At 44.1% G+C, this 285,275-nt stretch overlaps 6 protein-coding genes across 42 annotated transcripts; 3 read left to right on the plus strand and 3 right to left on the minus strand.

Moving 5' to 3' along the window:
* Positions 1–2,274: 2,274 nt before the first annotated feature.
* Positions 2,275–193,762, plus strand: PHF21A (PHD finger protein 21A). Of its 12 annotated transcripts, none has more exons than XM_078058118.1 (19): positions 2,275–2,839; positions 30,253–30,293; positions 31,650–31,761; positions 37,213–37,356; positions 43,425–43,457; positions 45,630–45,695; positions 140,347–140,538; positions 146,933–147,184; positions 148,404–148,490; positions 151,980–152,273; positions 172,722–172,820; positions 175,345–175,396; positions 176,163–176,242; positions 176,716–176,776; positions 179,215–179,237; positions 185,581–185,736; positions 186,954–187,029; positions 187,438–187,541; positions 188,863–193,762. In XM_078058118.1, exons 4-19 carry the CDS (start codon positions 37,303–37,305, stop codon positions 189,118–189,120), a joined length of 1,887 nt encoding a protein of 628 aa, XP_077914244.1. In that variant the 5' UTR covers positions 2,275–2,839; positions 30,253–30,293; positions 31,650–31,761; positions 37,213–37,302; the 3' UTR covers positions 189,121–193,762. The 12 variants fall into 12 exon arrangements, with proteins under 12 accessions (XP_077914244.1, XP_077914242.1, XP_077914241.1 ...); XM_078058116.1 differs by having other exon boundaries at positions 2,276–2,839; positions 148,401–148,490; XM_078058115.1 differs by lacking the exon at positions 179,215–179,237 and adding an exon at positions 179,312–179,475 and having other exon boundaries at positions 2,276–2,839.
* A 143-nt stretch (positions 193,763–193,905) lies between these two features.
* LARGE2 (LARGE xylosyl- and glucuronyltransferase 2) lies at positions 193,906–203,267 on the minus strand. 9 transcript variants are annotated; one of them, XM_078058104.1, is made up of 15 exons: positions 199,354–199,862; positions 199,100–199,257; positions 198,912–199,021; positions 198,481–198,563; positions 198,116–198,209; positions 197,653–197,824; positions 197,420–197,524; positions 196,830–196,942; positions 196,618–196,743; positions 196,385–196,540; positions 196,100–196,260; positions 195,417–195,695; positions 194,951–195,100; positions 194,652–194,847; positions 193,906–194,397 (listed from the first exon to the last, which is right to left on the minus strand). In XM_078058104.1, exons 2-15 carry the CDS (start codon positions 199,194–199,196, stop codon positions 194,188–194,190), a joined length of 2,052 nt encoding a protein of 683 aa, XP_077914230.1. In that variant the 5' UTR covers positions 199,197–199,257; positions 199,354–199,862; the 3' UTR covers positions 193,906–194,187. The 9 variants fall into 9 exon arrangements, with proteins under 9 accessions (XP_077914230.1, XP_077914229.1, XP_035953619.1 ...); XM_078058103.1 differs by lacking the exon at positions 199,354–199,862 and adding an exon at positions 203,211–203,267 and having other exon boundaries at positions 197,653–198,209; XM_036097726.2 differs by having other exon boundaries at positions 197,653–198,209; positions 199,354–199,866.
* A 54-nt stretch (positions 203,268–203,321) lies between these two features.
* On the plus strand, positions 203,322–211,011 carry PEX16 (peroxisomal biogenesis factor 16). 12 transcript variants are annotated; one of them, XR_013442350.1, is made up of 12 exons: positions 203,322–203,792; positions 203,996–204,031; positions 204,817–204,893; positions 205,246–205,379; positions 205,516–205,616; positions 206,344–206,424; positions 206,511–206,666; positions 206,764–206,840; positions 206,973–207,184; positions 207,810–208,020; positions 208,744–208,808; positions 209,590–209,749. XR_013442350.1 is itself a non-coding variant. In XM_078058119.1 (11 exons), exons 2-11 carry the CDS (start codon positions 203,962–203,964, stop codon positions 210,524–210,526), a joined length of 1,818 nt encoding a protein of 605 aa, XP_077914245.1. In that variant the 5' UTR covers positions 203,322–203,792; positions 203,914–203,961; the 3' UTR covers positions 210,527–211,011. The 12 variants fall into 12 exon arrangements, 6 of the variants coding, with proteins under 6 accessions (XP_077914245.1, XP_035953649.2, XP_077914246.1 ...); XR_013442352.1 differs by having other exon boundaries at positions 206,973–207,092; XR_013442349.1 differs by having other exon boundaries at positions 207,810–208,808.
* A 21-nt stretch (positions 211,012–211,032) lies between these two features.
* FREY1 (Frey regulator of sperm-oocyte fusion 1) lies at positions 211,033–213,488 on the plus strand. Its single transcript, XM_036097768.2, has 3 exons — positions 211,033–212,866; positions 213,086–213,159; positions 213,332–213,488. The coding sequence occupies exons 1-3, from the start codon at positions 212,763–212,765 to the stop codon at positions 213,451–213,453; spliced, it is 300 nt and encodes a 99-aa protein (XP_035953661.1). The 5' UTR covers positions 211,033–212,762; the 3' UTR covers positions 213,454–213,488.
* Positions 213,489–213,563: 75 nt separating this feature from the next.
* MAPK8IP1 (mitogen-activated protein kinase 8 interacting protein 1) lies at positions 213,564–232,355 on the minus strand. Of its 2 annotated transcripts, none has more exons than XM_036097732.2 (12): positions 232,201–232,355; positions 221,514–221,619; positions 219,327–219,620; positions 217,645–217,726; positions 216,544–217,356; positions 216,284–216,359; positions 215,548–215,720; positions 215,225–215,334; positions 215,015–215,131; positions 214,853–214,923; positions 214,619–214,717; positions 213,564–214,330 (listed from the first exon to the last, which is right to left on the minus strand). In XM_036097732.2, exons 1-12 carry the CDS (start codon positions 232,299–232,301, stop codon positions 214,258–214,260), a joined length of 2,115 nt encoding a protein of 704 aa, XP_035953625.1. In that variant the 5' UTR covers positions 232,302–232,355; the 3' UTR covers positions 213,564–214,257. The 2 variants fall into 2 exon arrangements, with proteins under 2 accessions (XP_035953625.1, XP_035953626.1); XM_036097733.2 differs by lacking the exon at positions 232,201–232,355 and adding an exon at positions 222,747–222,979.
* A 2,818-nt stretch (positions 232,356–235,173) lies between these two features.
* On the minus strand, positions 235,174–270,199 carry CRY2 (cryptochrome circadian regulator 2). 6 transcript variants are annotated; one of them, XM_036097749.2, is made up of 13 exons: positions 269,942–270,199; positions 260,588–260,696; positions 257,609–257,751; positions 255,837–256,021; positions 254,997–255,085; positions 249,981–250,121; positions 248,599–248,910; positions 248,203–248,354; positions 247,877–248,079; positions 247,453–247,545; positions 246,146–246,347; positions 245,052–245,087; positions 235,174–237,472 (listed from the first exon to the last, which is right to left on the minus strand). In XM_036097749.2, the coding sequence occupies exons 1-11, from the start codon at positions 270,154–270,156 to the stop codon at positions 246,148–246,150; spliced, it is 1,842 nt and encodes a 613-aa protein (XP_035953642.1). In that variant the 5' UTR covers positions 270,157–270,199; the 3' UTR covers positions 235,174–237,472; positions 245,052–245,087; positions 246,146–246,147. The 6 variants fall into 6 exon arrangements, with proteins under 6 accessions (XP_035953642.1, XP_035953640.1, XP_035953641.1 ...); XM_036097747.2 differs by lacking the exon at positions 245,052–245,087; XM_036097748.2 differs by lacking the exons at positions 235,174–237,472; positions 245,052–245,087 and adding an exon at positions 245,471–245,882.
* Between the last annotated feature and the right edge of the window lie 15,076 nt (positions 270,200–285,275).

The following is a 285,275-nucleotide window of genomic DNA, read 5'->3' on the forward strand; positions in this document are numbered from 1 at the left end:
CTAGTTGGTCCAGTTTGAAAGGCCCTGCCTTAATTCATCTCTTAAATACATTAGCGTTATCTCTAGGTGGCAAAGCTGGGTCTTACTACCCAACCTGTCCTTCCGTTATTCATCTTGACTGTGTTATGGGTTCAGTTTCACAACATTATGAGTTCATCCAGGCTTCTTGAATCATTTATAGGGATTTTCATTTTCGCTCTCAAACTCTTACACACTTTCTCTGCTGTGAAATTTTTTTTTAATATAAAGCTCAGAGTACTAAATGGACTACGCATGTAAAATAAAGCCCATATGTTTTTTAGCTTTAAGAAATCAGAATTTTTAAAAATTTCTTTTTCTTGAGAAACTAAACTTAATTTTGCAGGTCACAGAAGTAAGAAAACACCTTTGTATCTGAGGATCTCAAAGTACCTCTGGTGGAAATACGTAACAAAGTAAAGAACGTCTATTTATTTTTAAATACTGTTTATTTCTTGGAGGAAATACTATTTAATGGGAAAGATGTGACTAGTAACAAATAAGAGTTTAAGGCTATTTCTGGTTCTGTCAATGACTCACTTTGACTTTGGGCAAATCATCTCACCACTGTTGCTCTTTATCTGCAAAAACTGGACTTCATGCCTATGGGAGTTGCATGGCTAATCAATGCCTGGAAAATGCGTAGTGGCAGATGCTACAAAAGTGCTGAGCCTTAAAAACAAAACCACCCCCACCCCCCATTTGTATTCAGTTGAGGTTGGGGTTTATTGTTATTTAACATTCGAAGGCCAACACTATGTTAAGTCCAGCGTGCTGCACAGACCAGATAATATCACTGTCCAGTAGGGATTTTTTTTCTTTAATCTAGAATTTTGGAGTTTTTTTTTCTTTATTGTGGTTGGGGGTTATTTTAGAATCTAGTAGTATATCCATACAAAAACATTAAGCTTTAAGTTGAAAACTATCGATTTGAAAATCTAAATAAACCCCCTCCAAAAAAAAAAAAAAAAAAAAGGGCCCTTCCCTCCCCGCCAAGAAATCTCTCAAAACAAGAATTCCTCTGATGTTTTTTTTTTTCCTCCCTGCAGTTCTCCATGTTACAGTCCTTGGAGGTAGAATAGGCATAAAATACTTTCACTAATAAAATATGACAAACCGCCGGATTATACGTGGCCGATTCCCAGTGATTGCCCTGCTACACAAAGCAGAAAAGTAAATGCCATCATCCCCCCTTAGAACAAAAGAACTTAGGAATAAAAAACATGGAGAGGGGGGAGAAAGCAATAAATAAAGGTGAGGGAAGGACCCCGTCCCCCGCCCCTCCCCGACGCGAGTGTGGGACTAAGTGTGGCTAATAAAGTGGTTCAAGGGTAGTTATTTGGAAAGGGGGCGGGGTAGTGAGGGGAGGGAGCGGGCTAGCGGCGGCCGGGGATTGCATGTTGCATTCGACTTGAGGTTGCATCTTTCTCCTGTTGCCTGGACCACGCTCCCCCATTGCAGTGCTTCCCCATTGCTTCTCTCCGCTCCTGCCCTCGCGGCTTTTTTTTCCCCCCTTAAAACTGCTGTTGCACTGGAGGGAGTTGGGGCCGCTCCGGAGCCCCTTTGCAGCTCCTGCCGGCGGGAGGGGGAGTTGGGCTCGGGCCGCGGAGTTGGGGGGGCCGCAGCGGGCTCCAGCCTCGCCTCGGCTGCAGCTACATGGGAGCCGAGCTGCGGCGCTGCACGGGCCCATCATTGCGGCGGCCCCGGAGTTTGGCCGCCGCCGCTCGGTGCTCAGCCCCATCACCGCCGCCGCCGCCGCCGCCGCCGCTGCACTGGAGTTTGGCTGCTGCTGCCCTACTTCACTCTAGTTTAGTTTCACTCACTTTACATCCGGGTTTTTTCCCTAGGCAATGGGGGCCGCAGCACACCCCGTTCCTTAGGCAAAGTGAAATAAATTCGCCGCACCGACACGTCAAGTAGTCCGCCCGCCCGAGCGCCGCCGCGGGCCCCCGCCGCCCCCCCCCGCCGCCGCCCCGCCGCCCCCGGGGCCCGTGCGGCCCGGGAGCCGCCGGCGGAGGCGAGGGGGCCCGGGCCGGCCGCCGTACAACTCCGCCCGGCGGCCCCCTCCCTCCCCGCCGTGCCCCTCTACCCCGGCGCCTCCTCTCCCCCCCCCGCCCTCGTCCCCGCTTTCCCAGCCCCAGTCCCTCTCGCCCGGCTCTCGGGAGCGGCGGGGGCGCGCACGGCGGCGGCGGCGGCGGGCCGGCGGGGCCGCGCGGCGGGCTCCCGCGCGGGCGAGTGTGTCTGGGCCTGGGCGGAGGGATCCCCGGGCTGAGGCGGCGGAGGTGCTGCGGCCCGGGGCCGGGTGGTGAATGGGCTGGTGGTGCTCGCTGCTGCTGCTGAGAGGAGGAGGAGGAGGATGAAGAGTTGGGCTTGTTTGTCTCCCACAGTTTCTCTCCTGCTGCTCTGATTCCCCCCCACCCCTATTCCGGCCCGGGGCCTGTGTGTGTCTCTCCTGGAGGAGGAGGAGGATCCAGTTCCTCCCCCCACCCCCTCCTCCCCACCCCCCCTTGCCTGGGGAAGAGGAGGAAAGAAACAGCCCAGAGAGAGAGAGTGAGTGAGTGAGAGAGAGAGAGAGAGAGGGAGAGAAGAGGAGAGGAGAGGAGGAGGAGGAGGAGGGAGAAGGGAACAACCTACCATCTTAACACACTAATATCTAAAAAGTGCGAGAGGCCCAGAGCAGCAGCAGAAGCAGCAGCAGCAGCTCCAGCTTCTTCCCTCCCTCCCCATGAAGAAGAGTTCCCTCCTCCTCCTCCTCCTGCTTCTCCTGCTCAGAGTTCCTGCCTCCAGCTGCCAGGGGGGACAACCAGCCAGCAGCAGGAGGGTGCAGTATCCCAGCTTTTCCATTCTCTCTTCTCCTCACTCTCCTCTCTTTTTTTCTTGAGTAGCTCTATTTCCCCTCCCTCCCCCCTTCCCCCTCTCCCCCTCTCCCTGTCTCTCTGTCTTGTCTCTGGTGTTTGTCTCTGGGAGGAACTGGGGCTGCCTGCTTGGAGTTTGTTGTGGGGGGGAGGGAGGGGGAGGGGAGGGGTGTGTGGGAGGGAGGAGGGAAAGGGGGGGTGTTCTCGTCAGGACCCCTCAGTCAACTTGAGATTTGAGCAGTAACTTCCCCTTCGGGGCGCCCCCCTGCGTGCCCTTCCTATTCCTCCCCCCCTAAAAAAAAGACAATGGAAAAACCTTGTCTCCCCCTTCCTTCCCTCTGCCCTCCACCCCTCCCCAGGATAAATTGGAAGTAAGTTTATGAGCAGCCTCGGGAGCCTGGGCGCTGAGTGCAGGGCCGAAGCGGGTGACAGAGGCGGCGCGCCGGGGGTGGCGGGGAGGGGGCGTCACATTGTCCCGGCGGGGGGCCGGGGAGGGGGCCGCCGGCGGGGGCGGGGGGCGCGGAGCCTCGTCCGCCCCCTCGGCTGTCCCTCAGCCCGGGGATGGTCGCCTCGGCTCCTTCACCACCCTGCCCCCCCCTCGGGATGCTGTCGGGGGGAAGTTTTTATTATGATTATTTAATTAATTAATTAATTTTTTTTTTTTTTTTGGAAAACCATCTTGTTTGGTGACTGAGGGATCTGGTTAAAAAAAAAAAAAAGCTGCGGCTGCTGACGCTGCCGGGCCCGAGTGTGTGTGTTTGTGTGTGTGTGTGTGTGTGTGTGTATGTGTGTGTTGGTGCATTTGTCTTGGGTGGCCGGAGCAGCCTTGGGGAAATTCCGCTTATTCTTCTTCTTCTGCAACTTGTTATTCCGGAGAGTCTGCCTGCACCCCTCACCCCGGGCCCGGCCCTCCCGCACTCGCCCCCGCCGCCCGCGGCCGCGGGGCGCCCCCGGGACCCCGCGCGGGCCGAGGCCGGCAGGCCGCTCGGAGAGGGGCCGCGGCCGCCCCTCCCCCGCCCGCGCCCCCGCCGGGGGGAGGGGCGCGCGGAGTGGGACTCTTTCCGTTTGGTCCAGCCCCGTCGTGCACGCAGTTCCCAACACTTCTCGTCATCCTCTCTTTGGTCTCTTTATTCTGCTGAGCGGTGCTGTTAGGATTTCTTTTTTTCCCCTGACCACGTTCGCGATGGTGGGTAGCAGCAAGGTGGCCCTGGTAGGGGAGGGGTTGATATCGAGATTGGGCACTGGGGGAAGAATGTCTCGTTTCAACTTTGTCTGTGGCTTGCACCCCCGGAGAAGGCCACACGCCGGTTGTAGGGTGCAGATGTGCAGAGAGTGATTTCTAAGTAGTTGAGTTGTTGAGATGAAGGTACGACTGCTAATGGTAGGCAGGTTTTGTTTTCATTGGTGAATCTGGTGTCATCATATTCGGGGCATATGTTGAAATATTCTTTGTTTAGGTCTTGAAGTAGAGGATCTCACTCTGCACGTCCACATTGTGTTGTTTTTAAATGATGTCTGCAAGTGTGGCTTTCTAGAATTTCAAATGTGAGTTAAGGTCCGGACGTGTGTGGGCCTCAGCATTGGCCTTGACAGTGAACTTTGTGGCAGTGTTTTGGATTTCAGAGATTTGCCCCATAGCTGGGGTGCGAGCTGTGCATTTTTTGTTAATAGTAGGTGTCAGGAATGTAGATGCTTAAGCTGGGGACATTAAAGAGAGAACATTCCTGTATTAATAATTGATAGCTGAATATTAGAATCAGATTAATTTGGGTTGATGAAAGTTTTTTTTTTTTTTTTTTTTTCAAAAGCAGCTGTGCACTCTAGGAAGGAAGCCTTTACATAGGCACACTTTATAGGGGTTCTTTAGGGCAGGGAGCTAGAATATCTCCTTTTAGAGAGGATACTCATCAACATCTCTGGCTTCACTGAGGGCCTGGTAAGGGGACTAAAATTGGGGCTAAGACATCTAAGTGTACTTTTCAGTGCTTATGTTGTTTTGTTTACATCTGGTGTTTATCACATTTGGGCACTAGAAATAAATAGGTAAGTTTTTCTTTTGGTTTTTGAAGAGTAGCCCCTTCCCCCCCTTTTTTTTAAGTTTCACGATTTACTTGGTTTCACAGCATTATAGGAAACTGTTACTACATTTTTACTGGAAGTACTATTATTCATTTTGATTTTGGTAAGTTCCTTTCTATACTTTTTTTCTATCTTCACTTGTATATGGAATCTACATTGTGGGCTTAAAACTAGCTTATTAGGGGTTATTTAAAATGTCTGAAAAATACATTTTAAAATATCAGGACATACTTGATGGCAAAGAGGAAATTTTTGTGTGCAGTAATACTCTTGTTTATCAAAAAATTTCTGTACTTAAAACTTCTGTAGATGGACAACTGTTCTTAAAAGGAGCATAGTAATAGTGCAGAAAATTCTTAAAACACAAACTTCTGGCTAATATGTTAAAAATATTCCAGGTGTTTTTCTTTATGTCAGACTTTTGCTTTTGTTAACGTAATGGTATTTGCAGTATGACTAGCATTGCTTGGCTGGCCGCAATAAAGTCTTTTGCTTGAGTGCTTTTGAAGGCTTTTTAAGGTAGTTTTTAGATAATTTTGCAAGCTTTATTTAAGCATGTTGCACTTTGGACTCAGGCAGATCTTATGGAACCAGAATAGTAATAGATTTAAAAGACTCCTACCCACACCAGATTTTCTTTTTAAGAGGTGTAAGTGATGGACGGGGCCCTATTTCTTTTAGCTTTGAAGGGTCCCATCCTTTTTCCCATTCAGTCATCTGGAAGGAGCTGCCTCAGAAATACTCTTCTTCTGTTTACATGAAGAACTCTAAATGCTATCCAGCAGGAGGTGCTACATCAAGATAAAGCAAATCTCTTGAATTTTGAGGGTCTTACTACTTATTACAGCTCTGTTAGCTCCAACTAAGCAACAGGATTAACGCCTTAAAGTTCCAGAAAGATTTTGAGTAAGTCCATTTAAAAGTCCATTAATAAATTACATTTGCTATTTGCAACTGAAATCTTTGATTGCTTTTTACCTGTTTACAATATTATACAAAGTAGATTTGTTATTGTGGATAGCTTAAGAATGTCACGCTTAGGTACAGAGTGCTGTTAGAATTATTTTATTTTGATGAGGAATTAGTCTTGTATTGGTGAGTGGGGTGTTGAACGCAAATGTGAAAAGATTATGTCCAAGGACTGTAAACAAAAGAAGTTGGTATGATGGGGCTTTAGGTTTTGTGTTATTCCTATAATATTAATACAGATAGGATACAGAGATATGAGATTTTGGAAAGGGAGATACTGTATGGAAAAAAATTTAATTTCTTGTGTTTTTTTCCTCACATCTATGGACAGTGATCCTAATAGATAAATTCTTAGGCACTTAGCTTTATAAATACGTATGGTTGATGTATTTGAGTTGGCCTCCAAAGACTGAGATTCTTGAACTGTAAGTAAAGTTGTATCTGTGAGTGTAAGTCATTCCTGATATGTCCGTTAGTAACACTTAACAGTAACTGCATAAAGATGAAAGTAGTTTCATAGCATTTACAGCACATGCTCCTTTGAAACTATATTAGTGTTAGGTGAATTGATTTATCCCTGGGAATATCATGCTACTTTGGTGACTTGTAAAGTTTTGTATCAAAGTTTTAGAAACTTAGGAATGTGTAGAAAGTTTGATGAAGCTGCTTTGAATTTTGTCGGTTTTCTAGGCATAATACTGTACTTTTTTCTCAGTAAGATCAAATGAGATAATACATGTGAAAGTTCTTTGTAAATTGTCGGAAGCCATGCAGATGTTGAGATAGGTAACTAATTAATACATGGACAGAAATTTCTGTCTTTAAAATGTTAGCGTTCTCCGCATCATTTGGGAAATGAGCACATTAAAAGTGTACCCCCAACACTTTATAAATTTTTTTTTAAATGCTACTGTGGTTACCAAAAAGCTCTTTGTTACAGTTTTGAAGCTTTGTTTAAAAAATGCTGTGGAGGCAGTTTCTCATAATTCAAAAAAAAGATCATTTTTCTTTTTGTAGATCCTGTGAAATGTGTATCCCCCATTAAAATTTTTCTTCATTTCTTCATTGATGTGATAGTAGTTGATTTTAGTGAATATTTAAGTTCCTGGATTCTTCTATAGACTCTCATTAACACACAGAGTAACAGATGTCACAGTTAAGGTTTTGAATGTTTTGAGTGATTCTGCTAACTTTCTGAAAAATTCTTACTAAGTAAAGCTTTCAAGCTTGTTTCAAAGTGAAAAAGATTTATATCTGTATGTATTAGTATTAGGTCATATGTATATCATTTTGTTTTTCTCTTTTAGAGGGATGCATGAGGAAATGACTATTCAAATCTAGAGGAGTGCACTGAAATATTTTTGTGTAAAAATAACCCAAAAGTTTAAAACTCAGAGCCTTGATTTGTGGCTTTTTAAATAGACTCTGCTCACAAATTTGGACTAAAATAAAATATAGATAATTGGGAGTCCCTGTGTTTATGAGCATATCAAAAGGTCTGTTTTATATTTTAGAAGCTACTACTCTTTATGAAATAGCCCCTTTAATTAGAAATTAAATATAGAAACTTGTTTCTTTGTGAAGTGAGAAAAACATTTAACTGTTTAAATAAAAATGAAACCTCTCAGGGTAGTATTAACTTTTTCATCCTACGGACACTGAATACTAAAGTTGGTTTGGGGTTTTTCTTTTCTTGTTTTTTTTTTTTTTGTTTTTTTTTGAGGAAATACGGAAGTTAAGGTTATAGTAATGTGCTTTTAAATTTTGTATTCTTGGTATTTTATTGCTGAAAACTTTTGTATTTAATGGCTGTTCAAAGGGAGAAAAGAAAGGGATTAAAGTTTTAGGTCTCTAACCTTTGACAGAATTCCTTTATATCTATATTCAGACCTGATTTCTTGAAATATGTTTGAATCTTCCTGTTAATTTGTGTTGGGAAATATTCATGATTTTTGTTGACTTCTCAGGAACTTTTGTACATGGGCTTTTTTGTAGGCCCTGAGTATTCTTTAGGTGCACAGCAATATATTTTGATCACTTTAACTTTACCAGGTGTGTATTTTTGCTGCTTTGAGATTTTTTTTTTTTTAAGGAGGTAATACTCTAACACCGCTTTAAATTTATTGTAGATAATTACTTTTTAAATAGCGTATGTTTTCTTGTTTGTATGTACATGTGGCTGTGCTATTTTGTAGGCTTTCCTATAATTCTTGTGTATAAAATTTCTGGAGTCTGTTCAGTGTTAGACTGAGGTGGTGATGAACTCTTCCACCACATTTAGAGATAATATGTGAGGTTTGGTCAACCTTTGGGTTTTCTACAGCAACTTTCTCACACTAGACACTTGTGTGGCAGTTTGAATACCCCTCCACTTCTCTCCCTCCAATACAATGCAAGGCCTCCCCCTGTTTTTTTAAAAAAAAAAAAAAATAGTGCGCAGGTCTCTGTTGAAGGAAACTATTCTTATCTATATTTTGGAATCATCCATGGAAATGTTTTCTGGTTTTTTAAATAGACAAAAAAGTGAACCAGTAATACAGAGATAGGAAGGGGATGGGGCCTAACAGGTTGGTGATCTAGGCTTTATTTTGACTCTGTTTGTGGGCCTAGGGAACAAAAAATAACTTAAACACAGAAGCCAAAAAGATGGGTTTTGTTTTATTGTTTTGGCTGCATTGAGGATACAAACTGTCAGTACTTGAGGAGAAGGAGCAGCAGAAAGGAATTGATTTTTTTCTGCTGCAGATCCAAGTATTGTTAACCATGTGCGTCTCTGAAGCAGCATACTTACAAATCAAACAGTAGTTGATTCTTTCACTCAATTAACGGTCAAACCCTAGACTGGTTTTTTTTCAGATTTTAAATAAGTACCAAAAACTTCAGAGTAATGACAATAATTTCCTGATAAAAGTGGGTGATAGTAACCATGGCAACTGCTATCTGGCCTTAATGGCCAGTATGTTGTATTGATGAAGCTTCAGATCCTGTAGTACCCTGTCACTTTTATGGTGAAATGTAGTAACGTGTTGCAGGTGATTTTTAGCTGGATTGTGTTAAATTTGTGTGCCAGCTTATCTTTCCTTGTTAGGAATTTCTTGGACTGTATTCCACAGCATGTTTGTGAAGGTGCTGTTGCCTGAAAATAACCCGCCACCTGTGTTAGGCCTCCTGATGCAGATTGCACTTAGTTCTTTCCCAGCCTCCTTCCTCAGTCTTGCAGAAAATAGGGGTGTGTGTAGAAACTGTATATACATAAATAACAGCTCAAAGTTATCTATTTGGACATGTTATTGATAATTAAAAAAAATTTTTTTTAGAAGAGGTCAATGGATGAGAGAAAAGAGTCTGGAGTGGGAATATTTTTTTTTCCTAAGTGTTCTTTCTGGAAACGTGTGTGTGTGTGTGTGTGTGCAATGAGGGGTTAGGAGAGGAGGGCACAGGTATTGAGTAAGGACTTGACAAAAGAGAAACTTAAGTATTATTGTTTTTGTGTGTGTGATGGTGTTATGTGTCCCTCTTACAATAAGAATATTTTTCCTAGTGGACATGATTAGAGTATGGGAAATGTTTTTGAATGAGAATTTTCTGCAAGAAAAATTATTTATAGAATATAACTTGAAAGACTGTTAAGAGAAAACCTGATAAAACAATTAAAACTTTCTTGGGGGAGGGGAATAGAGAACTTTGAAACTGATCAACCAAACTTTTTAAAAAATGGCTTTAAAACTGATGTTTTTAAAAATAATTTTAAAATTGTATAAAATCTTTTTGCTTTTTAAACATTTCTTTTGTATGCTTAGCCTGTTTAAGGTTTTTCTAATGTGAAAATGTTGATGTAAATATTCATTGATACTTTTTTCCAATACGTGCTAAAGAAACTGCCAGAGCAGAGAGCAGACAAGTTAGATCTGAATTTCACTAGGCCCTGATAATAAGATCTAGTCAAATTGTGCTTAGATAGTTCAGACTTTCTTAAAACTTACTGTGATAGGGTGAAGTGGTTTACTTACTACAAGTCCCAGGATGCATTTCGGGTTTTTGCTTCACTCCGGATTAGAGCATTGCATGCTGGGACCTGTAGTTGATTTAAACAGCACAGAGAACCCTTCCCTCTTGTCTACTCCATTTTATACAAACAGCTTCCCAAGCCTCTAAGAACTTTCTGCTAAGTACAATTTGATTGCTAATATTATGATTATCATGGTGCTGATATTCTAAAGTGAGTTTTCAGAAACACCCTAGTGTTTTAGTTTACCTTGGATTAGTTTGTTTTTTTTATCAGCTACTTTAAGATTTACATGTAAAATAACTGATACATGTGTATGTATGTTTGTGTTTATATATTTAAAACTTAGCTTAGCAATTGTAAATTTTTTTGTCTGTGCTGCTATAGATCACTTTATAATTACAGCATACAGATTGCTAATACGGGCTTTAGGAGCTTATTATTGTAGGGCCTGATACATATGCTGTTCTCTTTTCTTTGAATGGGGCCAGTTATTCAGTGCCCATATTTAAGTTTAGAGGTTATATAAAAATTATTTTGTAATAATTGTCAACATCTTGAATCTTAGTATTTTCTAAATGGAAGACAGATTCCTGATAATAAATGTGATTTCAATGTAAATTTAATACTCATATGGATGTAATCTGAAAGATAGAGGAAACGAGAAGTTTTCTTTAATAATTTGTTTATATTTTCCTTTGTAAAATTTAAATTTCTATTCTTTCTATTCTTTTCTTTCAAGTTCTGATACTTTATTAATGAATATCAGAATGTTGTTGCAGGGATTAGATGTTGAAATCTGTGAGAGTGCTTAGCACAGTGCCTGCCACATAATAAAGCCTCAGTAAATGTGTAGAATTAGCAGCAGCAGTGGTAGTGGTTCTTGTTATTAAATAAATAGCATGCTTCACATTTTTTCCTCTTTTTACATGATTATTTGATCAGAAGCCCAGCCTGTTCTGACAAGACCTTGAGATTTTTGGCCTATGGTAATGATGTGGCAGTTCCTTAGAATTTTTGCTGTATGTAAGATGTCTTTGCACCTCAGTTTCTCCGTAAGTGATATATGCCTGAAGTTAGCCACCAGCCAGTCGCAGACTTTTGACCAGGGTTCAGCTCTGCCTATTCGGTACTTTTTGCCATTGTACCACAGCCCTTGGTTGACTTTTGAAAGTTCAAAAGATAATGAAAATGTTTTCGTTCATAATGTTTGCACTGGTAAAGTACCCAAACTAGTTGATTAATGAAAATAAGATGCTGCAAAAGTGTTCCTCATGTCACAGTGTATGTTACCTTGGAAAAATTCTGTTGTTGTTAGAAGCACGAGCCAGTCTATCACCATAGGTCACAGTGTTACAGGATTGGTGAATTAGAGGCCGGTGAGCAGCCCCAGAAAGAAAATGTAGTTTCAGGTCCGTGGGTTGTACTTATTTAAGTTAGAATCATAAGTCTTTACATTATTTTTCTCTTTTAGGACACTCTAACTTCTTTTAGGCTCTTGAACTTGTAGGATATTTTTATCTGCATGGCTGGTCTCTTTTAGCTTGTTGAGAAGGGAAAGGGACATCTGGGAATATTGAAAAATGTAAGCAAAAGTTGTGATGTATGTGCCTTAGTTTGAGGGTATACAGAATCAAGATAGTGTCTTTCTTACCTGCTTGGCCCGTATCTGTTCCAGCTTTTTCCCTTGTGCAAAGTTCCTGGAATAATATTGCTGAGGGCTGCTGTGTTTAAGAGAATTCTGCCTTTAGTAGTGATTATTTAAGTACTTGTTCACACAACAAACCAACCACTATAATAATACTAACCTTTTTTTTTCTTATAAATATGAACTGAAATTTGTTAATATTTGTATATTAGACATTGAATAGATTCTTTAGCTGTGTCAGAAATTTGTGGGATCTGATCCGATAATGCTGCCACATTCTGAGTGGCTTTATTTATCTTCTATTAACTTGACTTTTTAAGACCTAACATTAAAATGAAATAAGTTCAGTGGTTACAAAGAAGTTAAATACAAAGGGCTAAGTATAAGGGGTAAAATAGTCTCCAGTGTTTATTGACCAATGCAGGAAAGATCAGATTTGGATGAATGCTCCTTATCTACATTTTATAATTACACATGTGTGTAATTCTTGAAATACTAAAGTTGGAAATAAGGAGAGTGAAACTGGGCAGCCATGTGTAATCCCCGTAGAGTCCTCTGACACACCTAAAGTATTTAGCACAGTTTTCTGTCTTTTTTAATGAAATGTCCCAGGCCAATGGAAATGAAACAATTGTGATGGTGTCATAGGACTCGGCCCAAAGACCAATCCTGTCACTAGTGGTGTGCTCTTGGGAAATTCAGCCTGCTGGGCATTAGTTTTTGCAGTGGTAAGATGGGGATAATGGTAAAAGCCGGTTTCGCTATGCTCTTAAAAGGACTGGATGAGGTAATACCGGTGAATGTACTTTGTAGACTAAAGTAGTATATATAAATTGAGTTTGTAATCACTAATAGATGCCTGAATTTTAAGGTATTTGTCTATATTGTGTAAACAATGTTAATATCTTTAAAAGTTTAAATATATGAGTTAGAATCATATTTGGTGATCTGAATACCCCCTGCCCATGGTCAACAGACAAGTTCTTAACATGTTTACAGCGTAGATAGTGACAATATGCACTGATGTATTTGTGTGTGTGTGTGTGTGTGTGTATATATAATATACATAAATATCATAAATATACTGGTGTGTTGTTATGGTAATAAAAGCTTTCAATTATGGGCTTTTATATTGAAAACTATTTTTATGTGTTAATATACAAACTTACACAAATACATATATTTGTTCTTGGAGAAGTGGCATAGATATAAGACTAAATGTTTGGCAAGTTGTGAACTGTTCTTGTACTGTAGGGTTATGTTGTTTTAATAACAACAATAATAATAATTTTATATTTACTGGGTATTATATATAGCGATAAGCTTTTTTATATATAGGATCTCATTTAATTGTAATCCTCACAGCAATATTATGAGGATTTGCTATTATTATCCTACCCCCATTTTATAGATAAGGAAGTGAAGGCCTCCCTGGGATCACATAGGTGTAGCAAATGCTACAACCTGAATTCAAGTCCAGATTTGATTCCAGAGCCTCTCCTCTTAAGTGTCCATAATATTGTACTGAACTTGTAATTCCTCTAGAAACCTAGAAAATGAACTACTAAAGAAGTTTTCAATTTACTGAAATGGCCACAGGTATGATGTATCATTTTGAGAATGTTTCATGTTGATTTTGGTTGGGTTAGATTGAATATTTCAGAAATAGTAAGCATTGGAATGGAATGGAAATGAAGGCATTTGGGATAGTGTCTGTCTTGTTTCTCATTGTATGCCAATTGTGAACATAGTGCCTAGCATGGATGGGGACTGATATCTATTTCTTAAGGTTGGAATTTGGGCACTTTAGCATTGTAGGTTATTTTATACATTTTCTTAGTAAGTGCAGATATTTTACATTTGCTGTTTTAATTAGTTCTTATGTAACTACAACATTTTAGAGGGTTTGATGAGAAATGTCCTTTTTTTAAAAGAAATATTATAAAGGCAGTGCATCTGAATAATTCTAGCCATATAGATATGTATAAAGTAAAAAATGAAAGTCATCCCATTCTACTTTTAAATTTTCCTGTGCATTAAATATGTACTATATATATCCATTTCAAAAATAGAGTTATACCATAATACTGTCTTGAAGTTTACTTTTTTCAAGTGGCTATTTAAAAAACTTGTTTTTGAAAATAAGGCTCAGGTGGGAAGTGGGAGTGAGGTTGGAAGGAGAGAGGTAAGATCTTATACATTAAGATCTTATACATTAAGAAGTATAATCTTATACATTAAGATTATAAACTTATACTCTAGACTGGTTATGACTTATGGGGCAAAAAGCATTTTAAGTTCTTTTTAGTTGTGCCTAATGCCTTAGAGATGGTCATTGTTATTTTTAAAACTTAAAAAAATGTTAACCAATTTAAAATGGCAACACCATTTTCTGTCCTGTGCAAGTAATTTAAGAGGCATCATTTCAGAATTAAGTTCTACTAGTTTATTCTGGTAGCTACTATTTATAAAGAGATCAGTTATCGTTTCATATAACTTTTTTTTAAACTGGTGGGTTCTCTTCTTGGTTGTTTAGAGGCATTCATTCAACATTTACAAATTAAAATAGCATTTTAAAGCTGAGAAAATAATTGTAATATTTTAATTAATGGAAACTCAAACCAAGTACTGCTTAATCGGCATACAGACTGATACCCTGCATAGGAATTAGTCCTGGTGCTCACATCTTTATGTCAGTAGTGTTGGCTGACCTCACCCCCATCCCTATCCCTACTCACTCAATCACTACCAAATGCTATACTGATAATCCACCATTTTTTCAAGTGACAAAAAAAAAAATTTATTTGAGTGCCATTTGTTATTCTGGTTTTGTGTAAAACAAGACATCCTCAAGGCCTTATAATCTACATTAAATATAATCGTTTGATTCTGGCTTTGAGAGTTTTATCTTGTTGCTAAGGTTATTAGTCATAATTCACCTTTGTAATTTTCAGATTAAAAAATTTTATTTCATAGGTAATAAATTTTTTATTACAGAAGTTTTTTAAAAAAGTCTTCCTAGTCCTAGAATGCACTCCTTGTGTCTAAGGTGCCTTAATGTTTCTTTAGACTCGTATTTAGTGAAGTGCTGAAGCCTGGCCTTAAAATTCTAAGAATTGGATCTGACGGCATAGTAGTTTATTTAAACTACAGTATAGTCATTTATTTATTTATTTATTTATTTATTTATTTATTTATTTGAGAGAGGGCACACAGGAGTGGGAGTGGGGGTGGGTGGGAGGGAAGGCAGAGGGAGAGGGAGAGCAAGAATCCCAAGAAGGCTCCATGCCCAGAGGCGAGCCCCGTCTCAACCCTGAGATCATGACCTGAGCTGAAATCAAGAATCAGATGCTTAACTGACTGAGCCACCCAGGCGCCCCCAGTATCATCAGTTTTAACAAGCCAATTCAAGGGTTTTCTCATTGGCAGCATTCATATGTGCTTTTCATTTTGTGTGGCTCAGGCCATGCCCTAGAAAGTATTAAGTGTGCAGAGGTCTCAGTTCATGTCATGGATGGTCAAACTGAGGCAGAGACAAGAATTCAAGTAAGTGAATGGCAGAGCCTAATTTTTCTCTCTTATTATACTTTTTTTGGCCTGTTGTCTCCAAACTTTAAAAAATTACTGCTACCAGTAAATGTATATTTATATGTAATTTTCTGAATTCGTGTTTTATGTATGTTATAAAACATACAGGAAAGTTGAAATTTAAAGAAAGGGTGATATTTAAAAATATAAGTTGCAATAATTCCTTCCGTGGCCCCCTTCCTTCTCTGGGGTGGGTGCACCCACTTGGAGACGAGTGCTTTAGATAGGCCATTCTTCTGCAGGAGAGGCAGCCGTGGGGACACCTGGAGGACAGTTGGCACAAGGTGTGGGCTCTTAAGTTGGAGTGATCTTTTGCAGCTTTTTAATTTTAAAGAAACAGCCTTTCTTTCTGTGAAAGCCTGGAAGATTGAGAGTAAAGGCCGAAAGATTGAGATGAGAGTAAAGGCCTTGAGAGAGGTGAGCTTAAAAGACAGAAATACAAGCCTTATTTGTTTTCTTCAGAGTTGACCAAAGGGAAAAGGCTGCCTACCCTGTCAGTTCTTACTCCCACTATAGAGATGGCAGTGCCTTTTTCTGTTGTTGTTAGGCAGTTTATAGAACGCAGGATAGCTTGGTAAGCGTCTTCTCTGTGCCTGATATGACGTAACATTGTGGAGTATGCAGCATGCATGTTAAGTACAAGTGGTTGTATTTGGCTTGTTGCTGCAGCATTTTTGAGGATGTCTTCAAAAGCAGTTCTCATTCGATAGAGTTGGATATGTGCAAATTATTGAAATCTTCATTTCATGAAGGCCAAACTTTGTAACTTGAATTATTCTATTTAGTATTTGTTTATTTCTCTCCTCTCCTTCTCCCCTCCCTCCCTCCCTCCCCCCCCCCCCCCAGTACTTCAGAGCGGAATTCTTTTTCTGAAAGGAACAGATGCTGTTAACTTATCAGGACCTGATACTAAAAAGCCTACAAAAATCTTTGTGCTGCTTATTTTCTTTATTTAATCTATATGCAAAGCATATTGTAATTATTGCTGTTAGAGGGTTTTAAACTGATGGTTCCTCACCCTTTTTGTGCACAGGGGAGATAGATTTGGAATGCCAAATGGACAACTTGGTATAAAGAAATAATGACCACTGAAATAAAACAGGAGTTCAAATAAAAAGCAAACCACATACAAATGTAGAATGAAAATATCTTTTAGTAAAATGTTAGCATGCTGTACTTGGAACAGATGCCACATTAATTCAAAAGAGAGCCCAGAAAATGTGGCAACTTTACGATGTCAATGGAGGGAGCTGCAATAGTTCCTTTTCTCATTGTGTCAAGTTCTCAGTACCTCCAGGTCCAGTCCTGTTCTTCTGTATTTATTTTTCTGGGTGTATTACATGTTAGCATACAAATATTAAATCCATGCTCATTATTTTTATTTATATAATTAAATACATTATCATACCAGTAGATATTAAGGTGGAAAGCCCAGTAACTTGTAACAGTAATGATTTTTCTTTTATGTATATCAAAATATTCAGAATCTGAGGTAAAAATTGATTTTTCTCTCACCTTTCAAGGCACATTTATGATAATAAGGTAGTCTAAGAATTGAGACTTTCAAAGAGGCCTATGCTTTTTTGTGTGTGGTTTTTTTTTGTTTTTTTTTGTTTTTTTTGAGGCCCATCCTTTTTTGAATGTAGAATTTGGACAAGTTACAAAACTATGAGAATTTTGCATTTTTTTCTCATTTAAATTTGTAGTTATCATTGGACATTTGTTGTGATTTTTAAGTAGCTTAGATTCATTCATTCCTTTTGCGGTGTTCTTTATGGTGTTTGGGAAGAAGGAGAAAGGGTGTTGGAAGGGTACTACCGTACACACTTGGATACTTCCAGACTGACGTTCATTTTATAGAAGATTGCGCTGTGACATCTCTGAATTGCCTACTTGCAGTGCATGGTTAGTGTGATTCTAAGTATGGAGAGAGATGGGCTGGGGGCTCTTAACCAGCCTTACAGTGTGCCACTTCCTGAGCAGTGCAGTGATCTAATCACCAGGGGCATGTCCTTTGTGCCTGTAAAGAAGTCTGGCGTGCGTGCTTAGAAGAGTACTATAGTTTTCTCGTAAGTAGTCAAAGCACAAAGGCTCACAATCCAGTAATTTTGTTGAAAAGGTTAAAAGTTTTGTTTTCATGCAGTTCAGATGAAGGGAGGTTTTTAGCATGGCAGTAAATAAAGCTCAGTGGTTGAGTATCCGCACTGGAGCTCAAATTGCGGCTTTGCCACGTATTAGCTCTGGAATAATGGTCAAATCACTTCACCCTCTGTGCCTCTGCCTCTGTTTCTTCATATGTAAAGTATGAATAAATAATAGTGCCTATAGCTTGAGGTTGTTATGAGGAATTAATAAGTTAACATATAAACTGCAGTTAAGTTCTTGACACATAGTATGTGCTAAATAAATGGTAACTATTGTTAGGTATTACTTAACCTTAATTCTCAAGTCCTTTCTTCTCTCCTCAAGGCTTGGGACAAATGCTGCGTAGTGGGAAAAGAGCCTGAGCTTTGTGGTCTGACCCCTGGGTTGGAATCTCTGTACAACCACTTAAAGTTGAGTGTGTGACCTTGGACTAATTATTTAAGCTCCCTTCAACAAAGATGTCTCTCATACATGCTGTACACCAAGCCCTGTGCTGTTCATTTGGACGTCAGTTTCTTCATCTGTGATGTAGGGTTGGTAACACCAACCTTCTGGGATTGACGTGAAGATAAAATGAGGAACTCTTAAGACACTTGATAAGCAATAACTGCTGTTATCATTGTTATGGTTACAGTCCCACTAAAAGTTTATGGGGAAACAGTAAATATGGAACAGCTTAGTTTGGAAAGGAGGGTTTTTTCCTGAAATGTCATGGTGAGAAAAGGTACGGGTGGGAAAAGTGTGTCTAATGAGTCCTTGTTCGTGAAAGCTCTGGGAGAAATAGAAAATATGTGGGAATATGTCAGTTTTAAGAGACTTTAAAAAAATATTATAGGGCACTTTTTAAAAACTCGTAGTGATATATATAAACCTTTTTCTTGTCCCAGCATAGTGATGTGGTTTACAGTAGGTCACATAGCATGGAGTCAGGAGTAGACTAGGCCTTATAACTGAAAAGTCTAAAATCCTAATCAGCTGGTCAGTCGCTTGGGTCAGCTGCTAGGGACAAAGTGTGTGCTTAACCCCTGAGAACACATGCTTGAGTGGAATAACTAGTGGAAATAATTGTAGAGGCACACAAATGCTTTCTAGTAACGATGGACATCATTTATTTGCCTTCTGATTTTGGGCATTTTGCCTCTCTGAAATTTCCTCTCATCTGGTGCCTGGTCTTTTCTTATGGCAATTGTTATTTTCTTTCTATATTTAATTGTCGTATGTTACCTGTATTGAGCCTAGAAACTGGGCCTGAGAACAAGTTGGTTATGAGAAAAGCCGCTCTTAAAGTTTCCGCCTTACAATGATCTCAGACTTAAGATATTTTTTGGTAAAGTATTTGAGTTTTTAATATGTCCGTTAGTGTGTGTGTGTGTGTGTGGGTATCTGTCTGGAAGTGAAATCCGTAATTGAGGGAGGGGTAATGATCATTAAGTGTGAAATAGAATTAATTTTATTCACTACCAATTTGGATCTGAAACTTCTTTGATCTGTATAGTTTTTTCCCTAGGATTCAGCAAATACATTTGCAATAGCTTACCACAACACCCTGAATATGGCATGTGTTACCACTGATGAGCATTTGAGTTAAAGTAGAATAATAGCTTCCATTAACTTTTTGTTCTTACTTACCCAACTGTACCAGTTAATAAAGGCCTAGGAGGTGGATAGGAGCATTTACTAGATTTTATTTTGCCTGTGTTCCTAAAACAACTGTTTCTGCTTTCTGAGCAGAAATTCCAGCAAGTTTGTTTTGATAATGTGCTTGTACTTTATCTCAACAATTATTTTAAAAATTGAACAGTTTTATAGCAGGCTGTGTAGTTTTCTTTCTTTCTTTTTTTTTTTTTTTAAGTAGGCTCTGCATGGGGCTTGAACTCAAAACCCTGAGATCAAGACCTGAGCTGAGACCAAGAGTCAGATGCTTAACTGACTGAGCCACCGAGGAGCCCCAGTATAGTTTTCTTTCAATTAAAAAAGTTGTAATGTTACTTTACAATTGCTAGAGTGGTCAGTAAGTGAAGCTTTGTAGTTTTAGAATTAGCATAGTGTATGCACAGTATTAAGTATTCTTTATGTAGGGCTTACAAAACAGTTGCTTCTCTTGGGTGAATGGAATTATAGGAAGTTTAGAAGTGTATTTCATTTCAATAAATACAGGAGTTAGAAATAGACCCTATGAGGTCTTTTGAGTTGATTTAAAGAATTGTACAATTTTGAAAATCAGTCTGTCTCTGACCAATTTGTAAAAGTTGGGCCATTCATGTCAGGGCTGAACTCCTACTAGACTTATGCGGGAACCTGTCTGGTTCAGTGGTACATTAGCTGCTTCACAGAGAGATGCACATCGATTGCACATACTCCCTCCATTGCCTTTTCTCTCCCCTCTCCTTTACTGTCTCTTTGCCATCTCTTCTCTGTATACGCTGTCCCGTCCGCTGTGCATCACTCCCTCCAAAGCCACCACCAGTTTATTCTCTCTCCAAAACAAAACAAAACACCATTGTAATGATTAGTTTTTAAACAGAGCTGTTATCAAGACCTTAAGGCTTTAACAGTTTGTGGACCTCCTTGTTTTGGGCCCTTAGCCAGGAGTTGGATAATAGATAGCTCAAAATCACTTGCGAAGTAACTGAGTATTTGTGAAACATTTTATATCTGGACTAAGGAAGAGAATAGAAAAAGACCTTTTTACCTCAGAAGTTGCTATATTTTCTGGTAGGGGGTGAGGTGGGGGCATAGTGGGGAAAGGGGAGCTTTGTTCCTTAAACTAAGATAAGGGAACTAGGAAGCATTAATTGATTAGATGGTTCTCTGTACTCCTGTGGACCTAATTGGAAAAGGAGTTGGAAATTATGGTGTTGCCGATTCTAAAAGTATTCTGATTTAGTAATAGAGAGGACTAGTAGAATTTCTTTCTTTAGTTTGTAAAATGCAAAATACAGCTATAATGCCTTGTTTTTAGGCATTGATTGCATTTCATTAATTGGTAATTGCAAAATAGCAGATCTTTTCCTTTCCAGATTTCTCCTGGTGGTTTTAAACTGTTAACTGAATTGTTTTGGTAAGAAAAGTAAAACTTGGAAATTAGTTGTGGTTAAATGTTAAGTTAATGGCCGTATTGGATCTAAATTCAGTAGCTTCTAAGATCTATACAAGGTGTTTCATTTATTATATAATTATACATACTGAAAAACTTATTTGACACAAGAATTTTAACTTTATAGGACTTTTAAAAACTTCTTTGTATGGAAATTTAAAAACATATGCAAAAGCAGAGCGAATAATATTAGCAAACACCACATTACTCTTAACCCAACTTCAAGTTATCATTTTGCCAATGTTTACAGTGTGTGAAACATACAAGGAAAGTACTTTTATGTTTTTAAAACATGCAGTACAAATAGATCTGTTGATATACTCAAAGAAAAAAATGTGTGTGAGAATGTTAACTCTTTTCATACATTGTAAATTTAGTACTGATAATCATCCTTTAGGATAATACTAATTTCATTTGTCTTTTAACTTATTGAAGGTGTCTGAACCACTACTAACTTAACGGAGAACCACGTCTGCTGGAAAGATTTTAGTTTTCTTACCCCTTCTATCTTTAGAAACTTACTGATTATTAGTTTTTGAATTTACTGTCCTTCTTAGTTGCATTTTATGTACACTTGCCTATCGGCAACTTTTGTATGAGCCGCCAGTAATGGTCTTTTCTAGAGGATGTGGGGCAACTTAAAATTGGAAATTCTTAAATCTTGTTCAGCATTTTGTCCTTTGAATGTTCTATTTCACCTATGTGTAAATACCAATTGACTAAGGAATACATGTTATAACTTGTAAAATAGTTTGTTGAGGAGGGAATTTTGACTATCTGCTATCCCTGGACATGATAACGGTGATTAGGAACTTAAGTTATTTGCTCCCTTGTTCACTCCTCTTTGGAGGAGTAGTAAGTCATGTATGTGCCTACAGTTGTGGGGCCTGTTCATTACTAGTCACAAGGTGATGGTAGACTTATTTCTGAATTTCCTTGCTTTTATTAGTTTAAATTAGACCCATAAGGATAATTATTCCACCCCAATGCATGAGGAAGCATAGTCATTGGGTGTTGTGCATCTAAACCCCCATGAAATGCATTGAAAAGGTATCTTTAATGTTACGATGCTGTTTGGCATATTTAGTTTAGTGCAAGGAGTGTACTTATTTAACAGGACCACTAATAAGCTTCCCCTACACCAAAGATACATTTTTAAAAATTATACTTAAGATGACTTTGTAGTATTCCCCAGTAGAGTTCATCTAGAGCAGCAAAATCTTTCTAAAATAAAACTTATTCCTTTAACCGGTATTCATTTAAGTGGGTTTCTCTGTACTTGGTTTCCATGGAAATAGCGAATAGCTAACGTTATTTATAAGGTGGAAGTAAAATAGGGTGCCTAATGGGACCCCATGCTGCTCTGATGAAGAGACTTAGGAAAAAAATCCATGCTCATGGGATTTTTTTTTAACAAGGTTAATGGAAGCCCTGATTTCAGTCTTCTGTAACAGAACATATTTTTGGTTTTAAAGGCTAGCATTAATATCAAGCAAACTTCTTTTTTTTTTTGGTGTATATTGCTTTCACTTTCAACTTTTAGGACCACTTACTTATCAGCATGATTGAGGCTTTATGCTTCAGACTCGTGTTTCTTTGTGGTTTTTGTTTCAAAAGTTAAAATCCCCAGCATATATTGTAGCTTTTTCAATTTCTCATTGACATTTCAAAGTACAGATACAAAGCTAAATGTTCATTAATGATAGCAGCAACGATAAAGAATCAATATGTTGGACTACATAGTTTTGTGTTTTGTTTTTACTGTGAATGTTACGGAACCATGTTTAGTTTTCAGGCCTTAAGTCAGGGTTCTTTTTTATTTGTGTTGTGGAGCTAAACCAGTGTAGAGAGGAAAGATTCTAATTTTCTCTTGGGATTTAGAAATGGGGGAAATCTTAATTTCTCTTTCTTTTTTTTTTTTTAAAAAGGATTGTTGCCAAAGCATTTTTAATTGAAATAAATGTTAATTCTTTTAGTCTTTGAATGTGGATTTGGAGTTAAACCTTGGCTTTTTCCTCATTTCTTCGGTAAGGCCTACTCTTAGTTTTCTAGGCCTACAGCGAAGCCTTGCATTTCTTAAACCCCTTCAAGTGAAAAAATATCATTCCCTTTGTGTTTGTGTTTGTGATTGGTGTGTGTGTGTGTGTCACTAATTTTTCTATAGCCTGAAAGGCACCTGCTCATTTTCCAGCCTGGTGAGTACAGCAGTGCTATATTGAGAATGAGGCAGTATGGAACACAGTGAGGTGCTATAATTTTTATTTAGTTAGTTTTGGTCGTCCTTGGCAGCTTGTGATTGTTATCTGTTTGTCTGGAAGTACTCTGTGATTATTCCTGGCTATCAATACAGCAGGAGTTTTCTTCTGTGTTTTAAAAGCAAGGGTTGTAGTGTACTTAGGGCTCCATCAGGGGAGGAGTTTTTGTTTTGTTTTGTGTGTATGTGTTTCTTTGGACAGGCTCCTGGCTATACTTGGGTTTACCGTGCTCTAATTTTTAAAAATTTGATTGACTTAATCTTGTTGAATTTTTGTGTGAGGTATTTTATCTCCAGCAATTCACTAGTTTCTTCTGTGCATATTGGTTGGTGCTATTTTCTAAAATTTCCTCAGTGTGTCAGTTGTTTTGGTTTAGCTGTTTCTTGTATGTTTTTAAAATCAGGTGTTTACCAGTGACCTTCCTTAGTGACTTTTATTTGAATTATCTTTGTGCTTTAGAGACATAGGAATTCGGGTCTATTATCCCATTTCTGAGAGAACAAGTCCCAGTAGTTGCAGTTAGTGCAGTAGAAAGGGTTTTGGCAGATACAGTGCTGGGCATTGATCCTCCTCCTTGGTGCTTATGGTTTACACCCAGAACTCCCATTAGTGTTAATAGGAGACACTTGCTTAAATCCCTATACACCAGGATAAACCCAAACTCTTTTGTAATGCCTTATAGATACCTGAGTTGTTTTTTTGTTGTCGATGGCAAGAGTTTTGGTCCTGAGGTTAGCTGATTATTAGGATAAGAGTTTGAGTTATCTTGGGATATGGGGTGATTTACTAAGTCTGATCTGTAATTAAGAAGTTTATGTTATGATTAGACTCAGAAAACATTTATAGCTTTATGAGCTGTGGAAGCTTGTGAATAAGGATTTTTGTACTTTATAGCATGATGAAGCAAGATTTCTTCTTTCCGTTTATTTCTCCTAATACTTCTCAACTATAAAATAGATGATTTTATAAGTTTTTATACATATTGCAAGAGGACTTGGTAAAAATTATTTTTTTATTTGTAAGCCTTCCCTCAGTTACTCTCTGGCCTCTTACGTCTTTTGTCAGCTAATGTTGCTCACATTTTCAAACATAATGTGCACTGTCTTAGAGCTTGGACATTGCAGTCACTGGTCAGATATTAGAAAATCACTGTTTACTGTGAATTGTGGATTTTTATTACTTTCATTTATTTATGCACAGTCTAATGGAAGGATTCCTAGATTGAGAGCAGTAAATCTGGGTTTTAGGCTGGGCTTTGCCTCTTACTATCTTTGTAGCTTTTGGCTAGTCATGTAGACTTCTTGGATTGCTGTTCCCCTGTGGATGAAGGAATGGATTTGGTTCTCTGGGGTGTCCATTCTAGCCGTAGGCTATTTGAAGGCCTACTTTCCTAGGTACTGAAGGAAATGGAGGACTGTAAGGCAATGATTCCTAATCCCTACCCATCAGGATCTTCTGGAGGGAGTTAAAAAAATACAGATATCTGGGCTCTAAATCAAACATCATGAATTCAGAATTATTAAGGGTAGGGCCTGTGAATTTATGTATTTTTTTTTTGAAGTTTTAGAGTTACCCTGATACAGGTTTGAGAACTACTTGTGCAAGGCATTATTTCTACTCATGTGTGGTGTGTGTGTGTGCGTGTGTGTGTGTAGTCAGGGAGATAAGACATATAAGTTACAATGTGGGACAGTATGTGGTTAAATTTTAAGGTGAATGTGAGAGATGATAAACTATCTGAGAATTCAAAGAAAGGAAGAGCTGGGAGTTGGGATAGTTAGGGAAGGTCTCCACTTATTACTGAATCTTTATCTGGACCCGAATGACTGGCCAAGATTTGGCTAGGTGGAGAGACAGTAAAAAGGGTATTGTTAGCATAAGAAAGAACATCCCCACAGTAAGTTTGGGGAGAGGAACAATTCTGAGGACAATTGTAATCTTTATTTTAGTATTCTCCTCTTGCAACTGCTGTATTTCCTAAACATTTTGAGGGAGTGAACCATGAAGATATTTTATGGAAGAGAGTGTTCCAGTCAGAGGGAAAAGCAAATAGAAGAGCCCTGAGAAGGGAACTTGTTTTGAGTTTTTGAAGTACAAAAAAGAGGTCAGTATGGCTGGAACAGATTAAGCAATGGGGAGAGGAGGAGATGAGGTCTGAGAGTAGCAGAGGCCCAAATCACTTAGAGTCTCGTGGGCCATTTCAAAGGACTTCAGCTTTTTTTCTGAGTGTGATGGGAAACCATTGGAGGATTTTGAATAGAGGAGTAACTGGATCTGTCTTGGATTTTGAAGAGGTACTCTGGCTGCTGAGAGAATAGACTGTAGCAAGACGAAGATGGAAAGGAGGGAGGGCAGTTAGGAGGCTATTGTAATAATCTAAGTGAAAGATATGGTGGTGGCTTGGATCAAGGAGGTTGTAGTGGAGTTGACACAAGTGGTCAAAGTCTGTGTATTTTGAAGGTGGATGCAAGGTGGTTGGCTATTAGATTGAATATAGGGTGTGGAAAAAAGAGAAGAGGAGTCAAGCATGACTTTAAGATTTTGGCCTGAAGGGATGGAGTTGCCACTTACTGAAGTGGGGATGACTCTGAAGAGGAGGTTGGGGGATAGGTAGTCAAGAGTTTACTTTTGAACTCGTTGAGCTTGAGAAACCTATTTGACAAGTGTTGAGTGGGCAGTTGGGTATATGAGTTTGGAATTCAGGGGAAAGGTCTGAGCTGGAGATAAAAATTTGGGTCACCAGTGTACAGATCATTTTATAGCCATGAGAGTGGGTGAGATTACCTAATGGGAAGAGCGCCAGGAACTGAGCCCTGGGGCAGTTCAACATTTTGAGGTCTTGAGAGATGAGAAGAAACCAGCATAAGAAATCCAGAACAGTGGCCAGAGAGATTAGGAGGAAAATCAAGATTGGGTGGTGTCCTGGGAGTCAGGAGAGAAAGGGTTTCAAGAAGGAAGAAATGACCCACTGGGTCAAATACTACTGATCAAACATGGAAGTGAGGGCTGAGATTTTTCTATTGGCTTTAGCAACAGGGAGGTCATTGGTGATCTTGAGAATAGAAGGAGGCCAAAGCCCTAATGGAGTGAGTCCAGTAGAGGATGGGGAGAAGGAACTAGGGACAGAGATATGGTTAACTCTTTGAGCGAGTTTTCTTATAAACGGGAGCATAGACATGGGACAGTAACTAGAGAAGGATACGGAGTCAAGGGAGGCTTTTTTTTTTTTTTTTAAGATGGAAGAAACGGGGCTCCTGGCTGGCTCCAGTCGATGGAGCGTGCAACTCTTGATCTTGGGGTTGTGAGTTTGAGCCTCATGTTGGGTGTAGTGAAATAAAATCTTTAAAAAAAAAAGATGGAAGAAACAAAATGATCCAGTAATGAGGGGAAAATTGATGCTTCTTGAAACTGAGGGGAGAAGTGCTAGAGGGATGTCCATGAGAGGGTAAGACTAAGAGGAATGGGGTACACAGGGATGATTATGATATTGGGACCTAAAGGACTAAATCTCATTAAGTAGGATTCTGCTTTTTCTTCTGAGCACTTATTTGCATTTAAATTTATTTCAAACTTATTATGCTTTCTGTTAGAAGTTAGGAAGGGCAGATAAAAAGCAGTAAAACTTATTGTATATAAAATTAGTGTATCAGCTTGGTGTAGTAGAAGAGAAGAGATTGAATCTTCTGCGTAAGGTGACATTTTAAAGTGTCTTTGAATGACAATTATCTGTGCTATTCTAGTCCCTTATCAAAATTTATGATTGAGCACAGACTATAAACTTAATTGTTCGAATTTGTAGTGGGATGAATTTTAGCCTAATTTAAAACATGATCTAATGTTAAACCTTTTCTCTGCAAAATTTGTTTATTATTTAATATATGTTCTTCATACAAAGGTTTTAGATATTTTACAAAAGGTACTTAAGTTGTTATTAATCACCTTTGATTTAGTGATGGAATTTTAAATTTTACAACCATATTAGAAATCTGAATGATTCATTTCTTTACCAGCTCTAATTAAAGCAGCTCCCTGTGAAGTTCTGGAGAGGTGAACCATCTTTAGTTTGCAAAAAATCATGGGAAGTTATGTTAGCAAGATAATATTCATCTCTAAAAGCAAAAATAATTTCATTTAGTCCAACTTATGTGTTCTGAGTGCATTTTTAAGAATAAATCTATATTTGAAAAATTTAAGCAAATATGGTTAAAATTTTTAACTACCTTAGCTGAGTATGAAGAGTATGTGAGAAATTAAGTGGACTTTCAGTCACCTTAAATCAAACTTGCATTTCAGACTTAAATACATTTTGCATATAGGTAGTGTTAAAGTACACATTTATGTATAGATCTTTCTTGCTCACTCGCTCTTACTAAATTATAGAAATAAAATCTTTTTTAAATCAGTTTTCAAATGGTAGTCAATGAGAAGAAACACTAGTAGTTGTGATGCACAGTGTTTAAAAATCACTAGTCTAAAAATAATTGACTCTTTTTTTTAGTATCTGAACTTCTTTGCAAAGAGGTGTGGGTCTCCTCTTCCCAGAATTCTTATATATACAGAACTTAGCATATAGTATCGTAGGGTTGGCAAACCCCTCTGAAGCCCATTCATGAGGATCCCTTAGGCATGAAGGATCTCAAGTTTTAAAACCTGCCCTATATAGCTTACGTATAATAATTTTTCTTTAAAATTTTATATGGAGACTTTTCCAAAAAGATTTTGCCAGTATTTACTGTAGTTTGTTTCTTAGAAGTGTTACTGCTGCACCTGGTTAAGAGGCGGTGAGGTCTCGTGGAAAGGCCAGCTCAGTCAAAGGAATCTCAGGGTCTGTAAGCTTTTCTCCAGCTTCACAACCAATTGGTGTGTGACTTTTGGGGAAGTCATTTAACCTCTCAGGCTTTCATTTCCTATGTGATATCTACAGTCCCTGTAAGCAGTTCTATGACTAGTTTTATGATTTCATGGTTTCACGATATCATGGTAAAATTCTTTATCAATTTGGGATTAACTCTGCTATTGGTTTTTGGAGAAAATGCCCTAGAGATAAGGTGTTCATCCATTGTGTCTTTTTACTGAATTATGACTTTTCAGAAGAGTTAATGTGACTCTACTTTCTCAAATGCCATATAAGTAAAAGTAAAAATCCCAATTCTATCCTGATCACTTTGAGTTTCAACATATTTCATATGTTCTGGTTATAAACCATTGTTATTCTGTGTGTTGGAATTGTCATCTCCAATTCTGTGCCTTGTTTTTTCATTCTCTGAATGGTGTTTTTTTGATGAACAGAAGTTCTTGATTTAGTACAATATATCAGTCTTTTCCTTTTCATTATATTTTAAAATGGCAATATCTTCTTCTCTTATCTACTTGTTTTTATCCAAAGTCATTCATTTAACAAATAATGCTGTGGGGGATTGATGCATAAGAAATTATCACCAGCATGAGAAAGCTAACAGGAAATGTCTCATAGGGAAAATAAGTCATCAACAAAGTTAAGGGTCCACTTAGTCAATTCATTCATTTAACAGATATTTACTGAACATTTACTATGTGCCTGTACTGAGTGGTACAGAATCCTGTAGGTACTATCTGTAATGTTAAGAATTCACTTTTTAAAAATTGAGATATTATTGACCTGTGACATTATTATTAGTTTTAGGTATACAGCATAATGATTCAATATATGTGTGTATTGCAAAATGATTACCACAATAAGTTTAGTAAACATACATCACCACACATAGTTACAATTTTTTTTTTCCTTCTGAGAATCCACTTTTAAATAACCACATCATTCTACAGACCTTGGCGTGATTTTTCTTTTGGTTGGAAGTCATTCTAATCTTGGTGATTAAAATAGCCATTTATATGGACTTGAGAACTTTCAGAAGTACTGCTGCTAAAGAAAAGGCAGGATAAAACAGCAAATTGAACTTCTTTTGGAAATGAATGTTAACTGCTTGAACTAGGGCCCTTTTAAATTATTTTACTCCATGTTTGGTATGACTGTACTTGATTAAATAAAAATTTATAATCTGGATGACATGAAGATTTTTTACAATATCCCTCGAAATGAGAACACTATTGAAGTAACATCAGTCGACAAACATACTATGTTTAAAACATAAGGAAGTTTTAGAGCATGGTATGTGGAGTTTAAATAATTTAATAGTAAAATATTAGAAAAATTTTAATTTTTGTTTCCTCATGTTTTTTAACTGAAAAAGAAGTTTGGAGTGGGGAAGAGTTAAAAATAAACAATATAGGGTGTCTGGCTGGCTCAGTCAGTAGAGCATGTGACTCTTGCTCTCAGGGTCATGAGTTTGAGCCCCACGTTGGGTGTAGAGATTACTTAAAATCTTTTTTTTTTTTACATTATTTATTTATTTGACAGAGAGAGTGCCAGCTAGAGAGGGAACACAAGCAGGGGGAGTGGGAGAGGGAGAAGCAGGCCTCCCGCCTAGCAGGGAGCCCGATGCGGGGCTCGATCCCAGGACCCTGGGATCATGACCTGAGCCGAAGGCAGAGGCTTAACGACTGAGCCACCCAGGCGCCCCTTAGAAATAAAATCTTAAAAAAAAAAAAAAAAAAGCAAAACCAAAACAAAACAAACCCAAAAAACAAACCAGTATAGCCTGACTTGACTTTTTAACTTAGAAGTCAACTTAATGGAGTTTAGTTAATCTTAAAAAAATGCAATTAATAAAAGCATCATTGAGCATTAGATTGAGATCCCAAAACCTTAATTTTCTTTCTGGCTCTATCACTGATTAAATATGTGGCAGAGAGAAAGGCATGTTTGTTTACGTAGCTTACAGTCTTAAGTGGTGAGACTTGAAGAATGTGAATGAAAAGTTTAATTGAAATTACGATGATACAGGGGTGCCTGGGTGGCTCAGTCGGTTAAGCGGCTGCCTTCGGCTCAGGTCATGATCCCAGGGTCCTGGGATCGAGTCCCACATCAGGCTCCCTGCTCAGCGGGGAGCCTGCTTCTCCCTCTGCCTGCCGCTCTCCCTGCTTGTGCTCTGTCTCTCTCTGACAAATAAATAAATAAAATTAAAAAAAAAAAAAAAGAAATTATGATGATACAAATAAAATGCTGTTAATTTTAAAGCCTTGTATCAGACAAGTCCATTTCAAGATTAATTGAAAAAAGACCTTTTAAAGACCAAACTAAAGGTCATGATGTAACCTTAATTTGTTAGTATAAAGCAATGAACAGTGAAGCCCATTTGTTGGGGATGAGCCTGTATTTGTGTGTTATTTAGATGAGGTACATTTTATTTTTGTGTGTCTCTTAGGAAAGGGAGACTGCCAACTACTTACTTTTCCTTGTCTTGGAAAAATTGTGGAAAAGTGAAAAATGGAAAATTAGAGATTTAACTGCCTTTGGATTTTTTTCCTTGCTGTGAAAACTACATCTTTTCCCATTTTTGGAGTAGGGTGGGGTGGTGGTTAAAAGCTTTGGAGATTTTTGTGTGTTTTGTTTTTTCTTCTTAAAGTCAGAAATCTGTAAGTCTTCAGCTTTAATGACATGTCATAAATCTGTGTTTGTAGTCTAATTGCATTTTCCCCTTCTTCTGCTGTAGGGAGCAAGAGAGCTGAAGGAGAGCCCGTTTCCCCAAAATTGGTAAGTACTTTCACGAGGCAGGTATAGTGTGCCTGATGCTAGTTGGGTAATAATTCAGATGTTCAGTGATTTTTTTTTTCAAAAAAGCTCTCTCCCAGAAATGAGGCTTTACTGTTTGCACTGAGTGAAAGTGAATTTTTGTCTAATTTCACGTAGTTGTATCTCAAATGCGTTTGTGTTTCTAATAATACTGCTGGGCTTGCATGTTCCTACATTCGATAACCTGTTAAAATGTAAAGGTCCCCTTTGCCAAAAATGTTCTTAATGCAGTGGTTAGAGCTGAAAATTCTAAAGTCAGGAATTTCAAAAGTTCAGGTTCCTATTGTGTTTTGTATTACTTAATATGCTGTTAAATTTGATGGCCTTAGTGTATGTGCAAAATGGCTAGGTTAATGTAACTATGGGAACCTTGACTTTGAAATTTGGGACTCTTAAGCATTTATATCCTTAAATTTAATGCTGGATTGGCTTCATGTCTGATACTACATTTTTAGTGTGTGTTGTTTGTATAATTCTAAAAGAGGAAAAAATAAGAGAGAGAGTGAATTGTAGCAGTGTGGGGGCATATAGGCAACATATTTTTTTCCTAATATCTACTTTAGTATCTACACTAACAGCTTATAAATCGTCACACTTTAATCATTTTTTTGAATGTCTAATTCAAGATCGCAGATTGCACAGGGCAGTCTAGTGACTAAGGATCAAACAAACATTAACCTTATTTGGAGAGCATGTATTATGATAAAAAATTAAACCAGAGAGCTGGAATAGGATCGTTCCCTAATACGAGGCTACTTCTTTTTGTTTTTGTTTTTTAAATTCTCTCTCTCAAATTTTAATTAATGTAGTGGCTGGAGTAGATATTTGGTGAAGGCTTCTTTTTGATAATTCACTGTCCTTGAGGTGTCTCTCTTATCTTTTAGGGATTGGGCTTTGAACATGAAAGGGGGAGGCATTTGAACCAGTTAACCTTGCATTTTACTACCTTTTTATTTTACTTGCCTTTCTCTCATGGAGCCTTTTTAAGTAAATAATCAAAACCCTATAGCCCTTTTCTTTGAGATGTGATAGAATCACAGAATCTTAGAGAAGGGACCTTAAGGGCTTTCTCTTCCAGCCTTTTACCAGTGTGGAAATTTCTTCTCCTATATCCCTGACAGATTGTTATTCGGGTACATATTGAATACTACATTTAAAAAAATGTAGCTCATTATTTTCTGTAATATATTCTGAGGAATTCTAGTTCCACAGAAATGAGTAAATATTATTGAGGTGGGGTGGGGGTGGGAAAAATGTTCTGTGGTCAAATAATTTGGGAAATGCTGCGTTAAAGTTAAACAGGTTTCTTTACTGCAGGACTTCTCAGAACCTTTAATATGCTAATGTGCATTGTGAATCTCCAAGAGGGGGATATGATATGCAGCATTCTTGAATACTTCTAATGACAGGGAGCCCACTACCTCATAAGGTAACCCATTCCTTTTTTGTACAGCTCTAATCCTTAGCTCTTCCTTAAATTGATCTAAAATCTATCCTCCCATAACTTCCACTTTTATTAAGTACTTATTGGTTATGCCAAGACCACCACACCCTCTTGTGTTACCCTTTGTGTAGTAAAGATTTATATGATTCTGGCCAGGCTTATCTAGACAATTTTTTGTCATTAAATAGCATTCTAGTAAATGTGGCAATCAACTCTAAAATCTCTACCTCATTGTCACTGTGCTCTTATACACTACTCTCCAGACTCCTTCATTCTGAATTTCTGTGAGTTTTTAAATTTACTTGCAATGTTCTTGTTGGGTATAGTTGGGCTGATTTTAGTAGATGTGCTTGATTTCTGTAAAGAAAGGTAGGAAATAGAAGAATGTGTGTGTTAGCTAGGCGTGGGCCCAGGGAGCTGAGGTAGAAACTGCGTATCAGAATGAACATTGGTGGTAGAGAGAGAGATGCAAGACAATGCAGCAGACCATGACAAAGAGAGTGCTGTCACAAAACCCTGATTGACACTGTGTTGCGATGGTATGACCTGTGTAGGTATTCCTTTTCTTTTTCTAAATAAGGATCTGGCCCGTTCCCCAAAAACCAAAGCAGAGAGGAGAGATACATATTTTTTATTCAGACACATTCAGACATTATCATAAATCTAATTGTGTTATGCATATGTATAAATCTAATCTAATGGTTAGGAAACATCAGTCTCACTAGCTAAGGTGATTTTTGTCAACAGCTATTAACACCAAGACTTGAGCATAGTAACCTTGCCAGTGTTGGAAGGTAGCCTCTGAAATCAGGATTGCCAAATTCTTGGTGCAGTAGCATTTTCTGTTGACATGTGGAGTGTCACCAAAGAAATACCTCCATGAAAATAAGAAAAATATTATATTTTTGATGTCATTTTTATTCATGTTATGAAATATTAGTTTTCAATAAGTGCTACTAAAGAGCTTTATTATTAGTATCTGTGATCCTATTAGCTTTATTTATTAGTATCTGTGATCATTTTTAGCACTGTTAAAAGTTAAAGATACTATTATATCTCCTAGCATTTCTGTACAAATTGAAACGTGATATTTTAGTATTTGACACATGACAAGTAAGGACACATAGATCTGACAAGACTTTCTACTTTTTTTTTTAACTTAATTTTAAATAATCTCTGTACCCAACGTGGGGGCTCGAACTTACATCCCCAAGATCAAGAATTGCACGCTCCACCGACTAAGCCAGCCAGGCACCCCTCTACTTCTTTTTTTAAAAAATTAAACCTACTCTAAACAGTGTTCTGTGTAATATATAGATCAAAAGTGGAGTCTTGGGGCACCTGGCTGGCTCAGTCAATAGAGCATGAGACTTGATCTCGGGTCATGAGTTTGAGCCCCACGTTTGATGTGGAGTTTACTTAATTAAAAACAAAAACAAAAACAACTGGAGTCTTACACCAGGTAAGTATTTGGTATAGAGAACACTGAGCTGTCCATTTTTAGGGAATTCAGTCTGGGAGGACAGTGTTTTATGGACTTATTGTTAGTTAAAGAAACTTGGTAGACAACTTGAGTTTTGATGGGAAAAAAGGTTTATACCAATTTAGGAACAGAGCAGTGTTTCTTAGCAATAAATTCAGAGGTATGGCATTACTACATTATTAGAATCATAATGAAAGACCTAGAGGTCACATATCTCTAAGCACAACTCTACCCAGCAAAATAGTTAGAAGCCCCTTGCTTAGAGAATTTGAAAATAGGGAAGCCTACAGTCTTCTCAGCGATATACTGTGTTGAGAAGTTTATTAAAAAGTTGGTTTGTATGAATAGAAGAGTTAAGTATGTTAAGAAGAGCATAGAACTTTGTAGTTTACAAAGGGCTTTTCGTGTAACTTCATCTCTTTTAAACCTCATAACAGTTTTATGAGTAGATGATACTGTTCCCATTTTTCTGATTTATAAGCAAACAAACAAATGAAAAACCCTGAGGCTGAGAGTGGCTACATAGCAAGTAAATGGAATCCGTCTTTTCTTGTTTTGGGCGGGATAGTGAGTATGCTTTACAGACATCACAGCTGTCTTTTTTTAGTGAGATTTGATTATTATTTTTGTTTTGTTGGTTTGTGGAGTTTTTATTTGTTCCTGTTTTTGGTTTTATGTTATTTGAAGGTGAGAAGCCGCTAGGTGTCCCAGTAGTTTGATATGTACGGTTCTGAAGATAACAAATGTTGGTATCTTGTGCTAGGCAATTGCCCTCTCTGATGGTAGCATTTAGAGCTGCTGGGTGGTAAAAGGCACTGTACCTCAGTAAAGTGTGTCTATTACTGCTTTGTGAGTCTGTTTATATTTACCTTGTAGCAACTGATTTGTTAGTTGTAACTTACTGGAATTGGTCAAAATATGATAAATCATCTTTTTGCAAATTTAGCAAATAAAACCTTTTTTATGATGCTATAAACTGCCCCTAAATAGTCATCATATGACAGCTGCATAAGTTGTCTAAACCCCCAAAATATTTTTTAAAAGGATTCAACATGTGCTTGCCTTGTTTTTATAAGCTATAAATATATGTATATAATGTGCTCCTTTAGGTAGAGACCAATCTCTTAAAACTGCTATCCAGAAAGAGAACTTTTTGAAGAAGTAGGATATAAAATGAATCTTATAATCCTTCATAAGTTTTTCTATAACAAGTCACTAACTTTTTTAACCCTTCAGTTTTATTTTGAAATAAAATGAATAATTGGCATTTAGTCATCGCCAAATAAAATTTTGTGCCTTTCTCTGCCTCTAATAAGCAGACAACAATCTGATGAAGGAATAAAAGCTGTCAGCTCCTCATTAACTTGAGTTACAGGCTTCTTATCCTGCGAGGCACTCTTTGACATTTTAGAGCCTCCAGGTTAAATCCTGGTTTTACTTTTTCTTTTCCTGAACATTTTGTTTCATCAGTATCAAATTTTCTGAGGCTTTAGCCATCCTCAGTTAATTTTTTTTAATTTAAAAAAAAGTGCATATTTTCTGTGGAAAAATGTCAAAGCATCAATACTCTGAAAAACTGAAAGTAAATAACCCTTGTACTACCACCCAGAGATAACCAGTAGCAAATTATGAAAGTGCCACCTGACCCAAACTCCTGACAGCTCAGAGTATTCTTATTTCTACAGATCTTTGTCAGTTTAATGGACAAAACTTATCTTCTTAAAATTTACATTTCTTTGACTATTGAAGATGGATGTTTTTCATGTTTGTTGGTCATTCTTACTCTTCTATGAGTTGCTTTTTCATATTTTTAAAATTTGTGAGCACTCTAATGTATAAATTATGTTAACCCTTTGTTGTGTATGTTGTAAGTTCTATATTGTAAGTTCTCCATGTTTTTAATCTGCTCTTTGTTTCCAGAGTTTATATGTTGAGTTGAACTATGATGTTCTATGTTACTACCAGTAAAATCAAATATGGCCTTTTTATTGTTGAAAATACCCCTTTAACTTCAAGGTGATTCTTAATTTGATAAAAATTATAAGGAAGCATTTTTAGATATGTTTTCTGATTAGAACCTTGCAAAAATTAAAACTAATTCAACAAATTCAAGTTGAACTCTAATATATGTAAGTTACAAATTCAAATAGGAAGATTATTTTAGTATTTAAAATTAAAGGGGGAGCACCTGACTGGCTCAGTCGGTGGAGCATGTGACTTTTGATCTTGGGGTTGTAAGATCGAACTGCCTGTTGGGTATAGAGATTACTTAAAAACAAAATCTTACAAAAAAATAAAATTAAAGTGATACTATAGTTTTAACATTTGCTTTTGTATATAGAGTAAACTTATATGACAACAAAAACCTCAGTAACTTCATGATTCTGATATTTAGTTATTTATTACAGTTCCATAGATTTTCTAAGATAATAAGTAGCTAAAAAATTGCTTTTGTAGTTTATCGAAACATATCTCCTTTTCCAAATGGTCTCCCCTATACAAATACTGCCTTTTTTTGGTTGATAGTATCATTGTATAGTAATCCTTTCCTAGCCTCCACAAATGTTAAGTTTGAAGGAATTTTATATTTTTGAAATTTATTGTTTTTTAAGTTAGAGTGTTTTGGTATTATGTAACATAGTATATAGATCGTAGGGGAGAGATAGACAGTGATGTTTTAAGTCTAGCAAGATTAAGCAAATTTAATGAAAATTAGTATTCACAGCAATATATTCTGTAGTTAATGATTCCATTATAAGTGTTAAATAAGGTTTTAAAGAAGTTTTAAGAAAACTTAGGTTGAATATGGACTTGATCCATAGATAAATAACTTTTGGAAAGTGTAAAGATTATGAATCTCATTGAATTGGTTTAAGGAGTAGTAGTTCTTTCAGATTCCTGATTGTTCCCTTCCTCAGTTTGTAAGAATGCTGCAAAGCTGCTCTAGCTACAGGTTTTATAGGTACAAAGAGAAGGGAAAGAAGTAAAGTTTAAATGTATTTTGGCAAAAGCAAACTTTTGCTTTGGGAGGTTACCTCAAATCATGTCTAAGGCCACATTCAAGAAAAAAGAAAAAACTTAAGAGAAATTAGCCATTGAGTTCATTTAAATTGTGTTGATGAGCAGAGCAGAATAGGAAGGGTCACATTCACAAGTCTAGACTTTTGACATTATTACCACTTGCAGTTATGCACACAACTAAAAGAGATGCGCTGGCAGGCTTGAAGAAGATGGTGTTCATTGTCAAGATGGAAATGTCTGATCCATTGCTAGACTACCACCTCTATTATACATGAGAGGTTTATTTTTTAACATCCTGTCGTAACGTTATGCAAAGCAGAGTTCAATTGCATTGTATCTATGTAAAGTATTAATTTGTTAAATGTAAATCTTTAAATGATACGAGAATTTTCCTGTTTTGAGTTTTATTTTTAAAATAGAGTAAGAATCCATCCAGATGAAAGTACTCTGGTCTTCTTTAACCTCTGAGAGACCCTGAACTTTCCAGTTCACTCTGTGTGATGTTTAAAAATGTATGACCCTGTTGTTATGTGTCTCTAAGGACAGTGTGTCCTGGATGGTTGTAGTCTCGCCCTCTAGATCCTCAGCTCATCTAAAGGAGAAGTGGTCTTGTTCAGCTCTGTATCCTCAGAATGTAGTCTGTATCACGATGCTGGGCATGTCAGCATGCTTAGATGTTTTCATGACTAGATTAAACACTCCCCGCCCCCATTTCTTACTTGCTTGAAGTGTTCTGTGGAGGAATGTTCAATGAATAAAACCCAGAAAGTTTTGGTACTAATTCGGTACAAAACTATTCATTTTGGAAAGAAATCTGTTTGGGAAATTTCTTGCTCTGTGTTAGAGCATCAAATAATTTTCAACTAATGTAATTTCTTTTATTTAACACAAATATTTCCTTTATGATCCAAAACATTTTATGATCTCCACAGCTGCAGTGAGAAGAGGAGTTTGTTATTTTAAACGGAGGCTGAAGAAACTGTAGAATTAGCAGACATAAGAGAAAGTGGAGAAGGTGGAGGATGGAGTTGCAGACTCTGCAGGAGGCTCTTAAAGTGGAAATTCAGGTTCACCAGGTGGGTTCCATCATTGGCTTCTCTGGGTTGTGTTATTAAGTGATGGCTAAGCTTAGTAAACTGTCCCGTCTCTGAATTTCAGTACACTTTTTAATCGTCTTTCAGACAGTTGTCCGAGAGTCATGTCGTTTGCCTTTTATTGCTACGTAACAAACTCACTGACAATACTTATAAGAACTTTAATAAAATATTCCTGACTTCCTTTCCAGAGAAAAGAATGGAAAATATTTTTTCATATACTAAAGGTGTTAAAAAAAAAAAAAAAAACCAAACTATTTTTTTCCTTTTTTTGGGTTCATCTGAAGAACTTTGTTCGTGTAACTTAACTTGTATATTTTAAGTAATGAGACATGTTTAAGTTGACTACCATTTATACTGAAGTTTTTGCACATAACTTAGCTTTATGCCTTGATTCCAATCTTTAGTAAAGAAAACATCACTGCCAGAGCGCCTGGGTGGCTAGGTCAGTTAAGCCTCTGACTCTTGATTTTGGTTTAGGTCATGATCTCAGGGTCATGAGATCTAGCCCCTGTTGGGCTCCACCGTCAGCATGGAGTCTGCTTGGGATTCTCTCTCTCCCTCTCTTACTGCCGCTCCCCACCCCCCGCTTGCACATTCTCTCTCTCTCTTAAATAAATAAATCTAAAAAAAAAAAAAAGAAAACATCACTGCCTTCACAGATGTTTAAATTTCAGATAATCACAATTCTTAAAATTTACCTCAGGTGCATAGGCTAAACAAACCTTCAAGTATATACATAAAAATATGTTAATAATTGTTTATATAATATCAATAAAATATTAAATATATATATTTTATATGTATAATATATCTTATTTAATATAACTCTAATCCAGAAATGAAGCTATCCTTAAGTAACTGGATCATTAACATATATCTTGTAAACAGAATATCACTGTTTCTGTCCCCTTTCTAGACATTAGCTGGATGTGGTCCCAGGTTCAAGATAAACACATACAGACATACAATCAGAAGTGATAAATGATGATGAATTGACTACTTTTAAATGTCTGGGGTGGAGAAGTAGAAAAGAGAAGGAAACAAGTTTCCCTTGTTTTATCTGAATAGTTTAATGTAAAGTTAATTTCTGAAATTGTTGGAAGCACCCCTTAGGTTTTGATAACTACTACATTTGCAAGCTGCTTAGAATTAGGGTGAATGAGAGCTTACAGGAAAGCTTCAAAGGCGCGCACACACACACACACACACACACACACACACACACTATTAAGTCTCTGTGTATTCAGAAATCCCTGCTTCTGCTTTGGATCTGTTAAACTCCTGCTCAGCAGTAGTCTTATAGTTTGCTGTGTACAGGTGGGCTTCTCTATGTGAAGTGTGTTTTGTTTTATGGTAATTTTAAGAAATTTAGTATATAATAAGTTATGCACATTTAATTTTATTTGGCCTTGCTTCTGTTACTAGTTGAGGAGAATGAAAATCTATTTATAAAATCAAGCTTGTCTTTTTCCCAGATGTAAGTATTTTAACCTAGAGTTGTGTTGAATACTTAATTTGGCTGAATGGCAAATGACAACAGTTAAATTCATAATTTGTTCAGAGCTGACATCATCATAGAAGGGATTTCTGGAGAACAATAACCAATCTGAAATTTGTATGGATCAAAGATATTTAATGAAGCTGTATGTGATTTTAGGAGATATTCCTCCTCTCAAGAAATTTGGAGATGGCAGCATTGACATTCTGCTTTTAGTTCATCCTCACAAGATATGAACAAGTCCCAAATAAGACTTAAAAGACTCATCTCCTAAATTGAACTAAATTACTAAAAATGAGAATTTTTTTTTTTTTTTTTTAGAAAGGGAGAGAAGGGGGTGGAGGGGGAGAGGGAAAGAGAGAGAATCTCAAGCAGGCTCCACACCTAGGGTGGATCCCAACATGGGGCTTTATCCCTGAGATCATGACCTGAGCTGAAATTGAGTCAGATGCCTAATCAACGGAGCCATCTAGGTACCCCTAAAAATGAGAATTAGAATTCCTTTTTTAAAATTTTTATTTATTTGTCAGAGAGAGACAGGGAGCCTCACACGTGGGAGAGAGCTAGTGCACAAGCAGGGGGAGTGGCAGGCAGAGGGAAAACAGGCTCCGCACTGAACAAGGAGCCCAGTGCGGGACTCGATCCCAGGACCCTGGGATCATGACCAGAGCCAAAGGCAGATGCTTAACCAACTGAGCCACCCTGGCATCCCCAAAATGAGAATTCTTAAATATTATTTTGCTTCTTTATTTTTAATTCAGGCGTACCAATTTTATGAAAATTATTATGAAAAAATTTAATGTTTATTCCTTTTTAAAATCTAGTTTAATTTTTTTTAAAAGATTTTATTTATTTGAGAGAGAGAGAATGAGAGAGAGCACATGAGAGGGGGGAGGGTCAGAGGGAGAAGCAGACTCCCTGCCTAGCAGGGAGCCCGATGCGGGACTCGATCCAGGGACTCCAGGATCATGACCTGAGCTGAAGGCAGTCGCTTAACCAACTGAGCCACCCAGGCGCCCTCTAATTTAATTTTTAAAATTACATTTGTTGACTCAAAAGGGATGTAATGTTCTTCCAAAAGTTATCCCAGTCTCTTAATATTTACATTGTTTATTTCTCTATATATTTAACTATTTTTTTTTAGGATAAATCAGGAGCTTTTATATTCATCCTTAATTATTACACATTTTGTACAATAGTAATTGTTTGTTTATATGGTGATTGATAATATTTCAACTTATATACTTACAAACCATCTATTTGCACTGTAATTACATTTAGAATGCTTTCCTATTTGGGGAAAAATACTAAGTATTAGTAGTAAATACAAGTGACATGCCTTGTTTGTAAATCTGATGTTGTTATTCTGGTTGGATATGTGGTAACCTACATGATCACTGATCATGACAAGTTCAGAAATGCCAGAAATGACATCAAAGTAGGCACTGGCTGTTAGGCTGAGGCCAAAGCCAGATCATACATTTGACTAAATACTGGAGCAAAAGCCTCCCCTTTGCATTTCCAGTTAGGGATGGAATTTGGGCTGAACTGAGCTTACTGGATAGAAGCATGTTAGGGAAGTATTGCCGTGGTAGAAGTATATTTCTGTTCTTTATGGAGAGGGAGATGGTTAAGAAAGTTGCAATGTACATATGGGTTGATGTTGAGTAAATGGTAAATAATAATGGCCTGTGATGGTGACCTCATCTTTTTTGAGAAATTGCCTTTTTAATTATTCTTACATAGATTTGATGGAAACCATATTTAAACTTCTGGAGTATTTACATGGAACAGAGGATAGTATAAAGCAGAGGTCAGCAAACTTTTCTGTAAAGGCAGTAAAATATTTTATACTTTGTGAGACATTTATGGTCTCTGTCACTACTACTCTGCTGCTGTATAGACAAAGCAGCCATAGATAATATATAAATGAATGGGTGTGGCTGTGTCCCAATAAAACTTTATTTATAAAAAAAGGTTGTAGGGCACCTGGGTGGCTCAGTCGTCAAGCATCTGCCTTCGGCTCAGGTCATGATCCCAGGGTCTTGGGATCAAGCCCCGCATCGGGCTCCCTGCTCCGCGGGAAGCCTGCTTCTCCCTCTCCCACTCCCCCCTGCTTGTGTTCCCTCTCTCACTGTGTCTCTCTGTCAAATAAATAAATAAAATCTTTAAAAAAAAAACAGGTTGTAGGCTGCATTTGTCTATGTAGTGTAGTTTATGCGGACCCTTGGCATAAGTATATCCTCATAAGAAATTGCTGCATTCTTGCAAAAGAAAGTAGCTTAATTTTGATAGCACAGGGTCAGCTTAAAGTCACTAGGGATTTGGATGGTCTAGTTAAGTTGCCTAGCCTCTCCTGTGATTGTCTAAATGCAGCTTGACTACTTATAGATAGAAAAGTTGGTTTATTTATTTCCTCCAGGAGTGGAGGCTTAGTGTGGTTGTCAGTTTTTAAGTTCCAGTGTCATGGAAGAAAAACCTTTTTTGGCTTAAGTAGGGCAACTTTAGGGCCCCTGGTTGGCTCAGTCAGTTAAGCGTCTGCCTTTGACTCAGGTCATGATCTTGGGGTCTTGGGATCAAGCCCCTGTGCCCCTCCCCCCGTTCATGCTCTCTCTCTCAAATAAATAAAGATCTTTAAAAAAAATTAAAAAAGGCAAACTTTAGTGTAGTAGCCAACTCTAGTAACTAAATTAAAAAAGAAAAGCAAGGACTTTTTTCATTGAAAAATGAGGCTAGGGGCGCCTGGGTGGCTCAGCCATTAAGTGTCTGCCTTTGGCTCACATCATGATCCCGGGGCCCTGGGATCGAGCCCCGCATGGGGCTCCCTGCTCAGTGGGAAGCCTGCTTCTCCCTCTCCCACGCCCCCTGCTTGTGTTCCCTCTCTCGCTGTCTCTCTCTGTCAAATAAATAAATAAAATCTAAAAAAAAAAAAGAAAAAAAAATGAGGCTAGCCTTTAGGCTGCACTGGTAAAAAATATATGTGTATAAAGTTGTGTTTCAGTTTCGCTGAGCTCTTGGAATGTGTGTTATTACTGTTCTGTAGATTAAGGCCAGGATACTGAAGAGTTACTACTGTCACGTATGAAGTAGAGTTTAGTAACATATACCTTGTGTATATGGAGGTTACATTGTTGGCAACCTCAGCTATCCAGAATGCATCTTAGCACCTGAAGTAAGGCTCTTGACCAGCTACAATAAATATCAGAAGTCATTCACCAAAGAGTATACATTTTACTCAAGGGGCATTTCTTAAGCTATCACAACCTGTTTGCTCATCTTAGAATTAGTTCACTGTGCATATCACACAGCAGATCAGAAGCCGCAAATTTGAGTTGGGGTTCAGGGGCTGTTGGAGGAGATGTAATAATAGTAACAAGATTTGCTAGCTAACTCCTTGGCATTAAGAAGTAGATTGAAAAACTAAAATGCAGACATGAGAACTCTTTAAATCATAGCAGTTTGGGGTGAAAAACTAAAATGCAGACATGAGAACTCTTTAAATCATAGCAGTTTGGGGCCTTTATTATAAGGACCTATTGTGCTGTTTATAGAATAGTCTATTAATTGATGTAATCATGCCTCTAAGTATCAATCAAAGCTGACTTTTTTTCTTTTTAAGAAGGCAGATAAGTATATATTTTAGAAATATTTTATGACTAAAAAATTTAAAAGTACCTTGACACTCAAAGAGAGGGACAGATTTTTTAGTTACATGAAAAATTCACTTGGGGAACAGCTTATTCCCAGATACTTTTAGGAATTAGCTTTCTGATATTTTTTATCCTTCAAATTTTTCTGTCTTGGTTATTATCTTTGGGCAGTGATGCTTTTAGAAGTTGGGTTAAGTCAGAAGATGTCCATTTTTCTTTCTTTTTAATTTATTTGGACTTCTGCTTTCCCGAGTAAAGGTCTTTCTTATTAAGTATTCTGGTAGCACTCTCCTTCCCAGAGGAACCCAGGTAGGTAGAGTTTGTGTTGTTGTTCCACTGAGTATACCCCATGTAGAGAAGACAGTGGCAAAGTCGTAGCTGACACTAGCCTCCTTTTATGGTAAGAAACAAACCAATGGACTTGCCAAATCTGTACTTTGCTATATACAAACAGGCCTGTTTTGTTATGGGAGCAGCTTCTTTCCAGGCCTTTTGGGACTCTAAACAATGACAACATTTTAAAGGGATGTTTGGCTTTTGGAGCATCCATCTTGTTTAAATTGCTTTTTAAAAGCCCCCATCCCCCACCCCTTCTCCAGATTTGTTAAAAAGCAGGAGCTTTTCATTTCAAACACAAAGTGGTAGTTTGATTTATTTATATATACCTGTGTGTGTATATATATATACACACACAGGTATATATGTATGTATATGTATTTATTAAGAAGAGTGTCTCATTAACCTTTTATGTGGATCACAGAAGCTTTTGGTCTATTCTGATTGTGTGTTGCTCATTTTTTTGGGTAGACTTAAAACTTTAGATTTTTGGGGCCAAGTCTGATTAGCCATAGTGGGTTAAAATGTAAGACTGATGGCTCTTTTTCTGTTTTTATTACCAGAAACTGGTTGCTCAAATGAAGCAGGATCCACAGGTAAAATACTACTTTTATTCATTTAATTTTAAAAATAATTTAAAATAACCATAAGATATTAAAATACAGACCAGGACTTAAGTTTAGAAACTATCTCATCTCTAACAGCAATTATTTTTAGCATATTGGTCTTCATGTTATAAGGGTTTAGAAAAATTCAGTCATTCTATTATAGTGTAGCTATCATTTTATCTTTGTTTCTGTTATTTCACTTTTATGTTCATTTCTTTGAGTATTTTGGGGAGAAATTGAGTTAATATTCTTCATATGGCTCAAATTTCATTTCCATAAGCCTATTTATTCAGAATCAGTTTTTGAGGCTTTCTGTATTCTCCAAATTATTGTATATGGCCCAGAACAATTCTTATCTTCTCATAGCTTATATAGTACAGGTATAGTACAGAACATTTAAATACTTAATTCCACTACGATTAAATAATTTCAGAATAATTTTTAAAGAAATTTTTAAAAAATTTATCTTTGAAAGAGCTCTTAAAGAGCGTTTAAAAGTACCTTGTATAATAATCCAGCAGATGTTACCTTCTCTTTAAATTCTCATAGTTGTTTCTGACTTAGGCATTTTCTTCTCTATCCCTGAAGAGAAATCTTCCTAAAAAGTTATCTTGTCTTTGATGATTACATTTATTGTTCGGGTCGTGTCTCTTTTGTAGCCATTAGATAGTGGGTCACAGGTTTGGAAAGTATCAGACTTTCAGGATTTGTTTACCCATAAATCTGTTCACAGAACACTTAGACCCATTGTATATGTGTAAATATATATATTTATACATATATATATACTTACATACATACATACACTATATATATATGTAGTTGTTAAACATACCATACATGCCTCATTGTAAGGTTAAGAAAATAAATTCTTGGATTTAAAGAATGGTACTGAAGCAGATTGATTTTTTTGGAAGTGGGAAATATATTCATTTCTCCAAAAACTTAGCACCCAGTGGCCTAACTAGTGTATGTTAACACAATCCATTGATTCTGAGGGCTGGGCATTAATGGCCCACACTTAACTCCTGTTTGACAGTCCTACTTCTTTGGGAAGCTTTTCCATTTTTATTTATTTTTTAAAGTGTATTAAAATTTAAATTAGATTTAGGAAACCAAGAGGCAGTAGACCTTAGATTAATAGACTCTTTTATATTTAATATGGTAACCTACATTGTCAGCAACTGAAATACTATTCGAAAATTTTAGCATTTCTGATAGAGCTAGTGGTCATGTAACAGAGCAGTCTTAAAAGAATCTGAGGGGCCAGTAAGTCGTTGGACAATCTTGTGACTGATCTCATTAGTGAAGCCTTATGTCAAATATACTTATAAAAAAGACAATGTAGAGTAAACATAAAGGGGAGGATGTGTGCCCCAACTCTGACAGAAGACCAAGCAGGGTGAAATCAAAAGAAATGCATGTGAAACAATGAAGAAAAAGTAGTCTTTTATTGGAATGATGTTCAGTCTGTTAGTAGGCTGTCCTGCTACATTAAGCATTTGAAAATTTTAATTTTGGATTTTTTCCCCACTTGAGTAAAAAGCAAGCACGCTCAGTGTATCTCATCTAAAATAGTATTCTTTTTTGATTCCCAGAATTTTAGAACTGAGAAAATACCCTGGTAGTCAGTGTGTTAATTTGAATGATGTAGTGTTAAGGCAGTTGCAGCGCTGACAGCTTTTCAAATCTAGGCTAAAATAACAAATGTACTCTACTAAATAAGGGAGAGGGCAAGTAGAGAAAACACTCTTATCTTTATTGATAATGCCATTAAGCATGCAATGTATGCATACTTATAACTTCAGTTTTCCTGCTTTTGTCTGATTAGTGGAGCTTTAGGTTTTTTGTCAACTGATGCTTTCTATAAAGAATAACAGTATTTCAATAGAAAGGAATAAATACTATAACAGTACAAGATGCTAAAATATAAAACTTCTTGTAATTTGGAACAATTGCAAAGGAACTGCCCCTGTTCCAGTGTTAGGAGCTACATTAGGTGGTGATAATATGACTACAGTTTAATGCATGACAAATTTGATTGGCTAAATGCTTAAGATTGCTTCATCATTTGTAATACAGTATGCATAAAGTCTTCTTGCTACTATTCTGTTAACAAATGAAATATCTTTCTCACAGATATTTTTTCTTTCCAATCAGAATGCTGATTTAAAGAAACAGCTTCATGAACTCCAAGCCAAAATCACAGCTTTGAGTGAGAAACAGGTAGGGGAAAAGGGTGGGGGGCATATTTTTAACATTGTGTTCTAAAGATATGTCTGCTTGAGGCTTCTAGGAGAACTGCTATTTTTCCTCATGTGTGAAAATAAGTGTGGGCAGCCAGACTCAGTTTTAATTTTGTTTGAGCTCTGTTTATCTATTTTTATTTTTGGTTGAAATCAGTGTCTAGAGTATCCCATGGGTATATGTTACTGGCAAATACCTAAAAGCAATGTGGCAGGCTGCTGTTAACTGTGTTAATTAAACTCTCTAGTTTACCCATAGGGGAAAGAGGTAAAGAAAGTTAGTGGGAGTGTGTGATAGAGAATCTTGTAGTTGCTGGATGTGTCTTGTTAACCTGTTTTAAAGGCTTGAGATGACATTTAACTTACTGTGGAGAAAATGGTTGTAAATAAATAGCTGTAAATGTAGGTCTCCCATTCTGATTATTGTCATACCTTTATGTTATTCTTTATTAGATGGAACCTTGTTGGATTTATTTATATAGAGCAAGAGAAGAGTATCTTACTTTTTTTCCAAGGACATCTGGAAAGTAGTCTTTGGAATTTCTTGTATAATGACCTCTACTTCACCAGTTCAGGCAGCTCCTGCCACCAGGTGGAGTGTGACAATTGATAGAACGCTAAGTAAATGTCTATGGTAACCTGACAAAGCATGTGTTTTCTTGTTCCTTCCCCACCGCTCTCCCTCTGGTTAAAAGGAGCAGTTTTCTGTCTTGGCATAGGTGAACGTGTAAACCAAAAGCATAAGGTGATTTGCAGTTGATAGTTCCTGCTAGTGACATCTTATTGAAGATTTTTGACTAAATAGTTCTCAATAATTGATTTTCATGTGTTTTTTTTTAAACTTTTATTTAGTGAAATAATAGTAATGAGAGTAATTTATCTCTGGAGATTTCTGATTGTGTTTGTATTGTGTTTTCTATTGTGTTTTCATTTAACTAAGGGGAGAAATAAATTTTGAGAACTATGTGGAATGCATGTGAGCCGTTAATTGTTCAGAATAGAATCTTTTTCCAAGCTGAGTGAACACAACTGCTTTTTTTCTCCCCGGTCCTGTTCTTATGCTTCTGCGTTCCCCCATCTTGTCTTCTCCAGAGACAGGAGATATTTTAGATTAGGGAATTGCCAAAATAAAATTGGGAGGAGGTAGCATGGTGGAGAACAATTTGTAAGGGAAAATATAAACAGAGTTCGTTAGTATGTATTTGGCTTTGAAAGTGATTCAGTTCTCTAAAGTCAAATTGATGTGTGTTAGTGAAAGTGTTCTAGCTTTAGAATTCTGTTAGCGCTGAGCCTCCTTATAGTTTCAGGGTTAGTTTGACAAGATGCCAATGAATGAGTCACTTTTGCTGAAAAATTCACGTGTTCCAGCAGGGAAAGAAGGTGAGAACTGATTAGTGGAGTTAGGGGGTTGGGGATGCTGTCACAAAGTTAAGACACTCTAAAGCTAGATTTGGAGAAAATGGGGCAATTGAAAAAATTTACATTTATTTGAAATTTTTGTGAGAACTGATGTAAAGATTTGGTTTATTTCTATAACTTTTTAATTTCTGTTTTCTACTAGGGACCTCACTTAATAGAAAATTGCAACCATTTATGTTTATGTTCGGTAAGACAGTTCATCAAGTGGTAAACTCTCTCATCTGAACTAAGTTTGGATTTTAGAAACTAGAATTTTAAAAAATGGGCCTGGCATCAGGAAAACCTTAGGTATACAAAGTAAAAAAAGTAAAGAGAATGGAGTCAGAAACTGAAATGCAACCTTGAAATTTTTAAAATATTTGCTTAACTGTTAAAACAACCTTTTTGATAGAACAGAAAATATATTTTTAGGTAGGCTAGTACTTGAAGAAAGCACAGATATAAAGTTCAAAAGCTGGGCCTTCCTCAGACTTATTTCCAACATAAAACATTGATATTCAGTTTAAAATAGTTTTATTTTACAATAAACGCCTAATGCTGAATGCCTAGCATTCTGGTTTCCTTCTCAAAAGATCTACTTAGCCTCTGGCAAAATACTGATTTTCCTTTTACTTCAATAACTAAAATCTGAATTATCTTACTCACATGACAAATATTTTTATTTAACAATTTTTCTGGTTGTGGGGAAAATGCTAAATACAGCAAAGTACAAAGAATGTCATATTCCAGAATTAACAACTACTAATCCTGTATCATTATTTGTTTCTATTCTTTTTATACTATGTACACTTTTCTGTCGTCATTTTTTCTATATCCGCTTGAAAATTTATACAAGTAATAGATGCATACATTCTCTTTTTTTGCTTTATTAAAAAAACAAAACATTGTAGATAGTCATTAATTCTTACAATGGGCACGTACTAGTTCTTATTTGTTATTACTACCTCAATATTTGATACTTAATTGGTTTCTTCCTCAAGACTAATTATGAAATGTTATGCTCCATTTGGGAAAATATGGTCTTTAGTGAGCATCTCTCATGGCTAAAACTCAGTGAATTTCATTGAATTCTTGGTTAGAAGGCTCCAGTGTTTTCAAACTGTAACTTGAGATTTTTGAATAAACTCCCCATTGCAGATTTTGAAGTCAGCTCCTTGACCCACAGGGCTTTAATTTGTGGTTGACAGTTTTAACTCGGGAAATCCCCAGACTTGATTGGTTAAACAAATTATGTGTTACGGAGCCATTAAAAATCATGGTTTCAAAAATATTTTAATCATATAGTGTGCTCATGATAAAGCAAGTGAAAAAGCACGTGCAGCTTTATATGCATTATAATCCCACTTTTGAGTGTGTCATATGTATATATGTATGTAGGCATGTAAATACATGTAGAAACAGTGTCACTATGAAATGTGGGAAGGTAATGAATTTACAGGTGGTTTATTTTTTCTTTAAGGTCTTATGTATATTTGCTTTAATCTGTATAATAAATATATTTGCTTTTTATAACTAGAAATAGACAAGAAACATTATTTAAAAAATTTTCAACACCAAACTTTTGTCTGTTCCAGGGAGAGTTAGCATTTAAATATCCAATGACATTCTCCTCTTGGTATATGAACCACTGTAATCAGAGAATCCATCTATTTTAATACTGAAATGTGGAAGCAACTATTAATTTCTTTAACAGGGTTCATTCTTTTTTTTTTAAAGATTTTATTTATTTATTTGACAGAGACAGAGCCGGAGACAGCGAGAGCTGGAACACAAGCAGGGGGAGTGCGAGAGGGAGAAGCAGGCTTCCCGCTGAGCAGGGAGCCTAACAGGGTTCATTCTTATTCTGCACCCCTCCCTCCTCATTTTGGCATGATGTGTGGTCTTTTGCTTGTCAGGATAGAGGTTAGATAATTTTTTAAAATAGTCATCTTTTTGAACATTTCATTTAAAAATGAAAGTATTATGAACATCTTACATTTTTTAGTGTTTTTTAAAAATACGATTTTTATAGGTTCAAATATTTAGTGGTCTGGCTGGATTATAATTGGTTAGTCTTCTAATATTTGATGATAGGATGTTTCCAGTTTTTTGCTATTATAAATATCGCTATGATAGAAATACATATGTGAATTTGTTTCTCTCTGATTGCCTTAGGATACATTCTTAGGTGTGAGATTACTGGGTGTATTGGTCAGCTGTTGCTGTAATAGTTCTGCAAAACAAACTGGTGTTTTATTGAGTGACTTACGACGTTTATTTTCACACTGGGTCTGTACCTCACCTGGGGTTTTCCTGATCTAGGCTGGACACATCTGCTTTCCTGATCTAGGCCCAGACACATCTACTTCAGTTTGTGGGTTGGCTAGCCCTGCCTCCAGGCTACAGGTTGGGTTAGATCTGCTCTGTACTTATTCACTCTGAGGCCTGCCATAAAGAGGCAGCAGCTACCTGGGGCATACCCACTTCACCAGAATACCAGACGCAGACCAAACTACCAAAATACATCTTAAGCCTCTGCTGGCATCAAGTCTTTTAATATCTCATTAGCCAAAACAAGTCATGTGGCTAAGCCCTGCAAAGTTACATGACAAAGGGTGTGGATGTATAATTTTATAATAGAATATAAAGAATTGAGAACAATAATCCATCTACTTTACTTGGTTAAAGTTAGTATAAAAGAACTTAAGTATATATATTTTTTAAAAAACGAATTTTTATGACTTATTTCCAAATAGCCTCCAGAAAATGCTGTTATCAACTTAACAGCATATATGACAGTACCTAGTTTTCCCCAGGAGATACCCTGTGGGCGAAAAAAACATTTTGCTAATGTGGAAGATGGGTTAATAGGTATCTGATGCTTATCTGGAAGTATATTTTTCAAGCTGTTTGTCCATGGTACAGATATTCCATTGTATTTCTTAGAAACATTTCAGTTTTAGGTTTTATTTTTCTTTTATCCTTTCTCCTATTTTTCTTATTTCTTTTTTAGAAAGGTAGACATCTCCACAGTCTTTGGTCTTTGCTCCTGGTTTGCTTTTCCAGCTCTATGTTTAAAATTATAGTCTCTATTCCTTACAGATTGCTTAACCTAATACAAGATGAAATACTTTTCTGGGTTTAATAAATAGTTGCCATTTATGAAACCATTCTCATTTTAAATTTGAACATATTTTACTAAAATAGATTTGAAGCCTTTGGGAGCGAAGTTTCTGTTCCTGTCATAACTAATTATGTTTCTGATGCATAGAACAACATTATTTAAGCCAAGTAGGTGACTTGAACAATGGACTGTGGGTGGGGGAGGGGAAACTGGAGTTTGATTCTATTCCTGATTCTGTAACAGACTTTTTCATAGATTTTGAGTTAATAATTTAATATGTCTATTTCCTTATTTATGGAATGTTTGAATAATGCCTTTTATGAATTTATGAACATGTATCTGTTGAATGCACTGAATGTTTTTGAAGGTGAGTTCTAATTAAACGGAATAGGTTAGCTTTAGTCATAGTGGTTAACTTCATCTCATATGGAGCACCTTCATCTTACATGTCAAGTACCACTTTTTTTTTTTCCAAGTACTACTTTTTTTTAAGGACTTAGAACATTTAATGCAGTCATGAGTAAGTACATCACTGTAATACATAAACTGGGACGTGGACTGTGACTTAGCCATGATTATATATATAATTAATCAGTATCTGATTTGAGACTAGAATCCAGATCACTGTATTCTTCATTCTGTTTTGTTTAGTAAATTGTATTCCTAAACTATTCTGTGGCCCTTTATCAAATATTTTTTGAAATAGGACATTAGGCACAATAATTACATTGCCTTTAGGCTTCATTGCCTTGGAGTCAAGTAAGTAAATTAGTTCTTGTAGTCTAATAATGGTAACCTGATACATGACTATCTCCAGCCTCTGATGCTGATGACCATAGAATGTTACTCTTTTTCATTCATAACCAAACTAGTGTGATTGGCTCATCACATTAGCATTGAAAATTGTTATTGTCTTAGAGATTCTTAAATTATGGTGGGAATCTGACTTCATCTTTGTCCAGAGCTTAGGAGTTCCCTAGGATTCAGTCAGGTTCATCCCTCCTGCACAGTATTTATGGGAAACCATTGGTCCAGTTGTTTGTTGAGTTTACTTCCTCTTGTGTACACAGGGGATCAGCTTCTTCTGTTTTTTGTTTTTTTTTTTAACCTTTATTCTTAGAGTACAGTCGTCACTATTGCCAATAGTTGTACCTAACTAATCAAAGATTGACAAAGAAGCTTGATGAAGTAACTCATATTTTAATAATGTGTGCCATGTTATTATAGGACATTTTACCTGAGTGTGGTGGAGGGAATCTAGTAAGGTGGTGATTTCTGCCAAATGCAGCAATTTGCTTATCTTAGTAGGTTAGGGCAATCTTCTTAGTTCATTCTAATCATTTATTTTTAATACTGGCAAATGGAATGAGTTTTTATTTTATTTTTATTTTATTCTTTTTGAGAGGGAGAGAGACAAAGCGGGGGGAGGGAGCGGGAAGGGTCAGAGAGAATCTTAAGCAGGCTCCACGCCCAGCACAGTGTAGATCCTACAACCCTGAGATCACGACCTGAGCCAAAATCAAGAGATGCTTAACTGACTGAGCCACCCAGGAGCCCCATGGAATGACTTTTTCGTTTCAGTTTGAAAGTCTTAACGTTCGTCAGATGTTACATGTCTTGACAATGAACTACTTGGGATCTATTGTATTTTTTTTTTCTTTCTTTGCTTGTCGCTTATTGAAGAGCATTTGCCTCAAGCAATGAAAATTTAGACCAAGTCTAAGTTTGTGGAACTTTTTTCAAGCACTGTATTTAGGGACTCTTCATTTTGACTCTTTGGAGAACATTAATCTTAACTTTTGACTAGTAGATGGTGTGCAGAACAAAGGCTTATTTAACAAGGCCTTAGCCAGTATGACTTTGACTTCATTAGTAAATTACTTTGTGCTTTTAAATAGTCTATTCCCTTCTCCCTGGGATCTGTGTTTTTTCAAATGTCTTTATCATTCTAAGATTCTTACTCTTCTGTTTATTCCTCATACATTTATTGCGAGTTTTCTATAGTGAAAGGCTTGGTACTAGGTCCTGGAGGGTGCAAAGAATGAAAATCTTGCAAATGACATACCCAATAAAGGGTTAGTATCCAAAATGTATAAAGAACTTACAAAACTCAACACCAGAAAACAAATAATCCAATTAAGAAATGAGCAGAAGACATAGACAGTCATTTCTCCAAAGATGCCAACAGACACATGAATAGATGCTCAACATCACTCATCATCAGGGAAACGCAAATCAAAATCGCAATGAGATAGCAGCTTACATCTGTCTGAATGTCTAAAATCAAAAACACAAGAAATAAGTGTGGGTGAGGATATGGAGAAAAAGGAACCCTCGTGCACTGTTACTGGGAATGCAGGCTGGTGCAGTCACTGTGGAAGACAGTATGGAGGTTCCTCAAAAAATTAAAAATAGAGCTACCCTACAATCCAGTAATCTCACTACTGGGTATTTACCCAAGAATATGAATACAGTAATTCAAGGGGATATATGCACCCCTGTGTTTTTTTTTTAAAGATTTTATTTATTTATTTGACAGAGAGACACAGCTAGAGAGGAAACACAAGCAGGGGGAGTGGGAGAGGGAGAAGCAGGCTCCCGGCTGGGTAGGGAGCCCGATGCAGGGCTCGATCCCAGGACTCTGGGATCATGACCTGAGCCGAAGGCAAATGCTTAACAACTGAGCCACCCAGGTGCCCCTGCACCCCTGTGTTTATTACAGCGTTATTTAGCCAAATTATGGAAGCAACCCAAGTGTTCATCAGTAGATGAATGGATCAAGATGTAGTATACATACACAGTAGAATATTATTCAGCCATAAAAAAGAACAAAATCTTGTGATTTGCAATAACATGGATGGATCTAAAGAGTATAATGCTAAGTGAAATAAACCAGTCAGAGAAAGACAAATACCATATTATTTCACTCATATATGGAATTTAAGAAAGGAAACAAACAAAGGGGGGGAAAAGAGACAAACCAAGAAACAGACTCTTAACTATAGAGAACAGGTGGTTACCAGAGGTGAGATGGGTAGGGTGATGGGTGAAATTGGTGAAAGGGGTTAAGAGTACACTTACCTTGATGAGCACTGGGTGATAGATGGAAGTGTTGAATCACTATATTTTATACCTGAAACTAATAATAACACTGAATGTTAACTATACTGGGATTAAAATTAAAAAAAAAAAAAAAGAAAGAAAATCTTTCAGTGTTACTTCCCTGTGACTGGGTTATAACCTTCAAGATGTTCAAGCTCATTAGCACTGATGCCTTTAGCAGCTCATTCTTGATTGACTCTCTTGCATCCTCTTACATACCCCAGAAGTTCCCTGGTGTCACCTACCTATACTGGGCTCTCTCAATTCTCTGTGCCTTTGCATATGCTTTCTCTATAGCAGGAATTCTCTTTCCTTTTTACCTGGTAAATTCCTACTTATCCTCTGAAGATCCAATGTAAGCAAAGATCCTCTAGAAAGTTTTCCTTGACTTCTTTCCACTCTCCAGGCAAAGCTAGATACCCTTCTGTGTTTTCATGGTACTTGTGCCCACCTCTCTTATTTGTTTTCATTGCACTGTGTTATAATTATTTGTAAGCTCCTTGAGGATAGATAGCTCCTTGCTCATATTTGTACCCCTCCAGCCTAGCATAGTAGATATGTAGCAAGTGTTTTTGAATGTATTAATTCATTATGCTTTCAAGAAGCTAGTAATCTAGTAAGGTGGCCTATGATGTCCATGGTAAGACATTTTACCGTTAAAAGATTTCCCATTCAGGGGTGCCTGGGTGGCCCAGTCATTAAGTGTCTGCCTTCGGCTCAGGTCATGATCCCAGGGTCCTGGGATTGAGCCCCGCATTGGACTCCCTGCTCGGTGGGGAGCCTCCTTCTCCCTCTCCCACTTCCCCTGCTTGTGTTCTCTCTCTCGCTGTCTCTCTCTGTTAAATGGATAAATAAAATCTTAAAAAAAAAAAAAAAAAGATTTCCCATTCAAATAGTTCAGTTCCCTTTTTTTGAGAAAAAATATTCTCAATATTGTTTCCTACTTGAATGTTTTAAGAATGTTCAATAACATTTTTTAATTAACATATAATGTATTGTTTCAGGGGTACAGGTCTGTGATTCATCAGTCTTTTTTTTTTTTTTTTTTTTAAAGATTTTATTTATTTATTTGAGAGAGAGAATGAGAGAGAGCATGAGAGGGGGGAGGATCAGAGGGAGAAGTAGACTCCGTGCTGAGCAGGGAGCCCGATGCGGGACTCGATCCCGGGACTCCAGGATCATGACCTGAGCTGAAGGCAGTCGCTTAACCAACTGAGCCACCCAGGCGCCCCTGATTCATCAGTCTTACACAATTCACAGCGCTCACCATAGCACATACCCTCCCCAATGTCCCATCACCCAGCCACCCCATCCCTCCTACCCGCCTCCACTCCAGCAACCCTCAGTTTGTTTCCTGAGATTGAGAGTCTCTTATGGTTTGTCTCCCTCTCTGGTTTCATTTTGTTTCATTTTTCCCTCCCTTCCCCCTATGATCCTCTGTCTTGTTTCTCAAATTCCTCATATCAGTGAGATCATATGATAATTGTCTTTCTCTGATTGACTTATTTCGCTTAGCATAATACCCTCCATTTTTAACTGTTTCAAATCAGAGCAGCTTTGTCTTAGTTTCACAAAAGGAACTTTTATCAAGTGAAGTAGTATAAACCAGTAAATGAGTCGGGCCAGCAGTCTGGAAACCTGATATATCTAGAAACAGTCTCCTCTGTGATGTTGCTACATCACTCATTTCTGTCTGTTGTACCTCCTTTGGGTTCTCTTTAGGCTTCTCCTGACCTTATAAAACATGCTTACATTTCTTTTATCTTTTAAATAACAAGAATTCCTTTGTTTCTTAATTTCTTTCTGCCATTGCCCTGTCTCTGTGTCACTTCATGATTAAACTTCTAAGAAAGCTTAATCTTAGCTTAGTCTCTATTTGATGTTACTTTTTCCTTACCTTATAGCCCCTTTATCAACCCACTGCAGTTAGTTTCCATCTTCATTCTGCTCTAGTGAGCTCACTGAAACTTCTAGTAACATAATTGCCAAATTTAAAGTACATTTTTTAAACTTCATTTTACTTGAACTGACTGTAGCATTTCAGATTAATGACCGTTTCCTTCTTAAGGTTTTCTTCTTCAGAGAACCAAGAACCTTCCTTTCTTAGTTTATTGACCTCTTCAAATGCACCCACTCGCTTTTCTTCTCAGGCACTTCTTCCTCAGCTTACCCTTTAAAAATTAATATTCTGTGGTGTTTCGTCCTTGTTTTTCTTTTCATCTTACTCTGTTTTTCCCCCATGGGTGGCACCACTGAATGCCAGTGACCTCCAAACCTTTATTTCTTCTTCCCCTCTCTCTTCTAAGCTCTAGACAGATGTGTATTTTCAGCTTCTGCCTATTGGATATCCCAGAGCTCCATATTCTCCAGATAGAACCCCCTTCAAATTCTATTTCTTCCTTCCCTTTTCAGTTAATGACATTCCATTTATCTAGTGGCCAAGCAAAACGTGGAAGGCATCATGGACCTTTTGTCTCTCTCTCAGTCTCTTATCCATAATTGCAAAGTCTTGTTTATTCAAGCTCCTTAACATTGTCCATACTCCCCTACTTCCATTCCATGGCATCCCATTGCATCCAGTCCTATCTTTATCATCCAACCTTTCACTATTAACAGGAGGGTATAAAATACAACCCTTGTATGTTGACTTTCCTGTTTATGACGCTTCAGTAGCTCCCTTTGCCTTAGACTCTAGGAAGAAATCCGGACTCCTTACAGTGGCTCAGAAAACCCCTCATTATCTTACCCATGAGCCTCTCCATTGAACTCATACACACCTTGTCCTCCAGACTTGACACATACTTAAATTTTCTTGGTTATGCTCTATCGTTTCTTCGACCTGGAATATTCTTTCCTATCTTCTTTGTTTAGTACTAAACCTGGTGTAATAGTCTACTTTTTGACCCGCAGGCTCATTTACAGGACAATACAGTACAGAAATAGCCACGCATGAAAAATTGAAAACAAACATATATCAGTGTGCATTAGCAAGTAATACATAAGAGTTGACAATATATGCATATTATGAAGTACTTAACTGAGTGGAAAGATGAATGGAAGGTAAAAAATCAAATTGTAAAACATTACAGTATGATTTATTATTTAAAATACAAAATACTAAAAAAAATTTGTATGTATGCATTCATGGTTATTTATACTTGAAAATATGTGGAGGGTGCCTGGGTGGCTCAGTCAGTTAAGCATCTGCCTTCTGCTCAGGTCATGATCCCAGGGTGCTGGGATCGAGCCCTGTGGCGGGCTCCCTGCTCAGCGGGGAGTCTGCTTCTCCCTCTGCTCTTCCCCACCTCTTGCTGTCTCTCTCTCTCAAATAGATGAATAGAATCTTTAAAAAAAAAAAAAGAAAATATGTGGGAAAAGTTCTAGATTATTTAGAATTATTTACATGGAGCTGTTAATAGTGATTTCCTCTCAGAAATACGGGATTCCAGAGAGGTGACCAAGGAAGTTGGCACTTTTAACTTTTTATATTCTTATTATCTGTATTTTTTATAAGGAACATATTAGTTTTTTAAACTACTGAAGTATAGTATAAATACAGAAAACTACACATATATGTGTATAAATTTATGTGTATGTATATATAGTTCAGATACATTTTTGCAAGCTGAAACACCTGGATGACTAGCACCATCAGTATCAGATATTTATACAGAAACTTTTTTGTGCTTTCTTCATTTTACTCTGATTCCCTTCCACCAGAGAAACCATTGTTGTGACTTTTAACAGCATAGATTAATGTTGCTTATATATGAAATCACATAGGGTGTATTTTTTTCTGTCTTATTTTATTCAACATTATGTTTATAAGATTACATCTGTTTCTTTGGAAGTTTTTTTTTTTTAAATGTTTATTTTGAAATATAAGAGTCATAGGAAGTTGTCTTTTGAAATTTTAAATAACTCAAGAAAAAAGTTTGTTATCTCTCAGATATATTCATCCCTAACATCTTTTGGCATAGTTAAATGCTTTTTCTTGTGAATTGATAGCTCCTTGCTCTGTTTCTCTTTATCACATTTCTTTAACTATTTGTTGATATGTTTATCTCCCTTCCAGATTGTGAGTCTCTAAGAACTGTGTTCTCTTCACACTTAAAACCTGGTGTATATGGGGCGCCTGGGTGGCTCAGTCGGTTGAGCGGCTGCCTTTGGCCCAGGTCATGATCCCGGGGTCCTGGGATCGAGCCCCGCATCGGGCTCCCTGCTCGGCGGGAAGCCTGCTTCTCCCTCTCCCCCTCCCCCTGCTTGTGTTCCCTCTCTCACTGTGTCTCTCTGTCAAATAAATAAATAAAATCTTAAAAAAAAAACAAAAAAACCTGGTGTATACCTAGTGCTTCATGCACAGTGGTATTTAAACATTTGTTAAAAGCAAGAGGTTCTAATCGTGACTGGCCTTGTATCTATAGAATTTCTCTGAACTGGTTTCCTCATCTGTAATATGGGCATTATAATTGCCAGTTCAGATGCCTTTAGCTGTATGTAACTGAAAGGCTAACTAAAAGTAGCTGAAACAATAAGTGGACTTACCTAACAAATTGCTAGAGTTCCAAGTTCAGCGATTCAGCAACACCATCAGAACCCATGTTCTAGTCCTCTTTCTGCTCTGCCACTCTCAGTGTGTCAGCAGACATTGCTTGTGGTCATTGCTGTAGCTCCAGGCTTTATATCCTCACACATGAACATTCTGGGGCAAAAATAAAAGGACCAGTTATTCTTAAATGTCTCTTTTTAAGAGCAGGGAAAACCTTAGTTAGAGGCCCTTCAACAGACTTTACATCTCATTGACCATTTTTGTCACATGCCAATGCTTAAAGTAGTCACCGGCAAGAAGAGTGGATCCAAGACTGATTTAGCTTCTGGAGCTGAGGACTTGCCTCTCAAACATTTGGAGGCTAGATACCCAAACAAAATTGGTTTTGTTAGCATAGGAAGCAGAAGGGATAGAGAATAATGGGTGATGAAAAAGCAATCAACAGTGTCTGTCTCCATCTATAACTGTAACAGTTTTCTCTACTAATGTAAATTAATTATAATGTATATCTGAAGGTGTGTGAATCCTAAAATACTATAAAGTTAAAATATCCATTAGTGCTTGTTACTGGTTTTAGAAAAGTCTCCCTTTGCTACCCTAAGCTAGCAACCTGCTTTAGGGCAAGGAATGCAAAAATAATTTTACTATTTGCCAAAGCAATATATTATAAGAAAGTAAATCTATTATAGAAAATAATGTAATTTATTTCAAATGTGAGCTATAAATTATTTTTAAAATTGTTTGATATTTAAAATATTTGTTTATAAACTATATTGTCACCGTTGTTACTAATATTAATATCCTGTGCCTTTGAAGCATAGCAGCCTTGATGTCCCTTTGTTAACAATACCTTCACACCTAAATTATTCAGGGAAACCAGAGTTTATCAAAACCCAATGGTATTTATGGATTTCAGTTTTTTTAAATGTTGAACACTATAAATGATACGCCAGATCACAGATTCTTGCATTTCTTTTTCCCAGCAGATGAGGGTGAGAGAACCAGACAGGAAAAAGAAGTTTACTCTTGGGCTGCTGTCTTCACATGGTAGCTGGTTAGAGAGGCTGCCCTGTAAAATTATCTTCACAGAAGATATGTTCCCTAAAGTTGATTCACTCCGAGTTCAGGAAGCAAATGTTTGTGTGAATCAGTAGGGATTGGCTAACCTCTTTCCGAAAAGCTCTGTCTGAAAATGGCAAGAGTGATTATTAGTTTCTGTCAGTTAAGCACCAAACATTCTTTTGCTCTGAAAAATGAGGCCCTAGAAATCTACAACTAATGTGTTTAATTTGTCACCTTTTCTCCTATTCCGACCTCCATCACCTTTTAAAAAACCTTTCCACCTTTTGCCAAAACAAATTATATCATTTTGACCAAGAAGAAAACTAAAGATAGAGATCAATTCTGAACTTAGTTCTTTTTATGAGCAGTGAATGATTATTGCTGATCTCATTTTATCTAGTGCTTCTGTCATCTAATATAGTAATTGGAAAAGAAATTAGCACTCCTGTTACTATGGAGTCAGGAAGCACAGATAAACTTATCCTGAAAAGTTATAATGCTTGAAGGAAAAGAATTTAGTGAAGTTGGGGAGTGTGTGCATTGACAGAACTTGAGATTTGTTTTCCTAAGTATGTATCTCATTTATTACAGATTGTAGCAGTTAGTCATGAATTTGAGACAGATTTATAGAAGCATAAATTAATCGACCTTTTAATTAAGAATGAGATAGCAGGGGCGCCTGGGTGGCTCAGTCGTTAAGCGTCTGCCTTCGGCTCAGGTCATGATCCCAGTGTCCTGGGATCGAGCCCCACATCGGGCTCTCTGCTCCGCGGGAAGCCTGCTTCTCCCCTTCCCATTCCCCCTGCTTGTGTTCCCTCTCTCGCTGTGTCTCTCTCTGTCAAATAAATAAATAAATTCTTTAAAAAAAAAAAAAAAAAAAAAAAAAAGAATGAGATAGCAGCCTTACTTTATTTTTTAAAAAATGTATTATTTCACAGTTCACCTTTTTCATGGAATGTTTATTTGATTTTTAAAATAATCTGGAGTGACCTCAGGCAAGGGAAACAAAAGCAAAAGTGAACTATTGGGACGACACTGAAATAAAAAGCTTCTGCACAGCAAAGGAAACCGTCAACAAAACGAAAAGGCAACCTACTGAATGGGAGAAGATACTTGCAAATGATATCTATGATAAGGAGTTAATATCCAAAATATGTAAAGAATTTATACAACTCAACACCAAAAAACCCAAAAAATCCCATTAAAAAATGGGCAGAGAACCTGAATAGACATTTTCCCAAAGACATGCAGGTGGCTATCAGACACATGAAAGGAGGTTCCACATCATTAACCATCAGGGAAATGCAAATGAGAACCACAGTGAGATATCACCTGATATATGTCAGAATGGCTAGAATCAAAGAGACGAGAAATAAGTGTTGGAGAGGATGTAGAGTAAAAAGAACTTTCATGTACTGTTGGTGAGAATGTAAATTGGTGCAGCCACTGTGGAAAACAGTATGGAAGTTCCTCAAAAAAATTAAAAATAAAAATATCATGTGATCCAGTAATTCTACTACTGGGTATTTGCCCAAAGAAAACAAAAACACTAATTCAAAAAGATATGTGCGCCTCCATGATTATTGCAGCATTATTTACGATAGGCAAAATATGGAAGCAACCCAAGTGTCCGTTGACAGAGGAATGGATCACACCCTCCCCCAACACACACAGGAATATTACGTGGCCATAAAAAAGGATGAGATTTTTGTGACAATGGATAGACCTAGAGGGTATAATGCTAAGTGAAACAGAGAACAATACCATGTGATTTCACTTACATGTGGAATCTAAAAACAGAGCCGTAAATACGGAGAACAAACTGATAGTTGCCAGAGGGGAGAGGGGTGAGGGGATGGCCAAATTGGTGAAGGGGAGTGGGAGGTACAGGCTTCTAGTTATAGAATAAGTCCCAGGGATAAAACGTAGAGCACAGGGAATATAGTCAGCAGTACTGTAATAGTGTCGTATGGTGACAGATGGCAGCTACACTGGTGGTGAGCATGGCATAACATACAGACTTGTTAACTCACTATTTTGAATACCTGAAACTAAATGTTACCTTGTGTGTCAGTTATACTTCAATTTAAAAAAATCTGGAGCGCAGTCTCCCAGAGTATTAGTCACACCTTAAAGCCCCCAACTAAAGTCAAGGTAGGCAAAAGTAACAGTTGGAAGCCATTTGTAAACACCTGTCACAAAAACTTCTGAAGATGTACTTTTCCCGCTCTGATTTCTGTTTGTCCTAGATACGAGTTCCTCAGATGAAACAGTTTTTGCAAGCTATCAGAAGTATTGCCCCTGCTGCTAATAGCTGATAAGATTATATACAACTCTTTTTAGATTTTCAGTATCCCTTTTTGGTGACTTCCCTTTCCCTTTTTACTTGCTTAATTATCTTCTTTAGGTATAAAGCATTTTATAGCCATCACTTCTGAAGAGAAATTGATTAGTTCTCCAAAGACGGAAAGACTAGTATGATTCTCTAGAGCAGGGATTGGCAGACTGTGGCCTGCACCTGGGCCAAATCTGGCTTGCTGCCTGTTTTTGTAAATAAAGTTACTGGAACACAACCATGTCTTTCATTTACATATTGTCTATGGCTGCTTTTGTGCTACAATGGTAGAATTGAGTAGTTGTGGCAAAGACCTGGCTGTTTATAGAAAAAGTCTGTCAGCCATTACTCTAGAGAAATTTAACCAGGGGACACTTGACTCAGAGGTATTAGGCACAGTGTAACAGTCTAGGGCAGGAGGGAGCACCACACTGAAAATAGGGTATATACCGAATAATGAGAAGACCCTCTTATATACACGCCAGCCCCATGGTTTTCAGTTCATTTTAGTACCTCATTTTCTAAAAGCCTCTTTTATTTTGGATACTTTCTCTCTCCTTCTTGTTTCCATTCTCCCTCTGTCCTCTAGATTTATTGAGGTATAATTAATATGAAATAAACTCACATTTTTAAAAGGGTTTAATTTTTGATGGGGTGAAACCATCAAATCAAGATAATGAACATATCCATCACCTCTAAAAGTTTCCTTGTGTTCCTTGGTAATCTCTCCCTTCCTCTCACCCCCCAGTCCTGTCCCAGGCAAACATTGGTCTGCTTTTGTCACTATAGATTAAGTTTACATATTTTAGAATTTTAATAAATAGGCTTATACAGGATCTACTCTTTGGATTGTTTCTGGTTTCCAGCTATTAGAAGTAAAGCTACTGTGAACATTCATATGTAAGCCTTTGTGTGGAGATATTCTTTCATCTCTCTTAGGTATATACCTACGTGTGGTTGGGTGGTATGGTGCATGTATTTTTAACTTTAATGAAACTGCCAAAATTTGTACCGTTTACATTCCTACCAACAGTGTATGAGAGTTTTAGTTGCTCCACATCCTGACTCCTTCATTCTTAAATATAACAGCCAAGAATCTCAGATATATAAGGGGCGGCACTAAAATGAAAATCAAAACAGACCCAGAAAATTGGAAGGGACATTTCAAAAGAACTCTAACTTTAGATCCTCAAATCAGTAAGAGAAGGTATTGCATCTGTGGGGCAAGAACAGGACACTAGGAATAAGAGACCAATTAGAAAACAAAAAGGACTCTTGATAATAAAAAAGGTTTTGAAGATGAAATTGGAATAGTCTCTTAATAAAGGGAAGAGACGAAGGGATCAATGACGGAAGAGAGAAAAATTTTAGAGGATCACACCAGGGGTCTACTGCCTGACCAATAGAAATTCTGAGACAAGATACTTGAAAATGGAGAAGAGAAAATCATCCAGTAATTAATATAAGGAAATTTCTCAGACATCTCATACATTCCAGGTTAATAGAATTTACTGAGTACCAGACAACTGCAGATGAAAAAAGACCCACACCCCCATACCGAGAGGCACATCATTGCAAAACTTTAGAAAAACAGGAATAAGATGTTAAAAGCTTCCTCAGAGGGAAAAAAACAGTTGCAAACAAGGACTGGGAATCAGATGGCATCAGACTTGTCAGCAGCAGCCCAGGAAGCTAGAACGGGGAATGATGTTTTTGAAATTCTGGAAAACAGCAACTTGCAATGTGGAATTCTGTTCTCAATCCAACTCTTGATCAAGTTGGAGGGTAGGGGGGGCGCCTGGGTGGCTCATTTGTTTGGGCGTCTGCCTTCAGCTCAGGTCGTGATCCTAGGGTCCTGGGATAAAGCCCTGTGTGGGGGCTCCTTGCTCAGTGGGGAGCCTGCTTCTCCCTCTCCCTCTGTCTGCCGCTCCCGCTGCTCGTGATCTCTCTCTCTCTCTCTGTCTGTCAAATGGATAAATAAAATCTTAAAAAAAAAAACCTTAAAAAAAAATGTCTGAGGGTAGAACAGAGACATTGTAGACATGCAAGGTCACAAGACTTACCTCCCATGCACTGTTTTTGAGGAAGCTACTAGAGGATGTTCTCCATTAAAACAAGAAAATGAACCAGTAAAGATGAAGACATGGAACCAGAAAATAGGGAATCCAATACAAAAGAGAGATGAAGAAAATCCCCTGTTTGATGAAGGAAAAACCCAGATGACTGTTGTACAACAGGTTTAGAGACCAACCAGTTTAGTTTGGACAAGAGGGTGGGGGGACTCTAGGAAAGATGTAGCCAAGGGAAAAAATGGACTGATATATTCTGTGATGTGACGTGTTTTGAGCCATCATATAGAGCAGTTTTATAGCTTCTTTGGAGAGTATGGGGAAGAATTAATGATGTGAAAATAGAAAACCAAACAAATAACAAAGCAAGGCATTTTTAGTTCCAGGAACAACAAAATGTACAAGAAAAGTATAATTGCTGTAAGCTAATTATCTCACCGATTAATGTTTTTTACGTGATTCTAATAATACAAACCTTAAATATGGATTTAACTAAACATTGTGGTATGACTAATGATAGTAGGGGATGGGATGAGAGAAGGTAGTGTAAGAACTAAATTACAGTTATCTGTGGTAAGAATTCAGTAGGTTATGATTAAAGTGAAAAATTGGGAAATCACATTGAGTATATATTTTAAAATAAGAAGCTAAATACCTGAAGAAATCTCTAAAAGACTTGCAAGTGGTTTCCTGAGTGGAACAGAACTAGAGATTTGGAGAGAGTTGGTACAAGGGACTGCTATTTGTATCATAAGTCTTGTATTACTATCTTTTATTTTTTATTTTTAAATTTTTTTAAAAGATTTTATTTATTTATTTGACAGAGAAAGAGACAGAGCGAGAGAGGGAACACAAGCAGGGGGAGTGGGAGAGGGAGAAGCAGGCTTCCCGCTGAGCAGAGAGCCCGATGCAGGGCTCGACCCCAGAACCCTGGGATCATGACCTGAGCTGAAGGCAGATGCTTAACGACTGAGCCACCCAGGTGCCCTATTACTATCTTTTAAAGCTATTTGTATATATTACTTCAGTTTAAAAATTAGATAGAAAAATGAAAGTCTGGACTTAGCATTAGATAGGATGTTTAGTCTTTGTGGGGTATCCTGGACTCCTGAGGCACATCACCTGCTGACTAAATCTTTGGCCTTCCCTACATCCCCAGACTGTGCTAGGGACGCTGCTTGGGCCTCTCTAATTCTCCTTTGTCATTTTTCTTAGTACAAGCCACATGCAGCTCTACAGTTGGTTAAGACATCCCTTAGGAGTCTACCAGAGAGATGAATGTGTCCTTTGGTTGCGCTTCTCTTCTGGGTGGAGAAAAGATGTAGGCCCTGATAATTATAATAATATAAAACATAATAAATGCCTATTACTCATAGGTTTAGCCCCATGGGGTAATATGTCTCTTCTGCCCTTAAACTGATACCATCTCGTACCATACTCAGCTCAGAAACTAAACTCCATGAGGCCAGGGATTTTTACTTGTTTTGTTCATCGATGTATTGGCTGTCAGTAAACATTTGTTGAATAAATTGAGTACTCTCTGAATTATTTAAGTTCTAGATATACAAATGTATATCTAGAGCCCACGGTTGCTGAGCTTAGGCTCTTAGAGGGAATATTAACATGAAAACAATTACGGTAAATTTGAAGTCAGGATATACATGGTACCCAGAGAGGAGATTCTCTCAGTGAGAATAACTTATGGAAGCCTTCACAAATGAGCTGATGCTGGAGTTGAGTATGAAAGGATGAGTAGCAGTTTGCTAGACAGAGGCCTTCCATGCAGAAAGAACAGCATGTGCAAAGGTATAGGAATAGGAAACAGCAAAGCATATTCAGGGACTACAAGTAGTTAGGATTGCTAGGGGAGAGGTTCTGTCAGGTGAAGATTAAAAGGTAAGCTTATATGGTTTGAAAACAAAGCACTTTGCACTATTATTTTCCTTTTAATGCTCAGTATTATATTAGTAATAGTACAATTATATAGCACTTATTATTTGCCAGACACTTCTCTGGGTGCTTTAAATATACTAATTCAATCATTTAATCATCACAGTAACCCTAGGAGATAAGTACTGTTATCCCCATTTTATGGAGGAGAGGTTAAGTCACTTGCCCAAGGTCACAGAGCCGGTGAGTGGTAGAGTCCTGTATGAATCCAGGCCATGTGGCTCACACTGTTTTGAATTTCAAATAACATCAAGGAAAAATATGAGATTTACATTGATTTAAAGGGGTGGATGGATCATACTAGTTGAGAACACTATTAGATTGTCAAGTGAGAGGGAGAGTATTGGGGAGTGTATAAATAAGACAAAGCTAGGGGCGCCTGGGTGGCTCAGTTGTTAAGCATCTGCCTTCAGCTCAGGTCATGATCCCAGGACCCTGGGATCGAGCCCCGCATCGGGCTCCCTGCTCAGTGGGAAGCCTGCTTCTCCCTCTCCCACTCCCCCTGCTTGTGTTCCTGCTCTCGCTATCTCTCTGTCAAATAAATAAATAAAAAATCTTAAAAAAAAAAAAAAAAAGACAAAGCTAGATCACAAGGGGTCTAGTATACCCATTTCCTTGACTTTTGTTTGCTCTTTCTGCTTTTGTTTCAGGGAAGCTTGATTTCTGAAGCTATTAACTCTCTGAATTTTTATGAAATTATAAATAATGGCTGGGAGGTCGTCTTTCCTTTTCACCTCAGTGGAATGAGGACCTTCCTCCTCAAATCCATCTACTCAAAACTAGTCTCTTTTGTTTAATATCTATGAGTTAATTTTTAAATAAAAAAATTTGTTACTACAGTGTAACTTTGTATGTGTGTACATGCACATGTCATAGCTATAAAAGGAGACTCAGGTATTGGCACTAGGGGTTGTAGTCTATCATTTCTTTAAACTTTTTTTTCATTTTTAAAAAAGTCATGAATGTTCATTTGGAAAATTCAAGGGAGAAAAATCAAATTTCGCTGTGATCTCACTTCCATGTGTAGATCCTTTTTTTTCTATGCCATACATTTGTATTAAAAAATAAAATTGGCATTATGGTTATTATTTTTGAAATAACCTATTTTTAATGTGTCTTGTGCATTTCTTTACATTTTAAAATATTCCTCAAGAATATTAATTTTGAGTGGCTTGATGGTATCCTATCATATGGGACAGGTTTTCTCTGCTAATTGAAAATAGAGCGTCCCTATGAAACCTTTCATAAGCCAAAATAATGGCATAAAGTGAAGCATATCCCCCAGTTTCTGAAAGTTTGCATTTTACCATCTTGCTTTTATGAAAGACCTACATTAATATGGTAATGGCTTTTTTTCTTTGGATTTGTTTCAGTCAAAACAGGTAATAATGTAGGTCTTTTGTGACAGCAAAGTGGCATAACTCAAACTTTTGGAAAGTAGGAGATACCTGTATAGGGGTTATTTAGTCAGTTCACTATTTTTATTTTTTATTATTTATTTATTTGACAGAGACACAGCGAGAGAGGGAACACAAGCAGAGGGAGTGGGAGAGGGAGAAGCAGGCTTCCCGCTGAGCAGGGAGCCCGATGCGGGGCTCCATCCCAGGACCCTGGGATCATGACCTGAGCCGAAGGCAGACGCTTAACGACTGAGCCACCCAGGCGCCCCGTCAGTTAACGATTTTTAGACATTTGGATTGTTCTCGGTTCTTTACTGTTTCATGTCTAGCTCTGCAGTATGTATCCTGGAACATAAATATTTGCACATAATTTTGGTTGTTTCTTAGAAGTGAAAAATGACAGGATCAGGAGAAAGTAAGGGTTTTTTACATGTCTTTGTAAAAACTTTGTTCTGTGTAAAGGAATCTGCCTCAAACTAGCTTAAGCATAAAGGAGAATTTATTGGAACCTGTTAGAACAACTCAGGAACCCAGGAGCAGCTTTTGGGACTAGAACTGGAGAGTTGCTGTCTCTTTGTCTTTCTCTGCATCTGCTTCATTTCCCCTCTCTCTCAGCTTCTGTGTACACTTGGCAGACAGAAGTCTTCTGGACACTGTATAGTTCCTAAGTTTATATCTTCTCTGTTCAAGAGACCATCCCAGACTTGCTGGCTTGTTCTCATTCCAGATTTTTGGGAAAGGAATGTACTGAGCCTGGTTGGACCAGGTATCTAGTCCTTGTCCAGTCAGCTTTGGCCAGGGGACCATGTCTCTAGTACAGATGTGCCTAGATCAGGGAGCACCTTTCAGAGAAAGGGAGCTGTATTAGGCTAATATCCCAAAAAGCTTCCAAAGCCTTGTATATTACCTGCTTGCTCTCTGGAAAGATTGTGCCCATTTTTAAGGTCATTTTCTTAAAGAATAAGCTGTTTAACATGCTGGATGGACTTCTACCTTGAATGTAACGAAGAGCTTTAACGATTAATTGATTTGGCAAATATTTATTATGTTTCTATATGCCAGGTATCCTTCTAGATGCTGAGAATATATCAGTCCAACAAGACTAAGTCAAGGCCTTTCTTTTAGTCGTGTGTGACAAGTTTGACATGCTTTGAACTGACCTTCAAAATAGCCTTTTAATAAAAAAAAAAAGTCTTAATCAGATTTCATTTTACCAAGAGTATAATACAGTTAAGCATAGTGTAAAAAGGAAACATTATGGGTGTTGGATATATCCATTGGATATTGCATATATCCATTCATTTTTTTCTAAGTAAGTGATTGGAAGTTTTGAGGTTCTGATACTTGACATCTTAGAATTTTAAGTTGACCTTCCTCCTTTCCTCACCCCTGTGGAAGGGCAGTGATAGAGTGCAGGGAGGCATTCAGGGTCTTCAGTTTCTGTTCTCTGCAGATTTAAGTGAGATCCTTTATATTTAACTAGACTTTCTTTTAGGTAAGATGTTACAGGACTAGAGTTCTTCTCCTAGTTGGAAAATTAACGGACAGAAAAACCTCTGCAAAGTAGGAAAAGTGGTGTGTTTGGAATTTCCCTCAAAAACAGATTAGACATTTTTAAAGATAGTGCTTTGTACCTATCAGTCAGGTTAGCAGCTAAGACACCCAGTGAGACGCTTGAAAACGTGCTGTGCAAGCCTGGAGTTTTAGAGGAAAATTCCCCTAAGAATCATATTTTTATGTTTTTGTGCTCTGGGTTAGATTTCACCAGAGTTCGTGGGTAGTGCCTTCTCGTGAGACCTGATTTCAGTTAGGATGCGGCAATCCTTCTTTAGTGAGGTGGGGCAAGGTCTAGAACAGCCTACTGACTGTTTGCACTTGTGAGACCCCTCGCTACTATTGCAGTTAGAGTGATAGTTGGTTTTCCTTATTTCAGCTTGAGCCATATTATATTTGACATTTTTAAAGAGACACCAATTTTTTCTTTATTTCTCTATTTAGAAAGCAAAACATGGAGAACAAAAAGTGTTAAGTTTTCCGAAGTAATTCAAGAAATTTCATTCTTTTCTACAGTTTCTAAACAAGATGGGGTTTGGTGGGAGAAGTAAGCCCTATTGCTCTTGGCATCCATTATGTGTATTGAATTAATATTTCAGTGGATCTAGAATGATACTAGTTATGTATTGTACTTGTGGTAATTGAAAAAAAGTCACTGAAATAAGTTTTTGTGTTCTGTGGTGCAAATGAGGAATCTTGGTTGAGAAAGACTATTCTAAAAACGATAGGAAACCCTGTCCTGGAAAACTCGGAGACACTCAAAGATTATATCCGTGTGAATTGTGCAGTGATATGATAACTGCTTATGTTGTTCTAGGATGGGACGCAAAAAGGTCTCGAGCATTAATAGCCCTCTGGACATGATCTAGTGAAAAGAACTATTCTGGCTGTTTCCTTTAATCAAGTACAGTATGAACTCGGGAAAAATCTGTTATGGCTTTTAGGTAAACCAAAACAGATTAATACCAATAATATTTTTATTTATTTTTGGTGCTAACATTTGGAGGTTTTTTTTTCAACACTTTATCCATCTTGATTTTTTTTTTACTCTGTTTGAAGCAAATAAAATCAGTTATTTTTATAAGATGTGGCACTTGACTAGCTTTTTATTTATTTATTTTTTTTTTAAGATTTTATTTATTTATTTGACAGAGAGAGACACAGCAAGAGAGGGAACACAAGCAGGGGGAGTGGGAGAGGGAGAAGCAGGCTTCCCGCGGAGCAGAGAGCCCGATGCGGGGCTCGATCCCAGGACCCTGGGATTGTGACCTGAGCTGAAGGCAGACGCTTAAGGACTGAGCCACTCAGGCGCCCCTTGACTAGCTTTTTAAAAATAGATAAGTAAAAAGCCCATCAGCTCAGCAAAAGGCTAAAATATTTGTGCTTGTAAGTAATGTAACTGTTTTATGGAACTGAGCCCTGAGGGATAGGGCAGCACATGGTTTGTTTACTAACACAAAGCACAGAGATTGTATAGCTAATCTTAAAGTTTCTCTGTCTAAAGGTCTTTTAAACAGGAGCATCTATGAAATCTACGTTACATGTTTACAGCCAATTCCTGATTCATTGGTTGGGAGCGCTCTTGTGGTGAAATAGACACACATGCTAGAAAATGTTCCATTGACAATAGAAATGACATGTCCATCTTGAACAAGTTTAGATTCCTAGAAATTGACAGTTGTTGACATATTTATTCACTATCTTTTTAAAAAATATGTTAGCAAGTACCTATTTTTCAAGAGTCCAGATCCTTGTTTTGAAATCTTGACTGTGATACTAGCTGAGACTAATTTGAAAACAGTCAAGGTTTACAGGTCCTTAAAGTAAAAGTCCTCCTTTTGCCATTGTCATCACTTCTGTATTTAACCTAGAAATAATTTGAATTACTTTGTTATGGATGCTGGCCCACACAGCCCAAGCCAGTGAAAATGCAAAGTCTATTTTGCTTTTGGAGTCTTCCGCCAGATGTCCCATGGAATAAGGTTGGAGTTATCAGCTTTGTTGGGAAAGGCTGAAATGAAAACAAAAATGCTGCCTCCTCTAAAAACATTTTTAATAGTTCTGTTTTCTTTTTCTAAGATGAAATTCAAAATATGAGGCTTTATTACCTGGGAGTAGGGAGCAGAAATGCTGTAACTTTACTAAAAACAACTTTCCATGGAAAACTTGTGTATTTGAAAAGGTATCACATTAGCTATAGAGAAGCAAGAATATTTTAAATTTTAAGACTTTCAATAAAAGGTACATTGTAGAGCCTCCTGGTGGCAGCAGTTCTTTGTTGCCAGAATGTCCTCATTTGAGACACCTGCCAAATGGGAGCTGATTCTGAATTAGCAAAACAGACCTATTCTGCTTGTCTATATCCTTTTGAGGCTTTTACCTCAAAGACTCTCAGTGAAATAAAGTGTTGAGCGTTTTAAAAATTCTGATTTTAGGCTCATTTTCTATTGTATTTTAAATGGATCCCCTAATTGTTAACTTATAAATGCCTTACATCTGAATTAGAGAGTCTGGATGTACATTAAGGTGTTTTGTATTAAGAGATTCCATGATTCCTGCTACCTCTATACATGATGGTTCTCTGATGGTGCAATATATAGACCTGGTGATACTTTTCATTGCATCTCAGTTCAGATGATCTGCTAGTAAAGGGATGAACTGACTGCCCTAGGGAATTGGAAAGGTCAATGGGAAGAAACCTGTGGCTAGTATTTGTCTAACAGTAAAAGCTCTGTGCAGAGAAAAGTCTTAACTGACTCATTGGCTTAACTGTCACTTGTCAGTCCCTCTGAATGCCTGTGGCCAGAAGGTTGCTGTCTAAGGTACTCACATACATCTCCCATCAGTTGTAGAATGCTTATCAAGAGTGAGTTGTGTTTGTTCCCAAGCCTGTTTATGCCACTTGTTCTTGTTATTGTAATTATGTAATTGAACTGTTACATAAACCAGTGACTTATGAAAAAGCAAGTTGTTCCCATGAAAACCAAGTTAAATGCTTTGGAAAGAGCTGATAAAGGTGAGTTAGTAAAAAATTGCTGCCCAGTAACATTTGGGCAAGACAACTGTAAAAGAATGGGATAAATTATTAATCCAGAAGGATTCTACATTCAGATTGCTTCAAAGTGTCTTAAAGTCTCACCATAATTTAAAAATCACAGGTGGAGTTGGTGGGAATGCAAACTGGTGCAGCCACTCTGGAGAACAGTTTAGAGGTTCCTCAAAACGTTAAAAATAGAACTACCCTACGACGCAGCAATTGCACTACTAGGTATTTACCAAAGGATACAAAAATACTGATTCAAAGGGGTACGTGCACCCCAGTGTTTATAGCAGCACTATGAACAATAGCCAAATTATGGAATGAGCTCAAAATGTCCATCGGCTGATGAATGGATAAAGAAGTTGTGGTCTATATATATACAATGGAATCTTAGTCATCCAAAAGAATGAAATCTTGCCATTTGCAATGATGTGGATGGAGCTAGAGAGTATCATGCTATGTGATATAAATCAGTCAGAGAAAGACAAATACCATATGATACCACTCATATGTGGAAATTAAGAAACAAATGAACATGGGGGAAAAAAGAGAAAGGCAAACCATAAAATAGACTCTTAACTAGAGAGAACAAACTGATGGTTACCAGAAAGGAGGTAGATGGTGGGGATGGGTGAAATAGGTGATGGGCACTAAGGAGGGCACTTGTGATGAGCACTGGGTGTTGTTTGTAAGTGATGAATCACTAAATTCTACTCCTGAAACTAATATTACACTGTATGTTAACTGGAATTTAAATAAAAACTTGAAACTACAAAAAAAGTCACAAGTGGAAATGGTAGAGGGTGCATTATGGTTATAATTTATGAAAGACATTTGGACATTCTTTAAGGTGCAGATCCAAACAAAAGGCCTGGCCCTATCTTACAACATTAGCAAATGAATGTTCATTTAAGTTAAAATGCTTAGGTATGTATACAAATTTTTATGGTTTACTGATTGATTTATTTATTTATTTTAGATTTTATTTATTTATTTGACAGAGAGATACACAGTGAGAGAGGGAACACAAGCAGGGGGAGTGGGAGAGGGAGAAGCAGGCTTCCCGCACAGCAGGGAGCCCGATGTGGGACTCGATCCCAGGACCCTGGGATCATGATCTGAGCCGAAGGCAGACGCTTAGCCATCTGAGCCACCCAGGCGCCCCTATGGTTTACTGATTTAGATGACCTCCCCCCCCTTTTTTTTAACTGATCCTGACCTGGTCATTATTTTTTTTTTTTTAAGATTTTATTTATTTGACAGAGAGAGCGCGCACAAGCAGGCAGAGTAGCAGGCAGAGGGAGAAGGAGGCTCCCCACTGAGCAAGGAGCCCGATGCTGGGCTCGATCCCAGAACCCTGGGATCATGACCTAAGCTGAAGGCAGTCGCTTAACCAAATGAACAACCCAGGTGCCCCCTGACCTGGTTATTATTGATTTAAGAGAGCCTCTGCTGTATTGCTTCAAGCTACTAAGACTGAAGTGTACTTTTTAGCTTTTAATTCATTCATTCACAGATATTTATGGAGCAACTATTCATGTGCCAGGCATTCCACTTGGCTTCAGTGCTGAACAAGGCTGATAGGGATTTCTCTTTTTAAGGATCTTATCTTCTACTGGCATATTAATGAAAGTATAGTGATTTAAATAGTAATGATTTTCTCAGCAATTATAGAATAGTTACCAAAATAAAATCTAGTCTATGTATTGAAGGCCAGACCCACATCTACCTGTTGACTAGTGGTTTTCAACCCTAGCTTGTACCCTAGAATAACCTGAAGAACATTTGAAAAATGCTGCATCTGGGACCCCATATTAGAGCGGTTAGAATCTCTGGGAGTAGAGCCCGTACATACAAAGACATATGGGAAAAAGCAAGTTGAATTTCGTTAAAGTTGTTTGATATTGTCCTAACTAAATCTGATAACCCCAAGCCAATCTGACATAGCATTTTTATTGATGAATCATCTGGGAACAAATCTGTATGGTGTTGGTTTGTTGTTTGAATCTTGCTAGAGAAGAAACTTTACATAATATAGTTTGTCAGAATAACTATTATATTAATACTCCGGCTTTCAGCTTTTCCTCTTGGAAAAAAATTTTTTAAGAAAAATGACTGAACTTATCTTTTGACTCTTCTCTGTGGTTGGAAGTGTATAACGTTTACCAATGTATTCTAGCTTTCAGAAACATTTTGGCGAGTTAGAAACCTGAAGAAAAGCATCATATCTTTTATTTGCTTTAAAATATTAATGTTCAGCCCACATGAAACACTGATTAAGGTTAGGAAATGCTGAGCCATGGGGTTCTTTTTACCAGGCGTAGCATGTAGTTATAATTTTATGTATAATGAAAAAGCTAATTGATGTCAGAGGTACTGAAAATATCTTGAAATAAAACCTCTTCTTAAGAATGATTTCATTCATGCTTAATCTTTAGGCCCAGAAACTTTGAAAGTTGAAAGTGTAGTGCATTCATTATTTTTCTTCCTAGCTCTTGCAAGTATAGTTGCATAATATAGTTGTGCTTTTTTTTGTTTATCTTCCCACATAGGTAGTTTGGTCAGAGATGTCCAGGAAGGTGGAAAAGTCTTGTCAACTGAAAGTCAAAGGGAAAATACTTAAGGATTTACTAAGTGATTAACAGGTTTGATAAAGATTCCACAGGCCCCACAGGGGCAAATGATGAGAAAACTAATAGAAGTAGAATGTTATCTTATCAGCACTAGCAGCTAGGAGCAATTTAGCCCCATGAATATCTTACTCCTTCTATCTCTACCTTCTGTTTTAGTTAAAATATCAATGCCTCCTGTGTAGTACTTAGCGGTTTTCAATTCTGTAAGGTAAACGTGTTTTGTTTTGTTTTGTTTTTTGCTTCCACCTTTAGAGTTCAGAAAACTGATATACAATGAGATTGAATGATTTGTCCAAGGTTATTTGGCTGGTTTAGTAATGTGAGGACTCTTGGTTTCAAATGATAGAAATTCAACTCAAAGTTGTTATGCAAACAAGAGAATGTATTGGCTTATGTAACTAGTAAGTTGAGGGATGTAGCTGGTTCTAGACATGGCTGGATTTAGGGGCTTCCACTATGTTTTAGAACACTTTGTCCTCCTTTTGGCTTCATTTGCATATCGGTTGTCTTGTACCAGCAGCGGTTTCCTCTGGCAGCTCTTGGTGACAGCCTGCCATTTTGTCAACCCCAACGAAGAGAGAAAGCTTTCTTTTCCTCTGGAAGTACCAGCACAGACATGGACATGATTTTCAGTCCATGAACCAGTCGTCCTTCAGTGTGACCCGGGAGCTAGAGTTGTCTCACTGACCAAACCTGGGTCACGTGCCACCCCTGACGCAGGATTGAGGTCATCCTTGGATGAACTACATCTACTGAGAGCAGGGAAAGAGTAGTTCTCTAAAACGGTACAAGGGAGGCAGAAAATAACTGGTAAGCTATTGAGCCTGGACTTCTGATTCTCGAGCTGATGTTATTTTCTATTTTATTACTATTAAAAATGGTAGAAAAATACAATCACAAAAATATAGTTGTCTAAATGTATATAATGGGACATACAATTTTGAGATTTGTAAATTGTTTAATATCAAAATCCGTTTTCCTTCTTCCTGGCAAGTTGAGTATTATCACCTCATAGCATCTTAGAGTCCAGGTACTATTAAATAATCTGATCTCATTTTGACTATTTCATAGGAAGAAACTTGCAAAGGCTACCTTAGTTTTTTAATTCTACTACTAATCTGAAATGTATAGGGGGAAAGGAGGCTTGGCAGAAGAGCCATTGTTGGATTGTTTGAATGTTCTAGCAGTGCAAGAGGCCCAGATTTCTGGACGGAAGGATTTTTCTCCTAGTTCAGCCTGTCTTCTCCTGCCTGTCTCCCCACTCTCATCACTCTTTTTTGTGTTTGTTTCTTGGCTTGTGACCACTCCTTCCTCCAGTCCTCCCTGCCCCCAGAGCCAAGACTGGAAAGTTTCCCCACCCCCTTGAGTAGAGGTATAATGGCCATTCTCTTCTTTCAGGGAAGGTACTACAGAATGGAATTGCATATTGACATGCTTAAAAGTGGTTAAAGAGAATTCACTTTGCTTGTGTGGACAAGAAGCTTTGTGTCTCTGAGGACCAAAGTCAGAGTATCCTGTCCCAGATATCCTTGGGTAGCTTCAACTTGGGTATCTCTGGAGGCCCTAGAAGCAGCCTAGATGCTGGAGATGTAGGCTTAGGGGCTTCTGTAAACTCTTCTGTGCCCAAGATGGCTATGAGAATAGAGGCAGGAGGTAATGTTAAATGCTCCGGTTTTCATTCCTGCTGTCACCAGAATAAAAATGACCTAACTGTATTTTGGGCCCCCAGGCAGCACTGAAATGACATGCCACCTGCTGACCTAATCCATTTCATTTCTGGTACTAGGATAGCCAAAGCAATTTGCTCAATTTGCAATTGACTATTTACTCTAAAGCAGCAACGATTAGAATCTAGTGTAAGAAATCACAGACTCCATTTATCAAGAATTAAAACTTTAGAGATGGAAAGTTATCCTTTTTTTTTTTTTTTGGAAGAAGTCATTTAAATATGGTGTATTTTACCTCAGAGACTATGCTTTTAGAAAACTACTTTTTGCTGTTGTTCCCTAGGAAGAAGTACAATCTGCTGATGAAACTTGAGATAACAGAAGTGTTTCTCAGTAAGAACTGAATGGAGCAGAGAACTAGGAGACTGCTGTATTTATCTTTAGGTAAAATTTGCAGTTTACTAGGGAAAAAATCTGAATAGCATATAAGCAGATTAATTTGTGTTAATCTAATGGCTGCTTCTCTGGCAAATAGAAGAGAGAGGGATGCTGCTATAGTCCTGCACACACACACACACACACACACACACACGTGCTGGACACACTTCCTTTGTCTCGAAAACTGTGCCAAGAGCTACCTATGCTGATGAGTTCCTGTTCCTTAGTCCCATTTTTTTCCTCTCCCCCCATCAAGATGAAGTGATTACAACTTTTTGAAACGATGGTTTCAGGAGCTTGGACTCTGGTCCTGAACATGTGTTGAACAGTTATGTATAGTACTGTAGTTGATGAATTAGAGTTTTAGAAGCACCTACTTCATTGCCCTCCCAGAGATCCCTGTATCAGTAAGTAACATGCTGTGGCAGAATTAGGGTGTCTGCTTCCAGTTCAGCCCTCTTTTATTTCTTGTTGCTTTCTGTGATTCGGCAGCTATGGAATTTGCTTCCCTGCATGGGCCTCTCAGAAGCCAGCTCTCCTGCTCTCCGCAACACGCTCACAGTCAGCAGAACAGGGAAATCACACTGATCAGCACACCACTCAGTTGATCAAAGGAAGCCAGCCACTTTTCTTCAGCAAGACTCAGCGGTATTAGTCACTACGCCTTCTCCTGCCGTGAGCAAGGCCACTGGAACTCTGCTGGCAACATTAGTCTGTGTGTAAAAAGCTGCTTATATTCCCTTTGCCTTGGCTTTGGCTTAGGCCTCGGAAAGTTGGGGAGAAAGAGAAAAATGCCCGCAGGAGCCAGTATCTCTTCTTCCTAAAATTTGGTGTGAAGCATTTCCCTTCATTGGCAATCCCTAATGGCAGTCCCTAACTCTGCTGGGAAAAGACTTGCTAATTTTCTTTTAATTGTAAAAGAGCCCGACAGCATACTGAACGTGTGGAGACTATGTGAAATATATGACAGAATACGATCTTACATTGATTGAGTTAATTGTAGGTCTGACAAAGCTACAAAATTAAAATAAGCCACACTTTTAAGCACTTAATCTTTTGATTCTGTTGCTTTTTAATGTTTTCTGGGTAGTCTTATGTTATTTTGCAGGGAACCTGTGGGTCTCAATGCTAATTTTTTGGCTATAGACAGTAGTTTGCTCCTTGAGGCTTTAATGGGTGTGTAATTCCCTTTCTTGTAGGCATTTGGCATTTCAGTACAGTTTACAGTATGGAACATGGAAGGGACCCCCTGAGTAGGACAGTGGCTGCTCTTTGTCACTTGCAGCTGTGTTTGCAAGGGAGCATGCTGGCAGCCAGCAAGGAGAGTGCTGTGACAGGTGGGAAGAGCAAAACCAGAAAATATGCTTCTCCCTTCTCTTATCCTCTTTCCAGTCCCTTCTTTCCCCCACCCTTTTCTACCTGACCTTCTGTTTTTCTTCTCTTCCCCTTTTAGAAGCCATCTGTTTCCCTCTACCAGTTCTGTTTGGCTTGCAGATGCCACTGTACAGGAATACACTTTGTTGGAGCTAGCGTATGCTTGACCTGTGTTGAACGTATGTATTCGGGCTGGGCTCAGCCTGGTGCACTGAAGGGAATGGTGAGGGCCTGGCACACCAAATTTCATAAATTTTGGATACCAATTCTAGAGACTCAAAAGGGCAACATTATCTTACCACCTGGATCTGAGAGATGATAGAGGGCTTTTAGACCCTGGTTCTGCAAGTTCTGTATTACTTTCTATTAGAGATGGGAGCAGCATTAGTCTGTGTGTAAAAAGCTGCTTATGTACTCTTGGCCTTAGCCTGGGCCAAGGCAAGGAGGGAGAAAAGGAGGAAAATGTCCCACCAGCCAGTTTTCTTCCTTCTAAAACTTGGTGTGAAGCATTTTCATCGCTGTTGTCAGTAACACAAACTGTCACTGTGCAGAGCTAGTTTAGCTGCTCCCTGAGCAGGTACCAGTTCACGTCTCCCTGCTTTGGCCCCCCTTCAGTTCCCTTCTCCTTGGGCACTGCTTGCTGGTGGGGATGTATGATGGTGCAGCCACTTCAAAAAACAGGCTGGCAGTTCCTCAGAACCTTAAACATAGCGTTACCACGTGACTCAATGATCTCACTCCTAGGTATACATTCAAAAGTGAAAACATATGTTCAAACCAAACTTCTACGCAAATATTCATAGCAGCATTATTCGTGATAGCCCCAAAGTGGAAATAACCATTGACTGATAGATAGATTAAATAACATGTGGTATACCCATACAATGGAATATTGTTTGGCAGTAAAAGGAATGAAGTGCCGATACATGCTACCACATGGATGAATCCGGAAAGTGTTGTGCTAAGTGAAAGAAGCCAGTCACAGGAGGCCACATATTTTATGATTCCACTTAGATTAAATGTCTAGAATATACAAATCTATAGAGATAAAAAGTAGATTAATGGCTGCCTAGGGTGGAGAGAAGTGTGTGTGTGTGTGTGTGTGTTTATGAGTGTGAGTGAGAGGGTGGTGGGAATGGAGAGTGGCTGCTAATGTGTTTGGAGTTTCTTTTTGGGGTGATGAAATGTTCTAAAATTGATTGTGGTGATGGTTGTACAAGTCTATGAATATGCTAAAAGCCATTGAACTGTACACTTTAAATGGGTGAGTTGTATCGTGTGTGAATTATATCTCAATAAAGCTATTTTAAAAATTATTACCACATATTTCATTTAGTCGGAGGGCACTGAATTGTCTTTCCTAAAGTTGTAGAGGTTAGGAGAACCCGTATTCTCAAGAATATTGAGATGTAATAAAGGTAATGACTTATTTGCACAGTGTGTTACTGCTTGCCCAAGTTTTCCCATACTTTATGTAATTTGACCCCCACCGAACCCCACTGTGCAGAGGGAAGTGACACACATAAAGAAAAAGTGACTTCTCTTAAGATTATACAACTAGTAAATGGTAAGAGCAAGTATTTAATCTTAGGCTTTCTGATTCCTAGTCACTGCACTCTTGTCAGAACAGTGTCAGAGTTTCAGAGAATGCAGTGGTGACCCTTGATGTTTTCCAGATTCTTAATTATGCTTAACCCTCTCACCTCTTGAATGTGACTGAAAAAGCCACTCACCTTCCTGTTTTGCTTTCCATATCTGGAAAATGGAGATAAGAGTGCCTCCCATCTCAAAAGTCACTGTCTTGGTTTCTTTATGTAGAAGAGGGAGCCAGGCATGTTTCCTATCTCCTGGGTGTATAATAAAGACTAATAAAAAATGATTATAAACTACCTTGTCAGGCTATAAAAATTCTTCATAATAAACTATCAAAGAGTTGTTTTTATCTTTTTTTAATGTTGTGCAACCTCACAACCTCAGTGGGATGTAATAATAACCACTTGTATCACTTTTCTCTAAGGAGCTCAAAGCACTTTACAGACATTATCAAATTAATCCTCCTGACATCCCTGAGTTACATAGGGAACTGGTATGAGAGGAGATAGAACACAGAGAGGTGAAGTAACTTGCCTGAAGCCTTTATCTCAGGCTGCATTTGTACTATGCCGATAGCTCATTTATTTGCCCCTAGTGATATTTATTTGGTCAATTACATTTATTCTCTATGAGTTTGTCACTTGTTAAACATGAAAAAAATGCTTGTATAGCCCTCCTGAATCACTGTAGATCAGCTTAAACTTTATTGAGAGTAAAGCTGTTTATTTTGAATAGATCTGTGCCATCCTTGATCTAGACTAGAAAACAGTTCAGAATTCCTGAATATACACTTTTGACTTCAACGTTCACTACGGGGAACAGTGCCAACTGTGTGTCCTGCTGTGTAGACAGGAGAAATCCTTGATGAGTCTTTGGAAACTACTCTCATTTGTCCAGACAGTCTTCACAGAGTGAAGGCAGACTTCCTTCCAAGTCGTTGAGTTTTACAGTGTGTTTACATGTAGAAAGCTCATTTACCATCTGGATTACAACCTAGATCTTCACCACTGCCATCATCATTTAATATTGTTTTGGTCTTATGGCTTAATCCCATTACCAACCCTTCTGACAGAGAATATATATGAGGGGAATGTGAAAGACGATTAGAAAGGCCTGTATGGGACTGCCTAGAGTGGCTTCTAATAACCTGCTAGAAAGCAGAGTAAACCTGACCCATCCACTGGAAAACACTAAATTCTGGCTTTTCTCTTTCGTTGTGTTCAGAGAAGCTCTGGTTTCTTGCTGAGGCTGTCCTGGCAAGGTTTTTGGGTTTGGGTATGTTTGGTTTTTTTTTTTTTTTTTTTTTTTTATTGATAGCCTACTTGATGGGGACACAGTTATCCCCCACCCAGAAGTGGATTTCCCTTGCATATTAGCCTCGTTGGAGTGCTACCCCAGGGGAGTCGACCCCAGTACTGTTGGCACTGTCCTGTGTACAGTTAATTAAACCTCCTGCTGTGGACCTGGGTTTCTGCTGCCACTGTTCACTGATGTGTGAGAATTGGGTGAAGCACATGTACACAAGCTCAGGCGCACTCGTGGAAACAAACCCTGAAAATAGCAAAAGATGAAGTTGGGGTAAAGCCTTCAGCTTTTAAATAAGCTTGGTAATCTGGCTAAGCTGAATGCCAGAACTCACAAAGCTGAGAATTGCATTTCTGAAGATAAGACAGGCCCTTTTTGTGTTTTTATCTTTTCTTCCCCAAATATATTGAGTTTTAATATGGTGCTTTATCTCTTTGAGCAAGAAAACAGAGACAGTAGTGCACTCATGGACCACTGAGTCCAGCCCAAAAAGGAGTTTCTCCTTATTTCTGTGATGACCACATTCCAAGAAGGTAAACCTTGACCAGAGTCTTCTTCCCAAGACATGTGGCTGCCATATCCTCTGCAGCATAAAGGGATCAGGCAAGTCACAAAAGACCAGAGTAGAGCTTTCTAAGTCTAGGAATCTATACGTTTTAGAGAACAACAGATAGTGGTTTCCTTTGAAGTTGGGGCCCTGCCCTTTTTCATTAACTGCATGTGCAGAGAGAGAATCTTGATTTCCGACTATTCTTTTTTGAAATACTTTGTAGTGCTTTGGATCTTTCTTGTGATTCTGTTTACTAGGACCTAAAATGCTTATTTAAGCTCTGAATAATTTTTTTCTAATTCCTAGCTTGCTTACTTGGGTAAAATATAGTAAGTAATCAAGCCGGGGTAATAGTGAAGTCTTAAAAACATAGCAGGCACTCTCTCTGTTTTTTTTCTCCACCCATCCTGACTCTCCTCAGCTAATTTTAACTGTGAATATTTATATAAAAATCCATCAGCATCAACCAGGAAGTGTTTTTTCAGCCCTTCCTTTGTGTTAATATCTAATAAGTGTGCCAATGCTTATGATCTTTAGTAGGAAGAAAGGAATAAACACACATGGCAGAACAGGACACTGCATAATAAAAGTCAGTATGTGGTATAGATAATGAGAAGAGAGAGGGCAGGGAAGGCTTGGGAACCCAGGTGGGACTTGGATCCAGAAAGGCAGAGAGAATGGAGGCATTCTAAGTCAGGGGAATTGTGTGAACCAAGGCAAGGATAGAGCAATGAACATGGTATGTGAGAGCAAACATAAGAACTTTGCTGAATACTAAAAATTTTTCGTAAATTGTGGGAAACAAACAAAGCAATTTGAGATTGAATAGTTATGATAGGGCCTGGTACTAGAAGGCTTTAATTGACTACACTGTCCCCTGCCTACAACTAGACTGGCTTAGAAAGCTTTGGATCAGTACCTGCCTTTGTGATCTTTGATTAGCACCTACAAATGCTTTAGCATTTGAAGGCTGGAACAAGTTTGTATTTGGAGGAAATAAGGTTTCATTGGACTGTTTTCTTTTTTTGTTTGTGTTGCTAAAACAACATAGTCAGGGAACTAAATCAATTCTCTATCTTGTAGAGAGAAGTAATGTCTACAGTTAAGAGAGCGGGGTTTTCTTCCTTAAAAGGAATTTTGTTCCTAATTGTGAAATCTTGGCCTGTTTGTTTACAATTGAAAATGTTTGTGAGTGAAAGGGCAGGTTTAATGTTTAAAAGAGTTTGGATAGCTGTTGCAGAAGCAAAATTGATTTATAACATTGCTTCATGATCTGGGGTTGCCTGAAGGAATAAGAGAAATCCTACATTTACTTATGATAAGTTGCATAGGCTGTTACTTAGAAAAACTGTTTGAAAGATAAATACGAGATCCAAAAGGGGGTGGTGAGGGTAGGGGAGGTATTAGTCCAGGAGGCTTGGCAGTGTAAAGATTGGGAGTTTCTGTTGTAAATTATAATTATGGATTTGAGTAGGAACAGATGACCCTAAAATTTCCAATTACATCTTTTACTTTAATATGAATTTTCTGATGGTTATTTTCGCACTTATTTAAGGTACATTTCATTTAATAATGTATTCTCCGTAAAGCCAAAGAAACCCTATAGCTGTAATGTAGGTAGGCTTTTGAATAGCAGTTTGATTTATTTTCCAGTTCGTTTTCCCGTATCTTGTGTTATATTGATAGTTGCTATTATTTATCTCATTTAAACAGTAGTGCTTAGGTTGAAACTTGATTCTAGTCAATTTTATTATGATAGGTTTGCCATCTTCTCGAATGGAGTACTCCTCTAATGCATTGTTACTATATCATGAAGGTAAAAACAAATTTACAGCTGTTATAACCACAAACCTAACCTTTCATCAGTTTGCTTGATTTACTACAAATTAAATTATATTATGCCTGATATAAATCATTAAATATATAATTTAAAGGAGTTGCTATGATCCATCTTTTACTGTTTGCTTCCCTCACATCCAAATCTGGAACTCGAAGTCTGAAAGGCTAGTAAAATGATTAGAAAACTGCCCTTCTGGAGTCCTAAGTGAGCATTCATTTCCATGTTGGTATATGACAGCGGGATCCTTTCAGCTCTGAGCTGGAGATGCACACATTGCATTCAGGATGGAATGTTTGCTCCTTGACTTGTCTGCCTGATTTAAATATTCATACTTCACCAGAAGGAAAAAGCTGCTGACTTCTAAAAGTGGGTCACTTTTTTTTTTTTTAATGGCCCTTTTGGCACTTTGTAACGTGTTAATACTGCCTTAGAGCTGGGGAATAGTTTGGCAGAGCTCATCTTTATCACTTCAGGGGCCAAGGCTTCACTAGGCCACTGGAAGGAGAGAGCATTGCAGATATTAATAGCTAATAGACTATCATATGGGCTTTATTTGCCTTTCTGTTTGCTTTTCTAGATGTAGAATGTAATATGTTAACCAGAAAGGATTAATTTGAGAAAAATCTTTTATGTGTAGATGAATGATAAAGGTGATGATGTAAGTAAACAGTAGTAGCCTGTCTTCAGATGCATAGTATTTCAGAATAAATTCCACAGTTGCATAAATTTGTTTTATTTCTCTATTTAAATATGATAACTTCCAAAAGAGGTCTTTGGATAAAATGGGATCATTGGTAGGGTTTTGAATCTTACTCCTATATCATTTATTTCAGCTTAATGATTATATAAAGTATACTTTATATTGATTTGAATTTCTTACATCTAAGGGACCCAAATAGCATTTTAAACATGAATGTTCTATTTTACCTCACAACATTAAAAATGTAAATATCTTTTATGGAAAGGAAGGGCAGGACATAGGATGAGAGAGGGAAGATAAAGATTAGAATAATAGGAGGTATTAGAAGAAGAGAGATCTTTTGGAGATCCTGATTACCATGTCTTAGTCATAGGACATAGGTGAGATTGAGAGAGTTCAAATTACTTGGCCAGGAAAAATGTTAGACATTTTACCAGTCTCCTCCTTCAGTTCCCCCAGGATTTGCAAAAATGAGTGGATGGTTTCATTCCAGTCTTACAGTGTATCCATGGCCTGCTCTATACCTTACCCTAGACCAGCTCAGGTGGTGATGGGTTCTCTTAGAATTGTGCTGATCACACAGACTAATATGGCTTCTTCTAGGATCTTCTTGATCATTGTCAAATTCTGACTCCCACTTTAAAATGGCCAAAGACTTGTTTAGGTTATCACCTGAAAGTTTGGTTCAGGTGCCTCTAAAAATCTGGAATATGACCTGTTGAGGAATATGGTCGGTCATGTGGCTCTCCCACAGGCCCGAGATGTGTTTGCTTTTTATCAGAATGATATGAATTACATTTAGTTGCCTGACATCCTGAAAAATACCAAAATATAATTGAACTGATAATTCTGAGGAATTATTGTTTACCTTCCACAGACATTAATTGTGTTACAGAAGATTGTTCTGTAAATCTCAAAACATATTAAATATAGTAGGGGAAATTGCTATTTTTAATAAACAGACTTCTAGGATTCAGAAAATAAATTAGATGAATCCTGTTCTCAGAGATCTCTTAGTGTAGAACTTTAAAAAGTTCCAGGGTACATCTTTGCTATTAGGCACAGAAGCTTTCTGTAATAGAGATGCCTACTACTGAAGTATGTTAAGGAATAAAGTCATGTTGTGTACTTGCAGATTGTTCTTGGGGGAAAAAAGATACATGATGATTTGAAGGAAGGTAGAAGGATATATAGATATTTGGTTTATTGAAGGGATCATTGTACTGTTCTTTGAACTTTTCTGTATGTTTGAAATTTTACAGAATAAAAGGTCGTAAAAATAAAAACAAGAAGTGCTTCCTAATTTATTTTAAATCTGGGTCTTCATGTATTAGGTATGCTTATAAAGCAACAAATTGGGCAGAAACTGTACCTTTGGAATCCTGACATGCATTCTTCACCAAGTTAGATCACACTTCTGAAAGAAGCAGGTGATCTTGGCCTGCCTATAATTGGAACCAAGGAAAAGAGACTTCTAGCTTTCAGATTAACCCCTTGGTTGTTATTTCCAAGATAAATTTGACCCAGATGACTAAAAATAATCAATTTTTAGTGTGTTTAGTAGTGTGCAGCAAAAATGTTATTGCTCAAAAGAAATAACCACAGCATTCAAATCATTGTCAACATAGTACTTTCTCTATACGTCCCGGATGTTTCTAAGATTTCATTTGTTACCGACTTGTCTTTTCCATCCTCCAGACTTTTTTTTTCTTCTTTAGTGACTTTTACTGTGTATTCTATTTTTTTTTAAAGATTTTATTTATTTATTTGACAGAGAGACACAGTGAGAGAGGGAACACAAGCAGGGGGAGTGGGAGAGGGAGAAGCAGGCTTCCTGCCGAGGAGGGAGCCCGATATGGGGCTCGATCCCAGGACCCTGGGATCATGACTGAGCTGAAGGCAGATGCCCAATGACTGAGCCACCGAGGTGCCCCTTTACTTTGTATTCTAAAAAGCATTTGTGTGTGTTGAGAGAATTCAATTTTTAAACATATGACCAGTGCTGCTTCTATGTTTGAAACTATCTTGGGGGGTGAGTGAGGAAAGACATGATGGAGAAAAGAGGGAGAATAGGAGGTTGGATTTTTGTATGTGTTTTATAGGAGAGAGCGAGAGAAATAAGTTCATGTATCTACTGCTCACTGTATTATCTTCACCATGAAAAGTCAGCAAGAATGACCTATTTACTGTGTATAGTCGTGTTCAAATCTAGTACACTGACAAAAGATGGGGCCAACCTGGGAAATCCTTACTCTGGCTGGATCAAAAAACCTTAATCTTGTGAATGGGTGTGTGTGTGTGCATGTGTGTGCATGTGTATCTGTGTGTGGTGTCCTACAAGCTCTGTCAGTGTAGTTCTAAGGGTGAATAGATTTATATTTAACTGAAGAGGAAAGGGGGAGCTATTCTTGGGTTTTTACTATTTAAATAATCAATTCACAAGAGAGAATCAGAGCTAAAAGAAAAAACTGCACTAGTGTTTAAACTTTAACATATACAGAGCCTTCCACTCCCCAGCATGGTATGCAGTTTTGTGTAAGATACTTCAGGACTGAACTGTAAGCAAGTATTTGTTACCAGCGGGACCTCTTAATGCAGTCCTTTAGCATATATTCTTATTTTACATACACTAGATTGTATTAGTCGCCAAACCCTAATTTTCTATACCACAATGAGTAATCCAACTATTTTACTCTCAGAGTCATCTTAGATTGGACAAGGCTACAAAGTCCCAAGCCCTCACTTCTCCCTAGTGTTTAAAAATTACTACTCAGACATTGTCTCTTCTACTTATAGATTGCTAAATTATTTTGGGATTAAAGTATCCCTAAAAAAACCTTCATAGTCTATGTAACACAGTATTTTTCTTTGTTTATAAGTAGTAGTATCACTCTGTAGTGTAGGTCTCTCCTTCTACCATCACCCCACCCTGCCTCCATTCTTCCACTGAGGTGGGACCACTGTGTTTAATGAAATTCCATTTCCTATGTGACTTGTATTATGTTCTACCCACTAAAATATAAGAGTCGAGTGAAAAGTCACTTGGGATTACTGCCAGAGGTTGTTCAGAAGAAACCACATCTAGTAACCCTGTTATATCTGGCAGAGTTCATACTCAGAAGCCAGCACAAAAAGACTTGGAAGGTTAAATTCTCCTACTGGAACATTTTCAGTTACATGTGCTTTAGGCTTATAAAAGACCTAATCTCTTTTCCAAAAAAAAAAAAAAAAATGCTGTTCATATAATAATAGTAAACTTATTTGAGGGTTTGTTTTTTTCTTTTTCCATAGATGTGTTGCTTGAAAGTCTTGGGAAGCTGCAGAAAAGGAAACAGATTGATAAGCACTCAGTATTTTTCATTCATGCAGATATTTTTAATCACAGGAAAATTTTAAAATTATTTTCTCTGACTTTAGTCAAGGACTCTAGAAAGCTGCAGATTGTGCAGTTTTAACTGAGATCTTGATAGTGATCTGTAATTTTAGTTTGCTCTTTATAATATTGACCTTTTGTCTTTACCACTGAGAAGGTTGGAATGAAATACAGAACTGAATTCAGTGTTTGAGATCTACAATTGAGCCTATACCTATCCTGATTTTTAAGATACTGACTCATATGAAGAGTGTGACGATTAGCATATAGGTCTCTAGGTTTAAGTTAGAGCTCTCCGTGCCGACCGTGCATGCTTTCTGCGAGTATTATAATAAAAATCACGATGAACTGCTTCCTTCAAGATGGGCCTTGTACTTGTCTGTTCTCAGACTTCCCGACCATTTTGCCTGGGACAAAGTCTTCTGGACTTTAATGACCAGAAATATGTTGATTTTAGCTAAAACTTGATTTGGAAGTATAAGCAGATAAGAAAAAATGACCAGTTATATGAAGAAAATCAGCAACTTGAAAGTGGGGAATGAAGCTGAGCAATCAAATAAAAACAAAACGGATTCCCCACCCCACCCCTACTAAAACAGCTAATGCAAGAAAATGGGAGATAAGTTTTTAAATTTTTCATAAGTATTCTCAGTGAGGTTTGAGAGGATATTATTTCCTCGGTAAAACAAAAACAGGCTATCCTTCTTACCCCCTGAATAAAAAGTCAAGTCCTTACAATGGCCAGTAAGACCTCAGGGCCTGTCCTCATTTCCTACTCTGCTCCAGCTGGGCTCCTTGCTCTTCCTTGAATGAGTTGGGGCTGCTCCCAACATTCAGCCTTTATAATGGCCATTCTCTCCACCTGCTAAGTTCTTTATATAGTCACACAGCTAACTCCTTTACCTCCTTCAAAAGCCTAGAATGGTATCTGGCACATGGTAGGTGCTCAATAAATAGTTTTTGAAAGAATGAAATAAATAGGAATATTCAAAAGTAAACTCAGTAGAGATAGTGAATAACAAAATGATTCTGCAAGAAGATAAATTAGTAAATTAGAAGAAAATTAAGAAATTGTATGACATAGTGAAGAGTTAAAGAGATGGAAAATACTGAAAAAATAAACATTGGAGATTAGATTGAAGAGATTTAATATCTATATAATAGGAGTTTCAAAAGAAAAGCAATGATTAAAGAAATTACAGAAGAAAAAATTACTGAGCTGGGAAAAAAAAAAAGCCTCAGATCTTGGGATAAAGCTCTTAGCATCAGGCAAGATTATCTGGGGGGAGAAAAGATCATCTTATTGCTAAAAATTTTAAGTTCTTAAATAAGGAGAAAAATCACCCAGACTTCTCAGTGGTTAATAACAAAAACCAAAGAAGTTACTTATGAAGAAATGAGAGTCAGATAAATGTGACATTTTTCATCAACAGCTCTGAATGCTAGAAGATAGTGGAAACTCATAGAATTCTGATGGAACAGGCTTGTGACACCAGAACTTTATGTTTAGGAAAGGAATCAGTGGGTGGGAGAGTAAAAGAAAGATGTTTTTGGTCTCACAAAGTATACTATTCACATAGCCTTTCTGAGAAATACTGTGTCTGAAAAATTTTGGTTGGATGCACTCTAACCAAATCAGTCAGAATTAAAGAATCCGTAAACAAAAGTTGATTCTTTGAAAAAGATCAACAGAATTAACAAACTAATAATGATACTGACCAAGGAAAAAGAGAAGATTATTCTGGATATTCTAGGTAATACAACAACATAGGAAAAGGAAATGAAAAACCCTATTGGAGCAGTAGATGTATATTGTCATTATTTGCATATGATATGATTGTCTACATAGAGAAACCAGGCAAGTCAGTAAACGTTATTACAAGTAATAATAGTACGGTGGCCATATACAAGGTAAAATCAAAACCAGGAACCTTGCTTTATATCAGCAGTATCCTGTGAGAAAATAATAATGGGAAAAATGATCTAGTCACAAAAGCAAGAAATCTTTTAAAACACAGAAATAAATTTAACAAGAAATGTATAATGCCTGTACCTTTATTTTTACTTTGAGATATAAAGGAATTTGAATAAATGAAGATCTACACCTTCTTTCAGGTTGGAAAGATTCAATGTTTTTTTTTTAAAGAAGTTAATTCTCCTGAAATCTGTAAATTTAGTATTCTTCCATTCAAAATTCCAATGGATATTTTGGGGAATGTGACAGATTGATTCTAAAGTTCACCCAAATATAGCCAGGGAAACTTTGGAAAAGACAGGGAATACTCCATTTCTGGCCCAGACCTGTAATCCAGCTGCTCCTGAACAACTTCACTGGAATGTCCCACAGGCTTGTCAAATTCAGTGTTATGTCCCAAACCTGAATTCATTATCTTCAGCTGTTTTCAGTGATGTTCCTTATTGTAAACATTACCACTGTCTGTTGTAATATCAAGCCTAAAACCCGAAAGTAATTTTTGACTCTGAAAGCCATCCTTGGTTGTTCCCTTTCACTCCTCTCCAAAATTTAGTCCTCTTTCCATAATCACTGCTTTAGTCCATGCCATCATCTCTTGCCTGGCTTATTAAAAGAGCCTCTTTGTGGCTCTCCTTGCTTCCAGTCTTCATCCCTTCCAGTTACTGTAGTTAGAGTGAGTCTTCAAAAATGCAAATCAGAATCATAGCTTAAGATGCCTCAATGTCTTTGCTTTGCTCATAGGGCCAAGTACAAAATCCCAGAATGACTTAAAAACCTGTACGATACTCATCTACTTTTTTCAACCTCTCTTCATTCTACTCTTTCTCTCTTTCATTTCAAACACCAGCCATTTTTGGGCATCTCTATGCCTTTGAACTTACTATTCCCCCTCCTGAGGCACTGTTTTCCCCACCTTGGTGAACTCATATGCATCTTTCAAGTCTCAGTGTAAAAACCACATCCTCCTGGAGGCCTTCCCTGACCTCTAGATCAGGTTATGTCCAACCGTTGGATGTTCACCTAGTGCATCCTATTCCTTTTAACCTAACATTCATTATATTTTAATGTCACTATTCATCCTTTCTTGCTTTTAGGTTTTAAACTCCATGAGAGTCAGAACATCATCTCTTTATTCAAGGGGGTATTCTCTGTGTCTAGCACAATGTAATGTATTCAGCAAATATGTGTAGTGACTGAATTAGTTGCCAGAGTCAAAACATACTAGAAAGTTATAATAGGTGAAACAGTGTGATGCTGGCAAGAACAAACAGATCAGCAGAACAAAACAAACTCAAAAATGAAACTTTCATATAAATTGAAATTTAATGAGATAGAGGAAGATGGGTTATTTAATCAGTTAGAACAGTTGGCTCTCCACTTTAGGAAAAATATCAAGTGTGATTCCTACACTGGTCAGAACTGTTTTGATTGCAAATTATAAGCTCAACTCAAACTAGCTTAAGCCAAAAAGAGGATTTATTGAAAGAATTCTAAGGTATCTGTGAATGGAAGGAATAGATGAACAACTAAGCTTCAGGAATGCAAGAAGCAGCAAACTTCTTCAGTCCTCACAGACTTGAAAGCTGCTAAAATATTCTTTCTCTTACATCTTATGTTCTCAGCATCATTTTCTCCTACTGTAAACTAACTCTGTGTGGCAGAGGATGTAACCTACAGCAGTTTTCAGGCTCAGAATTGTCACTTTTTGAAGAGAAGTGCCCTCCACCTCTCTCTCCATGTTGAAAATCCCTGAGGGAGTATTTTGATTTGTGTGGCTGGAGTCGCGTGTTTGCCCACCATCCTCATCTAAGGCTTTAGAGCAATTGCTATGTCCAAGGAGACAGGGTAACATAAGCTCCTGCCCTGCCTACGTGTTGGCTTCCGTGGGTGCGTGTGGGTGTGCGCGTGCTGGGGAGGACAAGGGTGAGAAGAAAACTTCCTTAAGGAAAGGAGGTGGGTAGCACAGCCACAGCCACAGAGGGACTTGTGACGAGTTGATTAGTCAGTGTAATTTTTGTCTGCTCTTATTTCACATCATACTCAAAAAGTACATTTAAAGTGGATTAATCGCTGAACTCTACCTCAGAAATTAATGATACACTATATGTTAATTGAATTTTAAAATAAAGTGGATTAGAGATAAAATTATAAAAATATTAGAAGAAAACAGAGTTTTACTGTTTTTTAAAAAATCTTAGATTATAAAAGAACTTCCTTAGCGTGATAAGAAGACCAGACACTACACAGGGCAAGACTTAACGTAAGGGAAAAAAAGAAGACAAACCTTCTTTAAGGCAAAAGCAATAAAGCAAAATTGCAAGAACAACAATAAAAAAAAACCCAAGAAAAATATTTCAACATGTCTGACAAAGGGCTTTTAGGCTTCATATGAAGAGTTCTTAGGAATCTCTAAGAAAAGGACAAGATCCCAAGGGAAAAGTAGGCAATGGACGTTCATAGTCAGTTCACAAAAGAAGTGAAAATGTTAGTGTATGTCACAGAGAAGGAAACATCAATGAACAAATATATGAAACTTCATCAGCCTTATTAGTATTTAGGGAAATGAGATTTAAAAACTAGAGAGATACCATTTAGCTTCTGCCAGATTGGCAAAAATTATAATATCCAACAACAACAACAACTGTTGGCAAGAATAGAGCAGCAAGAAACTGTGTACACTGTTGGATGAAATGTAAAATGGTTCGACTGCTTTGGAAAACAATTTTGTATTTTCTACCAAATTGGAAGATAAGCATACATTATGACCCAAAAGTTCTACTCCTAGATGTATACTCTAGAGCAGCACTATCCAATAGAAATAGAACAGAAGCCACATATGTAACTTAAAATTTTCTAGTAGCTGTATTACAAAAAAGTGAGATGAAGTTAATTGTAATTATATCATAATAATTTTAATTGTTTTTATTAACTATATGTTTTATTTAGATATAAATACATCTAAAATATTATCATTTCAACATGTAGTCAGTATTAAAAGTTACCCGAGATGTTTTACATTCCTTTGAAATCTAGTGTTTATATTTTACACTTCCAACACATCTCAGTTTGGAATAGCCACATTTCAAGTGCTCAGTAGCCATATGTGGCTAGTAGGCACTGTATTGGGCTGTGCATCTGTAGAGACACTCTTATATTAGAATATTCATAGCAGCATTGTTAATAATAACATAAATGGAACCCATTTAAATGTCCTTTGACAAGATAGATAAATTTTGTGAATTCCCACAGTGGAATACTATACTTCTTTTAAAAAAATGAATGACATACAGATAAACGTTATCAATGTGGAGGATTTCACGATATTGGGCACAAAAGAAACACAAGTTATGGAAGAATACATAAAAACTAATAAAACAGGGCACCTGGGTGGCTCAGTTGGTTAAGTGTCTGCCTTCAGCTCAGCTCATGATCTCAGGGTCCTGGGATCGAGCCCCGCACTGGGCTCTCTGCTCAACGGGGAGTCTGCTTCTCTCTCTCCCTCTGCCCCTCCCCCCTGCTGTGTGCTCTCTCTCCTCTCTCTCTATCTCAAATAAATAAAATCTTGAAAAAAAAAAACTAATAAAACATTGTATATGGATAACTACATAAATGGTAAAGTTATAAAGAAAAAAATGATAAAAAATAGTTCAGAATAGTAGTTACCTCTTGGGCAGCAATCAGAGAAGGGCTCACAGGGATGCAAGGATGTGGATATAGCCTATTTCTTAGAGATACATGTATGTACTACACATACATATGTGTTCATACATACACACATGCACTTGGACTCATATAATCATTGGCCATATTAAAATCATTAATGGCCAGTAAATATGAAGTGATACTCCGTTTCACTAATCAAGAACTTATAAATTAGTACAATAATGAAATATTTTTTTGCTTACCAAACTGGTAAAAATTTCTAAAGTTGTAGGGCGCCTGGGTGGCTCAGTCTGTTGGGCGTCTGCCTTCAGCTCGGGTCATGATCCCACGGTCTTGGGATCTAGCCCTGGGTTGAGCTCCCTGCCTACTGGGGAGCCTGCTTCTCCCTCTCCCCGCCCCCCAGCTCATGCTCTCTCTCACTGGCTCTCTTTCTCAAATAAATAAATAAAACCTTTTTAAAAAATTTCTAAAGTTGTCAAGTCCGTGTACTTGTAAGGGATAGGCTAGTAGGCAGTTCACACACTATTGTTGATAATACACAGCCTCTCTGGAGAATAGTTTTGGAATAGGAATACAAGTTCTAAATTGGATTATCCTTTAACCCAGCAACTTAACTTCTAAGAATTTATTCTTAGGAGAGATTCAGTAATGAATAAAGATGTATTTACAAGGATATTCATGAAATCGTTTTAAAATAATAGTGGAGGGGCACCTGGGTGGCTCAGTCGGTTAAGGGTCTGCCTTCGGCTCAGGTCATGATCTTGTGGTCCTGGGATCGAGCCCTGAGTCAGGCTCCATGTTTAGCAGGAGTCTGCTTCTCCCTCTCCCTCTGCCCCTCCCCCTGCTCGTGTGTGCACTCTTTTCTCTCTCTCAAATAAATAAAATCTTAAAAAAAATAATAGTGGAAAATTGAAAACATTCATTGTAGGGGATTGGTTAAATAAAGTAGTGTATTCATGAGTGTAGTCGTTAAGAAGTGTGGATGATACATGTATTGACGTGGAAACGTGTCCATGACAAATTATTAAATAAACAAAATAAGGGCAGAACAGTGTTCAATATATAATCCTAATATTTTTATCAGAAGAAATAAAACCCCAGTGCTTATCTCTGAGGCAGTTGGATAATTACATGATATTTTAAAATTTTAAAAAATTCCAAGTGAAATTTATTACATTTATAAATAGGATATCTCCCCTTTGTCTTATGAGATTGGCATCATTTTGTAGTAGGATTCTAAGGACACTGGATATTGCTCTGGACTTATTTAAGTCAAACTTTGATACCTTTCCTTTTGAGAAACTTACAGATTAAGACAATTTTCTTTTTTAAAAAAATTTATTTTTTAATTGAAGTAAACTTGACACACAATGTTAGTTTCAGGTGTGCAATATAGTGATTGGACAGTTGTAATATGTTACGTTATGCCATGCTCACCACAAGTGTAGTTACCATCTATGACCATACAGTGCTATTACAATACCATTGACTATATATTCCCTATGCTATACCTTTCATTCCTGTGGCTTATTCATTCCATAACTAGAAGCCTGTACCTCCCACTCCCTTTCCCCCATTTTGCTCATCCTCCAACCCCCTTCCCCTCTGGTAACCATCAGTTTGTTCTCTGTATTTAAGAGTCTTTTTTTTGTTGTTGTTAATTTTTTCCTTTGTTCATTTGTTTTCTTTCTTAAATTTCACATATGAGTGAAATCATAGGGTATTTGTCTTCTTTGTCTGACTTATTTCACTTAGCATTACACCCTCTAGGTCCATTCCATATTATCATCACAAATGGCAATATCTCATTTTTTTTTTTTGTGGCTGAGTAATATTCCATTGTGTATATATACCACATCCATATGTTGCCTTTTGTGAGTAATGCTGCAGTAAACATATGGGTGCATATATCTTTTGGAATTAGTGTTTTCATTTTCTTTGGGTAAATACCCAGTAGTGGAATTACTGGATCATGTGGTGTTTCTCTTTTAATTTTTTGAGGAAAGTCCATACTGTTTTCCACAGTGGCTATACCAGTTTACATTCCCACCCACAGTACATGAGGGTTCCTTTTTCTCCACATCCTCACCAACACTGGTTATGGTTTATTTCTTGTCCTTTTTAAAAAAATGTATTTATTTATCATAGAATGGGCGTGGGCATGAGCGTGTGAATGGGGGGCGGGGCAGAGGGAGAGAATCTTCAAGCAGACTCTCCACTGAGCGTGGAGCCCCACACGGGGCTCGATCTCATGACCCATGAGATTATGACCTGAGCAGAAACCAAGAGTCAGAGACTTAACCGACTGAGCCATCCAGGTGTCCCTCTTGTCCTTTTGTTTCTAGCCATTCTAACAGGTGTAAGGTCGTATCTCCTGTGGTTTTCATTTGCATTTCCCTGGTGATTAGTGATGTTGAGCATCTTTTCATGTGTACCTGCATGTCTCCTTTGGGAGAACATCTATTCAGGTCTTCTGCCCTTTTTTTTTTTTTAATTGAGGTAGAGCTCTGTCTCTTCTTATTTTTATTTATTTACTTTTTAAAAAATGTTTTAGGAGCAGGGGAGAGAGGTGGGGGAGGGGCAGAGAGTGAGGGAGAGAGAGAATCTTAAGCAGGCTCAGTGCCCAGCATGGAGCCCAATGCAGGGCTTGATCTCATAACCCTGAGATCATGACCTGAGCCGCAATCAAGAGTCGGGCACTTAACCGACTGAGCCACCCAGGTGCCCTTGCCCATTTTTAAATCAGATTTGTTTTGGTATTGAGTGGATATTAATTCCTTATTGGATATTTCATTTGCAAATATTTTCTCCCGTTCAGTAGGTTGCCTTGTTGTTTTTGTTGATGGTTTCTTTCGCTGTGCAAAAGCTTTTTATTTTGGTGTAGTCCCAATATTTTGTCTTTGCTTTTGTTTCCCTTGCCTGAGAAGACTTAGCTAGAAAAATGTTGCTAAGGCTGATATCAAGGACATTACTGGCTATGTTTTCTTCTAGAAGTTTTATGGTTTTTCAGGTCTCACATTTAGGTTTTTAATCCATTTTGAGTTTATTTTTGTGTGGTGTAAGAAAGTGGTTCAGTTTTGCTCTTACGTGTAGCTATCCAGTTTTTCCAGTACCATTTATTGAAGAGACTGTCTTTTCCTCATTGTATATTTTTGCCTCCTTGTTGTAGATTAATTGACCATATAAATGCAGGTTTATTTCTGCACTCTATTCTGTTCACTGATCATTGTTTTTGTTTTGTGCCAGTACCATACTGTTTTGATTTTATAGCTTTGTCTAGTATATCTTGAAATCTGGGATTGTGATACCTCCAGTTTGTTCTTTCTCAAGTTCACTTTGGCTGTTTGGGGTCTTTTGTGGTTCTATATAAATTTTAGGGTTATTTGTTCTAGTTCTGTGAAAAATACTACTGGCATTTTGATAGGGATTGCCTCGAATCTGTAGATTGCTTTGGTTAGAAGAGCACTTTAACAATATTAAATTTTCTAGTCCATGAGCATGGTATATCTTTCCATTATGTTTGTGTTGTCTTCGATTTCTTTCATCGGTGTTTTATAGTTTTCAGAGTACAGGTCTTTCACCTTCTTGGTTAAGTTTGTTCCTAGGTTATTTTATTCATTTTGGCACAATTATAAATGGAATTGTCTTCTTAATTTCTCTTTCTGCTACTTCATTATTATTAGTGAATAGAAACACAGCAGATTTCTGTATATTAATTTTGTATCCTTCAACTTTGCTGAATTCATTTATTACTCCTAATAGTTTTTTGGTGTAGGACAGTTTTCTTTTTAAAGCAGCATTTAACATTTGGGTTGTGACTTTGATTTAAACTATCAGCCAGTAGAACTATGATTTTCATTTTGGTGTGGAAGAGGAGAGAAAAAGTTGTGCATTGGGAAAAATTGTGTAACTATGTGACCCAATCCAATTTAGGACCTTGGACCTATAATGGTACTGCTAACTTTAATCAAGCATTTATGTCTCACCCATTTCTACAGTATCTGAGCATGTGTCACTCCTGAATATTTAAGGATAATTTCAGCTTTTGAGTATGGTGTTAATAAAGTCTCTGGGAAAAAAAATAAGATTATTGCTTTCTTTTCCAGACACTGGTAGGCCTTACAGACAAAACTAGAGGAAGAGTCCCAGCCAAACCCTTTTGATTTGACCTGCCTCAGAGGGCCTGTTAATCTAAAGAGAAAAGAATCTGCTAACTAAACAGTTTAAAATGTATACTGCCTTATTATGCATGTTTGTTATAAACTTTTTAGAAAGATAATGAATTTGTGTAGTCTGCATGAACAGTTAGGTTAGATCCTACCAGACCTCTACCTCATTGGGTCCTGTGGACTGCCTTTGGGTTCTTGTTTCTAGGCTTCAGCTCCATTGCTTCCCTTCCCCCTCTCTCTCAGCAGATGGTTTCAGGAACCACCAAGGCCCCTTCCAACTAATAGTCTATGATTCTTGCTTTTTTTTTTTTTTTAGCCAAGGAAGTGATATAATCAATCTGAGTTAGGCTTTCTTGAAATTAATTTGGCAGCCGTGTATGTAAAGGGAGAAATGGGGTGCCAAGGTATAGTTAGAATCATATTATTGCAGTTTAGGGGTAAGGAAATTATTTCTGACACAAGTAAGGGGCAAGAGGTATGAGGAGGAAAGGTTGGAATGAACAGTACTGCAGATACAGAATAAGAATCAACAGGGTTAGGAATTGATTGAAACTAGGCCACAAGGCAGGGGGAGAAAGAATGAGATGATTCTGGGACTTTGAGCTTGGGAAGCCAACAATGTATGGCACATGAGCACTTGGTTTAAGTGCTCCTTTATACATAAATTTCTTGTGGACCTTCATTCACTGGTACAGTCTCTAGCTCCTATGGTTCTGCATTATTTGCTATTTAAAACATTTATTTACTTGTGAGCTAATATGGATAGATGCTGCTGTTCTTTCTCTGTTCTTTTCCCATTCCACCCCAAAATACTAGAAATTGCTAACAGAAACACACACACATACACACATGTACACACAAAATGTGGTTCAAAAGAAATGATATTCAAAGTCTGAAAATTTCAGGTATAAAAAATGTAAGTGAAAATAGTTGAATGAGAGCATAAAATATTACTTGAATGCTAATTTGAGATACAGTGAAAAATTGGTTTATTATGTTTATGATGCAGTTTTTCTTTAAAAGAATGTATTTTAGGGTTAAAAGATCTTGAGTTTTGTGTCCATGGTTGTTTAAAAGTTAAGTTTTAGTAACATCCATAGAGTAGATTAATGAAAAGTAGCTATTGATACATTTTGGGCTGAAATAAAAAGAGTATTCTCCCCATTGTTTGTTTTTTCAGATTATTAATTTTTTTTTTTAAGTGCTAGTATTGAAATCAGAGATTTCAGTCCCCACTGTTTGGTTCAAAGAAGAATCTCATGATCGTAATACTAGACAAATGTTTAAAATCTGGGCAGATCATATAATTAGAATAAAAGACTGTGCGGTGTCCTCTTACAATGAAAGAAGTGTTCTTGATTGAAGCAAGAGAGCTTAGGGAGAGAAGACTAATTTTCGTTTGTTTGACACTCACTTAAAGAAGTCACAGAATTTAGGGGCGCCTTCGGCTCAGGTCATGATCCCAGTCGAGCCCCACATTGGGCTCCCTGCTCAGCGGGAAGCCTGCTTCTCTCTCTCCCACTCCCCCTGCTTGTGTTCCCTCTCTCGCTGTGTCTCTCTCTGTCAAATAAATAAAGTCTTTAAAAAAAAGAAAAGAAGTCAGAGAACTTAGAGAAAGAGAGGATAGAAACCAAAATGTAGCTTGGTCATATTCTCTGGATAGTTCTTTTCAGAGGCTGGGATTCTTAACCTGCAGTAGCTTTTAATGTATTAGCAAGATGTTCTCCAGATAGAGTCAGCAGTTTGCTCTATTGTTTAGTAGTTGATTCTTTATCCAAAGCCTGTAATGAATAACAACCTACTGTATTAGTTGTATATGTCGGGCTTTCTTCCTGCAGCAGAAGGGGTAGTGCATTACATTTCAGTTTTGAGAACAGATTACAGTGAGAAGGATAATTACTAAATCAAGTTATAAAACACTGTCCTAAGAGTCTTCTAAAAACACTTTCATAAATAAAGAGTATTTTATCTGCCTCCCCCTCCCAATTTAGGGATTCACATTCCTATTTTCTTATATGTTTTTGATGTTATTTTTACTGTGTAACTGCAGAATAGGTAAGGCGAGTAAAGTTGAAATACTTTTAACTAAAAAAGCATTCCAGTAGTGATTTGTTGTTTTTATTCCAGGCACACTATTGAAAATGACATGGAACTTACTGCTACGTTTTTAGGTTATATTTAAGGAAATATAGTTTAACAATGAAGACAGTGAAGAACTTTTTGAACCTTAAACTCAAAGGGAACTATAGGACAAAAACCATCTGTTTTCAGAACAGTTACTTAGTTGGGCGTCTAAATAGAATAGAATGTTGTTTTGGGAACCTATTATGTGAGGAAAAATTCAACTCAAGTAATTGTTAGACTTTGTGAAACTCAGTAAGTATCAAGTAGAATTAATCAGTGAAAGAGAAACTCAGAACATTAAGTGCAAAAAATTTGCTGAAGATTATGGGACGAGAGGTTAACATTAACTTCTTGAGTTAACTCCTAGATTTCCCTGAAGTTTAGTCCATCATGGCAGACACCACTCCTTTAAGAGCTGCATTTTGCTTTGAAAGGATAAGGTTCAGATTAATAAGCCGTGGTCACATCAGCGTTGGATTCCGGCTCAGTTTGGAGATCTAATAGGATTGCAAGTGCATTTAACTGTCTGCAGTCATCCAGTATTCGTGTGTCCTTCAGGGGTGTAGTAGTACACAGTTAAAGCTGGTGACAAATTTAAAAGACCTTTGAAAGATAAGCTTTTAAAGTATAAAGAAAGTATTTTAGCATATAGACTTTAGCTTTACAGGAAGCCTTAAAGTATAAGGAGGGAAAACATTTTTTTACCAAAAGTAAATAATGTAATTACTATTCTAATTATGAAAAGTAGAGAGAGAGAGAGAGAAAGGGGGGGTGGGGAAGGGCAGAGGAAGAGGAGGAGAGAGAGAATCTCAAGCAGGCTCCATGCCCAGGATGGAGTCCGATGCAGGGCTTGATCCCACAACCCCAAGACCATGACCTGAACTGAAATCAAGAGTCGGATGCCTGACTGACTGAGCCACCCAGACACCTCCAAAACAATGTATTTTTATTGTAAACCTTCAACTAATTCAGCAAAGCAAAAATTGCCTACAGGCTTAGCACTCAACTGTTAATATTTTGTTGTGTGCAATATTATTATTTTTGTAGAAATTAATGTGAGATTGTTCCAAAAGAACCAAGACTTTGCAGTTAAAAGGTTAAGGACAACTGTGTGTGCATGTACTTGAAAATTGAAATAATTTTGCATCCTGACACCAAACAAATGCTGGGAAGTTTTCTTGATAATTAAGAACACAAGCGTAGTTTTTGGATAAGACAACTTTTTCAAATCCTTTTTTGTTATAACCCCTGCAGCCCACCCTTCAAAAAAAAAAAATTTTGTCCCCTGAGATTCCCAACTCAAGTATTTAGAGAATTAATTACCAGCCTATTAAATAATTCCAGCTGTAGTAAACATTAATCCTGTTTGTATTATTAGGCTGAAGTGAACTGAATTCCTTATTGCCAAAGAAAATGGTAGTTTAGGCTGCTTTCCCTCGGCATAATATAGGGTCTATCATGGGTAGGGATTGACGTTTCTGTGGTCTCCAAATAAGATTTCTTAGTGTACTTACTACAAACAGGAAAGTAATATATTGACCACTTTGCTTATTAAGTATCTTCACAATGTGAATTATATGCTGAGAGCAGGATAAAGAGAAGATAGGAATCATTTTTTAAAAGGTGTCCCCCTGAATACTGATTTCTGAGAAGGTAGTTTTTCCATCTGGGAACGAAAGATGTCTCCTCATAGCTTTGGCTGTTAGTTCTTACGTGATGGAAGATGAGTTGGGAATGTCTTTAGCACTTGGGTATTTTAAAGATCTTAAGCAGTACATTTAGTTGATTGGTTTGCTTCATTCTTGAAAGAGTTGTATGCATTAAAGACTTAATCAAATTGCATTGTATTTGGTGTGTTTCCTGTGCAGGCGTCTGCATTCAGGTGTAGGTAGTACTGTTTTCCAAGCCTAGAAAGGGCAGAGTGCTCAGTTGCCTTTATAAAGGCAATTTCTTGGTTGACTGCGATTGAGTGTGGAATTCTAATACTGAGGGCCTAATTTATCACAGAAAATGCAGGAGTGCAAACCTGTTAAACCTCTTATACATGTATAAGTAAGGTAAACAATGGCAGATTAGCATGGAATATCATTTGATGTGAATAATCTTAAAAACAAATTTTCTTGGCCTGTCCATGTTGTACCTGTTAGCACAGAGAAAACTTGTAGAAATCAGTGCATCATCTTTGAAATACAATAAAATCAGGGAGAAAAAGCAGAGTGATGTGAGGCAGCTGCTGCTTGGATTGGCAGCCTATTTATAATCTGGGAGGCTCGTAGCTAGATTGCTGTGCTGTGTGCTGTGCTCTCACACATCAGATAGGAATGATGATTTGCGTGCATATGTGTGTGTGTTCCCACTCTCAGACTTTTAATTTTTCAGAAAAGGATTCCTTTTCCTGCATAGAAATGGAGCATGCTAGCAAAAGCAGATTTTCTGAGTTCCAGACACTCAACAATCTCTCCCCAAGACCTCTTGGGCATTTATCAGTGCTGGGGGAGAGACCTTTGGTGGGCTAGGCATTTAAAGATGTAGGCCTTCTCAGCATTCTTCATGAGGCTGCCTCTGCTGAGTGAGTGAGTCATGTGGGACAGAATGTCGCATTTCAGTACCTTTTGGCTATCTGTGCACGTTAGACAATAACGATTGCCAAGCCAATGCGTCTCAGGTTTTTTAATTACGGATTTAAATGCCCACAGGAGCTCTGCTCATATGTTAATTCCACTGTTTGACTTTAAAGGATTTTTTTTTTTTTTTTTGCATTTTCTAATTCAGATTATAAAAGGCAGTCAGCCGTTCAGTATGGAGGCAGTTCACCACATAAACTTGTTTGAGGGGCGAGCAGGGCATAGAAGAGGTAGCTAAAGCTTTTCCCTATTTTTATTCTGAGAAGGGGGAAAGTCCTCCTCAGTACTCTTCCTCAGGTTTTATTTTAAAAAGCCAAAATGAGGTATATTAATGAAAATAACCTTGATGCTGTCTCTGCAAGGGATCGTAAGGCGTTGGGATGGCGTTCTTAAGTACACGTATTGTCAGCTTTCAGGCACCTTGTGCTGTCTACATCATAGCCTGTCTGCAACTGAATTTTCTACCCAGGGCAGTTTTCCCCAAGGCATACTCTACTACAAAAACATTTCCTATGCCACAGAGCTTGGGTGTTTCCGAACATTCTAATGGGATTTTAATTTTAAAACTCCTTCAAAACACAATTACAGAGATATATCTAACCCCCAAAGCACTGACAATTTAAAGCCAAATATAAAAGAATTTTGGATATTCTGATATTTTGGTTTATCCTTAGTCCAGTTTGCTCACATAATCATGAATATCAGAAAGCTGACTTCTCTGATGCCCCATCAGAGAAATAGAGAAAACAGGACACATTTGAATAAGTAAGAAGGCATCACCTGGGATTTTCTTTGGCTTAAAGGACATTGGCAAAATCTACTTTTAAATAAGGTCTCTAGAAAATAGCATGGTATCATTATTGATTTTCTGATTTTTTCCCCTAACATTTTATTATGGAAAGATTTCAAACATAAAATAAGAAGTTTATAATGAACATCTGATAGGTCATATACCCATTACCTATACTTGCTCCATCACACATCTGTCTTTGAATCCATCTTATTTATTTATTAGCAAAACAGTAGTAAAGACATATCATGCCTGCAGCTTACTCGAAAATGGCTCAGGGAAAAAGTGTGTGTGTGTGTGTGTGTGTGAGTGTGTGTGTACGGAGAGAGAAGAGAATAAAACAAATGTGGCAGAGTTGATATCTGAGAAGTCTGGGTGAAAGGTATACAGGAACTCTGTGCTATTCTTACAACTTTTTTGTAAATCAGAAATTATGTCAAAATTTTAAAGAAAAAATAATATTATAAGAAAAACATAATCAAATCAGAATGTCCTCAGGATACCAGAGAATCAATTACTCTTTCTCAGATAAAAGGATTTTTGTAGCTCAGAGCTGTAAATGGTTAGAGTTTTATTGTTGTCTTATCAGGAGGATGATATCACTACTAACTTAACCTATTATGGAAGGTGTAGAGTTAGTGCTAAAACAGGAATAAAGGTAAAGGGGATATCTGTTTCAACAGCAAGAATTTGACTTTTACGTGAAAGCCACCTGTAATATTCACCTGCCTGTTGGTCATGCCTGAGTGAAGGGGGACACAGTAAGTTTGGACAAAGAAAAAACTCAGTGGTGATAAACCATAAAAACTCCTCCCTTCTTTCAGTCTGTGGTATAATATCGTACTCTCTTGGGAGATGGAGAAAGTTTTAAAAAATAAACTTGGTATGTGTGCCTGAGAGAAAATTCTTCTCCTTCAGCATACCCACATCAGTGTTCTCTCTTTCAGAGAAAACTCCTTGTGTGTAGGCAACGTATACTTATTTCCATAAATTGTCTAGAACACCACTACATGGTTGATGAGTGGTATCTAATAGTGACAAGATTAAAAAGCAAGAATGGAACAGCACAGCCTAATGCTCATCTTGAACAGCTTCCTGTGAGGAATTATTTATTGGAAAGGATGGATATTCAATAATAAGAGATGGTGGCTTTATAGACTAGCCTGGAGGTGTAGGGAGTCATGATGGTAGAGAACAGGGAAATTAAAGAATCATCAGAGCGGCAGGTTCAGTCTGAGAGACATCCCCATGTCTTATACACGTAAATTAAAGTGGAGAGTAAAAAAATAGAGGAGAATCTGAACTTAGATGGTTACATCAGAGAGAAATTTAATATTAAGTGAAAAGCAATGACAAACATCTTTTAATGGAAGAAAAATGATGTTGCTTATTAATAAGTGGAAAGCACTTTTATGGGAGAAAGAGGTCTACTAATAAGAAAAAGGAGAAGGAGGAAGGAAGAAAGGGATGTGGGGAGATAGGGAGGAAGAGAGGGAAGGTTCTGATAGCTTAGATGAGTAAGTGGGAGAATTAGGAAAACCAGAGAAGATAATTTAATGGGAGGTAGATTTATGCCTGGATCACCGCATAAATGAGAAGGAAGAGGAAGAAAGCAATCAGTGTTCCAGTTGGCCCAATATATATATATAAAATCATAAAGTTGTGAGATATCCTCAGACACCACCTTATCCTTTCCTTGCTTTCACATTCATTTGCACCTAAACCAGCATTTCCCAAACTGTGTTCCTTGGAACATTAGTGTTGTAACAGTGTTAACAGGTTTTCCATGCAAAAAGCATTCTGTAATTAGAAAATTTTAAGAAATGTTACATATTCTCTGCCTCTGAGAGATTCTTAATGCACATTATCCATTGAAGATTCTGGGATTCTGTAATAAATTGTTTAACTGCATTTAACTTGATATTTAGCAAATTCTTTTCCAGGAACATACCTTCTCATACCTCAAGGGACACCACTGTTCTCATTACACAGTTTGGGAATGCTGACCTAACCCTTTCGCGGGGCAGGCAGTCTTCCTTCTTAATTTCCTCATCTGTTTTTGGAAATGGATTTTGGCACTTCCCAAATGTTAGTCTAGTTTCTGACATGTTGCTTAAATCCCTTCTGCTTAGATCCTCTGGCTCCATGCAGAGTAGTAGCCTCGTGCAGGACAGACTCGCACGCTGTTCAGAGTGGGCGGGGCCTGGGTATCAGCCCCTCTGCCAGCCCCTGGCCGGCCTCACGGAAGGCCAGGAAACCAGTGACGCTCGCGCTTACACTGGGACCTTTCTACATCACTTTTTTCTTTCCCAGACCAAGTAATACCAATTCTTTTAACTTTTCCTCTATTTATTTTCTAATCTTTTCTCTCATTATTTTTGTTATACTCAGCCTAGGTAAACTGTAGTAGAAACTAACAGAACGAAGTTTTGTTGTGCAGTAGAAACATTGCAAAATCACATGTGTATGATGAACTTTTACTTCTTTTTTGTCATTCTCTCATTTGTTTCTCTCCTTACTGCATTTGTGTCTCTTTAAAGAAGAGACCATTGACTTCCGATTGTCTCTGTTGCACTAGCACACCCCACATGCACACGCAGGTCTTTTCTGTTCCCACTTAGTGTGATGCCTGCATTTTCTATTCTTGTGCTGTTTTTTTTTTCTTGCCAAGGGAATTATTCTCTCCCTCCTGAGGAATTCTTGAAATGTGAGCTTGAAGAAGTTAAAGGTCTCTGTCTTTTGACTATTTTCTATGGCACCTCTGTGATGCGTGGCCCAGCGTGATACCATTCATGGATTCAGGACACTGATGGAGGTGGTGGTGTGTGCTTGCTAATCGTTAAAAATTTGGTGAAGGTATTTCAAAAATCTAATGGTCCCTTCCATGTATTTGAAATGCTTAGTTTAGGGACAATCTTTTTTGATTATGATTATCATGGGTTTGGCACATCAGCATTTAAGACAGGTTACCTTTGAATTTGAAGTCTGTACCCTTGGTGCAGGTCCTAAGAGATAGTTTAAGATATAGGGAGCTGGGAGTCCTGTTCATATTAGAAATTTCATAACTTCTGGAGGTAAATAGGACCAAAGAGAATATTATTTTATATTCTAGATCATCCGATGGTGTTAGAAACACAGGGAGCAGAAAAAGTGAAAGTGGGAGCCAGGTGTGTTGAGGGTCTGCTGTAAAAGACATGGCAGACACATGCCCTGTGAGACTGTCGCCCACTGTGTATGTACAAGGTGCTTCCTTCCTGCTGCTGCATGAAGACCAATCGAACAACGTCAGAGCCAGCTCTCCTGTTCCTTGGTGGCAGTTCTAATGAAAAATTGGTTTGCTGCAGGATATAAGCAGCCACTTAAGGGAATTCTAGTGTTGTCCCCAAACATGTCACAGGATCTTACACTGCAGATGCAATATGTGTGAATGAAATGCCATGTCTGAGAATGTCAACAGGGAACAAAAGAAGACATTAGGAAATGATCCCACTGATGGCACAAAATAGGGACCAGATCCAAGAAAAAGTAATCCTCTTGCCAGTCAGAGTATTTTTGAGGGGCAGAGTTGCCCATTTACTGGTAGTAAATAGCCAGGATAAATAAAATGGAAGTAATGGAAAACCTGCTTTCACATAGTCTCTTTGCTTTTCGGAATTGGCCTAAGTTCCTGTTGTTCATGTCAAGCCGTGTCTTCAAACTGATGGCCAAAAAAAGGGAGTTAAAACGTTGAGAATGCTGGTGTGCCCTCGAAGGACAAGAGTCTGTGACATGAGGGCTAAGATTATTAGGAACTCTGAAAGTCAGGTGCATGCTGGGTTTCCTGCTGCTTATGGTTACATGGTCCTTTTCTGCCTAGGAGGTATAACTCACATTTTACTTGCTTCCATAGTTCAGTGTTGTGCTGTCCTTTCTCGTGCATAGCTGCTGTTTAACTCTCAAGCAGAAATACAAAAACAAAGGAGCCAGTCAAATCCAAACAGAATGATGGGACTCAATTTCATCTCTAAGACTGGAATGTAGTCTAACTGCCTGATAAGTTAATTCAAAAGAAAGCATTTAGGTCTTGAAAAAATTTGTTTCAAGTGGTGGATTGAGTGCAATTTATAGCATCAGTAAGAACATGATACTTTGTAATACTGACTCCAGAACTTACTCAGAAGTATGGCAGAGTATCTTTAACTAAATTCTTCTGATCCCTACTTTAGGCCGACTTTGCCTGGATTGGCCGTATACGGGTGTTTGGGCCTGGTTTAATCCTACTTAGTTTATAAAGGCCATCTTATTTTTTGGCATGGCATGCATATTTACCAATAAAAGTTAGCTTCTAGGCTAATCTAGATCTCAAATGAAAAAAAAATTAAGATTGATTTGATGTGATGCTTAATTTTGATATGAGTTTATTTGAAACTCAGAGCCCAAACTCATCAAAAAGTGCCTTTACTGCCAAGTTCAAAAGCTGACAGTCTTTTCTCCTGTCTCCTGGAAAGCATTAAAAAGCAGATCTTTCTTTTCCTCTTCAAAGAAGATAAAGCAGAAAACCGATAACTGAGAAGTTAGCATCCACAAAAGTTGGAAAATAGAGTATGCGAGTTTCAAAGGCTCCAAATTAAAAACAAAAACAAAACAAAACACCCAAGTAGACTAAGTTTCCAGAATGGGAAGGGGTTATTTTAATTCTTTCTTTTTCTTGCCTTATTTTTGACCAACTCAGTTTGTCTTTAAGTACAATTTTAGCTTCTTACATGATTTGTGTGTTCTTGCTGCTTACAGTGATGATACATTGATTTTGTCATAAAAAGTCTTGCACTGGGTTGCATTGCTCTGAGATGTTATTTTAGAAATTGGTGATGTGCATCTGTGAGAGCGTGTCACGGTGTGCAGTAAGCAGTGCCGTTAAGTGGGTTATTGCCATCTGCTCCTACCTGCAGTCATCCTCAGTATAGCATCATTTTTTCCCTACAAACGTCAATTGTCTGTTTTCTTTTTCTAATATAATTTGGTGTTCATTTCAGGATTTTGTTCATATTTGCCAAATTGTCTATTGCCAAGTCATGTGATATATACTTGTAATTGTATGGAATCCCTTCCATAAGAAAATGAGTCAAATAGGTTAGTGAGATTTTAAAGGCATTTGAATGGACACATAAATTAAATTATGCACAGACAGATATTTCAGGATAGCTGTTTTCTCTGAATTGACAAGAGATGAAGTCCTCAGACGATTCTCTTTCAATTTTAGGAAGATTCTTCCCGCCCCGCCCTCCCCCTAGATTGCCCAACTGGCCCAGTACATTAGAGGCTAAATGGTAATAGTATGTGTTCTCAAGGTGATGATGAGCTTGAGCCCAGACCCTGAGGATGCCCAACCCATCAGGTCATTAGGGTATTCTGGGGAAGTACATTTTGATGCTTTTATAAAAAGGGAGCTTTTGAAGCATAGGACACATTTTTTTAACCCCTGCAGTTAGAATAATTAATTTAACTAACCAAGATAGCGTATTTTCCTTTTTGCACCAGTTGAGATTACAAAATTGAAAAGGAAAAGTATAATAATGACATGCAGTTAGGGCAGCTGATTGCATTGTACTTTGCTATTTGATGGTCTTTTCTGTTGAACCCTACCTTATTTTTAAGGAAAAGATTAGTTTTTCCTATCAGTCTACATATTTACAATGAACAAAACCATTGGCATTTTGATTTGTGTAATCTTTGTTAATTTTATAGAAATTAGGAAGAAAACATTACAGTAAAAAAGGATAATGAACTCTTTCCCAGTTTGGGTTTTTTGTTTTGTTTTGTTTTTTTAAGAGCAAATCTAGAGTTCTTCATTGTCAGGAATTTTAGCTTACCAAATTGCTTCATGGAGCCCCCCGACCACAGGTAGATAGAGTATCCTCTGTCTACACTCACAGGCAAGAAAAGAGCACATCCAAGGACTGTCAGTAAGGACTGGTCTGCACTCTTATTAGCTTTTAGTATACTCTGATATCTCCTATATCTTTAGTCATTCTGAGTTTTGCTAAAATAATTTCTTTTTTCACTGTACTAGAGCTGAGAAGATAGCACATGTATCCCATAAAAATCAACAAGTATACATTTTCATGAATTGAAATTTTAGTTTATTTTTTCTCTACATGTTTATTTAATTTTATTTTTGCTGATTTTTGTAGGCATCATGATATTTCAACCCTAAGTAAATACTTCAGCATTTATCTCCAACATAGCCACAGTATCACACTTAGGACATTTTTTTTTTTTTAAGATTTTCTTTATTTATTTGACAGATCGCGAGAGCAGGAACACAAGCAGGGGGAGTGGGAGAGGCAGAAGCAGGCTTCCCGCTGAGAAGGGAGCCCGATGCGGGGCTCGATCGCAGGAAGGGGCTCGATCCCAGGACCCTGGGATCATGACCTGAGCCGAAGGCAGACGCTTAACGACTGAGCCCCCCAGGCGCCCCTCACACTTAGGACATTTAAGATTGCTACAGGGGTGCCTGGGTGGCTCAGTCGTGAGTTCAAACCCCATGTTGGGCATGGAGCCTACTTAAAAAAAAATTTCCAATCCATTGTTTATACTTTTGTAAAATACAATAAAATTAATTACTAGAGAAAAGAAACTTAAAAATAGCATATCGCATATCTTACTAGATTTATCTTGTTAACAGACATAAATTTACTTTGTCACATTTCTATAAAAGTTTACAAATGTTTATTCTCAGTTTTTTTACTTACCTCAACACGTATCAATAACAGTTTACAGATGAGCACGGGTCATGGATTATACTTTTGGGTAGCTCTAGTCTTGTATTTACAGTTCCCTAGTAGGCAACCATTATGTTCTCTAAAAGCCTTTTTATTTTTAATCCAGGATCCAATCAAGGATCACACATTGCATTTGGTTGCCATTTCTCTTTGATATTTAACCTACAACAGTTCCATGGCCTTTTGGGGGCAGGAGGTGGGGGCGGGGTGATGGATGGGAATGTTTCATTTGTTGACATTTTTGAAGGGTCCAGGGCAGTTGCAATGCTGAATGCCTTGCGGTTTTATCTGGTTGTTTCTTCATGATTAAATCCACGTTAAATGTTTTTTGTTGTTGTTTTTTTTTTGCTTAGAGTACATTGTGCCTTCATCACAGCAGGGCACATCATGTCCATTTGCCATTAGTCATTCGTGATCATTGATCATTGGTTGGGATAGTGTCTGTTTAGTTAGTTTTTTAAGTGCTGTAGGTCTGCATTCTAGATGATAGAATCATATAATTGCTCTGTTCAGTTTAACAAACATCTGTGAGAGCTACCAACTTCCAAGCAATGGACTGCAAAAAATGAGAAAGACCTAGACTCTCTTGTTCTCAAGGCACAGACAGCATAGAGGAGATAGATGTTTGAACTACAAATTGAAGGATAAAATAGATCATGGTACATCCCATCATAGAGTTATAAGCAGGGTATTCTGCAGTTACAGAGAAAGGAGATATTAATCCTGAGTAGGGGATTAGGGAAGGGTGTATGTAAAAAACGGTGTTTGTTCTGGGTCTTCAAGAATGGGTGAGGTTTAGACAGGTAGGAGAGGTGCTGGATGGAAGGGAGGGAATAATTTAAGCAAAGGTGCAGAGGCAAGAAAAAGCATTTCAAGTTCCAGAAATAGTGAATAATTCAGAGTAGTTGAAGGAATGGATATAGTGGGAGATGAAATACAGTTGTTAGGGGCCTTTAATGCCTCACCTAGGAGTTTAGGCTTTATTCCATAGTTACTAGGGAGAAGACGTGGGAAATTTTAAGCAGAGAAATGACATGGTGAGATCCCTTTTTTGAGAAAGACTGTTCTATCAGCAAAGGGATCTATCTGCTCTTAGATGGGAAAGATACCAGTTAGGAAGATGTTATAAATTGTCCTAGTAAGAGGCCTGAATTACAGTAGTGGGACAGAAGTACAAAACCGTGCAGGAACTAATTAGATGTAAGGGGTGAGGGGGAGGATGGAGTGAACGTGCCTAGGATTCCCAGCTTGAGCTATTAGGGGGTTATTAAGATAGGAAACTGCAAGAGGGGAAAAACAACGATGCGTTTCATCTTGAACAGGCCAGATTTGAGGTGTTGGTGAGGCATTAAGGTAGAAATGTCTGTCATATGATTAGAAGGGGGTTCCAAGAGAGGTCAGAGCTAGAGACAGATTTATTGACCTAAACTATGTCCCAGGCACTGTGCTAGGTACTTTATATAGGGTTCCCTCATTTAATCGTCACAGCAGCCCTGTGAAGTACATACTGTTATTCCCATTTAAGAGGTGAGTAAACTGAGACTGAAGTTAATTAACTTGCCTGAAGCCAGCTAGTCATACAGGCCAGAATTCTTTCCAAGGTATGTGGTCTTCCATTGTTCCATGGAGATAATTGCAGCATTGAGATTGACTGTAGTTAACCCAGTGAATAAATATAGAGAGGGAAAGAAAAGGGCCTGGGTTAGAAACTTGAAAAGCATCTGAATATAAGAAGATCTAAACTTAAAGGAGCTTTCAGTGCCATGGGAAAGAGAATCAAGACAATAATGACAGATGAGCAGAGGGTCCCAGGAAGAGCGTGGTCAATGGTGCAACTGCACAAAGAGGTCAAGAAAGACAGAGATAGTGTTTGAGGAAAATTGATAGATGATCACATAAGGGTGAATAGAAGGTGGGGGTAAAGACAGCATGAACTCAGGCTCCAGTAGTAATGAGCAGCTCAGGAATAGATATTGTCAGGATCAAAAGGAAGAGGAGGTCTAGTGCAAGGGAGAGCATAATGGAAGTAGTTTACCATGGGTCCCAAGATGCATAGGAGGTGCTGAAGCCATGATTGGCTGATAGTCTGGAAGTCTATACAAAGTGAAGGGCCTAGAGTGTGCACTTTGCTTCTAATTTTTGTGCATAAAGTTTAAAAATTAATGTTACACTAGGGTGCCTGGGTGGCTCAGTCGGTTAAGTGTTTGACTCTTGATTGCGGCTCAGGTCATAATCTCAGGGTCCTGAGATCAAGCCCCACCTTGGGCTCTGTGCTGGGCACGGAGTTGGTTTAGGATTCTCTCTCTCTCCCTCTCCCTCTCCCCTTCCCCCTGCTTGTGTGCGCATGCATGCACTCTCTTTCTCTCTCTCAAATAAATAAATAAAAAATAAAATCTTTTAAAAATCTTTTTAAAAATAAAAAATTAGTGTTATACTAAAGAAGCCTTTGGTCTTTCTGTTTTGATGGGTTGCATATACAGCTTTAAAATTAAAAGAAGGCAAGAATTTTTTTTAAAGATTTTATTTATTTATTTGACAGAGAGAGAGACAGTGAGAGAGGGAACACAAGCAGGGGGAATAGGAGAGGGAGAAGCAGGCTTCCCACTGATCAGGGAGCCTGACGCGGGGCTCCATCCCAGGACCCTGGGATCATGACCTGAGCCGAAGGCAGACGCCTAACCACTGAGCCACCCAGGCACCCCAAAAGAAGGCAAAAATTAATAGTAGTTCCTTTATTTTTGAAGTCAATCAGTAAATAAAACTGCTCTGAAACTTCCCTCTGCCAAACTCATGGACGTCCACATTTTTTGCTTTGGGGAAATTTTGTTAGCTAAAGACATTGCCTGAAATAACATCTCTATTCTGCAGAAGTCAGAGAAGAAAAAGGATCTCAGCCAAAACTCTTTCATGAATTTAGAAATGAAAAGCAATGTTTAGTACCAAGTGAGAGATGTCATGAAATACTAGACTTCAAGAGCCAGAAGATATCTTAGAAATCTCCAGTCTTATTTCAACAATTGGTTCATTGAATGCTTCTTGAACACCCTATCACTAGCTAGGCTGAAAAGTGAAGTTACCAGTTGAAACAGTCCATTCTTGTCCTCAAGGAACTCTAAATCCAGTGGGAAGTTCAAAATGCCCAGTAACTCCATTAAGAAATTTAGTGAAGTTGCTTAACTATTTGTTAAATGAATGGAAAAAAATCCATGTTTTAACTGATATCCTCAGGCCACATGGTTTTCAAATTAAGTGATTATATAATCTAATACAGCTATCACATGCTTTCCTAATAAAATTAATATTTATTTTTTAAAAAAATTTTTAAAGATTTTTAAAATTTATTTGACAGAGAGATAGCACAAGTAGGGAGAGAGAGGGAGAGGGAGAAGCAGGCTCTCCACTGAGCAGGGAGCCCGACGTGGGGCTCGATCCCAGGACCCTGGGATCATGACCTGAGCTGAAGGCAGCTGCTTAACCAACTGAGCCACCCAGGCGCCCCTAAAATTAATACTTAAATAAACAACAAAAAAGAAATTTAGCAACGAAGGGGAAAGAGAACTATAATTTAGTGGATGCCCATTTTTTTTTAGGTACTCTACTGATTGCACACTTCATTTTCACCCCTCAAGAAAGAGAAGGAGAATGAACAGCAGACTGAGAGAGACAGCGACAGAGAGAGAGTTTTTCATACAGAAGAGACTTATGCTTATTTATAGTTGGAGGGGAAGGAGCCAGTGAAGAGAGAGACACTGTGCACTATTTGGTTACTTTTATTACTCCAGTGCACCCAGCAAGTGAGCCTTACAAATCAACTAATCATTATTACCCCCCATCCACTGGGTTAGGGTGGGAAGCTAGTTAGGGGAGGGGGACAGTAAACTTCCAAAATAAAAGGTAAAGAGAGGTACAAACATAACTTTATTTTGACTTCTTGGTCTCTTAATTCTACGGGCCAAGGCTTTGCACACTGGCTTAGGAAATCTGCTCTTTGTTTCTTTCGGAGCCAAGAGTATTTTTATTTTTGTTTTACGATTATTGCTGACTTGCAGTATTATAAATTACCGAAAGATGAGACCCAAAAAAACATAACTCCAAAGTCAAATATAATTTAATTTTGAGTTATCCACACCACTATTCCCAGCACTGTTGTAAAGCAGAAAGGAATGTAGGCATTAGAGTCAGAAAACAAAGATTTGAATCCTGTTTCTGTCATGTAGCAGTGTAATTTTGGACAAATCATTAAATCTCTTTGAGCTTCACTTTAGTCTTCTTTAAAATAAATAGCTTCCCAGGATTTTTGTGAGGTACAAATAACATGTACTTAAAAGAAAAGGCTTTGTAAACTGTAATGTCAGTTATATTTACAGGATCCTGACATTTTTTAAATAGTTGTGTATCTGGGATTGGTACTATACCTGTTTCCAGATGACTTAATCATTGAATTATTAAATCTCCATTATTAATTTTCCTTACACATACTGCAGAGTCTGCTTTGTGGATATGGGTATAAATCTGGAGAAAGCGTTAGATTTTGTCTTAAAAGATTATTCTTTTTTTTTTTTTTTTTTAAGATTTTATTTATTTATTTGACAGAGAGAGAGACAGCGAGAGAGGGAACACAAGTAGGGGGAGAGGGAGAAGCAGGCTTCCTGCCGAGCAGGGAGCCTGATGCGGGGCTCGATCCCAGGACCCTGGGATCATGACCTGAGCCGAAGGCAGACGCTTAACAACTGAGCCACCCAGGCGCCCCTTAAAAGATTATTCTTATTCCTGCAATTCTCTCTCAAACCAGGTGTATGTTTTGCCATCTTAGAAGGTAATCTTTTGTTAAATGACTAAATGAATGTTCCTCAGACATCTCTAGATTTTTTGATTCTGGACTAGAAGTAGGAATGGTCTCTTATTGGAAGCTGACCAAATTGGGATATTTATTTAAATGATGAAAATGCTGAAGTCTGAAATGGCTCATTGTAAGTTGAACTTCTTTCCCCAGATTATAATGACTGATGGTCCATCTCTACTTTCAAGGAAACCCTGAGTACCTAACTGTATAGCCCAGAAAAATGCAAGGTGGTGGAAGAGTTAACACTAGATGAAATGCCCTTATCCTCAGGGGTCACACATTCTGGATCAAAAGACAAACGCATGTATTTAAAACATTTAATAAGGAGAATCCTTGCTGTATGTTGGATAAGAGCATGCATGGGCTCTAGCACCAGACTGCCCGGAGTTAGAATCCTGCCTTTCTGGCTCTGCCACTTACTGCCTTGGGAACCTTGGGAAGTTACTTAACTTTTCTGTGCTTCAGTTTCTCCATCTGTAAAATAAGATACTAACAGTACCTATCTTAGAAGAAATGCTTTGCAGATTAAATTATATAATACATAGTTAATGTGCTTAGAACTGTGCCTGCTAGTAAGCACTGTATAACTGTTTTCAGCTACTATTACTATTATATGCTTAGATGTTAAATTGTATGATTCAGACATTTGGTGAAATAGGCTTCCACAGATCATTCTAGGCAGGAAGAGTAAAGGAAAGTTTTACAGAGGAGGTGGGACTTACCAGAACCCTCAAGGGTGGATGGACACACAGAGGCAGAGGAGTGAAAGAAAGGGTACTTCAGGCCCAGGCACCATCATCAACAAAAGCTTCAAAATGGGAGCCAATTTGTTAAGTTCACTGAGCCGGAAAGAGATGGATTTTTTCGAAGGATCTAATTAAGATGGAGGGACAATATGGGTCACATCAGTGGTGGGATGAGAGTGGATAAGGCAGATAAGATTATTAGGCTGAAAACAGCATTTTTCAGTTTGCATTCACATTTATTCACTTAAATTTAACTCTTGTTCAGATATATTTATGTAAGAGAAATATATACTATGTTGTTATTTTTATTATTCATATTTTTATTTTACAAATACATACACTGGAACTCAGAGAGGTATAACTTGTCCAGCAGTGTAAGGTTTTCATACTCTAAATCCAGCCCCATTTCATCATATCTTACAGTTTCTTTTCCTTGACTAGATATACAGGTAGATTTGACAGTCAACCTATCCAGTCAAGGGAGGCTCTTTCCCCATCTTCTACCATTGACCCCTGGAGTATCTTTTAGGATATTGACATTTTTCTAGTGAAGCAAATCTGGGTCAAGATGGGATATATCATCCATTTCCTGACTCCATCAGGAAAGGAAGAGAGGAGTTCAGATTAAATTTAGCTAATCTTTTCAGAACGCAGGCCATGTAAGGTTCATAGTGGCTCAGGTATGCTTTACAATACGGAACTCCCCTCTATACTTTCTTTTTTCTTTAATAGGACACACAAGTGTACACAGACACACACATACAATGAGAATTTCCATGTCCTTGAAGATTCCACACATGTTGCTAAATTTGATCGAATTATCATCTAAGCATTATTCTAGATTATCAGTCTAATATTGACATGGTAGAGCATAAGGGAGAGACATGTAAACAAATACACGGTGCAGGGGAAGATGCCAAAATCTTAAAAAGTTAACATTTCCACTTAGAAGATGGAATAGTTTGCAGGTTACTTTCCTGAACTTCACTTTACCTGAATTCCTACCTACTAGTGAGTAGAAAAACAGTGAACACATTTTACTTGAAGTTCCTGTATGTTCTTACCCAGAGCATGGTAATCCCAAGAAGTGCCAAGAAGTAGAAGCAGATACGCTGTCAGGCAGGTAAATGACACAGTAACACTGATCACTGGTCCAGGGCCTGTACCTTACGAGAGACTCTGACGTTCCGCGGAGGAGCAAAGTGGAGAAGCCCGTTATCCTGAGATTTGCAAATGATAAAAATAAATCACACTTGTGGAAATTAAAGAAAGATTATTTCCATGGTTAGGTTATGGGGAGGGTCCACATCTTTTTTTCTCATCAATTTTTGGGTTAAATTATGTAACTAAATCAAAATTATGATGGATTTAATATTCATGATAGCAGTTTATTTTTAATGTGAAGAAAATTAACAGTGAAACTATGATAAAAGGTAGTTGTAAGTATCTTCTGCAAGGTGCCACCAATTCCTGGATTCAGATCTCTGTCTGGGCCCCTTGAAAGGCCGGGTCCCTTCTTTATCTCTTAGAACCTCAGCATCACTTGACATGTTTCTGGGCACATGGTAAGTATACAGTGAGCTAGTGTTGATAGATTAGACATTCACATCATAGTCATAAGAAAAATAACTTTTTTGATTAGTCACTCCAGATTTAAGTGTTTTTATTTTTTTTATGTCTTTTTTTTTTTCCCTAAGATTTTATTTATTTGACAGAGAGAGATAGTGAGAGCAGGAACACAAGCAGGGGGAGTGGGGGAGGGAGAAGCAGGCTTCCTGGCAAGCAGGGAGCCTGACGTGGGGCTCGATCCCAGGACCCTGGGATCATGACCTGAGCCTAAGGCAGACGCTTAAGGACTGAGCCACCCAGGCGCCCCTTAAGTGTTTTTATAACAGAATCATCTGTAGAACAACATTGCAAGATAGCTTTAAACATTAAAACTTTAAATAAATAACTTTAAATAAACCTATTAAATAAATAATAGGTATTATTGTTTTTTTTTTTAATTTTCATTGACTGGATGTTGTTTTGAATTTGACTTTGCACTTTTCTGAGATCTTTGAAAATATAAATTATTAGTACATATTGATTAATATTTTGTGCCTTTCAAGAATAGAAATATTATTCCCTTCTAAGTGAGGATTGCTCATCTTAAAATATTTTTGTGACATTTTTATTGTAGACAGGTTTACCACATTCTTATAGTAGGCATTCAAGATAGTACACTTATTAGTACAAGTGTATGTATATTTTAAAACAAGGCATTTGACCAATTGAATAGATTGTAGTAACCTGGAGTAAACTAGATTCAGTTGAAATCTCACTGATCCCACTAGATGGCGTTAATTCATTAAGTGATAACTCCATCTAACTGAAGCAGACAGCCTCCTTTGTGGTTGAACTGATCATGAGTATCTTTAGAGGTTGAGTGTAATGGTACATTCTTAGACTCCTTGCTATTTATATAGAGTGATTTGTGGAGGTTATTCGGTAATATTAGGAAGATCGGAAGGCTGAGAGCAGATTTATTCAAACTAAAAAACTGTAATCTACTATATTTTGTGAGGTGCTTGTTAATTCTAGCTTTCACTTAGCCTTTACCCTAATTGTATATCCTGCTGAAAGATTCTGAACTTACTGTTTTCTCATAGTTTATTACCCTGTTATCATACTTCTTGTTTGGGCTTCTGGAAACATTGGAAAACAATTGAAAATGGGAAGCAGTTACTTCTTAAAGCTCATGGTTTATAACAGGTTTAATTTTAAAATCATTTGGTTCTTACAGGAATGGGATCAACAGTAATCCATTTGTAGGTTATTCTGGTTCTTTAGTCATAAGTGCAAAATAAAATGAACATCCCAATTCTTTAATTCTTTCTTGTCTGAATTGGAATTATTTATTATCTATAAAGACCGTTTTATGCTACATATTAGTCCATTTTCAAAGTTTAAAAATTGTGTTCCACCACAGTCATTTGTAGGCTTTAAATTATTAAGCTATTTTATTTATGTTTTATGTCTTTCTCTTCTTAGGAGTTCTGAAGTGAAATTTTTTAAAGAAATGACGAATATATTTCACCTGCAAAAAAGTCATCCACATTTCATTCGAAGTGATTTTTTTTCTTTATGATCAGATTCACACAGCTAGAGTAAAATTGTTTCAAAATTGATGGGATGATCCATCTTGAGCCATAGAGGCTTAATTGTGCTACAAATATTATTTTATTCATTGCCCATGGGGAGTAAGTGGTTGGTGCTGATGGTTCCCTTCATGTTTATTTAACTATTCCAGTGTGAGGCAGTTCAGGTTTCTTAGTTAAAAAGATTGCCGATAGTTTCACTCCCTGGTTGTAATAAAAAGCTGGGAACAATCAAGGTCTTTTGCCAATACAGTTAAAATGACCTGTTTTATAAGTCACAACAGGAAGGTCCGAATATTCGGTACCCATTAATCAAATTAATATCTCAAATGAGGATTTTGCTTTTTCTTAGGATCTGAGAAAGCTTTAACCAAAAAAACAGCAACAGCTTAAGGTTATCTTAGGAATGTAGTACAAACAAGGCATAACTATTTTGTGACTGATTTTTTGTGACTTATGAAAATAAGCTCATTTCTTTCTAATCAAACCTTATGTACATATTTGTACTTATGCATGTCATACAGGCATGTATTAAAATTTAACTGCATAATCTCATTTTCCATATTCAGAGAAGTTTCTGATGACAGAGAAATCCTATTGTAAAGGGACAAAGTAAACATTGTTGCATAGCACTTCAGCTCATCTACTAGCCTGTGTTTCTTTTTTGGAAGTAGGCCTAGGAAAGGAGAAGAAATTTTGAGTGTATGCAGGTGTATGAGAATAGTGAAAGAGAGGGAGAGATTGTCTTTTCAGGAGACATTAACTGTTTTACAAACAGATCTCTGCGTGATAAGTCCCTTAGTCTTGAGGAGACAGTTGAATGGAATGCTCTCCAGTCCTGCAGGATATATATAACACTCACCCACAGTAGAACTTAAGTACTGTAACAAAGTAAATACTTCTGTGCCCTGCAAACCAATATGAAGGAAAATGAGTTTCTGTTGGATAAGAGGTCAAATGAGCGCAATTCTTTAAAACTGTTATGTTGGAAAAAAAAAAGATATAGGATATTCTATTATAGCCATGGATCAAATATTTTAGTTTATGAAATGTCATCACTTACATGTTTTAAGTAGCTTTTAATATAATCTTAGAACAAGGATTTCCTTCTCCTCTGCCCCTCATCCCCAATGTCTCTTCTTTCTTTTTTTCTTTTTATTGGGGTACAGTTGACATATAGCATTAAATTAATTTCTTATTTCTTGCCTATTAAAAGTGAAGTCCTTTTCCTTTAGTCAAAAATAGAAATTTTTTGCTGTGTCCGAAGCATCTCAGATTGAATCACTCTCTCGTACAGCAGCACCGTCCACAGCAGACCATATCCGCGGACATTGACTGTTGTTAAGAACTCTTTTGTGTTGAGGTATTTGATTTTTATGAAGATAAAATCTGATGAAATTTCTTACCATGTAAATAATTTGGTGATCTTAAGAATTTAAGGAAAATAAATTTTTAAGAATTTAAGTGAAACAGGATAAGAAAAAGGGAGGGGAGAACTTTAATCGTTGGTATGTCTTTTTAATTTTCTACTTTGTGACTCCATTAAAAAAAGAAACCAACTCTGTAATTTTGAAGCAGAGATTCTGAAATTACCACTTTTCTAAAAATACCACTTACAGCTGAAACTTAATATATCTAAGCATTTTAGTTCTGGGGATGATACATATTTTCATAAAGATGTATTTCCAAATGGAAATAGCACTGAGGCTTCTGAAATAGGGAACCTTTCCAAAACAGGCTCGTGGTTGCCTGGGTGAGGAATATTAGGTTGCAACACTCAAAAAGGAAATCCTGGCATAGGAAGCAATTGATGAAGGGCAAATATCCAGAGTCTAATGAAGCTTTTAAAGGGACTTCTGTGGGCCTGCACCCAGGCGCTGGCCAGCACCTCAAATGAAAGATCGTGTGCTCTGCAGTGTGCTGAGCCATGCTTATACTGCCATCTTTGCTTCTGTTCTACATAATATATCATTCTTATTTTTAATCTTCTATAAGTACTAGTCATCATCCTTGTGAGAATTGCAGCCTTTTCTCACTCTGCCCTTCGTGAACACGTCGTTACAATAAAGGGCAGCAGGGCAGCTTTATGGTGTTTTAAAAATCAAGTTCATCAGCATCTTTAGACCATCAGTTTATTATTTAGTGTCATTATTAGGACTAGGAATGCTGAATATTTTATAACTCTCATTTTAGGAAAGATTTTCTCTTTTTTCTTGGAGCACAGCCAGGGGTAGAGAGGTGTGTTATCCTCATTTTGTGACAGAGGAAACTAATACTGAAGAGAGGCTGAGTGAAGACTAGAGTCACATGGATAGGGCGAAAGGAAAACCAGCATCCTGGTTTGTAAAGTTTTTAGCCTTCAGTGCAAGCTTTTTCCTTGTACAGTGGTAGAGGTACAGTGTGTTCCAGGCTATTCTTGTTTAAATGGAACTCTTTATATACAGATTTTCTTTTCAAAACAAGAAACATCTGAGTTATAAAAACGTTTGACCAAGGAAATTATTCTGGCCCTGTTTTTACAAACTTCTCCTATCTCGGAATCTCTCAAAATAATTTTTAAATGGTTTTATGCCATTTGGGGGAAGAAGAAAAAGTCACAGAAACAGACTTAACCTGATTGTGCAGATCCAAAAGAGTTGAAACTCCTAGTATTCAAGCTTTAGTAAAATTTCTGCAGCAGATACGTATTTATTAAACTAATTTTTTTTAAATTAATTTGACCTGTGTTTTAAATCAAAAGGTGCCACCAATCTACTTAATGTTGAGAATGTTAAGGTTTTTTTTGTTTGGGGGACTTCCATTATTACAAGTTTGGAATTCTGGCTTTTGGGAAGAAGGGACCTGAACCAGGATGTGAACTAGGAACTCTATGGAGGGCATTCGAAGGAGGGCTCTCAACGTCCTGAAATATGTGCAGAACGTGTGTATATGTTCATGCACATAATGACATTTTGGGGGGCAGGCTTCATAGCTCTTCATTATGATCTTAAAAGGGTGAGTGATACCCCTCTCCCCACTGGTAAGAGCCATGATCTAAATCTGTTCTTTTATAAGGTTTGAATAATAAAACATTTTATTTTCCCCTCAAATGAAGAGGACCACATGTGAATATACCTTTCTTCAAAATAGTGCTTTAAAAGCCAGGAGTGTTTGCTAGGGATTGTTTCAAATAAACCATAATTTATAAATGGTAAGAGATATGGTAGATTACTCTTGCATTCTGTTGGAAAGTTAATAAATTTCTTAAGTTGTAGTAAGTACGAATTACAAATTAGTTCCTTTCTGAAACATTAGCCATTTCATGATTATTTTGAGAACTAAGTATTCTAGTTATAAAAGCCAAATATAGAAACAAATCTTGAGGATGGAGCAAAGGAAAAAGTCGCTCAAAAGAGCTCAACTCACCATTAAAACCCAGCCAGTGTGCCAGATTGTAATCATTTAAATCACTAATGAAATTCATGTTATTTGAGAGGAATTTTTTTTTTAACATTAAGTGAGGTAGTAATTTTCCAGTAGTCAAATTTAATGAAAATATTTACTCATGTAAATTGGAGCTTTATTTTTATATATTAGTTTTACTGTTTTATTTGTTTTTACTAAAAATAGTCACTCTTTTCTTTATATTTGCTCATGAAATCTTTCAGAACCACTTCTAGAAATGGCATCATTTTGCCATAAGTATTTTGTTTTCTCTCCCATCTAGTTTTTATGAAGTAGTGCTAACTCTGCCTTAATTTGATTTGGCATCCCTGCAATTGAACATTTGTAAGTATCGTGTATTATGGCCCATCTGGGTTGTCATAGAAACCAAAGACCTCCATCCTCTTCCCTCTAGTTAAAAATGGAATGCAAACAGGGCTTCAAAGTGACGTTTTTCTAGTACGAGTGACAGCCCTGTGAAGTGCAGAACAGAAAGGTTTCTTATTGGTTTTATTCTCCCATGGCCTATCGTACCAGTTAACTCTGATGCGCAGCTTTTCTCTTGAAAATCTGGCAAGATAGTAATGGAATTTTTAAAATGTAAGCATCAGGGGGAAAAAAAAAGAATGCAGTTAATCCTCTTCCTGCTCTTTTCTTACACAAAAATGCAGTGTTGGCTAGCAATGTTTTTGTTTTCTTCTCTGTGTTATTAGCTGGTCTGTTGAAGCTGTGGGACACGTGGCGGAAGCATGGATTAGTCACTACAACTGTGGCTTTCATTATTAGTCTTGTTATTTATTTCTCAGGTCAGGTGAATGTGGTTTTCTCTCATTAGAACCTACAGGCCCATTGGTTAAGTACATGGCAGTAATTTATTAGAATAGAAATTTGTTGAAATGGCAAATCTAAGGGCCTGTCTTTGGACCCGCTTCCAAAATATCATATAGAGCCTCGTTTTCACCATCCGGGTAGACACAGAATCCTTGCCTTTGATGGGTTTTCAACTTCTGCATTCCCTTCAGCTTCTCTATCAGAGCAGTACATGACTTCTATGATGTTTTGCTCCTAAACATCTGTGTTAATAAGTTCTGGTGTGTGATTTCAGTTGTGTTAGCAAAATATCTGGGTTTGATGGCTAAAGATATGTCAAACTGTTGGTGTGGCATTACTCAGAGTTTAGAGTGTCAAATTCTTATTTTAACATAGGTTTTGAATTTAGAAAATGACACAAATAGTGATCTTTGACTGTGAAACAAATAATGACAAACTGACATACAAGCTTATATCCTAGTAGGAGTGTTTCAGAAGGGTTGGATTAAAATAACTAGACAGTTGCACTGGATAAGTTTTTGGTCAGTTTTAAGTCTACTAGTTTTCAAAACGAAAACGTTAAAATCCTTAACATCTACAGTTTGAGTGTTAGCTTAGTTTCTGGTAATTGCGTACTTTCTTTAGTCCCACATCTCAACTGATAGTCATTTGTAGCAGTGAATTCAGAAGTGTTATGAGTATTCTTGGGGCGCCTGGGTGGCTCAGTCAGTTGAGTGTCCGTCCAACTCTTGATTTTGGCTCGGGTCATGATCTCGGGGTTGTGGGATCGAGCCCCACATCAGGCTCGGTGCTCAGTGTGGGGTCTGTTTGTCCCTAGCCCTCTGTTCCTCCCCCTGCTCTCTCTCTCTCTCCCTATCTCTAAAATAAATAAAATCTTTAAAAAAAGGAATTGCTGGGGCGCCTGGGTGGCTCAGTCGTTAAGTGTCTGCCTTCGGCTCAGGTCATGATCCCAGGGTCCTGGGATCGAGCCCCGCATCGGGCTCCCTGCTCCGCAGGAAGCCTGCTTCTCCCTCTCCCACTCCCCCTGCTTGTGTTCCCTCTCTCACTGTGTCTCTCTCTGTCAAATAAATAAATAAAATCTTAAAAAAAAAAAAAGGAATTGCTATGAGTATTCTCATATATTGATGAGAGAGACCCAGCAACTCCTAGTAGAGTATAAGTAAAGGTAGGGTTTCGCTGCTGTCCTATCTAAAGGTAAGAGAATGCAGTTTCCAAGTAACACTATATTCCTTGGCATATAGTGTAGAAGTGAATAATTTGTTTTCATAGCAAAGTGTGGGAAATGAGGTAGCAGTTTCTTCTCGCTAAACATGTTGCTTTCTTCTTTAAAGTCTGCTGTCTTTGCTTATGATTTGATGGTGCGGTTTGTTTTTTGGTTTTGTTTTTGGTTTTTTGCAAGTATCAAGCAATTGAGAGGGTTAACATGCTAACCTCAACTTTACAGTCAATTTAAAAATTAGAATCTTCCCTTGATCACTGTTTCCATTTATCAGTATCTGTTTTAAAAAAAAAAAAAGACTAGGGATGTTGCTGGCTGTTTAGTAAATGTCATATTTCCACCAGCCTTGCAGAAGGTTGTGACTTTGCCTTAGCACAGAGGAACAGGACAAGCATTTCTATTCACCATGACTATGACTCATCCTCAGGAGAAAAGTTAAGATGTTTGTGTACAGTGGAGACGGTAGGGCCTTGAACAAAATGCAATGTGATGAATTTCTCACCCACTAAGAGACAGAAATTCTCATGTAGGTATCAGTCTCTCTCTCATCCCTGTGCTTTGGTTGCTTAATAAGCAGTGTAATATTTGCTTTCTTCTGACCTGTGTTTTTAGGTATATTTCTGCATAGTTCTTCCTCTTCTAAACACCAATCCAGAAACTCTTCAACTCCTTTTAAATTATATCTTTTTCAAGTCCTCTACAGATAGATTTTAAAATTTCCTTTCTAAAAATAGACATGCATTTTTTCAAGTACATGTGTTAGAAACAAGATAGGTTAATTCTACATTCGATTCTCAAAGAACAGTCTTCTTAAATGTAAAGAAGAAAGCCCAGTGGAAGTATATATATGTCTTTCATTGGGTACATATTTGTTTGTTTTTTTAAATTTTTTTTAAGATTTTATTTGACAGAGGGGAATTTTTTTTTATTGTTACACTTTATTTTTTTTAATATTTTTATTTATTTGACAGAGAGAGACACAGCAAGACAGGGAACACAAGCAGGGGGAGTGGGAGAGGGAGAAGCAGGCTTCCCGCGCAGCAGGGAGCCCGATGCGGGGCTCGATCCCAGGACCCTGGGATCATGACCTGAGCCGAAGGCAGATGCTTGACGACTGAGCCACCCAGGTGCCCCTGGGTACATATTTGTTTATCTTAATACAAAGGGACCTGCAATCAATCACTGGCATCTAAATTTGCCTTACTCCATTTCTCCAAAGTAATAATTTTTAATTATTATTGATAGCCTATTTTTAATTGTTTTTCTCCCCCCAAAATTTCCTTGGATTTAGCATTGCTCAAAATGTACTCTCCTGGGTTTGATCTTATCCTCTATATGTGGCTTCACTTTCTCTATTGCTTGCTGTCTGTTTTCATATTTTTAAAAAATCTTCCAATAATTTTGCTTATTAATACTCCATAAGAAATGTTATAGTTCTTTTGCATATGCATCTTCTGTTTCCTGAAATAGCTATATAAACCTCTTCAAGAATTTAACCTTTTAATGTTATAACCACAACAGCTAATACAACACTATATACTCTGTAGGTATGTTCAATAAATATTGTCTTCCAACCTTATACTGCTCTCCATCCTCTTCATGGCCTTAACGTCCTTTCAAATCTAAGATGAGAGAGTGATTAGCAAAGTACATGCAAAACAGCAAGCAAATTTCAGAGGATGTTCCAAAAACCTTTTCTAATGCTGCTTTAAATTTGTGTGCTAATCACACAGATGGAAACCCATCTATGAATAAGTTGCCAGTCTTTAAAACAAGGAAGGCCGGAATGGTTTGTATTTACAGTTCATGCCCTTGTCCTCTGGGATTCAGTAATCTTTTTAGCCTCTCGCCACAATAGTACATGTATATTCCTGAGTAGCAGGCTGATTGCTGCTGATGGTACTAAAATGTTTTGATAGGAGCAGAAATATGCTGCCACCTTCCTCACGAGCCCAGCGTTCAGAGATGACCTGTTTGCACGTGGGCCTGTGGTGTATCATTTTTTTGTACAAGAGCAGTAGAATAAGGTCTGACTCTAGTTGATTGAAGTGGTAGTTTTAGATTCCGATAAGAGGACCTATTGCTGGTGAGGGAGGTTGAAACTGCAGAATGAGTTTGCAGCGTGAGGCAGGTCTGCCCAGCAGCAGGTTGATTTGCACCGTGAGACAAGCAGCACACATAAACAGATGGCTCAACAATGAGTCAGAGCGACAGATCCTGAGCAGGTAGATTGGCTTTTGCCTGATTCTTAACATGGTTATAGAGAGTGGAATTTTAATTTGTCTACCACTCTTAAAACTGAAAAACAAGTACTTAGTGAATGAAATTCTATTCATTGGGAAATGAAAAATATGCATGATTAGGCAGAGGAGAAATCTGATTGTCACCCAGATCTGGACATTGAAAAACCAACATTTTCAGGAGCTGCTTCCTTAGGCATAGGTTGGTTTTTATCTTTTGGCACATAGTCATTCAACATCATTATGCTGAATGCTTCAGCATGTAACGTGCGGCAAGAAAATATTAAAATTTTATCATTGGTATTGGGTTTTAAAGAATTACGAGCTATTTAGTTGGAAGCCCAGATCTGATATTTGGGTTAAGAAAAGCATTTTTAAAAAGGATACTGTGGTGGAAAGTATGATAAAAACACACAGTAATATAAGTTTGTAATGGTATTAAACAAAAGAAAAATATTAATGGAAAAAAATCCTTCAGTTTCATACATAAGGCATAGAAAAAAGGAAGAGTATAGTAGAATTCCCAGATCTAATCATCCATCTTCAAAATGTAAATGTAAACAATCATTTCTCTGCCAAACACTTTCAGAAGTACTAAGCATCTCATTAATTTTAAAAAACAAGATTTTGCTGTGGTTTTATAGCTCTAGAACAGTGTTTTAAATACAACATTTGACAAAGGAAATACTGTACCACTTGAGTTCTTATGCTTTAATTTTCTGATTGTCAGGTTACACTCATCATAGACCAACATCTTCAGTATATACATTTGTCAGAGAAAGTGAGGTAGTAGTGAGGGGCATTGTCGGGATACCTGTTGACCTTCCTTGGGTCACTGTGGTTAGGAGATGTACCCAGAAATACAAACTAGCATGACAGAAACCTTATTCTGAGATATGTGAGGACTGTGAATGCCCTTAGTTAAGGCAGAGGTATAAATACAGCTACCTTTTGTTTCCCAAATAATTGGGATCCTAGTCAAGATTAATTGTGCCGGCACCTACTTCCCAAGTTGGCTTTCGTTTTATCTGCTCAAGCATGTAACACCTAGCCTTTGCTCAGGGTAGAAAAAGCACTAATCTACCTTTGTGCGTATGGAAAGTAGTGTTCCGGGTGCTGCATTAAAAACTCCGGGAGAATGCATTATTAATGGAATAGGTCTCTTTTTCTCTCAAAAAGGGAAATCATTTATGTGGCCACTGTCAAGAAGGATAGGGATAGACTTAGTGCTAGTTCTTAACTATTGTTTTTTTAAACGAGTTACCGAGAGATAGGTAAGGAGAAATACTTAAGCACGTAAATTTACCTTCACAACATGCAGCTTGTAGACACCAGTGTGATCTCATTGTAATATAGATCACCCAGTAATTGTCTCACCCTGTAAGCTTTAGTATTCTGAATACATTCCTTATAGGATTCCACATTATCAGAGGTTAGAAAAATAATAAATTTGGGGTTTTAGTATTATAAAGATTATCGGAAGATTTTCACATCACTTCTGGTTTAAATAATTTCCCATCATCTGTTTGCTCATTGCAAGCTTTACATTTTCGGTTTGTTTTTGTCAACACATGTATAATTGAGCTGAGTACGTGTGCCAGTAAGGGGCTGTGGGGCTGCGTTGAGCTTCTGCTTAAGTCTGCAGTACTGAAGTGTTCCTTTTGTTGCATGTGCTGGTCTTGCAGACTCTGTAGAGCCTTATCAAATGCAGCCGGTTGGTGCTGCTGGTGTGAAAGCACAGGGGAGCTCTCATGTGCAAGGTTAATGGAGTATAATTATAAAGAAAAATGAACTGCTCAACCATTCTATCTCACTCTACCTGCACCAAGAGTGACAAGTGCTCCGATCTTTTATAAACCCTGGAGCAGAGGTTTAACTATCTAAAATTATGACCGTATCACTGTCACACAAACAAACACCCTGTGAAGTATAGGTATGCACCCCTGCGTAGGAATGATTCCTTCCTGTTACACGGTGTCTCCGTTGGGAAAGGAGCACCTTGAACCACCAAGAAAAGCTGCGTGTTAAACATTGTACTTCCGTGTCACTTTTTCTTTTCCAGTCAATTTGTTCCATTTTCTTTTCCTAAATATGCTTTCTCCCCTCTGATTAGTGGCAGGGCTGACAGCCTGCACACGATTAGGTCCATTCCACTGTATCCATCAGACGACAAATATCCTTGCTTTCTCCAAGAAGGTCCATCTTACCTGCCCTCACAGCCATCCTTAAATCAACTGGGTTCTTTTAAAGGGGATGGAAACAGTCACCTCCCCTCATTCGCAGCACCTAGACAGAGGTAGGCTGTAGGAAGCTCAAGTACCACCTGACAGGTCTTCCTCCTGTGATCTACAAGTAGCATGAAGATTACACACATTTCTGCAGGCTCAAGATGGAGTTCCATCCTTACGTCCTTCGGTTGAAAATATCACAGGAAATATTTAGTAAGGAAAATTGCAGCTGGGAGAGACAAGGACGGAGAAGGAGCAAGGAGACATTCAAAGGGTGTGATGACTAGACAAGTCTGTGTTACTAGTGTGTCACATTGCCAGTGAACGTTGCAAAGTCGTCCTGCTGCGGAGCTGGGTTGATTTAGTGCTTTTGCCAGCTCAGCATAGAGTTGAAATAAGGTGTTGCAGAACCATGCAACAACAGCGAAACCCCCGACACCTTGTTCTTACCAAGTCTGAAACACAGCCACTCTCGGCCAGGCCGTGCTGCCTACCCAGATGAGTAAAGGCAGCATCACATCCATCAGGCCTGTGGAGACAAGGCAGAAGTGACGGCTGTCACTTGCCCAGCAGTCTTACTGACTGAGCCCCGGTCTCGCATGATGGGTCGGGGAGGAGCAGCCAGGATTCCTCGTAGCTGCTCTGGAAGTGGGGAGGCCGATTTTAAAACCTCTCTGTGTGGTTTATAATGTTATTTCCCCAGCCCCTTTGCATATGGGTTTTGATCATCTGTGCTCTATTTTTAAAAGCAAAATAGCTGTATGGTTTTTATGGCAGTAAGATAAATCTGTTAGTGAGTAAACATTTTAAATCAGCTTTGTATTAGTGGCTGATATGTACAGTTTGCTGTGATATACTCCTTTAAAAACCCGCTGGAATCCAACATTTTACCAGTTTAAATGTTGCCAGCATCCATTTCATTTATTAAATTGAAGTCATTGTTCCAGAATTGAAGTTTTGGCTTGAGGTAGAAGATTAGCAATAGAATCTTAACATTGTCCATCACGCTCCATAGATGAAGACGCGTATCGTTCTTGTTGGTTTGGCTTCAGTGTGTATCCCTGCTCAGCTGCCAGAGAGAGTATCTTTGATGACAGAAATACTGTCTCTGGCATTTTGGAGCAAGTCATCCAGCACTGCCCCGTCCCTTTTAAGAACATTCCCAGCCCTTCCAAGTGCTCAGAGCAGTTTATAGGAAACGTGCCTCAGAGTGGGCATAGTCGGTGTGATTTGCTCCAGACTGATCTCTTGAGCTGTCCATGCCTCACCTCTGGCTGTCACATTTCCAACCCTGACTGCATCCTCTGGCTTCTCTCCTGCTCGGCCCCTTCAGTTTGTTGCACAGCTTACTTCCTTGGCTTTCAACAGCCTGTCATTGTTTCCTGGCAGTTTACTGTATCTAAGAGACTGATGTCCAGCAAAGGACATCTCTCCCCCTTGGCTCATCTCCCCACACCAGTATATTCTACATTCAGTCAGTCCACTTGGATATCACCCAACCTCCTGTCAGCCCCAGAAGTGTTGGCTCAGACAAATGAGCTCCAGCTCTTTGTTCAGTGAACAGAGCTTCATTCAGGCTACTTTCCAGAGGATAAGGTTTCCATATTCTAGTGCCTATTTTACTATTAGGTAACTGTGTAACTTCTGGTTGGTCATTGGTCACCACATGCCTCAGTTTCCCTGTCTGAATCAGTGACTCTTGCTCTAATCCACCCTACACGGTTGTGAAAATCTTATTTGCTAAGAGGGTATGAAAATTTACAAGTGTAAAGTACTACGTACATGTACGAATGATTACTTAAGCTAAAAATATCACACCATTAGGAAAGCGGTGGAAAGTGGTACCATCATTTTTCATCTACGGTTCACTTAGAAAATAGAATTCTTGAAAATTTATTAAATAATCCGTATGCTTGTAACATGAATTCCTTTTTTCTTAATCATGTAAATTAAATGATTTTGAAAGGTCTCAGTACTCAAAAATGAGAACCAGTTAAATGGCAGGAGATGTTTCTTGTGTTCTAGTTGGGTTCCAAGTCTGATGACCACATTTTGCTTACTTTAATTCCCTGGACAGCTTCAACAAGGCAGTTTTCATCTACAGTGCGGCTGTTTAAGCAGCTGCTTTCTCCAGCCCTAGAGACAGCCACAGTTCAGTGGTAGATAAATGGATTCCAGTTCATTCTTATGTTGGGGTGATGTGACGGGGAGGGGGTTAAATTATCTGTGAGGTACTTTAAGCTCTTTTGATAAAGTTAGCACATTTTTGGGACACATTATTATTAATTTTTTCATTCTATATTTTGTATGTAGTTGTTTGTCTCTCTCCTTTCTTTAGATATTTTATCTTAACCATATTCTTCTTAGTGCCCATTGATTACTTGCTTTGTATGTCTGCACCTTTTCCCATGAAAGTCACATCTCAGCCCTTTTACAGTGGTAAATTTTAATTAACCAGAAAGCCATTTTAATTTTCTGGTTATCTGAAATCCTTTTTGATTCCCCTCCTATTGTTGAAAATTTTTCTAAGAAATGGCTGATTTCTCTCCTAGTAACTACAGTTCACTGGATATAATTATTGTCTAGGGATTGAAGACTGGTAGCCCCTAGGCTTAATCTAACCAGCAGAGATATTTTGTTTGCCTCGAAGTGTTAAAAGCAGTTCTTACATTAGTGCCTTCAGACAGGGAGGGCCCTCCCTCTCGAGTTGACCTTAGTCCCTATCACTCATTATCTCATAGCTGGCCTGCTTCATTCATGTACATTACCTGCCTGTGAGTTTTCAGTCCCAGAATGAAACATTTTTTAATGATTTAGCTTCTTTGTAGTGTGTCAAGATCATCATTTTGGGCATTAGTTTTCTATGTACAGCACTTATAAAAAATATAGATCAAGAAATTGTACTGTTGCCATTCAGAGATTCATAGAATTTTAAGCAGAAGAGAATGTTGGAGACTGAGAGAAGCTGAGCCCAAGAATAGGTAAATAACTTACCCAAGGTCACAAATGTGACTTAGTGACAAAGATGAGACCAGGACCCAGATTTTTTTGACCCTTTGTATTATTTTTGCTGCATAATATTGCCTCTCTACTCATTTTTTCCTAAAAGTGGGGAGATATATATAATATATATATAAGATTTCTTATGGGGTGCTTTTGTGGCTTGTTATGTTATATAGTATATAGATGTGAGGGCTCCTAGTCCTTACCAGCAAGTAAAACAATTGGGGTGGGGGGAAGGGGGTGGATATGGAATTAGGTATGAGGAACTAGAAGTGTTAATTAAGTCTGACTCTACCCCTGGCTTGAGACTTAGGTCAAGTCACGTAGATGCTCTAGAGCCTCAGTGTGTCCTACCTGGCAGGCACTATGGATCTGGTAAGATTGTTGTTGTTTCTGTTGTAACCATTTAGAAATCACCAGTGCCACATTACACTGTATCTAAAAGTCAAGAAACTGCTATGGTTCATCCAGACAATGGAATATTATTCAGTGCTTAAAAGAATGAGCTTATCAAGCCATGAAAAGACAAGGAGAAACTTTAGATGCATATTACTAAGTGAAAGAAACCAATCTGAAAAGGCTCCCTGCTACATGATTTCAACTATATGACATTCTGGAGAAGGCAAAATTATGGAGACAGTAAATGGTCAGTGGTTGCCAAGGGTTGGTGGGAGGGAGGGATGAATAGAGCACAGAGGGGTTTTAGGGCAATGAAACTATTCCATATACTATAATGGTGGACATATGTCATTATACATTGGTCAAAACTCATAGAATGTACAACTTGGGGAGTGAATCCCAGTGTAAACTATGGATTTTGGGTGATAATGGGGTGTCAATGTAGGTTTACCAGTTTTAACAAATGTACTGTTCTGATGAGGATGTTGATAGGGAGGGAGGGAGTGCAGATGGTATCTGGGGATTATCTGTACTCTCCACTCAACTTTACTATGAATTTAAAGCTGCTCTAAAAAATAAAGTCTAATTTTGGGGCACCTGGGTGGCTCAGTCGTTAAGCATCTGCCTTCGGCTCGGGTCATGATCCTAGGGTCCTGGGATCGAGCCCCGCATCGGGCTCCCTGCTGCGCGGGAAGCCTGCTTCTCCCTCTCCCACTCCCCCTGCTTGTGTTCCCTCTCTCGCTGTGTCTCTCTCTGTCAAATAAATAAAATCTTTAAAAAAAATAAAAAAATTAAAAAAAATAAAGTCTAATTTTAAAAATCAAGGGACTGATCTTATGTTTAGTACAGTGTCCTCTCTTCTGACCCTGCACCTCAGTCATTTTGTTGGATATGGAAACTGGAGAACAGTAGAGGTAAAAAGCGGCTCCACCTTTAGTACAAAGAAGTGTGCTGAAAGAAGTTAAAAACAACAAATCATTTTTACTGCAGCCATGCCATCTTTTCTAAAGCTTGGAGTATGTGTGTGTGTACGTGTGCATGTGTATGTGTGTGTGAAAACTAAGTATTCATATAGAGACTCGTGGATTGGATTTAGTGGTTTTCATAGCCTGTGAAAAATATTTTTCTTCACACTTAAGACTTTGATAAAATACTTAAATTTTTAACCAAATGCTTTTTATTCATTAGGAGATTCTTCATGCTTTTCTTCTATATTGCTGAATCTCTAGCTCTCTTTAATAAAATTTCTAGTACTGACAAGTTAAAACAAAAAAGCAAACCCGCTCTGAAATTCTGAAAGATGAGTTCAAGTTTCTTCTGTCTCTGATGCAGAAAACTCAGACTAAACACAGAGTAGTACAAATCATCTTTTGTCACGTGTCTTGGAAGATCCAGTCCCTTGAAGTTAACCATCTCTCATCTTGGCAGCCTACATAGGTGATGGAATTGCTTCCTCCGTGTTGTTTTATGTGGGGTCTTGTCAGAAAGCAAATTTGTAACACTGTTCATTTTTCTCTTTAAGTGATTGTAACAAATATTTGGTGATAAACTACTAAAATAGCAAATACTTTGTGAAATTAAGAGACTCTCATTCAGTAGCTTTGGAATCTTTTTAAAATCTATGTGTTTATGCTATTATGGCAGAGATAACAATTATGTTTTTAAACATCAAGAGTGTTGTTCAGGATGTACTTTTGTTAAGATACTTCCCAATTCAGGGGAGCCTGGGTGGCTCAGTCGTTAAGCGTCTGCCTTCGGCTCAGGTCATGATCCCGGGGTCCTGGGATCGAGCCCCGCATCGGGCTCCCTGCTGCGCGGGAAGCCTGCTTCTCCCTCTCCCACTCCCCCTGCTTGTGTTCCCTCTCTCGCTGTGTCTCTCTCTGTCAAATAAATAAATAAAAATCTTAAAAAAAAAAAAAAGATACTTCCCAATTCAAAATGTCAGTGTTTACAGTGATTTGTAAGACTTACTTTTTTTCACATGCAAGGAAAATACTGCATTTCATCATAGAATATTTTCTACTTGATGTATCCTGCCTAACAGAGTATATCGTTCTAATACCGTTGTCTTTTTCTCTTTTAAGATAAAACTGCAGAATTAAGGATTGTTAAAAGATCCTCTCCTTTAGACATGATTGATTCATGTCCTAGTACATGTATTCTGCATAGAATTTGGTTATCTATTAGATTAACCTCTTCCAGCATCTTATTCTGTCTTCCTATGTTTCTCATTATACCCAGGGCTTGGGAGTAGGCAAAACCATCTTTTATCTGATCAGTGTCCCACAAAATAATAGAGGTTTTTGGTTTTGTTCCCCCTTGTCCCTCCTCCTGTTTTAGGATCATTACTGTGCTTAAATTGTATTTTCATATCCAACTTGCCAGGGACAGCTCTTGCACAGCAACCTCCAATCATAATTCTTTAGTGAGGAAAACCAACCACAGCAGCTTCAGGACAGAGCAAAGAGAATTTCTATTGTGGATAGGACAACTCTGACATTAACAAGGCAATGCTGCCTTTTAAGTTGTGGAATAGAGCCATGGAATGATGAATGACAAGCTCATGGTGTGTGCAGGTCTGTAACAGATAGTTACAGAGGGGCATGCATTTTGATGAACTGGAGCTTAATTTACAAATTAATAGCCTCCGTGTCATAGCTCATTGTGGTATAAACACAAAGATTCAGGCACTTTTTTATATTAGCAAGCAGCTAAATTGTGCAGATTATAAATGGTTCTTATGTTTGTTTCTGCTGTTCTCATTACTATATCTAGGGTGTTTGCTGGGTCAGGTTACATTTAAATTGGACATCTGTTTTATGCATTCAGAATATGGCCCTGAACCGCTGTAGAGGTATAAGAAATCTGGGCCGCACCTAGATTTCTGTACAGGGAAATATTCTCTAATGTGTTTGATTTTTGAGATGAAAAGACAACAGGTAGCATTCTCTTTCTTAATCATGTACTTTTTTTTGGTGATTACCATTAAAAAAACTAACACAAAAATATTTGACTAGATGTTAAAAATCAAGTGATTGAAATATAATTGACATTGGAAGTCAAAGTCACATTTAAGTAGCTGTTGATGTCAGTTAAAAATTCCTACTAGACAAATTGTATTATTCATTGGTTATCATCCCTTATTTTCACATTGCCCTCAACAGTTTTCTAAAGCACTCCCTATCGTTAATGCAATTGATCCTCAATATTTTTCTGAAATAGGCAGGACAGTATAGCTTAGTGCTTCAAAGAGAACTTAATTGTAAGCCAAATGGGTTCTGATTTTGCCTTCCTTTGTCTTTTATTGTAGAGAAGTATCTTACAACCACCATCCCCAGCATGCAGTGCTCTTTTTTTAGTCTGTCTCTGTGTTTATACTATTTTGCCCTCCCATCCAGGTATGTTACGTCCTGGAGAACCGAAGTGCTCTAGGGGACACATCTCTCTTGAGTACAACAGCTACACTCTTTCTTGTTGGATGCAAATAAAGGCAGTTCCCAGGTTCTTAGAAGGGTCCCTAGGTTTAGGCAGCATCTGATTACGGCAATCTTAGCAGTCTTTCGTAGTCATGCATAAGGAAGGGTGGAGTTTATCTGTTAGAGCATGAATGAACTAAGTAAGAAAAATGTAAACTGCATTTCAATCAGGCTATCAGATAAAGGGTCTAATCCCCTATGGAAATGGAATATAAATCCCATTGGCATGAATAAAAGGTCTAATTTCCTGTGGAGATAGGATGTGAAACCTATTGATTTAAATATCATTGTGTGTGTGTGTGTGTGTGTGTGTGTGTGTGTGTGTGTGTGTGTTGAAGGAAGAGTAAACCCCAACAAATATTTTTTTAATTAAAAAAGTAAGCCAAAGTCTAATCAGTACCATGACATGTGTATTCTCCACCATCTGTTAAGCATCCATGTGGAGAATTTTGAACTTCATTAAAAAAAAAAACTCTGGTAATTCCAACTGCTGTCCTTAATTCATTTATATTGTACTGTTCAAATTCCATGACACTTTGCAGAGCTCTAAAATAAGCATCAGTGTTCCCAGCTCTCTAAGATCAAGCAGATCCTCTTTAGTAGACAGCATAAACAGTTCTGTGTATAAGATGAGGTGGTTGTAGATACCGCTTCTGTCAAACAGAAGGGCATATCCCTTTTTAAAAGGTTTTATAGGTTCGAATCTGTTTGTCTAATTCTAACCCTGAAACTGAGTATTGGAGAGTTTGGGGAAAACTTTCCTAGTTCCTTACAAAACAAATAAAATGTAGTTATTTTCAGCTAAGTGTATTTTTATATCTGCTGCTGCCAATATTCCTCCTCCTTCCTCTCTGTCAAAATTCTGTCCTGCGTGTCTCCCCTAGAACATTCTCTCTAATAACTTCAGTGTATGTTCTTTCCTTGAATTTTACTTACTGCATTAGCAGGGGGCTGATTTTGAATTTATTGCCTTTTCTTTGTGTTGTTGTTCATAAAATGGTAGAATATTCACTCAGTTTTCTATTTCCTTTTAATTCCTTTAATTTTGTCACGAATTTTATGTCAGTAACATACACCCTATTCTTTAGAGGATAATTATGTAGTAGCATTCTGAAGATTGTTATCCTGTCTCCTTCCTGTGTCTTCAGTGTTGATGAATATTGGTATTACTTTTAAATGCAGTGGTTGAACTTCAGAGAGTAGAAAGTTGGTTTTTTTTTTTTTTCCATTTTGACTTCCACAAATGTAAATTTCTCCATGTTAGTTTTTCTGTACACCAGAATTTAGTGTCGCTTGTTTCATTTGAGCAATTGGTGAGTCTGAAGACCTGGAAAATTTTTTCACTGCATTTTAGGTAGGAAGATAGGTAAGATTTGTTCTTGACTTTCCGGATTTGTGAAAAGTTACAAGTCTCTTTCGGTCTCTGGTATGAAGGGTGCAGGTTCTATTTCCAGATTGTATGACTGATTCATGTATGAAAAATTCAAAAAAATGAATTTTTAAGGCAGTATCTTGTAAGAAGATGTCTGAGTGGGGGTTGCCCTATCATAATTGATATAAAACAGGTAATGCAGAATGGAACACAAACAAGTTGAGTGACTAGGTGAATCGCTGACATGCAATTATGGAAGGCAGGGTCTGGTACCTAGAGCTCCTTTTGAGAGAAGCTTTTTAAAATCTGTGTGAGAATTTGATGGAAATAAAGTGGTGGCTTGATTGGAGGGGGCGTTGTCCTGCCATCTTTCCGGAACTTGGAGTGATTGACATACGTAGCTGAAAAATGAACCCGATTTTCTGTTGAGTCATACCTACAAACTTATGTATTTTTCTTTGGGATCTGTCTTGCTGTCGTGTGAACATGTTGATAATATCGCTGAATGTCACAATATTGATCACCGTGACTACCTGTCTCAGAAACTGTGACTTGAAGTGTTACAGGCTCTGTGAACTCTTTTGCCTGAACAAGCCCTGATAAAACCTAGTGATGTGAATGTCAAGGGAATCTGAGGCTTGGAATTACATGCTGGGTTTATGGAGCAGTTCCTGACAGATGGATTGATTGGAGGGGGTGGTACTAGCCATTCCGGACACCAGGCCCATTGGCCTGTTGTTATAGAAAACATATTAAGGAAAGAAGATGATACGTTACTGGCTTTTTCTCCCTCCCCTCTGCCTTCATTCTCTACAGCTCTTCCTTTCTCATCTCCTTCTCTCCCTGCCCCCTTTTCTTTTTAACTTTCATTAACTTATTAGTCAGTGACAAATGGCCAGTTTGTGACACTTAGCCCTTTCTCAAAGCTTCAGGTTAATGTTCCAAGATAATTAGCTACATTTCAAGGTCTCCTTTATATGTGAATAACATTGAAAATACCAAATTGTTTACTTTGTATAACCTTCATTAATGGCCAGCAGAAGTCATGATTTCTTTGTTTAAAACACATAATAATAAAAGTATAGGCTCACTTCCTGTGGAAGTGAGAGGATACTTAAGAACTTTGCTTGATAGCACATAGCTAAAATTTATGAAATTTGATAGCTGTATTCTCTTACTGCCGCGCATAACTGGTACTGATCCAGATCAGGCTCCTGCTGGAGTTAAAGTGACTGGTGTGTTTCCCGGAGCTGCAGGACTAAGCTCTAGAGCAAGACTGGGCTGTGGAACTTAGGAAAGCCAGCTGAAAAGTGCATGGCAACTCCTTTATCAGCCTGCCCTTGAAAGAGTGTACAGGGCTTCTGTACGCCTAAGGCGTGCCTCCACTGCAGAGCTCCCCTAACTTCACATCATTTGTTTTCAAGACAGTGATATTTTAGTGACAGAGGCATCAATGCTTCCCTTAGACCTTGGTTTTTTAAAAAAATTTCATAGACTTGCACAACTACAAGCTTGGCATTCTTCTAATGGGAACACAGTAAGGAGGACAGGGGCAATGCATTTCTGAGTGGCACTAACATACCAGAGTCTTCTTTCAAAGAAAATTTTACCCAGCTCATATGATCTGACCCTGTCCCATCTGCACAGCTTTCTTCTCTTTCCTTTTTTTTTTCCTTCTCTCAAAGACTAATGCAGGTTTGCAAGTACTTTGATCCCCGTGCCTCCCCACAGGTTCCACGGGCTTTGTTTCAGGCCCTGGGGGAGGAACAGTTGTGAATGCAGTGTGACTCACTGACTCCCACTTTGCTGATTCTGGTTCTGATTGGTCGTCACCTCGTTCTGGCCATATGGCTGCAGAGTACTCTAGCCTGCATCCCTTCCTCGTTCTTTCCCCTACTGTTCCCTTCTGTTGTACACGGTGCTGGGAGTGGGTTCCGGGCTTTGTCTCTTGCTTCTAGTTTACCCCAGTTAGGTAGTAAGTAGGAGAGCACGCTGTATTTCCCAGGGATGGCTGTAGAGGAAAAAAAACACCTTTTCCTTTTGTGCCTGGTAGAGTAATTACTTCGTTTCCTGTGCTGTTTTTGTTCAAAGTTTATTTTTTGGCAGGTGTCACATTTGTGTTCTATTATTTCCTCATGGTTTCTCTCCTCCCCCTGATTTGAGCTGGGGTTTTTTGTAGAGGTTCTTGGAGTCCCTTTCTTGGGCTACTGATGCTACACTTCAGCTAGTTCGTTACTATGTTTGTTTAGTGCTGGTTATATCTTAGGGAGGAGAACTGAAAGCAGCTCTAAATAGTGATTTAATTGTTAAATGTCTTACTGTTCTGAAGTCAACAAGCAAAAAAATCTACCTGCGAAACGATACTCAAAATTATCTGTAGCACCACTGCCGCTACTTGCCCTTCTCCCAAACTGTATCAGTTCAATTACTGTCTTTTTATACTTGAGAAATAGGATTTTGAAGACTTGAAAGTTAATTTTTTATAAGAATTTGATATTTTTATTAATCTGCATTTTTTATTATTCTACAGTTGGTTTCTGCAAAGACTTTGGACTCTGCATCCTTTTTTCTTTTCTTTGTAAAATTTAACTACTCAAAGAGGCAGTGCTAGCAGAGTATAAAGTTTAGCAGACTTCCCCCCGCCCCATTGGCCTTTATAGGATATTTTCATTGCCTGAAAAGAATCAATAAAAATATAAAAAATTCTCTCAACAATATATTTCATATTGACTTAAAGTTTTTAAAAATCCATTTTATAAATATTTTAATGTTCAAATATGTTAAGCAAGTAACCTTACAAGTTTGGATTCTTTAGAGGATATGTGTAATGAAGTTGGTTAGGATCATAAGGCGGGGTGGGGGGGGGGTTTGAAATCAGCCTGGCCATATATTCACTTAACCCTTTATTTAAATATCTTCATTTACTTCTTTTTCTTCATTCATGATATGTATTAGAACATGGCAGTCTATTTTTATCAGAAATAACAAACCTCAGCTGGTGAACTCACTTGAAAGTATATACTTGCTTATACTTGCTTCTAGCCATTAGGCCAAGAGAGGCAGCCCAAGTCTGGCCCCAAATGGTTTTATATGACATGTTCTCTGAGTCATTTGCTAGTCTCCGGTCCCCATCACTTTACACATCATGCGAAGAGACATTTACTTAGCTACATACTTCTAGCCCTGAGTATAATTGTGGACAAAATAGGTCCTTGCCCTCATGGAGCTTACCTCCTTTTTTTTCTTTTTTTTTTAAGATTTTATTTATTTATTTGACAGAGAGAGACACAGTGAGAGAGGGAACACAAGCAGGGGGAGCGGGAGAGGGAGAAGCAGGCTTCCCGCCAAGCAGGGAGCCCGATGTGGGGCTCGATCCCAGAACCCCGGGATCATGACCTGAGCCGAAGGCAGACGCTTAACAACTGAGCCACCCAGGTGCCCCTGGAGCTTACATTCTGTTGAAATATATTATAGTAAGAAAGTATCCAAATACGCATTTCTCTTGGATTTGAATAAGATCTAGAATATTCAAGAAACTTTAGTTTTTATATTTTTATCCCATGTAACTAAATCCCTCCTCTGCCTAAACAAATGTACATGTTTCTGCAGATCCTATCCCATCAAAGAGGTCCTGCTCATGAGTTACACATTTGAGTAATTCAGAACGAGTATTGTTTGTATGACATATTTCTGAGATCAAGGTTTCTCTGTTTAAAAGTCTGTTTAGGGGCGCCTGGGTGGCTCAGTTGGTTAAGTGACTGCCTTCGGCTCAGGTCATGGTTCCAGAGTCCTGGGATCGAGCCCCGCATCGAGCTCCCTGCTCGGCGGGAAGCCTGCTTCTCCCTCTCCCACTCCTCCTGCTTGTGTTCCCTCTCTCTCTCTCTCTCTCGCTCGCTCTCGCTCTCGCTCTGTTAAATAAATAAATAAAATCTTTTTTTTTTAAAAAAAAGTCTGTTTAATGTTTGAAACTGATAAATGATGTTTGTGTGAATAACAAAAATTAATATGGCCACTGTCTGTGTTATCAGATAGAAAAAGTAAAACTACCAACAATGCGCCAGGCACAGTTGTGAGTACTTTACATCCAGCAGCTTGTTTGGTACTCATTAGAACCCTAAGGGTATTGTTAATCACCTCATTTTACGGAACAGGAAATTGAGACACAGATAGGTTAAGTAACTTGCCGAACATCAGAGAGCTGGTAAGTAGCAAAACTGAAATCTGTGTCTCCAGAGTCACGTCCTCACAGCTACGCTGTGTTACCCTGCCAGCCTAGCACACCCAGCTAATAATGGAGCTGAAATCTGAGCTCTGCTGCGTGATCTCCATTATCTTTTCTTCTCCGTGTGGCTCAGTTTCCCTTGATATATAAAGTGTGTCTTATGCTCTTGGTTTCTCCTCATGCGTTGCATGTGTCAGTTTTAGATGTCACAGGTTTTAGATGAAGCTGGTTATGGAAAGATGTCAGAGGTATAGTTGCTGCCCATTTCACAGAGCTGATAAAACAATGTTCTGATAGATGTTCTTTCTTTTTGTCTTCATGGGGTAGAAAAGGGTAGTTGAACAGCTACGGAAGAACCTGATAGTAAAGCAGGAACAACCGGACAAGTTCCAAATACAGCCGTTGCCACCATCTGAAAACAAACTGCAGACAGCACAGCAGCAGCCACTCCAGCTCCAGCAGCAGCAGCAGCAGCACGCCCAGTCGGCGGCCCCCTCTCCCGGCCTGACCGCCTCACAGGTACACCTCCTGCTGTCGGCCGCTGTGCTGTCGGCCCCGTGGAGCTGGGGCCTGTTCCAGACCGTGCTAAGCTCAGCCAGCACCAGACAGAAGTTACTTCGGTTACTTCTTTATACTATACACTGGGGTAAAAATCCCTTGAAATGCGTTGGCAGAAGGAAAATGGTATTACTGAGGAGCAAAAATTAAGATTTCCCACCTGTCCAAAGAAGAGGGGAAGGGTAGACAGTGACAAAGAAAAAAATCACTTCTCTGTGTTAGAACAGAACTAAGGTCGTGTTTTGAATTTCTGGAAGTATTTCTTTGCACTTGTTCTGAAAGTCTGTGTGACTCTGCCTTCTCTGGAATTGTTTTGCTGGAACTCTTAGCAGTTAGGTGTGGAGATATTCCAGGAGCGGGACCCTTGGAAGCAGGTAGAAAGGCATTCAGAAGAAGGGTGATGTGTTTCCATTATTCAGAGCATATGAATTTGTTCTCATATATTGAAGGAAATCTGAAACGGAAGCTACAGGTCGAAACTAGAACTAGGAACTGGAGGCTTAATAACATTCTAACTTGGTATAGCTGTGCAGATGTTTTTGCTGAAAGGGGCACTTAAACTAGCATATAAGAATAGTAAGGCAAGATACACCAAAAAGGACATATTTGGGAATAATGTTCAGTTAAAACTATTAATATTTGGTTAAAATGGTTAAAAATATTTCATAGTATTTGTATTATTTTGTATGAAAATTATGTGAAAGTCCAATTTCAACATCTATAAATCAAATGTTATTGGAACACACACACACACACACACACACACACACACACACAAAAGAAAACTATTCAGGCTTGATCTCCACACACCTGCCTGTAATGTGGGCATACCTTTTAAAATGGGATGGTTGAGCAGTGGTTCCTGATTCTTAGGGATCACGAGCCCTATAAGACTCTGGTGAAGGCTGTGGATCCTCTCCCCAGAATAATACACATTCACACCTGATAACACTCATTTTTGCACATGATTTCAAGGACGTTGGGATCTTCTGAAACTCAAGCGTGGGCATCCTTTACGCGCCAGTACCAGGTCTTCACTATATACATAGAGAAAGAGATTATAGTTTACTTGGTTATTCACTGTTTATGGACATTGGGCTGGTTCATATAGAACATTTTTCAAGTGAAGAATACATTACTTGTAAAAAATACTAAAGGTTACTAAAGATAGTTGACATTTAGTCACAGTTACTGTATACTGTTATTCTGAGCGCTTTACATATAATATACATAGTCCTTATCCCAACGCTAATAAGGAAGGTGATATTATTATTATTATTATTATTATTCTGTTTTTTAGAAAAGAGAACTAAGGCACAGCGAGATTAAGTAATTATCGAAAATTGTATGGGTAGTATGTGTGGTAGAACCGAGATTTGAACCCGGATGTTCTGGTGAAAAAGTCTGTCCATTCAGTGCTCTTCTGTACTGCCATACAATACCAAAAAAAGAAATGCCAACATTATATAAAATGCCAAAGTAGGAAAAAGAGTAATTCCTGTTGTAAGTCAGATAGCTGGAGCATAAATTTTATCATAATCTCCACTCCTAGGCTCTTTGAAAATTAAGCATTCAAACTGACTTTTAAAACCCCCTGACCAGGACTTGTATTTCTTCTGAAGGATTGCTTATCAGATTACTTTTGTTGGAGTTGATTAGTTTGTTCTCTTTGCAAAGTACAGTTTGATCAGAAAGTGTTTACGGGGAAGGAGTGTGGTAGAATTCCTTGTTTCCTGGCATGTACGAGTTTTCTCTCTTAATCCATGGAAACTTACTGTTCAGGTAACATTCCGTGTCCCACAAATCAGAGGAAATACTTATATAATACTTTAATACCTCTTCCTTCCCTAGTAATCTGAGTTCTGTCCTGCTTTGGGAAGGTGAATGATGGTGAGGCGAAGGGCTGTCCCCAAAACAGTGTTGTGTGGCATCTCTCCACCTGGTAGCCCACCTGATATATTTAATTGATTTAGCTTAGCTTGTTTTATACTCTTCTGTTTTGTTAAATGCACATGTATAATTTTAAAAGCCAGAGACCCTCTAAGTTTTTGATTTCTGTCTTTACGATAAACTGTCAATCAGTATTTATTGGGTGTTCTTGGTGTGTTAGATTCTGGTATACAAAGAGGTAGTTATGGTCCCTGCCTCAAATCTGGTATATTATCATTTTCATTCATTCTGTAAATACTTATTGGGTCTCTATTATATGCAAACACTGTGCTAAGCAGTGAAGAAGGTAGATTCACAAATAAGACAGAATTTAAAAATTTAGAGAAGAAGAGGAAAATGTAAACTGCCAACAAAGAAGAATAAAATGAAAGTACCAGTGAAGAGCTGTGAAAAGGCCAGAGGACAGAGTAATTTTAACTAGAGGGATCAGAGGTGCTTCATGAATGAGGTGACACTTGAGCAGGATGTGGACAGATCAGTGAGATTTTAGTGATAGAGCAGAGGGGAAGAGCATCACAGATGTAGAGAACTGTGTGAGCTAAAGTATGGAGTCACAAAAGTAAATGCGTGTCCTAGGAATAGCAGAGAGACTGATGTGGCTGTAGTGTGGATTCTGGGCAATAATGGAGAGGGAGATAAAGCCAGAGGCAGAAAGAAGCTAGCTTGTAGAAGCCCTCCAATGCATGGCAGAACCGTTGGAGTTTTGGGCAGTCAGTGGGAGTCATTAAAGGTCCATGAGGTCAGGGACAAATGGGAAGTTGTATATGGCATATATTAAATATCTAAGTTCGGAAAGGAGTAACTATTAAGTAGTAATCAGCACGGGCAAACAGGAGGTGCTTGGAAGAGAAAATGTTTTATTCGAAGTCAGGTGGCTAGCAGGGACCAAGGCATAGGAAGTGGGGGGACCAGTCCCCTTTACTTAGTTAACTCAAATTCATCCTTGTAGGTAGATTGTGAAATTTTTTCAATTTACAGGAAAAAAAATGAAAGACGAGAAGAGTTGAATGCAGGTATACCCTTCAAATTATATTCACAATCCTGTCCTTTTTAATGATATAATACAAATGTAAAGAAGCATGCAGTTAATAAAACCAAATAGAAAATAAACCCTAATGGACAAAAAGAGGAGTGGGGTGGTTCTATTTGTAGTCATGTGAGTGCGCAGCAGTTACCTGCCATTCAAAATTAAATGAAAATAGTCTAAAATAGATATGGAAGTTCACTAGAGCCCATAATAATAATCGCTGTAAGTTCTGATTTGTTCATTGGAGTCTATTTTAAATCAACACCTCATGCTCTGCAGGTAAACAACAATAATAACTTGGCAAAAAAAAAAGGAGTTTGCTTTTAGTGCTTCTTGCCATGTATTTCTGCATTAATTTCTAGTTGGTGCAGTTTAGATTTTGTCAAAATTAACCTCTTCATGACACTGTGGGGAAACTGCTCTCTTATCTTGAAGCCAATCACAATTGGACAATATCAACCAGGGACTAATCATACCTTCCAGAAAAATAATTTTCTTTGTTGTTGGATGCCTTCCTCTCCTGTGTCTTCTCTTCTTCCTGCCATACAGGTCAGAGGTTGTCATTAGGTTTGGATTTCAAAATTCTAGATTGTCTCTAAACTCTAACACTCCCAAGAGTTTGGTTTATATTCCCAAGCTCCTAGAATAGAATAAGCACCAGACCAGAGGTAAAGATTTAAGCAATACCTGTGTCGATACCTTTTGTAAATAAGTAGTTACTTGATGTATTTTTCAAAAAGTTTTCATCGGTGAATATAGTACTATGCCTTGTGCCTATATATACAGAGAATTATATAGGTGCTAGAATACATGTTGTGAAATTAGCCACAACTAAATATCTATAAAGTAGAATAAAATGCTAACCTAAGATGTCAACAAACTTGTTAGGTTTCAGGGTTTTTTTAAGTGTTGCAGTTAATGGTAAGTATATAATTCAGGTGAGTTTGAGGTTTCACTGACTTTTTTTTAGAATAATCACTTTAGGGTGACTCAAAATATTGATAGTGATTTACCTGAACCAAGGATGTTTCAAAGTACATGACCTCTTTCAAAGCAGTAACAGCATGCACAATTGTTTTTAAAATCCATGTCAGTGAGTTCTGCTGATTAGAGCTTTTACTTCCATAACCTGTGTTGGCACCAAGATTGAATGCCATCTGGTGTGATTTGCTCACCATTTGAAAAGGTCTTTGTATTTTAATGTCTTAAACTGAAAGAAAGGGCTAATATCACACTGGGTTAAAAACACTGATTACAAATAGCTGGTGATGTAAAGCCAGTCCTTTCTGCTACACTACTGTAATATTTCTTTCTTTTTTTTTTTTTTAAAGATTTATTTATTTGACACAGAGAGAGAGACAGCTAGAGAGGAAACACAAGCAGGGGGAGTGGAAGAGGGAGAAGCAGGCTCCCGGCTGAGCAGGGAGCCCGATGCGGGGCTCGATCCCAGGACCCTGGGATCATGACCCGAGCCGAAGGCAGACGCTTAACGACTGAACCACCCAGGCGCCCCTACACTACTGTCATATTTCTAATGATAAACAGCATTTAGCTTTTATTTGGTTTTCATCATGGATAGATAGTAGATGACCTGCCTCCCCCTCCCCCAGAATAAATACCAGTGTTCCCCTTTTACTCCCATATCGCAGTTGAGGCACTGACCGAGGAGAATGAGACATGGCTGTGTTGCTGATTAGAGAGAGGAAACAAAGATTTGTGTGATTTTAATTAAAACCATTAATAAGGATTGCTTATAGGCTGTGATGGGATAGATGAGGCCAGATCACTAATTGTTTTCATCAAAAGAAAATAAAGATATTAAAAGATTAGATGATGTTTATCTGTGTTTCAGGCACCTAGGAAAAAACCAACTTAGTACACAAGTACTGACACAGTCACTGAAATAGAAATGCACAAGGGGATTTGTCCAGGTCTGTTTCAGGGAGAGCAGGGTCCTTTTCAGTGGTGTAGAGCAGTGCTCTCCAATCAAACTTTCTGCAGTGTCGGAAATCTTCACTGTCCAGTTTGGTAGCCACTAGCCACCAGTGGCTTTTGAACACTTGAAATGTGGACAGTGTGACTGAGGAACTGATGTTTTAATTTGATTTTGTTTTAATTAATTTGAATTTAAATGCTGCGTGTGGCTGGGAGCTACCAAATTGGACAGTGCCAGTATAGAGTAAGAAGAAAAAGGTGGAGTAGTATCAAAACCAGAACCAGCATGTTGGACCAGATAAACTTCCATGTTCCTGAAACGTTTGGATCTTTAGGATCTTGAGTGAGTACTGGCACTAGATTAGGTGTGTGTGCCATGTAATAAGGTTGTTTGCATTTTCTTGTTTTGTAGCTGCCCCTTTAACTACTCTAGAAACTACAGCTGCCAGAGCACAAGTTCTTGTGGAGGATCAGTCAAGTCCTGTCACCTCTGCTCGTCCTCTCAACTATCAGGCTTTTTTTTTTTTTTTTAGCAGTGGGGAAGGGGCAGGAGGAGAGGGAGAGAGAGAATCTCTAGTAGGCTCCACGTCCAGCACAGAGCCGGACATGGGCCTCAATGTCCGACCCCTAGATCACCACCCGAGCCGAAACCAAGAGTCGGATGCTTAACCAACTGAGCCACCCAGGCGCCTCTGATCTATAAGGCTTTTTGAAACGCAGGTGTTTGCTTCCACTTTGTCATGTTTCACTGGATCTTTGATTGCTTCTGCAGCAGTTCTCCAGAGAAAAGATTGTAGTTAGTGACTCACAGCTCTTTGGTATCAAGAGCTGGTATTCACTATACTAGGTGGTTAATAGGTTTTATTATCTAGAGTTTGGGATTTACTGCCTCTGAGGCAACAATTGTGCTAATCCTCATGTGAGTTTCCCTTCCTCCTCTCTAGGGTGACAATCAAAAGAATGAAAAGACACTGTCCTTTCATCCGAGCATTTGTGTGACAGGAGGCAGATAACCAGAATTATATGATGGCTTTCTTCATATTGATGAGGTTGTAGCAATTAAAGATAGAGATGGTGTATACCCAAATTGATTTGCAACTTCTACAGAGTTTAAATTAATTGAGAGCAAGCAGAGAATAAAAAAACAGATACACTCGTATTCTGTATCTGTAAACCCACCCCATTCATTGTTGAAAATCCTGTGCCCGTATTTGTCCACAGTTATTACTATGAACTTGAAGCTGAATTTGAAAACTCTGGCACAAACTAGAGACTGTCTTTCCCTGTAGTAAGAAGTGTGCTGTATGTACACAAAGGAAATGTTGTTATATGGAGAAACTGGATTATAAGAATCATTGCTTTGTTTTCTTCTGGGGATTAGTAGCATATTGTTTAGTGGGACCACACTTCAGTGTCCTAATATCTGTTCTCCATGTCTCCTAGAAGACTGTAACTACAGCTTCTATGATTACCACAAAGACACTACCTCTCGTCTTGAAAGCAGCAACTGCGACCATGCCTGCCTCTGTTGTGGGCCAGAGACCTACCATTGCTATGGTGACCGCCATCAACAGTCAGAAGGCTGTGCTCAGCACTGATGTGCAGAACACACCAGTCAACCTCCAGACGTCTAGTAAGGTCACTGGGCCTGGGGCAGAGGCTGTCCAAATTGTGGCAAAAAACACAGTCACTCTGGTAAGCCAGCAGCTGCTACTCATGTGTGCCCACATGAGAGGGTTCAGGATATGCATTTGTAGAGTATATCCATTTTATGCTCCTGCTGGATTTTTTAGTCTTCATCATTCAGCCATATCAAGTTTTCCTTGAGGCTGACAAGGGAATATGGCATTCCTACTATCTGCTCAAATAACTGTAGAGGTGTCCCTTGACACCAAGGACCAGAATCCATTCAGTGCATTATCTGCAGTCAAAGTATGACTTGACCTGGGGAGGAATGTCCTTCGTAGTGGCATGCACACAGTTTTATGTAGCTCTCTCCATCCTATTCGCAGACCTGCCTGTGAAACTTGAGTGCTTACACTCTCTGCTTCTGTATTACTGATTTGGGGAAAACTCCCCACTGAACTCCTTTAGTTCACTATCCCTTGAAATTGGCTGCACCCAGGAAGTACTAGAACAAGCTGAGGCACTTTAAAAATATTCAAGAAACTCACAAATTAACAGTGTCCGTGCCCAAGGACTATCAGAAAAAAAGATCCCTTGAAGAATTACTTGAACAAAAACTGTTCATTTCATGAGATTCTAGGGTAAAACCATTTAGAAACTGATGCTCTCTGAAGCTTGGGGGAAATATAACCAAATTGTGGTTTTAAAGTCCCTTCTTAAAATTGCAGCTAAGCGCTCTTGGTGGCTTTTGAATGATGACCAGTGATGAGTTAAACGAGATAGCAGTAAAGTGAAGCTTCAGCACTTACCAGGAATCTTGAGAGAAGTGACCAGTTATCTCAGCCAAATGCTGAGAGTTAGAAAATTCTCTACAGGAATAAAGCGATTCACTGCTAGATAAAGCTCTTATATTAGGAAAAAGCCCATTTGGCCAGGCAGCAAGTTTGATTTTACTTTGGATCCATTCTTGACTTTTAAAATATGTACATGCAAGAGTTCTTGAATGTCAAAGGAAATTGGCTAAGATTACCGAGCCTGCTCTGTTGTACATTAGGCGTGTAAGGACACAGAAATGCGGTTGGTTCACTTTGTAGGGTAAAACGTGCAGGTGGGAAAAGGTTTTTTCAGGCAGTGTTAATTCAGATGGTTAATTCTACAGTGAAAACTTTTAGAAAATATTGCCTGACCCCGAGAATAGTGATGCTAAAAATACTGTAAGAATGCCTAGCTTTGATATTGAACAATTATTGTCCTCTGTGGTTTATTTATTTTTCCCATTTTTTAGCAGGTTCAGGCAACACCTCCTCAGCCCATCAAAGTACCACAGTTTATCCCCCCTCCTCGACTCACTCCACGTCCAAACTTTCTTCCGCAGGTGAGTAAACCAGTGACAAGCCCAGGGATGGGTTAGGTGAGACAGAAGTCCTCATGGGCCCTTTTTAAGCAGCCTGAAGTGTGATTATCAGCTCAGCTTTGTTCAGATCTTACTTAGTTAGCTAAAGGTTCTAGATGCTGATTTCTATACTGGGAAGAAGCTTATTTGATCACCGGGGTTTCTTAGCAATGACCAAAGGCAGTAGCAGGGGGATGTGAGGAAAAGGAGAATTTAAGATAGCCCCATTTTAAACCTTATGATGTTAACTTACTGGAAGTTTAGCCAAACCTGCCTTCCAGTGGGGAATGAATGCAATCACTACTTTTTTTTTTTTCCTGTGTGCCAAAGAGAGTAGGGAAGGAAACAATAGCCAAACTAACCAGTAGAAACCAGAGAAATTTAGGTTTACTCTGGGAAGTAATGGTATTAAGCATAATTTTTAAACACAAAGCCTTGCCTATAAAAGTTTAGACTAGGGGTCTGCACAGGGAACTTTCTACCTAGACCCAAGCAGCTCTGCTTGCCCATATTGCCCTGGGAGAATTCTTCTAGCAGTTGGACTAAACTTATCATTCTCATTGCAGGATGTCAGGTTTGCCCCAGTCTGGGTTTTGACGGGACTTGACTTGCCTCGTAGAAAGGCTAGGAGTTCCCATCAGAAGCCCCATGTTGCAGGCAAAGAGAGAAGAGTAAGGAATTTTGTGGACATAGGTGATTTCCAAATTGCCTGTGCACTAGGTTTGGGCATTGAGAACATGAGATAAGGTGATTTCAATCATTTATCCAGTAGATCCTTAATAAATACCTTGGGTATCAAAAAAGCCAGTCTTCAAGACAGTTCTCTGCCCTCAGAGGGCTTCAGATCTATGTACAGGCAATCACAGTGTCCATTATGGGAAGTACCGGGTAGTCTGACCACACATGGGAGGGACACTCAACTCATTCTTAAGAGTATTCTAGAAAGTTTCCTAGAAGAGTTGACATTCAGTCTGAGACCTAAAATCCTAGTAAAGTTAGCCTGACAAAGTTTTGGGGGAAGAATAAAAATGTCCCAGGCAGAGGGTAGAGCCCATATGCAAATCCAGTGTGGAGAGATGCATGTAAGCCTAAGGAACCACAAGGCAATTTGGTGTAGCTGATCATACTGGGCCATGTAACTGACTCAGGCTAGGGTAAGAGGTGAGGCTGGAGAAGCCCATTGTGCCATAGCCCATGGAGCCTTCTAGACTATGTAGGAATTTGGGCCTTATTCCAGGAACAACGGGGATCCATGAAAACATTTCCAAACATATACTTGAAATGATCAGATTTTTGTTTTAGAAAATTCCCTCTTGTCATTGTGTGGAGAATAGATTGGAGATGATCAAGACTGTGGGCAAGAAGAATAGTTAGGACATCATCAACAATAATAGCTAATGTTTGAAGACTCCTGCTGTGTGCCGTTTACTCTGCTAGGCACCTTCTGTGGGTTATCTATTTTAATCCCCACAACAGCCCTGTGAAAGTAGTTACTGTTTTTTTTTAGGTAGGGAACCTAGGGCTTAGTCCATGTTTGGGTCATGACCCATGAGTAGGTTGTGTGAAATCAATTTAATGGATTGTGACCAGAGTTTTTAAATAAAATGAACAAAACAGAATGTGAAACATTAGAGTACATTGCACATATGTAATGTCTCATGAAGTTTTTGTCTTACAGAGATATAGGTCTATGTCTCTATGCATGTACTGGTTACAGGAAGACATGTATACCCTACTGTGCGTCTGCAGCAGCCAACACAGGGTCATCTTAAGTTCAGCTAAATATTCAGATTCATGGGACTGTCAAGGCCCACACTTCAGCACAAGACAGAAACCAGAGCTTACCAGCAAGACAGCATCAGACATTTTTCGTCAGCCTGTATGGCAGTCTCCACAGCTGTTCAGTGATAGCTCAGGTGCAGGGAAACGGTGGGAGAGCCATCCTGGCATAGAAGCCGTACACCACACAGGAACCAGTGCATCTTGTAACAGTTCCATAGCCATGGCTTTCAAGGTCCCCACACTGGACATGCCCAGTTACAGAAGTCAACCCCTCTTCATGAAGCCCAAAGCATGGTGTCCCATCAAGTATTTATAATTCTCCCCATTCAGATTCAATTTAGCCGTAAGGGATCATTTTTACCATAAGCAATGTTGCCTGGTAACATAGTTGACATTCTTACCCTTAATCAGGTTTCCAGGGGAACAGAGCTGGAGAGTTAACTGCAGGTCAAACTTTCATGCATAAGGGGAAAAGATTTTGCCCACAGGGTCACTGTACAGAAAGTTTGAAAAATGCTGGCTTAAATCAGGTATGTTACCTGAGGTTAGCCAGCTAGTAAGGGGTAGGAACCAGGATTTGAACCTAGGCACGGCTGACCCCATGTTTTTAATCATAATTTTTTATCACTGTTCCAGTAAGCCAAACATGAGGTAGAGCGATGGCAGGATGAGGATAGAAAGTAGCCATATTTGAGAAGGATTTAGGAAGTAGAGGTACAGTAGGAAACATCAAGAATGGTTCTGAAGTTTATTTAGCAGGAAAAGACCATTTCCTGAGGGGATGATAATAGGAGGAAGGAGAGAGTTGGAGGAAGAAATAGGTGAGTTTTAGACATGTTGATTTTTTTATTGTTGTTGTTTTTAAAGATTTTATTTTTAAGTAATCTCTACACCCAACGTGGGGCTCAAACTCACAACCCCAAGATCAAGAGTCGCACACTCCACTGACTGAGCCAGCCAGGAGCCCCTAGACATGTTGAATTTTAATTTCTTGGGAGACTTCCAAGTAGAGATATATGACAGGCAGTTGAGTATATGATTCTGAAGTTCAAGAGATGTCTGGTCCTGAGATACCAAGTATGGACGTCTTCAGTACATAGATGGTAATTGAATCCATGGGATGGGTGAGAACTCCCAGGAAGAGTGAGGAGATTGGTAAGAAAAGAGGTTCCAGGACAAACTCTGAGAAATACTTACATTTAGGATTGGGCAGAGGAAGAGGAAGCCCACAAAGGTGACTTAGAGGAGCAGCCAAGAACAGGGAGTTAGAGAGCAAGGAGTCACGCTGAATTGAAGCCACGGACGTGAAGAAATTTAGAATGTGAATTAAGACCAGCGGCAGCATTATTACCATACTGGGCACAATTCCTGGGTGAGACCAGCCTCTGGATTAGGCATTTGACCTCAGCCCGAAGAGGCAGCATGGTATGGGAGAGGGAGCTAAGGTTTGGATTCAGAAGAACCACGTTGGAGGGTAACATTTGGACCCTCTTAAGAGCTGATGAGTCTTTTATAAGATTATATATCCTGACAGCCATAGAATTAATAACACCAAAATGAATATTAATAAATATTGGTACTAAATACCATTTCACATACAAAGTGTGAAAAACCTGGCAATGTCTTAGACTTACAAGACTTGAGAAGTTTCTTTAAGTAATATGGTAATTATCCTCTCTTTCCCCATAGGTTCGACCCAAGCCTGTGGCCCAGAATAACATTCCTATTGCCCCAGCACCTCCTCCCATGCTTGCAGCTCCTCAACTTATCCAGAGGCCCGTCATGCTGACCAAGTTCACCCCCACGACCCTCCCTACCTCCCAGAATTCCATCCACCCCGTCCGTGTCGTCAATGGGCAGACTGCAACCATAGCCAAAACGTTCCCCATGGCCCAGCTCACCAGCATTGTGATAGCTACTCCAGGGACCAGACTCGCTGGACCTCAGACTGTACAGCTTAGCAAGCCAAGCCTTGAAAAACAGGTACAGGCAGAGTATGCATCTGCTTCGGGCAATAGTAGCCTTGCCGTTGAGGCTGGGCTGGCTCTGAGAATGCTTTATCTCAGCACCATTGTCAGTAACCTGTTGCTTATCATGTGATCATTTATCCACAGTGCAAAAGGGCTAATCTTACTGAAGAAAGTTGGGTTGCTTTTCCCACCATCCCCTTCCAGGTGGATTCAGATTCCTGTGGGAGTGAGCTCCCCCTGCTGGTTCTGAGCTGAAATTCACAGATGGGTTCTGCTGCTCTCTGGAAGCACAGAGATATATAATACACAGAAAATGGCATATTAGTAAGGGCTCAATAAGAATCCAGATGAGGATATGACTGTGAAAGTCAGGAAGACTAAACAAAACGGGGAAAGGAATTTCATTTGACAGATTTCCCCTGGTTATTACAGATAATGAAGAACCAAATGAAAAAATTAAAATTTCTAAAAAGCATTTTTTTAACTCTAGAGAATACAGCCGTTTTAGCTCAAATATTGAAGTCTCTCATGTATATTTCTAAAGTCAGATTTTCTCTTAAAAACACAAGGCTAGAGAAATACAAGTAACCTCCAAAAATACTTAAGGGCTCTGTGACAGAAGACTTCTAAAAACAAGAAAAAGAATTTATAGGCAGTTAACCATATTCTATTTAAAGAAAGACCAATGATGAGAAAGAAGAATTTTGCAAAGAAAAGCATCCTCTTTCAAGAAAGTTGCTTTAAAAAGTCATTGACCTATTTCTAATTGCTCAGGCTTGAGTTCTCATTCATCTGAAAATAGTCTCTGGTGATCCTGAATCTTCTGCTTCTGGATGGCTGACCATGATTCAGAGAGGCTGGCCAGATGGTGGGAATGAGAAGCTTCCTGCTGCCTTGGCCTTCTTGAACAGAGGATCCTTATGCATAGAGCACCCGGCTTTCTAACCAGACAGCTCATAAATGCAGCAGACCTTGCACTAAAAAGCTGGGTACTAAAACCTCATGCTCAGAAAACACAAGGGAAAACAGATCTCTTTTCCTGGGGAGCCTACTCAAACCCCAGAAAATGCTTTAAGGAACATTCAGAAATAAATTAGTTATGTATGTTTTATGTCCTAAGTTTTCAAACTTAGTATCAGCAGAACTTCATTATTAAAATATGATAGTGAAGTGCTCAAGCTGGGAAGTTTGAGTAGGAGTGTGTTTAGAGATCAGCTGCCCTCGTGTCCTGTGCTGGCTTCCAGAGAGCTGGTGAAAGAGCCTTAGAGTTCCAAAGAATGTGGTTTCAAAACTCTCTTTTAGATTACTAAATAGTATTTTTCTCTGACCTCTTTTTTGATAAAGATACTTTTAGGATACTTTTTCAGTTTCATTTTAATTTTACATATCTTATTTTTCTGATTACATCTACAATAATATATATTCCTTATGAACGAAAACTCAAACATTACAAAAATATGTAATGTACAAAATGCATCCACTCCATCATCTATGGGAAGAGTAAACTTCCCCCATAATTCTAACCCCTGACACTTAAACAATATATAAACAGTTCAGATTATATTCCTCCACATATTTTCTCTGCACCTACTAACATTTTTAAAGCAAAAACCAAAATTAAACAATATATATTTTGTAACTTGCTTTTTTTCATATTGGATCTTGAATATCTTTTCATGTTCTGGCCTTACATGTTCATAGAGCTTTTAATTTTAATTATAATACCATAAAAAGGTACCCAGGAATTCTTAAAAATTAAAAAAAAAAAAAAGAGTTTCTTTCCTAGCAGTAAATTCCATGGTCTCTCTTCTTGTTGATCTAATGGAGGCATCCAGTCATCGCTCTTTTAGTTTAGCAGACCACCTGCCCTAACAGGCTTGCAGGTTACTAAGCTCAGTCAGCAGGGGTGCTCTTTAGACCAGACTCCATTCTCAGAATCCTCTGACTTCAGATCTTTCTCCTATCCTTCTTTTCTGTGTTTCATTTCCAGTATCACATTTATAGTAATTAGGAGATCTCATAGATGGGCTAAAAGTGAAGCAATATAAATATTGTAGCCACAGAGGTACTACTCACAGTCTGCTCATTGAGTTATCAAAACCTGTGTCCAACGTTCTCTGTGTCACCAGGCCAGATGGGTTCCTGTTTTCTTCTGTTTCCTTTAGGGTGATAACATTCATTTAATAAAAATGTGTTGATTACCTGCCAGCTACTATGCTGAATGTGATGCCTGAATACAGGGGTGGCTAAATCAAAGCCTAAACCCTCACAGACCTCAGTGTGTAGTGCATTTAGGACAGGTATGGACGGAGGCTTTGCCTCCAGGGGAGGAAGCATGGCAAGCTGTGTGGTTTCAGAGGCCTCCCATCTTGGCACAGAAAAGGAAGAAGGCAGTGCCAGTTATGACAACGTGTCTAACGTCTCCTTCCCCTGTCAGGCATTACCAGCTTCCTTATCCACCCCAGATAAGAGCTTCCCTGTCTTACCCTTATTAGAAGCCACATTACATTGTGGCTCTGAAAACATGGGTGCTAGAGTTTAAAGAGTTGAGGCTGGAAACATGTTTTTGGCGGAAAAGCAGAGCCAGACAAACTTACATCCCCCATACCACTGCCTTTCATGTCCCGACTCTCTAGCACTCTATGAAATGGGGCTAAACACCTGTTAATGATGCACTGAAGTAAAGCATTTAAAGTCTATTAGACTGATGCAGTTAGTTCTCAGGAATTATGTTTGTATTTTATCTACTTCACCCTCCCCCTGCAACAGAGACCTTCATGTAGGTCCCCAAGGTAAGCTACTGAAAAAAACTCCTGGGTTCTTTGGGAAAAAACTGCCAGATTGCCACCCATTCCCCTACTTCTATATGTTGCATAGGAACTTACACTAGATCCTCTAAAAAAAGAGTGCTTCCAAGATGAGAATATTATCCAATGTATTATCCTCAAATCCCAGTCTTCCCTCTTAGGAAACGTGAGCTGGTGACTCTTTACCTTCCATTTTAATACTAATGCTCTAGCAGGGAAAATAGATCCAAGTGACCAGAGATGGATTTTGCTTTACCTTCAATCCAAATTTATTCAACCGTGATTGATGAAACTATTTTGACATTTATTTATTTGCAAGTGACTAATTTTGATTATTCATGCAGCCAAGTTTCAGAAGATGAATTTGAAATTCAGGGTATAAATGGTTAACTTAGTTTTTCTAATCTTGTTCAGAGTGTTTGATTTATATCTTTATCATACCAAAAAGAACAGGATTTCTAAATTAAAATAGTCATGGGTACAAAGCAGTAAATATAAATGAGTAAAGCAGGCTGGAAGTAACATGTAGACTTCTATTTTTCAATTTTCAGTGGGAGCACGAGTAAAGAGATATCCCACTTTTATTCTTAATTTCTCTTTGAAATAGTAAGACAAGCATGATAAAATTGACAATTTGGCCTTGGTGTCAACAAGACCAAAGAAGGTGGAAGAGACTGTGGTAAGCCAGAAAGTAATATATGCCATCTCAAGGAAGCAACTACTTCTTGACAATAGCCAATTTTTTTTATCATATGGAAACTTTTCCTTTAAGAAAGGCCAAAAATCCAGATATTTTGAGAAATCACCTAGTTTTAAAAATACTGATAACTGTTTAAACACCATGTAGGCAAAAAATAGCAATTGCAGGGCAGCTTCACCTCTGGATAAATGGTTTATAATGTCTGATAAAGACCAAACCAAGCTAAAAGCTTACTTGTTTTTGTTTCCCATTTTTATTTCACTTGGGTGAAATTCATACCACATAAAATTAACCATGTTGAAATGAAGAATTCAGTGGCATTTAGTACATTTACAATGTTGTGCAACCACCACCTCTGTCTAGTTCCAAAACATTTTCATTACTCCAAAATAAAACCCAGTATCTCTTAAGTAATTACTCCATTTGCTCTTCTCCCTGCCTCTGGCAGCCACAAATCTACTTTTTGTATCTATAGATTTACCTATTCTGGATATTTCATATAGATGGGATCATATAATGTGTTGCCTTTTGTGTCTGGCTTCTTTTAATTAGCATAGTATTTTCCAGATTCATCCACATCCTAACATGTATCAGTACTTCATTTCTTTTTAATGGCTGAATAATAGTCCACTGTATATATACCACAACTTGTTTATCCATTCATCCATTGATGGACATTTGGGCTATTTCTACCTTTTGGCTATTGGGAATAATGCTGCTATGAATATTCATGTACAAATATTTGTTTGAATATCTGTTTTCTAGTCCCCGGGGGTCTATACCTAAGTGGAATTGCTGGATCATGTAACAGTTCCATGTTTAACTTTTTAAGGAACTGCCAAACTGTTTCCAGAGCAGCTGAATCCTTTTCCATTCCCACCAGCAATGTATGAGCATGCCATTTTCTCTGCATCCTTGGTAATACTTATTATTATTTTCTCTTTTTAAAAATTATAGCTATCCAGGGCACCTGGGTGGCTCAGTCGTTAAGCATCTGCCTTCAGCACAGGTCATGATCCCAGGGTCCTGGGATTGAACCCTGCGTCGGGCTCCCTGCTCCACGGGAAGCCTGCTTCTCTCTCTCTCCCGCTCCCCCTGCTTGTGTTCCCTCTCTCACTGTGTCTCTCTCTGTTAATTAAATAAAATCTTAAAAAAAAAATTATAGCCATCCTAGTGGGTATGAAGTGGTATTGCATTGTGGTTTTGATTTGCATTTCATTAATTATTAAAATTGTTGGACATCTTGTGCTTGTTGGCCATTTGTATATTTTCTTTAGAGAAATATCCAAGTTCTTTGCCAATTTCTATGTTAGGTTGTTTGTCTTTTTGTTGTTGAGTTGTAAGGGTTCTTTGTATAATCTGAATACTAGACTCTTATCAGATTTGCAGGTATTTTTTTCCTCCCATTCTGTAGGTTGTCTTTTCACTTTTTTTTTTTTTGGAAGCCTGTACTTTCCTCATTATATGGGTAGTGTCCTTTGATACACAAAACTATTTAATTTTTTTTTTTTAAGATTTTATTTATTTATTTTTTATTTTTTGACAGAGAGAGACACAGCGAGAGAGGGAACACAAGCAGGGGGAGTAGGAGAGGGAGAAGCAGGCTTCCCGCCAAGCAGGGAGCCCGATGCGGGGCCCGATCCCAGGACCCCGAGATCATGACCTGAGCCGAAGGCAAACGCCCAACGACTGAGCCACCCAGGCGCCCCCAAAACTGTTTAATTTTGATGAAGTCCAATTTATCTTTTTTCTTTTGTTGCTTGTGGTTTTTATGTCACATCTGGGAATCTGTGGTCACATCTAAGAAAATGAAGATTTACCCCTAATTTTTCTTCTAAGGAGTTATATGGTTTTAGCTTTTATATTTAGGTTAGTAGTTCATTTTGACTTAATTTTTGTACAGAATGTGAGATAAGGGCCCAGTTTCATTCTTTTGCATGTGGATATCCATTTCTTCTGGCACCGTTTGTTGAAGAGACTTTCCCCATTTGAATGCTCATGGCACTGTTATTGAAAACCAGTTGGCCATTGATGTATGGATTTATTTCTGGACTCTCAATCCTGTTCTCTTGGTCTGTAGATCTACCTTTATGCCAGTACCAACCACACTCTCCTAATTACTGTGATTTTGTAGTAAGTTTTGAAATTGGGACGTGTGAGTCCTCCGTTTTTCTTTTTCAATATTGTTTTGGCTATTCATGGTTCCTTGCAATTCCTACATGAATTTGAGAATTGGTTTTTTCAATTCTTCTGCCAAGAAAAGGCTGTTGGAATTTTAATAGAAATTATATTGAATCTGTAGGTTGCTTTGCATAGCATTGTTAACAATGTTAAGTCTTCCAGTTCTTGAACATGGATTTCTTTCCATTTATTTAGGTTTTCTTTATTTCTTTCAGCAGTGGTTTATGTTTTGCAGTGCACAAGTCTTTTATCTCCATAGTTAAATTTATTCCTAGGTATTTCATTCTTTGGGATGCTATTATAAATGTCATTGTTTTCTTAATTTCCTATTACAATTGTTCATTACTGTTTATAGCAATACAGCTGATTTTTGTGTTCATCTTGTACCTTGCAACTTTGCTGAGTTTCTTATTAGCTCTAGTAATTGTTTGTGGATTCTTTGGGATTTCTATATGTAAGATCACATCCTTTGCAAATAGAGATAGGTTTAGATTGTCCTTTCCAATTTGGATGCCTCTTACGTCTTTTCTTGCCTAATTGCTCTGACTAGAACTTCCACCACAATGTTGAATAGCACTGATGGAAGTGGACATACTTCTCTTGTTTCCAATCTCAGAGGAAAAGCTTTCAGTCTTTTGCCATTGAGTATGATGTTAGCTGTGGTTTCTCATTAATGCCCTTTATAAAGCTGAGGAAGTTTCCTTCTATTCCTAGCTTTCTGAGTGTTTTATCATGAATGAGTGTTCAGTTGCTTTTTCTGCATTAATTGAGATGGTCGTGTGTTGGGGGTTGCCCTCATTTATTAATGTGGTGTATTACACTCCTTTCATTCCTGGGATAAGTTCTACTTTGTCATGGTGTATCATCCTTTTATTTTATTTTTTTAAGAATTTATTTACTTAGGGGCGCCTGGGTGGCTCAGTCGTTAAGCGTCTGCCTTCAGCTCAGGGTCCTGGGATCGAGCCCCACATCAGGCTCCCTGCTCAGCGGGAAGCCTGCTTCTCCCTCTCACTCTGCCGCTGCTTGTGTTCCCTCTCTCACATTCTCTCTCTGTGTCAAATAAATAAAAAATAAAATCTTTAAAAAAAAAAAAGAATTTATTTACTTAGTAGAGAGCGTGCAAGCGCAGGGGAGAGGGGTACGGGGAGGGGCAGAAGGAGAGGGAGAGGAAGAGGGAAAGAATCCCAAGCAGACTCCACGTTGATAGCAGAGCCCGACATGGGGCTCAATCTCACGATCCCGAGGTCATGACTAGAACAGAAACCAAGAATTGGGTGCTCAACTGACTGAGCCACCCAGCTGCCCCTGTATCATCCTTTTAATATGCTGGGAGATTCAGTTTGCTAGTATTTTATTAAGAATTTTTCTCTATATTCATAAGGGACATTGGTCTGTATTTTCTATTTTTGGGGTGTCTTTGGCTTTGGTATCAAGGTAATACTTATATAGAACAAGGCTGTATAGAACAAGTTAGAAAGTGTTAATCCTTTAAATGTTTGGTAGAATTCACCAGTGAAGCTCTCTGGTTCTGGACCTTTTGGGGAGGATTTTAATTACTGTTTCAATTTCTTTAGCTGTTACAAGTCTGTTGAGATTCTCCATTTCTTCTTGAGTCAGTTTTGGTAATTGGTGTGTTCATAGGAATTTGCCCATTACACCTATATTATTTAATTTGTTGGTAGTTCTTCAGTGTACTCTTTCCTAGTCCTATTTATTTCTATAAGATTGGTAGTAATGTCCCCACTTCTCCTTACGATTTTTGTGATTTGTGTCTTCTCCTTTTTTTTTTCTTAGTCTGTCCAACTAAAGGTTTCTCAGTTTTGTTGATCTTTTGAAAGAATCAACTTTTGGTTTCATTGATTCTATTGTTTTTGTGTTCTCCATTTCATTTATTTCTACTGTAACTTTTATTATTTTCTTCCTTCTGCTAGCTTTGGGTTTAGTTCTTCTTTTTCTAGTTCCTTAAAGGTTTTTCTAGTTCTTTAAGGTTTAAAGTGAGGTTATTGGCTTGAGATCTTTCTTATTTTTTAATGTAAACTGTTAGAGCTGTAAATTTCCTCCTGAGCACTACTTTCACTGCATCACATCAGTTTTGGTATATTGAGTTTTCATTTTTATTCTTCTCAAAGTATTTTCCAATTTCTCTGGCTGTTTCTTCTTTGACCCATTGGTTGTTTAAGAGTGTGTTGTTTAGGGGCGCCTGGGTGTCTCAGTGGTTAAGCGTCTGCCTTCGGCTCAGGTCATGATCCTAGGGTCCTGGGATCGAGCCCCACATTGGGCTCCCTGCTCGGCGGGAAGCCTGCTTCTCCCTCTCCCACTCCCCCTGCTTGTGTTCCCTCTCTCACTGTCTCTCTCTCTCTGTCAAAAAATAAATAAAATCTTAAAAAAAAAAAAAGTGTGTTGTTTAGGTTCCACATATTTTAAAGTTTTCCAGTTTTCCTTTATCATTGATTTCTAGCTTCTTTACATTGTAGTCAGAGAAGATACTTTGTGTTACTTAAAATTTATTAGGATTTGTTTTGTGGCCTAAAACATGGTCTGTCCTAGAGAATGTTTCATGTATACTTGAGAATGTGTATTCTATTGTTGTTGAGTGAACTGTTCTTTATATGTCTGTTAGAGTTAGTTGGTTTAGTGTTGTTCAAGTCCTCTGTTTCCTTACTGATCTTCATAAAGATTTTGTTTATTTATTTGAGAGAGAGAGCAGGAGGGGCAGAGAGAGAGGGAGAAGCAGACTCCCTGCTGAGTGGGGAGCCCAGTGCAGGGCTCAGTCTCAGGACCCTGAGATCATGACCTGAGCTGAAGTCAGATGCTTAACTGACTGAGACACCCAGGCGCCCCTCCTTACTGATCTTTTATCTACACGTTCTTTCCATTCTTTAAAGCGAAGTATTAAAGTCTCCAATTATTATTATAGAACTTTTATTTCTTCATTTCTGTCAATATTTGCTTCATATATATGAGAATCTGTTGTTTGGTGCATATATATTTAAAATTGTCATATCTTCTTCATGAATTGACCCTTTTATCAATATATAATGACGTTCCTTGTCTCCTGTAACAATTTTTGGCTCAAAGTGAATTTCGTCTGATACTAGCGTAGCCATCCCTGTACTCTTTTGGTTACTGTTTGCATGGAATATCTTTTTTCATTCTTTGACTTTCAACCTTTTTGTACCTTTGGCTCTAAGATGAGTCTATTATAGACAGCACATATTTCAGATCATTTTTTTTTTATCCATTCTGTCACTCTCTGTCTTTTAATTGGTGGGTTTAACCCAGTTACATTTAAAGTGATGGCTGATAAGAAAGGACTTATGCCATTTTGCTGTTTGTTTTCTACATGTCTTATGTCTTCTTTGTTCCTTAGTTCCTCCAATACTGCCTTTTTTGTGTTTGGTTTTTCTTTCTAATGCACACTTTTGATGCCCTCATTTCCTTTTCTGTATATATTTTAGTTATTTTCTTAGTTATTAGCATGGGGATTATAGTTAACATTCATAAATTTTTAACAATTGAAATGATACCAGCTCAGCTTTTTTTTTTTAAAGATTTTATTTATTTATTTGATAGAGAGAGACACAGTGAGAGAGGGAACACAAGCAGGGGGAATGGGAGAGGGAGAAGCAGGCTTCCCATGGAGCAGGGAGCCCGATGCGGGGCTTGATCCCAGGACCCTGGGATCCTGACCTAAGCCAAAGGCAGACGCTTAACGACTGAGCCATCCAGGCGCCCCTACCAGCTCAGCTTTAATAGTATACAAAAACTCTGTTCCTGTACAGCTCTGCCCCCCCCAATTTATGTTGTTATTGTAACAAATTATATCTCTATACATTATATGCCCATTAATATGAATTTATAATTATTGTTTTATGCATTTCTTTTTTAAATTCCATAGGAAACAAAAAGAGAAGTTACAGATCAAAGATAAAATAATATTGGGTTCTGTTTTTACCTGTGTAGTTTCCTTTACCATAGTTCTTATTTCTTTGTATGGCTTTAAGTTACTGTCTAGTGTCTTTTTATTTCAGCCTGAAGAACTCCCTTCAGCATTTCTTTAAGTCAGATCTACTAGCATTGAACTTCCTTAACTTTTTGCAGGATATAGCATTCTTGGTTGATAGTGATTTTCTATCAGCACTTTATTTTTTCATTTTATTTTTTTTTTTTAAGATTTTATTTATTTATTTGACAGAGAGAGACACAGCGAGAGAGGGAACACAAGCAGGGGGAGTGGGAGAGGGAGAAGCAGGCTTCCCGCAGAGCAGGGAGCCCGATGCAGGGCTCAATCCCAGGACCCTGGGATCATGACCTGAGCCGAAGGCAGACGCTTAACGACTGAGCCACCCAGGCGCCCCTTCTTTCAGCACTTTAAATATGTAATCCCACTACCTTTGGTCTCTGGTTTCTGGGGAGAAGTTGTCTGCTAACCATATTGAGGACCTCTTGTATGTGATGCATCACTTATATGTTGCTGCTTTCAAGATTCTCCCTTTGCCTTTGGCTTTCAACAGTGTGACTACAAAGTGTCTCGCTATGGATCTCTTTTATTTATTTATTTTTAATTTCTTTTTATGGCAACACAGATTTTATTTTTAAATTTTATTATTACTATTATTTTTTAAAGATTTTATTGATTTATTTGAGAGAGCAAGAACACACAACTGGGGGGAGGAGCGGAGGGAGAGGGAGAAGCCAACTGCCCACTGAGCAAGGAGCCCAATGCAGGGCTTGATCCCAGGATCCTGGGATCATGACCTGAGCTGAAGGCAGATGCTTAACTGACTGACCCACCCAGGTGCCCCTGTTTTATTATTTTTTAAGTTTCTATTTTAATTTCTGTTAGTTAACATACAGTATTATATTAGTTTTAGGAGTACAAAATAGTGATTCAACAGTTCCATACATCACCTGGTACTCATCACGACAAGTGCACTCCTTAATCCCCTTCACCTATTCACCTATTTAACTCATCCCCCCACCCCCCTGCCCTCTGGTAACCATCATTTTGTTCACTATAATTAAGAGTTTATTTCTTCATTTGTCTTTCTCTTTTTTTCCCCTTTGCTCATTTGTTTTGTTTCTTAAATTCCACATAGGAGTGAAGTCATATGGTATTTGTCTTTCTCTGACTTATTTTGTTTAGCATTATATTCTCTAGATCCATCCATTTCATTGAAAATGGCAAGACGTCATTCTTTTTTTATGGCTGAATAATATTTCATTACACACACACACACACACACACACACACCACACTTCTTTATCCATTCATCCAACAAAGGGGTGCATGTATCCTTTTGAATTCCTGTTTTTGTATTCTTTGGGTAAATATCCAGCAGTGAGATTGCTGGATCATAGGGTAGTTCTGTTTTTAACTTTCTGAGGAACCTCTATACTGTTTTCCAGAGTGGCTGCACCAGTTTGCATTCCCACCAGTAGTGCAAGAAGATTCCTTTTTTCCCCATCCTTGTCAACACTTACTGTTTCTTGTGTTTCTGATTTTAGCCATTCTGACAGGTGTGAGGTGATACCTCATTGTAGTTTAGATTTGCATTTCCCTGATGATATGTAATGATGAACATTTTTTCATGGGTCTGTTGACCATCTGGATGTCTTCTTTGGTGAAACGTCTGTTTATGTCTTTTGGCTATTTTTTAGTTGGATTATTTGTGTTTTGGATGTTGAGTTTTATAAGTTCTTTATATATCTTGGATACTAACCCTTTATCAGATACGTCATTTCAAATAGTGAAAGTTTGACTTTTTCCTTACCGACTTGGATGACTTTTATTTCTTTGTGTTGTCTGCTTGCAGTGGCTAGGACTTCCAGTATTATGTTGAATAAAAGTGGTAAGAGTGGACATCCTTATCTTGTTCCTGACCTTAGGAGAAAAGTTCTCACTTTTTCCCCATTGAGGATGATGTTAGCTGTGGGTTTTTCATATATGGCCTTTATTATGTTGAGGTATGTTCCCTCTAAGCCTACTTTGTTGAGGGTTTTTATCGTGAATGGATGTTGTTGTACTTTGTCAAATGCTTTTTCTGTGTCTTTTGAAATGATCATATGGCTCTTACGCTTTCTGTTATTGATGGGATGTATCACGTTGATCGATTTGTGAGTATTGAACCACCCTTGCAACCCAGGAATAAGTCCCACGTAGTCATGGTGGTGAATGATTTTTTTAATGTATTGTTGAAATCAGTTTGCTAGTATTTTGTTGAGGATTTTGCATTCATGTTCATCACAGATATTGGCCTGTAGTTCTCTTTTTAAGTGGTGTCTTTATTCAGATTTGGTATCAGGATAATACTGGCCTCATCAAATGAATTTGGAAGTTTTCCTTCCTTTTCTATGTTTTGGAATAGTTTGAGAAGAAGACGTATTAACTCTTCTTTAAATGTTTGATAGAATTCACCTGTGAAGCCATCTGATCCTGACTTTTGTTTATTGGGAGTTTTTTCATTACTGATTCAGTTTCTTTGCTGGTTATTGGTCTGTTCAAGTTTTCTATTTCTTCCTGTTTCACTTTTGGTAGTTTGTGTTTCTAGGAATTTATCCACTTCTAGGTTGTCCAATTTGTTGGCATATAGTTTTTCATAATATTCTCTTATAATTGTATTTCTGTGGTTTTGGTAGTTACTTCTCTTCTCTCATTTGTGATTTCATTTATTTGGGTCCTTTCTCTTTTTTTCTTGATAAGTCTGGCTAAGGGTTTATCAATTTTATTGATTTTTTTCAAAGAACCAGCTCAGGGCTTCATTGGTCTGTTTATTTTTTTTTTTAGTTTCTATATCATTTATTTCTGCTGTAATCTTTATTATTTCCTTCCTTCTGCTGGTTTTAGGTTTTGTTTACTCTTCTTTTTCTAGCTCCTTTAGGTGTAAGCTTAGGTTATTTGAGATTTTTTTTACTCCTTGAGGTAGGCCTGTATTTGCTATATACTTCCCTCTTAGAACCGCTTTTGCTGCATCCCAGAGGTGTTGGAATATTTTCATTTTAATTGGTTTCCATGTACTTTTTTGTTTCTTCTTTTTGTACTTCTTTTATTTTTGTTTCTTCTTTTGTACTTCTTTTATTTCCTGGTTGACCCATTCATCGTTTAGTAGCATGTTTTTTAACCTCCATGATTTTGTGGTCTTTCCAGATTGTGGTTGACTTCTATTTTCATAGCATTGTGGTCAGAAGAGATGCGTGGTATGACTTCAGTCTTAAATTTGTTGAGGCTTGTGTTGTGGGCTACTATGTGACCTATTCTGGAGAATGTTTTGTGTGCACTTGAAAAAAATGTGTATTCTACTGTTTTAGGATGAAATGTTCTGAATATATCTGTTAAATCCATCTGTTCCAGTGTGTTATTCAAAGCCACTGTTCCCTTGTTGATTTTCTGTTTGGATGATCTGCCCATCAATGTAAGTGAGGTGTTAAAGTCCCCTATGACTATTGTATTATTATTGATTAGTTCATTTATGTTTATTATAAACTGTTTTATGTATTTTGGTGCTCCTATGTTGGGTGCATAAATATTTACAGTTGTTCTATCTTCTTGTTGGATTGTCCCCCTTATTATTATATAGTGTCCTTCTTTGTTTCTTGTTACAGACTTTGTTTTAAAGTCTTTTATCTGGGGCTCCCAGGTGGCTCAGTCAGTTAAGCATCCGATTCTTGGTTTCAGCTCAGGTCATGATCTCTCAGGGTTATGAGATGGAGCCCCACATCGGGCTCTGCACTGGGTGTGGAACCTGCTTAAGATTCTCTCTCTCCCTCTCCCTGTGCCCTTCCCCCCATATGTGCACGCTCACACACTCTCTTTCTCTCTCAAATAAATAAATCTTTAAAGTCTTTATCTGATACAAGTATTGCTACTCTGGCTTTCTTTTGACATCCATTTCATTTGCATGATAGATATTTCTCCATCCCCTCACTTTCAGCCTGGTGGTGTCTTTAGGTCTAAAATGAGTCTCTTGTAGGCAGCATATAGATGGGTCTTGTTTTTTTATCCACTCTGTCACCCTATGTCTTTTGATTGGAGGCTTTTGTCCATTTATGTACAAAGTAATTATTGATAGATATATATTAATTGCCATTTTATTCCTTGTTTTGTGTTTTTTTCTGAGGATTTTCTCTGATCCCCTCTTGTCTTTCTCTTTCATGTTTTGCTGATTTTCTTTAGTGATATATTTGGATTTCTTTCTGTATATTCTTTGCATATTTATTAGTGGTTTTTTGATACATGGTTACCATTAGGTTTATATACAACATGTTCTGCATATAGCAGTCTATATATTAAGTTGATGGTCGTTTAAGTTTGAACCCATTCTTCTCTCCTCTCCTCCCCATGTTTTAGGTATATGTTGTTATATTTTATATCCTTTTTTTGTGAGTTCCTTGACTTATTTCTTTTACAGAAATATTCACTTTTATTGCTTTTGCATTTCCTACGTCTATACTGTCACTTTTGGTCTCTCCTTTCCACTCAAAGAGTCCCCTTTAATATTTCTTACAGGGCTGGTTTAGTGGTCATGAACTCCTTTAGTGTTTGTTTGTCTGGGAAGCTCTTTATTTCTTCTTCTATTCTGAATGGTAGTCTTGCAGGATAGAGTATTCTTGGCTGCAGATTTTTCCCATTTAGCACTTTTTTTTTTTTTTAAAGATTTTATTTCTTTATTTGACAGAGAGAGACACAGCGAGAGAGGGAACACAAGCAGGGGGAATGGGAGAGGGAGAAGCAGGCTTCCCGCCGAGCAGGGATCCTGATGTGGGGCTCGATCCCAGGACCCTGGGATCATGACCTGAGCCGAAGGCAGATGCTTAATGACTGAGCCACCCAGGCCCTCCCCGCCGCCTGCCATTTAGCACTCTGAATATATCATGCCACTCCCTCCTGGCTTTCAAAGTTTCTGTTGAAAATCTCCTGCTAGCCTTATGGGTTTTCCCATGTAAGTTACTGACTTCTTTTTTGTCTTGTCTTTTAAATTTTTTTCCTTGTCACTTTATTTTGCCAATTTAAATAATATGTCTTAGTGTGGCTCTGCTTTTGTTGATTTTGATGGGAGTTCTCTGTGCCTCCTGGATCTGGATATCTGTTTCCTTCCCTAGATTAGGAATGTTTTCAAATATTTTTTCTTCAAATAAATTTTCTGCCTCCTTTTCTCTCTCTTTATCTGGGACTCCTATAATACAAATGTATTATATTTGATGGAGTCACTGAGTTCCCTAAGTGTATTCTCATTTTGTATAATTCTTTTTCTCTTTTATTCAGCTTGATTACTTTCCATTACTCTGTGTTATAGGTCACTAATTTGTTCCTCTGCTTCTTCCATCCTGCTATTCATTCCATCAAACATATTTCTCATTTCGTTTATTGAGTGCTTTATCTCTGCTATGTTATTCCTTATCTCTCTGTTAAGGGTCTCACTCATGTCTTCCACTCTTTTCTCAAGTCCAGTGTGTATCCTTATGATCACTGCTTTAAATTCTCTATCAGGCATGTTACTGATACCTGTTTTGCTTAGATCTCTGGCTGTGGCCTTGTCCTATTCTTTCATTTGGGATGGATAACTGTCTGTCTCCTCATTTTGTCTGCCCCTGTGTGTCTGTTTCTGTGTGTTAAGAAAGTCAGCTGTGTCTTCTGTTCTTGCAAGTAGTGACTTTATGAAGAAGTAGTCCTGGAGTGCCCTGCAGTACGGTGTCCCCTGTTCCCCAGAACCTGGCACTTGGGAAGAGTATCCTGTGTGTTGCTTACACCCTGCTGTTGAGTCTGAGTCACTTTTCCTTCAGTGCAGTCATCTGTCCTCTTTGCCTCTTGTGGGCTGTGCTTGCTTTCTGTGGTATTCGTGGGATCCAGGCAGGCTAGCTCTGAGGGGTTGTGCCCACTGGGGAACTTGTGAGCGTGGGGCTGGTAGCACAGTTTTCCCTGGGCCACTAGACCTATGATGAGTCTCCCGAAGTGCTATGGGTGGCCAGTGGAGTGAGGCTGAATGTGGCTGGGCCTGGTGCAGGACCGAGGGACTGAAGGGGGCACACTGAATGCTGTGGCTAGGTGGAGCTTGCACACTAACAAAATCTGCACTGAGCCCAGGGCCGAGACTAGCAGGCATGGAATGGGCCGGTCTTCTAGAGAACTCGTGGGCGTGGTGCCCTCCTAGCTGGGTAGGTAGCAAGTGTCTGTGCAGCACTGCCTCCCACAGGTTTATGCTTGGGGGAAGAGTGGGGGTAGTGGAAAATGGCACCTGCAGTTCCTTTGTTTTTGGAGAAGTCCCCAACATGCTCCAAAATCAGTATGAACAGATCTGTCTCCCGTTTGACCCGAGTGTTGTGCACATTGCCATTTTTATTTTGCCTCTTGGCTCAGGCTGCTGTCCCTTTAAGGGTGTTGACCCAGCTATCACTCACCCTCCTGGTTTGCTCAGTGCTGAGTCAGCTGACTTTTAAAGCTCCAGGCTCCAAGTCCCACTGGTTTAAAAAACTTACGAAATTCAGCCCCGTTTTTGAAGCCAAACATTATGGGGCTCAGTCTTCCCCATGTGAGCTCCCTGGTGCAAGGGCCCATTTCTCTGCCATCTCCATGCGCACAGTTCCCTCCCTCCTGCAGGTAACCTCCCTCCACCTTTCTGAACTTCCTAACCTTTCAGATCCAGCTTCTTCTGTATATTTAGTTGGGGAGTTTGTTCTTCCAGTCTTCTGATTGCTCTCTGATTTATTGACTTGGACGTGTTTGATATCTAGTTGTAAATGTAGGGACAGGGAGAGCTCAGGGTCCTTCTATTCTGCCATCTTCCCCCCAGACCATGAATCTCTTTTAATTTATTCTATATGGATGTCAGTGAGCTTCTTTGATGTGTAGATTCCTGTCTTTCATCAAATTTGGGAAGTTTTGAGCTGTTATTCCTTCAAGTATTATTTCTGCTTCTTTCTCTCTGTCTCTCCTCTCCCCGTGGGAGTCCATAATGCATATGTTGATAATGTCCCGCAGATCCCTTAGGTTCTGTTCATTTTTCTTCATGTTTTTCCTTTCTGTTCCTCAAACTGGATAATTTCAATTGTCCTATCTTGAAGTGCACTGATTGTTTCTTTTGCCTGAACCCCTCTAGTGAATTTTTCATTTAAGCTTTTATACTTTTCAGCTCCAGAGTTTCTATTTGGTTCCTTTCGATAATTTCTGTCTCTTTATTGATAGTCTCTTTTTGGTGGGGAATTGTTCTCCTGGTTTCTTTCAGTTCTTTGTCCATGGTTTCCATTAGCTCTTTGAGCATATTTAAGACACTTAGTCTTTCTCTAAAGAGTCCAATGTCTGGGTTTCCTTAAGGCCAGTTTCTGTTGATTTCTTTTTTTCCTACTATGGGCCATACTTTCCTGTTTCTTTGTATGCCTTCCAATTTTTTGTTAAACTGTTCATTTTGAAATTACAATGTGATAACTCTGGAAATTAGATTCTCCTCCCACCCCAGAGTTTGCTGTTATTGATTGTTGAGGTCTGTTTAGTGCCTTTTCCAAAGTGTTTTTGCAAAAACTGTATTTCTTGTCATGTATAGTCTCTGAAATCTCTGTTCTGTTGTCTCGGGTCAGCTAGTGACCTGACAGATTTCCTTAAACAACTGGAGCCAAAAAGACATAATAATAATAATAATAATAATAATAACAACAACAACTAAATTAAAAAAAACTTTCCTATCTTTGCAGATTGGCTCTGAGCCGGGGTATTCTTCAATGCTAAGCCAGGCTGTCTATAACCCTACCTTAGCCTTCACCTCTTTCTGGGATAGAGCTCAAAGATCAGCCAGAGGTGTAAGCCTAGGGTTCTCTCACATCTTTTCTGAGCATGCATCTAGCCCCGGGAATATGCACTACACTCTGGATTCCCCAGCATATGTGATACCCCTTCAAAGCCCTTACTCTTACAAGAATCTTCCTCCTCAGTCTCCTCCTTCCCAGGCCTTTGGGTCTGTCTACCATATACTCCATCCACCATCCCTTGCACCAGGTGACTATGGGTAACACGTCTTTAGATGCTTTCATCAGATGCCACCCCAAAAGCCACTTTCAGCCTAAGGTGGGCAAAATGAAGGTCAGCCTCTGTACCAGTCCTCAGGGAACCATCAAACAGGTCAAAATGCACAACCACAGGTTTTTGAGAACAAGGTCCATGTTGCTTCCCTTAGCACCACAAGCCACACTAGGAACACAGGGTTCCATCCCCAAAGCCTCTGTCCAAGCTGTGGAATGGGGGTTTGTAGATAGGTAAGGAAAAATGCTTTCTTAGTGAAATTTAGCAGCCTCTTTCTTCAGTCAGTGTCCCCCTGGTTGCTATAAGGTTTTTATTAGATTCCAGAATTCTAAAAAGTTGATTCTGTTTTTGCCAGCTTAATGATTGCTTCAGTGGAAGGACTGATTCTTAGAAATCCCTGTTCTGCCATTTCTCTCACTCCCCCAACCTTAATGTTTTGGGATTGTTTTAAGCAGCTTAAAACAACAAGTATTTATTATCCCATATAGCTTATGAAGGTCAGGAGTCAAGGTGCATCCTAGTTGGGTGCTTCTGGCTCAAGGCCTCTCGCAAGTTTGCATTCAGACAGGTTGGCCAGGGCTGTAGTCAAGGCTCAAGCCGAACTGGATAGCTCCTTTCCACACTCAGTCACGTGGTTGTTGGCAGCCCGCGCTTCACACTGGCTGTTGGCGGAGGCGGCTCATAGTCAAGGCTCAAGCCGGACTGGATAGCTCCTTCCCACACTCAGTCACGTGGTTGTTGGCAGCCCGCACTTCACACTGGCTGTTGGCGGAGGCGGCTCAGTTGCCCACCACACGGACCTCTGCATAGTGCTGCTCGCAACATGGCCTGGTTTCCCCCAGAGCAACAGCTCCATGAGAGAAAGACATCTCCCAAGTGTTTTGATTGTTTTATTTATTTATTTATTTTGGATGCTTTTTGTGTTCTTTATCCAACCCTGAGATAATTGTACTCTTCTTGAGTGAGAGAGAAAATCTGAACCCTGGGTAATTTCTTAGTGGAGAGGAATTGGTTTGCCCTTCCCCAGAGGCATTACCACTACGTGTGTCACTCAGCCGTAGAGATGGAACCAAGAGACCCCCAAGGAACTTCACATAGCCTTGGAGGAGCAGCAGACCCTTCCAGTTGACCTCTTATGCCCCCTCCCTCAGACCCCTGCCCTTCCTTACTCAGAAAGCCATGAAAATAAGCTTTCTGGACACCCAGGGCCTTAAAGGTAACACTATAAACTACTTTTCCATTGTGTCCCCTTGTAGTGTGTTCAGTGGTTTGTTTTATGGAGGAAATGTGTCCTTTTTGGTCAAAAAATGTATGTGAGAGGTGAAGTGAGTGATTCTTCTGGGAGGCCTTGTACTAGGCACAGAGGACTGTAAAAAATGTGTGTAGAATAATGCCTGCTCTCAAGTAGCTTATCATATAGAGGAGGAAATAGGACAGGGAATTGATGAAAAATAAGATATCAGACAGCATTTGTGCCCCAGAATAGTGGCTGCCACAGTATTGATAAGGCAGATGCTGACATTCTCTTAAAGTAATAAGAGAAGCAGAAAGGAAATATGGAAGTGGCTAGGAAAGAAGTGAAAGATCTTTGTGATTGTATTTGTTTTTCAGATCTGGTAGCATATTTCACAGCATAATGATTTTTGAGAACTTTTGATGTCCTGCTTATAGGACCGAAGCTTCTTCCTCATCAATAATCAGCTTCATTCTCATTTATTTAATTCCTTGCTGCCATACAGAAAGACAGCATCCACATTTTTTTAATTTGAAAAAGTAAATTAGGTTCGTGTTCACAGTTTTATATCCACTTTCTAATATCATTTCAGTATTTACAGAGGGGTTCATAAAATGAATTAGCCATTGAGTCATAATAAGAACAGTAATGCAAGCCCAGTCTATCAATTTGCTAGTTGCCATTTGTGCTTAAAGATGATAATGCTACTGGTGTTCTTTTGTTTGGATGCATCTGGAAGACAAGGTTGGGGGTAATCAGAGTGTCAGCCTCTTGCAAGATGACCTTTCCTTGGCAAGTGCATCTCTCCTCTAATGAATGATATAGGCAGGTGTTAAATATCCCAAGTGAGGGTAGTTCTGCATCTTCTCGTAGGTTATGATTGGAATTGGAAATAGGAGAAAGTATATGTAAGATTTTTTTTTTTACATTATTCAAATCATTTTTTTTTTTAAGATTTTATTTATTTATTTGAGAGAGAGCACATGAGAAGGGGGAGGGAGAGGGAGAAGCAGACTCTCCGCTGAGCAGGGAGCCCGATGCAATGCAGGACTCGATCCTGGGACTCCAGGATCATGACCTGAGCCGAAGGCAGTCACTTAACCAACTGAGCCACCCAGGTGTCCCACATTATTCAGATCTTAAGCGTGCTGTGGACTGGAGTTTGACCCATATGTAACAAGAGTGGGCTTGCTTCTGGAAAACTGCCTCTATATTCTAAAATATAGTGAAATCAGAGCAACCTATACTCATTTTTATACATAGGAATTAAACTGTGGATTTTTCTTTTTGTATAATTTAGACTGTTGTAGTTATAGATTCATATCCACTCTAGTTACACAATTTAATTATTTCAACTGGGGCCTTACATTTTATTTTCCCCCTTCCAAAATGTAATCCATATTACCTCCTTTATTAATGTTTCCAATTTGAGTATGTTCTTTTTTTCTTCCTCGTTGGCTACAGTTAAGCTATGTTTTCATTTTTTTAATAAAAAGTGAATTCTAAATTTTCATTTAATTTTCCTTCCCTAGACAATTAAATCCCACACAGAAACAGATGAGAAACAAACAGAGAGCCGTACCATCACTCCACCTGCTGCACCCAAACCAAAACGGGAGGAGAACCCTCAGGTAGGCTTAGCCCTCCAAAGGCATGGCTCAGTCAATGAGATGTGACTTATTCTCACAAACCAGGAGGGCCACTTGCTCTCTGAGTCACTTGATTTTCATTTTCTTGTGCTTCCTCAATATTCAGTAATGTATTGCCAAGTCGGTTTGGCCTAAGGCGGAATAAGAGTGTGGCCTGGAGTGTCTGTGAGCTGGCATACAGGCATTTCATGCAATGTTACAAATTTGAAATGGAAGATTAATGATCATTTTCCCACGTATTCCTCACGATAATTATATTTTGTTTGTCTCAGCCAACACTTCTAAGAGGTCCATCCGGTTCACTCAGTTAAGGTTTATTTATGTTATCAATTGTAGTTGTTATATGTGCATTTTTGTTTCTACCATTGCATTGCACCTGATTCCCAAACCCCAAATGAATCATTAGCCCAAAAGTTGTTCATTGAAGCCTAAAAGTAGGCATGAAAATAATAACATCTGTACTACAACTTAGGATAGAATTATAAACTTACGTAGCAAACAGGACTGGTACAGATACACAGTGTGAATTTGTGTGTCCCCTTAGACAAGAGAATTTTTTAGTTTGGCTCTTGTATAAGCAGCTCTAAAAGAAAAATGTGGACAGGTAATATGATGATGAATATCTGATAGTTGGATTTTATTAGACCAGCAGTCTATTTCCTTCTGTCCTCAGTGCATTCTTTTTAATGAAACCATGTCAAATAGTGGCATGAAGCCATCAAAACTTCATGTCATTTTTTTAAAGCAGTGATTTATTAAGTTAAGCCAGTTCAGGTTTTTCTAAAACAAGCACAAATTATAATTCTTTCTGATATGAAATGGGTATGTTTTTAATTTATCTGTAAAGAAGGGGCCAAAACTTGAACCAGAAAGAAGTACCAGTGATGCAAATTGCTGAGGAACTTATCACAAAATGACCAAAAGTCATCCACAAAATTACCAAAGGAAAAGGATATCTTATGTTGGTGGTCCAGTGTGGGTGAGCGAGTACCACTACAAAGTACAGTGGTGGATATTTCACCTTCTAATTGGACAGAATCACTGCCATAAAGAGAATAAATTAGCTTTTGGTACACATGTGATACATAATGAGGCAAAAGTTCTTGACAACTTTTTATTCTCTTTATCACTGAAAATCTATTCCAGAGGAGAGGAGATTTTGTTTTTATTTCATAATTTTTTTTGTGAGCTCGAACTAGACTGGCAAAGGTGAGTTGGATGTGACTGGCCAAGAGGAGTACTGTCACTTGATTAAAAGAAGGTGCATCTGAATGTCAAACCACACACTGCTTTACAAACAGAGAACAGTTGGTAGGCAGCCTTCTGATCTTGATCAGGTTGTGAAGAATAGTGAAAAGCAGGAATGTAGTTAATTGGCAGTCACAAAGTGTATGCCATTTCAACATGCAGTGTGGCAAATGGGCAGCAAGTCTAAGAGTGCTTTTTCTTACTAAAGTACGCTGGCTGTCGGGGGATAGGCTCCCACCTAAGTTTTTGAAATAAGAAATAAAATAAAAACATTTCTTCAGAACCCTGAGGATACCAGTAAAGGACACTTCTGTGTTCTCAAGTGGCTTGTTCAGGGACTGTTTCTTCCTAAAACACTCAGTATCTTGAAGAGCTTAAATCTATCACTTTGGGCCAAAACATCATGGTATTGAATGTTGAGGGTAAGCTGTCAGGATTTTTAAAGACCAAATGGTGATATAAACAATTCTATAGGAATATGTGCTAACAATTGATGATATTCTTTATTGATAATAATCAGTGAGAGAAATTGATGATCTATTATTTGGCATATTTAGCAACCACATGCACATGAAGACATACTTTCAGACCACATGCGACTACAGAGCAAAATAGGGATTAGTTTGTTGCTCTCTCCAACTTTAAGCATCTAGTGTTCCAGCTTTGGGGTTCAGTATTCTAATCATCAGTTTAACTTCCGATGGAGCGCTGAGAGTGCTCTCCAAAGAGAGATTCCTCCATAATTTTTAGGTCCGTGTTTGGTTTAAAAACGGTAATATTAAGCAGAACCATCTGCTGTTGTTCCTAAAATTCATTTAGCTTTGAGTTAGCATTGTCCAGTCATTGGTAGTAAAAATGTAAGAAATCCTTGCCTGCTGTGACAAGTGAAGTACTTAGCATCTGGAGCTTGTTGTATGGGAGGCTCTTTGTAACCCTCTGCATGTTTTTTGAGTATGAAATCCTCTTCCCTGTAAGAGGATTTTTCTGGGAAAAAAACAACTTCGGGCACTCAAAGATGCTGGTTTCTGTCATTGAGAAAGTAGAAGATGCAGGCCCCCGACCTTCTCTTTTGATCCTTATAAGACCAGAAAGCCTCCAGAGTGGCTCTAGAAGGTCTCTTCTTTGGTCACCTGAACCTGGCCTCCTTCCTTCAAGCGACCAGCCCGTTGGGCTGGCTTTGCCAAGGAGTCTAACTAGGAACATGCAGTTGACTTTGTGAGAACCCAAACTGAAGTACATTCTTGTTTCTCTGGCACAGAAACTTGCCTTCATGGTGTCTCTAGGATTGGTAACACATGACCATCTAGAAGGTAAGAGAAGATATTCATGGTGCTGCCTTGCTGCTGGCCCAGAGCTTTGTTCTTGAAAATGGTGTTGAATTTATTGCTAGAATGTGGAACACTGGAACGCCAATAGAGTATGATTCAGCTAGTGTGGACTTTCTTTCCTTTGGAGTCAAACTTGCCTTTCCTCTATCTGACGTTCATCCCCTCCCCTCCCTGTTGTCATCCACACTGCTGTCCAGGGGAGACTCCCCAGCTGCCTCTATGACTTCTGTTCACTTTAGAGGAACTCTTTTTTTTTTTTTTTTTTCCCTGACAGCGTGAAGTATCAAATGCCCCTCTGACAAGTCTTTGTCTATATTTTTCAATCACTCTGGGTTACTCGAATTTTAAGAACAGTTACAAAGCTACACCTGTCCTAGTTATTTAACTCAAGGATGGTGAACTATGGTTACTCAGTCTAGGTCTGTGGATAAAGTTCATCCACACCTGTATTCCAGTGAACTACAAATAGATGAGGACAGCTTGTTTATATGTGTTGTCTGCTGTTACGCTCTGGGTCACAGAGAGCCACACTGTGGGACAGCATGGTCTTGCTTTCTGAGAGGTGAGAGTAGATGGTCCTACACCTTTGTTCCCAGCGGTGTGCTTGCCTCTGCTGAGGCTGCCGTGAAACAGAGGCATGTGCCCCCATTTCTGATTTGTCATGGGAAAACCAAAAGATAAACATTGAAGTTCAGTTTTTGAGGTTCTCTATACCTCTCTTCTAATTCAAACCTTTTGCTTTCCCAAGAAATCCAAAGCAAGAGGCAAGAGCGAAAAAGAAGAACAACTGCAAATCCAGTATACAGCGGAGCAGTCTTTGAGCCAGAGGTATTCCTGGCCAGAACTTGGCCTTCCCCTCACAGTTCTAGTTTTATTTATGATTTTTTTCATCTCCTCCCATCTGAAAACCTACTGAAGAACAGTACCCTGATTACACTTGGCCAGCTTTGTGAAATGATGGGTTTTTCTTTGGCTAATGATACTGTTTCATTTTTATTATTCACTGCTTTCCCCTTAGTTTTTTCCGTAAGTTTGAGCAAATACAAGCCTACCTTAAAAATTTAACTCCTCTTGGCTTCAACACAGCTGTCATCTGAAGCAGAGGCAGACCTTTCTGGAATATTCTATTCTCTCAGAGCCAAGTATATATAATAAAGCCCATTAGCACTGAGACCTTGGGGTGACGTGCACTCAGTCGCTGGCGTGTTGACAGGCATGCTGTGCTTGGTCTATAGCTTGTGCCAGTATTAGTAGTAACCATGCTATTCAACTAGTTACCTTTCCCTCTTCAATCCTCAAAGCGTAAGAAGAGTGCAGTCACATACCTGAACAGTACAATGCATCCTGGGACCCGGAAGAGAGGTGAGTACCTTTTTGTAGCTCTCCCTCGCTGTTGCTTCTGCTTTCTGTGTCGTGTTTCTTCCCCCTACTTCCTCCCCTTGTCCTAGAGCCTAACTCCTAAATCCCTTGAACATAGTTTTGTTGTTGTTGTTCTCTGAAAATGGGGGGAGAAGAGAGTGATATTTCTCCTTAGAGTTCTGTATACTGAATCGCAAGCTTCCTTTCTTAGGATTCTGGCAAAGCTGACTCAAGGAAATGGCTTAATACAGCATTTCTGCCCCAGGCCCACCAGGCTGTCCATGAATAGCACAGCGAACAGAACATTGTGTGAAAGGAAGCATTTTAGCATCACTGAGCAGAACAGAGCCTGCTGTTGCCAAGGTGTTCTTAGTAGTGTCTAAGTCATCCTGCTGCCGGCGAGACCGGAGCATGACTCGGGTTTCTGTGAGCTGCAGACTTTCCAGGAAGGAGAGACGTAGCCACACTGAGAACTTAGAATCTATGAGTTGAGGGCATCTCCAACTAAGGAAGCGAGGTCATGGTCGAAACAGGCTCCCCGAAGTAGAAGTTCCTAAAGAGCACCGTCCCCATATTTCAGGCCTTGGGGGGCAGCTGGTGCCCCTTACTTGTGGGCGGGGCAGAGGCAGCAGCCCTCCCTGCAGGTCTGAGTAGGTCTTAACAGCTCTGAGTTTGAGCTCATAAACAAGGTTCTGAAATTGTTCTTTGATGTCAGTAATACATCCCAAGGTCCCTTTCTCCACATGATAATGTGTCCCTGAATCATATTCTAGGCTAGAAAGGTTGCAGAATGAGTAGAGTAGCATACTAATTTTTGCATAAGCACACACTGTCTCAGAGCTCTTGGAAGCCTAGGAGGTCATCCCGACCCTTGCAGCAGGGCTGCGACTGCACCATTACCACCTCCTCACCCGAAAGAGAGAGCGTACCCGCCCCCAGTGACCCATTCTGAGGTTTCATTACCTACCTGTCCTTTAGGTGGCAAAAAAATATTTCCATGGGAAACCCTACGTCGTTGCTTCCCATTGATTCCTGGGCCACAGTAACCAGTGTCGTGGGTTATTTTTTGTTGTTTTATTTTTGGCAATTTTTAGTGACCTCTGACCCAGTTCTCAGGAAGGAGCCCCCAGTCAGAAGCCACAGTTAAATTGGTGTGCTGGTGGGGGAGTATCTGCTAAGAGGACAGGGGTTAAACGAGCCAGAAAGACCTTGGCATCACTTGCCAAGGTCAGAGGATGAAAGCCTGTATTCACAATGCCTAGATGTGCCTTCTGTGGGTAAACAAAGAGCATTCATCTTTCACTTCCCCTTTGGGCAGCCCTAAATTCCCTGTCTTTGTACTGCAGACATTGCCAGTTTAACACAGATAGGTAATATTTGTGTAATGTCTGACAGAATCATGACTCTTGTGCGTAATCCTGATATAAATTATAACTGTTGGCAAAGTTGTGAACCTTTCACCAGTGCTTGTAGGCAGTTGTGTGCCTCTCTGGCTTTTTTTTTTTTTTTTTTCCCCTTTGCCGTGCTGAACGTATACTTTTGATCACTCAAAGCTTAGAAGCTTTGATCCTGGCCCTTCTGACAAGGACCCTGGCTTAGATGTATCATAAAGCAGGAGTGGTTGACCAGTCTTGCCACACCCGCCAGAGTCCATTTAGAGATCCTCTGTAGCCTCGAGGCTTGATTCCCAGTGCTCTTGTTCCAGTCAGTCTTTCAGCAGCATTGCTGATGGCAGGGCCTTCTCTGAGATTTGGTGACAGGCCCCAGTCCTTAGACATGTAGTTCACCAGAGTGTTTGTGACGGAAGCGGGGAGACAGTTCTTGATCATCCGGGGAGGGAATCTGGCTCCAGACATACTTAAAATCATTGTCAAGCTCAGATCATCTTTTTAGCTCTTAGGTTCCAGCTAGTCCCAGAACATATTTCTCACTAGCTCTACTAGCAAGGGGTAAGAATAGTTAACTTGGGTTTTGCCTCCTCAGTTTGCCTTTCTCCACCCTCACAAGCAGTGAAGTGACCAAAATATAGATAGGAGAGAAAAGGAAAAGCAGAAATCCTAAATAAATCCATTTGTGGGACCAGGGAATCATTAATGATTATAAGGATGATGGTTACAGAGAAACCTTAGAGAACAATATGTAGAAGAAGTGGGAAAATAAACTCTTACTCCTAGCTGTGGCCCTCTTTGAGCTTTGACATCTTGTTCTCACGCTAGAAATCTCAAATCATAATAGTCCAGGAGTGTCACCTTGATCCACCCAAGGCCAGGCCCTTTGACATGACGCAGCCCTCCTGTCATTCTCCAAGGCTCTCTTATCCTCCTTTCTTTTGAGACTCATGCAGTTGTTTCTAATGACATTTAAATCTTTGCTTCACTTCCTCTCTTTGGGACTGTTGTATTAACCTTCTGTCTGCTACCTCACTTCCTTTTCCATGCTAGCCAATGAGGAACACTGGCCAAAGGTATGTAAGATCATTTTTCCCCCTTTCTTTCCCTCCCCCTTTTTTCCCTTTTGTTCCCTTCTCTTGGTATATAGGTCGTCCTCCAAAATACAATGCAGTGCTGGGGTTTGGAGCCCTTACCCCAACATCCCCCCCATCCAGTCATCCTGACTCCCCTGAAAATGAAAAGACAGAGACCACATTCACTTTCCCTGCACCTGTTCAGCCTGTGTCCCTGCCCAGCCCCACCTCCACAGACGTAAGTAACTTGGGAAAAGCATGCTCTCTTTCTGAGAGCTTAAATTGGGGAAACCGTTATCATGTGTTGTCTCCTTACCAGCTGCATCTCCTTGACTAACCTTGGAACAGCAGTAATCCCTACAGGACCCTGTATACCATGTAAGGCAGCTTTCTGCCAGGGCCCCAGGTCCTGCCATGTCCTTGAGAATCCACCTACATCAGGAGGCTCAGTCAGAGTTTTTAAAATCTGGATTTGATCTGTGAATGAGTTCTCAGGAAGGGGGATGGGGTGGGAAGTCAGCTCATATAATTTAAAGGTGCTCAGGTTTCCATCGTCTGTGTTTTGGGGTGAGGAAAAGGAACAAGGTGCACTTTCCCCCAGCAGTCCTTGTTTCCTGCTTAAAGTAGAATTCAGGAAGTGGAAAACTTTTCTTTCAAGCAGCTTTATTCAGCAGAATTGATCAAACAGGTTCCTGAAAAAGTTTAGTAGCCCTGCATGTAGAAACTGCAGGATTGTAAACTAGTACCCTGAGATTTTATTTGGTTTTTTTTGTTTGTTTTTATTTTACTTATTTTTATGCTTTTAATTTTAATTCTAGTATAGTTATCATACCGTGCTATATTCGTTTCAGGTGTACAATATAGTGTTGCAACAATTGGATACATTACTCAGTGCTCATCATGATAAGTGTGCTCTTTAATCCCCTTTACCTATTTCCCCCAGCCCCCCACCCACCTCCCCTTTGGTGACCATCAGTGTGGTACTCTCACAAGCACCCTAAGATTTTAAATGAGCATTTACAAAGCAGTGAGTTTAGTCAGCAAATACTTCCTGAACACTACTCTGCTGAGCAAGCGCTGTTGTTGAGGCTGGGGCTAGAACAGGGAGCAAAACCAACTCCCTGCCCTCAAGGAGCTCCTGTTACAGGGCCAGAGGCAGGCAATAAGCAAAGGAACACATAAAAGGTAATGATAAGTGCTATAAAGAAAACTGGGACAGAATAAGGGGGATAAGACATTATGGCAGCAGGCTCCTATTTTATGAAGAGAGGGAAGAGAGAGCCTCTCTGGTAGGTGTGAGAGTATATCGGGGGAGAGCATTCCATGCAGAGGGAACAGCAGTGCAGAAGCCGTGAGGTGGGCACATACATGGTGTGGAGGAAAAGCTAGAAGGCCAGGACAGCAGGGCAGAGGGAGCGCTGAGATTTTGGCAGATGGCATCCCAGAGGTGGAGGGCCCAGGGTGCAGGGCCTTGGGGCTTTTACTTGGAGGGAGATGGGGGAACACTGGAGGGCTTTGAGGAGAGGAGTGACGTTAATTTTTCAACTTTTTATTTTGAAAAATTTCAAACCTACGGAGAAGTTGGAAGAAAATACAAAGAACAAATATATACCTTCCACCCAGATTCACTGGTTATCACCATTTTGCCACATATGCTCCCCCCACACACACATTTTGCTGAACTAGTTAAGAAGTTGCAGACACTATGAATCTTTACCCGAAACCCTTCAGCATATATCTTCTAAGAACAAAGATACTCTCTTATATAGTCACAATGCAGTTATCAAATTGAGGACACTTAATATTGAATAAATATTATTCTATAATATATATTCCATAGTCACGTTTCTCCAGTTGTCTCAATAATTGCCTTAGGGGCACTTTGTTTTTCTGCTCCAGAATCCAGGTTAAGATCACTCTTGATATTTGTTGCCATGGTATTGTCTCTTTCATCTCCTTGCTCTGGAGCAGTTTCTCAGCTTTTCTTTGTCGTTCATGACATTGACATTTCTTAAAAGGTAGGCCAGTTTCTGTGTAGAGTGTCCCTCCATTTGGATGATCTGATTGTTTCCTCAGGAGTAGACTCGGGGTATGCATTTTTGTAGGAACACTAAATATGAGATGGTGAGTCCTTTTCAGCGCATCATGACGAGCAGCACGTGCCGTCAGTCGGTCTGTCCTGTTGTTGGTGATGTTAGCTTTCATCCCTTAACATAGATCACATCAAATTTCTCCACTTGTAAAGGGGCCTCTTTTCTCTGGCAGAGATAGCTTTGAGTCTATATAAATATCTAGTTCCCCAACAAACTGTTACCCAGTGGTTATAGCATCCTTTGATGGTTCTTGCCTGCATTTACTATTTTAAAGGTGTTTACAAAATCAACTTGGACTTTAAAAGGATCACTGTGTCTGAAATCTGGAAAAGAGACTGTGGAGAGGACAGGATGGGAGCAGGGAGACCAGTTAGGAGGCAAGAGCTGAGGATGGCTTGGCCTGGTAGGGTGGTAGACGTAGAGATGGAGGAAAGTGACCAAGTCTGCATATATTTTGAAGAGCCAGCAGGATTAGGCATGAGGTATGAATATCAAAGGTGAATCCAGAGTTTTCGGCCTACGCAATTAGCAGGATAAAACTCTCATTTACTTGAGATGGCAAAAGGAACAGGTTTGAGGAGGGAAACCAAGAGTTTCATTTTGTACATGTCCCATTTCTTTTGTGAATTACAGAGCTTGTCTTTAGGATCATCTTTAAGTAAAATGTCCCTTGAACTGGAAGGTTCTCATGCTTACTAATGATCTACCCTTGTCCGAAGAACAAAAGAATACCATATGCACATTCTGAGTTAAAATTCTAAAAGCAAAGGAAGTGTCCTCTTTGGAGGACCGGGTAGTAGTGGAGTTCTGTTCTCTGGCAGCCTTCCTTCCTTGGACATAACTGATGACTACAGACTCAGCCTTGCTCTTGAAATTCAGAATTTCATCCAGCCTACCTGACTTTTGGCATTAGTAATTGATACCTGTCCTGAGTAATGAGTACCAGGAGTTCTTGTCAGAAACCTTGTTTGCTGGTACCAAAGATTGTCCCAACTTTTCTGCAGCTGAAGCATTGCCGGAGGGATTGCCGGCTTATGACCTCTTGGTGGGGGTCTCCCACAGTGTGGTGTACAAATGCCAGGGAACAGGTGATTTTGTGGTTCTGCGCGTGAGTCTCCTTCCTAAACGTTGACCCCGTAATGGGGGTCTGTGGCTTTCTTTGAGAGACTGAACTCGAAGGATCTACTCAGATCAAATCACAAAGTAAAAGCTTCTGCCAGGTTTTGTCTTAAAATGCAAACACTGTTCTTTTCAGAAATCCAAAGGTAAAAGAAGGCTTTTCTAAAACCACTAAATATGTTAGAACTTCCTAAGTTAAACCTAGTGGAATGGATTTTTTTTAAGACAATTGACTTCTACTTTTACAGTATCCCAACACTGGCAGTGATTAAAATCAGCACACAAGACTGTATGTTTGCTGCTGGGTAGGACAAGCCCCAACAACATTAATTAAACAATCACAGCTGAGCGGCAAGCATTTCCTGGGGATCAATAACCGTCTAGAAGGACTTGGTAATACAAAACCCAGCCAGACACTAATCCTCAGGATATACCTTGTTGCCACAATCGTTTTATGAGAAGGGAAGATATGTTGACATAGTTATAAAATTCTTTTAGCAAATGATGAAGTTGCAGTTGATATAGCCAGGGTGTTTGCAAAAAATGTACATGCTTGGCTCCTAGCAAAGAATCATGGGTCACCATTTTTCAATTTAACATTTGGTTTATGGTAGTAATTCAGTCACCAAAGCCTGAGCCTTTTGACCTGGAGCAGCACCTCCATGGGACTTCCTGTGCTCTCTTTAAGCTAAGCAGAGAACCCACTCTGGGTAGATAAAATCTATACCTTGGCATTTTATTATTCATTTCTATGGGTAGTCGTTCTCCAAGTGTGGTCCCTGAGACTCTTTTCGGGGTCCATAAAATCAAAACTATTTTCATGATAATACTAAAATATTCTTTGCCATTTTCATTCTCTTTCTCTCAAGAGTAACCAGTGGAGTTTTCCAGATATTACATGACCTGTAACGATGTCATAACTCTGCTGGCTCATGGAATGTGCACTTGTGTGTTCTGGGGTTTTACAGTTTTTCAGTATACTGTTTTTGTAACTTCCTGTGACTCTGTAATTATTTCAAAATTGAAAACTTAAAACTTCTAATACAGTAAATAGCAATAAGTATAATTCAAATAATATATAAATAAATACAAATAAAAGCTCTTTGAGGTCCTTAGTAATTTTAAGATTTGTAGAGGGGTCCTGACATGGAATAGACTGAGAACTGTTGCTCCAGAACATGGAAATAGGATATGAAGTCTTCTTTTCTTCTGAAACTTGAAATTATTTATTTATTTATTTATTTATTTATTTTTTTAGAGATTTTATTTATTTATTTGAGAGAGAGAATGAGATAGAGAGAGAGCATGAGAAGGGGGAGGGTCAGAGGGAGAAGCAGACTCCCCGCCGAGCAGGGAGTCCGATGCGGGACTCGATCCCGGGACTCCAGGATCATGACCAGAGCCGAAGGCAGTGGCTTAACCAACTGAGCCACCCAGGCGCCCTGAAACTTGAAATTATTTAACCTTTATTTTACATGCTGTCTGCCCTCCACTTCTTGATGTGCTCCTACTCGGGAGCAAAAGAAAGTGAGCAGGACTCTTTACCCAACAGAATAAGATGTCCAGTTTGTTTTGTCTACTTCACCACTGGTAATTTATCTAGGATTCATGTGAAACAGTCTCTGAAACCTTAAAATTTTTATAAACTTCATAAAGATGCAGACTCACACAGGACTCAGGTTCAAGAAAGACTGTTTCTCTAGAGAAGAGTGCCTTTCAGCCTGATTTTAAGAATGAAAGAAGAAAGTTACAGTTAAGTGAGGGATGAAACCTTAACTTCTTCTGTTGCCTCAAAGCTGAACTTTAAGGCTGCACACTCATGCAGTATTTTTGCTTGTATACTGAGTATCCTTTTTATTGCCCAGAAATAACATTTTCTTACTAAGAAAGACTAAAATGAGTCCACACTCTGATTATCTTACAACCTTTTGCAGCCGTTTTCTAGGCTCTGGATACCCTAGTGAGTTAAGAGAAAGTTTCCTTTTCTTTAGAGAGAAGCTGTAGGTCTGGGAGGATAAGTTCTTCCAGCAGTGGTAGCCGAGGGCTTATGTAGCACAGAAAAGACTTGAGTGCACATTGCTGTCTGTGCAGAGTTTCTGTATCAGGCCTTCTGGCAGAACAGCCTAGAAATCTAAACCAACATACTGGAAGCAAAGAGGGGGCTCCGAGCTGTGGTGCTGCCTTGCTGGCTATAACCGCTGGCACGTCCCTTCAGTCTTCCTGCCCGTGGGTCTTCATCAGTCCTGTTCCTAGAACAGGCCAGGGATGGACCTGCTGAAAAATACCTTTGACCTAAATACACCACCACCACCCCCCCCAGTGTCCTCCACTCCCAATTTAAGTAGATCTTCTTTTTTCTGATGGGGCCTTCTGTTCGGAGGGCTCCAGCAGACTTACCTGAGAACCAGCACTATCAGTGGTGGGGGCAGGGAGACAGGCAGAGGGGCTGCTCGTCTTTTTCCATCTGGTGACGTGTTTTATGGGGAGGAATAAAGCCTCCCAGCATAGAGTGGCCCATTGCACAGCAAATGCCAAATAGTGGTTTTAAGAGAACATTATCAGCTGTTGCTCTGGCTTTTTAAATTCTTCATGTTAGAAAGCCCGTGTGAGTGTAATTTGTTCCTGACTTAATCTTTTCCCATTTGAACATGCACTGTATTTTTTCTCCCTGAGCAAGCAAAGAATTTAGTAAAATTCCATTTCTTGTCTGTCTGCTTTTCCCAATCCTGAACTCCCCTAAAAATGATGGGTAATGAGAATTGTTTGTATCATGTTGTGGAACATTTTGATAAATGGATTCCAGTGGCTTCAAACTTGATGACTTGTGGGTTGGGCTGTACCAAAACCTAAGTGCTGAGCTATCACCTGGAAAGCTTACTTGGGCCCAGGTGGTTACACAGCTTTTCTGTCAACTCTCATTTGAGAATACTGTCCCTGCCCAGGGAGCCTCGGCTATATGGAGCAGGTGGGGGCTGTGCCATTGGTAATTCCTTCTTTCCTTGAATACCTTTGTAACATGTTGGAGGGGGCACAGCTAATTGTCCTGAAACATACATGTCCAGAATGTGCATGTTAACATTCACATTTTACCTTTTTTGTCCTTTCTCTTACCTTTCCTCTCAATTTCCTAGGGTGATATCCATGAGGATTTTTGCAGCGTTTGCAGAAAAAGTGGCCAGTTGCTTATGTGTGACACGTGTTCCCGTGTGTATCATCTGGACTGCTTAGACCCTCCTCTGAAAACGATTCCCAAGGGCATGTGGATCTGTCCCAGATGTCAGGACCAGGTACTATGGGTGGGTCTGACAGAGTGATGGGCTGAGGAGCAGTTAAGTGCGGTCAGGAGGACCTCCTTTCCCCTCAGATCTGGGGGAATGGCAGAGTCTCTTCCCTCTCCTGGTAGTTCCCCTAGGCACCTCTGGTCTGTTCATGGCACCGCACTCACCCTCGTAGCGTCCATCCTCTCAAGCTTCTCTGTCCTATTACTGAGATGGTGAGTCTGTGTATAGGTGGAAAGACTCTAACTGCTTCCCTTTATTTAAAATGACTTATCTTCTCATGACCTTGCTCTTTCAAAGCCATAAGACTTTCAGCCTCTTTCTCTAAGAATGGTCCAAACCCAGTAGGTGGTTTTGAGACTCTTCTTTTGGAAATAAAACCCTTAAAGGAAAGTGCCCAATTGACTGTTTAATTCAAATAACAACAGTTTCACCTTTAACCTGTATCATCACCAGGACCAGAGAACTAACTGTAAAGTGGCCGTCTTACTATTTCATGGGCTTGAAACTGTCCTAGCCTCTTCCCTTCTTCTCTGTTTAGTTTCTGGCCTCTTTTTCTCAACTATCCATGTTCCTTTATGTTTTTATGATAAGCTGTCTCAGTCTTTTTTGGAAGTAGGCAAAGTATAAATAATAAATAGACCTAATAGCTCAGCAAGCTTTGGCATGCTACTCAGGTCTTTGGAATCCTGTTTGAGAGAATTCTGGTTTTCCCCTTTTAATCCTGGTCCTCCTCCTACTATCTGCACCAGGTAGTAGACACCAGCCTCTCTGTGTTCTCTCCTGAAGCTGCTCTTTGACCATCTGATAATTTTCTGCACAAGGTCCAGATTATACTTTAGTATTTGGAAATGACATTTCGTTTCCTTGGTCAGGCTATCTTTGAGGGACATGTAGAGCGACACCTGAGACAGGCCGGTCAAGGAGGCCAGTGGCTGTGGCTGCCCGGGTTGCTGGGCCTCGTGTGTAGTGTACATGAGAAGCTGGGAATGCCCAGCCAGGTCCCAGCCTCTTTCCAAGCTGGGGCTCGAGTGGCTTGGCTTTTCCTGTCCTTGAACCTCATCCTGTCAGGAGCATCTGGAACTTCATAGTCTAGAAAGTACAGAGCAGGGTTTTGCAGCCGTGCCACCATAAGTCCACCATAAGACAAGACACGTTGCTTGTCACTACACAGGGGCTGTGTGTTTATACCTCCTTTCAAGGTAAAATTCTAAACCTTGTTTCAGATGCTGAAGAAGGAAGAAGCAATTCCATGGCCTGGAACTTTAGCAATTGTTCATTCCTATATCGCCTACAAAGCAGGTAAAGAATCATCCACACCCCCTTTTGTGGAAGCCTCCCCTTGATTAAAAAAAAAAAAAAAAACTATGGGAAGGCCGCATTTGTTTTGTTTTCAAAAGGAAATTTAAAGTTACAAATGAAAAGCTTTTCTTGAACAAATTGAAAAGTTTGTGTAGTATTTTCTTGGGGAGGAAAAATGAGAAGCAGCATCTTACTTAGAGCCAGGCCCACACCACTGACAGTTAGTTTTCTTAGCATACCTGGCTATACACAGAATAAGGGAAAGTCTAGGTGGGCATGATCTGCACGCTGACTGGAGCTCAGGGGAACTTTGGGCAAAATGCCTTCTTTGGCCAGCATTCTGAACATAGTAGCCTTTTCAAAGAATTTATTGTTAAAAACAGTTTCTTTTCTTTTTTTGTTTTTCAGCAAAGGAAGAAGAGAAACAGAAATTACTTAAATGGAGTTCAGATTTAAAACAAGAACGAGAACAACTAGAGCAGAAGGTGAAACAGCTCAGCAATTCTATAAGTGTAAGTAAAGCTCATGCCTTCGGCGATGGATACAGATAGGAGGACCCTTCCGCGTGCACAATAGTCCATGTGGCTCCCAAGGGCGGATTCGGGTCCTTTAGCTTGTTAACACAGGTAACTTGGGATGGATGCAAAGTTTGCCTGCAGTTACGATTTGGCCCTCAGGACAGGTGGCCAGTTGGTATATGGTGTCTTTGCCAAGCTCTGGAACCTCCCAGTGGCTTTGATCTGAGAGAGGATTTTCAGTCTCCAGGCTAAAGAGATGCAGTAGCAGCTACAGCAGGATGGCCACCACCCCTGTGTGTTCTTGAGTGGGTTTGGGAGGAGTATGAAGCCTCTCCCCACGCCAGGTAGACACAGATCAGGTCCCTGCATAGAAGCCTTTCTAGTCGTCCTAGTTAGCGGTCTGTCTGCATGGCCCGTCGCTCCCATCCTTTCTTCCACACCCTGCTGATTGCGTCTCCAGGTTTTCCTGACCAGCCTGAGGAAGAGAGGTTCCTGGAGACAAGTACTGGAAGTAAATACTGCCCGGTCTGGCCTGTCCAGGTTGTATTTGCAGCAGAGATTCTGAGGCTCCTCCAGAGCAAGTTTTATTTCTCTTTGAGTAGGTACCCCTCCCCTTGTTGGAGCCAGGTGGCCTCAGCCCTCGTGGACAGGAGGTGGGACCCTGGACTTGGTGGCAGTTGGGCTGTCCCACTCCACTGCTTTCTCCTCGTCACCATACTCCCCATGGCATGCAGGTTTCACCTCTCTTCCTGCCTAGAACAGAAGCCAGCAGCTGTGGGAGACCTTGGGCAAAAGGGCAAAAGACTACAAGTCCATGACTGAGCAGAAGGGTTTCTGTTGGCTGCAGTGTTTGATTCTCCCAAATATCACTGTGCTACCCTAGGCCTGCCTCTAAATTCTTGCCGACCAAGTGATCCTCAGTAGCCCTCAAATTGGATCCAGATGCCACTGGCTCATTTTCTACTCTCGAAAGCTCAGTCCAGTCCTGAGCACATTAGCACCCATTTGCAAGGCAGAGGCATACCAAAACCTGCCCAAACCAGCCTGAGCGCAGCTCTGGGAATGTTGTTTTTAAATTGCTTTTATTTTGTAGCGTTGGAGTGGTAATTCACATTTGGTTTTAAGTCCTAGTGTCAAGCAGGGTTGGCTCTTAAACCACTCACTCGTTGGGTGGTAGTGCCCCCTCCAGTGCAGAGCAGAGCAAGGTCTAGGGGCTGCACACCAGCCAGCAGGGTTCTTTTCCCTGGAGAGAGCTGCCAGGCCTGTCAGAAAAGCCACGGAGGCTCAGTGCCACTGCCCTTCTCATTTGCTGCAGAAATGCATGGAAATGAAGAATACCATCTTGGCCCGGCAGAAGGAGATGCACAGCTCCCTGGAGAAGGTAAAACAGCTGATCCGCCTCATCCACGGCATCGACCTCTCCAAACCTGTAGACTCTGAGGCCACTGTGGGGGCCATCTCCAACGGCCCGGACTGTACCCCCCCTGCCAACGCCGCCACCTCCACGCCGGCCCCCTCCCCCTCCCCCCAGAGCTGCACAGCGAACTGTACCCAGGGGGGCGAGACTAAATAACAGAGCCCCGCCAGGAGAAGCCGCGGGCTCCCGGCGGCCAGGAGAGCAAAAACACTGAAGACTCTAGAAAAGCAAAGCCGGATTTCTTCTGGAAAGTACAGAATTCTTTTGGTTCTTTGGTTCCAGAGAGAGAGAAGATGCTTGTGCCAGGTGGCACCGGAGTTTGCCAATTGATCCTTCTTATTCTGTGTGTACATGCAAAGATTGGACCATGTTACATGAAATAGTGCCAGCTGGAGGTTCTTTGCCAGCACCATGCCAAGTGAAATAATATATTTACTCTCTCTATTATACACCAGTGTGTGCCTGCAGCAGCCTCCACAGCCACCATGGGTTTGTTTGCGTTTTGTTGGGTGGGGAGCAGGGACGGGCGGAGGGAGGAGAGCAGGTTTCAGATCCTTATTTGCCGAGCCGTTTGTTTAGGTAGAGAAGACAAGTCCAAAGAGTGTGTGGGCTTTCCTGTTTCTAAACTTTCACTACTATAAAACCAAAAAAAAGGAAATCGAGATTTAACCAACCCCAGTGCCCAGAGGAGGGATGGGAGGGAATGGGAGGGAGCCGGGGTGGGAAAAGTCTATCAAATAAGCAGTATTTCCTATTGTCTGGGGTGGGGCACAATGCACGGGGAAGTGGACACCGAGGACAGCCACGGGGTCCTTCTCCCGCACACTCCGCCTCCCGCCCCGGACGCCCCCACCACTCCCCGCGTTCCTTCCCCGCTTTGGCAAATTGGCGCGCATCCCCGTGGATGATCCAGTTACCTTCCCTCTCCAAGAACAGGCAAAAGGCCTGCTTGGCGGGCCATTGCCCGGGGCAGGGAAGAAGGGTGTGTGTGTCCAGGAAGGAAAACAAGGTGGATCAGTGATTTTTACTTGAAAACAAGCTCCATCCCTTTTCTATATTTATAAGAAGAGAAGATTCTGAGCGAAGCAGCACGCGACCCAGGTGTGTGTGAATTGAATGGAGATGTTTCTTTTCTCTTTTTTTAAATTTTTGTTTTGTTTTGTTTTGTTTTCTTTAAGAAAAAAGTTTTATTTTGTTGTTTATTTTACTTTTTTGGTAACAAAAACTAAAATAAGGAATAGAAAAGCTGTTTTTCAGGCTGACAGTCAATTAAGGGTAGTCGAGGCCGTGCATGGTAGAATAGGAATCATAGTGTCAGTGAGGTCCAGTGAGTCCGTGTGAGTCCTTGTGTCATCGTTCGGGGCACTGTTTTTTATGCAAGGGCAAAAATCTTTGTATCTGGGGAAAACAACAACAACAACTTTTTTTTAAATTAAAAAGGAAAATAAAAGATATTGAGGTCTTCCTAGTGTTACTTAAATTAAGATCAAGGTAAGAAACATTGTAAAAAAAAAAAAATTACAAAAGTGCTATTTGTTTCCTAAAAACAGTGATTTCTATTAAAAAGGTGTCAGAACTGGAGAAAATGCTGTGTAGTTATAATTTTTTAGCACAGAACCTGCTGATCATGATGACATTTTGCTGTGTTTGTGTCTCAAGACTGGTGGGCTAGTCTCCATGATTTCTGTCCTCTGGACAACTGCAGCCCTGACGGGCAGCGGCCAAGCCCTCCCACCACTCTCCCCTCCTCGGAAAGGACTGTCCTCTCTTCTTGGCGCAGGGATCTGGGCTTCTGTTTTTGAAGCCCACATGGAGTGTGGATGGTATCAGGGCCCTACCCTACCCATTGTCTCCTCGGATTTTGCTAGAGCAAAAGGCTGGTGCCTAAATAAGATCCCTTCCTTTGGTGCTGCTCTCCGTCTTTCAGCCACCAGCATTGTGAGTGCCTGGGGGACAACTTTGAAGGACACGGCCAGTGACACTCATTGGTGCCCAGGCACCCTGGCCTTGGTGGGAGGGTGCAGGGGGTAGGCTGGCTGCATCAGCCCTTGGTGCTGAGAAAGAACAAAGGAGTGAGAGGTCTTGAGGGTACATGGTGTCTCTGAGACAAAGAGCCCCAGGGTGGCCTTTGTGTCTGTCTTGCCTTTGAAGAGGTCTGACTCTCCAGCCGCTTTCTCTGCCTGCTGGCTCCAGGTACTGGTGATAGAGTTTACTGCCCTTTGCCCATCCACAAGCTTCCTGGGCAACCTTTGGCTAGAATCGCTGTGCTTGCCTTGGCTTGGCCTGTCTCCTCCTTGAGAAAACCAGGGTTCTGAAAGACTCGGACCATTTCTATCATCTTGCCTTGTGGGAAGTAAATTTTGTCAGGTGTGTGCCCTCATCGGAGACCTTGGCCCATCACGTGCCTGGCCCACAGGAGGGAGGCAGGCGCTTGTCGCCCCAGCTCTTCTGGGACAGCTCTCCCAAGCCCGCCCCATACTCCATAATGGCCAGAGTCTAGGAGGGGCAGAAAAGGTCCCATTAGTTTCTCCCTCGCCCAGTTAGGCCTAGAGATCCCAGTTAGAACCCTGAGAGCAAATTCAAGAGAAAGGGACACTTCTTAGGTCAAATATGCCTCATCTCTACTGGCCATTTCCTCTTCCCAGGAATGTTAGGGGATTAGGAGTTGTTCTACAGGCCTCAGAGTCAGGCCCTGGCTTCGAGGTTGCCTGAGAGGGACAGAGGAGCTCCCTTTTCTCCTGCAGAAACCAAGGTGCTACGTCTAGTCAGGGAGCTTTGGAGATGCCTGGACTAGTTGGAGGAATAGTTGGCGGAGGTTCAGAGCCCAGCAGCGGGCTGTACGCCCAGTCTTAAGCTCTCCCATTTGACTTGTCTGGGCCCAGAGACTGGGAGTTGCCACATGATACCTACCTTTTCTTGAAAGGAGTTAGGAAACGATCATCATCACTAGAGGCCTTTGCTCAAAAAGGAGCTGCCTGCGAATTCCCGGGGTGTCGGGGGGAGATGGGGCGTGGGTACAGCTAGGCACTGACCAGCATTTTGCCTGCTGCTCTGAGTACTCACACTCTGGCCTTGCCTGGGGTTGGGATGTGGAGTCTTCCTAAGTGCAGGTATGAGCTGTTCTGTGAGTCAGCTAGTGTAGAGTACAAATGCAACCCTGCCCCCAAACCCCCACATTCTGGACTCAAATCCCAAAACTCTACTTACTGCCAAGAAAAGGCCCTGGTCACCCTGTCTCCTTTTCCTCTACTGTCCTGCCAAGAGAAGACCCTCTCTCTGTGCCCTAGACCTGCGGGTGCTTGTGACCACCTGAGACGCGCATTCATGCCTGCCTCACCTGGGCTGTCCCCACCTCCCTCTCCTTCCCTCTGCTGCTCTCTGGCCATGCCCGGGTTTAGCTGCTCACGGGCACATCTCAGACCAGCTGGCTTCGCAGGCACTTCACGTGCCAGGGAGTGGCTGGTCTGGGGCCCTTGATCAGGCCCGTGACGCAGGCACTGCATCCTGGAGCTGCTGAGCTCGTGTTGCTGTCATCTTCCCGCCTCACGTTCTTGCCAATGCCGCCCGCAGCTTTCCTGGAGCCTGCTGGGTCTTGTCTCACCGCTGCTGCTGCGCCCATCCAGAGGTCTGCTTTCTCCCTTCTTTATCAGGCCCTTTGGGGCGACCGGGCTCGGGGCAGCCCCCGGGTGGGGCCTTCCCTGGGTGGCGCTGCCCTGCGGCCACCTCCAGCCAGCATGCATCTGAGTGCCCGGTTTCCCTGCGGGGCCTGCCTGTCCCGGCTTCTTCCTGGCTCAGGCTCAACAGGCAGTGCGAACGGGCACAACGGCCGCCCCATGCCTCTCCCCGCAAGTGAGGGTGACTATTTCCCGCTCACTAAGTCTGCATGTACGGTTGCTCCTCCAGCCATCTCCGATTCTTCCTCTTGGGGCCAGCAGAGCCTCTCTGGGCTCTCATCCCAAGTCACACGATGCGCTCTAAGCGGTTTCCTCCCTTCACTCCCTTTTAGGGTGTGGTCTTTCTGATTTATTCAAAGGGCTTAATTTAGGAGACTTTTACCCCAGGGGTAAAAGGCTCTTCTGGGGTAGTAAGATGGATGGTGGCTCAGGTATTCTTCAGGCCCTGGGTTCTCCAGATTCCATGGCTTCTGTCGGATAGGGGAACTTCGCTCTGTGTAAATGACTGTGGGCCTCACCCCCACCCCTCAGCTGGGCACCCCTAGCAGGAAACAGGAGACCCATTCTCACCCTGACTTACAGCCGTCCTCGGTGTCCGCTCCTCTCCAAGGGAGGGGGCGGCCCCCGGGAAGATTTCCCTGGCCCTCCGGCATTAGTGAAGGGGAGGACGCTGGGGGTCGCCCCCTCCAGAGAGCCAGGGTGGAACTCTAAAGCCCTTGTAGAGGAAGGGCAGGGCTCACAAATTCCACTTTGCTCCCCCCCTCTCCCCACGAGGCCCTTCCTCCCTGAGGACTCTGCCATCCCCCACAGCAGCCTTTGGCCCCTGTACCTCTGTCGTTGGGTCCTCAGCCCAGGGTAAGCTGCAGTCAGGCGGGACAGGACGGGCAGCCAGAGGTCAGCAAGCTCCGAGCAGAAAAGAGCCAGCCAGCCCCCAATCCTGTCTCTTTGTCCACGCCCTTTGTGATTTCAGTCTTGGTAGAACTTGTATTTGGAGTTTTGTGCTTCAAAGTTTTTGTTTTTGTTTGTTTCATTTTTGTTTTGAGGGGGTGGGGGGGGATCCAGAGCAGCTGATCAATTTGTATTTATTTATTTTAACATTTTACTAAATAAAGCCAAATAAAGTCTCTCAGCCTCATGGTGTTGGGTTTGGGGCAGGGGAGGGTGGGCAAGACACACTCGGGTCCGGGCCCTCCTGCAACTCCAGGGAGACTCAGCCTCTTCCTGGCTGACCCACACCCTCATGCCCCAAACCAGATGGAACATGAAAAAGAGCTTGAAGAACTTTAATTATGAAAAAGGGATGTACAGATGAAGATGGGGAAACCAGCCCCAAACAGCCGGGGCACCGAGAGAGTAGACCCCAGCCATAGATAGCAGCAAGGGGAGGCCCCCAGCACCCACCCCGCAGGTGCTCCAACTGAAGCCCTTTCCACTGAGACCTTCAATAATTTAAATAGCGGGGAGGGTGGGGAGGGTGGCAGGGTTGCTCCAGTGTCCGCAGGGGGCCTGTGAGAGCCAAGGGGGGGGCAGGGGTGAGCCACGCACCAGGTCAGGCGGGGCTTCGGGGCTGCCGCAGGGCAGTGAGGTATTTGAGGGCAGCAGCCCCATAGCGACGGGACAAGTCCTGGTGGAACTCATCCTTGACGGCCTGGAGGCAGTCACGATAGGTGGGGCTGGAGCGGAAGCGAGAGATGTCCAGGCTTGGGCCATGCGGCAGGTGAATGGTGAAGGCCTCGGGCAGCACCAGGAGCTCATATTCCTATAGGGGCGGAGGCACATGGACATTCATTGCCTGGGCTGGGGGGAGGATTGCAGCTCTGGGGGATGGGGAGCGGGCTTATTTGAGAGTCCCTCACAGCCAAAGTGAGGGTCAAAGGGCAGATCTTAGTTCTATACGGATGAAACTTCTAATAGTACTGCCTACTGGTGCCGTGTGCCACGCTGAGGTGTAGTGAGCTCCCTGGGCCTGGAGGTATCCAAATTGAAACTGGAGGCAGCAAGGCACATCCTCACCTGCGCATCCAGCTCCACGATGTGGGCCACCTTGTTCCAGCCAAAGCCCACAAACCGGGGGTCATAGCGGGGACAATCACGTGGCACCACCACGTAGGGCTCATAGTCAGCGGCCCACTGCACACGGTATGGGGTCTGAGCCTCCCGCCAGCGGGCATAGTCTGTGGGCGCGTGACCCCGGGGCCACTCGTGGTACCTGTGGAACAGGATGGGGCAGGGCGCCAAGCTAAGGCTAGGAGCTCAGTGGGGGGGGGGGGGGGCGGGGAGCGGTGTGGGGCACGGAGCAGAGCCTCTCCTACCTGAAGGTGTAGAGCGAGCCGGAGTCCAGCAAGGCCAGCACTTCGGCCTTGGAACTGGGGAAGCTGAAGCGGTAGTGCAGGGTCTCAAACGCCGGCACGACCAGAGCCGCTCTCCGCTCGCTGCCCAGCTTCAGCTGCTCGAGGGAGGCCCTGAGCGGGGAGCGCCCGTGAACAGGGCAGCAGGGACGGCTCCAGGCCCAGCGAGTCCCTGACTTCTCAGCCGCAGGACCCAGGGCTGGCTGGCCCGACCGCCCCGCGGGAGGCAGACACAGGACAGCTGCTATGGGAAGCGGGTCCCAGCCTCCCCTCCTCTCCTATGGCAGCCCAGAGAATCGATGCGGCGCCCCCCCCGCCTCAATACAAACCCCATCTTACAGAGGACAAAAAGGAGCCACCACACGCTTGCCTAGGGCCCCTGTCCACACACACCCGTCTGCCGTTCCTCTCCCTCCCTCCTCAGGCCCACCTGAGGTCGTCGTAGAGGGAATAGGCAGGCAGGAAGTCAATGTCGCTGAGGAAGACGTAAGGCGTGAGGGCCTGGGCCAAGGCCACGTTCCGCAGCTGGTTGACGGGGTAGAGGGGACCCTCGCGGTACACCACGTGGTAGGCCACGTTCTGCCGGGCAGAGAGCACTGCCGAGGCCTCGACGAAACGCAGGAACTGCTGGGCCTCTGCGTCTGTGAGGTACAAGGCCAGGCTCATGGGGCCCGGCCAGTGCCGGCACAGGGCTTCCAGCATCTGCAGCCTGGGGCGAGGGCGGTGGTCAGCCCGGCTGGAGCACCTCCCCAGGACAGCTGCCGCAGACACCCCTTCACGTGACTTACTGAGCCCCTTCCCGGGGCTTTTAAAGCTGCTCTTACCTCATCTTCACAACTACCCCACAGGGGGGCCCTTTCCCAGGTAACAAATAAGAACACCGAAGGCCAGAGATACTAAGACTTGCCCGTGGTCCCACAGCTACAGAGGGGCAGTTCCAGGCACCTGCATGATTCCCCAAACCCAAGCTCCTAACCACAGCCAGTGACTGCAAGTTCTGGAACTCCTCAAGCATCAGGCAGCGGGCGAGAGCTCTTCCTTCCACCCGCTGAAACCGTCCTCCCGGAAACCTCTCCCCATCCCAGCCCCTGCCTTGGCCCCTGGCACTCTCACCGGTCCATAGAGAGCTGAGCCACCAGGGTGACATCGTGAGGCCGGGGGGGCGGCGGTTCGTGGGGCAGGAAGGTGACGTGCACGCGGTGCACGGTGAGCCGCTGCTGCCGGAACTCAAAGCAGGCGTCTTCCTCGTCCAGTTGTGCCAGGGCCCGCTGCACCTGACGGGGTGGCGGGGAGACGAGGACCAGGGCTGGAGGGCAAGTCCCCAGACGAGGCCAGGTCCCAGCAGAGCACGGAGGGGGCAGAGCCTCCCCAAGGCGAGGGAAGGCGGCTCCCTCTCACCTGCTCGGCCCCAGCTGGGGGCGGGCTGGGGCACCCGAAGAGCTCTCTCCGCAGCAGGTTCCCATCATACTCCAGGAAGGTCAGGTAGAGGTTGCGGAAGTATTCCACGTGCTTGTTCTTCACGCGCAGCTTCTTGGGTGAGTTCCAGTGGATTACCTGGGACCCAGGAGGGTGGTACTCGGGGGATGGGCACGGGGAACAGAAGCCCACCGCTCGGCCCCCACCCCACTCACCTTGAGATCGGACGCCTCCGAGTAGCAGCGCTCAGCCAGCGTGTGGTCTGACAGCTGAACGTTCCAGACGCAGGGCAGAGGCTGCACCAACCCCGGGTGCTCCTTGATTACGGCATTGAAGATGTCCTGGGCAGAGACAGCCATCGTGCCTCGGCCCAGAGCCTGCTCCCCACCCACCCTCCCACCGCTCCCCGTCAGAGGCTCCCCCAGACCTGGTCTGCCAGGGAGGTGGCGGGCAGGGTGAGGAGCTCCCGCGTGGCCGTCAGCTTCCACATCTGCCCCCAGCCAGCCTGCCGGAGCCGGTCCAGCCGCAGGAGGATCACGCCTGCCCAGGGGAAGGGGTCGTCATGCCCACCTGGGCTAACCCTGCTCCTGGGGTCAGGGGTCACGAAGACATCTTTTGAATGTTTACTTTTTGACTTATTGGTATTTTTGGACTGTTCAGACGGGAGCATGGACCACTTCGGTCAACCATCATTCCTCTTGGGGGTGAAGGGGGGAACTGCACAGCTTACAGAGCACCTCCACAGCCATGTTCTCCCTCTCAGTGATCCCAGGGCTGGCAACATCATCCCCATTTAATGGGTAAGAAAACAGAGGCCTAGGGGGACCGAGTGGCTTGGCCAAAGTCATCCAGCACAGCGAAGATTGGAACTGTTTTCCGGCTCTTCTGGTGTTTTTTCCACAGCACTATTCTTCTAGGTGGGGTGGGGGGGATTTCCTAGCATTCTGTGCCCTGCCCAGTCCCTGGGGCCTGAAGACCAGTGGCCACCCCTCCTGCCTCCCCCCACCACTGTCCCACCTGTGTTAAATCCCCGGCCCAAGGCAGGCCAGGGCCTGTGGTTCCTCCAGAGGTTGCCCAGGTACCAGTCGCTCTGGTTCTCCACAAGACCGATCACCTGCTCGTCTGGGAGGGGAGGGCACGAGGGAGCTGCCTGAGGCTGCCGCTGGCCCTCGGCTCAGGGCTGGGCCACAGCGCGGCCCGGACAGGCCAGGGAGGGGGTACCGGCTGGGGCTGGGTCCCAGGCCTCTCACCAGAAAAGTGAGCAAAGAGCGCCCAGAGCTCTGCGATATCGGAGGCGAAGGTGACATCTGTGTCCAGGACGATGACACGGGCCAGCTCAGGGGGCAGGGCAGCAGGCAGCACTAGCTTCATGAGCCCGTACAGGCCAGAGTAGTGCTTGTTGGGGATCCAGGAGACCTGGGGCTGTTGGGGCGGGGTGGGGGAGGACAGGGCATGAACCTGGCAGAGAAGGGCGGATGAGTGCCCGAACACACTCCGGGTGACACGGGGAAGAAGGCATACGCCCCAGGGAGGATGAGGGATTTGAGGTTCTGTAGGTGTGATGGGACTGGGGGGTCCCAGGCAGCTCTGACCTCTCCCACACGCCCCCACCCCCGAAGCCCTGGGAGGAAAGAAAGGGCCGGGCACTGCCAGAAAGAAGTGCGGAAGGGCCAGGGCTCCTGCCTTGAGCTCCTCCGCGTCATAGAAGCTGACCCGGACAGCGGGCACCATCCACGTGTGGAAGAGCATCTCCAGAATGTTCCTGGCCATGGCATCAGTCACCAAATGGAAGTGCAGTGGATTTTTCCTTTGGGAAGGACAGGTGAGGAAAGCTGACAGGCCTGAGCAGGAAGAACATGGGACCAGACCCCCCCGGAGAGGCTCAGAGTGAAAGCACCAACTTCTGCAAAGAGCTTTTCCGTCCCCAGCTTCGGATACTGTTAGAACCACCTTCAAGGGAGGAAGGGACACTGTCCCTGTGGCGCAGATGGGGTAACTGGAGCTCCCAGATCCTGCCCAAGCCTGTGTTCCCTCCCCCACGCCTGACTCCCCACCCCCACCCCGACACCTGATTATACCTGTAGAAGAGCACAGATTTCACCAGGGTGACCAGGTCTCGGCTGGAGTTATGTCCCGCACACACGATGGCCACATGCAAGAGCTGGGGAGGGGACGCAGAGGTGGGCAGCAGCCCCTCCCCCACTGGACCGTAAGGACCCACGACGGGGCTGGCCCGGCATGGGGCAGCGGAGCCGAGCCCCGGCCGGCAACAGAGCTAAGGAAGAGTGGGGCGGGGGGATGCGGAGCAGGAGTCCACCCCTATTTCACAAATGGGGAAACTGAGGCCGGGAGCAGGGGAGGCATCCCCGGCCGGCTGGTCAGTCCCGGAGCCACCTGGCGGAGGCTCGCCAGGTGTGATTCCCACAGGTGCCGGGGGGCGGGCGGGGAGGCCCGGCTGGGGGCGCGGCGCCGCTGAGATTCCCGCCGCCGGGGGGCCGCGCGCACCTACCTCGCACTTGGGCAGCGGCGGCCGCGGCGGGACGCAGTCCGAGTGGTTGCGGCCCCCGCGGTCCGCAGACGGGTCTCCGTCGACGGCAGCAGCCCCCCGCGGCCGCCCGTCTGCAGAGACACGTGGCGTTAGTGGGCAGGGGAAGGATCCCGGGCCCCTCCGCTCGCCTCCTCGCTCGCCGCGCTCACACTCCACGTCCCCGCCGAACAGGAAGAAGCCGATCAGAAGCAGCAGGAGCAGCAGCGCCGCGGCCCCCAGCGCCCGGGGGCGCCCTCGGGGCAGCATGGCTGCCGGCGGGTCGCTCAGGGCGGGGCTCCACCCCGGGCTGCGGGCTCCATCGCGGTCCCTGCGGATCGGGAAGGGAAGCAGGAGAGGATCAGCCTTGGGCGACGGGGCCCGACGGCCGCCTGGTCCTCCCTCCCGCTCTGAGTCGCCACCTCACCTGTTCCAACGACCCGGGGACCCCGACCTTCCTCTTCCAGAAGCCGGCCGGGGTGCAGGGGAAGGGGGTGGAAGCGCAGGCCAGCCCCGCCCCCAACCTGGGTTCAGGTTTCACCTCCGCTTGGCTGAGCCCAAAGGGGCGGGGAGGCCCCAGGGGGTGGGGGGAGGTGGGCGAGGAGGACTGGCCCCGCCCCCTGCCCCGGTATCGGACGACCACCCCCCCAAGCCCGGGAGGAACCCGGGGAACCCCCAGGATGTCTGGAGGGAGCGGGGGCAGCCACCCAGGAAGGCCCAGTCCCGCCACCTGCCCTGAGCCCATCCCCTTCTTCCCAGCTCTGAGGCCCCATCTCCTGCCCTTAACCTCCCAACGGGGGAGGGGCCCGTGAGCCCGGGCCCGGAATCAAAGGGATGGCGGGGCTCAGGAGGAAGGAGTGGAATGCGGGGCCTCGAGGGCCAGGGACACCTGCTCTGGGCACTGGAGGCGGGGCCGGCCGAGCCCTGCCCGGGAGCTGCGGAGCACCTGGAGCTCCGGGGCCGCTCCACCCCCGCTGCCTTTCGGGCGGCCCGGCCCGCCTGGCTGCGCGGCCCGGACAAAGCCGCCCTGCGAAGGTCGTGTCCTGCCCGGGAGCTGGCAAGGGGCCTCCCTGACGCAGGCACCGGGATTCGCCCCCCCCCCGCCCTCGCCTAGACCGGGGGACTGGGGCTGGGACTGGATTTCTCAGTCTGCCCCACCTCGCATCCCGCAGCCCGGCCTCGGCCCTGGAGGGAGTGATGGGCGCTCTGGCCCCTGAGCGACGAGTCGTGGTTGGCTGAGCGCACATTCTCCGTGCCAGGCCCGGTGCTGAGGTTTGACGAGCCTCATCTCAGTTAACCCTCCCCTCAGTCCTGTGATGCAGGCATCATCCTTCCCTAAGAAGTGAAGTGACCTGTTAGAACACCCACCCCTTCGCCAGACCCCTTCCTAGGCTCTTCGCTGAAGGCAAAGTGTCCTGCGGCTCTTCTCTAAGGGCTTCCTGCCCGGGAACTTTGCCCTTGATGTTCCTTCTGCCTGAATTCTACCAGATTCTCCTGACGCCGGCTGCTCCTTCCACATCCCTTGGTTTATTTTATTCCTAGCACTCCTCTGAAGTTGACCTTGCAGACTTGTTTATAGGTCCCCCCCACCCCCGCCCCCAGCCAAAGAAGGCTGCTCGTCGGACTGGAGCCTTGTCTATCTCGTCCTGTACTGGGCCCCAGAGCCCAACCAGGGTCCAGCACCCACTAAGCACTAAGTATGTGCGGAATGTGGATGGGATGCACCAGGCCTCTCCATGAGCCAGCTTAGCCCAACTTCACCTATAAAAAGTGAGGGCCTGGGAGACCCTAACCCCAAAAGAAGCTGTGGAAAGCAGGCCAGCATTAGACCCCTCAAGTCTCCTCCTTCAAGACACTGGGATGCCTTTCTCTGGGAGATGGGGGTTTTCCAGGAAAGTCCAGTTTTGGAGGCTAGAGGTAGCGGTTGCCACGGAGACTGATGGTGGCTCCCTGCACATCTGGGAATTAAAAGGAGATGAGGGGATGCAGGGGCCATCCTGGTGTCTGGAACTTTGAGCCTTCAGCATCCCCTGACCCTCATCTCTAGCCTGGAGCTGGAGTGGGGGTGGACAAATCCCTCCCCAAGCCCCTCAACAGAGACTGGGGATGGTGGAGGGGGGTAATAAATGTGAGGGAGAGGGTAGAGCACACAGGTCAGGGCCTGGCCAGGGAGTGTGACAGGAGCTGGGGCTTTCGCAACTTACTGTGGTTACTCACAATGCTGGCCCCACCTCCTCCTTAACCTTACTACTCAGGGGAAGCTGCTTGCTGAGCCGCTTCCTGGGCCTCCGAGAGGTTGCTCTGGGGCAGGGGGAATGGGAGCCAGGGGTGGGCCTATGAAAGGGTGCTGGTCTTCTAGGCCCGAGACCTGGTTTGACCCAGCTCTGCCCAGGACTCTGCTCTGTGACCTTAGCCCAGTCAGGCCCCCTCTCTGGGTCTCAGTGTCCTCCTCTGTACTTGTTAGACTGGTCTAGCTCTCTTCTCCTGTGGCTCAGGGCAGACTGAAGGAGGGAGGTTCTGGCCCAACTTGCCTAGAGGCCCTTCCAGCCCAGCCAGGTGACCAATGCCAAGCAGGGACCCAGCAGGGAGGGGCTGTGCTGGGTGCCTCCGGCACACACGTTCCACTCTTTGTTTCTGGGACCTAATCAGGCCTGAGATCTGGAGAGGAAATTCAGGCAGCCCTGCTGCTGCCAAAGTGGCTGGGCCCACGCTCCTCTCCCAGTCCTGCAGGGAAGGAGAGGTTCAGGAACAGGTTCACTAAGATGATGGGGTACATGGGGCACCTGGGTGGCTCAGTTGTTGGGCGTCTGCCTTCGACTCAGGTCATGATCCCAGGGTCCTGGGATCGAGCCCTGCACTGGGCTCCCTGCTATGCGGGAAGCCTGCTTCTCCCTCTCCCACTCCCCCTGCTTGTGTTCCCTCTCTCACTGTCTGTCTCTAATAAATAAAATCTTAAAAAAAAAATAAAGATGGTGGGGTACAGGGAGGAAAGGAGAAAGAGCTCCACACTGAATGCCCTGAGCGCTGGTGTTAACCCCAGCTTCTTACTTGACTCACGACAAAGTGGCCTCACTGTGTCACTGCCCTTGCTGGGTTGTGGGCAGTAGGAGAGAGCACTGCTGTGGGAGACACACATTGTGGTCCGTTTGGCCAATGCCACGCTATGTGACCTGGGACAAGTCCTTTCACCTACTGGAGCCTCTTATTCCCCATCTGTGAAAAAGAGTTCATACCTAGCTGGCAAGATGGCAAGGTGGCCAGGAGTGGTGTAGGAGTGAGTCTGGCCCCCAGGAAGTGGTGAGAAACGATGTTGGCGATGCCCACGATCACCCTCTCTGTTCTCCAAGACCTCTAGCCTCTCCTGAGGCCCCTGGACACATATCCCTGGGTCATCCTTGCTTGGCATGAGAAGCGAGAGCAGCTCTGATTCCCCACCTTATATAGAAGAAAACTAAGCTGGAGAGGAGGGTGAGGGAGAGGGGAGGGCAAGGAGGGGCTGTGGCTTCCTAGTAAGGTGTGTTGCTTAAACCGCCTAGATGCTGTGGTTAGACTAGACCAAGATTCGAATGTGACTGAGCGTTCTTAAGCTGATCCTTTCCACACCTGCAGATAACATCCCGTAGAGGGAATCAGGTAAGATAATGTATTACTACTGTCAGAGTACCGTGAACCAGCGGGCCAGTCCGCAAGGGCTCAGCCCCTTGACCCCACCCAGGCTCCGCCCCTTTCCCCACGGAGCCAATCAGTGGCGGCCTCCCCGGAGCGTCAGATTCCCTACCTCTGGCCGCTTTTCTCCCGCCACAGCCCCAATCAGGGAGGCCACCCGGTTTGGGAAGATTCCCAGGAGTCTCCCCCCTCCCTTGGGGAACAGCTGAGGACCGGGAGGTGCATCCGAGGGCCGAAAAGCGCTTTGAGATTGAGCCCGAGTTCAAGGACCAAGTCTCCCCTCAAACCAGTTTACAGATGGGAAAACTCGAGACCCAGAGAAGGGAAACACTCGACCAAGTCACCCCAAGCCAAGAGCGGAAGGCCGAAACAGTTTTCTCCGCGAAGATGGGAGTGCATGTCCGCACAGTCCATGCGGGAACTGTGGCCGAAGCCCAGCACTAACAGTGGCTGACCAGGGAATCGAGACTGCGTGGAAGGCTGGATTCTTCCTTGCCTCAGTTTCCCCAGCACTACGTCTAGTGGGGGTCCGGGGACGAGGCAACTGGCCAAACGGGCGCCTGCCAGGACTCTCCCCGCACCTCCCCAAGTCTGATCGAAGTTCCTTTAGCAAGCTACCTCCCAGGCCTTTAAAATACGGTCCTCCCGTTCGAGCCTCTCGGCGTTCTATTGGAAAGTCTCCAGGGTCCTACTCCATTCTCTAGAATGAACTGCTCAGACTACCGCGGGAGCTTTCTTGGAACTGTTAACTGCGCAGGCGCAAGAGCAACCCACCCGGAAGGCGGAAGCAGCGGGCCCGCACAACGACGGGGGGTCGGGGGCGGAGAGTGTGCTTAACCAATGACCTGAAGGAGCAGGGAGGGCGGGATTAGGCCCGCAGTTGCTAAGCGCTACCCTAGTGGGAGGTGATTTAAGAAATGGGGTGAAGGGTGGTTCAATGGCCCTTCACGTCATCATCCTTCTGGCCCTCGGAAGTTAAGCAACGAAGAGGCGGGCCTAGGACCGGAAGCAGGAAGGAGGGCGCAGGAAGCAGGGTGCTGCCGCTCGTCGTGCTGTCGGTCCGTGAGTCTGTTGGTCCCGAGGGCAGGATGGAGAAACTGCGGCTTCTGAGCCTCCGCTACCAGGAGTACGTGACTCGTCACCCGGCCGCCACGGCCCAGCTGGAGACGGCAGTGCGGGGCCTCAGTTACCTGCTGGCAGGTGCTACCCTGACCTTTGCCCCACCCCTTAGGGGCTCTGACCTCTGACCTCACTGGCCCCTTCCCTTCGGAGTCAGGGTAGTGATCGCTGTGCTTGAGAAGTTCCTTCCACGTTCCCGTAGGGCACAGGGAGGGGATGTCCAGGGCCCCGAAGCCGCAGGCTGAGGCAAATGCTCACCGTCGCCTCCTGTGCCTTCTCCCCAGGTCGCTTCGCCGATTCGCACGAGCTGTCAGAGCTGGGTGAGCGGGGCTCTGGGGTGGATGGGGGGCGGCGGGGTTTCCCAGAGGGCGGACCACCCCGGTTCGCTGTCCTAAGTTTTCCGTTACATGGTCCTGTGCTGAGTCGGACAAAGGTCCTGAGTCCACTGTCTCGGGCCCCCCATAGTCCAGAGACAAATCTGGGGACCTTGACTGGTCAGGCGGCTGGCCCAAGTACCTTGCCTGCCTTTGCCCAGTTAATCCTCCCTGTAGTCCTACGATGTACTGTTACTGTCCTCAGTGTCCAGTAAAGGGGACAGAAATTCAGTGAGGTTAGGGGACAGCTACTGGTGATCCCGGAGCCAGGCTTCAAGCCCGGATTTCGCACATTCGAGGAGCCCCAGACTGTGACTGCCTCAGGCATGTTTGCCCGGGGAGCCCGGGAGGGTAGTGGAGGTAGAGGTGGAGCCGCCTTTCAGGGACAGGCCGCAGGGAGCTGAGGCCCGGAGGCGAGACCACACATCCATGGCTGCTGAGAGCGGTGGGCAGTTCTGGGCAGCTGGCTGACCAGGGCTCTGCAGCAGGGCAGTAGCTGCTTTGTCGCGGAGATCAGGCCCTCCTTTCTTGTTCCAGCCACCCACACAAGATCATACTGGGGAGTGGGCAGCTCTGAGGAAGTGGGTGGGGAGGCAGGTGGGTTTCCACACGGCCTGTGGCTGGCGGAGTAGAGCAGGTAACAGGTGATCCCTGCAGCTGTGGGGAGAAGGGGAGGGTGTAGAGGCCTCAGAACCAGCCCTTCACGGCCACACTCTTCCCCCCGCCCTCAGTGTACTCTGCCTCTAACCTGCTTGTGCTGCTCAATGATGGCATCCTGCGGAAGGAGCTTCGGAAAAAGTTACCTGTGGTGAGAATTCTGTCAGGAGCTGAGGGCGGGAAGCACAGGGACTTGGGAGTGAAGCAGTAATCGCCAGCCCGTGTGTGTCGCATGTACGGTCTCGAGTGTGAGCCGTGCCTACGTCCATCTGAGCTTCAAGCTATCTCATCAGGTGGAGGGTCAAGTTGTTAGTGCCCCTGTCGCAGATGAAGAGACTGAATTTCAGAGACATAGAGTAGCCTCTGCCATCTGGAGAACTCAGGCCTACACGGGTAGTCTTAGGGGAAAATCCACCTCTCCTGTCAGAGGAATCACCTAGGAGGAGGGCCTGGGACTGGGCCCCCCGCCCCAACCCTGACCTCTTGGCCTGGGGTCCTTGCAGTCGCTGTCCCAGCAGAAGCTGCTGACATGGCTGAGCGTGCTCGAGTGCGTGGAGGTGTTCATGGAGATGGGGGCCGCCAAGGTGTGGGGTGAAGTGGGCCGTTGGCTCGTCATCGCCCTCATCCAGCTGGCTAAGTACGTTGGGACTGAGGAGGGCAGGCCCTGGGTGGGGGTGACTCAGGCCAGCAGTTCGTGTGGGGTTCACCAGAGCACCCCTGGCCCCCTGCTGGCTAGTCACCTCCCCTGCAGCCCTGCCGTACTCCCAACCCAGGGCTGTCCTGCGGATGCTTCTGCTGATCTGGTTCAAGGCTGGCCTCCAGACCTCACCCCCCATCATTCCGCTGGACAGGGAGACCCAGGCACAGCCCCCGGGTAAGCTCTGGAGTGGCCTGGCACACGGAGTTAATTTGTGGGTTTAGAGCCAGCCAACTTGAGTAGGGTGTTGTCTGTTCGTGGAGCACATCTATTCCCATCAGCTCAGTTTGCTCTCATCACCCTGTATTGTACAGAGAAAAAAAAGAAAGATGAGGCTAGGGGCAAAATCAGAACTTGAACTCAGGAGTCCTGGCACCAGAGTCCTCATTCTTTTTTGTGGAACGGGGGACAGCATGAGTAGGAGACAGAGGTCCTGCCGACCATGTCTTTGGGCCTCGTTCTGTATATCAAGAGCCACAGTTGCGTGAGGCAGGGTACCCGGCAGATCTGTCCCTTCGGGGCTTTGGACTCCTCACTGGTTGGCCTCCAGGCCTGATGCCTCTGGCCTTCTGTGGGAATCGTTCTTTGCTTTTCCACCTGGTCATATTGAAAGCAAAGGACTGAGAAGACATGGGCCCTCCCTCCGTCACTCCAGTCCCTGGGAGGCCTGGCTTCTTGGCTGGCTCCCCTACCACGAGTCATGCTGCGCTTTCCCCATCCGGGGAGAGTGCTGACGCACGGCCCTGGCGACAGCGTCCGGCCTCAGGCGCTGCCGTAGTCCAGGCTTACCCACGCCCACCCATTCCCCCCTTAGCCCAGGAGCGTTCGCTGCACGCGTGTTCTCCGCGGGCTCCGCTGCAAACATGTCCCTCTGACAGCATGGCCTTCTGTCTGTCCCTGCTAGATGGTGACCAGAGCGCTGACGGCCAGGAGCAGTCATACGTGGGGAAGCGGTCGAACCGAGTGGTACGAACCCTCCAGAACAGTAAGTGTAGGATGTCGTGGCCCCGGGCGCCTCAGGGCGGAGGTCAGCCCGGGCCTGCCTGCTCATCCGCTGCCCTTGTGTTCTAGCCCCATCCCTGCACTCGAGGCACTGGGGAGCGCCCCCGCAGCAGGAGGGCCGGCGGCGGCAGCAGCACGAGGAGCTGAGGGTCACCCCCCCCACCCCGCTGGGGCTGCAGGAGACCATCGCAGAGTCGTTGTATATCGCCCGGCCCCTGCTGCACCGTATCCTCTGCCCGCCGCTGGCCGGCCCTCCGGGGCGGGCCCCATGGGGAGTGGGTGGGCGGGCCGTGTGCCGGAGACCTCCTTGACACCTTGGCCGTCAGTGCTCAGCCTGGGCCTATGGGGTCAGCGGTCGTGGACACCCTGGCTCCTGTCTGGGGCCGTGGACGTGACCAGGTGAGCCCAGGCCTGCCTGGGGAGTCCGCTCCCTCTGCCGGGCTTTGTGCCACGGGCCTGTCCTCGCCTGAGCAGATGGGCCCCCCGCCCTGCCCCATTGCTGGCCCTGACCGTGTCCCCTTCTGCCCCCAGCCTGAGCCTCCTGAGCGACAGGAAGGGCCTGAGCCGGAGGGAGCGGCTGGAGCTGCGGCGCCGGACCATCTTGCTGCTCTCCTACTTGCTGCGCTCCCCGTTCTACGACCGCTTCTCCGAGTGAGGCCCGACCCCGGCCCCTGCACACACCTTCCCCCCGCTCCCATCCAGGGTTTGCTGAGCACCCGCCGTGTGCCAACCTGCGTGCAGTGGCAAGTGCCAGCCCGGCGCTGCCTCGGGGCGCTCAGGCCGCAGGCCCGGGTGTGCGGGAGTCACGCAGGGGCGGCGCGCCGAGGGCAGGGCCCCAGGGATGGTGGCAGGGGCGGGCTTTCTTCCTGCCCAGTAGTGTGGAGCCCCACTTTGCAGAGAGGCCCTTGAGGTTCAGAGAAGCAGGGCACCTTACACAGAGCCAGGGGCCACCGCCATGCCTGCTCTGTCATCTGTGAGGGCCAGACCCAGAGGGCCCACTGGCGGCAAGTAGGGGGTGGCTTGGGGCCAAGTGCCCCAAGGCCTGCCGGGTGACTGCCTGAGGTCAGACTGCGATCTGAGGAGGGGTCTCTGTACGGCGACAGGGGCCAGGAGACAGACTGGAGGCTCCCGTCTTAAGTCCTCTGCTGGAAGATGGCAGTAGTCCCTGGAATTACGTTTAATACTGTGGCCGCACAACCTCTGTTTGGGTTTGGTTTGGCTTGCTTTGGTTTTGAGGCCACAGGAAGTGAGTTTGTGCCATACTCAATACCACCTCGGTGCAAATAGCGTGGCCTGGTAATTCCTCTTTTCAGATAAGTTTGCAAGCTCACAAGGTACTAAAGCCAAATCCTATTCCCTGCTCTAAAGGAATATTCCAGAGACTTACATGGACCATATGAGCTCCCCCCACAGACGGCCTGCACTTTGCAGAGGAAGCGAAGCCCCAGGATCTCGGAACTGAGGCATTTTGAGGCGACAGTACCCGCAGAGGTGGCCCTACAGGCGGCAAGCCTCTAGTGTGGCCCCTGCTGAGCGGACCAGCCTAGCACCCTCACAGCAGTGGCCCAGACTGAGAAAGGTCTAGAAACCTGCCGGAGAAGTTCTGGTTCCCCCGGGGGACAGGGAGCAAGCTGCTGAGCGGCTCTGGGGTATAGGCCTTGCAGGGAACCCTCTGTCCTTCCTGTCAGAGACCGACTGTCACCTCGGGCCGGGCTGCCTTCCAGTCGTGTGACCTGGGGCAAGTTACTGAAGCTCTCTGTGCCTCCTCTGTACGACGGGGACGTGCTCTTGCCTGCCTCATAGGGTCGTGGGAGGCCTTAAATGACCTCAGACATACAGGAGCACCTGGTACAGAATCACTTAACAAATGCCGAGTCTTACCATCATTTCTCTTGTTCCCATCCCCAACACTATCATCTCACCCCAGGTTCTCCTGTGGGAAAGCCCTGTCTCTTAAAAAAAATAGGGCCTTGGCCCCTGCCCCTTCCTCTGAGTGTGGCCCACCCCCCCCCACCCCCCCACCGCCGGGCCTGGTCACTCAACATTGGCTCGCGAGGTTTCAGTGTGGCTCAGCGCTTCTGGCTTACTGGGGGTTTCTCGAAGGCAGGGCGGGGCTGCCCTTCCCTTTGGGCCCTCACCATCCCTGTGTTGGGACTGCCCCAGGAGTGTGTTGGCTCAGGAGAAGGGGCAGGACGAGGGAGAGAGCGGCGGGAGTCTTTGGGATGCTGTGGGGAAGCACCAGCCCCAAGCTGAGCTGTGGGCGGCCCGGGCCAGGCAGTTCCTGCTCATCTTCTCTCTGCAGGGCGAGGATCCTCTTCCTGCTCCAGCTGCTGGCGGACCACGTCCCGGGCATTGGCCTGGTTGCAAGTAAGTGCGGAATGGGGGTGTGATTACCGAGTATCGCGGATCTTTCGAGTGGCCCCGTGTCCCTGACTGTTTCCTCTTTATCTCCTTGTCATTTGATTCTTTTTTTTTTTTTTAAAGATTTTATTTATTTATTTGAGAGAGAGAGAAAGAGAGAGAGAGCACAAGAGGGGGGGAGGGTCAGAGGGAGAAGCAGACTCCCTGCTAAGCAGGGAGCCCGATGCGGGACTCGATCCCGGGACTCCAGGATCATGACCTGAGCCGCAGGCAGTCGCTTAACCACCTGAGCCACCCAGGTGCCCTTGTCATTTGATTCTTGACACAGTCAGGAGAGGGAGCCCAGAGGTCAGGTTGGGTGGGTGGCAGCTCCTGGGCAGGGCCAGGCCGGCCCGTAGAGCCCCAGGGGTTGCTGGAAGAAGGTCCCTGTCCTGGGAGGAGTGTTGGGCCACACTGGGCTGTCAGCCTTAGCCCGGCCTCGGGATCCTGGAGCCGTACACCCCTGGGGCTTCTCTGGGGCTTCTGCGGCGGGGCTGAAGCCCACCAGGCTGTTCGGAGCTCTTACCTCAGCCACGTGGCTTCTCTGAGCCTGAGGGTCTTTGCAAAGGGGGACAGAGGTCGCTGCCACTGCTGCCTCCCGAGGGGCAGGCAGGCGGGAGAGTCAGTGGGGCTCCCGGCTGGACGGATGTGAGTAGCCGTATTGCGGCAGCGTGGCTGAGAAGGGCCTTAGGTAGAGCGGAGTCAGATGGGAGTCTGGCCCTCAGCCCCGAACTCTCTCTCGTTGCAGGGCCACTCATGGATTACTTGCCCACCTGGCAGAAAATTTATTTCTACAGCTGGGGCTGACCCATCCCGGGCGGGGGTGCAGGGAGGGGCAGGGGGTGCCCCGGCTGTCGGGGCCCCCGGGGCCCCTTCGCCCTAATAAAACTGACTCTGGCAGCGTCCCAGCACGTGGCCTCTCCATGCCCGCCGCCCAGGGCTCCTGGCACTCCCACCTGGCCCGCCGGGCACCCCCCCCCAGACATCCTCTCGACTTTCCACCCTCCGGCGATGGAGCCGCGGCGGCCCGCACCTCGTCCCTGGGCCGAGAAGCCTCCTGTCGGGGCGGGGACCTGGGCTCCTCTGGCCACAGAAAGCTGGGGTCTAGCATCTTCGAGCGTGGGAAGCGGCTTGCCGTGGCAGCCGCAGAGGTGAACTCAGCTCCTCTGTCACCGGTCCCTGGTGACAACAGACAAGGTCCAACGGGGCAGGGGGAGACCGCTGCCCGTGTGGCCTCTGGCCAGAGCCTCTGCCCCTTCCCTGTCCTCCAGCCTGCCAGCCTGTCTGTGACGGAGGCTGGTGAATGGTGGGCCCGGCTTGGTGCAGTGACACCCCGAGCCCCCGTTTCACAGCCGGAGGTGTTCTCCCACAGCTGGTGCTGGGAGCCTGAGCGGGTGCAGGTTCAGGGGGTAGGAGCTGGGGGCGCACACTCCCCCTGCCAGCTCCCTGGTGGCCAAGTCTCCCGGAGCCGCGCACAGGCTACTGGGGAGGGTACAGGCGCCCAGACGGGGCGACTGCAGCCTGGCCTTTCTGCCTGGTCCGTCCCCTTCCTCAGCCTCCGCCCCTGTCCCCTTTGCCCCGTGAATAGACCGAACTCTCCTGCTGGAGTTTCTAGCCGGGTGAGCCGCCCTCGAAGTTCTGAGGGCTCCATCCGCACTGCCTCTGTCCTGCCTCACTTCCTCTGACACCCTGGGGGGAGCCACGGGAACAGGGGCCAGCCCTCCTCTGCTACCCGCCCCCCCCGCAAGTGCCTCTGGGAAGGCATGCCCAGGTCCTGGGCCGGAAGGTGAAGGGTCAAGCCTTCAGGTGGTCACAGCTTGGGGCCCCGACCTCTGTTGGGTACGGGGACCGTTGCTGGGCACGTGCCCTGTCGGTGGGCTCTGGGCCGGCGGCTGTGCGTGCGGCGGGAGGAAAGCCGGCCTTGCTGTCAGGCGCTCATGCATCCGCAGACACACATCAATGCAGCGCGCCGGGGCGTGCGAGTAGGTAGGAGCGTGTACCTGAGGGAGTCTGGGTCGGAGGTGGGTGAGTGGAGGTGCTCGCTGCCTGGACGGATGCCCGTGGAGGGCGCACCCCTCAGGGAGGCCTCGGTTCAAGCAGGGGAAACCCTGCGCCAGTGTGGGGCCGGCTGGGAGAGCAGGTTGTGCAGTGAGTCACTGCTGGGGCAGAAGGGAGGGAGGAGCGGGCGGGAGGGGAAGGTCAGGGCCAAATCCAACAGGCCGTTGAAGGCCAGGCAAGAAACTCAGACCTGCCTCCGGAAGGCAGTGGGGAGGGGAGCATTTTAAACCTCATCCCGGGGCGCCTGGGTGGCTCAGTTGGTTAAGTGTCTGCCTTTGGCTCAGGTCGTGATCCCGGAGTCCTGGGATCGAGTCCTGCATCGGGCTCCTTGTTCAGTGGGGAGCCTGCTTCTCCCTGTGCCCCTCACCCCACTCGTGTTCTCGCTCTCTCAAATAAAATATTTAAAAATGAAAAACTACACCGCACCCCAGCGGCCTGGTGCGGGGGGCTCCCGGCAGCTGGAGGCTGAGCACAGGGACATGATGGCAGAAACCTCCAACAGTGGTTGGGGCCAGATTAAGGCCGTGGCCGGGAGATGACAGGGTGTAGGCGGCACCCAGGCAGGCTAGGGACTGGGTGTGGATAGAGAGGGAGACGGTGGCCTCTCAGAGGCAAGGAGGGTGAGGGACAAGGGACTGAGTTGGGCAGTGTGTCCAGAACTCAGGGTTCCCGGCAGCAGTGAGGACGGAGGACGGGGACACGGGCTTGTGAGGGACAGTGGTGTCCAGGACACAGAAAGGGAGAACCACTGAGCGGTTAGTGTATGGGCTCAGAGCACACGGAGACAGTCTGAGGAGATGCCAGCACCTGTCACCCTGGGGTTACTGAGGACCAGGAGCCAGGGATGCCTGTCTCCGGGCCTTGGGCACGGCGGCAGTCAGGGGCGCAGGGCTGGACCCCCAGTAGGTCTGCTCTTAGAAGCGATGGGGTTTCCAAAGCACAGAGCCCTGCTCAGCCCTCAGGTCCTGACTCCACAGGTCTGGAGGTGGCCAGGGGTCTCGGGTTTAAAGCCTCGGGGCTTCCGAAGTGAGCCAGGCCCGTGCGCCAGATGGGGGGCTGCGCAGGAAGCAAAGAAAGGGCCCCACAGCTTTGCCTCAGCCTGAGAAGAGACCAGCTCCATGCTATCACGTGGCGTTTATTCATTCAACAAACATTTACTGAGCATCCACCAAGTGTGGCTGGGGATCCTGCGGTGAACAAACCAGTCTCTACCCACGGGAAGCTTCCACTCCAGGGAGCAAGTTGTGGGCTTTGCCACCTCACTCAAAATCCGTCTTTCCAGCCTCAGGGGTGGTGGGGAGCCCTGGGGCCAGGCTGTTGTAAGCTTTTGGGGAACTGGGGAGGAAGTCTCTCAGAGCAGGCCCCCCCTGCCCGCCCCCCGTGGCATCTCTGAGCGGGCGGAGGACGTTCCTGGCATCACTGAGGGAAGGACAGGGTGGCGGCGGCAGGAGGTGGGGAGGAGGCAGAGTGGGGACGGTCGGGGCTCTCCGCGTGACCTCTCCCGTGCGCCACCGCCTGGGCACAGAGGTACGTACCTTACCCCCACAGACGAGAAAACGGAGGCCCACAACGGTGACCTGTACGCCTCCCAAGAGGCAAGGTGGGGGTGTGAACTGAGATCAGACTCCAAAGGTCTGCGCCCTTAACCCTCGGGCAGGGACACTAGAGCAAGGTGCCGTTCTGGCACCTGTTGGCCGACAGCGTCAAAAAACCGAACCGAACCTCAGCTGGAGGTTTCTGGCCCCGCCGCGGAGCCCTGGAATGACCGGCCTTTGTGAGGTGGCCCTGGCGGGTGGCAACGGTTCCGTCCTCCTGCTGGGGGAGGGGCAGGCAGAAGCCGGAGGACAAGGGCTGGAGTAGGAGATGGTTCTCGCCATGCTGGGGGCTCTGTATCCCAGGGCCGGGCTGAGCCTCTTCCTCCTCTACCTCGTCCTGGCTGCTGCCCTCCTCCGCCCCCAGCCGCTGAGGTAACTCCTGGGGGCACGGGGTCAGCGGTCCACCGGGCGGGGGGCCTGGAAGGTGGGGGGCCCTGCGTGCCGCTTCCCGCTCCCCGCCCTGCCCCGGACGACTGACTGGTGCCGTTACCCCAGGCATCGGAGCTCACCCAGGCCCCCACCCTGAGCCTTCACAGGGAGGTAGTTAGCGGGCTGCAGGGCCAGGACTGAGCACCCCAACATCTCCCACAGGCCTCAGCGATCTGTCCTTGAAGAACTTTCAGCCCCTCTGGAACTTTCGCAGCCACTTTCGGGCCTAGTGGATGGTAGTATCTCAGCCCTGCCCGCCCCCACTGCCCCCCAGTGTGGGACACATGCCCGGCGGGGGGGGGGGGGGGGCACCCACGTCCAGCCGCGGGGACTTTTCATCCCAAACAACACTGTTCTAGGGTGATCAGGGCAGATTCCCCTGCCACCCACACCCCCTTCTCTCCTTAGACTATGGGGTTCGACCCAAGCACCCCTGGCCGCGAGGGCCTCGACCCCTTCTCTCCCGGGCCCAGCAGCGCAAGCGGGACGGGCCGGACATGGCTGAGTATTACTACGACGCACCCCTGTGATGGGAGCCCCTTATAAAGCTATTCTGTGCAGCCAAGGCTTGGGCTTCCCTGACACGGACACCAGCTGGGGGCGGGGGGAGGGGACAGGGAGACACACCCACTGCGGTCCAGACAGGAAATGGCACTTTAATAGTAGGGGCCAGGGGGGACGGACCAAGCTGGGGCTACAGCCGAAGCGGCCAAGAGGCCCTGGCTGGCCCGGGCCCGTCCAGAAGCCTCCTTTTCCTGCTGGGCCAGGGGCCCTGCCGCAGCGCTCTTCTTCCCTGGTGAGGCCCCACACGTGCCGGGGGCCAGCGTGCCAGCCACCCAGAGGCCACACAAGTGACAGAGGGGAACAGGGACTGCACCCCCACCTGCTGCGAAGTCCTTGGGAGGTGGCTGGGCTCAGCCGGGCACTGGGGATGGGGGGGTGGGGTGGGCACTGGCAGGTGGCATCGGCTTGGAGAGAGAGCCAGAGGCCCTGGCAGGGGAAGCGACGCCCAGGATGGGGCCAAGCCCTCGGCTCCTACAACGGACATCCTTCCTGGCCAGAGGCCTGCCACCCCCCCCCCAGCCCTGCCGCCTCCCAGTCCCCGGGCAGCCTGCTCTGTCCTCCATAGATGCATCTAGTCCCATATATTACAATAAACTGCATTTGCCTCTCCCCAGAAACCCCGCCCTCCCCCACCCTCGGCCAAAGGCCCCCACTTCCCCGTCCTCGGGTGGTGACGGGCGCCCCTCCTCAAGCGGTGCCGCGTCCCGTCAGCAGCCAGGTGTCCCTGTGCGGCCTGCGGGCCCGGGGATGGAGAGGGCGGGGTGGCGCGGCTACTCCAGGTAGATGTCTTCCGTGGGGCACGTGTACTCCACGAACTGCTTGTAGAACTGCTGGAATGCTCTCCTAAGAAGCAGGCGGACACCCAGGTGACGGGAAGAACCCCATTTCCACCCGCGGTTTTTCACCTGGAGCCTCGGGCTCCCCGGGCAGGGCTTGGGCTCCCCGGGAGGGAGCTGCTCGCTCTGCTGTCCCCATGGGGTACTTCCTGTGTGACTCTGCGGTTGAAGGAGGGGCCCAACAGCCAACACGGTCGGGAGCTACGAGACCACGAGGCGTGCAGAGCTGGGAGGGGGACTGGCGTGTGCTCTGGGGCTGACACACACACACACACACACACACACACGGGCATACCCCACGGACTCTGCCAGGGCTTTGGTGGATTCCTCGGACACAAAGACGTGGCAGGCAAACCGGTGGTCAGCGGGGTGCTTGGTGATGAACCCAAAGTACCTGTGCGAGGAGAGCCATCTGTCTGAGGGCGGTGCGGGGGCTCAGCCCCCTCCAGACACACTCGCAGACCCGCACTCGACCGACACGGCCCCAGGCCGTCCCCTCACACATCACTCTCTGTCCCCTCCCACTTACTTATTGTTCTTCGGATGGTATCCACAGAAAGAGATGTTTTTTAACTGGAAAAAGTGGCTACATTTATTCCCCTGCAGGAGGGAAATGAAAGGCAGAGTGTCATCAGCTGACAGGGGCCAGAGGTGGGAGATCTGGAGGGGGGCGGGTGGCCGGGGCGGTCACCTTGGCCTCCTGGGAATCATCAGCCTTGACGCCGATCTTCACGCCCCGCACGCTGATCTCTAGGACGCAGCTGGATGGCGGGTTAAAGTGCACGGTGAGCCGGCGGGTGGTGGCAATCTGTGGGTGAGGGGTGGGCATCAGGCACTGGGCGCCCCTCTCCCCAGGAGAGGGCGGGGGTCCCGGGCCGGGGGGGGCGCGGGGAACAGGCACCTTTTGCATAGCAGCACAGAGCACGTCGTTGCCCTTGTGGTAGGGAACCTGGACGGAGCCCAGGAACTTCACCCGGAACTGGTCCACCCAGTCGCTGGTTTTGGTCAGGGCTGGAAAGCAAGCGGGAAGTGAGGGCTGGCTGAGCCACCACAAGGGGCCGCAGTCCCTGGGTGTCCCACCTCGGCTGGGCCTCCCTTTTCTTGGTGGGAGACGCACCTAACGTCCCCTTTGCCAGGGCCCTCCCTGGGGCTTTGAAGTCACCTGGCAGCAAAGGGGGAATGTGTGGGGGGCCCGGTGGCGCCGAGGAGGGGAAAGGACGCTACCTGCCATATGTTCCGGCTCCTTGGTGACCTCGATGGCGTAGTAGGCGGGGAAGACCCCCCGGGCGCCCGTGCGCATGTTGTAGGCCTCGTACCAGTAGTCCTCGGCCTGCAGCTCCACCAACAGAGGGTCGTCCACCTCGAGCTCCAGCTCGTCTTCATGTCGAGGCACAAACCTGCCCCCCCCCCCAAGGGCAAGGCAGGAATTCACCCGCAGGGCCTCCCCAGCCGGGTCACCTGTCGGCTCCCCACCCAGCCCTGGGGGCACGTGGCCCCCAGAGCGGCACCGGTTCAATAAACCTCCGCAAAGTCTCCTGGGCCTGTGCTCATGCTAGTTCCCGGGGAAGAGCAAGATCGTGCAGACAGGCACCTGCCGCCCAGGAACTTGGCTCAGGGAGGAGGTGCCCAGAGCCACTCGAGAACCACAGAGGTAACAGGAAGTGAGCACTTCCCTGTGGAGGGCGGGCAGGGGTGTGCCTTGTGCGTGGTTGGGCATCATCTCTGCCGGGCCCCCTCCCTGGGCTCCGGCCCCCCACCAGACGTGGGGCTCGGTCTCGGGCTCTGGCGGCACGGCCCAGGCCACACTGCCCTCAATTCCGCCAGGGTGGACCCTGGCCCCCTGGGGCTGAGCGGACGGATGGACACCAGCGTGAGCGCTGGGTCTAGGCCACGCAGAGACGGCAGAGGCCGGGACGGGTGGCCCCACTGTTGCCTGGCCGGCCCAGCCTGCGGCTCTTACCTGAATATGGCCCGGTGTGTCTGCTCCCGCTCCTCGCCGTTGATGACACAGGAGAAGAGCCCGAAGGACTCTGCACCTGCAAGCGAGGGGGCTGAGCTGGAGGAGAACCCACCCGCTCCGCTGAGGTTTGGTGGGGGGGACAGGTAGCAGGCTCTCAGTCCTGACACCTTGAAGCAGATGGACAAGGCCACCTTCCAGGAACACCCTCGATTCGGCGCTGCCCCATCCCAGGCCCCCCACCGCGCCCGCAGCAGACTCACTGGAGGAGCGAGAGCGGCCGCTCATGAAGACGTTCAGGAACTTCTTGGAGAAGTGGACGTCGGGCTCGTCCGGAGTGGAGTCCTCGGAGAGGCAGGCAGGGGGCCGCGGCCGGGGGGCCTCCTCGTACTCCTCCCCGATGGCCGACTCGTAGGGCGAGGAGACAGATGCGCAGTTGTCATAGACGGTGGCTGAGTCGCTCTCGTCGCTGTAGTCTCCGAAGCACGGCCGCAGGCTCACCAGCTCCAGCTGTGCGTGCTCATCCACCACCAGCGTGTACTTGACCGAGTCGTAGGACAGGGCGCTGGTGTCCGAGCTCAGCGAGGCCCGTGGAGGTGGCGGTGGCTCCCCGAGGCTCCCCCGCCACCCTCCGCCTGGTGGCTCGGCCCGCTCAGGGGACGACAAGCAGTCGAAGCCCTCGTCCTCCTCACTGATGGAGGGGTGCGGCCGGCCCGCCGCGGAGGGGTAGGCCGCAGGGTCTGGATCGGAGCTGACCGACATCCGGCTCTCGGCCGGCGGCAGGAAGGCAGACGTGGGCTCTGCAGGGTCCGGCGGCCTCTGCACCGGCGTCAGGTAGATCTCCTCGGTGGCCTCTAGCCGCACGTCCGCCTGGTAGTGGATGCGGTCTCGGTGCGAGTGGCCCCGGCTGCTCGGGGGGGCGGCGGGGGGGCCGCCGGGAGGGGCCATCTGCGTGGCGGTGCTGCGGCGGCAGGGGCTGTCAGTGGAGGTGCCTCGGTCCTTGGTGGTGGCGGGGCTGCTCGGGGGCGGCAGCTCATCGCTCAGGCAGATGTGCTCATGTGGAGGCGTCTGCTCCCCTGGAGGGCAGGCAGGTCAGTGCTCGAGGCAGGTGGCCTCGCCCTTGACTCCCAGGCCACCCGCCCCCTCCACTGAGCACGGGAAGGCTCCCGGGCGCTAGGCCACGGTGGGCTCTGGGGCCAGTGCTCTCACTCCCGTCCCAGCCGACTTCAGATGGGCCTGCTCAAGGCTGTGGGATGGGCGGTTTATCTCACCTCGGCAAGATGGAGCCTGCTGGGTTGCTCTCTGCAGGAGAAACTGAGTCAGGGCAGGTGGAAGGCCAGGTTAGGGAAAGGGTCCTGACTTACCGGTCTTCAGGGGTGAGGATGACCGAGACACCCGATCTTGCCAACTGTGCTTCTTGCCCAGAGAATTATTATTCAGTGTGTCCTGTACAGAAAACAAAAGGCCCTTGTGACAGAAGGCGTCAACAGTGCCCGGCACAGGGAGGCCCTGGCCCTGCCCCCATCAGGCCATCCCTTGGCCATTTGCTGCACCCCCCACCCCCAGACATACACACACACACTTGCCAAGGGCCTCACCCCCAACCCTCCTTGAACAGCCAGGAGAGGTGGCAAATCAGAGCCCTCCCAGCCAGACCTAATGGCTCTAGATGGCTCTCCCTCCTGGCTCAGGGAAGCTGGCCAACCCTTGGGGAGATGCTCTTATCAGCCTCAGCAAAGGTGGAGAAGACCAGTATGTGTGCTGGTGAGTGGAGGAGGAGAGGGGGAGAAGCATGAGCCGTGTGAGGACAGAGCCAGACCCCCAGTCCCAGACACGGGGGCTTTACGTGGTAGATGCTCACTTCCAGCCAAGTCCTGGGACTCAGGAAGCTATGGCCTAGGGAAGGGGTAGCGATATTCTAGGAGAAGCTGAAAAAAGGACAAGGAAGGGTCTCGCAGCAGCTGGCCTGGGGGGCCGGGATGAATCATCCAAATGATGAATCAATAGCATGGCTCCCCCACCCCTCCAGGAGCACATGACTGAGGAATGACAGATGTAGTTGTCAGCAGCCTTCCTTCCTGGATCTCCCAGGCCGCCCATCCCACATCGTTGGTGCCCCGGGACCCCTCTCCACCATGCCTACAAACAAGGGTCCCCACAAACGATTTAGGCTCCCTCCCCTGGGAACACACTCATAGGCCCTCACATTCAGGAGTTTGGCTGCCAAAATCCACCCCAGAGGATTCTGGGAAAGGGACCAATCCTTTGCCTGCAGCCCCTGCACCCTCCACCAACAGCCCCACCTCCCTGAGTCCCTCTTCTGTACCTCTCCTGACTGGGCCTGGAAGACAAAGGGCCACAGCCGGCTCTCCCCCACCCTATTCAACCCTCCTTGGCATCCAGCCACCCAGCCCAGGGGCCCTGGGCCCCCAACTCAGCCAAGCAGCTCCGCCTCCCATGCCTCTTCCCTGCCTTCTGGGAATTCCCAGCTGCCCACATCTCGAACTGCCTGCCCACCTCTTCACAATTCCTCATGACCTTCCCCCAGCAACGACCACTGTAGATGCTCTTTTCTCCAGGCCTGCTTCTGCCCTTCACCAGGACCCCCACACCCTAAAGGGGAAACCTTGCCCCAGCCTGAGGTCCCAAGCTCCAAACCCTTGCGACTAGCCCTCAAAGCTCTGTTCTGTCCTTAAGCCCCCACTGCTCTCCTTACCAGATCCTTCCACTGTCCCTCTCGCTCCCTTCACTCCTTCAAACACTCCTCAAGGGTCCAAACCCTGTCGGCCCGACCTGGCCCCTCTCCCTCAAGGCAGATCCCACCTGCCCGCGGAGACCACCTCCCCTGGGCCCTCCCCCTTGGGAAGTCTCACCAGGCCGACTGCTCCCCGCGCCCGCCCGCGGCTCCCTCTCCCACAGCCCCTCCTCGCTCCTCTAGCCCGCGGGCCGGGGCTGGGCCGCGAGTTGCTCGGCGCCCCCCACGCCTCCGGCGCCCGCCCTCAGGGCGCCGCCCCTTCAGCCCCGCCCCACGCTGCCCGCGCCTCACCTGAGACCTCGGCACCTGCGGGAAGAGGTTGAGCGTGGTGGGCCGCTTGGGCCGATACGTGTCCCCGCCGCCCTGGCCCTGTCCCTGGCCGCGGGGCGCGGGCTCCTGGCGGGGCTCGGCCTCCGGCGGCCCCGCTCCCGGCCGCCGCGCTGCGCGCTCCTCCTCGTCGTCGTCGTCGTCCTCGGCGCCGGGAGTGTCCCCCGCCGCGTCGATCAGGTCCATCTGCAGCATCTCGGCCTGCAGTCGGCTCCCCGCGCCGCCGCCGCCCCCAGACAGCAGCCCAGCGCGCGGGGGCTGCGCGGCGCGGACGGAGGGGCGTCAGGGGGCGGGGCCGGGGCGGGGCCGAGGCCGCCGCGCACCGGCCCCCGCCCGGGCGAGTCCATTACCTCGGCCGCAAAGGGGGAGGTCACGGGAGAGAGGCAGGGGGCCCGGCGAGAGGGGGCCGCGCCCTCCCGCCCCCCGCGAGGATGCGCGACACCGACTGCTCCCCAATCTAGTCGGCGCCTTTGGCAGTCCACACCGTCCCCTCCCCACGGTGCCCGCCTTCCTGACTCTCTGCACCCTCCCTCTCCCTTGGCAACGGCCAGTGACCTCACCGGGGTTGTAAGCCGAGCCCAGAGTGAGGTCACCGCTGTTGCCATGGGGACGCAGGGTCGCCAAGGAGTTCGGGCCCCACAAGGGATGGAGGGGGGGGAGTTAGTATTTGAAGGGGGCAGCGAGGAAAACTGGGAAAACAGTCTCAGCCAGGCGGAGGATGGAGGGAGGGCGGCAGTGCGAACAGGAGGACCTAAGCGCGGCCGGAAGAGGGGTGCCGGGGGAGGGGCGAGGGGGGCACCTGGACGCGGCACCTGTTCACAGTCCGAGGCCCCTCCAACCTGAGGTGTTCCCTCAGGCCATCCTAAATCTCGATAACTCTAGTCTAGTTTCAGCTCTGCCACTAACTCCCCGGCACCCTGGACAGATCCCCTGCCCGCCCCCCGCCCCCATTCCCTCACCAGTTAACTGCCTCCCAGCTTCCCAGGGAGGTGAGGACTCACTGGCAACAGTGTGTGAAAGCCCCCTAGAGCTTGTCTAAGGCCCCACAGGGTACACCCCCAGCTAGTACTGCCTCAGGGCCCTGGCTGGTCACAGGGACCACCCTCTCCAAAACTCTGCTGGTGTGTGTTGGATGAAGGGGTGGTGTGGAATTCCGGAACAGGTGTGTGACCTTAGAGAAGCTACCTCAGGGCCCTGGGACCATTCCCCACCCTTGCTGGCCTGGCCAGAGCGGGGAGGGTTGGGGCAGGGGGTACTGCAGGGTCATCCTCACCCCTTGGTTTCCTCTTGCCTGGCAGAGCTTACAGAATCTCCGTAACAGGCAACAGGAGGTCACCCGGAAACAGGCACCCCACCCCCCGCGCCCCCCGGCTCACACGTCAGCTCTCCTTTGCTAACCGTTCTCCTAATACCACGTCTGCTTTGGCCACCCACCCTGCTGGGGGCTGCCAGAAGCTCTGGGCTCTGCAACCTAGTCCTGTGCTTTGCCTCCTGTTTCCTGGCCAGTGGCCCCTTCTTCCTGTTCTGAAAAAGACACAGGGGGATCCCTGTCTGACCCAAGCTACCCAGATGCTGAGGACCTCCTGGCAGGATTCAGAACTCAGGGAACGGACAGAGCCATCTGTCCTCTGACAAAGCCAGGAGGCCAAAAGCAGCGGCAATGCTGGGTTAACCCTCCGGAGGAGCCTTCAGAACGGCGGGCCAGGGAGGGTGTGCGGGGCTGTGTGGCGTGGTTTGGTGCAATGGCAGCTGAGGGAGTGCCTTGGCTCTTTTTCTCCTGTCCGGAAGCACTGCAGATTCCACCAGACTCCACCCTTGCTCTGCCTCAGGCCCTCTGCCAAGGCCACTCTGGAAAGGGTTTAGGGTAGTCCTGACCCTTCTTCCTTTAAGCCTGGCCCTAATTGCTACTGCCCTCCATCTGAAGACCTCCTGCCCTCTCCCTTCTTGTGGGCAGTTGAGGAAGCTGCCTCTTGCCTTGGCCCCCCTGGCAAAAAAAACCAAAAACTCCTGATGGAGCACTTCATTTCATGAGGATGCCATATAGACCCTGAAGGCCCTTTTGTAGATATGGGGATGCCTTCACTCCTGTCCCGACCCACCCTGTCCCCCACCGTCCTCCCACCCCCGGGGCTCCTGAGAGCCGGCTCTTACCCGCAAGGACAGAGTGTCTTTGCACTGCAGGCTGATGCCACACTCCTCGGTGATCTCTGAGAGGTCTTCATCCTCAAACTCCTCCAAGCTGATGTCATGGGTGAGCCTGGTGAGCATAGGAAGCCGAAGTTACCAACCCAGGGGCACTATTTAGCCCACCGAGGTCTTCCTAGTACCTCTTACAAGGGGCGGCCCCTTGAAGGCAGATCACAGCCCCCAGAGGATGGGACTTGGTGTCCACCCGCGCTGAGGCAAGGGGTAACAGGCAGGGAAAGGGGAGGCTCCAGGTTATTCCCGCTGCTCCCGGCTGGGAGCTATCCATTCTGTTGCCAACCAGGAGGCAGTGCCTGGAAGGCCCAGCTGGTCGGAGCCTCAGCTCGGCCAGAGAAGTGCCTCCCAGGGTCAGGGCAGGTGCCGAGGCCAGTTCACCCACGGACAATGCAGGGTTGAGAAGCGACTCCAAGGGATACCTGGAGTAGGGGGTTCCCCGTGCAACCCCTGCAGCGACAAAACCTGAGGTGCCGGCAGAGGCCCCTCCCCAGCCTCAGGAGAGTGCTCCATGCCCCCAGCCCAGGAAGGCCAAAGCCTCTTGAGCCCTGGGAGCAAGTGAAGGGAAATGTGGCGTCAATGTGGCGAGTTTCAGCCTGTTCCACGAGAGACTACACCCCCCCATTCTGGGTTCTTCGTTTCATCTCTTCAACCACAAAATCGCTTGCCCAGAGCACAGACCCTGAACAGAAGGCTGCAGAGGGCTCAAGGAAGGCCCAGAGTTGGGGCTAGAGGTGTCGTGAGCTCGGGGACACACCAAAGCACATCGGCACCACAACTCTAACTGGCTGTGCCAGAACCCTCTCCCCCTGCCCCCCAGGCCAGCGCTGTGCCCCCAACCCCACTGCAGCGACTGTGGGCTTGTCCCCAGCACCTGGCTCACCACCAGCCCCGGGCACTCCACCTGGCTTGGTGTGGCTGGGATGTTTGGGAGAATTCTGTTGCAGGAAGTTGGGGCCAGTTCTGAGCCTTTTTCCAAATAAGACCAGGAGATTGAGGCACACAGCAAGGGACACCCAGGAGTCCAAGGTCACCCAGGAGAGGTGGTGGCCCAGCCCCCAGGGGGACCTAGGAGGCGCACCCCCCCCCCGCCTCTTGCCTCAGTCAGACCAAACAGAGACCCAGAGCTCCATGGAGCTGCCGCCCCAGGTGTCCCCCCCCCCCACCAATCCCTATACGCCCTACCAGTGCTCCCACTGATCCTCCAACCAGCTGTCATTGTCTGGGCTCGAGTCCATCTTCAGCACCGACTTCATGGAGAGCCCTGCCCGGCCGGGGGGCTGCAGGGCCCCAGGGCCACCCTCTCATGCCCAGAAAGGTTGGGAGGCCAGGGCTCAGGGCAGGGCTGGGGCCTCGGGCCTCCACTGCCTGGGCCTGCCTGTCTGCATCCTGCCCGCTGCAGAACCCTGGGGAGCTCATTAAAAATAGATGGGCCAGCAGAAGAGGCAGTGGCTGCTGACCCGGGCCCCAGCCCCAGCGCTTCCCAGCCCAGCCCTCAGCTGCAGGCCGCTGCCTTCCCAGCCTGGCAGCCCCGCAGTGGCGCTGAGGCTGAAGCCGCCCCTGGTTGCCACCTCCCCCTCGGGATCGGGTTACTGCAATCGAAGCCACCGGCTCCACCTGCCCTTCTAATGCCCCTGTCGGGGGCTGTGGTGGTCCCCCTCCCTGGCCCAGGCTCATAAGCAGATGGCGGAAATCTGGGATGTCTCCCCCCAAAAGCCAGCCCTGATCTGCTTTAAAGGGCCAGCACCACATTCAGGGTGCCTGGTGATAAGATGGGGGGCTTCTGAAATTCTCCATGAATGGATGCCCCCATCCACACGGCAACGCGCTCAGCCCTCACACCTCCTCGGGGAGGCTTCTGCGGGCCCAGGCAGCATCCACACAGTGGCGGATGACCGAGGAGGGTCTGGACTGCCTCTCCCGACAAGCTGGGTGCACGACAGAACCCTGCCACCTCCCCAGAGTTTCATCCTTCAGCACCCAGGACGTGCCTATGGGCACAGGAGGCTCCGTAACCGGGGCTAAGGGCAGACCAGGTGTGGACCTCTCAGGGCAGGGCTGGGAGGTAAAGAGCCTTCTGTCACCGTGGAGTGCCATCCACAGAAGCTGGCAGGCCCCGGAGGGAACAGCAGAGAGGGCTTCTGACCAGGATGAGGGAGCTGGACAGATGAGGCGCTCCTTGAGGCCGGGGAGGAGAACCCAGTGGCTGGCACCAAGCAGGTGGCCAATACAGCCCGGCTGCCTGGACAGTCACAGAGAAGGCCCTCCTGGGACTCTGCCAGCAGCAGGGAGCTGCAGGGTCACGGGGCATCTGACCCAGAGGTGCCCTCAGGTGCCCCCTGCCCTGCCAGGAATCCCTGCACACCTCTGCACCTCCTCCTCTCTGCCGGGTCCTGGCCCAGCTCCTGTCTCTGCAGCCCCAGACCTCCCCACTGGCCTGCTCACCTCAGTGCCCCCATAGGAAGCACTCCACCCCATCCACCACCCTGCAAAGCTGCCAGAAACACCACCCTTTTGCCCCCCCCCACAACCCCCTAAGGTTCCCTGCTAGTGGCCGACCCCTTGGCTTGGCATTCAAGGCCTCCAGCTCTGGGTGTGGCTGCCTGTGCCTCCTGCACCTGCCTCCCTGGCTCTAGTCCAGGGCTTGCTTCTCGAGCTGTGCTTGCTGGAAGAAGGTTCAGTTAAGCCCACTCCTCCAGGAAGCCCTCCTAGCCCCCCTGTGCCTGTGCCTTACAGCCCGCCTGGCAATGTTCATTGGTCCCCGGGCAACCCCTCACTTGTGGCTGGTGTCACCATCTGCGTGGACGCAAGGCAGTGTGGGGGGACAGACAGCACCAGGCCTCCATCAGACACCCCACCAGGCTGCTCCAAAGGTGGACGGAGCTGACGTTGCCCACCCTTGTACCCAGCAGGTGAGGCACGCGGGCCCCCACCCGCCCGGCTCCAGCTGGACCGCATGCTCCTGGAGGCTAGAGCTGGTGGGGCATCTTGCACACGCGAGGCCCCGAGTACACGCCTGCCAGATGTTTGTCGGCAGACAGCCTTAGCATCTGCCTGCTCCTCCCCAACCACAGCGTTCAGGGCAGGCCTGCAGGGGAGCTTTCTCAGCTCGTCCCTACACCCTCAGCATCACCCTGTATCCCACGGCCCGGGACGACAGGTCTGGGGACAGGCGGGACAGCTGTAGCCTCCTTTACAGCGAAGGGCACTGAGGTTAACCGGACGGTGGCGGGGGGAGGAGCATGGGGCCGGGCTTGAAAGCCCACACCGGCTTCCAGCTCCAGTGGGGCAGGTGAAGGGGGTTTCTTATCTGACTTTTTTCTCCTAAGTGCGGCAGGACGGCAGAACGGTCCCCGCAGCAGGCTTGGGGACGGGAGGCGCAGGATCAAATCCTGGCTCCTTCACTTAGGACTGGCCGCTCCATTTCCTGAGTAGCTGTCGTGCCCTGGCCGCCAACCGGCTTCGTGCTCTGCGTCTCCTTCAATCCTCACCGCCACCTGGGGAGATGGTCTTATTTTGCCCATTTTGCAGATGCGGAGCCCTAGGGCTCAGACAGAAGGTGCCGTGAGGCGACCTATAGCTGCGTACCCCCTCAAGGGCGCCGCTGGGGATTCACAGAGCGGAGCGGTTGTGAGTTGGAGTGCTGTGAGGGGGTCACAAGCAAGGAACAAGGGGACGGACTGGTCAGGCAGTCGCCTTTGCAAGTCACCCCCCACCTGCCCTGCCTCTGCCCTTAGCTCCGCTTCTCCAGGCACTGGATGTTCTGGGTCTCCGCGGGGGGGGGGCTTCGTGGAGGGGAAGCTTAACAGACACTTGGGCCCTCTGGGCTCAAGGAAGGCAACTGTGGGGAGGAAGGGAGGAAGAAGAAGCTGGAGGGGAGGAGGGAAGAGGGGAAGGAGGAAGGGTGTCCCCTGCTGATCCCACCAGCCCACCTTTCCCCTGCAAACTGGAGCCCTGAGCACCAGGCGGCCGCCTCCAGCTGCATCACACCACCCCCCGCAGGTCGGCGTCCCTCACCTCCAGATCTGGAGGCCTCAGAAGCAGCCGGTCCGTCAGTCCGACCTGCTCGCCCGAGCTTCCCGAGGTCTCATCCAGGTTACCGTTCGGTGGCCCTGTGTCATGAGTTTGCTGTCCTGGGACCTCCCTGACCTCTGGAGTCTATCTTTATATTCGAGGTCCCCTCTTCCTGCATGAACCTCACCTCCTACTCTGGTGCCCCAGTCCTCTCTCCTGGCCAAGCTGGGTCCTCACTGCGTTCTAAACATGCCGCCCCCAGTGCTCCCCACCTCTTCCTGCGATGAGCTCTCCAAAATGACCAAACATGGCCTTGTGCGCGGGTGCTTATTCTGTGGCCTTTTCCCTTCCACGTGCCGTCACGTCTCCCTGCTATCCTCGTCCCACCAATGGCGGCCTAGCCCTCTCCAATTCCTCCTCCCGGGAGTGGGCTGGGCTAGGAGTGTGTGCAAAGTAAGGGTTAAGTGGCAAAGGCTTTAGCTGAGCAAGGCCGAACCTGAGCCAGGCATTTGGCTGTCCAGAGGCCATTCCTGTCTCCCCGTTCCTGGCTGTCTGGAAGCGGCATCAGGATGCCCCTGAGGGACCTTGGGTCCCAGCCATGGTGCCCACAGGCCGCTCTCACGACTGAGAGCATCTGTAGTTCCAGTGTCCAGCCTGTCCCTCTGTGGCCCTGTGCGTGCTGAGCCGACAGCTGGCTCCCAATGGGTTCTCAGCTAGGCAGGGTCCCCATTTCCCGCTGGCTCCCCTACAGGCCACTCTCCACCGGGCAACCATATGCAACATCTGACACGCAAATCTGGTCTGGTCACCCCTCCCCAGCTCAGAATCCCTTAGTAGCTTTCCCTGGCCCTTAGGGAAAGGGGCCCAAATTCCCTGTGGCCTGAAGGCTCAGGAGGGCCCCCCCTCCACTCTAGGGTGTCATCGTCTCTCCCCCCACACTGCCCACCCCCCTCCAGCCCCACCAGCTCCCTGAAAGCCTTCCCTGACTTCCCTGACCAGCTAAACAGCCCTGCTAGTGGCTCTCTTAGGCGCACCTGCTGGGGTTTCTGGATCGCTGTGATTATAGCTTTGGGTTCTGCCACCAGTGGGGGGCTCCCCTTGGAGGCAGCTGGTCCACAAGGCAGGACCATGTCTGTTTTGATCAACAATGTGGTGCCTGGTAGCTACTTAATAAATGTTGACTGAGTGAACCAAAGGTCCTTCTAAATTTTCCCCTTAAAATTCTCTAAGTCAGTTGTCCTTCCAGTGCAACTTTCTGTGTTCCCAGCTACGTCAGAATCCGGGGTAGAATGTGCAGGCGGGGTGGGGGTGAGCCCTCAGCTCTGAGTGGACACTGGGGTCAGGCGAGGTTTATTCCTCTAGTCTCTACCTCCCTCCCTGACCATGTCCACGCTGGCGTCCTCACCAATGAAACGCTGAGTCCAACCCCGGAAACAAGTCCTCAGGGCCAATCCCTACTTGGGGTTATAATGTGTCTGATGGGTTTATAGCGCTTGGTGCTGATAATGTAGCTGAAACTCTGGGATCCAGTGATTTGGCTTTTGAAAAGGTGCCCTGAGAAAACAATCCCACATGTGGAAACCTTTATACCCAAGGATGCGTACTTTGCATAACTGCAGACTGAAAACAACCAAATAGCTCAGCACGGGGGCTGTCGGGGGTTGGAATATCACCCAGTCTCTCGGACGAGCGGTATAAAGCCTGGGTATGAATGTGGAAAACGGCAGCTGGCATAACGAGCAAAGGGAACGGAGGACCCCATGGTTTCACGTGAGGAATCACACAGCGAGAAGCACAAACACGGACACGCCTGTGAGACCTGGTGGAACCTGGGGAGATCTGTTCTCCTCTGCTCCCCCCGAGAAGCCTTCTGGACTGGGTCATGCCAGCCTGGCCCCAGGCTCCCACCTGGGGTCTGGGGCTGCTGGCCCTGTCGTGGAGCGCTGTCCTGAGGGCAGGGGGCCCTCGTGTTCCGCTTGGCACCGACTCCCTACCCTTGTTCCAATGCGCGCACAGAGCCCGGGCCCTGGGACACCGCCAGGAGGAAGGGGACGCGGGGCAGAGGAAGAAGGATGGTGCTGGCTGCTCTGGGTGCCCGGACGAGGCAAGGCCTATGGTCAGGGCTGGGAGAAGACTCTGCGAATGAATACAAGAGGAGGGCCAGGGGACAGAGACAACATCCTAGAACGGGTAAGAACCCCTAAGTGGGGATGGTGGCAGTGACCCCATTTTGTAGGATCCGGGGGGGGGCGCCCCAAGCCAAGAATCCAGAGACCGACTTCAAGGCTCTGACATCAAAGAGGCGGGGCCGGGGACCCTGCGTGGTCATGTCTGGGCAAGTGAGGCAAGTCAACACTCTGGCCCCACTTTGGGGGTTCGCTAGGAGCACATTCTACCCCGGATTCCTCAGGGCTCGGAGCTGGGGGGAGGGTGGCTCCAGCAGCAACAGCGGTTCCAGAACCCCTCCCCCAGCCGAAACATGGCTGCTGGAACCAGCCTGGTGGCCACGTCCTACACCAGCTCCCTGCTCTCTGCTGCCCCCTGGGTAGTAATGTCCTCTCTGAGGCTTTCGGGGCCACCTCTCTAAGCTGAGACTCCCAGGGTCTCTGGCCCCAGCCCCATCCTCTCCAGTGACCCCAGGCCCCCAACCAACTCCCTGCCTGAATGCTCCAGTTGGGTCCCCAGTGGCCACCAACCTCAAACTCAGGAGGTCTACTAAGGTCGCCTCCCTGCCTGCCAAGCCTCTCATCTCCAACAGGGCAACCCATCTCCAAGGGGCCCAGCATCATCCTGGACTCCTGCCTCCCCAACCCCTTCAACCAGATACCTCACCCAGTGGGCTAACCCTCCCACCCCTGAAATCGTCCTCACGTCCTCTCCTGCCCCTTCTTGTCACACGCAGGATGGCCATCCTCCCGGTGGTCTCCCTGCCTGCCTGGCCATTCTCTACCTAGCGGCCGGTGTGACCTTCCCAAGACAGCGATCCAATGCTGCCATTCCTGCTAAATCTCTGCCACGGCCCACTGACCCGCAGGCCTGGGCTCCCCTGGGCCTCTGGCCTCAGCCACTGTCACACCGGCCAGCCTGTCTGGTAAGGCCTCGTCTGTCTGTCTGACTCCCCTCTACACCTGCATGACAGTCAGGCCCACGGCTGTGCCTCTGGAGCATCTGTCCAGGGAGCCCGCCAAAGTGCAAGTATTTGGTGAGGGAAGTGAAGCAATGGCCACGTGTGTACGATCCCGTGAAGAGATAAACGAGGAGGTCTCTGCGCCTCTCGGTGGCCACATCTCTCATCTGCAAGGCAGCTTGGGGAGGTCGAAACCACACCATCCGGGCAGTCACGAGGCCTGGGGTCTGCCACTCATGTGCTGTGTGTTCTTGGGGAAGCCACTCACCCTCTCCTGTCTCCTCCTCAGTAAAGGGGAGGGGGCGGTCGGGATGAGCCGATTTCTGGGGTCCCCTCATCCACAGCTCTCCTCCCCCATGTCCAGAGCAGACGGCCCCCTGTACTTTCCCTGAGCATCCTTCGTCCCTCCCACATGGCCCGTCCCACCATCCCTCCCCTTTATCCCACCCCGCCCCCAGCTCAGTGTAGCCAAAGGCTATGTTTCTAAAGTCTCTTTTCTAGAGTTTTCCTTCTAATGAACATGTATCACTTGAATTTTAAATTCTCTCTTCTAATTTTGTAAGTTACACAAGTAACCTCTGCTCCTTGTAGAAATAAGTCAAATCATAACAGCAGTGTGTCAAATAAGTGAAATCCCTCCCCCAGTACCACATCTACAACTACAGGTAACTGACTGGAGTGTCTCTATCATCAGAAGGGAAAAAAAAAGAAGAAGAAGAACACCTATCTATTTAAACCAACTAGCAACAAACGGATGCTCTCTCTCCAGCCTCCTCGCCACAGTGTGCTTACTCCCTGCACACACTCTCCCCCTACTAGTCCCGGGCTCTCTTTTCAGGGTGGCCCCGAAATCAGACTACCTGCATCCAAACCCCAGCTCTGCCACTTACCTAGCCTCTGGAGGCCTCAGTTTCCTCAGCTGCAAAGTGGGGATAATAGTAACGCTCTGTTTATATGGCTCTGGTGAGGATGAAACGCTCTTGCGCAGAAAGCCCTTGGAGGGGCGCTGGGCAAAGTGAGCGCCTCCCAGGGACCGGCGCGTCCCCTCCTTATCCTCTGACAGCACAGTCTGTTACTCTCTGAGCTCCAGGAGGCCCTCGCACACCTGATCCTGGCATAATCAACCAGTAAGGCATTCTTGAGCACCGACTCTGTGCTGGGCACTGCGCAAACCAAAATTTAGGTATTGTGTCCTCTGCCTTCTGGAAGCGGACAGTGGTGCGGGGGGCGCACGCGTAGTAACAACCACAGCCCTGCACGAACGCAGCTCTCCACAGCCCTCGAGACAGCCAACACGTGCTGTCCCATCCGGGTCCCAGGACCGTCCTGAGCGGGAGCCAACCCTGGCATCGTAGAGAAGAAACAGGGGCTCAGGGGGTTAAGTGCCCAGTCTTGGGGCACACGGCTAGGAAGGCTGAGCCAGACTGCAAACCCGGGCCAGTGGGATCCATGACCCCACCAAAGAGCCGTGAGAGAGCAGTAACCACCCAGGGTTAACCCGAGCTGGGTGAAGGGCTGTGCGGGGCAGGACAAGGGAAAGGTCAGCGGGGGCTGCTGGAGCAGGCAGGGCGGGCCATGTGGGGCTGGAGACACTGCCCTTACTATTCCCAGAAGCTGGCCTTGTCCCCACAGCCAGGCCACGGTGTCCTGGAGGGCTGGCCCACGCCTTAGCCTTGGCGCACTGCTGTTCTCGCCCACCTGGCCCTGACTGAACACTCTCCCTGGCTGGTGTCCACTTCATCGGTTCCCCTCACTAAAGCATCCATGATAACCTGCACCATCACTGGGGATCTGGAAGCAGGTAGAGGGAGGCAAGGCTGTCCTTTGGGCCCGAGACAGGGCCTGGAGGCTGAGTGGCCTGAACAGACACAGACAGTCCCAGGCTCTGACTTCCTCAGGGGCCCTCAGGCAAGCCACTGCCTTACTGAACCTCAATCTTGTCATCTACAAAATGGGCAGACTGATACCCACGCCCATGAGGGTAAACGAGCCTGCACTGGGAATGTTCTGAACAGTAATGAGCTACATAAATGCTCACCAGCATGGAGGGCAGACACTTGTTGAACACCGACTTGATGCACACTAAGGAATCAATATTAATTAGCTCACCTGACAGATGGGACTGGCGGGTCACTCAGCTAGAAAGTGGTGGAGCTCAAATTTGAACCCAGGTTCTTCTAAGCTGTTCCACTGCAGAGGGGCCTCCTGGTAGGCAGACAATATTTGCCTCTCGGCATCGCGGGTCATGCCAGGGGGAACCGGTCTCAGACCTCAGCCTCATGACCCAGAGGCACCAACCACAAAGGCCCCAGCCCCAGAGCCCTCACGCTTGGCCTCCTCCATCTGGTCCCCTCCCTCTGGTCTTCCCGGCTCCTCAGCTCAGGGCCTCAAGGGAGGTTTCCAGCGCTGATGATGCCATTAGAGATCCCCAGGGGTCCCTACCCACCTGAGGGCCAGGGAGCCAGCAACCCATTGGTCAGAGAGGGGCTGGCGCCAGAGCCCAGCTGGGACCTGGCTGGGGTGAGGGTCCCAGGAGAGGGGAAGGCGCCAGCTCATTAGATGGAGAAACAATGGGGTAAGTCTAGGCCTCCTCTTAGGCTCTGGAGCAGTTACATCCTCGTCTTCCTCCTCTCCAAACGGGGCCAGGATTATGATGGAGGGGTATCCATCCCTTCCCCACAACATCCACTGTCCACTTCTCTAAAATCCACCTCCCAATACCAGATAGTGGGCGGAGAGAGGGGTGAAGGGGAGCTCAGAGCATGGTCCTGGGTACTTGCTCCAGCAGGAAAACCTTCCACCCAATGTCCTTGGCTACTCCTGGGCTGTCCAAACCAGACTTCCCCAACCAGAGCTGGGCGTGGAGTCTCCTGGGTGAGACTGAGCCTTCTGCAGCTGCACACACCTGACCAGGTCAGTGCTTGCTCAAATCTACAGAGCGTCCTGGCCATGCCAGTCTTGGGAGTTAGGCCCCTCTGACCAGACAGGGCTGGGGGAGGGGCCCACGACTTCCTCCTTCCAGCACCAAGGCTGTCAGTTGCCCCGAGAAACTGGGACCCACGAGGCACCCCAGCCTGCTCCCATCTCTATTCAGAAGCTTTCGGACTGGGCATAAGCAAAGCCTTAGCCTGTCTGCCTCCTCCGGGATCTCAATCCAGACCCCAGGCCCTGCCGCAGTCCCAAAGTGGGGGAGAAGGCGGCCTCCGCGCCCCCTCCTCCAATTCCAGCTCGGAATCTCCTAGCCTAGGACATGGAATGGCGGAAGGAGCTGCACCACTGGCTATGCGGCGGCTATCAGCCTGGACTTGAGGCTGAGGGGGGTTTCTGGGGACTCTGTCCAGGGAGGAGACCCCATCCCCACGCCGCCCTCTCGTTCTCGGGATCGGTGTGTGTGTGTGTTGGGGGCTGGGGACTGGGGGCCGGGGTGGGGGGCGGCGCGGCAGCCGGAGCAGATCAGCCCGGGCTGAAGGGCGGGGCGCGGCGGCCGGGGACTCTCACCTGAAATTGGGCGGCGACGCGATGTGCAGCCCCAGGAACGGGGAGGCGGCAGGCGGGGACGCGGCCCCCCCGCCCAGGCCGCCGCTCTCTCGCTCCGCCATTCTCCGGCACAGCCCTGGCCATCCGGGCGGAGCGCGGCGCAGAGGCGGCGGCGGCGAAGGCGGCGGCGGCGGCGGCGGAGGGGAAAGAGGCGGGGGCGCGGCGAGAGGCCGCCGCCGCCGCGGGGCTCCGGCTGGGGCGGGCGCGGCGGGCGCACCTGCGCAGGGCAGGGCGCGGCTCCGGACCGCGCGCCGCTCTCGGTACTGGCGCGAGCTCGGCCGCGCGCCCCCGGGCCCTCGCCGGGGTCTCGTGCGCTCCGCCCCCGCTCCGCCCCCGGCCCCGCGAGCCCCGCCCCGCAGGCGCTCTCCGAGGTGCTGAAGTGGCGGCCCCAGCGGCCCCTGGGCTCGGCCCAGCCCGGCTCTGAGTCCCACACTGACTCCTCTGCCCTCTTCCCCATCCGGCAAGGCCCTCGTGTCGTGCGGGTTCTGCCCCTCGGGTGGGCCTAGCGCCCGGGTATAAGGGAACTAATGGCGGGACCCTGGTTCCCAGGGCCGGAGTTGGTCCCCAGCAGCAGACAAAGAAGGCGGACAGGAAAGGAGGGCCATTGGAGGAAGGCAGAGAAAGGCGAGATGGTGTCGGGTGTGGGCTCCTAGAGCAAGCCAGGTTTGGAGTCAGGTGGTGTGAAGCCTGGCTTTCCAAGTGAATAGGTGGTGTGGCCTTGCATTAGTGACTTCACAGACTTAAGTTTGGTTTTCTCATCTGTGAAATGGGGACAATAATGGTCCCTCTCATGGTTGTGGTGAGGATGAAAAGTGATACAAGTATGTTGTCACCGGAGGCAGGGAACACCCCGCCTCCTGCTAGGATCCAGGTCTCACCCAATCCTGTCCCCTTATCTTGAGGAGACCCTCTCATGGTCTTTCCCTAGAGGGTCTTCTCGCTAAAGATTGACCCAAGCGCCCCTTCAGCCCCTTCAGCTATTAATGGTGAACTGAACCCTTCCTCTTGGCTTCTCTCAGTTTCTCCTCCCTCACACCAGGACCTTCCCAGATTTCTCTCACTTTTCACTTAGCACCTCAATTGCATGTCCTGCAGAGCACCTCTCTTTTGCACCCACAGACACCCCATGGCTGGCTTCTCACATTCTAAGACTAGGAGCCAGCCTTTCTTCCTGCTGCTATAGTTGACTTCTTCGAATTCTTCTCGTGGTTTTTGTTCCCTCCAGCATGTCTAACCTCTGCCAGTTTCGGCCATGGGTCCCTTCTGGTCTATCCCCTAAGAGGGCTAAGCCTGTGAGTTCTTCTACAGAGCATAGACTGCTGGACACTCAAACTGCTGGCCAGGGCTAGGGCCCCAGCTTTGGTGGGTCAAGAGCCTCTGACCAAACCTCACTGGTCTCTCTGGCCTCCCGAGAACTGCAGAGGCCCTGTCCTTACCTCTCTCTGAAGAAGGGGCAGAACAAACTGTTTCACAGCTTGTGGGATCTTATTTGCAAATCTGGACTGCTTACTGATGTCACCCCCTTTTCCTTCAATGTAGCACCCAGAAAGGAGCTGCAGGCACCTGCCCTGCAGGAAACAGCTCCCCACCTCCAACCCCGAGAACATCCTATTACCTAGTGCCAAAGGCTCTTCTCCCTGCCTATGGGCCCAGAGGAGTGGCCACTTTACCTTTCCTGCTATCCTGGCTCAGCCTTTTTTTTTTTTTTTTTTTTTTTAAGATTTTATTTATTTATGTGAGAGAGAGAGAACGAGAGAGAGCATGAGAGGGGGGAGAGTCAGAGGGAACAGCAGACCCCCCGCTGAGCAGGGAGCCCACCGTGGGACTCGATCCCAGGACTCCAGGATCATGACCTGAGCCGAAGGCAGTCGCCTAACCAACTGAGCCACCCCGGTGCCCTCAGCCTCCTTTCACTAGGACCAAACAGTAACCACCTCCTGCTCAGATGCCTGGCTTTTGCTCGCAGGAAAGCAGTCTTGCCACTGTGGCTAATAATTGTTGCTTAAGAGTGTGTGCTTGCCTCAACTAGGAGCATCCTCAGGTCAGGAGTGTGTGTGTAAGACAACTCCATTTTCCAGAATCTTCTGCTCAAGAACAAAGCTATTGTAGCTCCTGAGGCCAAGCCAAAGCCACATTAGAGAGAAGCCAGGAGAAGCGAGAGGGAAGGACAGGTCCAGGTCTTGGTGGGAAGGAGCTTCAAAGCAGAGCTAAGAATGAGATGAATCCCAGGGCCAAGTTCCTCCCTTTCCCCCCTTTCTCACTCTGTGCAGGGCAGTTTGTGTATTCTTGGGCCCTGTCTGAGCCCCTGCCCACATGAAGTTGGGGTGTGGTGTGAGCTAACAAAACTCTTCCAGGGATCCAAGGCTAGAAACCATCATAGAAAAGCCCACGTACACTGCAGAGAGAGGCCACTCTGTGGCCAGATGCCATGAGACAAAGCCAGCATCCAGGCCCTGGGCTTGGCCGCGGGCAGGTCTCCAGCACCTAGCTAGCGTCAGTGTGTGCCGCTGGCATCCCCTCCACGCCACACAGTGCTCAAGTGGCTGAGCTGAGATGAAGGAAGGCTTGAGGGCCTGGAGAGAACCCTGCCGCTGAGGTCGGCCCTGGGGCTTAAAGTGGCCCGAGAGGCTGAGTCACTGCAGGATGGCACTCAGGAACTTCATCCTGGGCCTGCAGTGCTCTGTACCATTCTGACTGACTGACCCCCCCAACTCTGGCCAAGCTCTGGAGCTGCCACTAGTCTGTCCTGCCTGCTCACCTACGGGCCTCCCGCTTCCTCCATCTCTATCCATCCCTCTCCTCCCTGCCGAGTCTGAGGAGGGGTGAGAAGCTTCTGGTTCCAGCAGAACCAAGATGGTCTGGCATAAGGCTTCATTCAGGCTCAGCCTTACTGACTCCTTCCCAGACCTCCCACAAGATTGACGACAACACAGCTTTGCTCAGACAGGATCAGACATTTATGAAACAAGTGAATATTCACAAACTGTGGGAGAAACACACCTTCCCAGTAATAAGAAAATCTCTGTATAAAGTGCATTTTGCCTGCGACCATCTCTTCCCCATGCTGGCCCTTGGATTAGGATTTGGGTCAATGTTCTGTGGCAGCCCCGGGGACAGCTGGGCCAGAAGAGGGGAGGCATGAAGCCATCGTGGAGCTCTGGGCCACTGGATGCACCCTCCCCTTACCCCGACCCTCCCAGCTCCGGGAGTGGACCGCTCTATTCCACTGGGAATGGGCCAGCTTGCCAGGGATGGTGAAGGAGGGGGAGGTGGTCCCGCCAACTTGTACCTCAGGGAAAAGGGCCATCATCTAATAGGCAGGAAAAGGGAAACATCCTGGTATTTGCAGGGGCTGCTAAACAAGTCCTGACTCTGGCCCCAAGCCCTCTGGCATTCTCAGTTTCTCAAAATAGCCCTTCCAGACTCGCTCTCCTCCTCTTCTGGCAACAGCCCCCAATCCTCTTTCTTCCTGGTTGGGGCTAGGGGAACAGAGAAGCCCCCAACTCAATGCTCTGAATAGACATCATCACCCGTGCCCTGCTTCCCCCACATGATTACAGGACATTTCTAGTGGGGGTAACATACATACAACAGTTGGACTCTAAAGGCAGCTTTCTGGCTGAGAAAACCTGAGGACATCTCAGGAAGAAGCCTGTCAAGGTGCTGGACAGCTGAGGGAACAGAGGCCTGACCCCAAGGTTCTGGTCCGAGGACAGAGGAGGACAATGAGGGACAGGGCAAGGGCCAAGGGAGTTAACAGCTATGAGGCTAGGAAAGGTCACAGGGGAGGTAGAGAGGAAAAGGCCCAGAGGCCAGCTTAATGTTACACATGAGGACAAAAACCCAAAGAGGAATTAGCCTCTCAGTTACACACGCACCTGTACGTACACACACACACACGTGCGCACACACACACACATACACACACACTTTGTGGCTCAAGTGCAGGCCACAGGGTGGAAGGAAGACTTGCTCTAGCTGACCACACAGTCCTTTTCATTCTGTCTTTCTCAACACAGGCCTTCAACAGTGGGAGGGTTGAGGTGGGAGGCCAGGCCACTCCTGGAATGCAAGGCCTTGGCTTCTCTGGGTCAAACCTCCCACCTGCTGCCTCTGGAAGGGTTGGTGTCCTGGGTGAGATCTCAACTCGGACATTTCCCAACTGTCCCTGGCAGTTCCCACCCGAGTGCACCTGCCGGGGTCCTTGGTGTCCAGCTACTGGGAGAGCTGACACGGCAGCTTGGCTGCTGATCAGCCCCAGGCAGGCCCCAGAGGCCTACAGACCACGGGACAGAATGGCTTTCCCGGCTGGGTGTCAGCTGACCTCCGTGGCAGCGCTGTGGTGTGGCCAGGGGAGCCAGGGGGCTTTCTGCCACCAGGAACCTGGCTTCTTCCTGGTGGAGGCGCTGAGTCTCCACAGTCAGCGCTGAGGCTGGCGCTCAGCTTCTGAGGAAGAAACAGTAAAAGCTGGGATTCGATTCCTAACCTGAGGTTTTCAGCCCCAGAAAGGTGGATGCACTTTTTAGGCTAGAGTCTCCAGTACGGTGTACATGGCACACTGGTCAGGTATCTGGGTGCACCTCCCGATGATGGTGGCAGGTTTTCAGATCTGTTTACAGCCTCACGCTCAGTCCCAGATGCCTGAGAGGGCTCTGGAGGACCCAGTGGCAGGAAATTTTAAAATAAGGAAGAAGCCAGACCAGGTGATTGTATCTGGACAGCATCTGTCCCCTCCAGCCTGCCCAGCCTTCCGCGTCATGAAGCAGGAACACTGCAGGGCCCTGGCTGCTTCTAGAATCCTATGCTCTGGACAAAAGCCAGCAATGCTGCCCTCCTGCTCCTCAGTCTGCTGTGATGAGAGAGGGATGGGGTGGGGTGGGGCAGATGCCAGAATCCCAGCTAGGGTCCCGCTACTCTTCTATTCAGACAAGGCAGCTGGCTCCCAGGGGCAGGTCTGGCTGAAAGTCACCGCCATGACCTCCAGCCTGGCGTCTGGAGGCTGAGGTGAAGCTGCTACACGTAGCCCTCCAGCCCAAGCAGTGTTCGGAATCACAAGAGTGTAAACAGATGCATGCACACGCACACAGGCACACCCTCCCCCGCACACGCGTACACACACGCACACATGTCCGCTCCGTCTCGGTCGGTGACCAGCTTTGCTGCAGGTTGCACTCTGCTGCCGCGGCGGCTGCTCGGGCTCCCAGGCTTCGCTCACGGAGCTTCAGTGCTGCGGCTGCGAGAGAAAAACAAGTGCACAAGGGAGCGCTCAGGAGGCTGCTCGGTTGCCCGGGGACACAAACTCCTCGGGCCGCTTCTCCGGGGACACTCAGACCAGGAACTAGGAAGAGCCTGGCGTGAACTGCATGGGCCACAGTACCTGGGATGCCACCGGGGGCCTGACCACTGCCCTTCGGAGGCAGTGACGCAGGACAAGCTCTCCCTGCAGGCCCTCTGAGCCTCCCTGGTTCCGGGGCTCAGGGCAGGAGGAGGAGGCCATATGGACTCACCTGAGGCCTTGGGTGATACTCGCTCAGAGGACAAGGGCAGTTTTCAAATCGAGGCACAGCGGCGGCTGCCAGAGACACTCAGAAAACAAGCCAGAGGAGAGAAGCCAGCTGGGACCAGTAATTTGAAGATAAAGGCAATGACTGAGTTTAGAATCAGCAGGTGAGCACATTTCCACATAGAGACAAAAGAACCCTGGCACTGTGTGAGAATACTGGGGGGGGGGGGGGGGGGGTGTATCATGGAGACACAAGGAGGAGTCATTTTCAGTATTTATAACATCCTGAACTTGGAGCAGAGGGAAGAAATGGCCTCATGCCTGATAACAGAGGACAGGGTAAGCCAGTCATAATGCTGGGTTGCCTGTTTAAATCGTTCTAGTGTATCTCAGAGTGTACAGAGACATGCGGGGTTCCATTAAAGGTTTGTAAGCTTAAATGATGGTGAGGCAGATGATAATAAGGCTCACTGTACGTAGGGTCGGTCAGGCACTATACAGTTGTATTTTTTTTTTAAAGATTTTATTAATTCATTTGACAGAGAGAGAGAGCACAAGCAGGGGGAGTAGCAGAGGGAGAAGGAGAAGCAGGGAGCCCGATGCGGGGCTCGATCCCAGGACCCCGGGATCATGACCTGAGCCAAAGGCAGACGCTTAACCAACTGAGCCACCCAGGTGCCCCTATACAGTTGTATTATGGCTGAACTGTGTCCTCCCCCAAATTCATATGTTAAAGGCCTAAGCCCCAGTGCCACATAATGTGACTGTATTTGGAGAAAGGGTCTTTAATGAGGTAATTAAGTTAAAGTGAGGTGATTAGGGTAGGCCCCAATCCCATATGACTGGTGACCTTATAAGAAGAGGAGATTAGGACACAGGCACACACAGAAAGAAGGCAGCCATCTACAAGCCACGGAGAGAGGCCTTGGAGGAAACCAACCTGCCAGCACCTTGCTATCAGATGTCGAGCCCTCAGAACTGCAAGAGAATACATTTCTGCTGTTGAAGTCCCCACTCAGTGGCACCTTACTATGGCTGCCCTCACAATCTAATATAGCTTGTGATCCTGTTAATCCTGAAGATATGGTCTCCATTTTTACAGATGAGAAAACAGAAGGTAGAGAGGACAAGTGGCCCAGGATGACAGCATCAAAAGTCGCTGAGCCAAGCCAGGAAACCCAGGTCTGATGCCAGCACCCGTATTTTTACCATGAAGCAATCTATCATAGTATTGCTCATCAAGACTTATAGAGGATATAAAAGGAAACTCAACATGGTGGCATGAAGGCCAATACACATCCGAGCAACAACAGAACTTCGGAATTTAACAGAAGAGGGAAAAATGCTCTGAAGAGTCAAAGACACTGGAGTCAGAGATTCAAAATCAGTCTTCTGACACATGCAACCCTTTGAAGACAAATGTGAAATCTGAAGAAGATTTTATCTGGATGATGATAAGTTATCTAGAAGCTAGGGAAAATAAAGAGCAAACGTGAGGGCGGGTACTTGAATGGGTTAGTACTGAGTACCTCATTCTTTAACATATGTATTATTTTCAATAAATTTTTTCCTTTAAGCTTGTACCATAATAAGCTAGCCATGTTTTTCCTATAAATAAATGTATCAGTTTCTAAAACACGCACATGTTTATTGAGACATGCTGTGATATATATTTTACACACAGGTCTCGCTCTGGCCTCTGTTAAGCCAGAGATGACTTTGCTTCTGAAACTGCAAATTTCAGGATTGGAGAGCATACCGGAACAGGTCCTTTTCCTGATACCTCTGTTTATCGTGTTTTCTCCACCTTTTGGGATAGGGGAAGATAAAGAGTGTATAAAGATTCCTTAGAACACAGGCTCTTACTCTGGGGTTCTTGGACTCTTTAGTGGTCCAAGGATAGGCTTAAGGGGCAATCCATGAGGCCCTTGAAGATTGGTGCACATTTTCGTGTGTGTGTGAATAGCTACCACTTTCTGGGGAGGCTCCAACCTTTATCAGACTCTCCGAAGCATGGGTAACACCAATAGGGTTTGCAAACTAATGCCTACATATGGTTGGAAAAAAATATATTACTAAATTAATTTCACTTATTTCTCAATTCAGTTACTAGAAATTTAAAATTATACTTGGGGCATGCATAGTAGATCTGACAGGGCTGATCTAGAGTTTGAAGCAATGAAGTCCTTGTAACTAGGGAGAGAGAAAGCCTCCTCTTTTCCAGATTCTCTGATCAAACACCTGGCAATCTAGTTGTGTAGGCAAATTGTTTAATTGTAGCCAGTGATCGTCATAGCTTCTGGCAAATTTGTCTCTTAAGTGCTTCCAATAGCTGCTTATAGAGCTAGGGCTTAGCAACAGAAGGTGAGTGGCTCAGAGGATATTGGGTATGTGTTAACAGACTAAGGATTTCCAGGCTCCCTCTCCATCTTGATCCTACAAGGGAAGGATGCACTTAGTTCATTGGGCAATGGCACTCCACGGTGGCTGTCCAGGGTCTGTATGGGGCCTTTATGGAAGAGCGGACAAGAGGCCTGCCTTCACTCCTGAGATCATGTGAATAATGGATCCACATACTTGCTAACAGCATTGGCTTGCTTTTGGTTAAAAATGCCCTTTTCAGGGACAGGTTTAATTCAAATACTTAGATGGTCTTTTTACCAAAAAGCATCAAAATCCTTTCTCTCTCTCTCTTTTTCTTTTTTAGCTGTTCATCTTTATTATATTTTCTTGGGGGATGGCCTAAGACTTCCCAGGTCACTGAATGTATAGAAAACACTATTTTTTAATCAGGTGACTTTGTGAGCATCTTTAATCAAATTTATAAGATTATTTTCTAATATGCTTTGCCTGTCAACTTTCTTGGTGATTCTTTTACACCCCACAGTGAAAATGACCCATCATACAATCTGTTGACGGCATTCACTGAATTTGAATTAGGCTTATAATGAATCTCGTGTACTTTAAAGTATGATAATCAAGAGGCTATGTTCTTTCATGTGCAGCATTTCCCTTTGCTATCTGGCATACACTGGTAACGAGTGGGAATTCCAGTCTACTACGAGAGCCTAAGATATACCCGGTTGCCTCCACATCTAAAATCCGAGCAATGCATTTGTCAGCTCCTCAAGTATTCCGCATCACAATTCAGCATTTTCCAAAGGAAAACAACAAATGCCTAAACTGAGAAAGGAAGCAGTCAGGTGGCTATAAGGCTAACACTTCAGACCCATGCTGACTTGGGCATAATTGTGTTACGGGCAGGCTCGGGAAGGGAGCTGATAGTGTGTGGCCACGGATAAGCCCCTGTGACCCAAGTCCCTCTATGACCAGTTCAAAACCACAAACACAGAACACCAAGGTCTGCAAGAACCAGCTTGTTCTTGTCCACAAAGTTGGTCAAAGGCCCTAGTCAACTAGTTCCTCAAGCTGCTTGGTCAGCAGGTAACTAGACGGTTCCCATGCTCTTGTTCTCAAGCCAGAGCATAAGTCTGCAGAAAAAAGGGGCTGGGGAAATGAAATGAGGCCCTGCAGGAAAGTGATGACAGCAGCACTAAAAGAAAGGGAAGAACAGCTTGGGGGAAGCACCAAGGGAAAAATCAACTCATGAAACATGCGCTGAAAAATCACTCTCTCAATTGTCCAACTCTTTCAACCTGTCATTAAACACAAGAGCCCCAGAAGCAGCTGCTGGAACACAAAGTGAGTTAATACTGCCTCCCTCAGTGCACCCAGTGTTAAGATTACCCCCCGGGGACCTGTGTACCAGATGCTAACAAGAAAGCCCAGTGTGTGAGGCCACCGTGCCCCTGATCCTAGCCTAGGACAGGTGTGCGGATGAAGTGCACGCAGGAGCTTGCGTCAGCAGAGGATACGCAACAGCTCGAGGTTGGCGGAAACTTCGTTTGGAGCCTGTAACCAAGTCTCAGGGCCCAGGAGCTTGAAAGGGGCAGAAGGCTTGCTACACTCCCAAGTTAGGAACGGGGAAGAAAAGAGGTGCAGCTGGGCCCTGATGGGCCAGGATGGGGTACAAAGCTGGGCTCTCAGCTCCGTCTCTTTCCTCATGTCAATGACACACTTTCCCTTCCTGCACCATACAAATCCTACAGCAACAGGCAGGGGGCATCAGTCAGCCAACAGCTGCCAGGGACAGGGTGGGGGCCAGTGCAGAGGGACACCACCATGCGTCCCAACTTCTCATTTCCAGGGTGAGAAGTGGAGAGGGGAGGCAGCTCGGCGGGCAAAGGCTCCCAGGCCATAAGCGGCAGGACGGCAGCGCGCTGGCTGGTCTGAGCGGGAAGCCCGGACACCACACTGTGTCCACCTCCACTGTGTTGGGTTTCAGACTGCCCACTGCCTTTCACACATGCTGGTTCACATAAGGAGGGATACACAACTGAAGAAGTGCCAAAATGACGAGGTGATCCCAGAGGTCAGGCTTTCCGCAGTGAAGCTCCAGGGCTAACCCAGCTCTGTGAACTGTGGGCAGGGGAGGGGAGGGGCGATCCTTGGCCAGGAGCCTTTTGCATTCAGTGGGGCTTCTCTCAACAGATCGCAGTGTACCAGCTGACGGGCAAATGGATCATGTGAGCTGGTTCCCCATGGTAAAATGTTTGGACCAATAAGAAAAATCTGTACACAATTGGAGGCTAATGGAATCCTGGGCAGTCAGCAGCTTTGGGTATTATGGGGAAGCCTCTGAAATGATAGCTATTTGGGGACTGGCTTATTTTTCTGTTTAGTGAACACTGTACAATAAAACCAGATGCAGAACAGACATCGGTGTGGGTTTTAGGTAAGCATGAAACCTACTGATATCAGGGCGTGTTTTACACTGTAAATATTGTCTGCCCTGTGAACTGCCACAGGTCTGAGGCACTAGAAATAACAGAACCACGAAACGATAGAGCTCAGAGCTAAACAGGGCCTCAAAAGGTTCAGGATGGAGCCTTCAGGCTGGTAAAGATTGATTAGTCACACTTTACAGATAGAGCGTCTCAGAAAGGCTAAGTACCCTGCTCCAAGGCACACAACTAAAACTGACTGAGAGACGAGGGGAGAAGGGGCAAGCCTGCTTCTCAGTATAACACGGTGTCAGCTTAGGCCATGTGATCACAGCTGCGTGGTCCGCTTAGCCCAGAGTGCTGCCTCTGACAAATGTAACAAAAATACAATCCAACATGCCCTGAGAAGCGTGGGCAAGATGGGAACGTGATTTCATCTCCGTGGTGCATTTATTTGTTCAAAGGCTTTGCGTGCATATGGTTTTGCATTTTCTTCCCCTGCCGTGTATGCTCGATGCAGGGCAGGTGACGAGATGCTATTCTCACTGTTTTACTGATGGGGATGCTGAACGCCCTGAGGGCCAGGCACTACCGGCAGCGGACCCTGAAACACAAGTATACTCTCTTCGCTCGGGGTTTCCAAAGAACACATGACTTCCTCTCCAGTCTGTCTTGTCCTCTGGCCTCCTGGCCCTCACTTCTGAGCAATTAGCCATGATGAAGGGCACAGTAAGCCTTGAGAATCAGTCCTTAAGATCCCAATAGGCCGAAGAATTATTTCCTGGAGAGCAAGGCCAGAGACAGGCTGACCTCCATACCCTTGTAATGTTTTCACTTGAGGCCATGGCTATCGCCTCTCAGCTGGCCCCCCCACTGCCGCCGTTTCCTCTGCAGGACCCAGCCCAATGCTTCCAAAATTCCAGTTTGATCATTTCACTCCTGTTCCAAAATGTTCCTTAGTGTCCAGAGTACACCAAGGATTCACCTGCCTGACATTTAAGACCCTTCATGATCCAACCCAATGGTAGCTTTACATTCTTCTAAAATAATAATAACAATACCTGAAATAATAATACTGGATACTTATGAACTTATGAGCCAGGCATTGGGCTAATTGCCTTGCATATTACCTAGACACTGTTACCAGTATCCACACTTCCTTGGTACCAAAACCTAGATTTTGTTCAGTGGCTCATGGGCCTGACACAGACAATGAATCATGATTACTCTAAGTCAGTGATTCTCAAAGTACAGGCCCAGAACAGCAGCATCATCAGCTGCTGGGAACTTGTTAGAAATGCAAATTCTCAGGCCCCACCCCAGACCTACTGAATCAGAAATTCTGGAGGTGGGGCCCAGCAATCTGTGGTTTAACAAATCCTCTAGGGGATTCTACTGCTTACTCAAGTTGGAAAACCAATGGTCTAAGCCAATCCTGACAATCTGGATCCCCACTTCCCATGTTGGGGGTGGCTTTGTGACTTAGTCTGGGCTCATGAGACCAATGTGAAAAGCTGGGGGAGGGGTATTCTGGGAAAGCTTTTATTTTCTTGGTAAAAAGGAAGAGAGGCATCCCTTGACAATCTTAATAAAAATTGCAAACCTCCACTGTGCCCCAACCTTTACTCTCTATCTCCTTACCAACTTTAATTTTTCTTCATCCCACTTAGAGCCTCTTGACTCTACTTGTTTATTGTCTGTTTCCTCCACCAAGATGTACCCAAAAGGGAAGCCCTTTGTCAGTCTTGTTCAGCATGTCCCAATAGCCCAATGAGAAGAGTGTCTAGCAAACTGTGCTCAAAAACTTGGTGTGTTTATTGATGAATAAGTGCAGCTGTCTCTGCTATTCCTCTTCTTTCTTGCTTTGAATGAGGAATTGATGGCTGAGGCTATGGCAGCCACCTTTAGACCACAAAGCAAGAGAATCACAGAAAAACTGGCTCTGACATTGCTGAACCACCAAGCAATGCCCACCTCAGGGCCTCTGGTTAGGGAAGAAAAATAAATCCCTATTTGCTTGAGCCACAGCAGTCAGCTCTCCTACTCCTAACAGCCCCACGCACTCCTACGTGACAGATATATTTAATAAATTTAACCTTTGCAACAACTGAATTTAGAGGTGAGGAGCGAAGTCTCATAGCAGTTAAGTAATTTGTATAAGATCATGTGATCCTGAAGCTATTTTTCTTATCTGAAATGCCCTCCTTGTGGCCTAAATCCAACTCACCTTTCAGCCCCAAGTGTAAACGTCTGTGTCGCATTCCCTGATCACCCCAACCCACCAACAGCCGGCTTAAGGTAAGCGTGTGCAGTCTAGATCATCAGTCTAGGAATTATAAGTTATTTGTCTTCTTTTTCTAAGCAGACTGTTAAATGCTTGTGGATGGGCATCATAACACATCTTATATGCTTACGTTCTTCCTTACACACCTGCTGGCAACAATTTCATTCTGAATTGGATGCCATTAGCTTACTGAGCAACTTTGACCCAGACATTTAACCTCTCTATTCTTTGATCTTCTCACCTGAAAGTCAGAGTACCAGCCTGGCAAGCTCCAGATTTGTAAGACAGAATGAACTTTGCTTAGTATTACAGAGCTAAGAGATAACAAAGAGAGTAGTAGTTCAGATACTATCTAGTAGTATCTAAGTAGTATCTAAGGCTGCCGGTGCTTCTAGAACAAACCAGTACAAATCTATCAGCAATGTCTATGACAAAGAGCCCAGTAGGGTAAAGGGCACAAGCATCAAACACTCGCTGTCTTACCCAGCACTCAAGCTTAGACACTCAAACCAGATGGGCCCACCTGGCCCTGAAATGGAAGGGTCGGCGGGGGGGGGGGGAAGAATCAATTGGCTCCACAGAGAAAAAAATCACTCTCCAGTCTAATGACGCAGATATGGTACATAAAGAACACCTGAGATGACTCACAGAGAAGAGTAATTTAAATTTCCCCAAGAAAGGCATGAAAGTCCCTTCCTCCTCTGTGGAAGGAGCCAGTTTTTATTTTTGTTTTTTTTAATGACATTCAGGGGGCTTCCAAGCAAGCTGAGTGCTGACAGGGAAGTGCAGAGCCATGGCCACGAGGAAGGTGAGAATGGAGGAGTGGCTTTAAGAGGCACAGATGAGGGGCAGCCAGACTCTATCGGTCCTCAGCTGGGGCTGGGCCTACCGCCACACACAGCCCTCTGCCTTTCTTCCGAAGGTGAGTGCTGCCCTCCGCTGGCCTGCCTATGGGACAGAGCCTGTCCGCGGTAGCAGCCGGTCCTGGAGCCTCCTCAGACCCTGCCCCGGGGCGGTTTCTCCCACAGCTTCACCTCCAGGGCTCTGCTTTCTTTTTGTTGGATTTGACCCACTTTGATAAGTAGAAAGAGCCAAAAAACATTTTTTTCCTTAGTTGGTAAAGAAAGAAAAAGGCTTTACTTTTAAATTTCCTTTTAAAATTTAAAAGGTATACAAGTCAGAATGGTAGAAATTTAAAGTTGAAATTCTAAAAAAAATCATGCAATCCCCACCTGGTTTTAATCTAGTTTGCTGGGTTTTAACCTTCAGCTCCGAACCCACCCCCACCTCTCCCACCTTCCTTCCCAAAGGTGAATCTAAGCTGCTGTCACTCACTCTCAGACATCCCTGCTCGGCAGCTCTGGGGCGGGCACCTCTGCCACCCTGGCCCGTTTGCTGAGTTCTTCACCCGGGGGCTCCTCGGCTGCTTCCAACTTGCGCTTGGGGGACGCTGGGCCACTGGGTAGTGCTCTCGGGCCTGCAGGGAGGCAGGTCCAAGTGTCACACAGACTGTGCAGCAAGCCAAGACGACCTGAAACTGGGCAGTGGCAGCTCTTTAAGGGGCAGGGAGCCTGCCTCGAAGCTATGCCAACATGTTCCTCCTCAGGCCTGCCCCTCAGCCTTCCTTTCCGCAGTGACCTTGCCCAGAAATGTCTAAGGAGAGCACGACCCGGCCTGCTGGCAGTACGGCCAGCTTTTGGGCCCCAAGCCCCCCAGGCTCCAGGCCAGAGACGGAGCTGGCGTGTGTGCTGCCCTCGCTCCAGAGGTCAGGCATTCCCTCCACGATGCCGGACCGGCCTCCGGAAGCAGCACCCTCGTCTGTGGAGGCAGCCTGGCCGGGCAAACTAGAAAAAGCCCTGGAGTTCTTGCTGCTCTCATCCTACTGATATTTATCCCAGAGCCGAGGAGTGGGGGAGGTTAAGAATTCAGCCCCACCACCGGCCTGTGCTGCCACCTCCTGCCTGGATGACCACGGCTGCCTCCTTTCTAGCCTCCCTGTCCTCGCCCCTGCCCACACTGTCCCCTCCACACAGCAGGCAGAGTGAGCTTTTGACAACCTAGATCAGATCCCACCTCCACCCTGCTCACGACCCTGCAGTGCCTTCTCAGGGCACTGACGACAGAATCCTACTCCTCCTCATGGGTGTGGAGCCTGGGATGCTGCTCCGGCCACAGCTCGTCCTCGTCTCATTCTAGCTCCTCCCTCGAGACATGCCAGCCACACTGGCTCCCTTTCTCTGTTCCTTGCATTAGCTAAGCTCATTCTGTCTCTTGTCTTTTCTTGCTATTCCCTTTGCCTGGAATGCTCTTCTCCCAGTTCTCGGAAAGCCGGGTTCTGCTTGTGACTCGGGTCCCTGCTTAGACTGGTGTTCCCTCACTACTCCAATCTAAAGTACCATCCCCCTTCCCCGGCCCCTCTCATATCAGGTCATTCAATTTTATTTTCCCCAAAAGCACTTTTTATCTGAAATGATCTTGCACGGTTCCTTTACTATTTGTCTCTCCCAAGCGGAATATAAGCTCTATATATGGGGCACAGACTCATTCCGGCCTTTGTCCTCAGCCCTCAATGACTCAAGTGGCAGTAGGTCTGTGGTGTCCTCTGCACGGACATAGGCCACAGGAGGCCAGCTGCTACTCACCTGTACTGCTCATGCTCCCAGTCTGGCCCGAGCTGGGCTCTGCCACCGGGTTGCTGAGGTCTTCCACACAGGAAGGGACGGACGCCAGCAGACCTGGAAGAGAGGCAGGGGAGCAATCAGAATGCCATCTCACAAGACTGCAGAGGGCCACAGGGCAGTTGAAGACAAGACGGGGTGGCGGGGGACAGGGGGTGCTGGGCCATGACTCTGACGTTCCACCTCTCCCCACTGGCCACAACTAAGAGAGGCCTGATCCAGCCCAGCCTGCAGTGCCCTGTGCCCTGGGAAGTCAGGTCAACTTAACAGCTGAGAAGAGAGCACCTGGTCTCCCTTTGCAAATATCTGGAAATCCCCATAGAGCCCACAGGTACGTCCTTCCCTTCAGTGAGCTGGGGGGTGGGGGATGGGAGTAGTGGCTCCTTACAGAGTCCCCGGTAGCGGGAGAGCTGCTGGTAAATCTGCTTCATTCGCTCAATGTTGAGCCGGCTGGTCTCAGCATGGTTGACAATGGGCCGGGGGTAGTCCACACCAATGATGCACTTGGCTGCCTTCTGAATGGACTCGGGGGCATTCCAGGGCTCATAGATGTATCGAGAGGGGAATCCTTTCAATATGGGCAGGTATCGCCTGAAACACACACGTTGGACAACGGTCAGCACACGGCGACTCTCCTTCAAAGGGCCACGGGTATCTTATCTTAGGAGCCGGCCCCAGCAGCCAGGAGCCAGAGAGCCCGGACCGCAGCCTCACCTGATGTAGTCTCCGCTGGGGTCTGTGCGGCGGCCGAAGCCCACAGGGCAGTAGCAGTGAAAGAACTGCTGGAAGAAAGCACTGCAGGACAGCCACATCCAGCTGCCTGCATTCACGCTGAAATCCGCATCCAGGAGCAGCTCATCAAATACCTACATGGGGACAGGGTGAGATAGTCAGCCTCGATGGGGACCTACTGCCAGGTGCTCCCCAAGTTACCACATGCCCCATGGAGAAGAGAGAGCCGAAGCCCTTCTGCTGAGGGCAAGCCAAGAAGGATTTGGAGGGGATCCCCTGGATCCAGGGATCCCACCCCAGGCCTCAGGCCAGAAGAAGGCTGCCCTTGCTGGGCCTGATGAGAGGGTACGGGCTAGCTTCCCCTGAGAGCGCACTCACCCGGACCCCGCTCTCCCAGCTGACCCAGAGGTCCCCGCGGGTGAGGAAACAGGCCACGGCATGCCGGGCCAGATGGTGGATCCAGCCCTCCTGCCTCAGCTGGGTCATGATGGCGTCGATCCAAGGGAAGCCTGTCTTGCCCTCGGCCCACTTGGCCAGGGCCTCGGGGTTGCGGTCCCAGGGGATCTGGATGCAGATGGGGTTCCCTTCCATTCGGTCAAACCTGGGGTTGTTGGTGGCTGCCGTGTAGAAGAACTCTCGCCATAGGAGTTGCCCAAACAGGGAGAGGGGGGGCGTGCTGTTCCGCTTCACCTGGGGGTGGGGGCAGCACACAGATGTAACACTGGCCCAGCTCTCGGCGCCATGTCACTCAGATCTCTCCCACAGAGCAGTCTGGAGCTGCTGCGAATGTGGTGGCTCCAAACCCCCTGGACAGACTGCATGGAGGGGACTATGCCCTAGCAGTGGCCCAGCGTGCCCACAGACTGAAACCCACAGCACTCCCTGGCTGTGTGCACCGGGAACCAAACTCCGTAGGCCTGGCCCATGATCCTCATCCTCAAGGGTGCCTGCTTGGCTCTACTTTCTAGAGTCAAAGGGAGTTTACCCAACAGCATGCATAAAAAATGCTCAGTTTAGATTCTGGTTAAATAAGTGATTACAACAGCCTGGATCTGGGGCCTTGAGGGAATTAAAAGATCAGACCAGGCCTCCAAGCAAATAATGACTTTCCTGAAATCACAAGATTCCAAACTGGCAAAGCCACCCCAAGCCACAAAATCCTGCTACAGGCAAGGACAGGGAAACAGCATGAAATGACACAGACATAAGGATGACCTGCTGAATGCGGATAGTTGGATGTGTCGCCCTCTTTCCTTCTGGGGGCAGGTGCACTACCACAGGGTTATTTGCCTATGGTCCATACAGGACAGCCCTGCATTCAGCCCGGGTCACTTCCCCGCTACTGGTAGGCAGGTTACTGCTCCTGGGCTCCCCCGTTAAATGCTCTGCGCCAGCCCCACAGAGGGCTGCTGTGCTCTTCCACTTGGGACTGGTTCCAGCCTTGCCCTCCCTGCCTCCCAGCCCGAGTGCTTGCCCGGCAGATCTGCCACCTGGAGGGTCACACCCTGAGGTCAGCTTTTTGGCCTGTCCTGCTCTACTTGATAACCTGGAGTTTATTTAGATCAGCAGTTTGGGTGGCGCTGGGTTCTGCCACCTCTTGGATGTGACTCCTCCCTACCTTCTCTGGACTGTACACAAACATAAGCACCCCCAGAACCCACAACCCGGTCCCCACCACCAGGGCCAGCGGGGAAGGCCTCTTTGCAGGGTGTCTGGCCTGCAACCGGGGGCAGGGCGTGTTGCCCTCGCCGCGCCCTCACCTTTTTATACAGGTCCCACAGGCGGTAGTAGAAGAGACGGCTCGAGAGGCAGCCGAAGCGCAGGTAGGGGCTGAGGCCCGTGGGGCTGGCCAGCAGGGAGTTGGCGTTCATTCGGGGTCTCTCATAGTTGGCAACCCAGGCCTGCAGCGGGAAGAGAAGGCGAAGAAAGGAAAGGCCTGGACGTTGCCGAGAACGACCCCAAGGCACTGGCGCAGTGCTTTACCTCGCGGTCACCGTGGCCTCTCCCGTGGGGAGACAATCCTCTGGGCCAGCACTTATCGGTACCTCCTTTTGTACACGAACCACAAAGCTCAAAGGATTATGTGGCTCTTCTCGGGTTACAGAGGTGCTAAGAGACAGGGCTGGGCGGACTTTGCTTCTAACTCCAGATTCCACCTACAGCTGGTAAGTGTTTCTACCTCAACTCCTCGCACCCTCTTTTCCTCTTCGTGATGCCTCTTTCACAAACTTGACACCCTCTGCAGACCTCCTCCTCCACACTTCCCCACCACCCCTCAGCAGATGACTTCCCTTCCTTACTGTAAGGAAATGCAAGCCTTCAGCTGAAAAACTCCTCAACTCTTAGCCACCAAATCTACGAACTCACCTGGGTCCACACCTCCCCATCTCCTCCCCACCGCCTCTCTGGTGACTCTGCCCAAGGCCCAGGTCTCCCCTGGCTCTGGAGCTCTCCCCTCTTCCTTCCACTGCACCTTCCATCTCTCCCTCTCCAGTTTCCACTCCAAGAACATTGGGAAAATCATCTCATTTCTTTGCAAAGAAAAAAAAAAAAAAGAACCTCTAGGAAGCCTGTGGACCTCTATCCTGTCCACTTTCTTCTCTCCACAGCCCATGTCCCATAGCCACCTGCACTTCTTGGCCCACCCCAGCATGGCTTCTGCCTTCACTGCTCCCTCCAAGCTGGCTCCCACAGAGTGCCTGTGATCTCCACGCCACTGAGTCCTGCAGGTGCTTGCCTACCATATTTTCGGACCTCTCAGCATACCTCACCCTGCTCTAGTCTCCACACCCTCTGTTCCCTTCGCCTCTGGACTCCACACACTCCTGGCTGCCTCCCACGTGGCTGGCTGCCTCCCCTCCCAATCCCTTCAATGTTGGCATCTCAGGGCCTGTGCTGGGCCCCTACTCAACTGTGTTCCTGGGGAAGCACGTCCAGTCCCATGGCTCCCAATGCCACCTCTGTGAGGATGATCGACACGTTGGTGGCTCCAGCTCAGACTGCTTAGCTACTGCTTAGCTAGACTCCCAGATCACTCCATCCAACTCCCTGCCAGGATCTCTACCTGATTGCTATCCAGGCCCCTCAAAGTGTAACAGCTCTTTTCTACAGACCACCCTTCCATGGGCATTTCTAGCTCAGAAAGCGCACAGTCATCTACCTGGGTGCCCAAGCCAGAGGCCTGGCCATCACCTTTGACTTCCTTGTCACCAAGTCCTGTCAATTCTACTGTTCAAATACTCCTCAAATCTGTCCTTTTCTTCCCCTCTTGCTACCAACCTGGTTCAGGCTAAGATGTAGACTAGACAACTGTGACAGCCTCCCAACTGACCTCCCTGCATCTCTTCTCATCCCCCCTCTAATTCCATCTCCACAGTGGGAGCAGAGCAATGGCTTAAGAACACCGTCCTGCAGGAACAAACGTGCACTGGGATTCCTGTTGCTGTTAGGATAAAGTCCCAATCTTAAACATGGCTTACAAGCACCCCACTGTCTGGATGAGCCTGTCTTTCTTAAGCTTCATCTCTTGCCACTCTCTTGTAAGCACCACACTCTTGCAGGCCTTTGCACACGCGGCTCCCTTGGCCTGGAATGCTGTCCTGCTTTTCACTCACTTTCCCTTGGTTAACTCTGACTTTTCCTTCAAGTCTCAACCTAACAGTCACCTCCTCTGCAGGTAACCCCTCAGGTATTAGGTTAAGTGTCTCTGACAAACATTAGTATATTTGCCTGCTCACGCCCTTACGCACCTCCCTCTGAAAGCCTTTTTATTTTAAGTGAAGTACAGATACGGAAGTAACACAGGTGTGTGGCTTAATGAATTATTCTAAGGCAAACACTTATGCAACAATCACCAAAGTTCAAGAACTGGAACTTTGCTGGCCACCCCAGAAACCCTAGTCACAGTCCCTTCCTGGCCCCACAAGTGACCACTCACCGAACTTTTATAATAATCACTTCCTTGCATTTAAAAATGCTGATGTTTTCCTATTTTTGCAAAGCATATTTGGGAGGGAGGGCTTTATCTTTTTAGTTATTCCTTGCATTTTTTAGAGGGGGGAGGAGCAGAGGGAGAGGGAGAATTTTAAGCAGGCTCCATGCCCTGCAAGGAGCCTGACTTGGGGCTCAATCTCAAGACCCCAAGATCATGACCTGAGCCGAAATCAAGAGTTGGACACTTAACCGACTGAGCCACCCAGGTGCTCCTATTCCTTGCATTTTTAAGTGGGTTTTTTTTCAACCACATGTGCATCCCTAGGCACTATAGTTTAGCCCTGGCCATTTACAGGACTTTGATGTGTTATTTAAGTTTCTTTTAATCTATGTATTTCCGGTCATTTCTTTCTTCCCCTTGCTTTGTGAAAGAATCCAGGCCATCTGACTTGTACTGATTCTCACAGTCTGCATTTTGCTGAGTGCACACTGATGGTGTACTGCCTGCAAATTGGTGGCTGGGACCAGAGACAGGACTGGACTCAGGTTTGATTTCTTTGGCAAGACTATGGGGGGACAGAATGCCTGCCTAGCTCTCTTTATGGGGTTAGCAGTCATTAACGTACAACGCATCATCATTGAAGGCTACAAAATGCTGGTATTCTAATTCTATCATTCCGTTTTCATTTAAAAATGGGGATACTTTTAAAAAGAGATGCTTGCCCTCATCTACTATTTTGGGTAACCCAGTAGTAAAGATCATATGGATTGTCTCCCCTTTTTGGTGACAGCACCTACTTTTCTTGTGGTGATCCAGCCTTCCCTAATCTCAGTCCAAGTGGGTGAAGTGCAGCTAAGCTCACCTTCTGACTCTGGGAGTAGGCTCAGGATGCAAGTCTGACCAGGGAGAGCACCCCTTCCTTGGCCATGATGACTGAGTCAGGGACTGTCACATGACCCAAGCCAGGCCAATGAAAACACTCCTCGGGACTTTTCCTGGAGCTTTTGGAAAGAGGCATACCACACTTCCGCTGGTGTGCTAAGCAGATCGAAAATAAGCTGCTGGTGACCACTTTGCCACTGTTTAAGGAAAGCCTACCCGAGAATGAACTAACAGAGACAAAAGCCGAGCTCAGAGATGGAGAATGTATTCCCGGTAGCATTATTTGGACATGTGAGTCCAACTGTGCCTAAAGGCTACACCTTAGACTCTTAGTTACATGAGCTCAAAAACACCTTTTTCAAAAGCCAGCTTGCAAATACAAACTGATTAATGAAAAAAAAAACTCTCTTGCTCTTTGCTCTCCTAACCCTTTGAACCACTCCTTTCCTGACCCACAGTACATTGTAATTTCTTGTTTCATGTCTGTCATCTGCAATAAACTACTCTCCTGGAGACAGACTCCATACTTGCCTCACTGGGCAGTCTTTCCAGCAGCTAAGCCATCTTGACATGAGTAGACAGATGCTCACTTCAGTGTTAGAAAATGGAAGACTGAAATAAACCTCCTCAGAGCAGGTTACACTCCTGCTCACAGGCCCCTTTTCCTCTCCCAGTCGTAGGACACAACGTTCCCATTGGCCACCAGGGAGTCTGAAGGATCCTGACACAAGGCCCTATGACAGACCAGACCCAGGGATATGTGGAAAAGGACCCCCTGACTTGGTGATCGAAGGGGCAGCCCTTCACAAAGTGCTTTTAAAGTGATGATAATCCACAAGGCTGTAAGTTAGCTCTTTATACTTGTCAGTCTTATTCTACTCCTGCCATCCTGTTTGTCACCTCCACCACTCTGCCCCCTTGGCCTGGCCTGTGTCCCCAAACTAATCCCAAGAATCTCTGGGTAAAGCTCCTGATGTGGACAAGGACAGCTGGTCCTCCCCAAAGCCCTTGGACATCAGTCTCATCCTTTTCAGTTGGTGGGGCTGGCTGAAGGTAACACCCAGATAGGCCTATGGGTCTAAGGGAGGTGGGATCTGAGGCACATTTTCACTGCTGGTGAGGCACCTCCAGGGCTGGGAAGCATTTTTCCTATGTAGGTCTGCCTATTTTTCCTTGTTCCATAGTTATCACCTGGCTGCTGGGCCAAATGCTTACTTATCTGAGAATACAAAAGGTTGTGAACCGGTCTACAAACCAGCAACATCGGGCAGAAAACCAGCAACTGACTCAGTCACAAGAACCTTCTCTGCTCCTCTAGCCCCAGGGTCATGGAAGCCATGTGACATTGTTAAGGAGTGCCTTTGGGGCCTCCGCCTCTTTCCTTCCCCTTGCCAATCCCCACTTCACTGGGAGGTGGGCTATTTGTTCTCTGTGTCCAAACAAATGGAAATCAATGCCTTGGAGGGGACCCAGCAAAAGGTGAGGAGGGGATACATAAACACAAAGAAATTAATCTTATGGACTTCATTGACCAGACACCCTCTCAGTAAGGGGAACCTGCATAGAGATGGAAAAAAAGCAATCTAAGGTAAGTTCTGGAATCACACAGAACAAGATCTAAGTCTACTATTTCCTAACTGTGTGACCTCAGGCAAGTTACTTATCCTCTCTAAACCTTAATTTCCTAATCTGTCAAATGGAGAGCTTAACACCTACCTGGTAGGGATATTGAAAAGACAACAGGAAATTGTGCAAGTAGGTACTTTACCCAGTGACCAACATGTGGTAAGCACTCACTAAATGGTAGCTACTATTACTGCTGTTACTGCCGTCAGGAAGGTTTTTCACTTTCAAGCACTTTGAGCTAAGAGGCACTAAAAGCCATGAAGCTGACCCTCACATCCCCTGCCACCTGGGCGCTAGCACCCGAAGTTCTGTGTCCCAGAAGTGGGGGCCATACCTTCCGTTCCAAATGCTTATCCAGGCGGGCCAGAGCTTCTGTCTCTCCTCCTTGCCAAACAGCTGGGCCCAGTCCTTCAGTAGGGAACCCTACGCGAGGAGGAAGAGAAGGTCACGGGACCAGAGGTCAGTCCATTTCAGTGATAGCTCAGCAAGTCTTGACACATCGGTATGTTCTTTGAGCTTTGTGGGAACTGAACCGTGTGTTCTTGGTGCTGCTGGAGCTGAGATCATCTTAACATTTCAGCGTTTGCCAGGTCATCCCAGTTCTCTTTCCGTCGTGACTTTTTTTCTGTCCTCTCCCTTGCCTTCCCTAACCCTGCCACTCCTCATTCCAGGCACACGAGAACAATCCTGTCCTGCCCGCCCTATCGGGTTGGCTGGCAATGATTGCTGTTTTCAGGTGAGAAAGGCTAACTTTATTCAGATCAAAAAATGGGGGGTGGGGAGGAAGGGGAGAAAGGGTTCAGTCAGTAACCTGAGGGGCTGACAGACCCCCTCTCAGTGGAAGCAACACTAGTGAACTTGGTATTGAGGAGCCCACTGATGCCAGCACTATACTGGGCCTGTATCTTCTGAGAGAGAAAAGTACAAAAACAGGAGCAGGAATTAGAAACATAACATTATGTACATGAGTAGGAACAGAAAAGAGACTGGGAAGACATGCTCCAAAATAAGTAGTGGCTATCTCTGGGTGGCGGGGTCATAGTTATTGTTATTCCCATTCTGGTTTCACTGTATCTTCAACACCGGGTATAATAACATGCATCACTTTGACAAAGCAGAAAAAACCTGGTCAGTTATTTTACAAAAAAGGGGGCTCTGGGCAGGAAGTACGCACCCAACTCCTCGAGGGAGGGCACGCCATAGGTGTCATCATGGTTCTCCTGGATGTCGGCCCTGCAGCTCTCCATCTGCTGGCTCGTCACGGAGCCCACGGGCTTCTTGGGCAGCTCCATGCGGCTGATGATGGCCTGAAAGCGCTTGTAGGTAAGGGGCGGCTTCTGCCCATTCAGCTCAATAATCCTGGGAATCCCAAAGCACACCTAACGTCATGCACGAGGCCCTTCATTTCAGGTCCCTGCCCGCCCAGAAAAGAGCCCAAACTTTGAAGGCTTGGAGGGTAGCTTTCCTCATCCACTCACGGGTCCCACCCCTAAGTGGAAACGAAGGGGCAAGGGAGGCTACATCTCCATTTTACCGAGAGGGAAAATGAAGCCCAGGGAGCTGGAGCAGGTGCCTCAGGTTATGGAGCAAGGCAGGGCCAAAGCTGGGACTCAATTCCAGGTTCCCTGGTGTCGACGTGGAGCCTCCTAAAGACAGAGACTGACCATATCTCTCTAATCACAGAAAAATCCCCACTAGCCTTCTTGGTACTCAGCCTGTGTGTCCAAGTCACGGGAATCCCCATGGCGCCTTCCTCTCTATCCCAGTGTAAGCCTTCAGGAAGTTCTTTGATAAGAACTGCAAGCAAGTTCCTTTGTTGAAAAATCATTGCCTTCTTGGCCCCAATTTATTAGAACAGAGAGGTGGAGAACAGCCTATCCTTCCTAGATCAGAGACTGGGACTGGGATTAATAGCAACAACTATTTAAAGGGTGTTTGGCAGCTTACAAAATCTGTTTTCATGATCAAGGGAAACAGAGCCGCATTCAGGTAAGAAAAGAAGATACAGGACTGAGGAGGAGAATCGAGGCCGTTTCTATAGAATGCCTTGGGGTGGTCTGGAGCCAGATTCCCAGGGCTCTCCCTGTTGGCCGAGCGGCAGCTTACGCAAGACCTGGCTGGCTGGGTGAGTTCCCTGTGGGGATATAAGGCTGGCTGCAGCCCCTGCAGCACCTCCCCGTCCTCTGGCACGCGGCAGGAGGAGGAGCTCCACACCCAGCAGCTCCTCCGGAGAACTAGCTCACGTGCAGAGACGCGTGACCTGGCCTCCTGGCAGCCACCACTGGGTCTGGGAGAGGGGGGCAGGGAACAGTGACGGCTGCCGGCTTGGCAGCAACAGCAGCAGGAGGGTGACAGCTCTGCCAGGGAAGGGGAGGAGAGGGTTTCCTCCTAGATGCTCTGAAAGCAGAGGCCTGTCCCTAGGGAAGGAGGCTGCTCTGTAGTGATGGGCCCCCTGCAGGGAGCTCTAGAGCCTCCTGCACAACATCTAAATGCATGGCCTGGAAACCCAGATAGCCAGAGGAGCCCAGGGAACCCGTATTCGGTACAGAAACAGGACCTATGAGAACAGAGCTCTGTCGGGAAGGGCATAACAGGCAGGGTCCACTGAGGTCAGAAGACAGCCTTTCAGGAGCAGGACAGAAGTGGAAGCATGAGGAGGGGACAGGACAGCAGATTAGGAGCAGATCTATGAAGATCTTGCATGGGGATCCTCACTGTTCTCACCCCTCGGCCCTAGTAAGCCTCTTTGCACCCAAATCGGGTAAAGCTCTTTGTGATCTGTTCCACAGGCCCCAACTCTGGCCCATTCCCCTCCAGCTTCTAGAAAATGCCATACTTCATGTGCCAGGTGGCTCTATTGGTAAATCTCCCAAAGTTCTGCTCAGCAGGGGCCCAAACCACCAACTCCCACAATTGGCAACCTGACCCCTGGGACCCATGTCTTACTTGTCCAGGTCATAGAGAGTATGAGAGTTCTCAGTCACCACCTCCACACCGGCCTCCTTGGCCATCTTCATGATGGCTGCATCCCGTTCTTTCCCAAAGGGTTCGGAGTCATATTCAAAGGTCAAGCGGGTCACCCCCCATTCCTGTGGGGAGAGAATCTGTTATGCTAAACACTGTTTGGGGAGAAGAATGCAGCTGAGGACTCAGCTCCTTCCTAGGAAGAGACGAGTCTAGAGACCTGTCAGAATGGGCTGCAGAACAAACTAGGGACAAAGATTTGAACTGGAAAGCAAACAATCTGAGGTTCCCAAGGGTTGAGGAAAGCAGGCCTTTGAGGTGAGGCCACCAGCATGGCAACAGTGGAGCCCGAGGCTAGTGGAATTAAGAGAGAGGTGGGTAGCCCTGTACATTTGCTGTGTCCTGGGGTAGGAGAATGCAGCAGGAGGCTATAAATACAATGCTCCCAGGGGAGCCCCTAGTCCCAGAAAGAAGCACTGACTCACTGGTGCAGACAGTGGGGGAAACGATCACTGCCTCCCTCCTGCCCAGCATGCCTTTCCCAGAGCTCCTCAGAGCCCTACAAACTTCTGGCTTAGTTTTCTTGGCAGACTTGCGCTATGTGAAGTGTCCTAATGGTTTCCACAGCAACACTCCTGAGGCCAGTAGCAAACAGAGCTAATAGGCTCTAGCTCTCAGAAAAGCTGGGGAAGGAGGAGCAATCCTTAGTCCAGAGGTCAGAGAAATCAGACCAGAAGGGCCACATGTTAAAAAAGAAGGGAATTCTTTTCCAAGCCTTTAGTCTTTTCTAGTAGAATTTTCTAGATTTCCTTGCAATGCTGGGAGAAAGCTGGCCCAGTAAAAGGTTGTACAGATAACCCACAGAAAGCCCTAGAACATGACTAGCAAGAAGAAAACCGCATTCCAACCAAAGTCTCTGGTCATAGCCCCTTAATACTCTAAACACCTAGGGCAAATGTCCTGGTCATGCGGGACCTAATTCAGTCCTGCCTGTGGTGTGGGTCCTGAGCAGGGCTGGCTATCCCTCATCCAGGATAACGGGACTAAATATTTATTGAGCCCTTACTATGAGCCAGGTACCATGCTTAGCAATTCATATAGATGACATTAACTTGGTGAATAATAAAAAAAATATTATTAGATGCCACTTTCTCCAAGAAGCTTTCCTTGACCTTCTCTTTCAACAGGATTTTCCTGCACGTTGCCCTTTTCCCATCACAGCATTTATCATATGGCAGTGAAGTTGCCCATTACTTGCCTGTTTCCCCCATTAAGAGTGTGAGCTCTCAGAGCAGAAACCATGCTGTCTCATCATTATCCTAGTACCTCACTGGGGGCCTAGGACATAGTAGAAGCTCAATAAATATATGGTAGTCGCCTCCTGTCTGCAGGGATGTGTTCCAAGACCACCAGTGGATGCCTGCAACTGCAGACAGTACTGAACCCTACACAGAGTGCTATGGTTTTTCCTATACATACTTACTTAGGATAAAGTTTAATTTATAAGTTAGGCACAACAGATTAACAAGAGTAACTAATAATAAAATAGAACAACTATAAAATACACTGTAATAAAACTTACGTGAATGTGGTTCTCTGTCGTAAAACACCCCTTGCTGTACCTTACACTGCACTGTCCCTTCTTCCTGTGATAACGTGAGACGATATAATGCCTACGTGAGGAGGTGAGTGAGGGGACGGACGCAGGTGTTGCGATGTGGTGTGGTGCTGAGCTACCGATGACCTACTGACTCTGTCAGAAGGAGGATCATCTGCTTCCAGGCTACGGCTGACAGCAGGCTGACAGCAGGTGACGGATAAGGGGAGAGGGAGACCATTGTATGCTAAAGGACTGACTGATCTCTCTATACCTCTGGGCCATTGCTGGGTTGGCCTCTGAGGTGCTAGGGGGAGAGAGGGGAGACAATGCAGAGGAGGAGAAGAGGCCACTGTGTTTTGTGGTGTGCTGGTTAAGGACACAAAATCTGGAGCCAGAGAGCCGGGGCTCAAATCTTCGATCATCGCCTCTCGGCTTCACAACCACAAAGTTATTGTTCCCTCATCTGTAGAACAGGGATAGCAGCACATACCTCTGGGGCTGCTATGAAAATTAATATATGTAAAGCATTTACTTAGAAGGGCTCTTGACTCCTAGTCTGTCCTCAGTGAACACCGGCTATTTCCAGCATGGTGTGATTTATATGTGTGTGTCTGTGTGGGGGTGTGGGGAGGTGAAGTGAATGATGAGTGAATGATGAGGTATTTCCTAAGCTGCTTGCCTTGACAGCAGACCTTTCCTCTGGTCTTCCCCCCCTGGAAGGGTAGGGAAGGGAGTTGGGGTGGAAGGGGGTATGAAAATGACCCTGCACTGCTGAGGATGAGGAGAGACTGTCCTAGAGCCCTCTGTCCACGAGTAGTTTTGCTTTATAAAGAAAGGGGTTGGAGCGGGGGCGGGGGAGCTGGCTACCTGATAGAATAGACAGAGGCCTACATGGTACCCAAGTGAAGATTTTATCAACCATTTGCCCCGGGAGCACGGAGCTCCCTCAAAAAGACTGATTTTTTTCCCCAATAAACAGCACATAGCAAGACAGGAAACGCCCCGTGCTAAAAAGGAAAACTTGTCCTCAAACTCCTGGCATAGGAAGAGCCCTAATAAATCTTGTTGGCTGGAGCCAAGGAAACATCTGAGGAAGCCAATGCCATGCAGGGTGGGATAACTTGCCACATCCCTCGTCTGGACTGAGCTGGGAACTTTCCAACAAGACACTGGTTTCACAGAATTTTTTCCTTAACACAGTTTCCATTCTGTCGGCAAACTGATTGGCTTTGCTCCCAACTTCTCTAGAGACCAGCACTGACGGGTTCCCGTTTCTGAGTCAGAATATCACCTCATTCAGTCTGCGGGGAAAGTCTAGAGAACAGAATCTCCCTGTCTTCTCTAGGACTCTGCACACTTACCTTGAATAATCTTGGGAATACGTCAGCGGGCTGTCCCCGGACTACAAACAGGCGAGAGTTCAGTTTCCTTAAACTTGTATCCAAATCTTCCAGAGACTGAAGTAGGAACCTGCAGAGCCCACACAGGCCTTTTAGGGGTAACGTTAAGAAAGAGGCACTCTTTTTCCTAACAAAGCAGGGAGACGCTGTACACCATTAGTACTCCACTCCAGCCAGGATGTGGTGGCGCATCAGCGCAGCCTCCACTGAAATCCTGACTTGGCCACTTCCTAGCTGTGTGACTTTAGGCAGTTACTTAACCTGTTTAGTTTTTTTTTTCTTTCTAATCTGTAACATGGAGTTGATGTTAGTACCTAGCTCCTAGAACTGCTAAGAAAAGAAAATCAAATAATGCATGAAAAACATTTAGTACAGGGTCTGACATATAGAAAACCTGGAACAAATGTGAGCTGCTCCTGGGCGCCTGGGTGGCTCAGTTGGTTAAGCGACTGCCTTCGGCTCAGGTTATGATCCCAGAGTCCTGGGATCGAGTCCCACATCGGGCTCCCGGCTCAGCGGGAAGCCTGCTTTTCCCTCTGACCCTTTCCCCTCTCATGCTGTTTCTCACTCTCTCTCAAATAAATAAATAAATAAATAAAATCTTTAAAAAAAAAATGTGAGCTGCTCCTACTCTGGCGGTTTTTCTGTGATCTGAGGCAAGGCACTTCCCTCTCAGCCTCAGGCAGTGTGTGTAAATATCCACCTATCACAAGGCTGTTGTGAAAATCAAAAGGGAGAACAGGGCAGAAAGCCATCTGAAAAACATAAGCAATACCGTGGTATAGAAGCCTCAGGTCCTACTAGAGAGGAACAAGACTGCAATAGCGCTGGCAAATCCTACCTACCTTGTCCACCCTGCCTTTCTCTATTCATGATTTGGGCTGCACATACGTCTACTGCCACAGCCCCACAGCCTGGGCTGGGTCCCCAGTTCCCAGGGTTTCATTTGGCAGGTGGCTCATTCTCCAGGGCTCTGGCCACCAGATTCTCATCCCAAGAGGGAGAAGGCCTTAGAAGGTACTTCTCTATAGGATATCTTCACATGCTTTTGGGAGTGGAGGGCTGGGGGGGCACCCCCAGATACTCAAGAGACCTAGTCTTGAGAGCCGATCACTGTGAAGAAGGAAACAGCATTCACTGAATGCCTTCGGTGTTTTATTTTTATTTGACCACAAACATTTATTTACTGCTCAGGTAGGCACAACCACCTCTCTGAGAAATCTATCAGTACATTTTTGTGACATGTGTTTTATTTTTAATTTTTTTTTAAGTTTATTTATTTTTTTTAGTAATCTCTACACCCCATGTGGGGCTCGAACTCACAACCCCGAGATCAAAAGTCACACATTCTACTGATTGAGCTAGCCAGGTGCCCCTGACATATGTTTGTTTGTTTGTTTGTTTGTTTTAAAAGATTTTATTTTTAAGTAATCTCTACAACCAACATGGGGCTCAAATTTATAACCTCCAATCAAGAGTCGCATGCTCGGGGCGCTTCGGTGGCTCAGTCAGTTAAGTGCTTGATTCTTGATTTTGGCTCAGGTCATGATCTCAGGGCTGTGAGGTCGAGCCCCATGCCCAGCACGGAGCCTGCTTAAGATTCTCTCTCTCAGGGTGCCTGGGTGGCTCAGTCAGTCAACTGTCTGCCTTCGGCTCAGGTGATGGTCCCAGGGTCCTGGGATCAAGCTCTCTGTCAGGCTCCCTGCTCAGCAGGGAATCTGCTTCTGCCTCTCCCTCTGCACCCCTCCCCCTTCTCCACTCATGCTCTTTCTTGTGCTCTCCCGCTTGCTCTCAAATAAATAAATAAAATCCTAAAAAAAAAGATTCTCGGGGCGCCTGAGTGGCTCAGTCGGTTAAGCGGCTGCCTTCGGCTCGGGTTGTGATCCCAGGGTCCTGGGATCGAGCCCCGCATCGGGCTCCCTGCTCGGCGGAGAGCCTGCTTCTCCCTCTCCCTCTGTCTGCCGCTCTGCCTACTTGTGCTCTCTCTCTATCTCTGTTAAATAAATAATCTTTAAAAAAAAAAAAAAAGATTCTCTGTCTCTTCCTCTGTCCCTCTTCACTTCCCTCCCTCTCTAAAAAAAAAAAAAAAAAAGAGTTGCATGCTCTACCCACTAAGCCAGCCAGGCATCCCAACATGTGTTTTATTTTTAAATTAAATGAAATTAGCATTTTAAACAGATAATTATGTAATTTAAAATTCAAGTTATAAAAAGGTACCTCGTAAAAAGTCTTCCCTTTATCCGTCAGGAATTTAATTCCCCTCCCCAGAGGCAAACAGTGTCATCAATGTTATTATCTGTCTGTTTATGCTTTTTAAGCATGTTTTCTTTTTAGTTCTTTCAATACATTTTGAAGGGAAATATTGTCTTCATTTTACAGATGAGGAAAATGAAACACAGGATAATTAATTTGCTTAAGATCGTAATTATTAAGCAACAAAGCTGCCATAGGAAGCTGTGCCCTATCTTTAAAGCCTTTTAGTGGCACGCCAGACACGACTCCAGGGGCTGAGATTCTGCCAGACCTCAAGTGTTTGGAATCCCTCTCTGACAAACACAAACCTGAATATAGGTAATCCGTGGACATTCGGAACTTCGTCAGGAACCAAGCCCCGACAGGTCAGCCTGGTTCACAGATAGCCCTGCTACCTACATTTTGCCATCTCCCACCCATCTCCATCAATGACGGAAATCACGAGATTTTATTCTGAACACAATGAAGCCCCATGTCTCTTCTGCAGCACACTGCATCCCCTGACTGCTGCTGGCTTACAGGAGCAGCCCCTGTTCCCAGGCTGCCAACAGAACCAGTCCCCCGCTGCTGCCTCTGACGTCAACAACATGACACTCGCAGGGCAGCAAATGCTACAGACCCACATTCCAGCAGGAGCTGAGTCCCATGCTCAGCCCAAAGCATCCTGCTAGCCTGCAGAGACTCTCCGAGAGAGGCAGAGATGGGAGACGATTGCTTTCCGAAACCCCAAGCTCTGCCTCTGTGAATTTTTGTTTTTAAGAAACTGACACTCTCAGAAAAGGAAAGCTAAGCTGGGAGTGACGCACTTGCACTTGTGTTGGCCTCTTCCCAGGCCACACTGTTCCTCTCAAGAGGAAAAGAAGAAAGGCCCCAGTGAACAGCCTTCTACCACCTTGAAACCTGGGCCCTGCTGGGGAGAATGCCCAGAGGTAACTGGAAACTTAAATTCCATCACCTCAGGGCACCGGGTCCCCCATCTGAGGCTCTCAGGAATGTCCCTGCCATGCACGGTGGTGGCCTCCTCCCTCACAGGCCACCAGGCTGCACAGGTTTTCAGTTTGAAGCTATAAATAAGGCTGACGTGAACGTGAAAGCTAGGCTCCAGCTGCCTCCCCAGAGCTTTATTTCTAGACCTCATTTACTAAAAGGAGAAATTCTGAACTAAGCATCTCTGAAGTAAGATAAGTAAGATAACCCCACGAGAGCCCTTTTCTTCTTTGACAAGAGAAGTCTACAGCTGAGGCAGGAAGCAGAAGGCCCGACTCTGAACTCCGCAACCAAATGATAGTAACGGTAACAGCAACAACTAACATTTAATCAGCATTTGCAATGAACCCAGCACTGGTCTACTTATTTTACATACATTATCTCATTTCCTTCTCAAACAGATCTGTGAAGTAGGTACTATGATTATTCCCATTTCACAAATGCAGAAACTAAGGCACAGATTGATTAAGTAATTTGCTAATAAGTGGCCAGAATTCAAACCAGGCAGTGTGGCTCAGCGTCTGCATTCTTAACCACCAGGCTCTACTGCTTCTTGAGCAGGGCCTCCCGCCTGAGCACTGAGGCTGTGCTGTCCAAGACGTAGCCGTCAAGGGGAACCGCAGCCAACACCTTTGGCCCCAGATCCTTGGTCCTCTGAGGCTCAACAGCTGTGAATCACCCAGAAGCTTGTTGAAATGCAGAATCGCAGACCTCCAGGATCAGAATCTGCATTTTAGCAAGAGCCTCTGGTGATTCCTTTGCACACTGAAGTTTCACAAGCACTATTCTAGAAAACTGAACTCCACTTCTAGCTTCTGTTTATAAGCTGCCTTTCTTTACTTCTAATTTGTTTCTACTAAAATTTTTCTCTTTGAGATCCTGGTTTCTGCCTCCTCTTTGATGCTCTAGATATGCTCTGTTACTTCCAACTTACCTCCTGAGTCCAGCCCTATAGGGCTTTTCCAGGAAGGAGGTTTAAGGATGGCCCCCATAACAGGCAACAGGCCCCCAGGAGCCCCAGCCGCCAGGAGCCAGAGAAAGAGAACCCACTGCTATAGCACCTCACCTGCCAGGTGACAGTTTTGCATTACACCAAAGAAACAGGGAGCAGCATTACTACTGGGCAAATGCTTGCTGGGGCAAGGGTATGCATTCTTTCACTGGAGAGAATTTTGGGCCTTTTGCCCTCTCTTAGAACACTCCTCTCCACATGGCCAGTTTCTCTTTACTCCAATGAGGGTGGACTCTAAAGAAAACTGGCCTGGGCATTGGAGATGGTGGCATTTGGGGCTGGCGGCTCACCCTTGGCAGCTCCAAGCTGAGCTCACATGGCCAAAATTCAGAGCACACGGTCCTGTGCGAGCAGTTAAAGCTCACCCTTAGGATTAGACAACATGTGCAACTGAATTACATTATGTAAGTGCTCTGGAGCTAGAGGCGGACAGCACTGGAGAAGACCAAACACGGATTTCCAAAAATACAGAAAGGACTCTGTAATTCAGGCACTCCATGAGGCTAGCCCTTCAGAATAAGACAGGCAGATCTTTAGAGAAAACCTTCCCTAGAGATGGCAGATTCTGCATTGAGGAATATTTTATTTGTTGTTAACAGGAGGAGGGATGATAGTGAACTCTTTTTTGGATCCAGATTGCCCTTGACCAAGTCTCTCTGCATCAAGCCAAGGTTATCTAACTATATGATGATATCATAGGCTTGCCCAGACTGGCTACATAGGATATTAATAGAAATTAATTTATCCTAAGTAAGAGAGCATAAGCCCCATGGAAAAGGGTGGCCCAAACCCACAATCCATAGCAGGGATTGATCTCTAAGTATCACTCACTTAAAAATATATTTATTCTTTCCTAATTTCAAAGAAAAAGATGAAGATTTTCCTCCCTTTTCGGCACATGGAAACATTTCCTCAGCAGCAGAACAGTGAAGTGACTCTCTTGGGTACCAGTGTGAACAGCTCAGAGAAACTCAGATCTCTCCCCCAGTAGACTACAGTTCTCAATCCCCTGCTTGCTGACCAAGTCCCAGGGATGAACCAACCAAATCGACAGTCTCATAATGATTAGCTCCCAGCACCGGGATGAGAGACACATTGTTCTCAACAGGCATCCTGGAGTTCCCAGTTCACCTCATTTATTAATTCTGAGCTACATGGACTGATATTTTATTTCTACCAACTCTCCCCGTCCTGGAAGCTCCTGAATGCAGGTGCAGCACAGAGCTAGGGAGAAAATGATTTAAATAAATGGCACATTGAATTGTTGCCAACACCAATCGAAGTTGCAGGAGCAAGAGGAAGGCAATGAAAACCCATTTTGAGTACCCATTTTTATTTTTATTTTTTAAAGATTTTATTTATTCATTTGACAGAAAGAGACACAGCGAGAGAGGGAACAGAAGCAGGCGGAGTGGGAGAGGAAGAAGCAGGCTTCCCGCGGAGCAGGGAGCCCGATGCGGGGCTCGATCCCAGGACCCTGGGATCATGACCTGAGCCGAAGGCAGAAGCTTAACAACTGAGCCACTCAGGCGCCCCTTGAGTACCCATTTTTATTTATTTATTTATTTTTAAGATTTATTTATTTATTTGACAGAGAGAGAGAGCGAGAGAGGGAACACAAGCAGGGGAAGTGGGAGAGGAAGAAGCAGGTTTTCCGCAGAGCAGGGAGCCCGATGTGGGGCTCGATCCCAGGACCCTGGGATCATGACCTGAGCTGAAGGCAGACGCTTAACGACTGAGCCACCCAGGCGCCCCTTGAGTACCCATTTTTAAATCTAGAAGCTGATCACTCCCCCTTTCTCGGGTGGTTCTCACTGCAGTACCTCCTTCCACATACAGCAAATCTGGGCAAGGTGGGGCTGGGAAAAATGGCAAAGGGCTTAGCCAACTAGTGCTTGACAAAAAAGTCCTGAGGCTCACTGAGCTACAATTAGCCCATCAGCTTCCCACTACCACCAAGGCAAGGAGTATGCCAGCCTTTCTGCTCTGCTAATATACATACTTCTTGGTTGCCTTTCTCTGTCCTCTTTGACTCTTAGAAAGTGCCATTTATGGTTATTTTAATCTGATTCATCTGCTGAAAAATGCTGTGCAGCAGTTAGTGTAAGACGTGCAGGAGAAGAACAGACATCTGAGATCTTGATTCCCCCCACCTCTTGCAGATGGCCCACGGCCCACCCTTTCTAGGGAGGCTTCTCAGAGGCAGCAACTGAAGTATCTGCAGAGCTAAGATGTTACGCTGCAGCACAGCAGTCCCAGGTCACTCCCAGATCCAGAAACAGCCAGCGGAAGATTACACAGACCGTAATTATGCAGAGGTACAGCTGGCTCCGTCACTGCCCCAACCCCCAACTGAGTGTGTAAAACAGTCTGCGGCTCTGCTCTGGATCTGATCGCGGGACCAAAGAGCATGGTGGGGGTGGCAAGTGGCGTATCTGCTTCCAGGCCCAGGAGCAGTTATCATATTCCATCTGTTTTGTGTTTTTTCACCTCTTTCTTCCTCTTCTTCTTCTTCTTCTTTTTTTTAAGATTTTATTTATTTATTTGACAGAGAGAGACACAGTGAGAGAGGGAACACAAGCAGGGGGAGTGGGAGAGGGAGAAGCAGGCTTCCCGCGGAGCAGGGAGCCCGATGTGGGGCTCGATCCCAGGACCCTGGGATCATGACCTGAGCCGAAGGCACATGCTTAACGACTGAGCCACCCAGGGGCCCCTCACCTCTTTCTTCTGAATGCCAAAGCTAATTAGCCTCCCTGACAAAGCACTGCAACACATTTCCCAAGCTGTCAGGCTCAAGTCTGGGGTTCTCCAGTCCAGTGCTTCTCAGGCTTCACTGCACATGAGAGCTTTGAAAATTCTAATGCCCAGGCCATAACCTAGAACCATTAAATCAGAATTGGGGGAGGATGGAGTCCAAGCATCTTTTAAAGATCCTTTAGTGGTTCCCATGTGCAGCAAGACTGATGCCGCTCTAGTCCGTCCCCCTATTTTATTTATTTCATGGCACTCAGTTCTACTAAATTATGGTTGTTTACTTGTCTCCCTCCACTAAAATGTAGGCTCCAGGAGCTCTGGACACAACTGCTTGTTCACTGCTGTGTCCCTAGCAACACCCAGATCAGTGCCTGGCAGATACTAGGCACTCATTAAAATCATTGTTCAATTAATATCTACATTCCTACACGGCCTCTGACTTCAGGATTTGACTAAGGCATCTGAGCTGCCACATTCCTTTTCTCCTTCACTTGCTCAAAAGGACTGTCACAAAAGAGTGACCCACAAAAATCCAGAAACACCTAGTTCCTAGCAAATCTGAGTTTAATCAGCAACAGAGGTTTTGCTGATTTTTAATCTCCACTACCACAAACGCGTAGACAGTCCTATGCAATGTCCCCCCAACCCCGGTAAAATAAAACCTCTTTCATGACAACGTAACAAGCAAGTAGTAGTCAGATTTATTTACTCTGCTCTAATTGGCACACTGCCATAAACAGAGGGCAAAGTCTGAGGCTTGGTTTAATGCCCATGCCAGGGATGGCCATTTGAAGATGTTTGTCAAACCCAACCTCCTATCTATAGAAACTGGAGCAGAGGCAGAGCAATAGAGCAGCCTGAAAACTGTGTGGGCAGGCTCTCCACAGGACTATCTTTAGTTGTTCTCTCTATATAAATGGGGCAGGAGGGGGCATTTAATAGACCCACTGCTTGGGCTACTCACTCTCCTAGCAGGGCACACACCTCGGGGAGGAAGAGAATGGTGTACTGATAGCCACCGTAGCCTGGGAATAACACTGCCCATCAATGCAACATGGCCACAAGCAAATATCCCCCAGAACAATGCAAACAAATCAAAGGACAGCTGTGGGGTGTTTTAAAGAGAGAAGGGTATAGGATGTTTCAAAACTCCTTGGTTTTAAACACTGATTACAGAGAAAAGACATCAGCTACCTACCTGTTAATCCTTTCCCATGATTCTGTCGACTGCATTTCCTGGGAATCATCAAAGAAGGATCTCCTTGATATCACAGCTACCCTGCTCGCTAACTTCAGCACATCAGTTGATAAAAGTCTAATCTATAGTGGCTCAACTGTCCCTTAAAATCAATCTCATGAGAAGAGAAGGAAGGAAGTGATATTTTGGTCCCTCTTTCTTTCTTTCTCTCTCTCTCTCTCCTTCTTTCCTTCCCTCCCTCCCTCCTTCCTTCCTCTCTCTCTCTCTTTTTTTTTCCTAGCAAGCTCAACCTCAAGCTAGCGGTTGAGGGAATTCTTCAAAATGGGTTTAAGTACTACTTTCTAGCTCAGGACACAAAGTGCCTCTAACTGGACAAGCTCTTGGGGTCTTCATAATAAGAGGGAGACGACACCTGCCTTATCTAATGCTAAGCCAGGGTCTCTAGGCACCTCCAGAAGCAGGAAGGTCTTGGTGGAGGGAAACGAGGATGGGTGAAAGGATGGATTCAAACAAACCAGAAGCTTAGCGATGACCTTCTGGAGCCCAGCAATAGGCTCTTTTCTTGAAGAATGCCAGAAGCACCTGCTGTGCTACCGACTCGGAAACCCAGAAACGCGTCCCTGCCCTCACATCCCAGTATCTCCTTTCTTCCCCTCCCTGAGCACACCCCTAAGAGCCCTGGACCAGCACCAGGAGTCCCTGCTCTGCCACTCCCTGGCTTCAAGTCCTTGGGCAGGCCAGCCCTGCGTCTCTAGGCCTCAGGAGTTCCACCTGCACAATGGGGAATAAGATCTCCGTCCCACAGGAATGCTGTGAGGCCCCCAGGGGGCTAATACACAGTGCGAACGCGCTCTGTCAGAGGTCCAGCCCTGGCCCACCCAGGCCATTACTAAGATGACTAATTGCTTCCCTCGTCCCGGCTTCTCCCCTCTGGAGGCCCGGCTCCGTCTCGCTATCCCCACCTCCCTCAGGCCGGGGTCTTTCGGCCGTGGGGCCTGGGGGGCAGAGCCTCCCTCTCTGTAGGGCGGGGGCGACCCGGGCTGTTCGCCGGGCGCCCTCGAGGCCAGGCCGCTTCCCCCGGGCCCACGACCCCGCTCTGGGGCCCCCTTACCTCCATCGATTGATCCCCACTGAGGAGGAGGCCGCGAACCAAGGGTCCAGGATGTAAACGCAGCGTACGCAGCGCGCCCCGCGCACGGCCGCCAGCAGCGCAGGGTTGTCGTGGAGCCGCAGCCCTTTGCGGAACCAGTGCACGGAGGAGGCGCCATCCACTCCGGCTGCCGAGGCCTGAGCCGCCGCTGCCGCCGTCACCACAGCCGCCGCCATCACCTCTCTGAGTGCTCGGGCCTCCGCCGCTCCGCCCCCGTCGGCCCCGCGGGCCCCGCCCCTGGTCCGCCCAGTGACCTACGACGCTGCCGTTCCTCTCTGGGGCCCCACCCCCGAGGCCCTGGAGCGCCCCTGCCATTGGCTGGGCGCCTCCCGCCGGGCGATTGGCCCAGCGACGCGGAGTCTGGCCCCGCCCCCTCACGTTCCCACCATGTGTCGATCGGCCTGAGAGGAGGCGGCGGGCTGAGCTGGTGACGCAAGTTGCCGATCCCTGCAGAGGTCTGGGCGTGGAAGGAGTCTCAAGGGACCGAGGATCTCTTACATGCGTCTTGTTGTAAGCCTGTCGCTGGAAGCTCTCTGGGCTGGTGGGGGTTGCTGTGACTCTAGCCAGTGACTTAACTGGCATCATCCACTTCTATCTCTAGTCTACCTCTAGACATCATCTGCAACATTCTACTACAGCTACTATTTATTCAGTGCATTTTATATACCAAGCAACGTGATAATATCCTTACATAGACGTCTCGTTTGCTATTCTTAGCCCGGATACGTTCACTCAACAGATCCCAGTGAAAGAACTGTTATTATTCTCATTTTAGATACAGAGAAATCTGAGGCTGCCACAGCTTGAGTGACTTGCTCTGTATCAGAAAGCGAATAAAAGGATCCCACCTAGATTATTCTGAATCTGAAGCTTCTGCTTTTATCCACAAAGCTATACTTTTATCTGCGTGGAGCTCCTTGGCATTTGAAAGTGGCAGAGTCTAAAGAGGGAGGAGGAGTGCCCTGGTGTGCGGCACTGGAGGGGTTGGGGGTAAGGATGGGCAATGTGGAGGATGTGGGTCGAGATAGTAATTATGCCATCAGATGAATTTTTCTTTTTGTTCTATGTTTAGTAGAATATAGAACAATGGTACCTCTGTGCTCCCAAAGCACTGAGCTGGATTCTGTGTGGGATTCAGAGAGATGGAAGACACTGCCTCCACTACTCCCCTGGGGAGCCAAGTGGAGCCCTGTTATTCTTCTGGAATCTAGCACTGGCCTTGCTGATAGACTGATTGAATGGCAAGAGAGGCATATGAACACCTGCAATGAAGTGTTGATGGTGGGCTCAGATAGCCTAATTTAGATTGGAGCTCTGTGGTTATCAAGTAAAGAGTTTGAATTTGGCCCACGGTTGTGTCCATACTCACATCCCTTCCTGAATTTGGAAATGAGTGATGAAGGATTTTAGCAAATTAGTGGCATTATTTGGCACAACTCTATAAACCACTGAATGGTTCTCAGTCCCAGGTTCTCTCTTGCATAAATTGTTCCCTCAAGCCTGAATCACACTCCTCACCCTGTCCCCCCTTTTTAATTTTTTAATTTTTTTAAAGATTTTATTTATTTATTTGACAGAGAGAGCGCCAGCTAGAGAGGGAACACAAGCAGGGAGAGTGGGAGAGGGAGAAGCAGGCTCCCCAAGGGGCAGGGAGCCCGATGCGGGGCTCGATCCCAGGACCACGGGATCATGACCTGAGCCGAGGGCAGACGCTTAACAACTGAGCCACCCAGGCACCCCACCTGTCCCCCCTTTTTAAAAATTTTTATTTTTCTCTCTTTTTTTTGAAAGAATTTATTTATTTGGCAGAGAGGGAGCGCGCGCGTAGGCGCGCGCGTGCACACACATACAAGCAGGGGGAGGGAGAGGGAGAAGCAGGCTCCCCAGCGAGCAGGGAGCCCAATGCGAGGCTGGATCCCAGGGTCCCAGGATCATGACCTGATCCAAAGGCAGATGCTTAACTGAGCCACCGAGGCGCCCCTACCCTGTCCCCTTTTTAACTCCAGTTTGTTCTATGTCACTGCTCAGTATAGATGTCACTTTCTTGCTGTCTGGTCCCAGCCCCCATAGTGCCCATCTCATTCTGTGCTGCTTCTTATCACTGGCTTTAGTACAGGGTACTGGAATTTCTTGTCTGTCTGTGCCATTAGACTATAAACTGATGGAGGGCAGGGGCCTTGGCTTATTCACAGGTGAATTTTCAGAGTTTAGCTCAGTGCTTGGCACTATTTGATTGAGGATTACTTGAGTAAAAGGTGAACAGAAACTAGTCTCAGGTTGGCAGGAACCTTAAAGGTCTATCCAGGCCTGACTCTGTCCTTGTTTTTGAATCCCAAATGCTTGCTGGAAGAATAGATGCCACCTCTCATTACTTTTCTCTTGAGACTTTGTGTTTCCCCCTCTCCTATCCCCTTTTCTCTCCACAAGGTTGAGGAGGAATGGAACAGAGAGTGTAAGGAGGTGGTTCTTTCCCCTAGCCTCAAAGATGGGTACTCTTTCTCTGCTGAACTCCTATAATGCTTTCTGTGTAGACTGTGGGTCCATGAGGGCAGGGACTGTGCTTATCTTGCTCATCAGTATATTCCCAGCACTAGTTTGGTACTTGACGTGTAGTAGTTGCTCAATAAATATTTGATGAATGATTTTTTTTCTTATTTTTTTTTAAAGATTTTATTTATTTATTTGACAGAGAGAGAGAGAGAGAGAGTGAGAGAGGGAACACAAGCAGGGGGAGTGGGAGAGGGAGAAGCAGGCTTCCTGCCGAGCAGGGAGCCCGATGCGGGGCTCGATCCCAGGACCCTGGGATCATGACCTGAGCCGAAGGCAGACGCTTAATGACTGAGCCACCCAGGCACCCCTTGATGAATGATTGAATGTCATTTATCCCTATCTTATTAGGCTATGATGAGAGGCAGTGTAGTATGATGGTTAAGCCCAACATCTTGCACATCTGGAGTGGCTGGATTCAAATTCTGCTTCTGCTTTTATTCTGTGTGATCTTGGTAAACTAGTTGACCTCCCTGTTCCATACTTTCTTAAGCTATACAATGGGGATGACCATAGTAGCGAGGACATAGTAAGCATTTTATGAGTCAGCTATTATTCTGAACAGCAGGATCTGTGTCTGCTTTTATCTTCCTTGCAACACCTTGTTCTTGGTCTTACACATAATGAGCAAACCATAAGTTGCTGAGTGAATAAAAGATTTTAATCAGTTTTTTAAAGACTTCAAAATTGGGGCGCCTGGGTGGCTCAGTCGTTAAGCATCTGCCTTCGGCTCAGGTCATGATCCCAGGGTCCTGGGATCGAGCCCCTCCCTGATCGGCGGAGAGCCTGCTTCTCCCTCTACCACTCCCTCTGCTTGTGTTCCTGCTCTCGCTGTGTCTCTCTCTGTCAAATAAATAAATAAAATCTTTAAAAAAAAAAAAGACCTCAAAATTATACCAGTAATGAAAAACAACAACAATCCCCCAAACCAGTGCAGTGTTGCATGCATTTTTAAACAAAATATTAAGTATATTCTATATTGCTATGTCATTGTCTTTGTTATTTTAATGACTATATAATCCTTCATCGTGTTGATAAGGATGAATTATTTTATTGAATGATTGCATATGGTTTGAGTATAATAACAGGGTAATATTCAAGAATCAATCAGGAAGTAAATCTGGCCCTGGATAGAATACTGGAGTGCAGAGTTCACTTTTGAACTTTACACTTTAAAAGGGACCTGGAGAGGGGCGCCTGGGTGGCTCAGTCGCTTAAGCAGCCAACTCTTGATTTTGGTTCAGGTCATGATCTTACGGTCATGAGATCCAGCCTGGCTTTGGCTCTGTGCTGAGTGGAGTGTCTGCTTCTCTCCCTCTCCCTCTGCCCCTCCTTTCTCTCTCTGTCAAATAAATAAATAAATCTTTAAAAAAGAGAGACATAGAGAAATTGAAGAGAGACCAAAGAAACCTGTAAATTGCTAGGGAGGTGAAATGTAGCCTAGTACTATTGTATCTTTGAGAGAAATAAGAAGGTTTGACCTCATAGCTGTATACCTCGTAATTTAAAAGCATCTTTGAAGAGTGGTTGCCATGAGGATGCCAAACAGTTGCTCCTTGTTTCCATTAGGGCAGAGCGAAAGAATCTAGTTTAAGAAAAAAAAGTCTAGTTTATGCCAGGAAGAGTAAGAGATTTAAGGAGGAACTTCGTATTCAGTGGTTTAGGAATGAGACAAATTAGTCAGGTAGTGGGAGGTTTCTTTCTTCGCTGAAGATATTAAGAAGACAGAGGTCAGTCCTGGGTTTTTTGTTGTTATAGTCTTGCACGGAGACTGGATTGGGCAACTTTTTACATTCCCTTTGAGCTGCGCTTTGGGTAAATATTTGATGATTGGTTGAAAGGTAACTAGGAGCGGGAGGGAGGGACGTCCTGGCGAGTTTAAGTTACCCGCGCCCTCTAGTGGTGAGACTGGGAAAGAAGCGGCCGTTCAGTGTCGGGCCGAGCTCCCAGCCTCAGGGCCCTACGCTCCTCCCTTTTGTGGTGTAGACCCACGCAGTGTGCAGCCGTGGCATTCCTATTCCCAAGATTTCGCACAAAGCCTACTTTGATGTTCTTTGAACCCTTCAGCTTGAGAACCTGTAAAACTTATGGGGATTTATGGATCGGGAAGCCAGACTCCTTGTTCCGTTTCCAGCTCTGCGGTGAACTAGCAAATTACTTGGGCAAGTTACTTAGCCTTTCTGTGCTTCAGATTCCTCATCTGGAAAATGCGGATGATGGTGATGGTGATGGTGATACACGTGCAGCGTGGAATTGGAGCATGATAAATAGGCGAAAGTCTCAGAATTGAGAGTCCAGGAACAGACTTTCACATAGCTGGGTATTTATTCAGGACAAAGATGTCTTTATACGGAAGTGGGGTAAGGTGGTTTTTCTTGTAATGGCAATCAAACAGATATCCCAATGTAAGAAAAAAAAAAAGAAAGAAAGAAACTTGACCGCTATCTCAGAACATACACATAAATCAATTCCAGGTAGATTATAGGCTTAAATGTGAAAAGTAAAACAGTAAATAAAGCTTTGGGAAGATTATATAGGAGAAAATCCTTATGACCTTGAGGGTAGACAAAGAATTCTTAAATAAGACATGGCACGTGTTAACCATAAATGAAAAGACTGATAAATTGAACTACATTAAAATTATGAACTTCCTTTTTGGTCTTTTTTTTTTTTTTTTTTAGTTGAAGTATAGTTGACATACAATATTATATTAGTTTCAGGTGTATGGCATAGTGATCCAACGATTCTCTACATTATGCAGTGCTTACCACAGTAAGTGTTGTCACCATCTGTCAGCATACGAAGTTATTACAGTATCATTGACTATGTTCCCTGTGCTGTACTTTTCACCTTCATGACTTATTTATGTTATAACTGGAAGTTTGTACCTCTTAATTCCCTTCATCTGTTTTGTCCACCCACCCCACCCTCTGGTAACCCCGAGTTTGTTCTCTGTAATTATGAGTCTGTTCCTGGTTTTGCTTGTTTGCTTGGGTATGAACTTCTGTTTATCAAAAAACATTATTTAGAGAGTGAAAAAGCAAACCACAGAATGAGACAAGATCGTTGTAACCGTTATAATTCTTAAAGAGCTCAGATCCAGTATAAAAATGCAAAAAGAGACAGGGAACCCAATATGAAACTAAGTCAGACTTGAACAGACCCCTTCTCCCCCACGAGGGATAGATATGCAAGATGCTAATGAGCACAGGAAAAGGTGCCCACGTGCATTAATTAGTTCTTGGGGGAAATACAGATAAAAACTACAGGATACCACTATAAACCCACTAACATGGATAAAGTTAAAAAGATGGACAAAACCAAGTTTTGGGGAAGATGTGAGCAACTGAAACACTCACACATGGATGTTGAGAGTGTCAACTGATGCAATCAGTTTAGAAAACTGTCTGGCATTATACACTAAATTTGAAAAACCAAATACCCTTACAGATCGCAAACAATATACCCTCTGACCTAGCAACTTAATTCCCAGCACATACCTAGCAGAAATTTGTCCATATGTACACCAAACACATTGTCAAGGGTTCAAAATAGCCAAAGTAAAACCAATGAATCACTGAAGTAGTAATTAGTAAAAATTTATTGTGCACATACCGAAAGGGCAGCTTGCAACCCAGAGCAGTCAGAAGAGAACAGAAGAGAACATGGAATGAGGCTTAGGGGTATATTGTTATAAAGCAGTTTACACAGGGAGAAAGCAGTGACTGTTTATTCTGGGTGATTGGTTACAATATTACAATTTTCAGTGGTTACCCCATATTAACCTTGGGAAATAGTTCAAGTTTTGCTTATCCTTTCCAGAGGCAGAAGTAAGAAACAATCCAGGTCAAGTTAGTGCAAAAAAGGTAAATTGAGCTTTGTTTGCATGACTACAACTGGTGCTATCTGCTTAGGGAACTTTCAAAGCTGGCCTCTGTCTGTCCTTGACTTTAACAACTTGTATGGAAATAGTCACGGTAGTGGTGTTCTTAGGAATAGTCTTAAACCAGAAACAGCTCAAATGTCTCTAAGCAGTAGAATGGACAAATAAATTATGGTGCATTCAAACAAAGGAATACTATACAACAATTAAAATGAATAAACCATAGCTATATTCATACATTCAGGGATGAATCTCCCCAATTTTTTTTTAAAGATCTTATTTTTAAGTAATCTCTACACCCAATGTGGGGCTGAAACTTCAACCCCAAGATCAAGAGTCGCATGCTCCACAGACTGAGCCAGACAGGCGCCCCCAATCTCACAAATTTAGTATTGAACAAAAGAAGTTGGACATAAAAGCAAACATTGATATGTGTGTGGATCCACCATATAAAGTTTACAACGTGGCAAAACTAACATTTGGTGTTAACAGCCAAAGAAGTAGAAACAACCCAAATGTCCATCATCTGATGGATGGATAAACAAATGTGGTATATCCATACAATGAAATTCACTTAGCGATAAACAAGAAGGGAGTACCAATAGACGCTTCACTGTCCATGAACCTTGAAAACATCTTGCTAAGTGAAAGATGCCTGTCGCAAAGTACCACATATGGTAGGATTCCACTTATGTGAAAAGTCCAGAACAGGCAAATCCATTGAGACAGAAAATAATTTTCTAGGTCGGGGAGGGCTTCAGAGAAATGGGGAGTAACAGCCAATGGATACTGAATTTGGGGGAGTAATGAAAATGTTGTAAAACAGATTATGATGATGGTCACATGACTCTGAATTCAACAATGGGTGAATTGTATGGCATGTGAAATGTATCTCTATAAAGCTATTATTAAAAAAAAAATAGAGAGGGCATTATAAATAAAAAATAAAGTAAGCCTCAGTGCCAGAGTGAGACTTTAAAAAGACAGGTCTTCCGCTCAGAAATGCCAAAGTCAAAAAGCGTCCTTTATATCAAATTTGCATATGTAAGTACTAATTTTTAATTGATGTTATGGGGTCTTTTATTTATCTGAATATATGCATTGTATTAACATGCACAGTGTTATAGACAGATGAGTGTGTTGGTGTCCATATTTAAAAGATCTTCAGCTCATAAATTAGAAACAAAACCAAAAGCTAACCTAATCCATGGTGCTAGATACCACATGCCAGGATGACGGTGACTATGGACCAGGACGGAGGGATAGAGATGGGGGCACCTAGGGGAGTTTCTGGGGTGCTGATAATGTTCTATTTCTATTTCCCTCAGAGCCTTCCCAGACTCTTCTGCTAGTCATAGGAACTGAGGAAGCTGGACGGGCAGGATCTGAGTTCTTACAGACACACCTGAGTTTCCACCCGAGCAGGAAACAACCAGTATTATTGCTTTGTTCGGTCCTACTGAGGCCTTACCATCTGTCAACCACCAAGGGACAAGTTGGGCCCAAATTCCTGCTAGCCACCCCAGAAACTCGTAGCCTTGAACAAAGGACCAAGGAGATGGGCAAGTGAGTGCTTTTCTGATCTTTGCCACAGCAGATGAAGAACATACAGGATGTTCCTCTCCAAATGAGGTGTGGCCATCAGATCTTGAGCCAGGGGCCCGTAGCCAGCGGGGGATGGGCAGGCGACTGTGCTCCGATCTCCTGGGACTGAGACCTCAGTCACCCCCAACACTCAGGAAAGCTGCACCCCATTCTCCCCACCCCTGAGAGGCAAGGTCCCAGCCTAGATGTCAGACCACCCAGTAACAAAGAGCAAACTCAAGAAAGAAAAACCAGGAGAAAGGGCTCCAACCAAGAGAACGGGGATATGGAACTTGGTTTAATTTCAAAACTGAAATTTCAAGGTTCTTGCTCAAGAGAAGGGCAATTACTCTTCGGGCTCAAGGGAGGGAAGTGTGGGTGTGTGTTTGCAGGTCTGTGTGTGGTGGGGATGAGAGGGACAAAGGGCACGTGTGACATTTGCCTCTCAGCCACCAGGAAAAAGGACCTCGCTGCTGAGCCTTTCTCTGCTCGTCTGTCTCTGAGGCCCGGGGAGAGGTGACGTATTAGAGGTGACAGATTCGTGAGAGACTTGCCTCAGCCTGCCCTTAACTACAAGCCTCTGCTGGAGGACTGGAGCCCCAGGCACCCCCGAGACTGGGCTTTGGCCACTAATACAGAATTGTGGTCTTCTCTGAGATATTAGTACGTGTTCACCTTCCCCTCCATTTTTTAATTTAGAAGACTAAAGTGCAAGAAATGGAACCTTCCTTCTCCAGGACATCGGAGGTTGATGACTCCTCCTGTGAAGGAAGCATCTGGTGACTGCTTGCCTTCTGTGTGGTGGGATAGACTTCCCAGAGGGAAGTGGGATGCAGGCTGGTGGAAGGAGCTCACGTAGCTGCCACGCTGTGCCCCAGACCCCTCGGGTCCCTGAGTCAAGCCAGAAACTGCGTGTATGTGACCTTAGTCCAAATCCTTCTGGTGTCAGGTAACCAAAACCTTCGAGCTCGCTGAAGCAAAAAGCAAACATACATTGGGAGGACACAGGAACATCTCGTGGGACCCCAGGGCCTGACATGCATCTTGCTTTACCAGAATTGAATGCAGGAATCATTCAAGTGGCTGGATACGGGGCAGCCATCCTCCCTCTATTTCTCTTTCTCTGGGATCCTATGGTCTCCTGTTTGCTTCTTTTTGCAACTTTCCCCATTTCCTGTCTCTGAAGTCGTGTTTTCTCGGCCTGCTCTGTGTCCAGGGCCGAACGTGGCTGCCCCATACGTCTGGCTGCTACTAGGAGACTACCAGTATCTTTCAGATCCCGATTCAGGAATGGTGGGCGGCCTAGGATGTTGGTCCAGTCAGCAGGTGCAGGGGATGGGAGGCTGTGGTCCAAACGTAGAGTGAGGGCACACCCCCATGAGCGAGGGGGGTGTTGGAGATGGAGATTTGTGTGCTGAGCAGATGTTAATTATCATTGCCCTTGCTTATGAGGGTATTAATCATTCACTGGGCAAACCTGACCAAGTGCCTCCTGGGTCAGGCTCCCAGAAGGTTCTCAAAGATACAGGGCTGGGTTAGACATAATTCTTGCCCTTTGAGAAACTTACAGTGAAGGAAGCAAGCGTATTAACATTTTTTCTTGTTATATGTTTCATGAGAAGTACAATAGAAGAGTTTTGTGCAAACTAAGATCTTAAGATCACAGAGGAATATTAATCGCGAATATTAGTTGAGCTTTGCTCAATGCCAGCCACTGTTCGCTTAACTCTTGACATGATCCTCTAAAGTAGGGTCTCTTATTGTCACTCTTATGTTAGCAATGACCTCCATTCGCTGAGGAGGACACAGGCTTGGAGCGGCTGAGCATCCTCTAAGTGACAGCTAGGAAGCAGGGAGCAGGGATTCCAATGCAGGTCTGTCTGAGTGTAAATCCTAAGGTCTTGCCACTTCGGCAACAGAGATTTTAGAAAATACCAAGAAATTATATATCATTTATATTTCAACAAAAAAATAAAGAGGATAGGGGCTCCTGGGTGGCTCAGTCAGTTAAGTGCCCGACTCTTGGTTTCTGCTCGGGTCATGATCTTGGGGTCCTGGCATTGAGCCCCATGTTGGACTCTGAACTCAGCTGGGGAGTCTGCTTGAGATTCTTTCTCTCTCTCCCTCTGCCTCTCCCCCTGCTCCTGTGCCCTCTAGCTCTAAAATAAAAAAAAAATCTTAAAAAAAATAAAGAGGATAAAACTAGATTTATTTATTTATTTGTTTATTTAAAAACTAAATTTAAATTGTAAAAAAAAAAAAAGCCAGCTATGAAATAGTATGTATAGGATGATCTTATCTCATTTACATTTTTTTTTGGAGAAAGGTTACACGTGTCTCTAAATTTATAAAAACGAGATAATGAATCATAAACCTCTTAAAAGGTAATAGGAGTCTGGGTGCCTGGGTGGCACAGTTGGTTGTGTCCTACTCTTGGTTTTGGCTCAGGTCCTGATCTCAGGGTCGTGAGATCAAGCCCCCTGTAGGACTCTGTGCTCAGCGTGGAGTCAACTTGGGCTTCTCTCTCTCCCCCTCTGCTCCTTCCCCACCTCTCGTGCTCTCTCTCTCTCTCAAATAAATCTTTTTAAAAAAGGTAATAACAGTCAACATTGGGGAGGGTGACATAATTGTGTTTTTAGGGTTGGGTTACTGAAGAGGGGGAGCGATGGGGTAGAAGGAAAATTGACCCTGTACGTTTCTGGACCATTTGAATTTTTAAAATATGCATTGTTTGATTTGTGGTTAATGAATACATTTTTTTTTTTTTTTCAAAAGATACCAGGTTAACAAATTAGCTCAAAAAAAGAAAAAAGAAAATGCCAAAGACAATGACCTTGCTTAGGCCTCATGCAAAGTTAACATGTGCCCATCCACGGCCAGGGACTTCTTATCAAGGGGTGGGGACTTTGCCTTCCCCTGCTCCCCACCATGTCACTCCTAGAAGCCCTGTAGCCCTGCCTCCTTTTGCAGAGGGAGAAGAGAGAGGACGTGATAAGGTCCTTCCCCTGCCCACCGGCAACTGGGTGGGACATGCAGGAAGAAGATTTCAGCCTCTCCCGGGGAGGTTCTCAAATGCAAGTGTTCCTAGGTGTTCAAAATGCAGATTCCCTGCAGAGTCCGACTCAGGAGGTCTGGGGCAAGGCCTGGGAATTTGTATTTTGAACCATGCATGCAGCAACTAAGATGCAGGTGGTTCTGCATGGACCACACTCTGAAAAATACTGCTTTAAGCCATGCGTGGGGCATTCTGGGTCTCCAAGGCTGAGGCCCCCTGTCAAGTCAAGGGAGACAAGCAAATCAGACCGAGCTGGGCTAGGCCTGCCACTATTGTGTTTCCCAGAGCCTCTTTTAATCCCTCTACCACCCCTGCCTCCACTACCCTGAGACTAAGGTGGAGACATACTGGGGCTTTGGGAACACTGGCTGGGGGAGGAAGCGAGCACCCAGGAGAGCCCTCTCACTCTGGTTTGGGGCATGGCTGGTGAAGTTGACTGTAGTAATGAGAACTCATAAACATTGGAGCTTGTTCTGTGCCAGCTCCTCTACTAAGAAACAGATGTAGGGCGCCTGGGTGGCTCAGTCGTTAAGCGTCTGCCTTCGGCTCAGGTCATGATCCCGGGGTCCTGGGATCGAGTCCCACATCGGGCTCCCTGCTCGGCGGGAAGCCTGCTTCTCCCTCTCCCATTCCCCCTGCTTACATTCCCTCTCTCACTGTGTCTCTCTCTGTCAAATAAATAAATAAAATCTTTAAAAAAAAAAAAAGAAACAGATGTAAATATGCTTAAGATCTTATTTATTCTTAGGAAAAAAATCAATGAAGTTGGTATTATTATCTTTTCCTTACAGAGGAGGAGGTTGGGGCTCAGAAGGGTTGAATAATTTGCCCAGGGTCCCCCAGTGGCAGAGCCAGGATTTGAACTGGAATCTGGCTGACCCAGAGAAATGAGCCACAGTGCTGAGACTGGTCCTCACAGGAGTAGTGCGATGGGTCAATGTGGTTTTCAAAAAGGCTCGCCAAATGTGAGTGTAAGGGAGCAGTGGGAGAAGCTTGGTTACGAGGCAGAGAACCCTGCCAAAGCCCAGGCTGTAGGGGTTCCCATGGTCCCCCAGCAGCTGGGGTTCCAGGCTTTGGTCTATTCACGATAGCAGGATTCCAATCCCCGAGGAAGATGTTATACACATGTTGGTGATCATTATTATAATCCGTCTTCTTCAGACGCCAGAGAGATCCTAGCCCGACCAGATGTGATCGACCAGAGTGTGATAGGATCATCTTCCGGCAGGGAGGTCTCATGGGCTGGGCCTGGGTCCCTTGGGGCCTTTTATGGGATTTGGAGTCAGGTAGACCTGGATTCAAATTCAAATCGCACTGCTGTGTGACCTGGGACAAGTTACTGAACTTCTCTGGGTTTCAATTTCCTTGTCGATAAAACATATAACAATCTTCCCTCGCTCTCCGGGCGATTGCAAGGATCATGTCTGCTAAATCCTGCAATGCACGCTGCACAGCGCCTTGCACACAGAAGACTCTCACCAAATGACGGTTGGGACTACTGGGGTTATCAGGATTGGCGGAGGCGCGTGCTTGTCTCAACCTTGGCGTCTTGAATTAGATAATTCTTTGCTGTGGGGGCCGTCCTGAACATTGTAGGATGTTTAGCAACATTCCTGGCTGCTGTCTGCTAGTTGCTATAACAATCCCTCAGTCATGACAGCCTCATGTCCCCTGAGAGGCAATATCCACCCCCACCCCCATCCCCCCACCCCCCCACCCCCGCTGAGAACCCGTGAACACAGGGTAAAGGCATGAGAAGGTCTTCAAAAGGAGCAATCATGGAGGTTGATCCAAAACATCTGGAGGAGGGGTCTGACATGGTGGGGGGTGGAAACGGAGGGAAAGTTCGGGTGCTCAGGGTGAAGGAGCAGAGTCAAGCTGGGAGACCCCAGCTGAGCCAAGAAGGGGTGGGATCCGAGCAGAAGGGGCCAGAAACCCCTGGAGATGGTACAGCCAACAGCTGCATCTGGGTTTTTATTTCTTTGTTTAGTGGAATTTTGTTTTTCCAGTTGTACAAGTAGTACAAGTTCCTTTTAGACGATTCAGAAAAGTCTACTTTCCAGAAAATAAAGATCTCGCTTAATCCCAGCATTTCACGATGGAGTCCGAAGTGCTCATTCGTTCTCCTCATTCAGAAACATTTATTGAGCACTCACTGGATGCAGGCCCCTGTCCAGGTGCTGGAGGTTCTAGGGGGTGTCTTCGTGGGCCGGGGTGGGGGAAGGGCTGTCGGCCTCTCTTCCAGAGGCCCCTGCCTTGGAGGATCTGTGTAGCATCCTGACTCTGGCTCCTTCACCTGGATCTTTCTGGAATCTGCCCATTTCTCTCCGTCTGGGAGGCCTTGCTTGCATTGCCCCAGCCCCTTGCCCTCCTCTTGCCACCAGCCACTCTAGTGTTCTTTTTACTGTTTCATTTTCTTTTTTTTAGTTTTTAAAAAAATTGGGGCAAAATATGTTTCACATAAATATACCATTTTTTTATTTTTAAGTATACAATTCATAGCCATTAGGTACATCCACAATGTTGTGTGACCATCACCACTATCCCTTTCCAGAACTTTAAAAATCATCTCAAACAGAAACTCTGTATTCGTAAACAAGAACTCGCATTCCCCGTCCCCCGTCCCCCGTTACCCAGAGTCTATTCTCTGTCTCTGTAAATTTGCCTTTTCTAAGAACCTCATTTAAGTGGAATCATGCAGTATTTGTGCTTTTGTGTCTGGTTTATTTCACTTAGCATAATGTTTTCAAGGTTCGCCTACACTGAAGTATATATCAGAATTTTATTCCTGTTTGAGGCTGAATAATACTCTGCTGCATACATATATGCCACATTTTGTCTCTCCATTCATCTATCCATGGACCCTTGGGTTGTTTCTACCTTTTGGCTATTGTGAATAATGCTGCTCTGAACATTGGTGTACTCTTTTTTTTTTAAGATTTTATTTATTTATTTGACAGAGAGAGACACAGCGAGAGAGGGAACACAAGCAGGGGGGTGGGGGAGGGAGAAGCAGGCTTCCCGCAGAGCAGGGAGCCCAATGTGGGACTCGATTCCAGGACCCTGGGATCATGACCTGAGCCGAAGGCAAATGCTTAACGACTGAGCCACCCAGGTGCCCTATGTGTACTCTTTTTTTTAATTTATTTTTTATTTTATTTTTTTTTAAAGATTTTATTTATTTATTTGAGAGAGAGAATGAGATAGAGAGAGAGTGCAGGAGAGGGGGGAAGGTCAGAGGGAGAAGCAGACTCCCCGCTGAGCAGGGAGCCCGAGGCGGGACTCGATCCTGGGACTCCAGGATCATGACCTGAGCCGAAGGCAGCCAACTGAGCCACCCAAGCGCCCGTACTCTTCTTTTTAAACAATTTTATTGAGATATAATTTGCATACCAAAAAAACCGCACCCATTTAAGTGTGCAATTCGATGTGTTTTACTACATTCACAGACTGTACACCTACTACCACAGTCTTATTTTGGAACATTTTTTCTGACTGACTCCAAAAAGAAGCCCCCAAACCCATTTGCTGTCACTCCCCATGCCCTTACTCCGACCCCAGCCCTGAGCAGCCACTAATCTCTTTTCTGTCTCTAGAGATTTGCCTATTCTGGACATTTCATATAAATGGAATCATACATTATGTGGTCTTTTGTACCTGGCTTCTTTCATTTAGCATCATTTTTCAAAAAAGATTTATTTATCTGAGAGAGAGAGAGAAAGAGGGGGCTGTGGGAGAGGGAAAGAGAGAATCTCAAGCAGACTCCACACTGAGCTCAGAGCCTGACCCCATGACCCTGAGATCATGACCTGAGCCGAAATCAAGAGTCAGACGCCCAACCAACTGAGCCACCCAGGCGCCCCCCATTTACCATGTTTTAAAATTTCCTCCATTGCTACCTGTTTTGCAAGTAAAATGCTATTAGAACCCAGCCCCGCTCACTTGTTTACGTATGGTCAATGCGTGCTTTGAGCTACAAGGCAGAGTTGCCACAGTGGACACTATGGACAGAAAAGCCAAAAACAGTTACTATCCAGCCCTTTATAGAAAAAGTTTGCAGACTCCTGACTTAGGGCCTTTGAGTTGTGACTTGGGTTTTTGTTGTTGTTGTTGTTCGTTATTTTTTGGCATCTACACTGAGAAACGTCCTTAAAGAGAAAGAATAGAAGGAGGAGAAATTGATGCCAAGAACCCAGGTCAACAAAAGCCACCACTCTTGGGCCAGA

The sequence above is a fragment of the Halichoerus grypus genome, chromosome 11 (genome assembly GCF_964656455.1).
Source record: "Halichoerus grypus chromosome 11, mHalGry1.hap1.1, whole genome shotgun sequence".
NCBI classification, from domain to species: domain Eukaryota; kingdom Metazoa; phylum Chordata; class Mammalia; order Carnivora; family Phocidae; genus Halichoerus; species Halichoerus grypus.

What these genes read in the sequence shown, in the direction of transcription:
- PHF21A (XM_036097735.2), top strand. Translation starts at nt 37,303, where the DNA reads ATGGAGTTGCAGACTCTGCAGGAGGCTCTTAAAGTGGAAATTCAGGTT. An exon ending in GAGCAGTCTTTGAGCCAGAG is followed by an intron (nt 176,243 to 176,715) that starts GTATTCCTGGCC and finishes CAATCCTCAAAG; the next exon opens with CGTAAGAAGAGTGCAGTCAC. An exon ending in CTATATCGCCTACAAAGCAG is followed by an intron (nt 187,030 to 187,437) that starts GTAAAGAATCAT and finishes TTTGTTTTTCAG; the next exon opens with CAAAGGAAGAAGAGAAACAG.
- LARGE2 (XM_078058103.1), bottom strand. Translation starts at nt 199,196, where the DNA reads ATGCTGCCCCGAGGGCGCCCCCGGGCGCTGGGGGCCGCGGCGCTGCTG. An exon ending in TCCCTCTACGACGACCTCAG is followed by an intron (nt 195,101 to 195,416) that starts GTGGGCCTGAGG and finishes CTCCCCGCTCAG; the next exon opens with GGCCTCCCTCGAGCAGCTGA. An exon ending in GGCTCGCTCTACACCTTCAG is followed by an intron (nt 194,848 to 194,950) that starts GTAGGAGAGGCT and finishes CCTGTTCCACAG; the next exon opens with GTACCACGAGTGGCCCCGGG.
- PEX16 (XM_036097756.2), top strand. Translation starts at nt 203,681, where the DNA reads ATGGAGAAACTGCGGCTTCTGAGCCTCCGCTACCAGGAGTACGTGACT. An exon ending in CCTCAGTTACCTGCTGGCAG is followed by an intron (nt 203,793 to 203,995) that starts GTGCTACCCTGA and finishes CCTTCTCCCCAG; the next exon opens with GTCGCTTCGCCGATTCGCAC. An exon ending in GCCCTCATCCAGCTGGCTAA is followed by an intron (nt 205,380 to 205,515) that starts GTACGTTGGGAC and finishes CTCCCAACCCAG; the next exon opens with GGCTGTCCTGCGGATGCTTC.
- FREY1 (XM_036097768.2), top strand. Translation starts at nt 212,763, where the DNA reads ATGGTTCTCGCCATGCTGGGGGCTCTGTATCCCAGGGCCGGGCTGAGC. An exon ending in CTCCGCCCCCAGCCGCTGAG is followed by an intron (nt 212,867 to 213,085) that starts GTAACTCCTGGG and finishes CATCTCCCACAG; the next exon opens with GCCTCAGCGATCTGTCCTTG. An exon ending in ACTTTCGGGCCTAGTGGATG is followed by an intron (nt 213,160 to 213,331) that starts GTAGTATCTCAG and finishes TTCTCTCCTTAG; the next exon opens with ACTATGGGGTTCGACCCAAG.
- MAPK8IP1 (XM_036097732.2), bottom strand. Translation starts at nt 232,301, where the DNA reads ATGGCGGAGCGAGAGAGCGGCGGCCTGGGCGGGGGGGCCGCGTCCCCG. An exon ending in AAGACACTCTGTCCTTGCGG is followed by an intron (nt 219,621 to 221,513) that starts GTAAGAGCCGGC and finishes CGCGCCGCGCAG; the next exon opens with CCCCCGCGCGCTGGGCTGCT. An exon ending in CGCAGGTGCCGAGGTCTCAG is followed by an intron (nt 217,727 to 219,326) that starts GTGAGGCGCGGG and finishes TTTTCTGTACAG; the next exon opens with GACACACTGAATAATAATTC.
- CRY2 (XM_036097747.2), bottom strand. Translation starts at nt 270,156, where the DNA reads ATGGCGGCGGCTGTGGTGACGGCGGCAGCGGCGGCTCAGGCCTCGGCA. An exon ending in TATTCCCAAGATTATTCAAG is followed by an intron (nt 257,752 to 260,587) that starts GTAAGTGTGCAG and finishes CTCTCCCCACAG; the next exon opens with GAATGGGGGGTGACCCGCTT. An exon ending in GCTGGGAGAGCGGGGTCCGG is followed by an intron (nt 248,355 to 248,598) that starts GTGAGTGCGCTC and finishes GTCCCCATGTAG; the next exon opens with GTATTTGATGAGCTGCTCCT.